Source organism: Electrophorus electricus, chromosome 6 (genome assembly GCF_041902795.1).
Source record: "Electrophorus electricus isolate QZ-2024a chromosome 6, ASM4190279v1, whole genome shotgun sequence".
In the NCBI taxonomy this organism is placed as follows: domain Eukaryota; kingdom Metazoa; phylum Chordata; class Actinopteri; order Gymnotiformes; family Gymnotidae; genus Electrophorus; species Electrophorus electricus.
Window position 1 is genome coordinate 8,442,600 of NC_137502.1, and position 277,401 is coordinate 8,720,000.

Genomic DNA, 277,401 nt, shown 5'->3' on the forward strand with positions numbered 1-277,401 from the left:
CTAGCATAAAAAGACAAATTATTATTTTTTTTTTTTCGTTAGCTGAAAAAGTCAAAATTTTGATTCAAAATACATATGAGGTCTGGACCTTTCCTACAAGACAGAATATCAGAGGTAGGGTTCAAATATAATGTATACAGAACATAGATTTGGAGATGAAGTTACATTATATTAGATTTTACTATATACATATTAACATAAAGAAGAGTTCATCCTGCTGTATAAGTTAAGAGGAGGTTGAGAAAATATCCATAAAGAACTATGTATCTGCGGGCTCCCTCTGATCATTTTACACATTCTACAGGCTCTAAATCAGTATCCTCATCATACATCTTCTGAAAAGCAAAATGAGGAAAAATACTAGCATGTGGAAAGATTGGGGGCGGGTGAAATTATGGGTGTCAGAAAGTGGCAGAGAGAGGCAGTCCCTCTGTGCCAGTTTCCTGTCTAAAAATAATCTGCCAACATGGACCGAGGTAATAAGGTCACTGGTGCCAGTTTAGGAAAATGAAGTCCACTTAAAGGATAGCCCACAGCAAACAACCCACTTTAAAGTTTTCAACTGTCACTGTTTACTCTGTAGCAGCTGCTTGAAAAGGAATTCTAATAAAATAATGAATAGGAATATAAGATCAAATTAAAAGTGCATTTTCTAAAGACTGCGCAATAAACATGGTGTCATAGTCAGAAAGATGGATGTGGTGGAAAAAATGTCTGAGAAATGTATTACAACTTCACTTCCAAAACTGAGTACCTTACAACTGTATTTTGGAAATGTCAACTGATATCCATGACTTATATCGAAATTTCAGCCAGCAAAGAAGCTAATCTGATCATTTCATAGTCATATATTTAAATATGACTTCAACTAACTTAATTTAGTGATGATACAGCCAAGATGTTTAAACATCATTGGCTAAAAGAATGAGAAAAACATGGCAAGTGAGCACTAGGGCTGCATGAGTTTGTTAAGGCTTATCATGGATATGGTTCGTTTGCATAATAAATTTAACCTGAACTGTAGCTCTGAGAATCGCGACAAAGCTGAGGTTTTTCTATGGGCACTCTGCTGAAGAACAGCATTCACTTAAAGCAAAGCGCATAATCTTTTTGGTCAGAAAAATGCCTGCCAGTCTTTAACCATGTTATATTAAATGTTCCCGAATACATTTGAATAAATTATGACACATTTGACAATCACAATATAAATGACAGTAATTGAAGTATAAACAGAATACAATTATTTTGTCTAGATCATGTAGTCCTTCTGAGCAGGGCCTCTGTTCTTTATCAAAAATGTGGAAAGAAGGAATGGGAGTTTTAACTGTCTTCCTGGAGAAAACAGTAGCAGTAAGTGGAAGGACAGAGGCCCTCCAGCATCAAGACCAAATCTTGGGTGCCCTGTATGGGACTGAAGCCTGCCCACCTCGTCTCTGGCCTGAAGTCAGGTCCCATTTGCTTTTCTATGTGGTTAAGACATATTAAGACTGAATGAAGCGGTCTCGTGAAGCTCTCATATCAATCTTTGCATGCATGTACACAGTACCACCAACAGTATAAATTGCGTTGTTGATGTTTGAAGGCATACTGACTCAGGTGTTTATCTCTGCTTGTTGCGATTACTGCGATCTCTGACCTCAGACCTGTTTATGTTCAAAATTAGACAACAGGAGGAGAGTGGGAATAATGAACGTGGAGCAAGCCGTGGAAGGGTAAACAAAATAGAACTCCATTAAAATGCTCAGGCGAAAGGCAAAGAGAAGATGAGTCATTGCACAGCTATTTCCCTACCAGCAGGCTCACCAGTGTGTGGACACGCACACACACCCCTTTGACTTAAACACAAGGAAAAGAGAGTAGCAGTTGGCTCCAGACAAGGAATTAAAATGTGGCTGGATCAAATACAAACATGCTCAAATATGAGCCCTCATCCATTCTTCTTCTCCCTTTCCTTCATAGGCACACACACACACACACACACACACACACACACACACACGCGTACAAAAGGCTCCCCTTTCTCCACTCTCAAATGCCGTTTCCTCAGTTGGGAGTACACTACATACGGATCGAGCAGTCTGGTGAGCCATGTGAGTCTCTGGTGAGCCATGTGTGGGGTCTCGCGTGCAGCGCTCGCTCTGCTTACTGATTTTCTAGCAAGAAGCGGGAATATTGTCCAGGGTTTATTCTGCAGCGCTCGCCAACACACTGCTCGGCCTCCTCCGGTTTCACCTCAGAATCGTTTGCCTGCTTCTCTCTGAAAGCGGCCGCAAGCGGAAGGTTAACCTCGAGAGGCTTTTTGAATGACAGCAATGTGAACAAAACCACTTATACCCAGTTACTACCAACACAAATACATAACCACACACGCAGTTTCTCACACACACCCACACCATTAATCATAAATTAATCAAGAATTAGCTGTAATGAAATTCGTAATCTGCCCTTATAATATAGAAATTTTCTTTCCTTCTCCTACACAACGCTTCACAAACAAAAGACAGACACACACAGACACATTTTATTAGTGAGATGTTATATTAGGAAGAACTGTACATCCAGGCAGAGAACGCTGGGAGGTTGAAGGTCTGATGTCTGTCTAATGAAAGCCTGTGTTTTGGCATGCAGGCATATGCGGATGTGCAAGGTTTTGATTTAGGAGATCGTGCAAACATCACTCTGATGCAGCCCACGACCTACAATACAGTTGAACAAAGATGCTTCTTGTGCATATTTTAAAACCAGTCTCTTCGCCACTCATCAATTCAGCCTAAAATTGCCACTGCGCTATTATCATATCTTAAACTTTGCTATTATTTGTTCAATGTGCATGGAGTGCTCCCGAAGGGCAAATGCTACAAGTATTTTATGGGGTTTTGTGGTTCTTTTTGTTTTTTTACCATTTCACCGTGATTTGCCAAAAATACCTGCAATGCCAATGTGTTCAGATATAATTATGACAATGGAATATACACAATAATACTGAAAGATAGTGGTCCAGTTATTACCCTCTTAGGGCAGACATGAAAGCACACAAAAGAAAACAGTGGCTGGCTACAGAGCTGAAAGAACCTGCTGAAAAATGTGAGGAGGTGCCTCAGATATCAGGAGCCAGGAATAATACTGTTCAGCCCAATGAGAGCGAAAAAAAATCTCATATTCATACATCACACTTCAGAGACCCAGCAGCCACTGTGGGTTAGATGTCTCTCCACACACGTCACTCTGAGAGGGTGCCGAAATTGGACAGGAGCGCCGAGGAGTGAAACACCACCCATGCTTGGCTGTAATTAAACAGAATAATAAAATTCCACTGATTTACAGTCCCATAACATATTTTATTACAGTTCCTAATTCAGTTTGACACACCAGGTTGCGCTGTACATCGCAGCATGTTTGGAAGCTAACTTTGAAGGTAGGACCGAAATTCTCATGTCCTTTGAAAGAAACTGCTTCTGAATCCAGAAACAGTAACACTGCATAATTGACGTATGTGTGGGCAGAATTAGGAACATCCTAGACTGGTCATTTGGAAATAATTTGACAAGAAAAAGGTCAGAGCCACCTGGCACACGCAGCTTGCAGACCGCAAATGGACATGCTAACATACTTACTCACGCACTATAGCGAGTCGGCCTCGAAGGCTAATCACCGTAATTAGCCTGAGAGAACAGAAAACACCAGACAGTGTGAATCACCTCCGGAATGGCAAACCCCTGCAGTACTAACCACATACACACACACACACACACACACACACACACACACACACACACACACACACACACACACACACACACACACACAGGCCATCAGGTAGGGTGCCAACTCAAACAGGTCAGCGGCACCATGCCTGCTTACCCAGCCTTTAACAGAGCCCTCCTCTAGACCATGACTTCTTCGCAATTAGCTTCTGGCCGTGCCATCCATGATCCCACAAAAGCCGCATATCCCTGTGAGGAACCAACTCAATTTTTAAAAAAAGCTGTCGTCTCCCTCCCCTCATCCCTCAAAACCATGGTCAGCCAGGCTGGGTGGAGAGCTTTTTTTTTTCCTTTCACTAATTCTTCATGACCTGCATTGCAAGGTGCATCAGAGGACGTAGTAATAATCTGGACGGACACAAAAAGGAGAACAAAGCAGGTGAATGCATGTTAACGAAAGGAGGGAAGGTTTCTAAATACATTGTTTTAAAGTGTTTAGTTGAGGCAGAATGAGGCAAATCAGGATTTTCTTACAATTACTATTCTTATGCGCAATGTGATACTGTGACTCAAGCCAGTGGAAAAGATTCATTGCTGGATGCTAAGGCGGCATTTAATATATTCATTTAGTGAATAATACTAACACAGCTTTGTCATAAGCACGATAAGAAAAATGTCTCAACAATGACACAATGTCTTAAACAGTTTTATCTATCTGCATAATAAATTTGATAAAAACCTGACATTTCATATGAACACAGGGAACTCGCACCCTTCACAGATTCTCACATCTCAGAAGTTGGCCCTGATTACAGCTGAACTATACGAACATAGCCAGCACGCCTCAGTGTGTATCCCTACCCTTTTTAGATCTCTGAACCACACAGGTGCTCACTGTTACACGCAGACAAGCCAAGTATGATGGCACGGTCCCATACATTTTCCCACAGCCATTCTGGAATATTGTCCTAACACGTACAATAACGGAGATTCAGCCGCGTTTGTGTAGAAACGACTTGCGCCCCACCAATGGCTCTGCCAGACATACCCCTCTCCGTCTGCATCTGTGTGAGTCAGTGTTTATGTGCCAGTGCCAGCAGCAGTAGGGCATGCTGCTGTCCGTGTGTTGTAGGTGGGCTAGGATGGAGGCAGAACAATACCAATCAAGACCAATTACATTTCCAGTGAAAGGGGCTTTTTCAAAATTTGCTTCAAATCAAAGGCTGTGTCAAAGGACGACATAGGCACTGCCTGGATAAATTACAGAGCGTACAGCCCACAACCACTTTTATTTATTTACTTTTTCCTTATTTATTCTTTTTTTTTTTTCCCCTCATACCAACCATTTTCATGAGAGTAAAGCTACGTAGCCAAAGAGGAGGGAAAACAGGCTACCTTCCCTTAGAACTGTTAGATAAGCACGTGTAAGTCATGTGTAGATTTCGTACGCCAATCTAACAAATTGAATTTTAAATATCATTATATTTATGGTGCATACAAAGTGAACAATTTAACCCCAGAGATGTAGCCTAGGTGTTTGTGAAGATTAGGTTGTTCGTCTGGAGGGTTATCTGTTCACTTTCATAACATGCTAGCAGACGCGTTCTTTTAACTTTATAAAAACAATGTTGTAGCCATAATAAATAAGGTTACCGAGAACCGCAAGGACAACCCTGAACAGAGAAGGCTTTCCCCACACAGCTGTGTAATTGGTGAATCTCGCCATTTCTGACCATTCTGAAATGTCAGGGCTATCGCACCCATAGCTTGCCTATGCGTAACACAATGGTGTGGCCTGGAGACGTATTTGTTCATTGTTCGTTTTACTTACGGTTTTTGTGGTAGAACAACAGCAAGGATTTCAAAACATTATGAATAGTTGGGATAGGCCTAGTTACCTAGCGTTACATTTAGCCTACTTTAGCTCACATGAAACAGGGCAGGCAGGTAGGTGTCACCTAGGCTTCTTAAATAGCCTATAACAAAAAATGTGTCTAACCAGTCTTCAGATTTTCTGTGGCAATTTTTTATTTTATTTTTCAAATTTATGCCAATTAACCTACAAGTTAATGGGTTACTGCGATGAACTGAAATAACCTAATCTAATTCAGGTAGTTCTCTAGACAATTTTTGCAACTAGCTACTATAGTTTGTGGATGAGTTACATCACGTGGATTTAGTTTGGCCTACTTGTTGGTTAGAACAAAGAAGATAGACTAGACTATCCGACTAGACTATGCATGTCTTGTGAAATGCTTTTAACAATGTAAATATTTAGTATGAATTCACTGTGTAATTGTATACTGCTTCATCAGTTCCGTTATTTTTTTAATTTAGTTGGCTCCATCATCTTAATTAATCTTATTTCGACATACTAACTGGAAATAGTTCAGGAAGGGAGTAAACCTACTGTCTACAGCCTACAGTCACAGGGATTATCTGGTTCTGATTTGTATACTTAGGCCTAATACTAAAACGTGTGGTTTTATGATCTATGCCTACAGATAATTACTTCATAAGCTTCTCTAGACTGGTTTCCCACTTTATGCTGACTTTGTTGCTGTCTAATCACGTTTATAACATTTGGCCTACTTGACTATTTTTTAAAATTCAAAACCTAAAAGATTAACATCTAAAACATTACAATGTAATTCGTGTTTAGCTCACACTGAGAGGAAGTAACCACCGTGCAACATTTGACTTGGTGTATTACTGTAATTAATACACTGTGAGGGGTTTATTCCCCATACTTACATATAAACCATATGTTGGCTGATTAATTTCCCTATCAAATTGACCATAAAGAAATGTGCTTGAGCTTTTAAAACCATCATTGCAGCCCTAATACTTGGTCCATTAACAGATCTCCATCCATTGCCTGAGTCAGTCCCCAGACGTGGAGTAGGAGATCCATGAGCTGTGCCACAGCTCCGTCAGCCTCTGCACCACCCGCTGTCCATGTCAGCATGCTGTGTTTACCTCAGCTCTGTGGTACAGCAGAATAGCCTCAGTCTACATCCTGTTAGGCTACAACCGATCCTAGCTGGGAGAGATTTGTGTGGTGTCTCACGTTAGGACTTTCACTGAAAACATTTTCACATTATTGAGAAAGCATGTTTGGATTTTTTTCTGAATAGTTTCTTTACTCTGTTTATTGATGGGTTTAGTGTTGATTTTATTTATTAGTCATCAAATAAAATCCTCAATCAATTTGGGATTTAGTAATCATTGTTACTAAAGCAAGAATTTTTTTTATTTTTTTTTTACTTTTGTGACAGAACATTTTTCAAGTGTTGTTAATTCTTATGACTGCCCTTAAGCTCCACCCCAGAGGTATGGATGTGAAGTTGGTTTGTGTTGGTTTGGGTGATTATGTTGCCTGTTTTGCTGTCATAGCTTGGAGATCCTGGTCAGTTGCACAAGCAACATGCAACATAAATCTTCACAGATCTTATCTATGGGTCACTTTTACCCAACAAGACACAGAATACAAATATAAACTTTTTTTACCACATATATAAAAAAGAATGACTTCCAGAAAATAAACAGTGTCCAGTGGCCTTTAATTTGAGTTTAATCTCAGACCGTTTGCCTGAATTAAGGAGTTTGAGGAGCTACTGCGGCACACTCTGATTGCTTAATAATATGGTGATAAGCAAAGCCATCAATCAAGCGCCAAGGCAGACTTTACAATTCAGCAGAAACAGCCCAAAATAAGAGCTGCTGCCTCTTTCATTGCGTGAGTGCGTTAGTTACAAAGAGGGGTGTTAGGCTGTGTTCTCTAGTCAGCTCCTCCACTGCATCTTCAAACAAAGAAGGAGCAAACAAGACCAACTGTAAAATGCCTGTGCATATTTATTTAGAAAGACTAACTAAGGCTCTCATTCAACACTTATACAATAACAGTTGTCTAAGGCAGGAAGGACATTGCATTTTAATCACAGACATGGGCCACTGTGGCTGACTTGTTTTAGTCACTGGAGTACTGCATCTTACCCAAGAGCTAAATTTGAAGGGCCTGAGAACATGGATTGCTTTGAGAGGGCCCAGGAGCGTAAGAGCATCTTATGTTGGCAGTAGAAGAGTGCACGTTATGCAAAGCTGTTCTGTGATTAGTGTAAAGTAAAAAAGACAACAGCTGAAATTTCAGTCACATTAACGGGGGGAAGATCTGTATCTTTATTAGGAGAAATCATAATCTGAACAGATTACATTACCATGGAAAACATGATTATATAATATTACAATACATAGCCAAAATTTTTTAATTACATTTCAAAGCTTAGTACAAATGTTTTATTTATAGTACAACTTTTTAATGTGGTGTCAATGGAATATTAACATTAATAAGTAAGTTTTATATTTTCACTCTTGTTTTCTCTCTCTCTCTCTCTCTCTCTCTCTCTCTCTCTCTCTCACTCTCTCACTCTCTCGCACTCTCTCACTCACTTTAGCAGGTCATAACTCTTTTCCTTCCTTGCGTGACTCTGTAATGTAAACACACTTGGGGGTATGACTCATCACTATTTATCCAGTCAATCACAAGATATAAACACATGTTGGGGTCAAGGGTCAATGCCCTGAAGCATGTCCTGATACTGTAACCTCATGCGGTACCTCACATACCTGCGCTTTCTTCATTCTGACATCCCACATCAGCTTCATAAAGTATATCTGGCTCATCCAACACCAATGTTCTCATTGTCCAACCTAATAAAACAACAAATTAACAAAAAAAGAGAGAAGAGTTTAATTCAAATAATTAATGCCCATCACCAGCCTCTTAGTGCAACTCAAGCCAGACAGCCCTGCATTAATTAAATGTATCCTTCCCAGCAGAGCAGCAAGCTTATTTATAAGTAATGAATCCCTATTTACGAGAGTGTGCCAAGTTGTCATTTCTAGCTATTGCCATTTTTTACGGTGCCGAAGGAATTTTGCACAAGGCAGTGATCAGCACATTGCCCAACACTGAGCACCGTTTTATAAGAGCTGGTGGTAGCAGTGGTGGAAAGGGGAGGGAGGTGCTTCCCGAGTGGAGCAGATCTGAAGAGAGGCCAAACATAATCCAGCATCAATCCTGGCCCTGTCACAGAGCACTCTCCTAGCTTTTCCAACACCATTGTTATAGAGCAGGCCAACGGAAAGAGGCCTGGAGCAGGTGGAAATAAAAAGCCCTTTGACGGGTTCAGGCTAAGATTCCTCGTGTGTTCCTTGTGACATTTACACAAACCCCAGGGACCAGGCGCAGGCTGTCGACACGTCTGGAGACACACGTGTGTGTTTGCCTGCATACACGCACGCACACACACACCCACACACACACACACACACACAAACACACACACACACATGCAGGAGTCATACAGACTAACACTCATCCTGGCCAATGAACCTGTAATTCATTCCTCATTAGATCCAAAACTACATGGTTCCATTTCTTCATTGCACATATAGGACATAAAGGACATAATCTGTTATAGTTGTGCTATGAAATGGACAACTGGACAATATACAGACATCTTCACAACCATCAAAGCAACAAAGTCATTTCAAGTTCAAGTTGGTTAGTTTCCCATTTAATGAGCTCTCCTATGGAAATACAGTGAGATAAGTAATGTGACATAGCCCTAAAAACAAAGGCCACTACATGTTCTTCAAAGGGCAATTCAGAAAGCAGTCTTGTGAACAAACAGTTTAACAGTTTGGCTGATGGTGCCTAAACAACATACTAGCTCACATATATAAAAGTGAAGAGCTCTTTGTTGACTTGGAGTGATATTTATTGCATTTAGCAAGGGTGTGTTCCAAAAATCTTTGGATGAGCTTAGATGCTGCTTTTTCTCCCTTTAATCTGTGGAAATGGTTATGACTTGCTCCTTGATGTCTTGCCCTCTTTCCTCTTCTCTGGGAGCAGAGCTCCGCACCTTGGCGTGCATTGTGTCATATGATGCCAGTTTGGTCTGATGCATCACTGGGACCTCCCTCTAAGCAGGAAATGCTTCCAGACCCTTTTCCCACCCTAGCCTTCCGCTGTCGAGAGCAGGCATTCGAGGCCAAGTTACCATTCCAAGCAATTCCTCAATTTATGATTTCCAACCACTACATGGCTATAGGTTTCCACCGACAAAATGGATATGCCTTGGGTTTCAGTGCTATAGAACCTGTACTGCTATCATGTTGTGTGTTGCCAAGCCTTATTTGTAAGAGCTGGGATGCATACCAGAATAAGAAAATTACACCACACTTCCTGGAAGGCGTTTGTTACCCACTGCAGAATGTAGATCTCCTGCACTTCCCTAATCTCCCTTATGTTCAACCTGCATTTTTCTATAGGTGGCTCCCCTAGCTGGTTTAAAAATAGCTGAGCCAAGCTGGAAAGGAAAACCTTTTTTGGAACTGAAAACAATCATTGCATAACAGTATCTTCTATTGTTGTTAACTGCTTGGGAATTCTTAATTGCTTTTTCCAAGTCGCCACTCAGCAGGAAAACCCTCCTTTGGCAGAGGAGCAGGGACAAGCCACTGGATTATATAAATACAGAACACATGCAAAGCGAGTTCCTGCTCTGACCAAATCACTATGACTCAAATCAATCTAACCTGCACCAAGTGCGTAGGTTTCTTGGCCTCTCTTACCCCTTTGAAGTCTTGTTGGTCAGTTGGTGTTTCTATGACTACGTTCACACAGCAGGTTTTACTTCATGTGTGACACAGCTGCGTTAACTGTGTGGTAGTGTGAACAATAAAAAACACATTCAATATGACATTTTCAACTCCAATTTTGGACACTTTAATATGAAATCCGATGCGTGTCCGACGCGTGCCAATGCAGTCTGAACAGTCAGATCGGAATTCATACGACTTTTATGTCAGTCCAACTCCACTTTTGTCATAATTTCGCGAAAGAAAAGATAAATGACAACAGTGAAGGGGGGGGAGGGGGAGGGGGGTTTGGTGAAGGGATAGTGTGGTACCAAACCTTATAACAAAATGAGTAGGCACCTAGCAGAACCGCTCTGACTTCTCAGAGATTTAAGACAAAACGTGCCAGTGAAGCATTGTTCTTTTGCTCATGTGAGTCCGTGTAGGAGTGTGATCTATTCCAACTAATGTCGGATAGGATATATGTCCCATTAAATACTGTAAGCAGTCCAACAAAAAATTGGATTGGATCAGAAAATCATATTTAGGCCACTTTTACCTGCTCTTTGAACATAGCCTTAGTGAATGGTTCGTAATGAGGTGCTGTGGCTAATCTTGTGGAGGCCTGAGAGGACAACACTACAGTTCTCTCAGCTAGTCTCCTAACTGCTTCGGAGCACAGCAGCCCTGCTCGACTTGGCCATACACACACACTGGTGCTCTGCAGTGTCTGAAACAGAGAAACGTCCATTTGATGGTGGTTTCTCTGGTATTGTCGCTCCATCTTTTCTGTTCACGCCTCTCAGGTGTCATTAGTACATAAGTCACATAAGAGCCAGGCATTGAAATTGCTGATGGGAGTACACGAACATCACCACTCACTGTTTTTTATCTTTTGTTCACAGCCCAAAGAAAAAGTTTACTAAAAGTATTACAAATTTAACAAAAACGATTTCAGAAATACTTTAGTTCAGGTTTCTAAAAGAAGCTGCAGGCATGAACTTGACCAGCCTGTAGGTAAACTTAAAAAATATTACTGATTGGTGTTTTGAAATCCGTATGTAATGTCACTAAACTGGCAGATTTTAAAAAGAGTTAGCTCCTGTTTAATGAGATGGTTTCTTCTTAATTTATCAATTAACTACTACAAAACACTCTTAAAAATGAATGTAACCAATAAACAAATGTTACTTTATGTGCATTTAAAAGGTTACATTTGTATAAATTCTTTTTTACAATAGGGGGAGGATACTTTTCAAGTCAAGCTTATTGAAAAAAAATTAAATGAGTATTATTTTTGTGGCGAGTTCAAGTGTTGAATTTGGAATAACCTCATAACTTGGGTAGCACAGGAATAGCTTATATCTTTAGATAGATAGATGAAAGCAATATGTTGTAAGTACATTTAAGATTTTTACACTGACTTCTGTAGGCTGTGCTCTAGCCAGTACATGCCACACATAAGACCAGGTAAGATTTAATCTGGCATCACTTCACAAGCGATAGAACAAAACCACGTATGTTTAATAAATTAATTGAAACGCAGCCTATTTTAAGTTGTGTTCGACTTATAATGCAAGTTAAACAGCTTTAGCCTATATGCTGTGGATTTGTACGTATTTACCTGATTAGCCTTATGTTTGTATTTTAAATTACATTCTTATTTGCGCATTCGGTTTCAACAAATCTTAAAGCTAAGACTGTTCTTTTCCAAAGCCTGTTTATTAGTAATATTCTGGGAACTGTCAACTCCTCATCATGCGTGTCCTTCAGAACGCGCTGCGGATCCTATCAAGAATTAATTTTAAATGGGGATTTGGTTTAAATTTACTTTACAGACATAAAAAGTAGAAAATCCTTATTTATAAATATACCAATAGACTATACAAGCTACCTTAATTTAATTTCATAAGCAGCTTCAATTTCATAGATTTTAACACTATAACACTATAAACCTAAATCGCTTAGGTGACAAATATGGTATCACTCGGCGAGAATGGTATCCACATTTTATAAATATGTACCACACGTATACTATTTTACTATCGTCTAATTGACAACAATTCATGAGGATTTTAAGATTTTTGGAACATTTCTGTTAAAGTGAAGGTGAAGCACTTTCCTCAGTGCCAAAAACTAAAGGAACAGGATCAAGTGGGAAAAGATCATATTAACCTCACAATGAAGAGAGATTTTGAAGGTTTAACCGATCCCGGAGCTTCGTTGAAAAAGGAATAACTACGAGGCAAATTAAAAGGTAGAGGTCATTCCACTCATGTTTCTGGATATTTTTTATGAAGAAGTCTCTTTGAGTAAAATACATGGAATGCAGCTTTTTATGCTCATTGCAACGTATTTACGCATAATTGATGTTTATTAAACCATTCTTTATTGAACTATCAACCATGGTTTTAGCCTTAAATTCCGTAAATCAAATAACCCACAACCCTAATTTATCTATCTATCTATCTATCTATCTATCTATCTATCTATCTATCTATCTATCTATCTATCTATCTATCTATCTATCTATCTATCTATATCTATATCTATCTATATATATATCTATCTATCTATATATATATATATATATATATATATATATATATATATATATATATATATATATATATATATATATATATATATATATCACACACACACACACACTGCGCGATAGTTTACTACTTTACTGCATACACTTTAGGTATAGGTTTGTGGTTCAAAGAAACCTAAATTATTCAGCAAATTAATCTAGGTTATTATACGAAACGCAAACTACTGGACTTACAAGATATGCGTACGTAGTCTAGAGACAAATAGAAAATTTTAATAAATATATTACAATTGGAACAGGTAGTCTTGTATTGTCTAAATTATTAAAATAAATTGTTGAAATTGTTAAAATAAAATACTTGGGAGACAGCGAGGATTTCTGGGAGTCTGTCCCACGAGGACAAATCTCGGCATACGTATCAGAGGGACACGAGGTCATCTTTGCTCTTGAGTCTCCGTTTATGTTTTAGCGTAACATTGAAATGATCAATGACCCTGTCATTCACTTAAGACCACCCCGAAGAATTCTCAGCCTCTTGTACTATCGTGCATTCTAAAACACTTCATTACACAACAGAAATTTGTCCGTGTGAGAAAAAAAAGATGCTTAAAAAGAAGAGTTGCAAGCCCTGAAATGATATATTGTACTGCACAAAAGTTAAAGACTATCGCACAAAAATTATATTTCCATGCTCAATCGATAACCAATTCAAAGGACATTATCTACCTATATAATTTACGCATTTTTTTATTATACTCTATTAATTTGTATTACATTAAATTGTTATATATCAATATATACTGGGCTATTAGTCAATCATTATAATTACCTCTATACTACAATATTAAATATGAATGTGTTGACGTCATGAAACGATCTATGAGAGCATGAGGCTATTAAAAATATGACGCATTCTAAATGAGATATAGTGCAGAAATCGCCGCCCTTCGCTGATTCTCTGCCAAACTGCTTTGAAAGTCCAATGGCAAGTTTTTCGCCAAGTGAATTAAAAAGTCATCCAGGGTGATTCGCGAGCTGTTGATTGCACAAATGGGTGGGGCCCACAGTTCAAATCAATCCAGCCGCCCCAATGAGCGCAATCAGCGTTCCGCATGTAATCCCATCCTTTTTCATTCACATAAACACCCCCTTGAACGAAAATATACACGGCCACCTACTATGCAAGTGAAAGTGATGAGGACCGGGTAGTCACTCCAACCCCATACTGATTTCAATTAAATGGCAGTGCAGTTCAAACCCCTGAGTGAGAAGTACTTAGGTAATGTAGGTTATTAAGAAACATTTCTGAGAAAACAATGCGGGGTTTTTTTCGATACTGTGAAGAATGTTCTGGCTAAAATAACATGACGCATGATGGCCCAGCGTGCATTGTTTTTGAGTCATATTGAGCAAAGATGTCATCGAATACTACATTCAATATTATTTACATAGCCTTACATATACTTTGAATTATCTACATATCTTGCATTTATGCTTATGTACGTTGTTTAAAAGGTGTGAGCCTAAATCAGTTCAAATTAGCCCCATGGGATTCTCTATACAGAAGCATCAATAGCTCAACAATAGATCAACAGTTAGTTAGTTTCATAGCACGAAAATGATGTCGTGCGGCCTAATACCGCCTTTTCACTTTGCTGGCGAACATACAGTAAATACTACATTATCATCTTGGTAGTCCTGCATTCATATCCTTTGTAGAGTTCGATTAGTTTAACATAAATAATAAATGTCCTGCCTTATGCTGAACCTAAATTACGATTGTTTCAGCAATTTGTAAGCTTCACCACCACGATAAACAGCAAAGAACTTGTAGACTTACATACAGCCACTCGTTTGATTGATAAGTATGTCAGGGGACTTTTCAAACAATTCCATTGCACCCTTTTGGTGAACCTCTCGTACTCCCATTCGAGTGCATGAGAGTGACCTCTCCACTTCGTGACAATTCATTTTTTACAGAAATAGTTTAATATCTCTTATATTTAATTTCGTGTAAAAGTGGGTTTCGACGACAGTTTCTCTATAGCAAGCACACATTTTACAATAGATTTTGAATAAATTAGCACTTTCACTCTTTGCTTCAGTTTACGTATGTTTATGTATTTAGTTTGGTAACTTGTTCTGGCAAATTGTGTATTTTGCACCATGTATGATTCTTACTGTATCTCATATAATTAAATCATATATCCATGGTAGACAATAAGCGTCAATCTCTACCAAAATTAGGACTGCCCGTGTGTTGCCAGACTGTCAGAGATGGAAAGAGGACTAGGCTATATGAATGCTGATTTTTGTAATACTCTCAGTGGTTCAGTTCAGAGTAGCATATATTGTATTTTCCTTCATGTTGCGATGCATTGACTTGCACAGTGCTTTGATTTCTTTATGTTCTGGGTCTAGCGTACCTTTTCCTGATATCAGCTCGTTTTAGTTCAACCTGCCATAGTCACAGGTGATATGGAGAACATTTGAACAAGATATTGGCTTCACAGATACACACACAAAATCTTAAGGTGATTTACTTGGATGCTATTGAAGTAAATAGCATCAGACAAAAAAATGCACCATTTGTCTGCCACGTAGACAGATAGGCAGTTAAACGACAGATAGACAGGTCTGTTAATAATGATTAGGTCATGCAATATGACAACACTGGCTATTATAACAATTATATAAACTTTCCCTTAAAATATTGCTTAAAATACTAGAACTTATTTACAGACCTAAAGGGCATTTAGGGATTATCTTCGAGTAAAAAAATCCCGTGCGCAATATGTTTTTATAAAAAACGCAGCATCTCTTAAACTCATTTTTTTCTTTCAAAATAAATTCGACATTAATATACAAACTTGAGAAGTCAGTATTATTTACGCGATTTGTCTTGCTACAGAATCAGTTTCTTGTTAAGAACTGGCTTTCGTGAGAGACAATTTTGTAAAATTATAAGGACATTTTTCGCTAATATAACACGTTGCTCAGCATGTATGCAATACAACGGCGCAAGCATAGGGACGAGGCGATCCTGTACATAACGACGAGGTGATCCTGTACATGCCGTCAGATATTTAGCTGGAGGACGTCATGGAAAATGTGCGCCCACGAGAGTAAAGTGGACCCAAGTAACAGACTCGGAAGGTTGCTAAAGTCGAAAAACACAAATTAAAAGAAACGCTAATTGTACTTTTTACCAAAATGCATACATTCACATAGGCATACTAAATGTCAAACAAAAAAACAAAAAAAACAAAAAACAAACAAAAAAAACCCCCTAACCCTAACCCTAACCCTACACTGAGTAAATCTCCGAATATTAAAACGTAAATCATGGTAAAATAACTGCTAGACATCAGTATTCTTTCTCCAGTCGACTGAATTTGCGTTGCACAGCCCCCTCTTAAAATAGGTAAACGTTTGAGGATGTGTTATCCTCGGAAATAAGGTTTGAGAAGGCATGTCAAAGATGGCCTCCCGCGTTAAAAGAGTGTGAAAGAGGGGCACGCCGGTATGAGAACGCGCTTGAGGCTGCTGAAATGAAGGCTATCGGAATGAAGTCATCAACGTTAATTAAATGCAGTGGAAAGAAACGACTGGCGCTCGCCTCTCCCTTTGGCATGTTGGGTGGTCCGCTGCGCTGATAAATGTATGGGCCTCTTTCGAGCGAGTGCCTTATGTCGATGTAAGTCCGGCTAAAACAATACTTTCCCATGTGTAAGTATTGTCGGATTGTAACTTAATTGGATTTCAGACCCGGTCACAACAGCGGATACGTTAGCCCTACCTAAGCCAGCATCTCGGTTACTTCTGAGAGTTGTATATTTTTATTTAACCTTCCCGGGTCACATATGTCATGCAAAATGTGGCAAAAAATCGGTATCGAACATTTACTACCCGAAAGCAAACATAATTAGTAGTTGATGACGTGTGGAATACAACTCTGTTTACTGCTATATTAACATATAGGCTATAATATTAATATTGCACCATTATCGTATGGTTAGCAGTAAGTTGACTTCCGATGCATATAAATCCAGGCAGAATCCGGGAGCAAGATAAAAAACATGTTCTGGCGAAATTCATGCCAGTATGAAACGGTGAGCCCTGAGGAAAAAGCGAAACAGGCTACCAAGCTACTCTCGTGCAGCGGACTGCCAAGCTGTCTGAGGCTGACACCAGAGGCTCTCGCGTACTCTCCGGAGAGCAATGGTCTGTTTTAAAACCGCAGTTATTACAGCACTAAATGTTCTCACATATGCCGTTCAGAAATGGTCAGCTCTCTGCCTGGAAATCTGAATATTTTCGGTTAATGCGAAATATTGACCTTTTTCATTAAGTACCTAATGCACGTGTGCTCGTTGATTTTAGCCCTGAATACCGGAAAATATAAAACATATATGAGTTGATATTATTATAAGATCCGATCATTTTTGCCGGGCGTTTATTTTTAATTGCTTTCTATTTTACCTTTACACTGCATCAGTATGTTTGGAGAGCTCTAAATGCAAACGAATTACCATTTACGGTTAGAGAACTCCAAGCATGAAAGTAATTAAAATTCTGCATGAGAGTAACCATTAGCAAATCGAATACACTAAAATATGAGTCGGTGTCCGAATTCATGTAACAAGTAAAACTGACATGTCTTCACTCACCGATGACTGATGGATGAAAATGCAGCCTTCATGCGCGTTCCTATAACCAAGTTCCAATCTAGAGGCTATACTGAGCCTCTGTCTGAAAGGAAGTCTTTATGAATGAAAACGGCAAGAAAATCTCTATACATTTAGCTTGAAGTTTCAGAAATACATTGCTCTGCATAAAACCGACACATTGTATCAGAATGGGTATTAGCAGCTCTTGTGGGGCTTTTGCTTGATTTTTTATTTAAAGAAGGCCAGGGAAAATGTTTACATTTTGCAGTATAAACATCCTGCCCATGTTCCTGTCTGTCTTAAAAAGAAATCGGGACCCTGCGCTACAATGGTTTAGGTTAAGGATTTTTTTCTTTTGAAAGTGCATTTCTGAGATTGCTTTTGTTGTAAAATAAAAATAAAAATAAAAAATCTCCCAGTAACGCGCATACCATTTAGCCTTTTTTCCCTGTGCGAGGTCCTATACTGACGACGTGTAACAAACCTGTGGATTATGGCATTACGGAACAGAATGTTTTACTAATTTTAAGAAGACAATCAAAAGAAGTAAAAAGATAAGGATAATTATAAAGTATTGATGGTATCATTGCTAATTGTTTACGCCTAATAAAATCAGTAACAATAACCTGGTCAACTAATCGATGTAAACTTCATGTGAACTCTGTGACACGCTATAAGCTATTAAATCAGGCAATTAGATATATTTTAGCTTCTAACAGTAAAAATGTTTTACGTAGATAGAGCCGGCTGCCAGATGTTTTTCGCAGCCCACCCCAGCGGAGCTGGGTGGGCGGGGAATGGGCGGGCCGGTATGCGCTTCTGACGTCCCGACGGTCAAGAGCTTGCGAGGCGCTGATGGCAACAGATAAGTAAAGGGCGATCTCCTAAGGACGAAGGAGAACAGAAGGACTGAAGCCGAAAGAAGCTCCCTTTGGTCTCGGGCTCTTTTTAATTGTGGACAGTACTATCATAGGAATTGCCCAAAAGTTGGACAGTGCAGTTACGCACACGAGAGTGTCTACACGGTGATTTCTCTTTTTTTTTTTTTTTTTTTTTTCTTGGCGTGTAGATTTTTGTGAAGCTGTACTGGGTCATGATACAAGCGGGCTGATCATAGAACTCCGAAGTTTCTACGCTCTCGCTAAAAACCAGCTTTGCAGTGGGGATTTTTAGAAGCGTTTGGTGTCGCGCAAAGATCTAATGACGGCCGAGGTACAGCAGCCATCAGTGCAGACCCCTGCCCAAAGCAGTCCGATGTCTGCGCCTGAAAAACCACACGGTCAGTCGTCGGTGATGGAGACGGCTTCCTCGACCACTAAAACCAAGAAGACAAATGCTGGAATTCGTCGTCCCGAAAAACCGCCGTATTCTTACATTGCCCTCATAGTAATGGCCATACAAAGCTCGCCTACGAAACGACTAACTCTCAGTGAGATATATCAGTTTCTCCAGAGCCGCTTTCCGTTTTTCAGGGGCTCCTACCAAGGCTGGAAAAATTCCGTGCGTCACAACTTGTCTTTGAACGAGTGTTTCATTAAGCTGCCCAAGGGTCTTGGGAGACCAGGAAAGGGCCATTACTGGACCATCGACCCCGCCAGTGAGTTCATGTTCGAGGAGGGTTCTTTTCGTAGGAGACCGCGAGGATTCAGGCGTAAATGTCAGGCACTAAAGCCTTCAATGTACAGTATGATGAACGGACTTGGATTCAATCATCTGCCCGAGTCCTATAACTTCCAGGGGAGCGGCGGAGGACTATCTTGTCCTCCAAACAGTTTATCTTTAGAGAGCGGCATTGGAATGATGAATGGACATTTAGCCAGCAACATGGATGGAATGGGGTTGGCAGGACATTCCATGTCGCATCTATCAGCAAACAGTGGACATTCCTACATGGGGAACTGTACAGGCTCCTCAGGTAGCGAGTACCCCCACCATGACAACTCCGCGTCACCACTCCTGACCAGTGGCGGAGTAATGGAACCACATCCCGTTTACTCAAGCACAACATCGGCATGGGCTCCTGCGCCTTCTGCCTCTCTTAATAACGGAGCATCTTACATCAAACAGCAACCGTTATCTCCATGCAACCCTGGAGCAAATCCTTTGCAACCCAGCTTACCAACACACTCTTTGGACCAGTCATATCTACATCAGAATGGGCACAGCACTACCGACCTACAAGGTAACTGTTTGAAAAAAAAACCTCCGATAATGTAGGGTTATTAATTTAAGATACTATATAAATTTGCACTATTCAATACGAACATTACATTTGTTACATGTGTGTTACAACGGTATTCAAATGCAGTCTTTCTAAAAACCAGCATTTTCAAAGAAGTAGAAAGAAGCCATCCTTAAAGCACCCAGTTGGCGTAAAACCCAATTTCATTCTAAAATGGTGTTCTTTAGGTAACAAAAATATTTTGCTTATAATATTATATTAGTAAGTAGGCTACTTGACCTCTCGTCCTCGTTAAACCGGACAACGGCAAACAATAATCAGGGCTTGAACCCCGACTGTTTTCTTTCTAAATTCCGTGAGATGGTTTGTGACTGCAGGCAGACGATGTCTCTTCTGGGACTCGTGTTTAAAACTGTGCCAGTCCAGAGGCTATGACAACAAGCGCGCGCGGGGAGCCTGTGTCCTGTGGGATTCGCATGCAAGCGGTCCACTGTCAATTAAGAGTTATCTCACCCTCGAGTCAACTCGCCAGAGCTTTACTCCCCACAAGTGGTAACAAGCGACACGATCGGCTGAACAAAATAGATATTGATCATTAAATGCTCTATGAAACTCGTGCCTTTCAATATAACAATAAACATAGAATATATGTAAAACAAATAAGTTGATATGTTGCCATTACGCTGTGGTCTAAATTTAGGTTAAAAATAAATCGAAGTCGCTCTAAGTTAATAATTGTTGGCTTTGACCTCTGTCCCTAACCATTGAAACATTTAATTATCACCTGCTAATAACAATAACAATAATAATAAAAAGTAACATTATTATTATTGTTATTATTATTATTATTATTATTATTATTATTATTAGTTGCTGTTGTTTTTAATCTAAATAAAATTGAATTATTTCTTATAATTCCTTAAATTTGAATACGGAACAGATGCGCTTATGAGGCCTATAATCCTCCAAACATGGTTAAGTAAGTATGTGAGTTTGAACCATCAGAATGCCTTTTAATAATAAAGGTGGTTTATGTGTTCTCCCTAAAGGTATTCCACGGTACCACTCCCAGTCCCCAAGCATGTGTGACAGGAAGGAATTTGTCTTCTCTTTCAACGCCATGACATCGTCAACTATGCATTCTCCTGGAAGTGGTTCTTATTATCATCATCAACAAGTCGCGTATCAGGACATCAAACCTTGCGTGATGTGACAGCACTGGTAATAAAGAAATGACAATTCAACACTGATAAAAAGCCACTGATCCCTTCGGCGGCTGTGGGGTTCCGGGAAGAACTCAGGCCTAAAGGAGCACAGCGGGGCTGAAGTGAGGACGCTAGAAAAATACATGGAGGTTAAAATTCTAAATTCAGTTCCCGAACGATGGAAACAATGATGACAAACTCGGTACAAGTACATTACAAGAGAGAGTCGGGTACCTAAATCTTGACTGGTGTTTTCCTGGCACAAATAGCCTACGGTGATGAATCTAAAATTTATCAACGCTATTCCAAGTGCAAAAACTATTCCAAGTGCAAAAATGTATGTACAGAGTAAATTAGAAACAAACTATTGTGCATCTCAACTCCCAACAGCCGCTTGGTACTAACTCTGCTGGCGGATGACTACCACTTGAGAGTATGTGACTGTCCTCAAAGATACAACAGTAGTACATACACGTTGTCACTAAGGGAACTAGAATTGTTTTTCAGTGAAAATTGTATTGTGTATTTTTAATATTATTTTCATTCAGGACGAGTTGTTGGTTGTCTGAGCACAGTCAATTTAAAGTTTGGTTAATTAGTGTAAGTCTTTAAAATCCATTAGACTATCATAAGTAAGGAAAATTAAGGCACTTTTAAACGTTAAAGCGCAACTTATTTATTCTGTTTATATTTTGATTGTACAATTATAGCCATAGTATTGAACGCTTTATTGGCAATATTTGCCCAGACGCTGTCTTATTCAGTGTAAACAGAAAATGAAGGTTAAATGTAAGCACTGTTATTTTTTATGTTTGGTGTTAATGTTTGTATATCCGTATTGACACGAGTCATTTTCCAGCACTGTAAAATGTATATGGTGTAGTTAATATCTTTTAGTAGGCTTCTTTTCCTGTTTTGATGTCTTTAGACATTAGGTTATATACGCACGATTTGTATAAAATTGTATAAAACCAGTAATGGCATGCAGTTTGAATTAAACTGTTCAAAACGTTCATACACATCAGATTTACCAAAGTACTCATTTTTTGAACGCGATTCAGTGGATTTGAGTGCGTCGGTAAAAACGTCGATGAGAGAGGAGAGCATTTGTACGCTGCAAACACATTTTTAAATAATCGCTTCCAATTTCAAAGTCAAAAATCGTGTGTTCATAAATTAGGAATTCAAAGTTATTACTATTATTATCATAGTCGTTATTGTTGTGCTGTAGTATTATTACTTTATTAATAGCAATGTTAGTATTATTATAAGGTGGTGAATTTGCATGTTTTCTCCGTGATCTGCTGCATGTTTCTGGTGTGTAAAGCAAGTAGAATTAGGACACAATACGTCCTATCTAAATAACCCTCTCGATGCACGCCACATTTCTAAAGGATTGCTTTTTCGGCAATAACGTGACATTTGAATTGGATCCATTTAACTGATCCAATGCTCGCACTCTTATTATAGGATACAGGTCCGCTGTTCCAGCCACTATGCTCTCTTTTATTTCAGTAATGATTGCAGATGCTCTGTCTTGGGCTGAGAGACGTAGACATGACAATTCGTCAGCATGTAGATTATAAAATCAAATTATTTATATCACGAGAAACGTACTCTGCTGATGCTTTCTTGCTATTCTGCGATGTGTTTTTCACTTGCACTCATGAGCTTGGACGAAACAGTTAAAATTCAGCCAAACGTTTGCATATGATTCATTTTCTCAGTTATATGGTCAGTTTATTAGTTTGACGTTTAGACATAAGACAGCACGGAAAATGTCAGAACTGCAACATAGGCCATCAACAGTATTGAGAGCGTATACGAGTGTGAGTATTGTGCACCACCTAATGGCTACATGTTAGAGGTGCTGAATAAAACATTGTAGCAGTCATAGTAGTAGTTTTAAGATAGTACTTCTAGCCGCAATAGTAGTCAGGGTATTAGGCTAATTGTAATAGTAGTATTAGAAATGATAGCGGTGATAGTAGTAGTAATAATAATAATAATAATAATAATAATAATAATAATAATAATAATAATAATATGAAGCTAAATAAGAAGTTATACAAATCAATTAAAGTAAGCCTTTGACATTTGTATAAGAGAAAACCATCAAATGTATAGATTACGCTACCTATTGCCAGAACTGAGTGAAGAAGAAATAATCACTTGTTAGTGTCGTTAACCGAATGTATGACTGTTGGGCACATGATTCGATTGCATGCCGCGCTGTAACAGTACATTTCTCCGGTCTCAACCCACAGCAGCCGTAGGGCTACAAAACAGCTGTCTGATCATAGAAGAATAAAAGCCACATGGGCTCAGGAGGCATGTTGGACTCATATTCGACAAGCGACGTGACAAAACACGCTGCAAGGCGGCCAGCTTTCGTCCAGCTGGGAAGGAGAACCACGACGCTTCAACGCAACGAGCGTGCTTAGTGTAGGACCTGCCCCGGTATCCTGTCCCTGCGTTATCTTTGCCATTAACATGCACTGAACCCGATGATATGAGTTTCATGTGGGCTGTGTTAACCGGGGCGGCGGATCCGCGTTGCGTTCTGGTCTATAACCACACATTAATTGGCCGATGAAGTTAAAACAAAACAAAACAAAAAACTTCTGCGATTCGCAGCTGTTAGTCACGGGCTTGTGCAGTCTAATTTGCCTGACGAAGACATGCGTTTTAGCTCACTCTTCAGCTGTGGGAAACAACACAGCAAGGGCCACGTCCTGAAAAGGGATCGCAGGCCGCACACTGAAATAAGTCTCAAAACGGTAGGCTTGCATAAAACCACCGAGATAAACTTAATACTTGTAGAGACTGATTGTCGTTGAGCAGGAATCTCTCATCAGTTTTGAAAGCATCACAGACATGTGATGGACTCGCAAATGAGGCTGGACATATCAAAAGCCCCAATTTGCTTATCCGTTAAAAATGCTTTACTAATGCGCTCACAGCGGTACTTTGTTAAATTAAACCCAAGTTACTCAACCAACGGTATTAATATTATTAATAATAATAATAATAATAATAATAATAATAATAACAATAATAAAATACATGTAGAAAGCACAGGCAGCTTTTCTATTCCATAATGGATGTCATTTCCCCCTTGAAAACCCCTAAAAGAGCCTTGCACAGTTTAAAGTGACTGGAATGGGTCACATAAGAAATCAGCCTTAAGACGCACTTCAAAAAAGCAAATATGATATCCTTAAAATGAACTCATCAACAGAACAGATTAATAATCTATCTTTTATTTGGTACTGTGCATTCCATTAACCCTTTTATCGTAAATACTCTTTATACATTACAAGGATCACAAATGTAACAAAGATAAACTTATGACTAGTCTAAAAACAATTCAATGACAACTCATTGAGTCATGAGAATGTAATTTCCCAGAGAGATGATTTCTATTTCTGAATAATTACCTTACAGAATTTTTTTTTTCTACAAAAGAAATCTTCCATCCTTTTTTCTGGACCTTTGCCCTACCATCCCCCAACATTTGGGACAGTGTTGCTGACAGTGCAATTAGTGGTTCGTTTGGCTTCCATGTCCCTGGGTCTCTGCGGCGTCCATCCAGCTCTGCGGCCCCTGGCTCGCTCAGCCTGCAGGGCGTGGCCGTTGATGGAGAGGCCCTGCAGGGCAGCCAGGGCGCGGTCCGCTGCTGGTTCGTTGCTGTAGTCCAGGAAGGCGCTTTGCCTCGGTCCCTGCCAGGTGAGCCTAAAGGGCATGGCGTGACGCTCCCTCAGCAGGCGTTTCAGCTCTCCAACACGCAGTCCTGCTGGGATACCTCCCAGGTACAGCGTGCCTATGGGCCCCTGAGGATGGTTACATTCCACACCACCACCCTCAAGCCTCTCACCTCCGTCACCCGCTGTTCCATCGCACGTGTATTCTGGCTTTTGTTTGGGCTCATGCCTGAAGCCAGGTTTTGGGTGCCTGGGGTGAGGCGCATCCCGCACAATCTGACCTTCGCCAGGGAACGACTTCAATGTGACCTTCTTACCAGCCTTCTGTTCCAGGACTTGCAGTCTTTTCAGGATGGGAATTTTCTCCAGCATCTCTGTATCCAACTACAGACATAATGATTATAATGTTTGCAGGATTGAGGCAATGGGCCAGTTGATGTTGTATTTAGTAAAGTTAATGGTCAAAGGACTTGCTGTGTGCTAGCATATTGTAAAATCCTCATGAAAAATGCATGTATTTCACTTACTAAAATGTCACATTCCTACTCCAGTTTACTTTTGATTTCACATTAAATCAAAAGGTATTATCAAAACAGCACAGACAGATGGTATTAGCATCATAAAATGCAGTAGATAACAGCAACAGCATATTTTAGGAAGTGAGGCAGGAGCTGTTATAAACTCTGATAATCATGCAATAACTCATCTTTATCAGCAGGGATATTTTACTTCCCCCACAGTTATAATAAGACATCTTTTCAGATCTCCAGGGGAAATCTGCTAGGGTCAAAGCCAGATTTTCACAGGATATACATGTTCTATTGTTTCTACGGCGACCTGCAGACCTTCCCCTCATCCATGAGGCACAAACTACCACAAATGCCAGAAGTTCAGAAACATGCCCTTCTTTATTCCCCGAGGGTTCAGACTCTGGCTGACTAAGGTGGCTCGAAGCCACTGTGGAAAACAGACATAGCCACTAATTCACTTGGGCAACAACCACCATAACCAGACTGTTGCCATATAGGGACATACAAAAAATTACATTTAACTTGAACACACAAAAACAAAGCGATAAAACAAGGAAGAATTTGACCACATGGTGCCGTGAGCACAATGCAAGTTATAGCATTATTGGGAACGCCACATTACTTCTGGGAAGAACCAAAAAAAAAGTCAAAATTATAGTGAGCATAACATTTCAGTGAGTGTAACATCATAATAATTCAACTTGTTGCTTCTGTTCCTTATTTCATTAGTTAACAGCAGCTTTAAATATATCTGACCAGCAGCTTTAAAAATATCTGACCATAACAGCTTACATATATGAGTAACAGCAGTCAATATGAACTCTTGGTAAGAGTCCAGGTACTTTTAGTTACCTTGGACCAAATGATGCCCCCTGGCTTAGGGTGGTTACAATCAGTTTTGATAATCCTGGTTGGAGTGAGGATGTAGTCCACTGTGAGGTCATGACTTTCAATCAGCTCCTCGGGAATGTTCACAACCTGTTGGAGGGCAACCAGGTGGGTAAGAATTGTCTTCAATAACAGTGGCCTGAAGCATACTTTAATATATAAGATATATAAGATTAAGATACAATAACAAATGAAAGTCAAGCAAGGTGAAGCATTCTGGATGAGCTGCCACAGATATATAGGGAATATCTACAATTTTAACATTTTTTCACACAATACTCACAAGTACAAAATTAAACACTGTGCTGACATAGCAAACAAAAAAAACAGAAATAAATACAATAAATTTCATATTGCTTTAATAGCACTTGATTGTAACTATCTGCAGTATAATGTTCCAATATTTCTATAAAACATGTAAATGTATACATAAACCGACATGTAATGCTGAGTGCTATACACTAAATATAAACAGCTAGTTAAATTCCTTACATTATGCAGTCCCTTACAGTAAAGGTATTGTAAACCGGCTAAAGGGTCTGACCTGGCAATCATGAACAATAGTCACAACCACTGTGGACTCATTAACTGCTCCCATTGCTGCCATCATGCCATATTCCATATCAGCAAATCCTTCCCCTTTGCCAATTCTGTAACCTAGCAGGGTGGACAATTCAGCATCGATTTTTATAAAATAGAAAAGATAACATAACGGTAATGTCTTTTCATGAATGAGGGACAAGTTTACCCTTTTCAGATACAGCCACAGATCCAACCACCACTAGATCCACTTGAACTTTTGCATCTAAACCAATTGGGACACTGAAGTCCTTAACCCCCTGGACAAACACCGAGTGGGACAATAATTTGACATTTCCTCAACAGGAGTATTTACATTTCACCCATATAAATACAGAAGTTAAACTATCAGAAAGTGATAAATGGTAGATGTGTGTATGGTGTATGTTTATAAATGACCCGAGAGGTGGAGCACACTCGTAGGTCCTCTTTGGTTGGGCTTTGAGGGGGAACAATTTTGTTAAAGAGTCCAGTACGTAGTCGAGGCGTTGGGACAAGCAACACTTTTCTAGCCTGAAATCAAAATGCAGCATTGATATTTTAGCCAAAACCGGACTGTTTCTCTTTTCTTTTTTTTTTACTGTGATGGTTCATAAAACATAGCAATAAGGACAAATTTCTGCAGTGCATGTGACATTCACTAGGAATCTAAAAATCATACTCATTATGAAGAATATAACTATTTTTATCCACAAAAATCTATCACATGTACAACTAAGCAAAAGTGACAAAGGTACCTGCAGGGAAGCTAACCGAGCTCCCTCCAGTGGTTTATCTGGATCCACTTTGACTTCACTGGTTTTTCTGAAGACATCTAAAGTTACTATCTTATTGCAGGCCCCTTCTGCCCCCTGAAGAGGAAAAAAAAAGGTGCTGAGAAGCAGGTCACTTACTTTCAGAGTGTCAAAGCGCGCTTGCTCCTGTGGTCTGTCTGGGTTCACTTTGACCACCCTGCTGGACATGAATTCCTGCAGGACCAGGAGTCTGCTGCAGCCCTGCACGGCCGTCTGTCAGCGCCGAGAGCACACGTCCATGTGAACAGCGCTCAGTCTGACAACACAGCTAACAGTCGCATTTCATGCCAAGTCGAACGGCGCTACCTTAAAATTGGGAATCCTGTGGTGAACCGGTCGTGGAAAATTCGCCAGATTTTTCGCCTCGATGTAATCCCACACCCTTTGGCGAATGTCCCATTTCGTCGCCCCTTATCCAATAACCAAACGCACAAAAATAAACGGTTACAGGTCAGAGCCTGGTTTGAGAAACATTCAAAGTGTATTATGCTCAGCACTCTTCCGCTTACCTTGATTAATAATAATAGAATGTTCCATAGTTCAATACGGGAATATTTAAAACATCCACTAATTTTAGACAGATTAAACAATGACGAAATGCAGACCAAAGTCATGCACTAAATGTAGGTGTCCATAAACTCACGATAACAGCCGATGCTAGCTTGTCAAAATAAAGGCCAGTTCATTCTACGGTGTCCTTAAAAGTTCAAATCTCGTTGTACTGTTGTATACATACTGTTGAAGTGTGAAGCTTTATGCTTTGTTTGTTGTATGCTAACTACTCAGTTGTAAGATAACGATATCAAACAAAATCCGAAAAAGTCAGACATCATTGGAACATATTTAAATGTTAAAAATGTTACAAAATTAAAAAAATATATTATTTAAACATTTATTAAATGCTTGTTATTTTGTAATTATTAAAATAATTATTTCGACATGAAAGAGATATTACGATTTTTTTGTCTGTTTGTTTACATGCGTGTAACCTAAAACATCTTTCCAGGAGGGGGCGCCAAACACAAAGCCAGCTTTACTTTCTCTTGTATGGAAGTGATTGGTCATCAGACAATTTACCATGATCACCCGGACACTACGATAATTAAAGACAAGATTTATTTTATGTTAATTGTAATATTGAGCCCGTTCAGCCTCGGTTGTTTTTAAAGTGCTACACAGATAAATGCCTTGCCTTGCTATAGATGAAATGATGGGCTGCTGTATGACTACGTAATATATCAGTCTAACTACTGTGAGGAATACATTAATAAATATTAATTTACATTTGCACAAAATATACGTTGCTGAAATGCTTAGTACGACCTTTTAGTTAAATTCCTCTTGATGAATGCCAGCTTCTTTCCTTCTCTCTATTAATTTTCCAAGGCAGGGGAATTCACAATGAGAGCACAAACAGATTTATATTTATGGCATTCAGCTGACACTTTTATCCAAAGCAACTTACAGTTCTAACAACTGGAGCAATTGAGGGTTAAGGGCTTTGCTGAGGAGCCCAATAGTAGCAACTTGCCAGGGGTGGGGCTTGAACCAGTAACCTTTTAATTATAAGTTAAGGACCTTATTAACCACTAACTACCACTGCTCCAAATAGAGAAATAAAGCAAAGGGAGTGACCGTTATTTAACCTTTTCTTAAAATATAAAGTGCCGTAAATATTATCCGTTCACATGCACTTATTAGCAGGTACCAGTAAATTAAGTAACATGAGCCTTCTGTGGATGTTTTTTAACCATATGCAGTACAATTAAACTAAGCAAATTAAGAGGAGTTCAATCTTTGGAGCAAATTATGGTAATATGAGTTTTCTAAATGTGATGACATTCCTTAAAAGCTATTCTGATGGATTAAATTTGACTTTATCAAATATCAAAAAACAAGTTAGAATTTCTGAAAGTTCATACAATTACTTCTGTCAGTGCTGCGACTGTAAGCACAATAAAATGAGATGCTGGCATGCAAGCAGCTCCACTTTTCCTCCTTTGCTGTGTGTGGTGTGCATTTAGTGTTTTGCTCTGTATTTGGGATCTGGAATCCATTAGGAGAATGTACTCTCACTAAACCTCTCCCCCAGATCTTGATTTTGCATACAGCCTTTTGTGTAGGATATAAACCCCTTTTATTTTTTATGCTGTTTTGGCAAAACCGGTAAATAGAGAACTTTGTGCACTAATTTTATTGTCAACATTCTCTAGGCATTTGCAAGATTATCTACATCATAGGTTATAAATGTAAGACAAAGGCATTCAGACTACAGACTTTTTATTACATATTTTCTCCTCTCCCACCAAAAAATCCTTTCTGAGACCTTTATTTAGATTGTTATAGAAGTCCTCCAGAGGAAGAAAAAGAAATCTTAGAATAAATAAAAGACAAAAAAGATGTGTACAAACACTGTGATATGTTGGGTGATGTGAAAGTGTCTCTGAATAAGAGTGAAGAGGTCAAGGCAGTCCAGTTAGAGGGGGGCAGACACGAGGCCTGCAGGGCCCTGGCCCAGAGTCTGCCCTGCCACGCTGCTCTCCAGGGGCTTGAAGCCCAGTTCTTCCACAGGGATGCCAAAGGCCTTTAGTTTGGCCTCATATGTCCTCAACAAGTCATTGTGAGCCTTTGGGATAAAACAGGTTATTTGGACATCAATGTATATGAAAACCTTCAGACAATCCAGGTTTTGTAGTAATGAAACCACACATAAACCTGTTAATGAAGGACCTCATACCCTATTAATTACCTGGCCATTACAAATGGGAGTTCAAATAGAATAATTATAGTATAACTGGGTGTCCTCAAGAGTGAGTCAAGGCTTTTGAGTGCTTTTCTGATAAAACATTAACTATATTTAACATTTAATAAATTAAAAAACATCTAATTGCATTGTTATGATATAAATTATGATATAAATTAAATACAAGTATGTTCCTTTTTTTATACTATTTTGATTTAAAAAGCATGAAGAATATTCTTGAACCTTATGAAAACATAAAATGATATAAAATAACATATATGCACCATAAGTAACCCCCATGATGTGGATATATCAATATTTGGTCTTAATTTAATCTGTATTTATAGATAAAAGTGATGCAACTGAACAAAAATAATGTAAAACTGGTTTTGGAACCATTTGTTCAACCAAAAATGAACAGAAATACAAGTAAGTACACCCTTGGATCTTATAGCTGGTTTTACCCATTTGGAAACAACTTCAAGTAGGCATTTTTTTTATAACTGTCTACCAGCCTCTTTCATCAACTGGGTGAAAATTTGGCCCATTCCTCTATGCATAAATCTTTCATCTGTGAGCTGACAGGTTTCTTGCACATACGACAGTATCTTGATGGGATTTTAAATCAGGGTGGTGACATGGCCATTCCAGAACCCTCCATTTCTTTCTTTTTAACTATTCCTTGGTGGATTTAGTGGAATGTTTAGGGTCATTGTCACTTTACAAGGTTCACTTTCGATTGAGTTTCAATTTTCTGACAAATGGCCTCCCATTATGTTCAAGCACCCTCCAGTACAAAGATTTCATAGTGCTTTCTCTGATGGGGAGCTGCCCAGGCCCTGATGCAGCAGAGCACCCCTAAACCATAACATTCCACCACCTTGCTTTACAATAATCAGGTTCTTTTGGTCAAATGCTATCTTGGATTTTCTCCAATCGTCTTCTTTTGCTTTTATTCAGTCCTGGACTCAGTTTGTCCCAAGCACACTGTTAAAGAAGTCCTGGTCTTTGTTTTAGGAGTTATTTTAGCATACAGCAATCTGATCACTTGCTGGAGCAGCCTGGCCTAGACAAGTTGGCTGTTGTTTGAAATTTTCTCCTATATATGTGATTTTCTGGATAGTGGAATCATTGATTTCCAGTTGTTTGGAGATCTGCCACTTCTACACCAATAGGCATCTATAATCTTTCTGAAGGCCTCAGACAGTTCCTTTGATCTAGGTATGGTGATACCACACACCAACAACAAAGAGCAAACCAAATTAAGTATTTGAGGTTAAAATAAGACTGGTCCCTCCAATAATTACAGAATCTTCTAACGCGATGGTCATCAACCAGTTGATCACAACTGACAGGCCAATCTCCCAGATCTACCATGTCAATCATATCTGCCATATGAGTGATAAAACTGCAGCATTTTTCACATTTATCATTGCTCCGTCCCTCGATATCAGCACTTATTACCTAGTAGAGCTATTCAGTAGAGTTATTACACATATCTCAAATAGAGTGTTTCACTCTCCCTACAAATTTGACTCAAGAAAAAATGGTTTGGGATGGGCCATCAAAAAGACAGCAATATACAACTTTCACTTGGCGTGGGAGAATGAGGTTTTACTCACCATGGTTAAGGACCGAATTATTTGTGTTATAGCCTGTGGAGTGTAGATTTGTCCAGAAGAGCTAAATTAGAGTACCATTACTCAACAATGCATCCGATGTTTAAGGGTACTTATCCAACAAGTTCAGTTTGATCAAAGAAGTTAAAGAGATGAAAGGTTCACTAAACGCTCAAAATCCCCCACCTTTTTTTCTTACCAGATCGCTAGAAACTGGGAAAAAAATACAACTTTTTGTATTACTCACTCAAAGCACAAACATATCAAAAGGTTCACAGATAGAGAAAAGACAAAGGCAGCCACTGCTGCCTCCTGATTCAGGGAGGCTATAGGGACGTGAAGGGAGGCTATAGGGACGTGAAGGGAGGCTATAGGGACGTGAAGGGAGGCTATAGGGACGTGAAGGTTTTTTTAACGTATCTTACGTCTACAATTTAGATATTTTGTTCACATTTCCAAAGGAAGTCTTATTTTTAAAAAGACTGGTGACTACTTTTCTACTCATTTGCACCGGATCTGAGACACCCATTTTGATTTTATGTATTTGATGTAGCAGAGGTGTACCTTCTTTTTCCACGCAAAATATTGCATTTATGTTCATTTAAATTATATAATGCACTACAAAAATGTAAATGTTTCATGATACTTGTTATATCACCTTTATCTACCAATATTGTTGAAATGAAGATCAGATATATTTATGTTGAATTATTTTGAAAATCCAAAAATCATGTTGAAAGTCCACAACAGTGTAATGTCAAAGCTTTGAGTTGATGTTGAACATACCTTACAAACACGAGCTAGTTCATACTGTAGATCTTTGATAGCAATGTTTTTAGAATCCAACACTTCCTATAAGCAAAAATCAAAAACAGTTCTTCAAAACTCAAATGAGAACTATAATTCTCTCCTCTAACCCAATGGAACCCCAAAAGAATTTCTAGGAATTACAATGTGTAAATTGTATTTTCATTGGATTTCTTATCAGAGAAAAATCTGCTAAAAACTCACTGCTTTTGCTAAGCTCATTTGTAGCACTAATGCAAATTTCATCTATATGTCTCCATAAGAATTTATAATCATGGCTGTGGCTTAGTTCACGCACGATTTGTTTCAGATTCACTCAGGTTTGACTAAGCTGTTGTACCTCAAGCTTGTGAGTGATGACGTTGAGGGCAGAGTGGTCCAAGTTGGAGGCAGAGAGAACCTCATTGAGCTGAGCTTCTTTCTTTTCCAGCGTGTCCGTAAGCACATTCAGCTTTCTCTCAAGAAGCAGATTCTTAAAGCCACTCTTTTGCTGCACCTCCTGGATGGCCTTGGTGAACTTCTGGTACAGTTCATCACGCTCTAGCTGCACCTACGGAACAGGAAATGGCAGTGGACAATCTGAGCAACACACCACGTTAGTCAAGTTTCGGTGAAGCTGACACGTTAATAAAATAACACAAAAGCACAATGACATGTTCCCTGTATAAAAGTGCCAACTAAAAGAACACCAAAATAACGGCACCCATTTCCTGTCAGTGCTCCCGCTCACCTTACTAAATCTCTGCTCAAGTACTTCATGCTCCCATTTCAGGTCTTTTAACTCTTTTTCTGCCACCTTGAGACGTGCTTTGGTTCCCTGACAAAGTGTGTAATGGGCTCATTTAGAAGTTGTATAAAAATGATGACTGTTTTGCCTTCAAGTCCAGAATTAATTGCAAACCTGCTAGACATGCAATATCAATAATTTTTTTTTTTTGTAAAACCTTAAAGTCAAAATTATCATGCAAATATGGAACAACAGAATAATAACAAATGCAGGCATGAAACAGTAATAGTGCTCCAGAGTAAATCTAAAAGAGCCTGTAAAGGTTCTTGCGCATACGGCCAGAGAGGCCTTGTCCTTCTTGTAGTTGGCAAGCTGCCTCTGGAGCTCTGCTACATCATCAGTAGCCTTCTGCAGGGGCTCCGTCAGACGTTTGTTCTGCTGCAGCACCTCAGCCATCTCCTTCTCCAGCCTCTCCTCCTTCCTCTTCATTTCCTCTACTTGCTCCTGCACAGAACCAGAGGGATGGGGAGGGGAGAGCAATCATGAGTCAAGGAGAAAGACATCAGAGAGAAGTGCGAAGCTAGAGAGAACTGAATGGGTGATGGGTTATTATGGCTAACCAAGAAAAAAAAAAATCTGAATACCACAGTACCATGTCAGACAAATTAAATGCTGCTGGACACGTTATTTAAAGCTGACTTGTGAATCAAGCGAGTAAATCTATGTCATATAAGCTTAACCAGCAGTAAAGGATAATTCTTATTACTGTACCTTAAGTGAGCTGATGAGGGCTAGGTTGTTAAGAGTGATATCGTTGTAATAGTTCTTAATATCACTGAAAGCTTTTTCATGGTTTTTCATCACTGTGTTTATCTGAGTGTTCTTCCTTTCCTCTATTTCATGGATTTCAGTCTTGCGCCTCAAGTCTTGCTCCTGACGCTGTGACTGCATTTTTTTCTCATATTTTGCCTCTATTTCTGCAGGACAAGATCAGCATATTTTCTGTGCAAGAGCTGCATAATATAGTCCACATTTCCACATCCAACTCACATTTTTAACTAAAATCATTGGGGTAAAATAACTAAAATCACAGCAAAATGTTAAAATACAATAAGTTATCACATAATGCAGAAATAAATTGAACATTAGGTTTCACAAAATCTCATATAATCAGAGACAGGCACTATTAAGTGTACCTTGTACTTGTCTCTCAAAGTCATTCCTCAGCTTGGTAATTTGCTCATCACGTTTCTGTTAAAAGAAAAGATATTGGTTAACATGACAAAACCATCATTAAAAGACAAAATTCTATTAATGGAGAATGTCAATGGTCATGGGGTGCTAGGAAGCAAACATAATCTTGCACACACCATCTTAAGGCTCTTGATTAGATTCTCATTGGAGAGCTCCTGTTCTTTGATGTCCACTTTCAGATTGCGCATGCCTTTCCGCAGTTCCATCTCCAGTTCAGCTTGCTCTTTTTGCATGAGTTTGGTGGCAACCACTCCTTCAGTCTTCAACTCTACAATGCTGTTTTGGTGCTCATATAGCAAGTGTTTCACCTTCTGTTTGTACACCTGGAAAATAATACACCAAATAAGAGATCTGTCCAGTTAGGAAGGACCTTGCAGGACAATTCAGAGCCACTTCAGTATGTAGCCACAGATTAACGCTCATCATTTGTCCTGATACCTTGATCTCGACTTGATGTCTCTCTTCAGCTTCTTCCATTTCTCTATCCCTGTTCCGTAGATCAGCTTTCTTTTCCTCCAGTTGTCTTTTGGTGATCTCCCAGAAAGTGTGGATCTTATCCCTTTCTAGCTGGAAATAGTTACGCTCTTCTCTCTCTCTGTCCAGCTCCTCACGCAGCCGGACAATGTGCTCCTCCAGCTAATGAAGACGTTTCAACAATGGATCATAACGTGGCATACTAAGCAAATCAACTTTGGCTTACAAAAAAAATGTAAATATAGCAAGCTAGCTACCTCGGTGAATGTTCAGTGATGACCGCTACGTTTAGAGGAATTACTTTACTATCAAGATAGACGATTAGACACAAACGGTAGCTACTTACCTGCTCCTTTGTCATTTCTTCTGTAGAAAGGCCATCGACCACTGTAGGGCTCTTACCCTTGGCAGCCTTTGCGCCCTTCTTTTTTGGAGGCTGAAATATTATAGGTTGAACGTTACTAATCCGTCTTACATTTATCTAGCCTACCTAATTAGATAGCATGAAGTAGGCTTTATTGGCTATCACTAAGCAGTAACCTAGTTAGGTTAACACTAGCTAACCTGGGGTAGGTTAACTGACGCTTGTTATTAAGCTAAAAACGAACACGCTAGCTAGCTAGCATTATCTAAAGTTATATTCATACTTACCATGTTTTTGCTATAGTTAAAATCAGAAATAAAGTTAAAACATATGAAGAAACCACCTACATAACCTATAAGCGTTAAAAATAAATAACTAAATAGGTTAGCTAGGTTAACCAGCTAGTCAGTTCACGTTATCATAAACTGAGATTCTGGTCGCTTGTACACAATATAGCGTCATGGCAACGAAAGCTCAAATATCGCGATACGAGAATTTAAAATCTTGGCAAGAGCTGAGTAACGCAGATTCGCAATAAAAATTTATTGACTCGAAAAAAAGTTACATTATGCATTGTATTATATTGTGCATTAGCTTGTGTGTGCGGATAGATCTGCACAAAGTTTGTTAGACATTCAATCTGATTATTTGTCGAGCCTTTCATTGCCTAAATACATACTATTAGTTAAAGCAGAATGTAACACTGTAACGTAAAACATGAAAAAGAAAACAAGGATAATTAAGACTCCACTGCAAACCAGATTAGCTTTCCATATTTCATTTATAGGCTAAATGTAGTTCGGACTGTCCCCTAGAGGGCAGCTGGAGCCTGTTACTTAGGCTAGTAGGCCTACAATACCTTGAACAATAGAACAATTGCTCCTCTCTTTGTTGATACAAACGTTTCGTATTGTCTTTAGGGCTTACTAGGCACTGTTAAGAGTTTGCCCTTTCCTTTGTAATTACAGACTTTATATCATATAAATGATAAGGATAAGAGGCTAAGAGTTAAAGGTCTGAGGATCTTGGGAATATACAGCTGTGAAACTACTGACCAGCGCTGGGTCTCCCAAAAGGTGTGTAACACAAAGATAATGTTAAATGGTAGTGCAGCTATTACTCTGAACACTCTCTCTGGTTCTCATTTGATGATACTGCCCTTGCAATGCTTTTCAGAAATATGGCTCAGATCACTGAAAATGAAAAATAAATAAATAAATAAAATCTATTTAGAATTTAGAGATAGATATTTCATTGGCAGGTGAAAATAATGTCAACAAACTTTTGCATTGGAAATCAAATATTAATATTTAAATCAATATGAATATTTGAATCAAACATAAATATTTGAGCCATTTGATGTGTTTACTGTGAAACACTGGAAAATAACAATTTGGGTTATCACTGAGGCCTCGGAGGTATTTTGCCTTAGGCTATCTTTTTGCCAACCAAACATAGTCTTGAACAAACAATGTTGGCTGTTTGGCACAATATGCTTGATATGAGCATCCCTATGAATAAGACATTGACCAGTGAAAGTTGGATATATGTAACATAGCATGCCATGAGCTATATTTGCAAGATAGATATCAGGAATTTTAATATGCAAAATAACTTGTTGGCACAGAGATTTCAGGCTACTTGTCATTTTGAAGAGAGTTTGGATTGTCACGCTATAAGGTTTTATGATGATTTGTTTCTCAGTGTGTTGAATGTTACTCAAGTCAAATGTCTCCCCCAAACACAGTTTCACTCCTTTAATACCATCCCACTATTCTAGTACTCAACATATATCCAACACATCTCTGTCCTTTTGAGCCCTCCATGCTCTGCTCAGTCTGGGCACTCAGCCAGTATACACTACATGCTTTTTTCATGTGTGTTTTTCCCTTTTACACCCTTTGTCTCTAGATCTGTTTGCATTCTGCATTCTGCATCAGTTACTATGCACAGCCTACAGAGCAAAGCGGCTACATGATTTGCGGAGTTATCTAGCTCTACCCCTCTCACTCCCCAACTCCCTCCCTCTTCTCGCTGTCACACTCTCCCTCGCTCCCTCTCTTTCTTTGGCAGTGTGGGGGCTCCGATCGCTGAATGACTGGGAGTGTGGTGGAAAGGAGGACCAGCAGGCGTACAGGAGGGGGAGAAAAACGAAGCAGACAAGAGCGTTCCATGCTCATGCTCTGGTGCAAGTCAATGCTCATGCTCTCTCTTTGTCTCTTTGTTTCCTTCTAACCGTATGTACTCTGAGTGCTTCACACCCATGTCGCTGCTGTAGACAGCAGCTTCAGACTCGTGGCTTGCTGGATGGAGGCACAGGGAGGGGCAGGTAGCCCAGGTAAGGACCCTCTCTCCTCCTGACTCATAATGTCTGCTGGATCTTTGCTGAACTTGCTGTCTCTGATGGGTCAAAGGTATAAATAATTGACATTTAGAATTTTGTGTACTCTGGAGCAGATGACTATTTCCTATATTTGTGGGATCTATTTTTAGAATGAGTAGAGGTAAAACTGTGTCAGAAAAGAGAAGATGTAACAATTTTTGCCAGCTTCTCTCACTGCTAGAGAATTTTTCTAGGACATTTGAGATTTCACTGCAACTAGCAATTAGTAGCATCAACACCAAGTGCATTTCTTTAATTAGCAGTGTCATTTGTTTCAGCGGTCTAGTGCCTTGTACAGAATAAAAGCTCTGTCTGACTTGGTTCAATGTCGTGTATTTCTTATCACAGTTTAAAAAATACCTGTTTGAAAATGAACAACAATGAAAACTCTGAAAGTAGTTACATTTTATTGAGTGCTGTTAACCTTGTGTAAAGTGTTGTTTTGGAAGCAGTTACCAAGCTGACAGTGGCCAGTAGGAGGGCTGTTTCAGGGTCAGTCATGCATGAACTTCTGTGGGTCATACAACTGTTTACTTCTGTTTAAAAGGGAACCCTGTCTCAGCCCATTTTACTGTAGCCCACAGTGAATCACAGTGAAGCTAACGCAGATCATATTATTGTGGAGTGCAGAGATTGCCTGAGGCACTAATCCAATCTGACTGTGCAATTTTCTGAGAGGCTGGTAGGGGGAACACATGGAAACAGGTGAAGTCCAAGATTTAATCTTACTGCGCTGCCTTTTTAAATACTCAATGCAGTTTAAGAATAGTCTGCCTTTTTTGTGGGATCATTCAAGTGGACATTGACAAAGTATTTATTATTTTATGGGTTACTACAAATACCTAAACATTTTGAATTGATAGTGCAAAGGATAACAAATCAAATGGGAGTGGAGTTACCTGAGAGACACTCTGTGTATGTAGATTATACATGTAAATCGATACATGTAATAGATGCTGAAAGGTTCCTAAATAATTCTTATTTTTGAATATTAATTTTAAAATGTGAATTGCATCATCTGTGCTCAGCAAGGTCAGTAGAGTGCTCATAAAAAGCTGATATCTGTCTGTAAAGCATCCTTGAGTCTGAAAAAGGCACTATACAAATATAACAACAACAACTACTACTACTACTACTACTACTACTACTACTACTACTACTAATAATAATAATAATAATTATTATTATTATTATTATTATTCAAAAATAACTATTATTATAGTTATTATGGCCTTTAGTGATTGGGATCTGTATACACATCCGCTGTTACATGGAAATTGTAAGACACTGGGATATAAAGCTGAGTTTGGGTGTGGTAAAGACAGAAAGTAAGACCAAGGCCTGCAGAACTATTATTATGGCCCATGAAATTAAACTGTCGGTGAATAGAGTTAGAACAGTGGGGGTGTAAGAACAACATAAAAAGTCATGTGACAAGCACCATGCTAGCAATATGTGATTTTCATATGAAATGTAAAATTTTATATTACTGTTAGTGTTTAAACTCAGCAACAACAAAGGCAAATTTTATATTTAGGCTCCATATGGTAATAACTGCTTACCATGATTTTCGAAAAATAATAGTAATGATGTCAAATTCTCAATAATATTATGTAGTCTGTCTAAAACCATTTTAATAATAACAGTGATGAAAAATATGTATCATTGTTAGAATCCTTTTGAAAGCTACTGCCTTATATGCACGGGTCAGGTAGTGAAGAGTTCTGACTGCCACTTAATCAGAAGACTACAGTGAGGCCCAACTGTCTCAGCTTGTTTTTATTACACCACAAAACAGATCGATCGGGCTGTAGCAGGTCTCAGATCCAGGCTGAAATTGGAATCCATCTTGTTTTATCTGCTCTGGCTCTGTCCTCGGGTCAGCAGTGCTTGTCTTCTGCGCTGAACACAAGATTCATAGTGAGGCATTAGTTTACTCCTGTGAGGGGACTAAAGTCCCTGCTCAAGATTTTAGATATATTTTGCAGCATATAAACTTTAGATATTGGGCCACCCTATATTTAGGATTCCAAGGTGTTTTTGCATGTATGTATCGTTTACAGATCTTTCCAACGAATGGGTGATGAGGCTGTGTGTCAGTGCATCATAGAGACATTAAATACATGCTAATGGACACAAGCTCCCCTGGGAAGAGAGAGTGAGGCCTGTCCAGGCCTCAGGCTGCAGCGAGCGTGCTTTGGACATGCCTGCCCTACACCTCATCTCTAAAGCTCAGTGCAGCAAAACCGCAGAGGTGGTGACAGTTTAGCAGAGAGAGAGAGAGAGAGAGAGAGAGAGAGAGAGAGAGAGAGAGAGAGAGAGAGAGAGAGAGAGAGAGAGAGAGAGAGAGAGAGAGAGAGAGAGAGAGAGAGAGAGAGAGAGAGAGAGAGAGAGAGAGAGAGAGAGAGAGAGAAGGACAATAGAGAAAGAATAACCCAGTGAATTTAACATTTTAGCACTTGTATATCATATATTGTATTCCACCATATTTCATATCATATTTTACATTTTGCTATTGATTAAATGTGGAACTGTAAAAGGACCAGCCTCCCCATAATTCCTGGTAAAGCAGTATAGCTGTATATCTTGCCTAATTAATAAGGCACAAGTTGTGTAAAAAGGTTCCGTGCCAACCTCAATGGTGGAGTAATATTGTATTCAAGGGATCAAGGAGATATGTGATGCAATGATTCAGGGATTATTAATAAACATTCTGTTTTGGTTTTTGAAGGATAATACATGAAAAGAGGATAGCCTCAGAAAGAGAATAGAGATTAAATTAGCCTCAGAAAGAGAATAGAGATTAAATTCTTAAATCGCCCTCCAGCAAAGAATCTGATAGATGCAAGTAACTTATCATGCACAAAAATAAGAGAAGGATTTCTTCTATTAAAACTCAAAGAGTCTTTAACGTCTCTACTCGCTGACACACAGTAGAGAAGGTAGATGTCAAGTAATATTTTAGGTTTCAAAGCCATAATATTACCATATCCTTTCTTGCATACAAATATTTTCCTTTCACCAATGTACCATTACTTTTTTACTATATGTAAATGCATAAAGCCATATAATTATAGTGATACCTTCTAGTTGCTGTACACTAGTTGCAGGAAAATTAAGAATTCCCTGATGATTTGTATGATTCTATAGCAGATCCCAACATAGATGTTCAGAAACTGCTGAAGCCCTCCAGTTCAGGAGAACTCTCCAAAGAGCCATCCCATCATCCCACGGGCGAGGAGGACGGCTTCACTCCTGGACACATCTCAGGCCTGCTGCATGTTGCTGAGAAAAGACGTGAGTGCAAGGGTAAAAATTGGATACAAGGAGGTTTTGTCATGTTGACTTAATGCACATCTTCGCCCTGGTGGATAACAAAAGCCAAACAAGAAATTCATCCGAAGCTGGTCAAATAGGAAATGAAGCAGAGATTCATACTAGTAGTGACTTAGTTTACTACTGTAGGACTGAATCATAATAGATGTTGGAAATTTAAAAATCCCTCAGATTATTAGTGCCTTTATGATCACACAAACTTAATTTTTGCATCAAAATTAGTCTTAGACTATATTGTACTGTCAATGGAATACTCTGACAATCTCTATTTTTCCAGGAGTTGGTCTAATCTGTGTCTAAACAATCTGGTCAAAGGATTTTTTACTGGAAAAGTGAAAAAAAAAGCTCTTTAAGGATGGGTCTCACTAAATAAAGACCAATTATAGTTTAATATTTGTTTAAATGTTTTCCTGCTTGGCAAAATGCAAACATCTACATCAAGACAGATGCTGGGCAAGGAGTCTCTCATTCCAGTAACCAGCTGGAAGTACATTGAATTTTCATGGTTTAACAAGACAAATAAGCAATATTAGAAACACATTTGAACAAGAGCAAACGTGCTATTGCACACTGGAATCCTTGAGTCCAGATGTATGGCTTTATCAGTTACATCAGTGCCTTCCAAAATCCCCTGCGGCTTTACTTAAGAAAGGTATAAGAGAAGAGTTGGTGAGTGGGGCATTCATTAAAGCTAGGCCCAGCTGGGCGGGATTAATCTGAGAAAGAGCCAATGGGCAGCTCTCCTCCCTCCCTCACTGAGCCAGAGGGGCTTGCCTTAAGGCATTGCAGGCTCAAGACAAATTTGTACTCACTGTCCACTATCACTTGTTCCCCATGCCCAGGGCTAAAAAGGGTCCATTGTGTGTACCCAGAAGAAGCACACTCTTTCTCTCTGATACAGAGACCAAAGGAGTGGCTCTTACAAGGCAGCCTTTATCCACTGAGTCTCATAACACACATTCAGGCTAGTAGAGCAAAGCACCCACTGTCTGGTCTCACCCATGACAGACCGGTACCAGCACCTGCCATGTACTGAGGGGGAAGGGGTGCAAAAGAGAAGCCCAGATTTCTCAAAGATTCTATTCTTTAATGTATTTAAACCAGATCTAATGTCAATTTTAACCAAATTCTTTTCAAATTTACCACCAGTATGTGAGTAGCCGAATCTTCAACAGCAACTGAAGCCTGCACAGAAAAGTAGTTTCTATTCAATAATAATAACAAAACCTCTTGACTTCTATGCAGCTCAATACATTGCTAATCATAATTGCAATATTGGCCTAATCAGCAATATGTTGTGAACATCCTAATCAATCATAAACATTCTAGATGAATCTTGGGAGACCAAAAAGCACAAATAATATTGGTTAAAATAATGCAGTTTTTAACACAGGCCTGTCTTTAACCATGTCATGCAATCACAGTATGTAACAATATAGTAGCAGTGGGGTATTTTGGTGCAACCCTACGACAAGTTTATTGAGGTTTATATAACATGTTGTACTGGTATTTACTACAAATAAAATGAGCAATGATACATACAGTGTGTTAATAACTTAGATGAAGTTGCAAAGTGTTCATTTAAAGTAATTTTAAATTGCATATATTTGCTTTCCATTACCCGAACGTGCGGTTTTCACTGGTTTTCAGAACCAGGTGTGCTGGGGAGACTGAGTATTGGAACTGATGCACCCTCTTTTGTGGGACCGTTTTTGATCTGCAAATGATCACTCAGGTCTGCTTGGCGGCCCCTCACTAACTCGTCCTCTGCCTCCTTTCCTGACTACTGACTGGCTGCTCCTCTGCAGGGTACTGTGGTGTAAAGTTACAGCCAGCGACTCCCAGTGAGCCAACCAAAGCCTAGCCAGCCGGGCACAGTACTCTCCCTGTAGGAGTCTACTCCCCCACACTCCCCCTTTATTTTCCCCATCTTCTCTGTCTCATTAGCAGTATATACTCCAAAGCTGCATGCCTTAAACAGCTCCTTTCTGTCTGAAGCAGACTTGCACAGAGGCCGTGAGGTTGCGTAAGAGGATGCGCAACAGCAGTGCTTTTCACTGAGGCAGACAGCTGTTTTGTCATAACAGAAGAGAAAATGCACAAACAGAGCACAAGAGAATCAAATTACTGTCTGCAAAAAGAAAATATATTCTTACATCCAAGATTTGTCAAAATGGTGCACATCTTAAATATATGTAAAAAAATGAAAAAATAAAAAAATAAAAAAATACATTTTGGAGTAGCAAAGAAGAGACTACTAAGATACTGAAAAGATGTCTCTAACAGGTACAGTAGTAAAGGTATGCAAATTTTGTCAACTTCAGCCTGTCTAAAAGTTCTTATTTACTAACAGAGAAAACCACAAGGCATGGCTCACAAAGAGGTGTGTGAGCAATGTGAGCTCACATTCAAACAAATGTGCACTCTTTTGTTCTGTTTTTACTAATAATTTTCTGGGAGCAGCCTCCATTCCCCACAGACCTTTGCTGGGAGGTAAAATGTGTTACTGATCAATTATTCAAGGAGAGGCAGCAGTGGGTGGAAAGGGGTGGGGGGCTTGCTGTGAAATAAAATAAACACTTGGGTGAAAAAAAAAAGCAATATCGTTTTTAAATGTGTAAGATAAGAAATAATACTCTCTTTAAACCTAGTTTTAAAATGCAATTCACGGGCTACGTTTTTATTCTTCGTTCTTGTCTGGTCTTGTCTTGATCTTTTTGTTGCTCCTCTTCCCACTGTTCTTCCTCTCAGGGAGGCTTAGTGAGAGACAGCCGTGGGCGGGTCTCCTGGGAGATCTCATCTAAGGGGTGTATCTCTCTCTCTTGCTTTTTCTCTGTGCACACACATACATGCACGCACGCACAGGCACCCCCTGCACACAAAGGTGTAGACCAATATGAGGAGTCTCTGCTTCCACATTCTAAGAATTCCCTGTTCCTAAAGTGTAAACACTGTGAAATGATTACTGTGTTGTTAGATGGTAAAAGCACAGGCATGATCTCTGAGCTAAGGGTTTGTGTCTCCTGCAGGCTATCAGATATCAGATATGCTTGTGTTGCAGGTTATGTTTATTGCATGGGTCAGGGACACTTCGCTGTTTTAGTTGAATCTGACAATAAAGAAACATTACTTAAAATATCACGTTACAGTAATGGATATCTACTTCTCATTGATTTTTAGGCTAACATAAATGTTGCTGAAATGTCTTCATTTAGATGTGATAAAACCAGGAGCTCTCTCCTCTCTCTGCGTCTCTCGCCATGGTCCCATACATGTTCAACCATGTTCAACCATGAGTTTTACATTACTACTACTGCTCAGTGTAGCCTGATCGCCTTTTAAAAGTGTGGCTGGAAAAAAAAAAAAGAACACCTTGATCCTCAGCTGACATGGCTGCTAAGTTCCTACAATGTCATAACCACAATGGGGAATTCGTTAAATACAGAACTACAGCACTGATGAGGCAACAGGACCAGGTCGCTAGCAGATGACCGAATATGGCCTGTCTGACTCCTTCTCATTTTCATATTTATTACCATAATGGCAATCTGCCCCGAGGTCTGCCTGGCAGCCAGCTACTCTCCAGTGTCATCTAATCAAATAGCTAGACCTTGACTGGGCCAGACGCCTCATGCAGAATGTTTTGTTGCTAGCTTATATATGTATATATGCGCATGTTACTGGATGCAGGCGGGTCCCTCAGCAACAAAAAGGCTGCATGAAAGGCCGTGACCCCTTTTCAATCTCTGATTCCAGGGGGTGAACAATTATTAGGATACCTCAGACAACGGTGACCTGTCGCCGTCCTCCTGTATTTACCCATGCACAGCTGAAAAGCTCCTTATAAGGCTTTAAAGTATATTATGCAGAAAGGAGCTCACCTACTGTGCTGTACAACGGTGGCAAGGACAACAATGAAAAGCCTCCCATTTGATGCTTTGAAGATTTAGCTGCAACCACTAGAAGTGTAATGGCCTGTGTAATGGACTGTTTATGTCAGTATAGTCTCCCTGCTCTGGAAATGTTATTTCATGATGACCAACCTGCTGTCGGCGCTGTTCTCGTGTGATCAAATGTTTTTTTTTAATTTAAATCACTCTTAGCAGAATCGCTGTTATATAGTCTTTTTGATTGAATTAAGATAGCAAATTTTATCAAAGAAAAGATTTGTTTCCCTTTTTTTATCATCTCAATCAAGAAATGTTTTTATTTGCATTACATGTGAGTTGGATTTATGGTGTGTTAAAGTCCTGGACACTGCTCAAACTCTTTTGTTCTAGGAATTCTTTTAACACTGCCCCTCTCTTATAGAATCATTTTGTCTTGTTTAAAGGGTCATTGATTTTTAATCAATGCTACCGCTATATTTAACAGAGCCATGCTGAGCGGGATAAGCCTTCAGCGCAGTAATAGATGAGTCCAGAAATAAAGGCTCTCATTCAACCTTTGACTACAACAGGCAAAAGAGAAGAGCCTTATTAATAACGAAATATGCCTTTCATAGGATTCATAGGAAATATGCTTTTCATAGGATATAGCACACATGCCTCACAGTGAAAAGCATTCCAGAGCTATTCCAAAGGAACAAACAAAGGGCAATAAAGACATACATCTACATCTGTGTTTTCTCTCTAATTAGGCTACACTGCTCTTCTGGGCATCCAGTGCTCATATACAAAGTGTGTCCTATGAATGCAGTTTCAAAGTCCAGTAAACGATTCATTTATCTTGCCAGAATTTCTCCCCTTCTCATGTAAAATGGGCCATACTTACTTTATGAAGAGCTTGCATAAGCTTTATTCTAAACAGTCAGAAAACGTTTGCCCCTCCTACACACTCTGAATTCCTGCTTGCTCGCCTTCTTTGAGTCTGACCAGCCCAGCTAGCTAGCGAGTGAAAGTCTTAGCCAAATATACATATCCATATGCGTAATTTTTATACATATGGAACAATATACTATAGTGATTCACTTGGAATAACAGACGCTATACAGTCTTTAATTTGATTTTATTGAACACACTGACTCACTCATATTTGGGCATCTCAATAATGAGTTAACTCTAAATGTACTAAAACATTAAAACCTTCCATTTTTAACTTTGCTAAATGCTTAACAAACTTTATGATACAAACATTTTTAATATTTCATTCCCTGGTTCTTGAAATCACACACAAACATAAGCAAAATGAACAGAGTAAAAGAAGATTGAAAATGCATTAAAAACAGCCCATTTACACAGTATATAGTACATGACCCCGCTCAGATGGGCTGACTCTATAGTTGGCTGCAAGCATGATGCGTCTCTTTGGCTACTATCACTGTTCAGCTCTTTGCGGACCAGCCTGTTGAGGTGTAGGTGTGGCATGACAGAAGGAGACCAGCCAGGAGAACAGAGACGAGTCAGCCTCGATATGAGTCAGTAAAAGAGCAAGAGGAAGGAGGGACAGCAGGAGAGTGTGGGAGAGGCACAGAAGAAAAGGTGGGAAGAGCCAGATATGTTTGGATGCAAGTCATCCTCCAAAAAAGCAACAGCTAACACTTTAAAACCTTCCCCGCTTAATGAAGTGTATAACAAAAGAATGATTCGTCATATAGCCGGGAGCAGAGCGGAGCGGAGTATTGTCCTGATTAACCATCACCAGACACCCAGCTTGGGTGTCATGCTCTTCAGTGCCCAGAGCCATACTTTAATGATTTGGGAGATGCTGTTTCAGACTAAACATAAAAAAAGAATGAGCATATTTCAAAATCTGTTTAAAAACGATTTGCCTATTTCACCTCCATTTTAGAAAAACAAACTTTACTAAGAGCATGCATCTGAGTGCCAGGGACCATTTTCTAATCTGCAGCGGCTGTGGCTTTTTGCAGAGCCCTTGAGCAGTGTGTCCTCCCTGGAGGTACACTTTGATCTTCTGGATCTGACGGAGCTCACGGACATGTCTGACCAGGAGCTGGCTGAAGTCTTCGTTGATTCAGATGAAGAGAACCACAATGAGTCATTTGCAGGTGAGTGTGAGTCTCTCTCTGCATGCTGCTCCCAAGCTTTCTACCAAACAGGAAACTTCATCTGTGGGTAACACTAACAGATGTTTGGGAGGACAATCAAAGTTTAAAAAAAATAATTAGCAGTGTCTGCAAGGTGACTAATGACTAATGTCATTCATTTGATTTAAGAGAATACTGAGAAATCAAAGTGAGATCTGCTTTTAGACATAAAAATACAAAGGGAAAATCTTCATGTGTGCAGAACATTTGATGGACACAGGTTTGAGTGGTCAGTGCTACAGTAGCCGTATGGACCCTGGCTGTGATCTGTAGTTAGTGTGTTAGGTAGGCATTTAGACCACAAGGTCTTCACTTCAGACACCAGAGGCGGACTGTTTATAAACAAAGCACTATCCTAACTATGGCACAAAGATTTCATAATCTCCATCGGTAATCACCTGTAAATTAGACAGTAGTAGTCAGATCATCCATACAGCACTAAATTTCCATGGTATTAATTTTCTAGGGTAGAAGAAAATGGCAAACATCGGTTGCTCTACCCCAGCCAAGGATTAATGATGTTAAGATCAGTCTATATCTTTTATATTAAAACAGATTAAAATTAATCCAATTATCTGATCAGGATGGAAAGTATCTTTGTTAAAGGCACTTTTGTTATTGGATTTGTAAGATTTGTATTTTCTTAATTACTGTAAAATAATATTCTCAACTTCTCAGCTAATTTTTCTATTAACTATTGACTACTTCCCTTCAAAATATTACAGCTACTTTTTGTCAGCATTTCACTGACAGAACAGTTTATGAAAATCACAGTTTCACTGATCACTATCACACATTAACTTTAGAATCAAATTTGATAATCCATTTTAGACCAGATACAATATGAGCTTGTAGAGCAGGAAAAAAAAATCACATCTAACAGAAAATTGCTTATTTTATCTTAAGTAACAGCAAACCACTTGATATCAAATTCAAGTCTAACTTCTTATAAAAGGACATGTTACACCTAGCAAAAAAGAAGCAAAATGCCTCTGCCAGGAACTATAAAGCATTGTCTAATTTTTAAACAATAAGATTGAGCTTACTACTCAAGACTTCTATATCAGGGCCTGGTGCCAGGACCCTAAGAAATGTCCTAGGAGCTATAAAAAGTCAAATACTTCCCATGTCATTGAGCAAAGTCACTCAGTATCACTATGAGAGAATGTAGCCACACACTCCCCACTTTTCACAGGCAGTATTGGATTGCATATAAACAGCGCAGAGAATAGCTCTTTGTCCAGTACAGTGTGTGATTGTATGTGAGAATATGTAGTCAAATGTGTGTCACTCCAGTGGCACTGTGTGTGTCTTGACACACACTGCTGTCACGCGATTTCACCCTGGCTCCCTCTGGCTTCCGATTCAGTGTCAGAGTGCCACCCCTTTAATCATCGCTTCTTTTAATAGACTTACTATTAGAGGAAAAACACTGTTTGTAAACCTGTGTAGTGCCACACTGAACTGTACAAAACGAATTATTACCCTGAGCAATATGGTTAGCATACATTAGGATTACATGTATATGACTTTATTTAAAAGTTATGTACCCCAGCTGCCTTAACTACAAGTGGTGCCATCTACACTAGTGCCCAAAATGGCCATAAAAGCTACTGTTGTGTGCAACCAGACAGAAAATCTAAAACTCCCATAGGCTGCTACATGCAGTTTGCTTGCTACTGATAGTGAACTTATTCTACTTATTCTATGTAACCTGTTGTAGTAGAGAAATGAGCACCATTCCGCACTACTGGTGATAAATGGAAGTGGCATTGGTGGCCTGGGATGGTGATGGAGGGGCATATAATGGGGAAAGCAGACTGACAGACACATTTACAGTACTGGGGCTCTTTGAGATGGGATTTTAATCTCACTTAGTTATACAGTATGCTCAACCCCCATTAGCCATGCATCCTCTTCTCAGCCTCTGGCAACTCTCCAACATTAGCATAGCATTAGCATATATTGGCAATATAATGAGATACTGAGGTACACTATATATTTTTATGCACCTTTCTAAAACGCGACAATCATCGTGGTACTAATTGAGCTGCAGTATTTTTGGGCTCGGTAGTCCAGTGCAAAGTGCCTTTCCTAAAGAGTCAAGTTTGCATGTTGCACTTGGTGCATTCCTTCTCATTGCCCTGTGAGTTATGGTCACCATTAGCCATCTGGGAGTCCTGGCACTATCTGCATTCCTCTCTGTTCATCTCCGTGCATAAACCCAAGCCCTTTCCCTGCAGACTAAACAAAGGACTTTGCACTAATGCACCATGTTTCCTTACTCCACAAGAGGCCAGATGTGTCCATAATGAGGCTGTTCAAATGTGCCTGCTCCTGCCTGCACAGGTGCCCCAGCAGAACTATGGGAGAAGGAATTGGAGGAGGTGGACGCAGGCTGTGAAAGCCAAAGCCACCTACTCACGGGCAGCCTAGCGCTTCACATGATGTTTCAGAACAGGAACAGTCTGGCAGGTCATTGTCTAATCTGTTGTTTGGTAAATGGCCATTTTTTTTGCATGTTTTATTTGGGGTGACTATGGCTAATGTTTTTAGTGGAGAGACCTGAGAGAGTCTAAAGGAAACTGCAGGCTTCTTGCAGCTCAGCTTCTCTCAGCAGGACATGTATGAGGCAGTGGTCCAGATTCGGGACCAGAACACTGTGGATGGGTGTGAGTGTGACCTTGTCTAGGACACACCACACACAGAGCCATGTGCAACCACACCAACCCTCCAGCCGAGCACCGCCGGCCTCAAGCTGTTCAGCAGCTGTTTAGCTCTTCCATCTATCTGAGCTTGCTACTTTATACTGGCCTTATATACCTGATTGCCCAACACTGTACTTCCATGCATATGACTTTTCTTTGAAGGAAAAAAAATTTTCACCTGCATATACCACACCTTTACTTGTACCACATCACCCTGATATTGTGAATTAAAACAAATCAGAAAGTATAACTATTCAGGCTTGCTTCAAAGTGTGGTGGTCAGACATTGGAGAGTAGGTGCTCTCAGGCCTTATCCAAATTCTACTGCACTTCACATTAAATCTGTACTGACACCAATGAGGAACTCATGGTAGCTGGAATCTAGACTGGTGTGAACGAATGTTTTCCTTGTGCCAGCCATGTCCCTTATACTCAGCTTAAGTCTCAGATCTCAGCCAAGTGAGTTCAGCTGTTGTTACACATCTGTTGAATTTCGGTAGCGACAAACCATCTTATCATCAGCATCTAAAGAGCAATCAGGGTTGTTCTTGATGGCTGCCAGATCCTCAGCAGAAATCCTTCCTCGCACGCTTGAGGTGGAGCTGAAGGCTGTTTGGCAGATACAGGCAGGGCAGAGGAGACCATTCACATTCCACCGTGCTTCTGGTGTGAATCAGGGGCAGAGGGACTCAGTAGGCTCTTTCCAGGAACCCCCCCCCCCCATGCATCATTCCTTCACAGTTTCTCTTTAGTTTTCTTTCTTCCTCACGTTCTTCCATTCGGGTTGTCACAATAAATGTTACACGAATTTAGATCTAGCGCTCTATTTGAGTAAACTTTGCTTTAAAAATGTTGAGAAATATTAATGCTTGTAATGCAACAACTAAATAAACAAGCAAATAAAAATTAAATCATTTGAAAAATAATCAAAATTTGTATTTTAAATATAGCACTAATTAGCACTAATATGGCACTAATTCTGTCGCAAGTGACCTTCAAGCTTGCAAATGCTGACATGTCCTGCATAATTCTGAATGACTGCTGAGGAATTCAGAGTGCATGCTGATGTATAGCTGCAGAAGGGATAGGAAGAGGCAAAGAGGAGAAAAAAGTAAGAGCTTGACTCTCTGTATGAGACCTGGCCACTCCCACATCCATATTTATTAGATGTCAAATATCACAAGAGCAGAGTGTACTTGAAACTGGGCTGATTTGAATTCAACGCGTTGTCTGATCAACCGTCACCTGCCCAAGAATTCAACAGTATGAAAGCCTGAGATGAAAGAATATGTTACTCTCAAATCTTTTCCTAAGAAAACACAATAAACACATAAGCTTGTATTTCTATGTATTATGTTAGCATCTTTTAGGAAAGTAGTGCTGACTGTGTGAAACACAGTTTTTATTAACAGCCAGGTTTTATCCCATAAACTTCACCAAAATCAATAGCTTGGTGATGTCTGGCTGCAGAGTATGGCCTATGACAAAGAAATACAGCATTATGTAATTACATGGTGATTTATAGCACCATTCACTTAGAGTTTATTGGTGTGGTTTTTTTTGTTTTTTAATTTTAGTTACAAAACGCAGCTGAACCCAGTTGGCATGCTTTGCAGTTACATTAGTCAAATTGCATTTGTATGGGGTCACTTTCTTCTGCTTCACTATGAATGAACACTAGAAATAGAACTGAATTTAGACCAGTCTTTGGTTAAAAGAATATACAGAAGCTTATCACTGAAATCATTTTCAAGTCTGAGACTGAGATTTCCCCAGTACACAGTGCCATCTTATGGTTACAAAATGCCACAACCTTTCCATTGCAAATAGGAGCCGTAGCTCAGCTGATAGAATGATGGCAGTGGGAAATAATTAAAAATTAGTTGTAATAAATAGGAATTAGGGATAATAAACACAACAGAGTACAGTCAACCAAAAACGTGCCACAATCCTTGCAGTCTGAAGTGTTACATACAAAGTATTGACCTCGATACCCTTGTAACATTGTTCACTTTGACAGAACACATCCCTAAATTTATAGAGTTTAATATTCTAAGAGGAGTTTGGTATCCAGAGGCTGGAGCACTCTTGGTCAAAGGAGAAAGTGGCACAAAAAAGAATAAACTTCCAGCAGTTTACTTTTACTTGTCCAGTCACACGCTCACCATTACTTTGCCACAACACTTCCAATGTTTGCTCTTCATCTTATGACCATTAAAGAAACCCCATTCATAAAGCAGAAAGACAATAGTCAGATATGAGAATCATTTCTATAAATCTCAAACTTTATACTACTGGAATGAAACACTGCAATATAATCAAATAAGTGCATGATTTGCAACTACTGGAATATAAAAGTTTAATTTTAAATTTAGAGCATCTTACACCATCATATTTTTAGGCACAAAGTCACAAATAATCTAGGAACTCACTAAAGAAGGAGCACAGTTTTTCTGTTTCACCAAACACACTGACATGTGGCAGACTTCAGAAACAACTAACTGAGTGAAGAAACTGAAATAGAAAAGTCACAAAAAACAGAAAGACAGTAGAAGAATGTGTGGGTGAGAAAAAGAGAGAGAGTGAAAAAAATTTTCCTGACATGCATGAACTGTAGAAATCTTTCCCTCAGAAGAGCTGACAGGTGCTTTCTCCCCATCTGCAGTCCTCAAATAACCAGGCTGTGACAGACAGATCAGTCGTGTGTGTAGTATTAGGAAGAGACCTGGAGCCTGGCACTCCCCTCCCACATCCCTTCAAACAGAGACAGTACAAAGGTGAGATTGGAGCTGGAACACAAGCCCTCTGACCTCTGACTGCGTGTGTGTGTTAGCAGGCCACCGCAGCCACCACCCACCTATGCAGAGGGGCGGCTACATGCGCTCTCCCTCCTGGACACGGTGCGGCAAGGCTGAGCAGCAGCGCGACAGGAAGCACCACAGCGACTCGGAGAGCACCCAAAGCTACCGCACGCCCAAGCAGCCCTGAGAGCACTACTCCGCACTAGGATGGATCAAACAGACCCGAGAAACACACCCAACACTTCTGCCTGATATCAGGGACACACGCACGCACACACACACGCACACGCACACACACACGCACACACACACACGCACGCACACACACACACGCACACACACACACGCACACACGCACACACACACACACACACAGCTGCATTTGAATAATATAGAGCCACGGTGCAAAAGACACTAACATGTGCTCCCACTCGATATCTGTTATGTGGAGATGAACTGTCATGTAGGCACTAGTGGAGCAATACAGACTCATACATGTCTCTCCATATCCATGTTGTTAGACATTTTACTTCTCGAGGGCTTCCTGTCAATTGGACTCTATGGAGATGAGTTTGGAAGGCCTCTCTGATTTATAGAGAATTCAGTCCAAAAGATAATCTGGAATATAGAGCTCTATATGATGCAATGAGAGAGAAGCACTGAGTAAACGAGAGGAAAGTACAGACGAATAGAGCCGGGATGCTGCAGCATAGGTCTTCTGGGTTGGAAGAGCAGGTCAAAAGTTGACTGCCATGTAATTTGTTGCCTTTAAAAGTAACAAGGTAAACTGTCATAGATTATAGACTGTGAAAGGGAATGCAAGAACACACTATTAGCAAGGCAGAGGAGCTATTAGAGTGGTCCCTCAAGAGCGGTAAGACACACCCACATCCATGCCCAAGATTTTCAACAAACCTTTTTTTAACCAACACTGCATACTCCATAAATAGTAGTTGTTCAAAAACAAATGTAAAGTGAAATGGTTACAAAAATACTAGTTTCCAGTGACTGAAATTGTCCATGAAAATGTTCTGTGATGTAACGTTTTATTTAATTTGCTTTTTAATTAAAAGCCCTTTTAATTTCAGCCCTACACAATGAGAGTCATGTAAGTGGAGCTATTCTTTAGTTAAGGTCTTACCAATAACAGGTTTTAGGATTTCTTTTATAAAGGGATATTTCAGTATAAAGGCTTTTTGACAGCCTAGCCAATACCAGGGGAGAAAAACACTGTGCAAAACACTGAACTAATAAACATTACATAAGGTTAGCAAAGAAACAACGTTTGGCTTAACAAGATAAACTAAGCTGTTTTCACATTAGTACAGGGGACTCTTTACACTGACCTGAAACAATGCAGTATGTATTATGTTAATCTCTCTAGTACATAATACAGAGCCCATACAACAGTGCCTACTGATTACAACCAGCTAACCATTACAATGCAGCAAGCAGCATTTAAGTACTTGGAATAAATCTGGGAAGTACATTATAAGTTGGATAAATGTATAAACAACAGACAGGGAAAAAAAAACCACAATTCCATAACCCCAAGGGGCAAAACAGTTTCAAGCACAGGCCACAGCAGACACACATTTGTCAAGCCTGCCACCAGCACTACTCTTGAATACCGTGCTTAAGCAGGATATTTCCATATGTAACCATTCATGTACAAGACAATAAGAGATCAACTCTGATATGTTATACAGATGGATACAAAGCACAGGCACATATATTTGTAAATGTGTTTCATATCGCTCACATAAACACTGTCACAACGAACAGTGTCAACTTTACACATTAATGTCGTCTATGACCCACATTAAGGACCCCTATGACAACAAAGTCTGAACTTTATGTTGCTACCCAAACTAAAATAGATGGTCCTTATAGTATTTTATGCTGAATTCAAATGTTTTTAGAATATTTCCATCACATATGGTTTTTAAAAGGATAGGGCAATAAGGTTTTACATTAATTATATATTATTCATAAATTAGATTGTTATTGCACTTAAAATGTGTACACATGTACTTGTAAAATGTAGAATATATGATTTTTGCCTATATTTGGATTCTGGAACGTTCCTCTTCAGTGTCCAGCAGTAGTCTGACAGAGGGGATCTACTTTCCTGTATTATATATAATGACATCAGTATACTGGAACAAAAGCACTATGGATGATAGAGAAACTCTGAAAACATATTTGGATTCAGCATAACAAATATATTTTTTGCAGGAAGAAAAAAATCATCATTGTCCAGTGTAATCAGTGTATTTCACATCTGTGAAGGCCAAAGGAAAATAATGAAACTTCATGCCTTAAAATGTGTTTATTGCATGCTTTTAAATGGTCAGTAACATTTTCTAAATGCATGGCATTTGCATTTTCACATTTCCATGTACTGTATTTGAAACGGGTAATTCCACACAAAATACTGTTCTACAAAGCCATAACAACCTGCAAAGTCCAATTGTCTTGATAAAAAAGTCCTATATTCAGTCCTTAGAGTAAAAGTGTTGCTTTTTTGTATATAATTCCTTAAAGCAAATGTAATGCTCTCATAAAAACTCTTCCCATGTCTGCAATGTCCTAAAAGAATTAAATCATCAATTGCAGTTGATGATTCTGAGGCTTATAGGAAATAAGCATGAAATACATCAGTAGAAACTGATTCTATAAGATTAAAGATAGCATCAAGTGCCTGAGTGCCGCAGTGAGGTAGAGACATCTTGTTTTCAGGATTCCTGAGAGAAACACACAGGAAATGGCTGAAGGTGGGGTGACCATTTGTACATTTACAGGAACAAGCACTTTCTAAATTTGTCTGTACAGGACCAGAGAGGCTCTCAGTTGACACTCTGCAACAGGTATCATCACCATTCATGCCTGAGATGACTGAATTACCATTGCGCAGGAAATGTGTCTTCCTGCAAAAACAAGACCTGAGACCACATTCCAACACTGACTCCTTAGTTCTGCAAATTTCATTGTTAAATGGGGAATTTAAAAAACAATGCAATATATAAATTGATTTAACTGTATAAAGGAGGAGACAATGTCATATTAGTGAAATAAAGGCATCATAAAGACTCAGCTTTAACAGTACCACCACAAATCACAGGCACCTCCTTTAGCCTTAGGGCAACAGAAGAGTAGGCATTTGCTGATGGCTGAGGAAGAGACCAACCAATATTGACCTGGAAACAGAACTGTTTTGACCAACTAATAAGCAACCCTCATTGATTAAAATTGCATTCATGTAACAAAACAAAAAGGTCACCTATAATAAAAAAGACAGTAACTAAGAAACAGTTATGTTACATATACTTTTCCATCAAATTATATTCAAGCTGTTTCAGAACTGATGTCCAGAGCAGTGATTTCATCACAGTGCTTTAAGCTTTTTTGGTTGATGAGAAAATGTCACCTTAAAGAATTCTACCTGTATGTTCTTAACTTGCCTGAATTGTAACACTTGCCTTGAATAACAAGGTTTAACCAATCATATGAGTGAAAATGTATTTTAAAAAAACAAACAAATATCGACTGCCTAGATCATCAAGCACCACAAGACTGAAAAGTAAAACATGCCAACTAGTCTATTGTTCAGAATTATTCACATTTTTCCATCCACAGGGTGGCTGGTTAAAACACATTGACATATTTGGATGGGCAGGCATCCTACCACTTGAATACCACAATCTTTGGATTCCAGCCCTCCCCTCCAGTTGTTGATATGGTAGAGCAGGTTTTTGGGCCTTTACAGATCTCCAGCAGGTCTACAGGTACAGAGGGTGAGTCCTCTGCAGTGAGGGGTCTTCCTGCTGCAGACCATCCCCACCCTGGTTCCAGCCCTTCAGGCCCTCAGGCAGGCTAGTGTCTTCTTCAAGACTCCCAGTTCCTTCCACAGACTCCTCATATGTAGACTTCTCTTCAAAGGGCCTTGGGCCTAAAAGTTCCATCATGTCTGCTTTTTCCAGAACCTCCTTCTCCAAAAGACGCTTCCCCACCTATGAGTTGAATGAGGTGAATTTAGGTAGAATGCACCCGCAACTGATTGCACAATGGGCAGGGGGCAGTGATAGCTCAGTGGTTAAGGTACTTGACATCTAATTGGAAGGTTGCTGGTTCAAGCCCCATTACTGCCAAGTTGCCACTGTTGGGCCTCTGAGCAAGGCACTTAACCCTCAATTGCTCAAGTTGTACTCTGTCATAATTGTAAGTCCCTTTGCATAAAAGCATCAGATAAATGGATGAATTTTATATACATCTTTCATTACATACAATGATATGGACACAACTGCTCTAGATCAGAATGGCCCATGTAGGCATATATTTAAAACACACCTTGCATTTACGATTTTGTTCGCCAATATCTTTTCTGCCATGGTGTCCTTACCTGGTTGACCAGCTCTCGCTTCTCTGTGATGAGCTGGTGGGTGCGCTCCATGGCCTGGCTGATGAGAGAGCGCACTTCCTGATCTACAAGCTGAGCAGTGGCCTCGCTGTAGGGCTTCTCCACAACCAGCACACCCTGCTGTGCAGCATCAAATGCCATCTGGCCCACAGAGTCACTCATTCCAAACTGAACTACCTACAATAAACAAAAAAACTCAAGGTTTTACATTGTTGTGCAAAAGAAACCAAGAAAATGCAAATGGAATGGGGAGGCAGGTAAACAATAGGGCTACCTGAGCGTAAGCAGACTGCGTGACTTTTCTCAGGTCATCCTGGGCGCCCGTGGTGACCTGCCCAAAAAACACCTGCTCTGCCACACGCCCACCCAGCATCATACACATCCTGTCAAACAGCTGCTCCTGCGTGAACAAGTGTTGCTCTCTGGGCATGTACTGGGCATAGCCCAGGCCTTTACTGCGTGGAATGATTGACACCTGCAACAGCAAAGAGTAAGAACACAACATTCACACCAAATGAATCGCGAACCAGGTCTTTCCAGGTCTTTCCTGTCATGGAATAAATACCTTCATTCCTTTCAAGTCTTATCCAACAATATTTCTTGTGCAATGGTATTCAAACATGATCTGAATTAAACCTTCAGAAATTTAACCTCCCCCTTTGTTCTTAATGACAAATTAAGACAGAGTGTTTGATACGACAGTGTCTGTGTTTACCTTCAGGAGTGGGTCTGCATGCTCCAGAAACCAGCCGACCACAGCGTGGCCGGCCTCATGGTATGCCATGGTGGTTTTCTCTGTACGCTGCAGCACCTGGGTTTTCTTCTCAAGCCCACCGTTCACCCTCTCGACAGCCTGCTCAAAATGTGTGGAGCACACTGCCTGACTGAGGTGACGTGCTGCTATGAGTGCTGCTTCATTGCACACGCTGGCAATATCAGCTCCTGTAGAGAGGTGTTTATGCTGGTAAACAAAGCCGAGGTGGTCACACTCGCCAAAGTTCAATGGTTCAGTCAAGTGGAAATGTATTGACCCATTTTAAAAAGCTAATTAGAGCCCATTGTAGTCAAGACACAATGCTCCAAGATTTCTGACTGTAGTAATAGAGGCTCAAATTTTCTTCACAAAATTTTTCTTCTCAAAGTTTGAGCAGCAAATTAATTTCAATATACAAAAGTAATGTGATGGTGAATCAGCTTTCATGCACCAAGGAGATGAAGAGAAGCTCTCTGTATTACTTTCAGCGAGCAAAAACACATTTTCCGTCATGTGTCAACCACTCGATGACATAAGAAGTTGTGCTAATGATGGTCATTTAAATGTACACATAAATACTTAGCTGACCTTATAACCTCCCAAACACTGATAAAATGAAAGTCAAAGTGATACAAATATATAGGTGGTCTACTTAAAATTCAAATGTAAAACAAAAATGAAATTGCATGGCTGGGAAAAAACCTAGCATTGTTTTCTTACCAGTGAAGCCAGGTGTGAGAGTAGCCAGTTTTCTGGCTAAGGTATCTTCAACCAAGCTTGAATCCAACTTCAGTGGCCGCAAGTGCACTTTAAAGATGGATGCCCTGCCTTTTATATCAGGATATCCTGTATTCAAAAAAGGAACAAGAAAGGAAAGAAAAAAAAAAAAGTGATTTTATACCACCCAGATGATTTGGACATGCAATTCCACCAAATCTCGCAAGAGCTGCTCCGTTTACATAACCTCTCCAAGAATAGCAGCTGCACTTTCAGCATCTCCAAAGCCCTTCCTCTAATTCCTCACACTATTTTCCACATCACATATAGGAACGCTGCATTGTGCCAGCTATACTAAACGGGAGGCAAAGAGCTCTGCAATAACAGATTAATCACTTACAACACCACAACAGCATTCCCATATAACACTGACAGCGGTTGACATAACACAGCTGCGCTGCACTGTGCTACAGCATGCTCTTTAATTCAACTGTCTGTATAAAGAGGTGTGACATTTATTCTGTGGGGTTAAAAGTTGATTTTGCCTTTAGAGTCAAACATGTCTGCAATAGAACTAGAAAAGTCCAAACTATGAAAAAAGTCATACCAATATGGATTTGCCTGTCAAACCTTCCAGGTCTCAGAAGTGCCGGATCTAAAACATCCACACGGTTGGTGGCGGCCAGCACCACCACATTAGTGCTACTGTTGAAGCCTTGCAGTGGAGAACAAACACACTTAGGTAACAGACATCCAACTGAAAAGGTTTAACAATAAGTGACTAGGATCTCACACACACACACACACACACACACACACACACACACACACACACAAAGACATGCAAGGTCTGACACATCTACAACTCTGGAATTCTCTCACCACCACAAGGGTAGGGACTGTGCATGAAGGTACTTCTCAGAAGTTTAAACTTACCATCCAGTTCCACCAGAAGCTGGTTGAGCGTGTTCTCCTGCTCACTCTGCCCACCAAAGTGCCCTGTGCCTCTCTTTCTGCCCACTGCATCAATTTCATCAATAAAGAGAATGCAGGGGGCATGCTTCCTGGCCATGGTAAACATGTCCCTCACCTGCAACATTTACCAGTCAGGTTAAAATTGGGATGTCAGTGAAGACAAATGAATGACCATATATCTTAGGTGTTTCTATGCCAAAACAGTGATAAGCTTGTGCCAGTTATAAGAAAAATGGTGGCAGTCATGGAAACTGGCATACTAGAAAATTATATAGGACAGCTAAACCAAGTTATCCCTGGTGCTCCGATGTCATCACTCCACGATGTCAGATTTCTCACCCGGGCTGCTCCCACACCGACAAACATCTCGAGAAACTCTGAGCCATTGACGGTAATGAATGGAACTCCAGCCTCTCCAGCAGTAGCTTTGGCGAGCAGGGTCTTTCCTGTTCCAGGTGGGCCTGTAAACACTGCACCCTATAATAACATTATTACAAACAATCAAGGGAAAAGGAGCAAATCTTAGAACAAACCTTGGTGAATTTGATCCAGGTAAGCCTGATACATCCTTATATGTCTTTGGTTCCAAGCATTAGCAGTTTCTTTTATCTTACAATTTTGCTTTTTTGTTAACTGAAGAGAATAGCCAACATAACACAATACCACATTACCTTTGGAATTTTGGCACCAAGTTCCTGATACTGTTTGGGGTTCTTCAGGAAGTTAACAAACTCCAAGACCTCCACCTTGGCTTCCTCACACCCAGCAACATCCTTGAACTTGACGTTGGTATTGCCTTTGAGGAGCTTGGCTGTGGACTCACACATGCTAAATAGATTTCTCCTATCCGCCGGCCTTCCTGCCACTGGACCCTGCCTTAGGCCGGAGAGGAACAAGCACACCAACAAAGTAGCTGGAAGTATGGCCAGTAGGAATGACCTGGTGAAAAAGGGGGAAAGTGTTAAAACTCTTATTTATTTAAAATAGTAAGGCAGCAAGCAAGAAAGTCTATCATGTGAACTGTAACTAAAGAAATCTAGCTAGAATAAAGAGTTCGCTGGCCTCAGTGGGCCTACGTACAAATTAATAAAATTAAAAGCAAGTTGTGCAGACTCTTAAAATCTATGATTTGGTTAATAGAATGGCAAATGTAAACATCTCAAGAAACTCTGTAGTCAAAATATCAAAACTGATTGAAAGTGAGCTCTACAGACACTTCAGCCTGGTTTCACAGGCCAAATCATATGCAGTGCATGGCAAATGTTAACTCTTGTGTACTCACCCATCAATCTGAGTTCTGTACATCACTGGTAGCTTGTTGGGCGCTTTCAAACCAAGCTCTCGCTCTGCCTGCTCCAAGTTTCTCTCAAATGTGTCCACAGTACCAATGCTGAACCACACATAATCCTGCAAAGAAAGGCACAGTACAGGCTTATGACAACATAATGCATATGGACAATAATGGAACCTAACTTTTCTGGTTTTGAAACTGCTCCGAAAAATCAGATAAGTGTTTTCACTAGAAATGGAAAACAAAGAAGGAGGTAGTGAAGTTACATACAGTTTGTATACATTTTCCACACCCTCTCTCATCAAACCACTCACCACTTCTGACGTGCTTACCCCCTGGGCAGGTAGCACTCTCACATACTGTTTGTTAACAACCTCAAGGCGTTCAACCTGCAGGCAAAGAGCATTCATATTACAATATTATAATAAACCTCCACAAAAGATGTGGTCAAAATACTCTGATTACAGCATTTCTCAAACAGCTATAAACATGTTCTTCTGATTAACATGTTGATCTTCACTAGTTACAGTGTGAAATTGTGTGGGTACTACAGCACTAAGCATATGGAAGCAAACCTCTCTCACTAGATTTTGAAATTTAATAGCCTAGTTACTTAACATTCAGACCTTCTTTATAGTTTTTTGCCAGTTGGATTATAATGTAATTAAGATCAGGGGTAGCAGTGGTGTTGGAGATTTAAGGAAGGTAAAGTGTTATAGTGCTGTAAAAATGGTATGTCACAAAGCATGGCCCACTCTTCGTGTAAACCATGAATTGTTAACCTTAAAAGTACCATAGTAGTCATTTAAAGTTAGAACAATTTTTAGTATAATACATTTCAAAGCAAAACTTTCAAACCTCAGCTAACTACTCTGCGTAAATAAAGAAAGCGTCGCTGTCAAATGGACAGTTGTGTGTAACCTGACTGACGATGTGGGTATGATCGGAGACAGATCCGACTGCTTATTCTTTGTATCCCGGATGTTTAATTAGATTTCTTTAAACTCGAATTTTAGCTGAATTTGGTCTATTGAATTTCATCAACTTGAATATATATGTCATTAGAATTATTTGAATGAACAAATTCTGAATTTGTAAATATTGAAAAATTCAGCTGAAAATGAATTACTGAAAAATTCCTGAGTTGAATTCAGAGGCAAACAATTTCTATAAAAATAACTTCTATTAAAATCAAATTACTGCTAGGAATGCAAAGGCTTTTACATTTCAAAATCTGGCCAGACAGATTTGCTTCCATACAAGTGTACAGATCTAAATATTTTGAAGTTCAGGTGTAAACAGCAAATTCTCTTACCAGTCCTTTAGCGAGGTAGTAATTAACAAAGTCCCTCCAAGAAATCTCTTTTCCTGTCTCCCTCAAGTGTAAATAACAGAAAGCTGTGAACATTCCAGCTCCTGCAATGATGACGTTCTTGAAGTCTTTCACATCCCATAAGAAGTCTCCCTAACACACAATTAAAAAGGGGAGTGGGTGTAAATTATATACAGCTCTTAGCTGTATCATTCAAAAACAGTTCAACCTGCAGGCATGCGGGAAGATGTTTTAAGTCGGGGGAGGGGAGGGTTGGGAGGGGGTATGGCATTTCCAGCAGGGTGCAAGTGAGAAACCCTAGATGCAGGCTATAAAAATAGAATAAAACAGACACTAGCCAAATACCTAGAACTGTAAATGTAATCTCAGTAAAAGAAGAGAAAACAACAATATCTCAGCAATGCAACTGTGCAAAAAAAAAAGTTTGCTAATTTGCAAAAAGCAACTATGAAGGTATACGGACGTCAACGTGTTTATTTTATTTTGTTCAAACAGAAATGTGTTTAATGTGAAAAGAAGTCACTGAGTGCGTTTCATGTGATAAGAAGTCACCGAGTGTTTCATGTGATAAGAAGTCTCAGAGTGCGTTTCATGTGATAAGAAGTCACCGAGTGCGTTTCATGTGATAAGAAGTTTCAGAGTGCGTTTCATATGATAAGAAGTCTCAGAGTGCGTTTCATGTGATAAGAAGTCACCGAGTGCGTTTCATGTGATAAGAAGTTTCAGAGTGCGTTTCATGTGATAAGAAGTCACTGAGTGTTTCATGTGATAAGAAGTCACCGAGTGCGTTTCATGTGATAAGAAGTTTCAGAGTGCGTTTCATGTGATAAGAAGTCACTGAGTGTTTCATGTGATAAGAAGTCCCTGAGTGTTTCATGTGATAAGAAATCACTGAGTGTGTTTCATGTGATAAGAAGTCACTGAGTGTGTTTCATGTGATAAGAAGTCACTGAGTGTGTTTCATGTCAGACGTATTCTGACTGATTCGTGAAATTTCACTGCAGAACTCCATAAAAATGTTTAGCCTAAGCAGTGGAATATTTGGAAGCAACACATTTGTAGGTGTTTGTACTTTTTGCGAGCAAAAGTAGAAATAAAAATGATAGATTATTACTTTTAATAAGCAAATTAAATTTTTGGTTTTACAATACATCTTTTTTTTCAATGCTTCTCTGCATTTTTGTTAACTTTATTTACTGCTTCTAACATGTCGCGACCCCTAGGCTGGCCGCCATAAGCTATATACAATCAGTGCATGAAGCCCTGCAATGTTGTTGTTTCTATCATTGGAACATTGTTTACACTCGTACCAGCACAATACCAATTATTCCTCCACTACCGTGTCTGTTACCGCTCTGTTTAGAACGGCCTGCCATCCAAATACATGGTCAGCAGTGGTCCTGTGATCAAAAACTGAAGTGATCTCCCTCAACTATCAAAGAAAATACTTTTTCCACCCTTCAGACCATTCCGTGATTAGAGTGACTAAATACATTTATTTATAATTTAGTTTCATGCTGATTTTTTATAATAAAAATCGACTTATTGTCTTAAGTGAGCTATTGTGATTCTATTAAAAATACATTTAAAAGTTACTTTCAGTATGCGGGACCACCACCTGCCATCTTCCTTTTCACCAGCCTCATCTCCAGCTCTTCCTCTCCTGCTTGCTCCACCTTGATTTCCTTGGGGCTGCGGTTCTCTGGATCTCACTGTTGAAGAAGGGCACCGGTATGCATCAGACAGCAAACGTTATAGCCGCATGAAAAACTGATGGCTGCAGAAAACCTACCCCTGGGTTCAGCAGCGGATCCTTTTACCTCAGCAGCGCCCTCACGCTTAGGAAAGAACTTTTCAAATCCTGAAAGAGTGCAAATACATTTTGTAGACATGGGTTTTACAGTAAAATTGCCTACAATAAAATTCATGTCGCGAGGTTGACTGAACAAAGGTACTGAATCCCCACCACTCCTGAATTGTGTATCAGGAGGGGTGAGGATCATTATACTAACATGAGAATTACCTTTTGGAGGTTTCCCTGAAAAGACACTTAAATGTGGTAGCAATTTTCCATTTGATTCCAATTTTAATTTCACTTGATGCAAAGAGAAACCCTGCAAAGACAAGTTTAACAAAGTGTAAACCAAAATCTGATACCTAATTTATGTGAGCTCTTTTCATCGATAAGGTGATAACGCCATGCTGATAAAATCAACAAAACATAAACATCTTAGAAGCGATGTAATAAACATTACACGGCAATGAGCATAACAGCGACACACACTTGATTGAACTGTGAAATAATGTTCCTCGGCAAACTCGGAGTGTTAGCTGCAGATGTTACTCAAAATCGGAGGCAAATGCATTGTAGTGGACCGTGGGTAAAAGAAAACCGAAAACTGCTTACCCTGGCAGTAGCACCGCTGCCGTATTTCAGCGCTGCGGCTATGATACTGGTACCCACACAGTACCGTGTTTTCCAGTTTTGCGTCCGTAACTTAAAACATCCCAGAGACGAATAAAACAGGCGCAAAATCCGAAGCATTCTGCAGCTGCAAAAGTTTCCTCGCAACCACTAGGAAACAGGCTGGGAGCCGTAGCCTATTTATGGATTTAGTAAACAACTTGGCCTATGCCGTCTCGACGTAAACAAGCGTACTGCATTGCTACATACTCAATCGATTACTTACCAGACATGACTATTTATTGTATAAAACTATTAAAAAACAACAACTACAAATTGGATATACATGGTAATATTATGTGCTCTCCATTACATAGGTTATCTTTTCCAGCAGAAAGCAAAACAACGACAATGTGACGTTTTAAGGAACACCAGCTATGATTGGCTTACGAGCTTCGACGTTATCACAAAATAAAGCGAACACGCACGTCGAGGTTTCTTAACACTTCACAATTGCGTTTCTCATCTTCAGCCACCAACACGAAGTATCGCCTACATGAGTCATGAGCATGTTTACTTGTACCTGGGTGCATTTTAAGCCAAGGTTTCAATTTAAATTTGACGTTTACATATGTCCTCAAAGGTAGTGTAATTTATTTGAATGCTTTAAAAATAAATACTCAAAGTTGATGACTCCTACAACTTTTGAAACAATTATTACAGTTCAAACATTTTTGAAGTTAGCAGTATTTATTTTGAGAGGATTTTTTTCAGCTTTATTTGTAGATGTAACAGTGTATCTATTAGGACAAACAGCCAATAATTATAATTTACTTACATCTGCTGGTCCTCATGATATAATCAACATTACACTTTACAGATGTAAATGTAACTTCACAACACTTGACACTGCATGGTCTCTTGTATAGTTATTACAGCCATGACAATAAAAACATGCTGAAACATAACACAGCATATTATATATTATTTTAGAACAAATAATTAGAGTGCATAAACAATGTCCATTCTGAGGGGTCCCTAGCCTCAAAATAAAAGCGTAATATGAAAATGTCAGACGTACAGACATAATTTTGTCTATAGGCCCCATTACTACTTTTGAACATCTTCCTTTATCATCTGATATAGATACCCTTTATCTGATAATGATAACCTTAGTGCTTTATTTTCAGATTAACTTGCATAATATTTAGTCTCCAAATGACTTTGCCAAATATGGCAACATATCTTTAAATAAAACCCAGCATTATTTTTCAGTCATCTGAGATTATGTTAAATAATTTTGGTCTGACAATGAGAGAATATGAAAGGGTAAGCCTTTGAAGAAAAACTCTTTAGCTTTGATCTCATATTTGCATCATTTAACAGGATTCAAATGTCCCCACAGACACACAGTAGCCCAATAACTACAATGCAGGGGTAAAAATGGTGTGTCTGTGAAATACACTATAAACTGCCTTTAACTATGAAGCAGACTTATAAGTAAGGCTATGCTGTGTGGCAGTTTTATGGCCAATTAGCTTTTAACCTTTGAACTTTTTCAAAAGTTTATAACATTCAGTCTTAGAAATGCAGTAGTTGTTGTATATGTCGCATATGTGCAATTGAGGCCTAGAGAACTGTATGTTAAACTACTGAAAGTCAACATCCACAACAAAACCTCATTCAGTGCCTTTTACCCCTTAAGATGACAACTGTACTGTAGTGTAGGAAAATGAAGATGCAAACATGGCACAAAACTGACGAGAATAAGACAAAATACACAGGAAAGTAGGGTATACAGAAAAGCCAGTCATGCCCTAGTCATGTGGTGAAAGCCGGCTCACAATGTCAGCTTTAGCCCTGGGTCTAGTGCTGTCACAGTGACGAGCTGAACTGCTAATAGCCTGCTGTTCTACAACTCCACCTCCTCCTGCTTACGCTCAGTCATCCTTGCACACCGCGGACAAGTTGTAGAGTTGTCATAGTAGCAGTCCCTGAGCAAAACAATGTCAACAAACATATGTTAGGCTGTATTACAAATGACATTCACTGTTTATTTTTATGGGACCTAGATGATGCCAAGAGACATCAACAAACCAATGTGAGATTAATTTCAAGTAATATGCATATTAATGATATGAAATGAGACATTAGGATTGAATGGATTACCATTTTGTATATTTAGTGCTCAATAAAATGAAAACGTCACATCCATTCCATATGGTAAATACGTATTTAAATACACTGGAGGCAACTGTGGAAAAGTTCAATCGTAAAACTGCACAGAAATCAAACTCAGTATTGCAGTTGCTGCTCATTCAAAGGCAGGCTTTCAGTTGAAGATGCAAAAGTTTTATAATCCTCTGACCTGTGGAAAACGGCAGAGCAGTCCTGACATACAGAGGTGTGGCTGTCAAACGGGAAGAGAATGTCCCCCTCCTTACAGAGCTCACACACAAAGCCTTTGGCCTGGCATCTCTGGTTGAGAGAATGAAAAACAGCTTAGGAAAATAATAAGGTGATGATAAAACCTTAGAGGGCGTTTTGCTTGATGGGCATTTAGGCATTTAAATTGACGTAGGCCATGTGCAGTTTTGCAAGGTAAACAGTTTATTGTACAACCTTGTAAAGTAATCCATTACTAAGTAATTAATTACACAAAAGTTCAGAATAGCTTGATATTGCATATAATAGTATAGGTTTTAGAAAAATTATTAAAGTTGAATTCTCCAAATCAAATGTGTTTCAATTATTCTCAGTAATTGAAAAACAAAGAAACAAACTATTCTACAGGACAGGGTATGATTAATGCAAATTTTAATAATTGTAAACCAGTTCCATTGTTTCTCCTCTAGTTTAGTTTATCCGGCTTGCTGCTTACCTCACAGTCCAGTTTAATGTGCTTGGCAAAGGTGGTGTGAATCTCAGTGAGAGAGCAGCTGAGGCGACCACTGGAGATGTCAATCAGGTCCTGGAGACTGTACATGTCATCGTTCTCCACAAAGTGCTGCCGATCCTGTAGCTGTGCCAGACACATGTAAACAGAATACTGAATCACACTGCCCAGTCAAGCTGTGCAGAGCATGGAGGCAATACGTTGTGTTGAAACGTTAGGCACGTGAATAAAAAGTCCATTCTCTACTTCCACAAAAAAGTGCTTTTTCTCCTTTTTTCAGTTTAGGTCAATTCTTTTGGTTCCTTCTGTTAGCACACAATGAGCAAATAATGTAATGTAAAACAGACAATGAGCAAAGGGAGTGGGACTCATCAGGGAGCAAGCATTCACCATCTTGTTTGTTGTTCTCTTTAAAGATAAACACCAATTCTCGATGTCAGGATATCAATACAAAATAGTGTTTAAGCAAACTCTTATTTGCTACTCAAATGTCTGAGGTAATACCCCTCAGTCAAACAAACATCTGAATGACTCCACTGGAAACAACAAAAATACTTATGTTACAATGTTGATTTTTTTACACAACCACAAATGTCGTGGATTCCATCTGCATGTAACCCATGTGTTTTGTCATAGTGCATTTTTTCATGGCACCAAAGGATGGTGCTACTGCTGCATGATCACACAGCACAGATCGCTCCCACTCAGTAACGCTGTCTGTTTTAACAGTCTCATTGTAACATATTCCTTTTCTCTTTATACATGTTCTGATATGTAACCAATTTAGCATCACTACAGTGAGACAGACATCTTTTTTTTTGCCAAAGCCCCTGACAGCCCGCACCTGTAACAGCAGTCTGGCTTCCATGGCTTCCTTACAGGTGATGAAATAGGGCTTCATCAGCAAAATGTCTTGACGCAGCTTCTACAAATGGGAAGAGAAAATGCATCACAGAAATGTCCGAAGCAATCAGTCTGGATTTGTTCATAAGTCTGGATTGGTTCACACACTAGACTCAGTACCGAGATCAGGAGTCAATATTTCCATAGATCACGAAGACATAAAGGAGCCTCGTGACTCCTATGTACTTTATTCACTTGGCAGAGCAGTGCCAAAACCTTACCCTGATTTCCACCAGTTCCTCCACAAAGTTAAAGAGCAGTGGGTTTATCTCCTTTAGCTTGAGCACAGGCCGGGAGATCATCAGAGCCAGGTATCGCATGGACGAGCGACACACCTGGACATAGCAAAGCATGTCAGTCTCACACCAGAGGACTCAAAACATACAGAAACTTCAATGGGGTTTGACCTACAGTTCAGTTCAGCATTTCCCAAAAAAATATTAACACAGTTCTGCACATATGAAAAATTAGTTCAGTTCTTAAATAGCTTGCAGATATTCCATATCAAAATTGACAATCATTAGTCAGACCAGGAACAAATGTGGCCACAAAGTCCATCTAGAGGGGGAAATGTTTTAAATCATGAGGCTTTTCAGTATGCACTACACCTTCTTGGGCTCAAACTCCCAATTGTGGATGACACGAGCAGGAATTATGGCAGTGTCATTCCAGTGGCAGCTGCTGCAGTAGTACTGCCCAGTGTAGTCACACTGCCTCGCCTCACTAGGGACGCCCCCTACAGGACAAAGGGCATCATCATGCCATACAGAACATCAACACTTAGATCTTTGACAAGACAGCAGTTTCAAGGAACATGGCTAAAAGAAGCTCTGTAGTAAAGGTACCTAAATAAATAAATGTAAAAAATAAGTATACTGAATCTGTTAGAAAAAAGGTTCATCTCAATATAAAAGGTGGTTACCAACTAGCTTACTAAGTCCTGCATAAAGCCATCATGGACACATGACTAAACACCCCGTTTACATCCCCACCCTTTGAGCCATCTATATGGCAAACACTCACTGAGTGAGACCGGCGATCTGCACTCGGTACATCTATAGTCCTGTTTGTCCAGACCGACCTCAGGGCAGATGCTCAGCTCATACTCCGACTGGTGACTCACCTTGGACCTCACACAAGGCTTAGTGATGAGGTTCATGCACTTACTATGGCAACGGTAGTAGCACCCTGAGTGGAACAAGTATAAAAAGTTAAATTATTTGAGGTGAAATGCAGATCAAGTTTTATGAAATAAATATTACCCAAAGCTTTAAGCCTTAATGCCAGGCAACAAAATCTTCCAATCTAATTTTCTGACTACATCTAAGAAAGTCCTAACCAAGGGGTAAAATACAGTCAGAGTCACAAAATGGAGGATGGAACACAAATGGACAACTGCTGCCCTGAGACCACTGCTTGGGGAGAAAAAGGAACAAGAATGTTCCAGTGCTCTGCATGCAGTATAAAGTAATTCCTTTACAACTCTTCTATAGTTCCCCTGTGAACATTTATGGCAAAGGGTTCTAGCAGCAAGTAAATGCACCTTTGAAACCACAGAAATAAACACTGTTGGGGGGAGAAAAACCCTTCCTGATCCATTGTCTTCCCTGTTCCTTCCCTGCTCTCCATGAGGCAATGCGATAACGACTTAAGTTACATGCAACCTATTGTTGAAAATAATTATAAATCCCATAGAAAGCATTCTTAGAATTTGCTGAATTCCTTTCTCATTATTCACAGTATTTAATACAACTTGTCATCAGAATAAAAAGAAACAGATCGTAACTGAACTTACTAAAAACTGAAGGACTAAAATAAACAAAAATACCAAACACCCTACATGTTACAGCTAAGCTGGTGATATGGTGTGTTCCTATCTACATCTGGCCTCCACCTTCAGTTCAGAGGCATGCAGGGTGATGGAGTGAACCAACCTGTGCAGGTGTACCAGGTCTGAATAAGACCCCAGATGATGGTGCTGCACTTGTCACAGGTCTGTTTAACACTCTTGCTCTTCTCCTTGGAGAAGCGATGCTCCAGAAGGATGCGCAGGTTGGGCTCATCCTCTTCTGGGTCCTGTAGGACAACAGACATCAGAACCTCAGAGTTATGGCACAAAGGTTTTTCTAACAGCCAGCATCTCAGACAGCCTAGAGCAATTAGTGATTGCTAGTATGTTATTCATATTTGAGACATTAAATATGCTTCAGCACAGGAAGAAAAAAAAATAGTCAAAAGTTTAAATTTATGTTTGTCCATGCACTTGTTTCTAATAAAATCTTCAAAAAAATGTTAAAATAGATTAGGGCCAAAGCCAAGAGCAAAGAAAAACAACAGCATTGTTTTCAGCTTCACATGCTAATCTTCTTCTGTTAAGCTGCTAAAAAGGAAAGGTGAAAAGCAAAACAATCAAAAATGTTCTACACACAGGATTGTCATCATCACCTTAAACCAAGGGCAAGTGACGTCAACACCATAAATACATGCTTCAAAAGACAAGCAAAATGATTCACACATTTGCAAAGACTTACTAACAGATGAACACCCTATCCTGCTCAGTCTGGTCTTACCTTCAGCTCCTGTAGTTTGAGTCGCAGGTGGATTAGTTTGACCACAGTGTCCTTCTGTCTCTCAGAGTGCTCTGGTAGCTCTAGGATCAGTCTCTTACACTCCTCTATCGCCTGCTTCAGCTGCTCTATGTCTGATGCCACAAAAGAACCCTGCAAGCACATGCATACACACCCACACCCACTTGTAAATTACTGTTTTTTTTTATATGCAACATGACACTAAAGCGTTCAAATGCAGACATGTTGTATATCTAACAAGAAGAGCCCAATCGTGGGCAAAATCAGAAAACATAACACCCGATTTTACATTTATAAGAGAGAACTGTAAAACATCACACCTATAAAAATGGACAATTACTCTCACTTTTATCCAAAACACATACAAAAAAGAAAACAAAAGAAAACACACTATATCCTTTTAGTAATCTTGCACTTAGCAAAAGTATTAACTGTGCAAGAGGTGTTATAAGCTCAAACATGAGTGGTTTTTAAAAAGCAGAACTAGAATGGCACCCTTTGGAAAGTACTGTCTGAGACCACGATGAGTCAGTCAGCACGAATGTGTTCTAGTACTTACCACGGGTCGAGAGAAATGGTCCTCAGCCAGCCCCAGGTCCATGGCTCGGTCAGAGCTCTGGCTTTTTGGCTCACCAGAGAATAGCTCCGGCCTTACCTCTGAGGAGACAGCACAGTGATTTAGCGTTGTGGTTCGCCCCCCACACTGGCTAATTCTCTCCTAATTTTTTTTTTTGCTCGGGTAATCCATGCCAGCTGCATAAGCACCCTCCTTTCAAATGCAATGAGCTACATGCAGTGACTTCCACTGAAAACTAAAACAAGGTATAACGTTCAGCAACATGACTTTACATAATGATTAACCTCGACAAGAATGAAATAGTTTGTTTTGTGGGTGTTTTTCAAGGGGTTATTTAGCTCTGCTGAGGCTAAAAGCTGAAAGGAATGATAGGGAGATCTCTTAAGAGTTAAGTGCATGATAAACATAATTAAGCCATAAAAGCAAACAAACCAGGAAGTGACAGAACATCTATATCTGCAGGAAAATATTAATTGTGCAATAAGCTTCAAAAGTCCAACGGAGAGCAGAATATCCTGAAATGGGGTCCAGAAAGCATTCAGGCATTTTAGATTGGAGCCTAGTGAAGGTCTAATTTGCAAATTCCTCCACTCAGATAAACAACATAAGTGGCTGAATCTTTTTCTTATAATTGATTAACCTTATAATTAGGCAAACAAGCACTGAGTGTTGACCTAACTGAAAACCAAACTCAATTTGGTGATTTAACCCACACTAACCCTTTAACTATAAAAAGCAACAAATTTTTGGTCCAAACAGATGACTGAATGACCTAAGCCTAAATGCAAGCATGAACAGGTGCAGAAGAACTGCAAAAATTAACTGAACACTGGGAGAAATGACACTATTTTATAAAGTAAAGTACTTAAAGATTTGGGACAGTTATTTTGTCAAAGCCAGCCTTTGCAACAATCCAAAACACAGCATAAAAAAAACCCATAAAAGTGGAGAATCAATAGGTGTAAGGTGATTTCATACCTGCATAGATGTCACAGCACAACATGCTTTAAAATTTCCAGAATCTTTCTGCACCTGAGATGTAACCAACTAGCAATTCCAGTTAATTTAGCAAAGTGTGGTTTGCACTCAGTCTGTATGGCTGTATAAAGGCATCCAACTAACCGCAATGAAAAGTATTGCAAAAGGAAGTACTACTGTTCCTGTTTCAGTCATGTTGTTCCAATTTCATTTCACTCTCCTCTACTCTTCGCTCACATGAAGCAAACTTTTATACATTTTAATTTTTTATGTTAGAATCTTTGTCAGTTTCAGTCACAGTAGTTGATGCACTAATATTGCACACGGGTGCCTGTTAAAACTTTTGGGGAAAAAAGTGTGTACTCATTTTATAAATAATAACAGGCACTTTTTTACATCATACTATTTTAAGGAATTTGCTATAAAGAAATATAGGAAATAATAGGAAATACATTTCCTATTTACTTTAAACAATGTGCTCTTTATTTGCTTTAAAAGGACAAAACACATTTAATCTTGTCTCTTGAAGAAGCTTCAATGTAGTTAGCTAGCGTTCCTTTTTTCAGTAGCCTGCATTATAGCTAACTACTTTTTTTTTTTATGAGAGCAGCGTAGCTGGAACTTTACTACTTTGAACTACAAGCAACTTAGAGCTTGAAAAGCTATTGTTTCAAAGTAGCTTTCCCAACACTAGTGTAAATGACCATCACCATCTCAGCTGCATAGACTGTCCTGTACCACTGTGTAGTCCACTACCAGACACCCCTTCCCTTCCCACAAGTCCCAGGGGCACTCACCAAGCTTTGGTGTATCTTTTCTGTCTGTGGTCCCATCATTTTCTCCCCTGTCAAATGGGTTGACATGACCCTGACGAAAGCGGGCAAGCCTCTCATCGTATTCCATATCGCCCGTCACACCTTTAGGGGACACCAAATCAATAATAAATACAGCCTAGTCTTTGAGACATGGGCACACTTTAGTCGTTTCGTGTTGGCTTTATAACCAGCACATCGGGTTTGAAGAGAAACAATGACTCTTGAGACATGGAAATGAACAAGGTCCACTTTAAATTGGGGGTCTTTACATTGCATGAAACATACAGCAATCACAACCCATCTTATAGTCTCCCCATTTAATGCCCATCAAAAGAATCACCCTTTTTGGTTCTCTTTAACGTTGCTGTTGCTTTACTAATGCTATGCCGTCTTTCTGACTATCGTCTTGCTTCAAGGCGTAGAACATAACCTACATGACATACTTCAGACCACAAGCTTTTTCTTTTCTCTCTTTGGTGTTGAAATATAAAGCCAAAACAACATCTTGTTGGAGACGACGAAGATTGTCAAGATACAATTAGTCACAAACGTATTAATAAAAACGCATATTTTAAAAATATAGTATATATTATAGTTGGGTGGTAAAGCAACGTACGAAATTGCTTTTGTAAACCAAGTTAAAAGTCTGTCACCATAATGGTTTTCCTCACCCAGTTTCTGTCCATATGACAACAGGATACGTGTTTAACTAGCACTAAAAGCAAAGCATCTCACTTGTCAGCTTGCCAGCTACGTAGCTAATATTATCGAAAGAAACAACAGTAAAGAAGACTAAAATACACGTACCTCCATGCGAAACAAGGTAATTTTAGTCTAACATCAAACACAGGCATAGAAACAAACTGACAGCACCCCGAGACCATAGCTAACGCTAGCTATAACTATAGCCTTAAATAACATTAAAGCTCGCTAGTCTGCTAATGTCAACAAACCGTGCAAAGGCATATGGCTAGCTAGATATTGTTAGGTGCAAAAAGAAAATCTCCCCATAACAGGCAGGTGTTCAGTGAGGTGTTTATCTGTTTGCACTAGCTACCATTACCTTGCATATCTAACCCAACTGGCTAGCTAGCTACGGTTAGCCTCCTCCAACATCTTTTACCATAGGCAGCCAGCTACATTTCTATATCTAGCCAATTGTTTAAGCTGTTGCTCGTCTAAACTACTACTTACCTCATATTGACTTAACACCAACAATAATTTAAGGACATCGTTCGGGCAGCACTGAGCATTATTTAGTGTTCGATTTCCATGTTTACACTAGGACGACCAGGCGTGTCAGTCGATGTTTTCTTTTAGGACTGACTTTTCCTGTCGCTTAGCTATCTGGAGGCAAGCCATGTATTCCTTTTGGGTTTGTATACAGCGGTCTCTAGTGTGCAGAGAAGGAACTTGGAGTAAAACGAAAATTCTAATAAATTCAGCGTATATTCATTGATGAAAAATATATTTAGCTTTTTTTCTTTAAATGTCTTGCTATTTATACTGGTTAATAAAGTCCCACTAACTAAACAGGTTATAACATTAAACAGACTGCCATCACCTTAATTACAACAACACACTGTAAGGGGGCCAACATAGTCTTTACAAACTACTGTGTGTTCATTACAAACTACTATGTGTCTATGGCAATACACTCTGATATACTCTGATGCACTTGTTTCTATATTCTAAACGGCTCTACAGTTATGCAGATCTGAATTGTTTAACAGCCATTGTTCTTTATTACAGGAAATGAGTCCAGTAGTGTGACTCAGAGGCTGGTTGCCTAATTAACCTTTTAGTATCCTGAGTGCTGCAATCAGTTTATGAGATACACTGAATCCTAAATGATGCATGGCAGGCACTAAGGTAGAAAAACAGCACTCAGGATATCAATATAAACTGGTGAGTTCTGCGTGGCGGAGAACAAGCCAGCTGTGGGGTTTTAAATGTGATTGTACTGCTAGGGCATGGCACATTACATTCAGGGATGTGATCGGTGCTACAAGTAGAAGTAATTTGCAAAGGCCACAATTTACTGTGTGAGAAAAAGTATTTGTAAACTCTTTTTTTTGTACAAGAACTGGAACAGGATATAAAGAATTAAGATATGTGCATTAAACCAAGTTAGTTAAGGGAACTGCATCTCATAAGGTTTCAGAAGGGTTAGTGTGCTTATCAAAGCCTGCTCTGTTTGGGTATCTACTTTGTAGGCTGTGCAAAATGCAGTGACATCAGCATGTGATCTTTCTAACTGGTCCACTTTGTCAGTGCTGAAGGAGAGCATGGAAGGGCTCTCTTGAGAAAGCACTCAATCTTCTTGCTGTGTTTTTCATTTACCCTGGGCCTGAAGTGTGCTTCCACCTCAAGGGACAACAGTTAAATTTAAACACCATCTGGGTCATCTCTACATGGCACATTCATGCAGTGGAGTCCTCAATCACTGAAATTCTGCATTATCTTTATTAATATCAGTAAGACAGACCCTCTGTTGTGGCTCTATAACAATTCAGAGCAGGTAATTTAGAGCAAAAATATTGCATTATGTTCCATGGACTTTCTATGTGCATCAAATTTCAGATTGGTTTGGAGTCATAGTGAAACGATTCTATGGCGACACTTGTTAGAAGAATTTCACAACTAATTGCACTAAAATACACTTGAAACATTTGTTTATTTAAGATTAGTCAGTGGACAGCAACAAATACAGTATTATAAAGAAGGTGTCATGGAACAGTAAAGGGAACTACTGTTTCAACTGGCACGAATGGCTAACATGAAGGTTAAACTACAAGAGAGAGAAGTGAGAGTTTAGATTAAGATACTTTAGCCAGGAGCACACTCAGAAATGTGTTCTGGTGTAGAGCAGTTGATGTATATGGGGATGGAGTTTGCTACTTCTGGAGTGTTTACTTTTGGACCTGGGCCTCTGACTCCTCATCATCATCCTCGTACATCTCTCCCTCCTCCTCAGCCGTGGCGTCCTGGTACTGCTGGTACTCGGACACCAGATCGTTCATGTTGCTCTCGGCCTCGGTGAACTCCATCTCGTCCATGCCCTCGCCCGTGTACCAGTGGAGGAAAGCCTTGCGGCGGAACATGGCGGTGAACTGCTCAGAGATACGTTTGAACAGCTCCTGGATAGCTGTACTGTTGCCGATGAAGGTGGAGGACATCTTGAGGCCCCTGGGAGGGATGTCGCAGACGGCCACCTTAACATTGTTGGGGATCCACTCCACAAAGTAGCTGCTGTTCTTGCTCTGGATGGCCAACATCTGCTCATCCACCTCCTTCATGGACATGCGGCCACGGAACACCGTCGCCACGGTGAGGTAGCGACCGTGACGCGGGTCGCAGGCGGCCATCATATTCTTGGCATCAAACATCTGCTGTGTGAGCTCGGGCACAGTCAGTGCTCGGTACTGCTGGCTGCCACGTGCCGTCAGAGGAGCAAAGCCAGGCATGAAGAAGTGCAGGCGGGGGAAAGGCACCATGTTGACAGCCAGCTTGCGCAGGTCAGCGTTAAGCTGGCCCGGGAAGCGCAGAGAGGTCGTGACTCCGCTCATGGTGGCCGACACCAGGTGATTGAGGTCACCGTAGGTTGGCGTGGCCAGCTTGAGGGTGCGGAAGCAGATATCGTAGAGGGCTTCATTGTCTATGCAGTAGGTCTCGTCCGTGTTCTCCACCAGCTGGTGGATGGACAAAGTGGCATTGTAGGGCTCCACCACTGTGTCAGACACTTTGGGGGAAGGCACCACGCTGAAGGTGTTCATGATGCGGTCGGGATACTCCTCCCTCACTTTGCTGATGAGCAGCGTGCCCATGCCTGAGCCTGTGCCTCCACCCAGTGAGTGGGTGAGCTGGAAGCCCTGGAGGCAGTCACAGTTCTCACACTCCTTTCTCACCACATCCAGCACTGAGTCCACCAGCTCTGCTCCCTCTGTGTAATGCCCTTTGGCCCAGTTGTTTCCCGCTCCACTCTGACCTAAAAGCAAACAAGCCCACTTACTATCTGTAAAAAAATGTTCCTTTTGGCATATATGTTCCACAAGTAATATAGTCATTATCAAAATACAAAGAATTATTTATGGACATTTTAAAGTCCAGTTCTGGGGCTCCACTGCCTTGCACAGTTCAATTTTTCTATGTAATAGCACACTTGGTTCAGCCTATTGGTTCATTGTTAAACTCTTCATGAGTTCAACCAGGTATGCTATGGCAAGGCAAAGAGGTTCCAGGACAAGAATGGAAGATGCATGATTTTTCTGTAATAGAATACATTAAGCAGTGTATGTCCACATGTAACCACTAGAGGGCATAATATTTAGGTATTTTAGTTGAGTAAATGTTTACACCCTTTACTGACCAAAAATGAAGTTATCAGGTCTAAAAAGATGGCCAAAGGCTCCAGATCGAACACTATCCATGGTGCCAGGCTCCAGATCCACTAGAATGGCTCTAGGAACATATTTAGAGGCTGGGAAGAGATCAAATAAATGGCAATTAATTGGCAGATGGTCTTCAAATTAGTAAACAGTAAAGCATTGTCTGTTCAAAGATACAGTGACACTGACAGATGTGATATTCTACAGTTCTATCTAGTGGTCCCTCTTCTTTATTTTTGTAAAATTCTTTCACATTTTTTCTTGGTTGTTAATGAGAAGGAAAAAAAATAACCTTTATGTAGTAATAAAGTGTAGCTTTCCCTGCATAACAACACTAGAGTCTTTCTGATATCTGTCTAAAGGGAGAGCTCATTCTGACTCACAGGAAGCCTCATTGTAGTAGACGCTGATCCTCTCCAGCTGGAGGTCTGAGTCACCCACGTAGTTTCCAGTGGGGTCGATGCCATGTTCATCACTGATCACCTCCCAGAACTGTAGTGCATGAAATTACAAATTCAGCTTGCCACAAAACCGCGTTTCACTTTTCATTAATGCCACAAAGTCTGAGGGTGCTGTAATTAATCAATTATTCTTGAGGTTTGTCAAGCAACAGATTGTATTACAAGATGGACAGATTTTATGTCTTCTCCTCTGAGTGTGGTCTGACCATGCACCACTGGCAGCTTGGCATAAGTTTTGTACAAGTATCACAAATGCAGATATAAGTAAAGTTACTGTGCATCTACAACGACTCAACAAAAGTAAATTGAGTAAATTGTGATTTGATTATGACTTGGAAGTTCATAGAACAAAGACAAAATATATTTCCTCACTGGCTCATTATAAGTGTGTGGGATCATGCTATGTGTTTCAAGAGTTAAGAGTTAAGCAGTAAATAATCTATTCTCCATACAGTGTCTTTGATGTGGGGTCTGACCTGGATAGTGCAATGTGCTATCTGAAGTTTAATGATTTAACTAAAATCTAACTTCCATTATAATGTAACAGTGTCTTTATGGTAAAAGCTATGAACCACAGCTGGAAAGCAATACAATGGTCTTGACCAATAGGCCCATTACACTGTGGAAATCCCCTCATGGAAGGCTGTGCAGTTGATATTTAGCACATTTGCATGAGATGTTTTCACTCAAAATATGAGAAAGAAAAAAAAAAGATTTACACAAATTTGATCAAAAAATGAGCTGCCTGCCAAGTGTGTCAGTGACAATGAGGACAAGCTAGTTTATTGTTGTCCCCCATTCATGTCTGTGTGTGCGTGTGTGTGTGTGTGTGTGTGTGTGTGTGTGTGAGAGAGAGAGAGAGAGAGAGAGAGTACAAGAAAGCAAGAAATCCAATCCGAGAAATAAATTGTCATTTGTCAAGTTGCAAAGGAAAATTAAAAAAGAAACTTTATTCAAAGGAGGAAAACCCTGCAATGTCTGTTTTTTGCTGGCCTATGACCTTTCTATGGCTCCACCCCCTCTTTCTCCCCCCATCCAGACAATTCCCTTTATTCTAAAGAATTGTTTTGTCCAACCAAGATGCCGCCTGCCATCTAAATAGGTAATTAGGGATCTCCAAATCATAGGCCTTCTTAAATGTGACGTATTAATTTGTTTGACATTTAGAGAGAGAATGAGAGAGAGAGAGAGAGAGAGAATAAAATTGCTATAGTTAAATACTTGAACATCGTTCCAAAATAAAGCAATAGGAACATTTCATATTTTCAATCATCTATACAATAAAACCTCAATATCCTTTAAAAAAAAGAAAAAGAAAAAGAAATGAATAAATTAAAAAGTGATAGAACTGTCTTGTGCTAATGGACCCTTCAACAATAACCAAATCCCAATCAGAACACATTTGTCTGTTTGGGAAACACCTGCATCTCTCACAGAGGCAGATTAACGATGCGCCAGATGTTACCTAGTGGTGAGCCCTCTCCAGCTATCCTACTCTGATGCAGACAGCATGAGCTCACTGCATGATGTCAGCGACTCTGCTCCCCAAGCCTCCCTACCCCCGCCCTCCACCCAACCAACCCCCAAAGTCTCTCAGACAGAAGGTGCTGACATATGCCATATACAGGATATGATCGCCCCATCTCTGTTCTGAATTAGAAGACGGAGTTCTGTGGTGTTGTAATGGAAAGGCCATGCAGATTTATGGTGCAAAGTCTTGATTATCTACTGCACTGTTACTCCCTGTGCTCAGAACAAGATTTTGGAATATAGTTTTCATTTATTAATGTGGACAATAAAACAGCATATTATCTGAATACGTTTCTCTTTGAACCGGGACAACACGAAACATTTAAAAACTGTAGGGCTTACATCACATGGTATCTGCGAATGGAAGAGTAGACTTCACAGTTTAAGATTTCATCTTATAAAATACACAAAATGTCAGATGAAATAAGAATTCAGGCAGGAAAGGTAATGTAAAATATTGGTTAAGTCTGTATAATGTGTTCCTTTGTACAAAATGAATCATTAAGCAGGCAATGAAAGCGCATATGACAAGAAGAGTATCTGCTGCAGTACTACAGAACCGTGACAAAGCAGCTGGCCTGATACAGGCCTATCAAGCTTGATTATTCACTTCGGATCTGGAACAAGCTTGTACAAATAATGATTATGGAGAACTGTGAAATTAAGATGAAATTAAATTGGCTATTGGCAGTGTAATAAAAGCAAATCCATAATAAAAAAGACTGCATTAAAAAAAACATCTCGATGCTACTGCAACAACTGTAACTGAAAAACAGGCTACGCGTAAAAACCGCCTAGTTTCACATGAGTATGCGATTTATTAGACTACTCAAACGTTCCGAACATGACACAGATTTTCCTGGTCATTACGTGATGTGATTCGCTTAAAATTCCCACTTGGCTGCTGAATCGGCCCGCTGATGCTTGCTGTGAGGAGAGATGTGGAATTAGGCATCTTTAACGGCAGCTGCTTGCGCAGCAATGAAATGAGACTGTGTCTTTGTTCGGGGCTCCGCAGTCTTGCAGACAGAACGGAACAACTCTGCTGCTTGAGAACACGCCTAGCCACACGACATATACGACTTCTGACATTATAGGTGCTACAATCTTTTCCACTTTTTTCACCTTTCAGCATATCTCTTATTTTATATACACTTTCCTTTCTTGGTAGTAATTAATTTCTAATGGCGCTTATGCCAGCTGTTGCGCTTTGACAAACTGCTGATTTATGCAGCCTAGTGGGGATGAAAATGCTGATCTAAACATTCATTATGGGCGAAAGCTAACGGGCGTTGTCACATCTTTCATGTTTTGTTCTGCCACTTTAATGGACTGATCATTTTATATGTGTTGCACAAAATCAATTCTACCGCACACTGATAAAAACCCGCATATTGTGTTTGCAATACCTAAATTGATGTTTTGTTTTGTTTTGTTTTGTTTTGTTTTTTTCCCAGCAATTCCTATGAGTCTTCCTAATAGCATACTGTGACATCCAAAATATACATAGGGTTCTCGAACTTATGCACAGATTCATTTAGTATGAATACGCAGGAAGTCGATATAATACATATATCATTTTCAGAGCAACATTACCTTGGCTCCAATTTGATTGCCACATTGGCCGGCTTGAATATGAACAATCTCTCGCATCCTGTCTCTTTGGAGGGCGTGCAGGTCCTGCGAGCTTCCGTGAAGGGCGTGTGTCTCCTCAAAATCGCCGGCAGAAGGCTCAGCCAGAGATGACTGTGCTTTTTATACCCCTAACGCCGCTTCGCTGCACAGAGAAAGGCAAACTCATTTTCCGCCGGTCCGTGACGTCAGGTTCCGGACAGTCGCGCGATTCCGGCCAATAAGAAGCACCCGAGGAAAAGGCCGAACAAGATAGGCAACATCAGCACCATTGATGAATCTAAATCTCTTTTAAAGAGATTTACCGATGTAGATGAATAATCGTTCATCAGTATTAAGTATTTAAAGGCTTATAGCTTAACTGAATTGAAAATTGAAATGTCTGACGTTTAAAAGAAAACATTCATCTTGGTTTATTATATATACATATATATATATATATATATATATATATATATATATATATATATATATATATATATATATATATATATATATATATATATATATGTGCTAAGCTAATTGTTCTTTCAGAGGCATGACTGGACTGACACACAAAGGAGTGCCAAATATGTAAATATATGCAAGACTTTTAATACTGTTAGAAACTTTATAGTCTTCTATTTTAAAAGTTGGTAATTGTTGGGTTCAGGGCTGTCTACATTAGGCTGTAATTTCCTCCAGCATCCTACTCTTCCTACACAGGGCTGAATTCATGTTGAAAGACCTTATCTCAGTACTTCTCACTCCTCCTGTTTGGTCCAACTTGGACTCGGAAAGGAGGAAACCGTGACTCAGGACAATAGGTACAAGTTCTGAAATACTGCAGGGATAGCCTGGAGAAACATCCCTGACTCATTCTGACCCCACCCACATGAAGTACATATTTTGCTTTGAGTAGGATCTGATATCAAATTCTTGAAATTCTAGGACAAGTAACAAAGAAAAGAAAGAATTCAATGGAACAAACAAGCAACAAACAAACAAAAGAAAAGAAAGAAAAAAGTCTATTGTATTTTTTTAAATTTTTTTTGCAAAAGAAAACAGTACACACTCATGTGCTGACTTTTGCTCAAAGCATGATGCATTGATTTCTGAACTGCAGGCCAGGGGGACAGATGCAACTGAAAGCATAATTGAACAGCTCTCTTTGAGGCACTGAACAGACAGATGGTGCCAGACAAGGACATCCAGAGGGAGGAATAGCCCAGAGGGTGGAATTGTAGAAACATTCTCAAATGTAGAGTGTCTTCTCTACTTACATATATCTATAATGTGCTTCCTTTTTTGATATACCTTCTCTGGCACGTGGCAGAGTGCAATCATTGACTCATGAGACTGTAGCGAGATGACCAGGATGGGCCTGCAGATGGCTGCTCAGCTGAAGGCCCTACCACTCCCTATTGTCTGCAGCACAACGAGAGCCAAATGCAAACTTATCAACCACAGCAGACACAAGTTCTGTTATATGCATTTTACAACATTTTAACTTACAAGTGATTATTGACAACTTTTAAGAAAACATGCAGATGCTGAATGAGACTTTTGCCATATTTTTTTTTTTTTCAGTCTGTACAGTTGCAAAGATAGTAAGAAGGCCTCCAATAAGTTGAACCCTGACCTCAAAATCAGTATTTAAGGTACTGTATTTAAGAATTTGGACTGAATGTGTTTGGCAAGAAATACATTTTAAATATCACAAGATAACTGTTATAAAGCTCATTTAAAAAGATGTGCTATTAATTTTGCAGCCTGGGAAGCCTACACTATGAAACAGTGCTGTGGTGTTATTAAATAAATGTTAAGTACTTACAGAAGGAAGCAAATTACAGAAGTGCAAATTCATTATGCCAGTTAAAAAAATAATTTAAAAAAGGAGTTGGGAAAAACCCCAACTGATATGAACCACAGCACTCCCTAATGAAATTATGTGCATATATAGAGCATCTCCTGGCTTTTTTATGGTAAACTATAGTACACTCTAGTGGCCAAGGGATGCTGAAGCACCTTGTTCCCTGACCAATGTGGTAAAAGTAAAAAGAATTGCAAGAAATTGGACATCAAGAGCTTGCCATATAAGGTATTACCATATAATCATTGTCAGGTGAGAAGGACAGAGATGGAGCCAAAAGCAGGTTTGGTAAAACCAAGGTTTTAATAGGTAACCAAAAAGGGCAATATAAAAACTTAGTCAGAAACAGGCAGTGGTCAAAGCCAGAAAACCAGGCAGACAAAACGTGGTAAACCATAATCCAGACAAATAAAGACAAATGCCAGAATATAAAAACCACACAGATAAGCAACAATGGCTTGGTACGGGACAATTCCACCCCCACTCCAAAAAAAAAGGGTCAGAGCTGGCCAAGGTGGAGGGTTCAGTTGCGAGGAAAACCCTGTGGACAAGGAATGGGTTTGGCCAGGTAAGCTCTGTGGAAATCCAGGTGCAAGGAGGGGTCCAGGATATCCTTGCAAGGGACTCAGCAGCGTTAATCAGGAAAATAACTCCCCCAATCCACCAGGTGCCAGGATGGTGCCACTAAAGATCTCCAGAGGAGGAGGAGAAACGTCATTGAAGTTGATTCTCCTCTCTATCAGGAAGGGACCAGGGTAGCAGCGCTTCATCTTGCCGCACAGCTCCAGGTGCAGGTCACGGATCTGGCTCTCCATCTGCCTCCTAGGCAATAAGAGGGAGGAGAAACACAAAACTGATTGGCTTGCATCTTAAACCATCTGATGGACCTTTCCAGGGTTTTTTGGCATTTTCTCAAAGCCTCTTGCTGGCCTTTCATCCAGGCAAACCATCCTTAGTATAACTTCATCACCCTGATGTATGTCTATTGCATCAAATATAGTAACATGTCTAAGAACACCAATGGTCTGCCTTTCAAAGAATTTTATGAAAGGCAGAAAAACCCAGCAGAAAATCATAGACCAATACTAAGCTATGTCAACCGTTGTACCTCAAGGGTCACAGGATCAGTAAATGTACACAAACATCCTAAACATCCTGAAGCTTTGCATAAAATAGCTAGTGGGCCATAGTCAGTCCAGAAATGTTACTGAAGCAGAGCAATAAGTATAATTTATGGAGGCTCATGTTGCTTACTTGGAATGAAGCCTCACTGAAAACAAAACTAAACTGCCTGCCATGTCCAGTCAAATACTTAACAGAGAATTGGAGCTGGCAGAATAATATAAAAATTCTCAGTATACCAAAGGTTATGGAGGCAGAGGAGCCCTCTGAATTTTTCAAGACTTGACTATTAACTACACTTAGCCTAACAAATAACTAACATTGCATAAAAGTTGATTGTGCTCATTATGTGCTGGCACCGAAGACAGATCATCCACAGCTGGCATATTTTCAAGTTTCACAACTGTGTAGATAAGCTGACAGTTATTGCACTGTATCATCATAATATCGCAGGATGTTCTTAATGCTGTTAGAAGTGCCATGTCTTCAGTGCAGTTTGTCAACGTATCAACAAGAAGATTCACTTTGTAATATGTTTTCTTTCCAAGCTTATCTTGCGGAACCTGAGGGTTGAATAATCCTTTGATTGCATTGAGGATGTTTCACAATATTAAACACATTAGCCTGATTGTGTGCAAGCAGTGCAATGAGTTGACTGAACCATGTCACTTTTCCCTATGTTGGTGGGCACCCAGCCGATTGACAGGATATTTCCATATTTTTTCTCAATTTTTGCTGGACTAAACTTTCATCTATTTTTAAACGGACCCAAGTATAGATCTGTGTTTGCCTCTGTTTGGTTCAAATGATCATATGACAAGTGCAACTGCACTGCAAAGTGCAACTGATAACATGAGTTTGCTTTCTGTTGGAATGGAGCGATGATGTAGAGACATCAGAGTGAATAATTCCTGTAGTGCATGCTACAAGTGGGAGTGATATGGAGATTTTTTTCTTCATTTTTTTCTTTTGCTTTTCTACCAGAGCGATGAACTCTTTTAGTGTCACATACCCTAGTAGTACCCATAGGGTGTTTCAGAATCTATTGTTTTGTTTTTTAATGTTCTTGTCTTTCCTACCATTTGAAACCGATGTAGCTGGAGAGGTTCTGGTGGGTAGGGAGTTCTCAGTTTGTTCTAAATGACTACACTATTATTCATTTTCAGTTGTCTTATAGGTAACCAAGCAAGGAGCATGTTGTTAATGTAATAACTCATAATGACCGTGATGAAATCGATGGAGATATGCGACCAGGGGTGTTTGGCGATCATCAGGAGGAGCTTACCAGCCGGCAGGGTCCTGAGGGTCTCGGAGCGTGCATATGCTGAAAGGGAGGAGTGAACCCAAGTGATCAGTCTTTCACAAAAGGTGGGCAGGACAGCCAAGGGCAGCCTTAAGGGTGTCTAAGGCCTTCTCAGCCTGGGGATTCCAGGCTAGTTTTTTTTGGGCTTGCCCTTGAGTGAGGCAGCGAAAGGAGCAGTGACTGCGCTGAAGTTCCTAATAAACTCTCTACAGAAGTTAGCAAATCTGAGGAAATGTAGTTCATTGGTGAAAATGGGCCTGGGCCAGTTCTGCACAGCATCCACCTTCTTGTTCTCCATTTTTACACTTGTGGGGCTGATGACGTACCCCAGACATGTTGTGGATTACACACCTCTGCTTTCACAGAGAGGTTGTTCTCAAGCAACTTCCTCGGGACTGCAGCATGGGCTAAGCGCTCATGAAACATGGGGGAGCATATCAGTATATCATTGATGTGCATGATGACAAAATGGCCTGACATATCCCTGAGGGCATCATTGATAAACAACTGGAACACATTAGTTCATCCATAACCTGATACTCAGTGTCCAGATGCAGTAATGAAGGCCAGTTCCCCTCTCCCCTTCCCGATTTTCAATAAGTTATAGGTCTCGTGGTCAAGCTTAATGAAATAGCAGGCACCCCTGAGGTCTGAGGGAACTAAAGACAGAGGGGTACTTGACAGTGACGTCACTGAGGCCCCAGTAGCCAATGCAAGGGCGGAGACCACTGTCTTTCTTGGCCACAAAGAAGAAGCCAGAGGCAGCTGGGGGATTGGATTACCTGATATAGCCCTGCACCAATGCCTCAGTAAGGTAATGCTCCATTGCTCTGTGTTAAGTGAGTGACAGTGGGTAAGTACAGGACCTGGAAGGAATGCTGTTCTTTATCGAAGCAGTCATATTGATGGTGGGGAGGCAGAGCAGTTGCTCACCCCTTAATAAAAATGTGTAAAAGGTCAGAATATTGTTCAGGCATGGCAGAGGTGCCTACTGAGTCAGGGCTCTCAACTGAGGTAATGGCAATAGTAAGACAGGGCCGATACAATCGTTTATACAGTGCTGAGAACACCGAGGGAATTACAGAGACCTCCCAGGAGATCAGAGGGTTGTGTTTATGTAACCAGGCGATACCAAAATCTGGAAGATGATGTGCAGTGATAACCAAGTATAAACAAATCTCCTCCCAGTGAGTCGCACTTCATTGGAGATTGATGGGCAGTGTTCTGTGTATGATGTGTCCAGAGCCCAAGGGCTTTCTGTCCAGGGGCCAGACTCTCAAGCTGGGCTGGATGGGGATGACAGCCAGATTCAGGCAATCGACCAGGCCAGCAGTGATAAAATTGCTGGCAGCTCCAGAGTGAATCAGTGCTGGAACAACAAATACATTGTTGCATTGTTGCAGAGGATCTCAGTGTCTAGCAGAAAAGGATGAGACGTGATGAAGTGAGGATGTACTCACCTCAGTGGCGTGCAAGGTAACCTCAGAATGTCTCCCAGAACCAGCAGCATTACACTTACTGAATGAACAGAGCACTCGTGGAGCTGATGACCAGGTTAACACAATAGAGACAAAGACCCTGTCATTTACCTTGTCTCTCCATCCAACTAAGAGCAAAGGGAAAGACTGAGATGTGGATCGTGAGGACCTGCTTGTCTCCCGGAGCAGATTATACACACAAATTGAGAGAGAAATTAGTTATTTCGGGGACATGGATTCATCTCTGCATGCAAGCTCAGTGACAAGCTCTGACCACAGTCCTTTACAATAGGCCACAAGAAAGGCTGAGCTGTTCCAGTCACAAAAATTACAATTTATGAATAGAGTGACAGGAAGTGCAAGAATTGTGGTAGCCCTACCTAATTTTACATTCCATGTACAAAATTGACAGAGTAAGAATGGTTTGAAGAAATGAATATAGATTATGGACATTATGGTGAAAACAAGACAACAGTGAAGTAGTGCAAAACCTAAAGGTGATTTGTGGATGCAGTACCAGGGCTTAACACATATGTGCTTCATTATTTTATGTGAAGTAAGTCATATTTCTACAGTATGAACCTCATTAAAATTTTGATGTTGGTTATAGTCCTGTTCAGGGCTACATAGCAGCTACTGATTCATCTCTTTCTAAGGAGGTACAGTACAGACTGTAGATTCCACACTTAACTAAGGGTAACTAAGAGAAGAGTTCTAAGAATTCTTCTGTTACACTCTCTTTAGAGTAGACACAGATAGATCACATTGTAGCCATCAATGGAAAAAACTGCAGTCAGAGAAACTGAATGGACATAATCAAAGTTAGATTCATCTCAGCATTTACAGTCCCTGGGGTCATATGACTGTTTGCCCAGTAGAGCCATATGCCAAACTGAAACAAATGTTAGTTGTTAAACTTGAAGCATTTATTTATTGAATTACATTCCAGTTACCAAGTCTTCCCAAAATAACCCATCTGCCTAAAGGGCTACTTCAGAATACACAGCCAGAAGGTATATTAACATGTAGGATAAGGAAAGATATTTTTCTCTTCTTGCAAAATCATTGAATAATGTTTGAGCTAAACATATTTCTGGATCTTCTCACATTTTTGTAGTTTAGTGTTATCATTGAAAATATTGTTTTATGCACCATTAAAATGGGATTTGAAGGCTAAATATACTGTAAGGACTGTAATGACTGCAAGGGATTTAATCTGGGGTGAAATACATTTTTTGTTTCCCTATAGTGGACATGTGCATTCAGCAAGATTTATCCACAGTACTGACATACTTCACAGACACATGCTAACTTCACACATTATTAATAGGATATTCACCTATCGATAACGTATACTCCTAGTGTCGTCCTGTAATGGGATGAAAGCAGATGTAAAAGAAGACCGTTCATATTTCTAAATCAAATCAAATGAATTAGCACATGCCTTAACTAATGTCCAGACAAAAATAGGCGAGTTGCTATTAACAAAGCTAATTTGATACCAAATACAGATTTCAGGTTTCCAGGGCAAAACTTATCTCGTCACATAAATGCAGGCTTCAGCTGTCTAAACCAACCACGGATACAATAGAAATTGTTATTTACAGTCTGGATTCCAGTGCTGGATTTCTATACGAATTATAGGAAAATATATTCACGCGAAACAGACCCCTATAAGACTATTGTTAACTTTTCATAAAGGTTGAATGAAATCAAAGTATTATATTAACACAGTGATTCCTGGTACACAAATACGTGATTACTACAACATGGATGTTATTTTGCATTTGTATTTCAAAGTTACTTTACATAAAATATCCAGGGCTGGGTTTCCCAATAGTAAAACAAAGCTCATCTTTAAACGGTAAAGCAACTGAACATTCTCTCTCACTTAAAATGAGCTTAACACTACGATGATTTTGGGAAACGGGGGACTCAGTACCAAACAGACCTTATCTTGAAGGGGGTCACACAATGAATACAAATCATTTGGTTTGATCAAAGTTAGCAGGATATTAAACCATGTATATATACCATGTATATAACTGCAGGGATGTACCATATAGTAACTGCAGAAATCTTTGAGGTATTAAAAAGATTATATTGATTATTGCCGATAATTATAAAGTAATAAGTCTTCTGTAAATACACTGTTGACCAGACACTGACAAATGTCAAAATTTAAATTTTATAATGAAATCCAAGTCATGCAAAATAAGTCCTGCTGGCAGGTGTGAGGTCTGTAACAACATTCATATTTCAAATGTCTACATGCGAAGTCCAATGCTTCTGGTGATTCCATGTTGAAAACCTTTGAAATGCTTCTTAAGTTATATGACGAAGCAACATGAGCAAAAAACGAGTTCCTTAAGTGTTTTGCGTAGTTCCTGACTCCGATATGCATAAATCAGAGGATCTATAAGAGAGTTACATATAATAAGAATCAAAAAAATGTTAAAATGGCTGAAGTAGTAGCTGCAATAAGAGCTCGTGGGACATGTCAAGATAAGGATGAGATGGAGAAAGAACGGGCCCCAACAAATAATGAAAACCCCAAGGAGAATTGTTATTGTAATTGCTCCTTTCATGCTTGTGGCCTGGCGCCGACCTTTGTGGAGAGCCATAATGTGCCTTGAGTGCACATGCGCTAAATTGAACATGTGCAGATATAGCACAGCCGTGAAAACAAGTGTAAGGCCAAAAAATGTCACAAGGCAGGCGATGGCAGCGTTGTAGGTATGGTAAACGATAAACAGGGAGCTAGAGCTGATGCTAACCATCCAAACAGCCACAATGATAGAAACGGCACGTCGCGTTGTCATTATGCTATGGTAACGTAGTGCGTAAAATATAGTGATGTACCGGTCAGCGGCGATGGTACACAGGAAGGACAAAGAAGACACCACAGATGTGCAGATCATTATGTCTATGACGTTATCCAAGTGTTGCAACATTTTGGCTGTTACTATTAGCAGCCTGTGCTCCGTCAGCAGCATGAACATGGTCTCCGCCACATTGCCAACGCTCACCAGCAAGTCGGACACTGCCAAGCAACAGATAAAATAATACATAGGACAATGCAGATTTCTGTTTTTGATGATAGCAGCTACTACCAAGACGTTTTCCACGAGGCTGATCAAGCCCAGCATCAAAAATAACTCCTGCGGAATCATAATCTGGTCAATCCCCGTCGTGTTCATTTCGCTAGGGGTCATATTGAAGGTGACATTGTGGGCGTCATACATGTTCAACGGGTTGGGTTCCTGGTTAATGAGAAAATCTTGGTGTAGGGTGTCATTCATCGTCTGGAAAGGGCCTTTTACTGTCCCTTTGATCTCGGAGGTAGCGGTGTTTCCTTTAAAACTGTAACATATGGAGTCAGAATTAATACATTAATGGGGTGGACGGGGTTCAGCATCACAATAAAGTACTTAGCACGCACGCACGCACGCACACACACACACACGTAGTATATAGGCCTATTTATATATATATAGATTTGAGAGTGTAGTTATTTTTTCTTTGAGATGTTTCCTAACATTTGCTGCCATAGGAACACCTGGTAATACAAACAGATAGGCCCATGTCTTTAATGCAATTACCATCAGCAATAAAATTCCTTGCTACTGGAAACAACATATCCTTTATGGTCCGGTGTTCCACAAAACGATCAGCAAGCCATCTCTAGTTTCTCCATTGTAAATAGGACAAAGTCAACAGATCACTTCAGTTTCTGTGGTTTTACTATTCATAGATGTGAGTTTTACTAAAATGAATAACTTTTTACATTCTATAAACTACTGACAACAATTCCAAAATAAAAATAAATATTGTCATTTAGAGCATTTATTTGCAGAAAATGACAACTGGTCAAAATAGCAAAAAAAGAAAACAAGAAAGAAAACAAGTTCAACGTATACAATTTTGAACAATACAATGTTAATACTTTTTTTTTAACTTAGAAAGAGTTCAGTAATCAATATCAGATGTAATAACCTCCACCATCCACCAATTTTTCACATTGCTCGTTAAATAGTTTTGGTTTAAGTGATCACTTAATCAGCAGGCTACCCACCTTATTAAGTAGAATTCGACAGACACTGAAATGGAATGGCTGCCATATAGACATTCTGATTTAAGGGGAAAAGTTAAGTCTTTTAAAAGCTATATTTCTTACCTGTTTTGTTGTTAAATCCAAAAACGGGTCACGAGTTGTTAAATCCTAACAAGTCCCCCAAACTGTCATTTTATCTATGTTAGCACTCGTTTTAATACGTTTTGTAGTGTTGCGCTTTAGCAGCTTATAAAACACTTTGTTTGCCGATATCTCTCTCAAAATGTATCATCTGTCTGTACGACGATGTATCTCAAATGATCACTGATTTGTTTATTATTTTTGTATATCACTTTGAGATCTACATTCCCAAAGGCACTTTTAATCCGTCTGCATGTTTAAAAGCTTCCGTCGTCACTTAAAAACGCCACTAGTAGATTGTTGTGCTGGAAAATACGCCGGACAAACGGTTTCTATTAAGACGAAAATAACCAAACGCTTCTTTTCGCGCATTAAAAACGAACCGTATGACTATTGGAAAGAAGCTTTCGTCTTCAGCACCAAAATGGTTCTTTTTGCGTAATAGCAGGTTTCTGTGCGCAGTAGCAGTACTGAAATGGGGTTATGTACGTTCACAAAGTTACTGGTGAATGAAGCTTAATTGGTTCGGGGCGCCATTCCGACATTAAAGTTAATTAAGAGTTATTGTAAGTTCGAATTTTCCCCTACAGATGTAAAGCAGTTGACAAGCGTCGTACGCTACAATAACGGCGAGGAAAAATGATTTCGACTTTTGCCCATGGGCGATTGATGTGTACAATAAAGAGAAAGTGAACTAGCTAACTATGGTACTTAATGTGGCTGCTATAAGCACTTCATTAATATGATACACCAATCATAGATCGAATCATAGATAGGAGCAGCAGCAACAACCAGTAAAACCCTATATACAATGCCAATACCCTATATAAACTCTAAGCGGTCAGAAAAAACAGCACGTACAACTGCACTGATGACGTCTCCTCGATTGGTGACGAAACGTTTGCAATCCAATTGCCAAGCCCGGCGAACAACACAGAACCAAAGAAGAACCAGTGTTTATGTTTGTCATGCCTAGTTATATTTTCCAGTATGACCATCACATTTGGTTAACCTATGTGTCTACCATACTCACAGGTTATTTGGATATATTTAGGTTATATGCATTACAACATTGCACAGCAACGTTGTATTAAGGGCATTTTATACATTTTAGATAGAGATACATTTTATTATAAAATTAATTTGAAGACAGTGTACCTGACAAGATCTTAATCGTATTTCAAAACAACCAGTTCTCACACACTCCTCAAAATGTGCATCAATCTGAGCTGAGTATTAACTGGAATTACAGGTTAACATCTGGTCCTTTTTCTCAGTTGTGCTTCTGGTTATCCACTGCATTGTACATTTTAAATATCTCTCTTCTCTGATCCCATACACCTGATCCAACACATCTGTTCATTAGCATAATGCTTCATGAGATTGATTGTGTCAGGTCAGGGAGACACCTAGAATGTACCAGGAGAAGGACTGCAAAACATTTCTAATTGCAAAAATGGTTTATGAACCCACTTGTAGTTACCTGGACTTGTTCAAGAATGGCATCTAAAATGTAATGGCATCAAAATTTAAGTCATAGCGATAAATAAAGATAGTCTTGTTTAACAAATAACACAAGACATTTTTCAATGTTGTATCTTAATTGAGCAAATAGTCTATCAATGTTCTTGATTGTAAAAGTATATGAAGCATTATATTTAATCAACAGTTTTACTTCCTTTATTGGCAATTACTTCAGATACTTTTTATATGTGACCGTGGTGGCACAGAGAGAGCAAGAGACAAGGGAAAGTTTAGAGTCTTTATTCTCCATAACAATTGCATCAGGTGCAAAAATAAGTGAGTACGGCTATATAATAAGTGATAAGAAAATAAACAAAGCAACAAACAGAGTAGTAAAAGGCTTGCGCAAGATCTAGTATTAAAAGTGGTTTGGTGCAGACTGGCAGGCAATGTGTAGTGGTAGGAACCTGTGGGCTTATATAAGAGAAAACAAAAGGAGGGAGAAACGAGGACCAGGTGTGTGCATGCCAGCTTCCTGGTGGCCGGGTCAGGATCCAAAATTTGTTCCTCTGGACCGTACTCCTCCCAATCCACGAGGTACTGCAGCTGTCGGTCTCTTTGTCAGGAGTTGAGCACGGCACGCAGCTTGTAAGCGGGTCCTTCTTCCAGCTCTAGAGGAGGTGGTGGTGGTCCTGAGAGGTCCTCAACTTCAGAAAAGGGGTCCCTCCACCATGAGGTTCAGAGCTGACACATGGAAGGCTGACATTGCATGGATGCTCCACTCCAAGCCTATCCTGTACATAACCTCATTGATGCGACTGATGATGGTGTAGGGACAGGTGTACTTAGGATTCAGCTTTCCTGTAGGTCCCACCTGGACATCTCTTGTGGCTACCCATACCTTGTCTCTGAGCTCATAGCAAGGGATCTTTCCTCGTCTTCTGCCAGCCTTCATTTTGAAAGTGGCTATGGCTGAACACAACTGCTAATGAGTGTCTTCCCATACCTGCTTGCTTCATTGGCACCATGTCTGGACAGTGAGCTGGTTCAAAGTCAGGGGATTTCATGGATACAGTGGGGGCTGGAATCCCAACATGCACTCGAAGGGAGTGAGCCCTGTCCCTGCATGGCGGAGAGAGTTTTGGGCATATTCTGCTCTGGAGAGCTAAGTACACCATGACTTGGTTTGTTGTTGGCAATAGAGGTGGATAAATAAATAAATGTACCCAAACGTACCCAATCTCCCAGATTGGCTCTCTCCGCCTGTCCATTGGCCTGAGGATGGTAATTGGACGTAAGGCTCATGGTGATGTTGAGCTTCCCTAGGAGCTCCCACCATAACTGTGATGTAAACTGAACCCCTCTGTCGAATACAATATCCTCTAGCAACCCAAACTGTCAGAAGACAAGGTGGAAGAGCAGGTCGACCGTCTCCGGAGTGGTGCATAGCGTAAGCTGAGGGATGAAATGCACCATCTTGGAGAACCTGGCCACCACTACGAGGATGACAGTATTCCCCTCAGAGGCAGGATTTCAGTAACAAAATTCATGGCCAGGTGAGACCAGGGACAATGTGATGTAGGTAAGGGGAGCATCGTCGTTGCTAGTGGAGTGTATTGTATCTTGCTGCGGGCACACTCTGCACAGGAGGCAACGTGTTTTCTGTCTTTGTGCATCGCTGGCCACCAGTAGTGTGCACTCAGCTGCTCCCTGTGACAACACTGCACCACCTATGTCCAGGCTTGATGGGATCAGGTTGCTGCAGTACCAGGACATGGGTGAATGTGGCTTTGAGGTCCTCAAAAGGCACTTTCAACTTTGGCCTTCCAGTTCAACTTTGGCCTTCCAGTTCTTGCCCACAGAGAAGGTCAGTGAGGGGTCAAGCCAGGGTGTTGAAAGACAGGATGGATCGCTGATAGAAGTTGGCGAACTCCAGGAATCATTGATACATCTGATTTATCTTCCCAGAAACTCCCTTAAGACTTTGTTAATGAATACCTGAAAAACAGAAGGCACTAAGGCTAGGCCATAAGACAAAACCAGGTACTCAGTGTCCACAGGTTGTGCTAAAGGATATTTTCCATTCATCACCTTCTTTAACCCTGATTAAATTGTGAGCAGTGCGTAGGTATAACTTTGTGAAGTACTGTGCACCCCTAAGCTCCTCAAGAGCAGTTAGAACTAATGGGAGCGGGTACGAGTAATTGACTAGCAACTAATTTTGACCTCTGTAATCCACGCATGGCCTCATCCTGCAGTCCCTCTTCTTAACGAAGACACTAGCTGAGGCAGGTGAGGTGGAGGGGTGGATGTAGCCCTGAGCCAGAGCCTCCCTGATGTACTGCTCCATGACCAGCTCCTCTTCCTGAGAGAGCGGATATACCCTACACTGAGCGGGAATTGCTCCTTCTCTAAGGTTGATCACACAGTCCCATTCACGAAGGAGCTGAGTGGCTTTAACAGGGCTGACTACCTCAGCCAGGTCTCGATAATCAGCAGGGATGGAGATGTTTTTGTTGGGCTCCTGGACTCTCCATAGAGGTGGATAGAAGAGGCCCTGCCTGATCGGAGAGGCAGTGTTCATTATAGGAGGGTGCCCACTCAATGATGCTGTTATCTACCCAGGATATGTGAGGGTTGTGTGTGTATAGCCAGGGAAGACCTAAAGTGATGGGCTGAGGGGGAAAGACAAACAAATTAAATTAAATTACCTAATGTGCCCCCCAGTCTACTTCAAGATGGATACGGGGAGTAACAGGAGTGAGAAAACCTGTGTCCACAGGTCCTCGGTCGAGCGCATGCACACATAGGGGTGATGGTAAAGGAATCAGCTTGATCCCGAATTTCTTGACGAGGCTCTGGTTCATGAGATTACCTGACACACCAGAAATTGCTTTGGGTTTTTAGACTAATAAGCAGAGATGTGACAAAAGTGTCAAGGATTCTCACAGATTCTTAGATGTCCGTCTAGCATTCTGTCACTTGATTGAGTTTTGATGGATGGGTGGATGGATGGAGGGATGGAGGGATAGAGGGATGGATGGCCAAGTCTATGTAAATTTGTTTGTAGCAAATTTCCTTGTTAGTTTCTGTAAAATGCACATATTGCAACAGAATTCTTTTTTAAAATTGTCAAGATTACATTTGCTTATAGACCAGCCACATTTGTAGTTTTTTCAGGCAAAGACTTCCTGAGTCCTGGGCAACACCCATGTGGGCATGTCAGAGCTCATGAAGAAGTGAAATGAAAACTCTTCATGAAACCTTTTTGGTTACATCGGATAATATAAAACAACAGTGAGACTATCCATTGCAGTTAATGAACAGAGACAGAGCTTTCATTGCTGTTTATTACTGTACATAAAGGCTGCAGAGTTATGGAATACACCTCGAAGAATAAATCAAGCAAAGATTAATCCTGTGTGAAAGCAACTGAAAATGATCAAAACAAGTTCATCAAAAACATCTGAAGAGAAATATTCAGGTAAGTTAAATCTAGTAATTTAATTTGTTTAGCTGCAGTCACAGACAGTCACATTATTTGAGGAACCTTCAAAAAGGGAATCATTTTGGGTTACTATGTATTATTATTTAATACTATGGGTCGTGGAGAAGTCTCTCAAGCCAAGGACAGAGTGGTATAGCTCCATCAGTCCCTAGCTCTCAGTAGGTTCTTAGACAAACTTAATCTTACTTATATAGTTATGTGCAAAATAATAGCAGTGTGTTTAAAACAACTGAGAAAAAGCTCAATCTTCATAATAGCATTTATTTCCACATACACAAATGCACTGGGAGCACTGCACATTCATTTCCAAATGAAAGCATAAATGAAATATCAATTTTTAAACTGAAAATGAAGAAAAAGGAATAATGGGCTGTTAAAAAATAGCAGTGTCTTCATTTTCATTCACAAACTCGAATATTTACAGTATAAACAAAGTTGTTTACAGATTTAGCTTTTCTGTTGATCACTGAACTAATATTTAGTTGTATAACCTTTATTTCTGATAACTGCTTTACATCTATGTGGCATGGAGTCAACTAACATCTGACACCTGCGAACAGATATTCCAGCCCAAGCTGACTGGACTACATTCCACAGTTCTTCTGCATTCCTGGGTTTTGCATCAAAAACAGCATTTTTGATGTCATTCCACAAATTCTCAATCAGATTGAGGTTTGGGGATTGGGTTGGCCACTTCATAACATCAATCTTGTTAGTCTGGAATCAGGATGTTGCCCACTTGCTGGTGTGTTTGGAGTCATGGTCCTGCTGAAACATCCATTTCAAGGGCATTTCTTCTTCAGCATAAAGCAACATGACCTCTTCCAGTATTCTGATATATTCAAACTGGTCCATGGTGCCTGGTATGCGTTAAATGTGTCCGACTCCAAAGTATGAGAAACATCCCCAAACTATTATGCTTGCACCTCCATGTTTTACAGTCTTCACAGTGTACTGTGGCTTGAATTCAGTGTTTATGGGTCGTCTCACAGACTGTCTGTGGCCTTTAGACCCAGTAAGAACAATCTTGCTCTCGTCTGTCCATAGAATGTTGCGCCACTTCTCTTTAGGCCAGTCAGTGTGTTCTTTAGCAAACTGTAACCTTTTCAGCACGTCCTTTTTTCAGCAATGGTACTTTACAAGGGTTTCTTGCAAATAGCTTGACTTCTCGTAGGCATCTTCTAATTGTTGCAGTACTTACAGGTAACTGAATGACCACACTAACTGAACGCCACACTGCTATTCATTTGAACACGCCCCTTTCATTAAATGAGTCAATTACACCCAATTAGCAGTGTGCATGTCATAACTGTTGATTCTGTTGGTTGCCCATTACTCAGCTACACCCAGTCATGAATTTTTTCCCCATGTTGTATTATCCTTTCTGCCAAAATCAGTAATTAAATACATTAGTGATGTTAGACTGCTATTATTTTGCACATAACTGTATATGGAAGATTTGAAAAAGAAGAACAAAGTCATGATTTATGAGCCATATGCTAATAAATGTTTGAATTTAAAACAGAAGATTTTAAATTAAAAATGAAAGTACTCTTAGCACTTGATCTCAATTATGGATATGTTTAAATTAGGGTAGCAATAGGCCCAATAACAAATATTTACATATAGGAAATTAAGCTGTGGAAAGATTATACTTCTCTAAAATATTAAATTCAATTAACAATTAGTTTTACATTGTGAAAATAAATGATGGCCATTTAAGCATTCATTTTTTATATTTGTTTTCCCAAGTGTAAACCCAGTAGTCTTTTATGCAATAGCATTGATTTGGTCATATCACTTTGGATGGATAGCTGAATGTTAGCTCTAAATGTGCTACTGACTGCACCTTCAATCAAATACATCATGTGTTTATGTTCACAATATCTGTTATTATGAAGTTAACATGAATATCCAATTTGAAAATTTGAGAAATGAAACTGAGTGACAAAAGGTGGAAATGATGCTCCCATTCCGCATGATAGTTGTGTTGCTGTAGCAGACAGTCCATGATAGCATTTGGAACCTAAATTGCCAATGACTTCCTCCAAGACCCACAGCTAGCTAAAATGAAAGTAGAAATATTTGTAAGAGGTGAAAGCACCACAAATTGCTATAGGAAATATATGCCTTCTATGATAGTAAGCCAGAAACGTGAGCATTTTTAATACTGATTCCCTCTCAGAGGTATAAAATATATGGTAGCCAGTTTTCACTTTGTTTAAATAAAATTAATAAAAATAACAAGGTTCTGTTTAGGAAACTATCTTTACTGGACTTGGTCTTCTCTGTCTTTATTACAAACACAAAAACACATAAAGATTCTAAGAAACGTTTTAAGTCGTGTCCACTTGGAATTGGATTGAATCAGATCCACCAATTCCACTTTGGACTGCAGCATGCCAAACTCAAGCATTTCCATTTTTTGAGTTCTGGTTTAAACACGGTACACCTTTAAGCAGTAAGATGTGGATGACGCCATATGAGACTTTAAGAGCATACAGCGAAGCCTGGAGATGCACTTGTTCTGACCTCAGTGCGACAACACAATCCTCGTGACTCAGCCTTTAGCTCCAGGTGAACTGACAAACAAAGCCAGCACTTCACAGCTACTTCCCCCACCAACACTAATAAATAATCATGTGCCTTCTTGGAGAGGACTGAGAAATGCAGTGGACTTTAAGAATACGCACTGCCTTTTTTGTGTGAGTATGGCCTTTTTATACAACTCAGTTTATCAGATAGAAAACTGATTTAATGTTAAGACATTAACTTCATTAATGACTGTATCCAAAAGTAAAAAGGGGAATAAAACACTAATGACTAATAAATTTGAAATTTAAAGAAATTATAATACATTGATATAATACATTAGCTTCTCGGTGCACAAATGCAGAGTATATTCAAAGCTGCAGATCTATCAGGTGTATTAAAATTAAGCAATTAAATATGATTGAATGTTGTATCCTTTCTCCAGAAACAAGATGTCTTAGGGCTACACTCACAGGGAACAACTTCTTGCAGCTTCCTGCCATCCAAATCCCATAACATCTTTGATCAGTGAAAGGAACCAAAGGTATTTACATATCTCTACACTTTTGTGATAACCACACACCGAACATACTGTTTGATCCAACTTCTTATGTAAGCTGAAACTGCTAAATATTATTTAAAGTCAAAGAATGACATTCAGACTACATTCCTCACAGTACGAACCAATACACTTTCACATCAGCTCAAACAAGTTATATTAATATTGTAAAATCATCTGTGTTAACACTGTGAAATGCATCATTAATATTTTACAATTCCCAAAATCCGCTTTTAAAAAACACGTTTATCCGGTTAAAGATTAATACGTTTTTATAAAGGATACATCAAAACTGAAATTATACATATTTTATACTATGACATGTCCTAAAAACTGCAGAGCTTTATTTACATATAATCGGTTTCCTGATTGGTGGTGGGTTTTAAATCTGTTTTACTTTGCCTAATGTTGTGCATGAATGTGTCAAATTATAAAAGCAATGTGAGAACGCAGAGTTGGGTAATATGAATTAGGCAGAAGAGGTAGTCTGTTTGTATTAAGCCTGATGTATACCTCTGCATGTACACGGTTACCACAACAGCAAACAGCAACAGCAAAAGCAAACTGTTTGAACCTTACTCCCATTCTCATGTGAAACTAAATAATGAAATGCAGACACATTGCTTTTATCTACGTGATCAGTAAGAGGTAACTCCGTTACTATGTCATGGATCTTTTCTAAATATGATCAATGTGAAATTAAGAAACACTGTTCCATTTGAACACTAATCTTCCAGTGCATTCTCTGTTTCATTCAAATCATCAATGCAATACCAAGGCAGTCAAAATTCTCTTATCGATAATGCCTCTAAGATACCTGTGAAACAGGATTAAAATATGCAGAAATATTTCAACTTTGAGCATCATATAAATGGGGAATTCTCTTAAGGTCTGGAAAATTCAGGGCATTAACAATTATAGTTGTTAGAGAACATAAGGTTTAATCTGTGCAGGAGACAATCAATGGCAATATACAGTCTGCAAGTGTACTGTTCCTCCATGAACTTTTTTCTTTATTCTTTAATTCAAGCCACATTTAGTTTAGGATTGTCTCTCTTTAACACCAATGTCTGCCTTTCTCTCAGTATCACTGTCCCTCTCCTGCTCTCAGTCCCACTCCTCCTCATCTCGGTCCGGATTGTCTTCCCTCTGTGGTTCCTGGAACTGTATATTAGCCAGCATGTCCCTCATGGCCACCATCAGTCGATTCACTTCCTGGTTCAGCTCCCGCCCAGCACGTGCCACTTCTAGGCCATCCTCGGGCCTTTGTCCACCCTAAGAGCAAAACAACAACAACAACAACAACAACAGAGAATAGTTTATGAATCCGCTAATACTTGGGTCAACACTAAATGGGCCACACACACACACACACACACACACACACACACACACACACACACACACACACACACACACACACACACACACACACACACACACACACACACACACACACACACACACACACAGCAGCAGCAGCAATAGTCAATTTCATTTTCTATGAAAACACAGCGTACATAATACTGAATACCTTTTCTTCAGCAATGAATGTGTGAAAAGCTTCTAAAAAGTGACACTTTAAGTGAGGGGACAAAGATGCGCAGTGGTGTACTTATGATAAAAAGTTAAATGTTATGTATATAAAAAGCCACCAAATTAATGCTGTGACCCTAACCTGTACAAAAAATGAGAAGAAAGATCGAACCAGAGATGGAGCCATGATCATATCTGAATTATGAGGACTCTACTCAGCAGACCTGTAGTCATGACAGTGTTTGAAATGTTTGCTCATCTCAAGCTGAGCCTATTCTCTAAATTTAGATTCAGGGGGGAAAAAGAAAAAAAAAAAAAAAAAAAAAAAAAAAAAACCTTAAGTAAATGTTATTTTACAGTAGACATGCTTGCCAGGTAAGACTGCAAAATGTTATTTTTCAAGATTCAGCATGAAACTCTGTTTACCACTTGATTTAAGTCATAAGATACATTAGAATTAATTAAGAATAATCACAGAGCTGTAATAAACAAAACACACTTACCACTATATGACTAACTACACATCACAAGTATCTGTGAACTACCTTTAATGAGCAGCAAACCCATACAGACATGCTGCAACATTTCTTATAATCCTAAAAACTCAGTGTAATCCTAATCCTTATTTTTTCAGTAAAAATAAGAGAGTGTTCAGTTTATAAATACAACTGTGCAAACTGATATTGAAGAAAACCTGAGCTCCAGTGTGGTGGACTGCTGTGAGATTGCCCAAAGTGTTCTTATTTGGTAGGAGACATAAAGCATTTAATTGTAAGCACCCAGTTATTTAATTTCTTAAGCAACTTGAACACAAAACCAAACAACAACAACAATCACCACCACAACCCCATAACTTTAGGTGGTATGGTAATAATGACGCTTGTGTGAAGAACGTAGCAGCACTCACCTGCAGGTTGAAGCTTGGCAGTATGGAGCGGAATAACAAAGACAAGGTGCTCTCATTTGAGGCTCTCGCATTCTGCCTGAAGGATATTTGCAGCAAAAAAAATCCTTAACATTAAACATGGTTTGGTGTTGCCACAATAAAGTAAAGAAAGAATTGGATATGGAAGATGGAAATGAAACAAATAAAAATGTTAAGCAAAGGGGTTACACTCCTGTTATCTACTTAAGGAAGACCAATCCATCCTTCAAAGGCCTTATTTGGCTTATTAATAACCATCGCTTCTTCCTGGCTTTGTCCATCGTCAGTACTGTCCAGAGCTCCCATTTAATCCACACTACCTGTCCGACACTGCTGGGGAACTGGGGAAACTTAATTTCTACTGCCTCCCTAAAGCTGCTGCTGTAACTGCCAGTAAAAGTTGGCATACTATGTCGACGCGTCCATGTTCATCGGGGCTCGAGACAATTCCGCAACAGAACCGTCCATTTCTCTTCATTTTTCTTAACCAAAACGTGGCAACAAGCAGTGATTTTTATACCTTTCATCATTCAAACCCCACCCAACTTCAACCTCCCTCTACTGCATCATCATCACAGAACTCAGGCCTATATCCATTACATCTTTTGAATACTTGGCTCTAAAATTCTAGTCCTGTAACTACAGTGCTACTCTATCATCCACCAAAACCTGTGTCATTCCTTTCTGAATTATCTGAACTTCTCACACTCGTGTGTTCGAGTTCACCCTGCTTGTTGCTAGTTGGTGACTTTAATATGCATATAAATGATCTTGACTTTAACCTCACAAATGATTTTCCTCACACTACTGGACTGTTTCTAGCTGATACAACATGTAGATTTTGCCATTTATGACAAAGGTCATTCATGACCTAGTCTGCTGTTCTTCCTTAGCCGGTTTGAATCTCTGTCCTGTACCATTTCCACTCTCTGATCACAGGCTTATTCTGTTCACAGCTCCCCTGGCTATTCCTCATCAGTCTAATCAAAGATGCATTTTCTTCTTCTCATTCTGTTGATTCTCTTATTCTTAACTATTCTATTTCTACTGCCTTGCCAGTTGATTCTGCTCCCTCTTTCCTGAGGATCATGCTAATCTGCTTAATGCTGCTTTCTCAGAGTCCTTTAATTCACTGGCCCCTTTAAAATCTAAAAAGGTACCTTATTTCTTCCTCCCCTTAGTATACTAACGAACTACGCCCCATGAAGCAGACTGGTCGTCGGTTAGAAATACTCCGACGGTTAATGAAGCTTATAAGCAGCACCTGTTTACAGAGATACTTTACAAACTGCTAGAATCTACCCATTTGTCCTGCCTCATTATGTGATGATAAAAACTCCCACCATCATTTCTTAACAGTCATCAAGCTATTTAAACCCCTTGACAGCACTGTAGATGCTTCTCCTGTTCCCTGTGATTCATTCTTACATTTGTTTTTGAATCTATAATTGCAAAAATAGTTCACCAGTTCTCTGGAGCCCTCTGCTGCTAGTAATTCTTTCTTCTTCTCTTAGTGGGAACTAAGAACTAGTTCCCTTCTTCTCTCTCTGCTTTTCATACTGTTGATTTGTCTTTCATTGCTGATGTTCTAATGAAGTCTAAAACCATCCTGCTCACTTGATCCTCTCCCTAAATCTTATAACTAAAGCCAGATTCCTTGATCTGGTTCCTCATCTCACTTATTAATCAATCACTGCTTATTGGACAGGTTCCCTCTAACTACAAAATTGCTGCGGTCACACCTTTGTCCAAAAATCTGGTCTGGACCCTTCAGCTCTGGATAACTTCTGGCCGATCTCTAATATTCCTTTCTTGGCTAAAGTTCTCGAACAAACTATTGTCATTTGGCTTCATAACTGTTTGGAAACCCACAATCTTTCTGAGCCATTCTGGTCACAGAAACTGCCTCAATAAAGATAATTAAATGATCTCCCCATGTTTGTGGATTCTGCTGCTCTCTGTATTCTGCTGCTGCTAGATCCAAGTGCAGACTTATGACACCATAAGCCATTCCATCCTTCTATCTAAGCTGTGTGAGCTGCGCATTGATGGCTCCGCTCTTTAATGGTTCACATTGTGTCTAACTGTTACCCACTCTGGCAATACTTCTTCCACTTTTCTTGTTACTCAAGGGGTTCCTCAAGTGTCAGTTCTTGGGCCCCTCCTATTCATTGTTTACATGCTTCCTTTAGGACATATCTTGTATCACTTTAACCTTGATTTCCCCTGCTATGCGGATGACATGCAGATTTATTTCAGTACTAAATCCGTTAAACATTAGTTAGAAACCTGTTAATCAGAAATCAGGAAATGGATGAAGTGCAATTTCCTCATGCTAAATAGGGATAAAAATGAACTCATGCTAAGCGGTTCTAAATACATTTCCAAAAATGCTGGTTCTCTTTCTCTCTCTTTTAAGGTTGTATCTCCTTCCCTCTTGGTTCAAAATCTGGGTGTCCTCCTCGATTCCATGCTTTCATTCAGTGTCCACATCAACTCTCTAGTTAAAACATCTTTTTTCAATCTGCGCAACATTGCTAAAATTAGGTCATCCCTTTCTCTCAGTCTGCTGCCGAAACTCTCATTCACACCTTCATCTCTAGCCATTTGTACTAATGCAACTCTCTTCTATTCGGCATTAGCTCATCCTCCATTCACAGACTTCAGATTGTACTGCTGCCCGCCTTCTCACCCAGACTCACTCTCACCATCATATTAAACCCATTCTCCAACATCTTCACTGACTTCCTCTAAAATACCGTATTCAACTCAAAATACTCCTACTCCCCTACAGAGCTCTTAAATAACGTCTCTTCTTCATACCTGTCTGATCTTCTCCTACTCGCACCCTCAGATCTTCCTCAGCCGGGCTGCTTACTGTTCCTTTCTCCAGCCTACACGGCTATGGTGACTGTAATTTTTCCATATGTGCTCCTCGACTCTGGAACTCTCTTCCACCTCTATTCTCTCTCTCTCTAATCTAACCTTAAAAAATATCTTTGCCCCTTGTCTATATTTCTCAAACCTAAACTCTTTCATCAGCTCTTGTCCATGTCCTGTGTTATCTGTAATTGTTCTGCATACTGTACATGTTTTATTTGTTTGTTAATGTATTTTCTTTTGTACTGGCTATTAAGTGTCTTTGGGTCCTTGAAAAGCGCTATATAAATACAATGTATTATTATGAGAGACAACACTAGCCCTACCTTTCTGGCCTGTTGTAGGAGACTACAGAATCCAGAGGAGGGAGGGGGTCATAACTCATTACTGGGTGGGTGGTCACATCCTGGGGGATATGAAGCAAAATCACATGTTATTTTTGAAAGCACTGGGTACAAGAAGGGTAAAATAAATGGAACTACTGGACTATGCAATTGTTTTGTAGAGGATCTAAAACACATAGCTAGGATGTAGTGACAAATACCAATGTATGGTAATATGATGACATGCTTTTTGTTCATATAGTTTCTGGCTAATGTAGGACAGGCTGAGGGAGCCTGGTCGAATGGGAGTTTGGTTGCTGGTCTAGGACATGCAGTCTCTCACCAGAGGCAGTGTGGATGTGGCCTCTTTTATTTCAGACAGGAGCACATGTCTGTGGATGTTCCTGGGAGCACTCTGGTACCGCTGCTTCCTCCTGACCAAGAGAGAGCACACGTGCATCAGTGCACATCCACATTCCACAGGCATGCTACAGTCTGAACAGTGGGAAGAATCGCTGGGGTGGGGGGTGTTCCTAATGGCCTGTTCACTCTTTGTGAAACTTTATGTACCTCATTTAAGCATGCGCTCTTCCATGAGACACTAAGGTTAATGTATAGCATTCTAACAAATTAATCTGCTGGGTAAAAACCAGTCTCACCAGCTGAGGTCACATAAAGCCTGTTTACAGAGTAAATCCCACCATCTTACACATTTCCAAAAAACAAACCAAAAAAAAAACAAAAACAAAACCCACATCTGTAAAATGCTTAGAGAAATAATTTCTATAGCTACATTTTGAAATGTGCACACAATAAAATGTATATAAGGTTTAAACGCCAAACATTGTCAGCAGCAGGGAGATGGACCATAGCACAGGATCTGAAAAGAGGCATGAAATCTGTAACCTACACTTAAGGTTCACACAAACTATTCAAATGGGGGGGGGGGGGGGGGGGGGGGGCTCTACAATGACCCACAGTTTCACGTGAGCAAGTTGGATGGGCTTCAGAGGAGATCAGGCAGGGTCAGCGGCAGGTTCAGGGCTGCAGGCAGAGCCGATGACTGTAGCAGATGGCTCCAAAAACTACATAACCCATTTTCCCTTTTATAGCTTTACAGATGTACAGAGTTCAATAGGAGAGTCATCATTGTTAGTATGTCATATGCAACTAACACACACGCATTCCTAGTCTGATATATTTAAAACATGGTAAGCATGTTACATATGTACCACAAATCTGACTCTCATCTCTTAAGAGTTAAAGCATATAGCACCTGACCCCACTGTAATGGATCAGGTGGTTTCTTAAGATTACTGTTCTCTGCTAAAACAATTTGCGCAGATCAAACTGTAAGGCCTAGAGACAAGAAACTCAATCAATAGTCCTTCCTGCTACCCAGGCAAGTGAGATGAGCCCGACTGATCTGAAGGAGGTGCTACAGTATAACATTATACGGTTTGTGCTGTATCTTCTGAACGACAGATTGCAGACAAAAAAATAAATAAATCTTTATAAATCCTTGGCTTAGGCTGAATTGCACTAGTCCCCACCCATCAGTTTCCACCTTGATATCCAAAACATGTTGACATTTACAAACAATGTGTCATATGTCAATCTGTTAATTTAAACAGTGCTTTATTTAAACTTTACTTAAACAGATGTCATTCCTGAACAGCTTCACCAACTGTCATGAATTTTCATGAAAATACTAAAACGCCTCTTGATTTTTAGGTACCTGACCAAACTTCAATACGGGTGTCAATACGGGTTACTATACTTTGCACATAATGGTTTCTCAATCGAGGTGAAATTTTGCATGCTGCTTCTATTGGCAAGCTGGTTGGAGGACTCCTAAGGATTATCCGATAACCAAAAACAATCATCATCATAAACAAATAAACCTGATAATCAAAAAAAAAAAAAAAAATCCAAATCAAAACCCTTCTCCAGGAGTCATTTTACAGGCTTAACCTTGGGCAGCTTCACTAAGCTTTAATTGCCTTAACATTGGGCAGCCTCATTAAGCTTTAATTGCCTTAACATTGGGCAGCTTCACTAAGCTTTAATTGCCTTAACATTGGGCAGCTTCACTAAGCTTTAATTGCCTTAACATTGGGCAGCCTCATTAAACTTTAGTGGCCTGTATAAGGACTTTCTACAAGCCTACAACTTTTAGAACTATTACAAATGGCACCGATACAATACCTTGTATCAGGATGGGGTCAGTGGGTTGTATACAGTGGTTTGCAGCAATGCACCACAGGTCAAGTAATAACCATTGAGTTTAGATTGAGCACAATTTATTCACAGCTGTAGAGTTTACCTGTAGAGGATTCTACAAATTAAATGTTTAAAACTATAAATGTGCAAATGCAAATATTCATGAAATCATATTTGCATTGCCATCATATCTCCGATAACCCATTTTCGGGGAACAGGTTTACTGCCTTCTAGTAAAAGCATTTAAATGAGACAAAATAACATGCTTAAAAAACAATGTTGCTGCCAATTTGGCGGGGAAGTACAGGGTCAGAGAAAGGAGAAAAAGCAGCAGAAAGCTGACAGAAATGGGGCCGCAGAGAAGAACAACTGAACGAGTAAAGCACTGTCCCCTAAATTAATGAAGTTCATTACTATATGGCTTTACTAGATTCAAACTGAATGAAAATCTGCCATTAGCCTTCTAAGCTTTAAGGTGGACGTGAAAATGTTAATAAGAAGCCATCTCTGTCCAAAGATTTTGAGCAGAGAGAGTGTGATCCAGAGAGAGAGAGAGAGAGAGAGAGAGTGAAATAGAGAGAAAGTGAGTGTGTGTGCAGTACAGCTGAGAACCAAGTAGATGACGACCAATGCAACAAACATATGGCAATGGAAGTGAAAAAAATAATAAAATGTTTTTGTCTTGTAAACAAAGTTTTCTATTTATCACTACCATATCCATGTATATTTCTATAGCTGATTTCCATAAGATAAGCATGGATCTCTCGAAGACGGTTCATTTGAGGGACATGTAACTGGCTTCAACTCACGCATCCCAGACAGACTGACAAATTAAAAATTAGAAGTGACTACAAAACAGTTTTCTGTTTTGCTGATTGCTTGCAACACACTTTTTATGCTTGTCCTGGGACTTTTACCTGATTGTCTCAAAATAGGTCTTAAAATAATCAGCCATGTCTGAAAGTAACAATTTACCTAAAAAGTGTTGACTTTTTAGCACACTATGGCTGCAGTACCTTAATCAAATGGTGCATGTGGGGGTGTTTTAGATGTAGCGGGTTATCACATCAAAGGGTGTTGTCTGATGGTGACAAAATCCTTCATATATTTACATCAACACATTCTGAAGATATCTGTCATATTTGGTATGAATATGCCTCGTAAATATGAATTATGGCGCTTCAGCTCTTTTGCAGTTTTGCAACATATTTAGAGCGCTAACTTTGGATCAGAGTGACACAATGTCACTCCCAGGGACTTACTGAATAAATGGGATGGATTGCATTTTACATTTTGAGAATTTAAATTCAGAAAACCTACTTTTGCAAATAAGTCAAACAATTTTTTAACCAATCTTCACATGTGGTATCAAAATATTCCCAAGAGTCAGAAACTCAATATTTATCAAAAACATGGTGACATTTGTGCAGCCTTACCAAGGTGCGCTTCTTCATTCAAAACAGCTGTAATTCAGCAATTCCTCAAGTAATTCTGATGAAATTTGACAAAAGTACTCAATAATGGACTTTGATGTAGAGTGTTTAATACTTGTTCTGGCAGTCCTCCACTATGGGATCCTTTGCGTCCACCCTCCTGAGCACCTCCTGCACGTTGCCCTCCATCCAGAGCATCACCCCCGCTTCTTTCCACACGCTGTGACAACGGCCCACATACAGGCCCTCCAGCTCGGAGAGTGCAGGGGGCAGCCTGGGGAAGATGGAGAAGTGTAGTGCACATTTAGCACTTAAAACTACAACACTGCAATTAACTTCATATAATAATTTAATCTAAATGTGAACACATGTCTCAGAAACTAAGGCAAGCATGCATAGGGGATGAAAAATAATAAGTAATAATTAAATACCCCAAGCGGCATCTGGGGCCGAAGAATGCGTGGGAAGACACCGCAGCATCAGGCTGCACTGTGCACAGGTCCAACAAAGGCATCAACACTGAAACAAACAAGTGCACAATATCTTGTAGATAATGGCATCAGACTGACTTGTGCGCGCACACACGCAGACACAAAGGATGTCTAACAAATGCATTATTCATGTGTTACAGTACCTATTATTATGTAGCTGTTATGTACAATACTTTGAAAATGCTCAAGTGACACTTTTGACATGATGAATGTTTTCACTGTATACAACCAATAATGCTTCTTGCTAATAGCAGGTTTGTTTACAGATCTTTTATTACACATACAAAATAGTGTTCAGATCTAATTCTGCAAATCTGCTTTATGGCACCATCTGTAAAAATATGAACTGAATTTAATAATGCAAAAAGGTAAGCTGAATTCAAAATTATTATTAAAACATTTAAAGTAAAAACCTGAATGAGACAAAACATTTTTAATGGAATAGCATTAAAGAATAGCCTTAAATAAGCAGACTGTGCATGATTGTGGATGTTAATGGAAGGTGTAAAAAAGGCCAAAATCCTAGCTAGCTTAGAAAGACTTAATAAGGAAAATCCTGAAAGATCCTGGACTTGTCCAAAAAAAGATCCCCCACCCCATGGATGCACACATGTGTATGCAAGAAAAGCACGCCACTAAATATCTGTAAATTAGGAACATGAATGAGAACACTGAATTACAAGTGGTCCCAGCCATGTTGCTAATCAATGCTAACAAGAGACACATCATAGCCAGGCAACTGGCTAAAAATCTAGGAGAGACACACACACACACACACACACACACACACACACAGTGTGTCAATGTGTAACCATGAGTCAACATACTGTGTGGCAATGTGTGCATTGGTGTCACCACAAGGGAGTATACAGTGTAGCAGCATGTGTATGTGTGTGGGTTTCTCACCTCCAGGGAACATAATAAGAGCATCCTGGAGCAACCGGTCTGATCTGAGTTTGACGTGCTGACTCTCCTCTGGTGTAGTCTCCTCCTGCTGACTCAGGTGGTAGCAAGCCAGAGCCACTGAGTAGGCAAAGTTAGGCAGCTGCGACAGGTTCCGATGAGCCTAAACCAGCAAAGCGCCACACCCAGCATTCAGAGCTAATCACCATGTGATTCTGGGCTTGCAATAAGCTATTCTCTTTTTCAAACATATGCAGTGTTACATAATACACGAAAAACATTGACTACATTAAATAATACACATAACGTTACACAGATTATGCTAAACAAGGGAGCTCCCTTTTCTCCCTTAACTTTAAGAAAATGGCCTGCATGCATGGCTTGTATCTTCATCAAAACCTCACTGAGAAAGTGGCTATTAACAATTTAAGAATAAGTTCATGTAAAATAAATACATTCCAGCCACTTCTACAAACAAACATTCATATATTTTGCATATTATTTCTAGCTAATCTAAGCCTTTCTATGAGACTTTAACTCCCTTTAAATAAAGAAAAACCACATAGTAAATACATTTTAGATAATACAAAACAGTTATAAATAAGATTTGGTCGGAATCTGACAGTTCAAATATTCTATTTAATTTTAGCAATCACTATTTTTGGATTTTCAAACTAGTACATTTCAATACATACATAATGTGATTTTTGGAAGACTTGAATTGTTCAGTATGCAATTTTGAAGAAAAAAAAAGTCATTTTTTCTGGACACCATATTAAATAAACAAAAAAGCAATCAGAATCCTTTTTTAAAAAGACAGCGTTCTAAGTATATAGACATTGAGACTGGAGAGGAATAGTCACCTCCCACTCCTCATAGAGTCGGATGAGGAAAGCGTACTCCCGACAGCGCAGGCACAGGAAATCAATCAGCAGAAGCATACACAGAGGATCATTATCTGGGTCCAAACTAAATACACACACACACACACACACACACACACACACACACACACACACACACACGTTGAGTGTCTTACACTGCTGACAATACAGACATTTTTGTTCAGGCCAACTCTTATAGTAACAACAAGCACAGAAAGCACATAAAATAATCTACCTCAGAATGAGCTTGCAGTACTCCAGAGCAGTGCGAGGACAACCTCTTTTCTCCAGGAACATCATGTGCTTGTACACGGCCAGATAAAATGCCCTGTAGAGGACAAAGGATAGAGAGGAAAAATAAACCCATTTCTCCTACAATTATACGAGAACAAGGCTGGGGTGGTCAAAGCTGTATGTAGAGCAAGTTTCACAAGATTTGAGAATGTTGTGAACAGCCTGTTTTAGCTGGACCCATTTTGAAATAAAGGAAGTGAAGCAGAAGGACATCACAGAAAGGGCAAAGTTCACAAAACAAGTCAACATATCAAATTTAAACATAGAAACACAGTTCAATTCAATAACGTATATTAAAAGCATAAAATGTGTAATAAAAACATCTGCACAAATCTGGAAGATGGTACACGGAAATCTAAGAGCTGATTACGGGCAAAAAAAAAAAAAAACTAAACTAAAAACAACTAAAGACCTAATAATAAAATGCAATTAGCTGTATTATAGGGAAGTATTATATGTATTTTGTTTAGAATTTGATACATATGTTAAAACAGTTATATCTGGCACTTTAACTAAACCTTGATACTTAGAAAAAATGCAAAATTGTAATTAAAGTGTACATGACTGGACAAACAAAGAAGAAAAAAATACCCATAAAAAAAAGAATGATACGTAAATTGAATTATTTTGTGTGGAATTGTATATTGTGGACATTCCTGAGCTAAAAACAACATCCAAAATAACATATATTTAAAAATCAAAAAGCATGAGGGGAATGTTAGAGCATGCTTGCTGAAGAGCAGAATGAGTGTGGTCAATTTCCACGCTTGACGTGGCACAGCACTGACCTGTTCTCTGGTCTGCAGTAGTCCAGTCTGCTCGTGCCTGATGTCAGGCTGAACACAGGGTGGAATGCACACTCAAAGCTGTACAAAGCCCTCTCTTAAACATACACACACACATACATGCATGGTAAGACAAAGCAGGAAAAACAAAATTAAGAAGCAAATTAAAGGAAAAATCATCACTCAAAACAATAATAACGAGACAATGATTAAAGAATAACTGTGTGAACCACTGAGAGCTTTCAGAATCAAGAAACAAAATAACAAGATGACTTTTTAATTTGTTAATAGGTTCTACTAGTTTCCTGCAGCCTTTACCAGTAAAATCTTTATTAAGGACCCTGGAAAGAATTAACTTGTACGGTGTTTTCATGCTGAAAGACAGTGGTGCTGTTTGATTATGGGTCAGAAGGGGTGGATATTGCTATCCTCCTAGTTACGCTGCCCCTGACGTTGCATGAGCTGCTGCTCAAAAAGATGCGGGGTTTGCTTTTCCTACAGGGATACTCTCTCTGTTGGGAGCTGGGCGTCGGGGGCTGAGTCTGAAGTTTTAAAGCTAATAGTAATCAAATGTAGCTAAACCAAGCCACAGTTCTTGTATCAGGGGACGTAAAAGGAGTTCACTTAATGACTAAATAAAAAGAGTCATGAAAAGGTCACTTTTTAAAAAAGCTTTTCCCCTGAATTTTCTCTTTGTTTTAAACATATCCAATTCCCACCCATCAGGTAATTCTCCTGTTACATAACGGCTACCAAACTGCGAGGGTAAGGGCGGTCACATGCTTCCTCTGAGACACATGCAGCTACACACCACATCTTTTCCAAAAACTGAATACATGACTAAATGTTAAAACAAGAAAGCAATAACTAAAATTACTCCCTTTCAAAAGGTTGCCTCAGGTTGCCTACCAATGAGGTCCCTGGCAGTCTCCTGGTCCTCCTGGATGCGGCAGACATCGGAGAGTTGTAAGAGTGAGTCGATGTGGTAGGGATTAAGCTGCAGTAGGACCTGTTCAGGGATTCTCTCTTAGTTCTCAGTAAAAATCCAGCTGTTTATATAATGTCACGGACATAAAAACTGGCATCGGGGAAGATGCAATCTATTTACCACAATGTTATTAGGATCCATGGACTCCACAGCATCAAAAAACTTGAACTGGACCTGCTGATAATCACGACTATGCTCAAATGCAAAGAACTGGAGACCATTTGCAGACTCCAGCAGATTCATAGTGATACCTAAGGGAGAAAGCAACAACAACAACAAAAAACAACAAAAAAGGGAAGACATATGAGGTATATTATTTCATTTTCCAGCTCAAATATCTTCAACATAGACATTTTATCATTTCTCAAATGTCACCAAATAATTTGATGATTTAGACAGGAATTATAAGACGGCAGCATTTGACCCAGCAGGCCAAAAAAAAAAAAATCACTAAGGCTGACAGATCATTACATGAAATAAACTTTAAGATGATGTCAGTACTAAGTGTATTCTGGCTTTGTACTCTACTGTAGGCTCTCTATTAAAAAAAGAATGATAACTAAATTTATAGGAACTGGGGTCTTCACCACAGGGTGGAATCAATGAAGTCAGAGACACAAGTACCACACAAAACCTCTGGGACACTTCACTTCCCTGATAATGTGACAGCACTTTTAACAACACATCAGGTCCATCTCAAAGCCAGCATTGAACCAAGCACTATAGTGGGGGTAAAGACTTGTACAATACAAGCCTCTGTGAGTGATCTCATTACCAGAGGCTAAAAAGAAGAATATTTGTGAACACTGCCCCAGTATTAAACGCATCCAAGAAAGTGACTTTACTTTATGCATGGTTTTTTAACATTAAAACAGGAAATGGCAAAAAAGGATTTTATAAACTGTTTATAGATAAGCCACTGAATAAAACACTGTAAACTGGCCTTAGTGTTTTAGGTATCATGCATAAATGACATTGCACAAGAATTCGCTTGACCTCTGCCAACACTTATGAAACTAGTACATTTGGTAAAGTGTTAAAAAGCATATCAGGTGTTACCTGGTCGACTAAAGCGAGGCCAAGTGTCTTTGGGCGTAGTCATCCAGGTGCTGCGATGAAACTGTCTCTGTCTCTGCCTGGGCCTGGATGGAACACAGGCACAGAGACACACAAACACACACACATTTGTTAAAAGTATGCACAACAAGTCATTAATGTCTCTCATAATCATCATCAGGACAACAAATTGCATAATCAAGACTTTATATATAGCTTCTTAACTGCATAAATTGGAAAAAAAGAATTCACTATAATTAAAATTATATGAAAAAAATAAACACACAGCATACTGATCATTTTACAGATGAACTTTAAGTATATGTCCTAAGTATAAATCTGTTTTGATTTTATTCCTCCTCCTATGTGCACACACGCGCGCATGCACGCACGCACGCACACACACACGCACAAGGAGGTAGCCAGAAATACAGACGACATCACAATACAGAGAGACAATCCGATAGCATGTTACACAGAAAACTGAGAAATTAAACCAACCTTTGGTCACCCAATACAGCCCGAGCTCCAAAATATCTCTTCAGTTCAGTCTCGGGATTCAGATTCCTAAATGACAAAATGGGAGAAAACATTAAACACACAAAGGACAACACATTTCCCCCCTTCACGCCTTTAACAGTAAAATCCCTAATAAGCAAGTCTGATGAAGCGCTTACCTGTGTTCCACATAAAGCACAGGCCTATGGCCTGGAGCCCCACTCTCCTCACTCTGGTGTGACAGGCCATTGGTCTTTTCTATGGTCTCCAATAATGAATCTATGTCATCTCCTGCGCCTGACTCCTCCTTTGAACACATTCGTTGAAAACACTAAACCCCAGGCTGAAATGTGAATAACCTGGAAAGGACACACTATTCAATTAACATTGTACCTGTGCATCCCCAGCAGGTGTTTTTTTTCTCTTCTTCTTCTTCTTCTTCTTGTTTGCCTTCCCACTACAGTCAGACTATGCAAGATACGTTACGTTTTCACTGGGCTTCATCACACCTTCATTAATCATTACAAGTTTAATGGAAGCCAGCTAGGTTAGAACATCCCACGTTTAAAAGTCTGGTACGTAACGTAGCTAAACCTAACGTGTCTTTCCAGCGAATGTCGTAAAATAAAATTGCGCACCCCGATCCCCGTACATATTTGATTAGGGGAAACAAAATTCACATGCGAACTTTATTTTAATGTTAACGTAAGTTCAACCTTTCCGGCCTGCGTTTCGAGCGGACACGGCTGTTTCTGTAGTCCATCACTGACACGACTCTCTTCCAGCTTTCTTGTTGTCACAGCAGCCTCCTCATCTGTCGGAGTTTTGTCTGTATCGTTGTCAGCTTCGCCTATCTGTAATATATCACACGTTAAAAGTAGTCAGACACGTAACTAGTTAGATAACAAGAGTTAGATTCCATATCAGCTCAAGTGTAGAACTAACCAGTTCATAAATATTGCTTATATTCTTCTGTGTTTTACTCTTATTCGCTTTCCGACTGCTCTGTGTGACCGGCGGTGAAACCTCGCCGTCCTTCTCTTCCTCTTCTAGATCCACATTCTTTCCATGTTCACAATTAAGTCTCAGATCTCCTATATCAATGTCCTCCTGTCCCCTCTGCTTTCCTTTCAGTCTCCGCAGCGCACGGCTCGACATCTTATGGAAAAGGTCGTCGGTTCTGGTTCGTTGCGACCCTGGGCCAAAGCGCTAAACCACCATAACAAGTCACGAATTAAGGAGCCCAACAACAGAGCATTTGATTGGATGTTTAAAAGGAACTTCTTTCACTTTTCACAGGAAGTGACGTCAGTAAACGGCTACCTGTTGGGGACAAAGATAGGTTTTTGCAGGTTCGCGAAATTCTTCGGAGTTTTGGCCACTAGACAGCACTGTTGATATATTTCGGGAATCATTCAACAAAACCAAACGTATACAAAACCAAAACCAAATATATACCAAATTAAGATTTTTAGAGTCCAGTTAAAATTAGTAAATGATGCACCGCACATAAACATTTCTGACAAGATATGTAAGATAGATGTCCTATGTGAGAATTAAACGTGCCAGTTTAGACAGTGTCCTAACAATCCAGTTTTGTTCTTCTCTGCTAAGCAATGTGAACCTTTTAGGTCTTAGCAGTTATTGACCCCAGCCTATGTTTTTCTCAAATCACTTTACAAACTAAATAATGCTAACTTTTTATTCTTCATATGGACATGCTGTAGCCTTCACTAATATGAATAGTGGAGAGTATTGCTTAATAGCGGATATGGAGAGCTGTAGCTAACAAACATTTTTCAGAATACGCTAATATTATAAAATGTATATTTTAATATTTAAAAATATTTTTTAACATTTTGCTATATATGACTTGAAAAGGGCCTACAACTAAATACATTTGAAAATGGAAACCTTAAAGCAGGAAAATTCGACTGATTGATCAAACAATCTCAATTTCTACCTATCCATATGTACTCAAAACTCAGCCAAGATGTGACAAGAATACCAGTTTAAGGAAGTGTCTTCTTCCTTCTGGTAAGAAAATAAAAGGTGTGGCCTCTTTCATACAAATAAATCATTCCTGGCATAAGTTTAATCTAAGCACCAGAAGCCACAAGTGTTTTGTTTTGTTTTTTGTTTTTTTGTTTTGTTTTGTTTTTTTTTTTTTAAGAATAAAAGGTGGCAAACCATTGTGACCAGAAGCTCAACTTCCTTTTTGTTAAAAATGTGAAAATAATTTTGAAACATGCATTTCACCACTGTAGTCTGTCACCTTTTGTATTCGTCATTTTTTATACTGCTGTAAAAATAAGAGCAAAGCATTTCCCCATTTTGCAACTGAGAGGGCAAAAGAAAGTAAAAGCAGAACTACTTAAACCACGCAATATGGCTCACTACTCAAAGAACTCTGTTATCTGAATTCAGTGACTTAACAACTTCACTTTAGGCAACAAGTGTAAAATATAAGTGGATTCTAATGTAATTTCACAGTAAATGGTCATTATATGTCCTGAGTTTATTCTTGGCATAAAAGCATAGAAAATGATATTGTGAGGTAAATAGTCACTGCAGACATTGTCACTGTAGACATTGTTGTTAAAATAAATCTAAAACACAGTGAGTGTTATGCAAACATCCATCCTGATATGTTTGTTAGAACATTCATAAAGGTGGCCTTTGGTCAATGCATAAAAGGATACATATACATCTGTTTTCTGTAATAATTTACATATTGTACGCAACCAGTTTCTGTCAGAATGTGTGAGTTAAATGCTCTCAATAAAAATAGCTGACACTACAAATACATGGACTAATTACATGTGGGTAAGCTGTACAAAATAAAGCTGACAGGTATTGACAAAGTAGTTTTGACTTCATTTCACAAACACATTTACCAGTGACATTCATTACTGGACATGGTTGAATATACAAGATACAAAAGATTTAAAGAGTGCAAAGCTACAAGTGGAATTCTCAATGACCCCTTTTTCTTGCAGAAGAAATCCCAAATATAATAACAAAAACTTATTAATAAGCTTTAAAAATTGTTTCCTATGAATCCAGAATAAAAATAGAATAATTCTGCAATTATGTGCAGGTGCAAATTTTCCACCTTTGCACAGTTGGTAAACAGTCCTCCAAAAGTTGCCTCAAAGTCCTCATGATGAAGAAACATGGCTGATCATTATTCACGGACAGGTATGGGGTTTACGTACGCTGCAGCCTCAAGGTCATCCAGTCTCTTCCTGCGCATGTCTGCGGGTGGGCGTGGAGGTGGGTTTTGGGGAGGCTGCTTGATGCTCTGAGACACATGTTTTGTGGGCTCTGCCTCAGGAAGGATGGGTTCCCAGTGCTCTCCGTGAATGGCTGCCTGTGTAGGCAGCAGTGGGGACAGATTTAGAGAAGTGTCACGAGAACTCCTACTACTACTACTTCCCCCACAGTTGCCATTACAAAGACACATACAGTGCAGCCACAAATGTTGCAACCAAAATGCAAAGCCTGTTTAGCCACAGTCATACTACAGCCCTGTCCAGGCTGGGCGTCAAGTGCATGGAAGTACATATCTGCCCAAAGATTTGAAACAACTGACAAGCAGGAATGTGATCGCAAGACATCACAAAATTTCAGAATAGACAGGAGAGCCAGGTGTCAGGTGTGTGTGTTTTAATGCGTCTTATGATTGGAAAAAAGTTTAAAAAAAAAACCAAAACACCTGTTTGTGCTCTATTGAACAGAAATTTTAACTTGAAACCTTCCCATTTTTGCAAAGAGAATTATATAATACCAATTTAAGTTAAATTGAAGAAATGAGTGAAATAAGTGAAAGCAAATGTTTTCTAAATCTTCAACAAAGGTTAACCCATTAGTAAACCACAAAACTATATGCTAATTAATTATATGCATTTACATATCAGAATTACATAACAGAGACGTGTGTGTAAAGAAGGAAATTCCTAACAGGGAACAGGAAAAACCTCTTTATTCAGTCTCCAAGAGATCAGAAATCTAAGCGCTCAGAGGTTACTGTTACTTACTGAAAGGTAGATGAGACTGGCTATTCCAAGGCAAACACAGCCTAAAACTGTGGCAAGCATAAATCCTCCTGGGATACAGAGCCTATGGATGTTAAAAACAAAAAAAGAAAAAAAAAGAAACAGCGCAACTTCTTGAAAAACATTGAGAGTGCCATGACACCATATCAACAACAGACAGCAGGTTCCAATGAGTGAATGGTATTTACTTGTACCTGTCTGTGTACTCAATGAATGAGGTTTTATTGTTGGACAAAAAGGGTAAAAAAAAAAATGCAGCCTAGCACACTTACAAAAGTGAGAGTTTACTTACACAGCATGCAAGAACGCTCTTACGTAGTAATTTCTAGTCAGGGGCCCAAATGCCTTTACACATACTGTGAAGCAGTATTGTCCCCTGAGGGAAAATCATAGATTTGAGTCACTTACCACAATCTTATTAAGGAGCAAGACATGCTCTACACAACTGACCGTTTTGACCGTTAATGACAGAGGTTACAACGGAAAAGCAGTCTAACAAAAAGCAGAATGAAAAGCATAAGAAATATATAATTAAAATAGAATAAAGAACATATGACTCCAGGAAGCACTTACGTTCTCTCAAAATTAGTACCTTTGATCCTCTTACTCCGTGGGTACTCAAGCAAACACACAAACACACCTGCAGCTCTTGGCTAGTTAAGGGTAACATCATTTACATTTCTCACTGGCACTTATTCAGACATACATTAAAGACAACTTCAACAAATAATTGTTTCCCTCATTTTCTAAAAGCTACTAATCTAAACGATTTTTAAGAAACCGCTGACAGAATACTATTAGCCTACATTACAGGGCCCATGTCACCAAAAAGACTGTAAATGCAGAACTAAGTCAGTGCATGGATCTTTATAAGAGAGGATACATTCCAAACGCAGCGAACTTCCAGCCGCTGAACTGGCCAGCCACCCCTACGATGCCCCCAGTTAGGTAAACTGAAACAGGGAAGTAAGAAAGCAAATCATGATCAAACTTGTATTTCCTCATGAGTCAAGCGACACACTAAACAATTTTGATTTAAAACATTACTTTCCCCAAAACAGTGCGTATAGACAGCGTACAGTATGTCTTCTCACGGCTGACACAATGAAAACATTTCGCGAATTTATATCACTGTGCGTCTGGCTGGGGGGTTAGTTTACTTGCTATACTGTTAAGATTAATAGCTATCGTAAATTCATAGCAACTATACATAAGAAATATTTAATCTTATTTGTTTTAATGATTAATAATCACACGTCAACGCAGCTTTGAAATAAGAGTTGTACTAAAGTTTTGGTCTACTTACTAAATCCAGCGGCAAGGGCTTGCTCATTGGCCCACATAGCCCACTCGATCTTTCCCATTGTCAGAGGTAGTTTAATTAAGAGTGTTGTCAAGGGCTGCTTCGCCAGGATATGCTGCTTTTTCTCGACAGATGCTACCACTCTTCAATCTACATGCAGTCTCAACTTTATTTGAAGAACAAAAAGGTGGGATTTTCCAGAGTGCGCAAACCCAACCCAATGGATTTCGTCACTTCCTATTTTAAAGTTTCTGGTTTGAATCTTTTGATGAATGCTCTGCGTCCAGTAATAAGAAAAGCGACAGACCGACCTAGATATAACGCCAAGTAAGAGTCACAACTGTCAGGTGCTAGAGTGGGTTTAATTGTGAGATAAAGGAAACGAAAGAAAGAAAAATCAAGAGCCAGAGTCATGTCAGCAACAACAACAACAACAACAACAACAACAAAAAAATATATATATATATATATTTGAATGTCATTAAAAGAATATTCACAAACTATAAAAATGCATTAAAAGATCTGCCTGAAATTAATGTATATACATACATGTGTAAAGACATATTCTTGCACTTTTGGTAAAAAAAAACAAAACCCAATTCCAGATATTATCCAAATGCAATACAGTTGTTTATAAAAACCATATCATTCTCCAATATTTAACATTTAGGTTAAATTATGCATTTATTCATACTTTTGATTCGATGTCAGACTTTGGTGCTGCATGCCATCCATTAATACTCAGGTACTTTTCTTTGGAAGTCCATCTGGACCCAACAAGTGAAAGTCTGGGTCCTTCACCATACATGGACCAGGGCCAGCCTGGAAAAAAACTAATTAGTTGCTAGATTTACCTATGAATGATAATTATGAATAGTCACTCTGTGGGGTAGAACAAATACTTACACAAGATTACAGTTCCTTGTAATGTTATTTCCTTGTTTATTTTCTGCAGTTTTCTTCATCAAAATTTCCTTACAGGTGAAGGAAGTGTGAGTCACATACCTTAGTGCTGATGATGTAGCTGATGCCCTTTGGTACAGACTCCACCCCAATGGCTCTAATCAGCTCTTCAGACAGTGAGGCACGGCCAATAGGAAGGCCTTTCACAAACCTAGAGTGACAACAAGCACATTCAAAACAAAGACCCAGAACATATCCTGGTAACAGCCTACCAATAGGAAAAAATAATTACACACACAAACACTTTTTCTCAAAATTGTATTAAATTTTCTACACGTTCCAACAAACTTGGAACAGAGAACAACTCAATCTCTTAGAATACATAATCAGGACATAACATTACATAATCAGGACGTAATAAATAAATAAAGCAAATGAATAAATGTTGCTTATTGATTGCATAAATTGAAATAATTTTATATTATGTTATGTGAAAACGCAATAAATACTCACTCGCCACCATTGGATTCTGGAGGAAAAAAATGTCGAACCACCTCGACAAATTCCTGAACATAGTCTTGCAAGGTGTAAATCACAGCATTAGGACCAGCATCGAATGTATATGCCACCTGGTAGACAGAAGAGTGAAAGCCAATTCAAATGTATGTTTAGAGGACATATGTACAGGTGACATTAAAATGACCATCTGCACATTACTGAATGTATGTACAGTGACATGCCTTCCTATCAACAAATACCACAGACTGTTTACTACCTAATGAATCTGACCTGAAATGTCCAAAGATGAGCTTTCTAACTAGTCATGGGGTTACTGAAAGGGAGCTATAGTGGAGTTTTCCCATAACTAGATGTGGGGGGGAAAGGGGCTATATGCAAAAAATCCAAGTAAACTAACTGGCTGAATCATTACTTTTGATGCCGTCCAAGTCTGTAGTAGATAAAGGCCACAAAAGAACAACATGATCAAATTGATCTAGGATGCAAACCAAAACAGTACATCTTGTCTGAAAACCAGATGTACTTTTGTACAACCAGGACAAATGGGCATCTGGACTACAACATAAAATAGCCACCATCACACAACACACAGCTTCTTAAATCAAAGTAATTTATTTGAAATAAACTGATTAGAAACTCCTGTTCTACAAAGCCACAATGAGGGTTATTTGTTTTAAATACAATTTTATCCAAAACTCTCTTGATGATAAGAACAAAATGCTCGCTTGCTAAATTGACCCCTTAAGGGCTTGTTTCAGAAAGAGTGTACACAAACAAGCAAAAAAAACCAAAAAAAAAAACAACATGCATCAATATAAAATGATGAACTCATAAAACCTGGATTGCCTCAGAAAGCTGTACTCACTCGGGTCTCTTGGTAATGCCGATTGTAGTGATGCACCAGGCCGATGACCTTTTGGGATATGTCGCCTAGATAGAATATGGGAGGGTAGGTGTCCAGGCAGGTGGCATGAAACTGATTACTATCCTTCATGGTGAGCTCACCGAAGTCTGCAAAGTTTCGTCTCCGGATAGCACTGATCATTTCCTCCATCCTACCTGGAACCACGCTGTCTGCACGGTACTGTGAGGAAGGGATACAAAAGACCACACTAACCCACTCGGTCGGGTGTGGGCAGATGCATACTTTTGTAGGTCGAATTTCAGTGCATTTCTCACTGAATACACTTCATAAGCTTGTTTTTATACAATATCAAATTTTGATGCTCAATACCACAATAAGTTCATGTCACAATTCTGACTTTGATTCAATTCTGAGTCTGTCTCAGACTAAGTTCTAACTCTGTTTCTGTACCTTTAACAGTGTGCTCGTTTCCACACTGGTCTTCATGCCAGAAGTGCTTCCAACAGGCTTCCGCTCTGCAGTAACCTGAAAGCACAGAACAAAGAGTAATTTCAATATAAACAAAAATAAGACTTTCATAAACAAGACGACAAAATCATTTACTGGATATCCACTAAAGAAAGAAATGACCGACCCATGAATCAATGTCTTTTTTAGTTAAAAGGTGAGATTTACAACTAAATATAAAGCTCAAGAAAATGTACAATCAGTTGGCGCTCACCACCAGGACCAGAACTCTGAGCTCTGGCCAGTGAGACTCAGGTTCCACCTGCTCAGCCAGACTGTCTTTGCCATCCTGCCTCTCACCCATCTTCCACTGGACAAAACCTCCATACAGGCTCCTGCAGGCACTCCCTGAGCCCTGCCGTGCCACCAGGGACAGCTCACTGTCCACTCCAAACAAGCGAGACAGGGAGTACACTGAGGGGGAAGCGTGTGGATCAACAGCATGTAATGAATACAGTATGTGTAAGCATCATGAAAGGCATGCACTAACACTCACCCAGGCAGGCATAGCCAGCTGCAGAGGACGCCAGACCAGCCGCAGTTGGGAAGTTGTTGACAGAACAGATATGGACTCTATGAGACAAACTGACGTCAGAGCTAGGATCGCCATTGCTGCGCCTCTTCCGTGCTAACCGTCTGACTAAGAAAAACAAGAGAGTGGAGAGAAAAACATCACAAAATGTGTGTTAGGTGTAGTCATTCATATCAATTCATGGGTAAATAAAAGATACGTTGGGTCCTACTCTCTCTAAGGCAAGACTGCAGTCTTGGCTGGTTAATATCTTCCTCTTTGCCATTCAACCAGATACGGTCCTCTTGGAAATCTCTGCTGCATGCAACTGTTGTAGTCGTTTTAAGCTGATTAGGGAAAAGTGAGGTTAAGGTCATGATCACCAAGCAAGACAGAAGCTCCTTAGCGCCAAAATGATTAAATCGGACAAATAAACACACCAGTGAACAAAGTAGATCCCTTCAGCTCACCTGGTCTTGATGCAGAGTGACACTAAGTGAGGAGTTAACTGGTAGGATCAGCACTTCGTCCCGTTTACCCCCTATGAATAATAAACTCGTTAAATATAAATCGTAGGCTAAAGGGCACACGATAAAAGACTGATCACAGAGATTGCAGCACAAGGCACTGAACCTCAGCTAGCTGTACTAGCCATGCAAGGTACCTAGTAGCTACCCTAATGTTACTTCAAATATAGAATATATTATTGTCGGTCTGTCAGTGAAATATCAACTCGCTGGTTAGCTCTATCTAGCTATATCTTTGGGAAAAGTTGGAAAATTAGCGTATCTTAAAATGTAGTTTACAGTTGGGAAAGAGGATACACTCGAAGAACATTAGGCACACTTACAGTATTTAATGACCGCAATATTTACTGGCGCAGTGCACGTGATCATTGATGCATGTTCGCTGTTTGTCTCCGGCATCATGTCTAATTCACTGAATTAATACAGTCCGATGTCGCTATCTTTAAAAATAAATTTCTCCACACACAAAAAAGCAAAGTTGCAAGAAATACATCGCACACCGAAATTTGGGAAGCCATGGTATGACAGCGGTGCCTACGATTGGTTAGTGTTAAGACACGAGCCTCAGTTCCCCGCCAATCCAAATGTGCTTTGTGCAGATGCAATTCTGTGCAACCAATGAGGTGAGGTCGGACCATCCACACGAAAGTATATCCGGACCGAAAAGGCTGGGGTCGCCACTTGATCCCGCCCTCTTTAATCTGACATCTTAACAAGGACGGCAGTGAAAGGTAAGGTTAGGAAAGGTAAACTGAGGTCAAACTTGAGGCTTTTTCCTGACAACTGCTTGCAGAAATGCACGCTAGTTGTATTTTATAAGGAAAAACGTAAACCTTGGCCTAACTAACACGAAACAATTTCCCTGAAAATTAAATTGCAGTTTACTTTTACAAATCACCAGAGAATTACACTTATATTACTAGTTAACTACCACAGATGCACAAAATTCATAAAACAATTTTCTGTATGGTTACAAAGTGTAGCTATATCACTATTTTGTTGTTATATACTGGTCCAAGATTGTTTCCAACTACTTTTTTATTAAAATTATTACAATTTCTTTATCTGTAGATTAAAAAAAAATAATAATAAAAAAAGTTTCTCACTAAAGGTTTGTATCGTCTTCATTCCTTCACTCCTCTTGTTTTGTATTGGGAGAATATATAAAAACAATATAAGCAGTGGAAATTTCTCTGGTTATTTGTTCATATTCCTGTAAAATGTTCACATGCACAACATAAAAGGCAGATAAATATATCTTAATACACCAGGTACTTTAAGAATATTAGGTAAAAGTTGTTTAAGGCTCTTTTTTTATTATGTAAACAGATGCACATACATATTAGAAGAAGAATGGGGATGAAAAATGAATGAGGCCTGTTCCATTTTGGTGCTAATTAAGAATGACTACAGTCTCTAGTAAAAATGTAATTGCAGCAATATTCTTACTGCAATTTGTAGTCTTGTTAACCCCCCCCCCCAACAAAAAAAAAACAAAAAGAGAGAAAGAAATCTGGTGAACCATAATGAAAAATGTGATACAACAGAAACAACAATGATGAGAAGTTCCTGTGTCCCCAAAGGTCTAGAGTCTCTATCTTGGGATACTCTCTTCAGACAGAACCTTTGGTTACAGACTCTGGTGCTTTTCTAAAGCCAGAGTAGATCTCCCATATCTCGCCAGCAAGCTGATCAGTGTCAGTCCTCAATCATCATCCTCTTCATCTGAATCCATCACGCGGCGTCTGTTAAACTGGGAGAGAGAACAGTAATGGGTACACTGAAGTACAATTTATCATTTCAATTTTCAGCTCACTTAGAGTAAAATCTTTGCCGCTAATTTCATATTTGGGATTGGGGATTATTTCCCTAACATGACAAATTTATAGACAAGAAATTACCTTGACAGTCGTCTTTTTCTCTGTTTGCTGACTGACTTTTTCAAGGATCTCTATCAAACCCGTCTCTGAGATCTAAGAAGTGAGAGAAGACACCCCCTAATTGCATATGCATACAGAAGAGACACTGAAAGCAGCCCTGTTATGTGCAGATTTATCTTTCTCACCTTTCCCCCAAGCTGACCAAAGCGTGCCATCTGTATCAGGTAATTTTCAACTGCTTTTGCTTTGTCTGGTTTTACCAGTGCCAGATTACTCACTGAAATCAAAGGAACATTTTCTTAGAGATGATTAAAGGGAACACTGCCACCCACTAGCCAACCAGATGGCTGTACTGGAAATGGGGAAAATTTATAATATAGCATATAAATTAACGTACATCTGGCCCGGGCTGACTGATCCAAGACTTGAGCTAATATCGAGTTTCTCATTTCTGTTTCTCTGTGGGTAGAAAATTACAGGAGATATGTATTAATAAAAATGACATTCAAAAGCAAACTGTATCTTTCAAATGCTTGAAAAATACAAAAAACCTTTAAGTTACACAAAGTTGCAATTTCAGACAGTATAAAAAAACAAAAACACTAAATCAAGCAGCTCTTTTCTACCCATGGAAAAGAATCCATTGTTTAAACATTCTGACTATCCATACCTTTGTTTGGCTTCCTGTTGATCTTGCTGATTATTGGAGGAGTTCTACAAATAAAATTGTGATAAATAATTGTGTTCCATGATTCATTTTCCAGCTATTCATACAAGTATACAGCATTTCAGACAGACCTCTTCAGTATGTTGATCCTAGGCAGTTCCTTTTTGAGACCTGAACTGTTAACACTGCCATGCTCAAAAACATGCTGCTACACTTGTTTGACATTTTACAAGATAACGCCATGTTTGACCTAATATTTATTCAGGTCAGTGTGTGTCAATGTCAGAAAAATAACTAGCTACTTCATTCTGTTTATAACACAAATAAACAAATTTTATAAGATGATAATAGGATTTTTTTTCCTTTTAATTGTTTAAATGGAAAGCAAAGTATGTGAAAAGAGATCACAGACCAGAGGGGTAAGAACTGAAGTCAAGCTGACTCAAGTCACTAAGCTAATTCTACAGAGGTACTGTAGATTAGTGATGACTTAGACTTTCCTTCATATCTACACAATTTGTTAATCTTCATTATCACTCAAATGCAAGGTACCTGCATAAGGTTGCCTGGTGGTTGTGACAAGACACTCCTCTCTACACCTCTGTCTGAGGCAATTAACCTCAATCACAAGCAATATTCAAAAATTAATTTCAAAGAACAGATAGCCTACCCTGACACTTAGTAACAATTATTATACACATTATGATGTGCTTTCTTTCACGCTGCCCCAATAATCAATTGTTCATCATCATCAACCTCAACTCAAGCATTATGCATGTAAATCAATGAGCCCAGTATCTCTCAAGATGATCTACTGAGGAATCCATATTGCATGCAATATGTAGTGAATTCATTTAACCCACACATCTCACACCAGAACCCAAAATCTCTAACAATATGACAAGTCCACACCAGGTCGCCTCTGTCAGGGCAAAAGCTTCTGTACTGGCGGAAACCAGTCATATTCAGGCGTTGCAGCAGAGATCAAGGGAATAAAGTGTAAGAGGATAGACTGCTGATTCATACTGGCAGTAGCAGTAAAAACAATCACTTCCCAATATACTACTCTGTGGACCAGGCATGTTAAACTCAATTTTGGCCAAAGCTACACTGGCATTTATTATATTTGTTTATATATTTATGTGCCCAAAAGGTTATAAACTGTTAAGCTAACCTTTTCAGAAACAAACCTTACTCACACTGCTGTGTCTTTCTGTGCTGTTGCTATGCTACTGTAAACATGCAATACTGCAGGTGTGCAGAAGCCATTGCTTATTTATTTTTTTTACTTTACAATGTGAGCCATGTTATCTTATTAGCTTTGAGCTTAGTTTCATAGCGGTGCTGAAAATTGAGGACTGCCATGTCTCTACGTGGAATGTGCCGAGTTGTGACGAATGGGGGACTAGGGCTGAACAATACATCAGTGGTTCGTTGATTGGTCTCTGCTTTACTGAATGCTGCAATATATAGATCAGGGTTTTACAATGCAAGCAAAACGCTAGCCTTTACTAGCATTTAAAAGTGAATGAAATGTTCATTTAGAAGCTCGAGAGATTTGACCTGAGGTGTTCAACTATATTGGTAACCGTTTTATTTATAGGATGTTAAGTGAGCACCAAAGAAATTCTTTCTGTCTTAACAGCAGTTTGCTATAGGTCATTGCCCCCATTCTCAGACCATGTAAAACATGAGCAAAGGATTCATCCATGACTTCCTTAGGAAACCCACAGTTATGAAAATCCTTTCTACTTATGACATTATGAAACCAGTAATTCCAGTTATGAAAACATTTCCATACTTTTCTATTATTAGTATCTATAAGTAATGGATAGAATTTTGCAGGCCTTGGAATGTGAAGAGTCGCAAACTGGAATGGGAGTCCACAGATTTATAATACAAAGCTTTAAAATATTTTCTTAATGCAAGACCTGAGAAGAACCCTCCAGTTCCTCCTCATACATCACTGCATGTAATCTACTTTATTACTTGCAAGAGACGTAATCAGTTTTACATTTGAGAAACCAAAAGAAAGCTTGCTGAATATCTTCAGACTATCAGAATTAAGAATTTGCTGTTTCCAGTGGCAAGGCATTTGAATATTTATGGACACTGCATTAATAATGTATCTGTTTGCATTGCCAGATGTTGATTATGGCATCAATTATGTTGAAGCAAACTCAAAGAAACAGAACTCAACTACACTCTTGGAACTTTATAACAACATGTAATGAATGTTATTATTTAAACATCTACTTTTTCATATATAAACTGGTTCCTCCTCCTAGAAATTCAGAAGCACTTAGCGTTAGCTTGCACAACCTCTGTTGCAAACGCTGTTTTTTTTTTTTCTGGAAATCTTGTGTACTTCAATACAATTTTTAGCATCTATCTTTATACAAGATTCAAGGTGAGTAACTGCAGTGAGCTGTAGTAAAAGGTGTAGCTAGCTAATGTTGAAAATTGTGCCATAAAAACATTGACATTTTAAGATTGCTAGCTAAATAGTTAAAGAGTATGTGATGCATCTAGAGTAAGAGAAAAAGAAAAAAGAAAAAAAAGTGCACCACCAGGGAACTACGCAAACTAGGTTAATCTAGCTAGCCATGTGCCACCAAAGATTTTCTAATATTAATGCCAGACAAGAAACTGGTGCCACTCCTCTGTAATGCTAGCTAACGCTAACTAGTTAGCCAGCAACTTCTGATAGCTAGGCTAGCTAACTAGCTTAACAAAGTATCTTATTTCGCAAGCTAAGGCTGCCCAACTATGTTGCCTGTGTATGCTAAAGACTAAACCAGCAACGCACAATATGTAAAAAAAATAAAAATAAACAAAGCGCAGCTAAAGATACATGACCAACATTAACAGTTAATTCTGCTCCTTCGGCCTAAAACGTGCGTCTCCCATATTTCGTCGGAAATGTCATCCAAGATGTCCAAGATGATTTGTGTTTTAACTACTACAAGTTTCCCCACTTACCCCATGATTTGACTGCAGTTCCGCCATACGTTGCCGTCTAATCGCTTCCAGTTCCTCATCAGCCATTTTCTAATACTCGTTATAATAAAAATGTAAGAAACTCGGCTCAAGATCTGCACAAATAATGTTTTACTGTGTGGGTGCTAGCCAGGCTGAATTAATCACGACCAGAGTAATCGAGCCTTCTACATGTACGACCTTTTCAGGCTTCGGAAATTCCTGCGTACTTATTGTTAAATGTTATCCCATCCAAAAAGGAGTCCAACCACCAAGAAAACCAGTAAAAGGTGCACTGAGGAGGACTATAAATAAGATGCATGTTCTAATGTACTTATTTTATTTTAAGAATAGCAAGTCATGGACCTTCATGTTTGGGTTTTTAATGCGTATTTAAGTGTAAAAAGTGAAGTTTGTGTAAAGGCAATACCTTACAGTTGGTAATAAATGCAAAGAGGATTTAATCTGTATAAGTGTTGGAATGAATTTTACAAACATGCAAAGTTCTTCTTTGAGATGTGCTGCCCAAGACTACATCAGACTATTATTCATTTTATTTAAAATGTATGTGGAACATTTATACTTCCAAATGCATTAAAATAAAGAATAATATTTACCTGTTTTGCTTACACTACTGCTTTTGAAAGTAAATCTTACTCTGCTAAGATTGGTATGAAAAATGGTCACTTTTGGTCACATTCAGAAATACAAATGTGGAAACCTGGAAAGCAGATGTGTTCTTCTTGGTCAACTGGTAGATCGGGTAAAACAACACGTTTGCGACATCAAGAAATCGTGGGTTTGATCCCAGGGAATACGCCTATTCTAATAGTCGATGACAGTGTCTGCTAAATGCTGAAAATGCAAACACACCGGTTGTTTCATTTGCAGACGTGCGTCGGAATGCGTGCATCTTCTTCCAAACGCTCGAGGAACAGCACTCATGTTTAAGCATATCAGAATGAATACACTGCATTATTTAACTTCCTCTGTAGGTGCTATAAGAGAATCGACTCAGTAGAAGTGGTACATGGAATTTCTGAGATGCATCAGTGATGGTGAAGACAATCTGTGAGTAAATGTCAAATGTTTATTAGAATAGACATTATTCAGACAGCTATACTTCACTTAACACTTGAATGAAAACACTCATAGGATGCATATTTATACTTATATTACTATAACAGGGACAGTAACACTTTCATATCAGGTTTGGATCCCTTTTTATTTATTTTTTTTACACAGTTGGCCTACCTCAACATATGGGTAGAAGCAAGTCTCCCCTAATGCCTCCCAGTACTGTCCAGTCTCAAAGCGCATCTTATAAGCACCAGGAATGAAGGCTTCTCTGGTGATGAGGCATGGGCACCGTCCATCGTTGTTGGTAGTTCTAGAAGGAATGGCTTTGTCAAGGTTGTCACCTTATCGGCATGCGTGCTAGACTTATTTATGTAAGTATTCCTTCCTGGTGGATAAAGCAGCTTCTTGTTCTGTTGTACCCTGTTGTTAGCAGATTCCATGTCATTGAGGTGGGATCCAGGAAGTGTAGGCTAAGGCCCATGCTGGCAGCTGGTGTACCGTGGCCAGTGTTCAGTACATGCGTGGTGAGAGGGCTGGGCGTTGATATGGACATTTCTGCACACTGTGGCAGGCATATGTTGAATATAACATTCACATTTTATATGAAATATACAACTTAAATACTTTGGAAGTTACTAAAGACATAACATATATTTAAAACATGAATGTCAAAATAATAATAAAAACATTTGTTAGTCTTACCTGGTTTGCTGCCCAAATATGATCTTTGATGTGCTGCAGCCTGGTACTCATTTGTAGTGCTTGTCCTTGCTAGATCTCACTACATTTCAAAACGTACCTATGAATGCTTGGCTTGATCAGGTGATCAAGTAGCTCACCTTAAAAACTCCTTATTTGGTGTATTATGTAGCTGTTTAAACTAGTGTTTACTCTGCCAGACGACGACATGGCTTTGACTATATACAAGACCCCAGCCACTATGAAGTTGAGCAGAACTGGATGTAGTTTCTAATCATTAATAAGTAGATAACAGCTTACAGATCCAGGAAATTTCTTAAGTACCTTGCTAGGTCAAACATAGTACTGTTATTATAACTATAAAACTATCTCATAATACCTTTGAAGTATTTGGTACTTACAGTGTGGCAGTAGAATGTCTGTATCCAAGTGGCAGTGCAAGCCATTGACCTTTGGGTATTTCACCTACTAGTGATCAGTCAGTGCAAAGTGCAGGTACATACTTCAGACATATGCTCAGAAATGAATATAGCAAATTTAAAGTATTTGTTTTTAAATTAAGGAGATTTCATTCTATGTCATGAATGTTTATGGAACATTCTGTCCAAAACCCATTATAGGTGATTTCTTATCAGTGGTGAACATAGTTTGGAGGAAATTAGGTAACATTCCCTGGATTCCGTTTAGCAGGAAGAGGTACATTACACCTCTTGGTTTAAAATGGAGAGCTGGAGTGCAGAAATATTTTCAAGTTTTTGTTGTTGTCAATATCACTTTGTATCGCAGGTCCATTTTTAACTAGAAGCAAAATGTCAGCGGCAGATCATCCTGATGTTATCAGCCAATAATATCCGACATGCAGACTGGAAATGCATTACAAATTTGTAAAGACTGCAGACCAAGAACAGAATGTGGTAACACAGAGTTGCAGAACAGATGGTGATAGGATGAACCTTTTTGTTTCACAGTAGTTCCAATCAATCTTCATTAGGTAATGTGATGCTACAAAGGTTGAGCATACAGTACAAGCTCATAAAGTTTTTCATTTTTGACTAATTGTTCTAGTTAATTACTGACCTTACAGAGTGGGTTATGATGCTCCTATGTTAAGTTGGAAGGTCAGGTTTACAGTAACACCAGGAGTTAAAGTGAACCCTATCTAAATACTGTAATTTAAAACCACTGTAAAAGTATATGGTGAAATAAATTGCTAGACATGCATTGCATTGCATTGCATCATTACAGTATGCCTCACTGGAATAGCATATGAAAGGATAGATTTTGCATGGAATACTCAGTTCAGTTCAGCAGTGGTATGATTTTCCTCCAAAATGCCTCTGGATCTCATTTTACACAGAAACCCCATTAATTAACTGTAGCTGCAACCTGCAGCTTGTGAGCTGGTTCCAGGTTTTTGACAATAGCTGGTTTGCCAAGTACTGAGAGGCTAAACACTTTGGCAGCCATGAGCAGAGCAGGACACCACGGCCTGTCTATTCATCTCTCCACCCTGCAGGCTGTTTTGCTCAAAAAAGCAAACTGGACCTGACTCTTGTGTGCCTGAGCTTTGTTCAGTCACATCGTGAGCCAAACCACTGAGCCTCTGACTCAGTACACCTAGGAATTTTATTTGTTGCCATTTATTTCCTTTTTTTGGTGCTTGTTTTCTTTTGTTTTGTTTTGTTTTTTTTGTCCCAAGCACAAATGTGACAACTATGGAATGTTCCTGGTGCTTTCTGCCTAGTGTAAGAATGTCTTTGGTGCCTCGGTTGAGCTCTTTCCAATGCCTGAGCCCTGAGCTAAAACTGCACACTATTGACTTCTTATCACGCAGTGCTCTCCGCGCCTGCAGCGGTAATGAGCTTTGCCTTGTGTTAGGCACAGAGGTACATCCAGTTCAGCTTACTCACAGACAAACGCTAAACAATCTCAATTGCTCGTTTGTTCCGTGGCCCTCTAAACATCCATGATGAAAAATGTAGTCTTGAACAAAAAGAAAACACAAAGACAGAACACCCAGAGGCATTTTAATCAATATGAAAATACCTTTACTACTGTGACAATGTATGGTCTCTACTCAGCTTCCTGTGAATGTAAAAGAAGAAACCATTAGATTCTAACAAACAGCATCAGAATCCTAGCGAAATAGTCTTAGACATTTCTTTTATTCTTCTCCTTTTCAAAAATAAAAACAAAATAAACAAAAATGCAAGGTCAAATCAGACTGCAAGAAACACATAAAACAAAGTTTACAATATTACACAATATTACACATTGACCCAGACCTTTTCTTTCTGGCTGAAGCACCGTGTACACAGAAGAAGAAGATTCATTAGTAAGTCTCATTTCGAGAGAGATTTCTGCTGTAGGATAAACTGCCTGCAGGGCAAATTCTGCTTCTACAATGAGAAGCATGAAGCAAAACATTTTGGGGAGGGATAAAAAAAATCACAGAAAATCTAAAGCATTCACAGTGAAGCATGATGGGCATTTTGGCACTGGGCAGTATTATTAGTGTTGATATGAGTATGGTTGTTGCTAAGGTACCTTCATTATCTTACATATGGCAGAGAGGATTTTCAGGTCAACTATAGCTGTAAAGATAAATATGCTGATACACAGTCAAGTTGACAGATAAATAGGACACCAAGAATCTTGGTTTCATGAATAGTACAAATTGTAGGAAGTTTAAGGGGACTGTTAAGGGGCCCATACTGTAATTGTGAGAGGGTATGTCACACTTGGGGTGATGGAGCAACAAGAAAACTGACAGTCTTAACTCATACTTCAAAAAGAACACAGTTAAAAGAATGACTTATTTATCTTCACACGAGGTGCATCTTGAAGCATTAGAGAGGAAAACAATTTCCCCCTCAACTCAGCCTTGATTATGGCACTATTGCAGTTTTTAGCATCAGTGTGGTTGTGTTCGGGTTGTGTCCCAAAGATTTCTCTATGTTTATGATATAATTACTTTTGCACCTCTAAAATATATACATATAATAATCATTTCCAATATATTATGCCTTGAGATTGATTAAATCTGGCACATATGAAATAATCAGTATGGGTATTACATGAAAGGTTTACTTTAAGGTATTAGACTTACATGAAGATGACTTATTAAAATGTGTGGTAATTACCCATGACATTACCAGTGGCATTCTGATTCATTTTTCATACATGAAGCCATTTCCCTAAAAGAGAATTAAAGCATTCAAATTCACATGACAGCAGTTCAATGAGATGGTCATAACTGGACATAACTGCTTTTAGGTGTCACTGTAATAAGGGCAGCAAACAGGATGAATGCATACACACAGTAGTTATGATGAAGGGCAGATAAACATAACTCTCGTAATCATGGGCCAGCTGCTTTGTGAAGAGGTGCAGGCTTTTATAAATTTTGGTTGCAAGTGTTGTCCTGGGAACTGTTAGCATGGCGACTGATGTTTTCTAAGATGTGCTCTTCTTCTGCGTTGGGCACCCTTCTGCTTTTGCTATATCACTGAGCAGAGTCCAGTCTGGAGACAACATGGAAGAAACATTAAACCCACACCAAGCACAATTCCTGAACACATATACATAAAGATCAACAGACTGTTCATCTGGCCTCCTAATTACTGCAGTAGTTATGGCATTTAGCTGATGCTTTTATGCAAAGCAACTTACAATTGTGACTGAGTACAACTTGAGCAACTGAGGGTTAAGGGCCTTGCTCAGGGGCCCAACAGTGGTAACTTGGCAGTGGTGGGGCTTGAACCAACAACCTTCCAATTACAAGTCAAGTACATTAACCATTGAACTACCACTGTCCACTGTTGTTATACTTTGTACCTCTGAGACAAATGAAAAATGCTTCAAGTATATGCTGCTGTGGATGTATCTATTGATGTATCTTTTGATGGGGGTCCATTCCCTAGTACGAGGCCTCTAATACAGGTGACCAGTAGTCACATTTATTTACAGGTCAGTTAATAGAGAGTTCTAAATTCAAGATCGCTCTGTGTATGTGTTTGTGTGATTGGTATGTGTGTGATGTACATGAATTAATGTTCAGTACCTGTGCAGTGCCTCTTTATATTTCATCCTCCAAGTCAGAGTTGTGATGATGTATCTGCAGTTAAGAGAAATTGCACCCCTTTATTACAGTGGTTAACAATGCTCCAACATACAGCTATAAAATGTTCACTGGCATTACGGAGAGCTCACTGTGGACAAGTCAGAGCTTCTAGCTTCAAATTAATGAGATGTGAGTCAATGTTTTCATGCTCATTTCAGCGGGCTGGTGAAAGGAGCTGCTGATTTCCCAGCAGCACTACCTAATGGGTGGGAATGGAATCACGCTGAGATGACAGAGAGAGCCCAGTCAGCTCTCGCTGAGATGCCCTTCTCTAACATATGGGCTCTCACTAAGAGAGAGGAGACTCTCATCCGTTATGGAACAATGCAACCTCACAGGAAAACAACAGCTTGTGGAAAGCACTGTTAGGCAGGAAAAGTGAGAAACAGGGTCCAATAGGAAGCAGTTCAATCAAAGCACTGAACCAAGCAAGCATTCTTTTCTAGAGGTGGTAAAATGCCCCATTTCCTTAACTGGAAGCGCACAACAAGCTTAAAAAACAATGCAGTGGAACCAGACCTACTGGACAAACTAAACAAATTGTTCTCCATCATGTATATGTCAGAATATAAGTCAGGCTAGAAATGTGAGAGAGAGAGTATGAGTGAGGATCAAACTGGTCATGGTGTTTCTCCCCTGAGTTTTTAGACCCTGAATGTAGATACAGCTGATATAGCTGTAACTGTACTGTATGCGAGTCTGCTAGGATGTGCATATGTTGGTTTCTTACATGCTCCTATCAGAGTGTGTTTTATTTGTCTGTTAACATTTTTCAGTTATTTTTCTGTCTTAAATTTCAGGGATATCACGCTTTTATGGAGGAATCACTGGGAATTCTTTATCAGTTTCTAGTGACAGCTATTTGTCTGCAGTCCTTCCGCTGTTTAGAACATGTTTATAATATGTAGAATAAGTTTAGAATATTTTCTGGTCCCAGCTTGTGTTTCAGATTCCTCCACAGCCATAATCCAGCCTCAGGGATGCAGTGAGGCTTGTGTAAAGGTGGGAGCCTGTGATGTGAGGGTGTCAGCTGTTGGGCTAGCTCTGCAGTGTTCTCTACCCACTATGCAGCCTGGCAGTGGGAGGGGGAGCCCCTGGCCCAACCAGAGCCACTCTGCAGCAGAGGAACCGAAGCCTTGCTGTTGTGTGTGGGATATAGGGAAGGGGCTAAAGAGTACTTAATGTGTCACTGTCAACTGTCACCAGGTAGAGGACAGTCTCCAAGGTAATTACATATAATTGTGGTTTCTGGAGGATAATAGTTGTCTATATATATATAATAAAAGAAGAAGATTCCAGATAAGTAATTGCAGTATACTGTGGTAAAAGATGTTGAGATATTCACAAGGTTTCCAAAGACATAGGACATTTTAGACCGAAATATCCTGCTTCTCTAGAAACCATTGTGTACTTCACTGCAATTTTTAATATATCTCTCTCTGTGTCTATATGTGTGTGTGTGTGTGTGTGTGTGTGTGTGTGTGTGTGTGTGTGTGTGTACACATATATAAGATGCAGAGAACCTAACAGCAACCGTGCTGCCTCTCTCTAAAGTGTTTCGCATACAGCTTTGTTTTTTATCGTAACCCTCTTTTCACTGCCATTAAGTGCCTTGACTGTGCTGTGTGCATTTGCTGGAAGTTGCTTGCTTAAGGATTGCTGTAAGGTGGATGCACTCTGAGAATGAAAGTGGAAAATATGGCCCAGCTCAGTGTAATTTTATGCTGCAGTGAGCAAATCTCTCTCATAATAAAGCTGTGATGTGCCAAAGTAATGGCAGCATGATTAGATGCGTTTGCTCTGTGTGGTTTGTGCTCTTTCAGACGACATGTGTGAGATGGAGGTAGGGATGAAGTATGAGTTTATAAATGTTTCTGCAAAATTTTTTTGTGTGTGTGTGTGTGTGCTTGTGGCGCCATGCTTTGGTTGTTTTATGTGGAGAATTGGGCAAAGTTTGTAGGAGCAGTTGTGTGCTTGTCTCTGGGAACCAGGCATAGTTTTACATTTAAAGCATTCGAGAGGCACTTATCAGCTGTCAGACTGATTTGCCATGCAGCAGCATTCTGTATTGTGCTTATCTCTTTTCTGCCATATTCACACAGTCTGCACAATGACACAGTTTGAAAAGACGTACAACCCCATACAAACAACATGCACACACACACACACACACACACACACACACACACACACACACACACACACACACACACATACAAACAGTCTCCTTTATAAGTCCCTAGACTTTATAGAAGGATGGAGGCTGCACTGATTAGTGGTTGGTTATCTACATAGAGACAGAACACAGGACATGCCTGTTACAGTGGCCTGCAGAATGGACTAGACTGGCAAGCAGGTGAGGTTTATCATTAGCTTGATGAGTTTTAAAACACAGTGAGTGTGTTGAGTCTCACTGCTTACCATATGCGGATCATCATCGCTGGCCTCCCCCAGCTCGGGGCTGTCTCTCCGGGCTCGGCAGTGAGGATTCGGGCTTCTCGGGGAGCCCTCTCGACTGCTGGCTGATGGGTGGTATGGTGAGCCCCCCAAACTTCCGCCCTCAGAAAAGGGTGAACCTGTGGCACACAAATTTAATGTTATATTTTAATATTATGGCTGAATGTAGATACATTATATCTGTGTATGTTATACATTATATCTATTTTAGCATAACATAAAAGACTACATTTGTTCATGTGATCATAGGAGCAAGATAGCAGTCACTGAAGTAAACATTAAAACCAGCAAACAGTCTTCTGTAAGGTTTCATAAAGAACCTATATATCACACTAAACATTCGATTTTACCTCTGTTAGAGTCATCAAAACTTGTGGATGATATTTAATCCATAGAGATTTGGAGTGTGTTTTGTGTAATTTAGCGTAAATTGACAGAGAAAGCTATTTGCTTTGAAGCTCTGTCAACTCACTCATATTTCTGTCCCAGACACATTGATTACACTATTGGCAGAGCTGTAATTAAAGAAGCAATGAATTGGTATTGAAAAAGACGAAGTAAAACGAGAGTGCCTTGAACAAACTGAGACTGGGGGAAAAAGTTATGGTTATAAATTTACCCTGAGGGATCAATAAAGACCCCTCTTTATTTATATATTAAATGAACATGAACACATCATAATACACAGTCCAATCAATATATCAACCATCTTTATTTGCAAACAATCACTTGTGTCTACCCAGTAGAATCATCCCTGCTGGTTTTAGATCAGTGATTCAGTCAACAAATCACAATCAGTTTGTGTAAATGGATTTTAAAAAACATTTGAGTTTTAAAGGAGGGTGACAAGGATCGTCCATAATCTAAAGGCCTATGTACAAGCTTGAAATCCACAAAAGCAAAGCAGAAGATGGAGTCAATTACCACTAGGGGGCAACATAAGCCCAACTGATACAGTTCTTACCACAAACAAAGCAAATTTGATTATCGTAGTCCTTATCTAATCGCTCATGACTAAATTGTGAAACAAACAACCAAAAAAATAATAAAATCCGAGACAGACAGGAGGTCCCTCTTGCATCCTGAGGTGCCTGACCTGTGTGCTCCTGCCTTTGTCTGTCCATCCTGTCCAGACTGTCCAACAGTCCATCAATCTGAACCTTTATCAGTGTCAACTCTCGCTTTATAGTCTGCAGCTCTTCCATTTTCACTGTAGAGATGAAGAGAGAGAGAGAGAGAGAGAGAGAGAGAGAGAGAGAGAGAGAGAGAGAGAGCTCAAAGTGATCCGTTATACAATAGGTTAAAATAAAAGTAAACAGAGACCATAAAAACAACTCTGAAAATGGCTCCTCTTAAGAAATATTGACTGGATGGAGATCATGCAGTCGCTGGCCTTTCACCTATACACTTAGAATAACTGCGCATTCAAACCATTCCATAGCTATGAAAAGTCTCTTTGGCTTCCTTTCCCATTCCCACACATTCTGGGTTATCATTAGTCAGTGTGGCTACCCCCCATCTCATCCATACAGTGACCTTTAACATCCTGTAGTGAGCAGGCTCATCTCCACACGGTCACCTCAGCACCCAGCCTGCCTGCCACAGAGCACGGCAGTATGGGGTTCGGAGCAACAGCAACAACAACAATAACAATAACAACAAGAGGGACAAAGTGATAGATTCAGTGTGATAGACCAAAGAGAAACAAATGGAAATAAAATCTAGAACTGCCCGTAGGCAGTGAAAATTAGAGACGGCGCAAGAAAAAGATAAGTGAGGAGACAGAGTGTGAGAGAGGGAATGAAGTCATGGGGTAATGGATTGAAAAAGCCAATCTTCTGACCATGGAGTTTTGAGACTCTGAGGTACTATTAACATGTTCTAAACACTTTCGTATTCGTTCTGCTCTGTTAATTTGGTGTAATAGCATGGTCTGATATGGCAGTTTCTATTACAGAAGGAGAGGCTACAGAGAAGAGGCTTTTAATGAAGAGCCATCTGGAGTCTCTGCCCTCCTGAGCCTAGAAGATTACTCAACCAAATTCAAACATACTTAACAGTAAGCACACACATACACACTATTAAAGATATACTGCATACTTACACAGACAAGGCACTTACACTGTGGTCCACCATGCTAACAAAGGTCTGGGTTAGACCTTGTGTTTGTGCAAGTGTGATCGTGTGTGTGTGTATGTGTGTGTGTGTTCCCATACATTTGGCTCTTCTGGACGAGTGGGGACGGGAGCTCCTGGAGGAAGACCGCTCTCGGCTGTGTCTCTGCCGGGAGGAAGACGTGCGGGGTCTCTTGGCCAGGCCAGAGCTGCGTGCCAGCGGGGGCATTGCTGAGGGCACCCGCTGGTAGTCATACACCCTGAGGAGCAGAGCACCCATCACCATCAGCTCACACCAAAACATCATCCATGCACACATGAGCACACGCTCACGTTCAAAAGGAGAGCATCAGCACCTCAGGACACTCTTTCCAGGGAAAGTTGGGATGCGGCCCAGCAGACCTAAGTGGCACTCACTGGCCATTTATCCAGCAAGCAACTGCCAGTGAGTGACCTAAGTAATGGATCCATTTCGTGTGTGCATAGCGTAATATGTGTGCATGCCATTAGTGCATTTCAACATCGGGATATGAGCGGTTTTCATTTCAGTAGCGAGGAGCAGAGAGATCCAGGAGGAGAGACTTTCGACAGGGGTGGGAGCTGTGGGGAGGCATTTTTAGAGGAGAATGCCAATGTTCCCGGCACCTCAAATAAACATCCAGTCATTTCCCAAATGAAGGCATTGCTATATTTATGCTATGCTTTTGTAGTTATAATGTATACCACATTCTTCTTTTCCTCCACCAGCCTACTTTTGGATCTTGTTTTCTTTCTTCTCGCTCATGTCTCTTGAGGCATTCTTTCCTCCTTAGAGAGGTAAGCTGCCTCTTATCTCACACAAGATCAAATTGGTACTGTCAGAGCAAGTCAAAAGCTCCGTGGCGAGGCACTGCAGAAGCTGATGGAAGAGTTCGGGAGCATGTGTCACCCAGGATACCGATAGCCACCATGATAAATCAGAGGAGGAATGAAAAGGAAAAATGAGAGTGGAAGAAGGAAGAAGGGGGGGGGGGGGTCTACTCAGGGTACATTCACCTCCTGAGACCCAGACTGTTATTCTGTAATTCTTCATTTTTCCGTGCTCTTTTTACTGTAAGTGTCTGATGATTAAGGAAACTAAGCAATGACTTTCAACAGAAAGTAGTTGGTAATGTAGGTAATATGTCTTCGTCTAATTTTGTTCAGATTAGAAAATCATAATTTATGTGGACACAAAGTACAGAATACATTACAAAATACTATCAGACACCATTAGTTATTATTACTAAAAATTTACCCACATCTTCTCTTTCTGTATAGACAGGTTCCCCAGACAAGAGGTTTGATGAAAACGCTTGTGTACCTGTGATACAAAGGTAAGCTGGCTATATCCGAGCATCTACTGCAGTCATTGATACTCACAATACATGGTACCCTCAAAACAGTTTTGCAGTTGTGGGTTCCTACTATATGCTCCCTAATGATTTGTTTTCTGACTTGTGAGAGGCAGTGCTAATATTTGCATACAGTTAAAAACTGGTAATGATCGGCAAAGTTATAACAGGAGGGTTGTTTTTTTTGTTTTTTTTGCTGTTATCTTAAGGACTGGGTGCTACATACAGGGTGACCAAGCTGTATCTTATTTTTGAGTGACAGCCGAAATAGTGTGCTGATTATGAGTGTACAGAGGAGACAGGATTAAGACAAGAGAAAGCCTTTAAGCCCCTAATCCAGAACTAAGCAGATAAGACTAGAGTAAACAATTACATAGATACTTCTTTGGCAGCCATCACTTAGAAAGCTGAGAGTTCGTTTGCAAATTGTTTGGCGTTTATTTAGTTGTCCTGTGTCAACCTTTGAAGTCTTTACACTGCTGGCTTTAAAATATTACCCCCTGCGCTTGGTTGAAAGCAGACTGCTAGAGGCTTGGTTTTTATTAAACAAGCATGGAAATGACAGGAGTTAATTGGTGTGGGGAGACAGCAGCCATGTTGTTTTGTGATTTTGGCGTAGGCGCTGTATAATTGCAGCCAATGCCACTCAAACCTTGTTGGGTTTTGATAAGTTGGAAAGGGAAAAGCCTTCTTTCTCTAAAATAAAATCTAAATCTGTGCTCTGACTCCCTCACACACAGAAAGCTCTCCAAATGAGCAGCTTATGGTGGGGAAGGAGTGAAGCCTAAGCCTGGACAGGGACATGAATACATTGTGAAATAAACCCGCAGGCCACCATGACAGCAGTGTGGTAACACCTCTCTGGCTGTGCTGTATAGAGAGAGGGGCTTTAGATTCTTACACTCTCTTTATGTACGGAAGTCCTTTAGTGGAGTTGTATTATGTAAAGAACAGCAGGCCCGCAGTTGAAAAGAAAGGCATCCCAGCTGAGACAATGGGAGTGTGCTTCTCTGTCTCTCTGTGTGTGTGTGTGTGTGTGCGTGTGCGCGTGCGTGCATGCTTCCGCATATTTGCATATGTACAATAACGTCATACAGGACTCAGACTCTTCCTACTGCAGCCAGGGCCACTTTCCTCCCCTCTCTCAAATACACACTCCCTGACACACCCATGCATACAACTGTTGCAGCCACCAAAGAAATCGGGGAAGCATGTGGATAAATCAGATGGCCTATCAAAGGCAGCGCAAATGGAAAACAATCGGAAGGTTTTGGGGGGGGTTTTTTTCCTCCCTTCTCTCCCTCCTGTGAGAGCAGCGAGTGGGCACAGCTCCCTGAGTGATGGAGAGACGTAAGAGGAAAACAAGATGAATGAGGAGGACACCGGTGGTGGTAAAGCAGGGCTTTGTGTGTGTGTGAGGGGAGAGAGACCGAAAGAGAAAGAGGGGGAGAGAGAGACACACAGAAAGGGGAGCAGTGAGGCGCTTATCACCCATCAGCCGGTAGCAGCTGAATGAGCTCTTCGTGCTGAGCAGGCCTCCAGAGCGACGGACTCGTTTTTCATACTGTCAGCCCCACCAGCACCTCCCACTCTCGGCCTCCCTCCGTTTCTCACTTTCTCTCTTCACACATTTTCATTCTGCTACTGTTTATCTCGTCTTTCTTCTTCCTTTTTCCTCCGTGGCCATCCCTCTGTTCACTTCTATTAGTGCAAAACCAGGATGGCCCGCAAGCGTCTGTGTTTGTAAGTATGCACCTGTGGAAATGGAGTAAAATCATCAGAATATTATTAATGGCAGCAATCGCAGTGTAGTAGCAGTGCCAGTCGTAGCCAGTTTTAGCCAGAGATATAATATGGGTGCAAATGAAATAGCTTAACACTTTCAGTTAAAGAATCAAACATATTATTGGAGCTCTGAAACACACACACACACACAAACCCACTATGCCTCATTATCATTGTGACAAAAATAGTCTAATGACTACTGAATCTCTTTCTTACACATGAACTTAATGTATGCATGAATTGTAGTATTTTAATAGTAAACAGTAAAATTACTATAGTCACTAGCATTATACTTCAAAATCTACCATATGACCAAAATAAACCATATGACAATGTAACAAACCTACTGAAATTCCAGTCATATACAAGTCAGACATTTTACTGATCCAACACATTGTGTGTGTGTGTGTGTGTGTGTGTGTGTGTGTGTGTGTGTGTGTGTGTGTGTGTGTGTGTGTGTGTGTGTGTGAGAGACTCCCACTTTTTTTCCCAATCTCATCCTTACATTTCTAAAGCAGTCAGCCTCCAAGTAGCCTGAATTTGGCTCATGAGTATTCAAACTTTCAAACAGTGCAGTATTTATGTCTGTCACAGGAAGGCATGCATAGGCCTATTGTTGTTCATGTTCATGATCAAACACCTAACACAAGACACTCCCATTCTGAAAAGGGCAGAGTCAAATCAGGACACAGGGCAGTCCTGATGATGGTTCCGGCAGAGGACAGCTGAGATACACCTGTTCCGGCTGTTTATTCAGGACTGCCACAAGCCTGGTTTAGACTCCTTAGTACTCCTGGAATGCTAGGGCTATGACAAGCTCTGTTCTCTTCTCTACTTTTCTCACTTCACTCAGGGCCTCAAAGTAAAATATCAAACAATTTCAACAAAATCCAACCCCAGAAAGTCTTTTCTGGTTCTGATGTCATGGATACTGAAAGATACATTTAAATAAAACCAGTAAGAAGTGTACATATTTACAAAATCTCAAAGCTTGGGCTGATGTTTTCATTGGGTCAAAACCTAAAAGTAACTTAAGACATTTTTTTTTTAATGTTTGTTAATGTGTTAGAACACTTAATGTAGAAGTCTACTGTTCTGCTAAGTTTTCAAATCAAGAACCTCAGTGCTATTACTGTAAATGCACTGAGTGGCAGTCAATTTGTGGTTTCATGATTTTTCACATGCTGGCAAAGCAGCTGCTCTCCAGGTAGTCATGTTTGTTTGTGTCTGAGCCTGCATTTCCCTGCAAGTCAAATGTAAATTTGCTGACTTTCCGGTTTATGAATGACCTGTGTCTCCTTCACATTGCACAAGGGAGGCTGTTAGCTCCCAGAGCAATTATGAGTATGAATGAACAACACACACGTGTACGTACACACACACACACACACACACACACATACACATACACATACACATACACATACACATACACATACACACACACACACACACACATACATACACACACACACACACACACACACACATACATACACACACACATACACACACACACACACATACAAATACACACACATACACACATACAAATACACACGCACACACACACACACATACACATACACATACACACACACACACACACACATACATACACACACACACACACACACACACACACACACACATACACACACACACACAAACACAAACACACACATACATACACATACACACACACACCAGATCCATTTGGTCCTATACAACAACTACGCAAGTTGTGTAGGGCCCCGCCTCCCCATCATGTCAAAGCGGGTGTTACTTTTGACAAGTAGAAAGAAGACCTAAGCTTCTGGTCACAAAGAGAGAGACAAAAAACATGACATTGAATTGCAGGAACAACCATCAGATAAACTTGTGTCCTCTTGTCTCCAAGTTTGATTATTAACAGTAATGTTGATTTCCTATCTTGCAAAATACATTTAAAAACAGAAAAATGTTGCATTCCTTATTGAATCAATATTTTCATACACATCGTTTCATACATTTAGCCTACTATAGGTCATCACAGGGATGAGAATAATATAATAGTGTATAAAACCAAAGCAGGTTCATAAAAACAAGCGGAGACACTCAAAAACAGTTGAATGAGGTAGAGAATAACATCAACTTTGTTGTTCTAGTTACTGATACTCACAATTATTAGAACATCTTCCAATGAAAGTCTGCCATTTAAACAAACAGGGCAAGTTCTGAATGGGAGACAGGATACCAGGTCAAGCTGTACAATTTGTTGTAGAGCTTTTTAGGTTGCCTATGGTGGACTGGCTAGAAACCACATGGAGCAAATTATTGTTCTTTAATTATCATAGCTTTTGTTGAGAACACCACTGTAAATCTATAAAAACAGAAAAATGGTTTTAAAAGCAGCAATATTTTTAAAATGTAGTGGATGGGGTGGACAGGGAAGACGTGATAGTGTGTCCGTTATTCGCACACACTGAAGGTTGCAACCCTACAGGCTCTGTCTTGCTTGTTTGCTAGCCACCTCCAGGACATCTCTTTACATGTGATAAATGCCATTGGTGTTTAAATGCAGTTAAAATGCAGTTTGTAAAAGTCACATGTAAGCATATGTTCTAATGCATTCAAATGCACGTGCACAAAACTCGCACCTTAGCATAATTATGTTTTGCTTCTCCTCCCAGAGGAAAAGTAAATATGCATTTGAATTGCACTTTTGCATATTGTCATATTTTGATGTTCACACAGACCCAAAACCACGCAGAGCACACAAAGTCATTTATCACACTCCATCCAGTGTTTAGGACTCACACCATTCACTATGTGATGATCAGCTACTCTCACAGTTCTACCCATCTTCATATGGGGACACAGCAGAGCTGTACACAATGAATTCAGCCTTTGCACAAGCCTTCTAAATGTCAGCTGATGTGGAAACACAAGACTTTTAAACAGGAGAATCCTATATAAATTGAGGTCATGTTAGCTCGTAGTGAAGATTTATGTGATTAAGTCTGATTAGTATAGGGTTTTATTTTTCTAGTAAAAGAAATTTTGATTTCAAGGAGGTGCACATACTGATGAATCCTTAATAAGTGTTGACTAGTGTTGATGCTGTATAAACTGAACTTACTGTTTGCAAATATATTGCATCATATATGTAGTTTCAAGTTTAAGTTGACTTATAATCATCCATGCAAGAAACAACTACTGATAGTGATTTGACAAATTATTCAGATCATCTATTTATTGAGCAAAACCTCTTTTATGTATTGCTAGTGGGCCCACAAGTCTCGTCTAAGAGGTGTGGTTGGAGGAAGACGCCACACCCCATGGAGCAGTGCGGGTTTAAATGTCCCTCTAAAGGGCTCATTGGCTGCAGTTAGGGGATGGGTAGAAACATCATGTCCTTCTAGCCCGAAACGCTCCAATTCCTGCTGTGAATCGCTTGCCCACTGCCCCGTTTTATTTCATCATTTCACTTTATTTCATCATTGCATGCATCTTTAAACGTGACCCTCTTACAGGCAGCTCCTTTAAAGTTAGACGATAAGGCACAGGACAACAGTTCACTGTACTCCGCGTCATCCAGAACACCCACGCAGCTAACTGTGCTCTTGTTAACGGACATGCAGGCAGGCTGGTAGAGGCAGGCTCCAGGGAGTTGAAGAGGTCTAGGAGTGCTCTGACAGGACAGCAGAGCCACGGTGAGACAGACTGGGTGATTTTGAGCTGCTTGTCCTCTCAAGCAGATGCCACTCAGAATGAAAGCCAAGGCCAAAAGCACAAGACAGCATTGACATTACCTGTCATAGAGATCCTCCTGATAGCAGTCGTAGTCCACTTCATACTCCGATCTGCTAAGGGAGGGGGAGAGAGGGACAGAAGAAGAATGAGGGGAAAGGACAATGGATCTGTCCCTTTGTCCAGCACACATACACAGAGAACACTGTCCATCCTTACTGTCCATCTTTACACCAGACAGGGACATCTCCCAACACAAGCTCTCCATTTCTTTTACTGCTTTCTGTCTCTGTCTCTCTGTCTGTCTCTCTTTCTCACACACACACACACACACACACACACACACACACACACACACACACACACACACACACACGAGGGTACTAATCCTTGGAATTTGTAATAAAGATTAGTTTTCAAATATTTCTACTAGTTCTGTAAAGTAGCGTATAAAAGCGAGCAGTGCGGGTCAGCAGGCAAGAAATGTAAGAAATCAGTATAATATTATCCCCCTAAATTAACATTTAAGTGCATCCACGATGGGCTAAAGTAGCACCTCGTGTTAAAGAGATGAATGCACACATCTTATAGGTGAGACCATGGCACACCAAATAAAACCCAAAAATGTCAAAATGTCAATCTAATAGTGAACAGGCACGACTCAAACTTCACAAATAATTCAAACTTTACACTGATTAGAATGATCAGTGCAGCAGCAAAGTTTCCATTCTAAAACATTTATTAGGAGCACTGTTCATAGTTTGCTAAGTTTGGCAGTTATATTTATTCTGTGTCCTCTTTGACTTTTCATGGTATTACTTCCACCAAGTGGCTGTGAATGCAGAGTAATAGCAGGACAATGTGCATTTTGTCTGTACGGAATTATGGCCACTTCAAACAAGGTTATTGTACTACATTTAACAAGGTTAAAGCAGAATTATAATTTTCAGTAGAGGACAGGTTTACTGCAAGGCTCAAAATATTTTGGCTTACTCATGCAAAAAATGACAGTCCTCCAAATAAATATTATCATTGTGGCCTGAAATTTTAAATGTCATTATTCATAAAACAGAAGTAAATCATGCAATATATTTGAACCTTTTGTCAATCAATGCTAGAGAAAGGCATTAGAATTATTACATACTTAAGATATGTAATAGCCTACATATGAACACCGTTTCTAAAACTACAAGATAAATTAACAAAATGTTTTAGACTTTTTAGAAATTGTGTGTTCATAAGAATTCAGCATTGCATAATGCAAAGGCTCAGGTCAGATTGCTCCAATATTGGAAAATCCTTGATAATCTTCTAATGCTATTTACTTTGTAGGCAAGTTAGTTAGTTTAGCTAATGAAAATGACAGCAACCACAAGCACCAGTCAATGGTAAATTTGGGAGATAACATGCACAAACACATGCACTTATAAAGCATTGGACACCTCTGTGCTTCACAGAGGTATACACATTAATATACACAGAGGCATACATATTAGTATGCACAGTATACACGTGTACACATTTCAAATGAAGTATCTCACCTTTTTTTTTTATTATAGCAGCTAAATTAATTGAGTGTCATGTGGGGTAGATTGTTATGTAAATTGTGACATTGTGCGCGTATATTAAGGTGCAGAATTTAGTTAGTTCATCTTCTTTGAAAAGGTAATTAATCTTAGCTCAGCACATTTAACTATACTGTAGTAAAGAGAATATCAGAATATTACAAATCTCCAGAAAGAATATGTACACACACACACACAGACACAGACAGACACACACACACACACACACACACACACACACACACACACACACGAAAACACTACACCACTGTAGTTCTTTGTAAGCTCTTGGAGATTCTCCAAGTTTAATCTTCCATTTACTGTTAGCTAAGTGATGTGTCGATAAACATGTCAGATATTGCAACCTGCTGCTGTTACGCAGAAGTAAAACACATGCACATTCACTTCAATACTTTCCTTCACTCTTTTGAAGAAAGACTACTCTCCAGATACCTGCAGGCAGAAGGCTACAAATAATCACTAATAATTGTCACAGTTTATGCTCCATACAGGCTTGCCAAATGCAGTTTACGATCATGCCCCAGCTCTGGATGATGAATGACACAGTCCTCCAGTTTTCTGAATAGATCTTTAATCTGAGTTGCCCACCAGTCGGTTTGGAGCAGGAGAAGTCAACTCCTACTGCTCTGAATCACTGCTCCTACTTCTGCTGAGTTTTCATCGTCATGGAAGACTGAAACTTACTGAGTCCTCACTGAAACTCACTGAGATTCACTGTCTGAATGAGCACAACACGCCAGCACAAAACTATGGATACAACTACTCAAGGTCACTATTACAAGTGTGCAAAAACTCAAAAAACGATAACATAAGAGCAGTGATGCATACCAAATTCCAATAATGCTTTTGACTGATGCTATATTTGTCATTTGTGAGCAGCAGAGGCATGATAGGATGGTAAATGTCCAAATGCACAGTACAGAACACCACCATGGCAGTCAAGCAGACAGTTTTTTATATGAGATGAGGACAAACCTCTCTCTCTACGTACACTACACTACATCATCCTGCTAATTTATTTAAACCATGGGGGGTAGAGCAGAGAGGAGTAGCAGCAACTTTAGCCAAATACCCTCTGATAATATTTTCCCCATTTATTTGGAATTGGGGAATTCTGACTTCTCCATTGTCTCATTCTCCGTGTGAATTATGACTGAAAAAACCCGAACATTAGAAATGTTCCATGCATTCCAATATAATCCAAGATAAAGTACAAAGAGTACTTAAATTGATTTTCAGTGAGATTGTGTGTGCTGCCAAAGTGGTAGTCATGGCATGTAACCCAAGGACAGTCTTAAAGTGGTGCCATCTAACCATTCCAGGATGGTTTCAGCTCAGGGGAGGACAGTGGTGATTTTCTCCTGTTTTTGACCCATAAGCGCTATTAGAAATGATAGGGTTTTCAGTTGCTGCAAATTGGTATAGTTCCGCTCAGGGAAGACCTGCCAGGAGCACTCAGATTCACTTGCTGGAGTGGGTCCTGCAATTCTTCTGCATTTACTAAAATTGCAGCAAAAAAGAGAAAAAAAAAAAAAAAAAACACTCACTGCCAAGGGAAACTGGAGAAGGTAGAAGTGTGTAATTGTGCATGCGTTATTATATGTGATGTGTGCTTGGGTAACACTGCTGGCACATGTGAGAGAGCTGGGGCAATGGGCCGGACAGACTGGCATGACAGCAGCAGCCTATTTAAATTCTAATTACCTCCAGCGCAGACGGCCCCGTGTCAGAGGCGGAAAGAGCCACACTCCTCCTTCCACCCACTACCATCACCACCACCACCTCCCCTCCATCACCTCCCCCTAGAGCAGGCTGGGTGTGGGCCAAGAGTGAGACAAACAGACAGCGGGGTCGCTAAAGGCTAATTAATTTCTTTTCATAATTTCTTATGCAGCAGGGCAATCCATTAGATATGGCTGGTTATAAATCATTCTTGTTCCACAATGCAGGCGTGTGGCAGTCGCGCGCGCGCGTGCGTGTGTGTGTGTGTGTGTGTGTGTGTGTGTGTGTGTGTGTGTGTGTGTGTGTGTGTGTGTGTGTGTGCGCGCGCGCTTTTGGGGAGGGAGCCACTCTGAGTTATAAGCGATTATGCGAGTACATTTGTGCTTTTGGCCCAATACATGTCTTACTGTCATGCCCACCCATGTCTCACAGCCAGAAAACGCATGTGCACTGCTGGGGTGAACTCAAGACCCAAGAGCTTTTCATAGCCATTTTCGCTGTGTGTCTTCAGTTCACCAGCAGTAGAGGATAATGACTCCTCCTGTAGCATCACTCTGTCCTTAACAGTACACGCCCTTCATAAGTGCATTTTCATTTCATGCAAGTATGTACTCCAAATGTGCTATAATTACACACACACACACACACACACACACACACACACACACACACACACAGAGAGTCACACACACTCACACACACACTCACACCTGCTGCAGCACTTCCTGTGAGGGGACACCAGACATAAAGTGAGGTGAGTGTGTGTGGCCACTAGCAGATGACAGCTATTCATTGCGGCTATTGTCTGAGAGCACTTTCAACTCTCCAAATCAAAGCTGAACAGGGCAATTCCTCTTTTACTTGCTCCCCCGGCTTTCTGTTCCCTCGCTCTCATGTGTCTGTCCCTGTCATTCAGTCCGCCCCTCTCACATGCTCTGGTGCTCACCAGATCACTTTCCTTCCATCTTGCACTCTTTCATTTTTGCTCTGAGGGTCCATTTCTCACAGCAGCAGAGCAAAGAAGCAGGAGGGCAGTCAGAGTAGTTGTTAGTAGAGCCATTAGACTAAGCTCTCAGGCATCACGCACATGCACACGCGCACGCACACACACACACACACACACACACACACACTTACATGGGGGGTGGGGGTGGGTAGGGATTTATTACAGGGGATATAATAAGTGTCTGATTGAGATTAAATATATATAGTATTTTAGCATTCATATAAGCATAAATGTTGCTCACATAGGAACAACACTGTGTATGTATGTGGTACCTTGGCACATATGCATTTGTTCAGCCCAGCTAGTCTGTAATGTACCCACCCACCCACCTACACACACACACACACACACACAGACACAGACACACACACAGACACACACACACACCCCTCTCTTTGACCATTCAAACCCTTGGTGTTCAAAGAAGTTATTTCTAGGCATGTTTCTGGGGGGAGGCTGATTTATTCTGAGATAGTGTACACACTCAGAAATGCCCCCACTGTAATAAATCATTTGGGACTACACAGTGCCTAATGGCCTGCAAACTTGATTTCCTGCCACTTCAGCTGTTCTCCAAACCAACCTAGTCAGATTAGTGCTGAATTACGAGAGTCATGGTGACTCACACACAGGAAAAGAGACAAAGGTTTGTGTGTACAAGAACTAGTGATGTGTGAGTGTATGTGTGTGTACAAGAATGTGAGGTGTGTGGAGGGATTTATACTACTGCTCACCCCACACCTTTTCCTCCGAGGTAACAGAGCATTACCCGTTGAGTGTGCAGGAAACGTACGGAGCGTTTTTGCTTATTTGCTACCTTAAATGCGGCCACGCTGGCTTCCGGCATCAATCCACCTGTCCCAGTGACGCCCTGCAGTCTGGGCCAGAATGGGGTCTGCCTCAGCTCCACACGCCCAGCAGGACGCAGGAGGTTAAATGCTGCCTAGCCCCAGCACCTTTCATATTACAATGCTATTAGTGAAAAGTGCTGAGAGCCTCTCAACTGCTAAATGCCTGCCTTAGGCAAGCTGCTCTCAGAGCCTGAGGTATAATCATGCCATGACCCCCTGTGAGAATTTAGCACACACTTAATGTTTACGCTAGCACGGCAGTTTGTAAAGGTGTCTAGACTGCTGCGTGCTGTAGCTGTGGTAGGTTTTTTCTACAGTTTGTACTATTTTTTTTATTTTTTTTTAATTGGAGTAGTTTTATACTACTGGCTGTTAAAAGGCTTATTATCTTTTTACCTCTTAAATTTTGTCTTAGTTCTAGTCAGTCCATCATCATCTGTGTGGCAATCTATTACCACACAATATCTACAACCCTTGGAATGCGAGAGCTAAAATACACTTTCTCCATAGAATATGAAGCCAATGATTTCTTGTTATGGAGCTGCACTCTGTGTAACATGCCAGGGAGATCAAGTTCACAACTCAGCTCACTAGAACCACTACACCTTCTCAAAGCTTCAGGTCCAGAATCAGTTGTGAAATGCAGTTTTCTCAGTAGATGCAGTACTCAGTCATCAGAACCCGACAACATTTCTCCTACTTCTTCTGTCTTCGCTCCACAAATTGCCACATTATGTTTCTGTGCCAACATCTGTGTGGACAACATGAGTGTAAGGATGGGCATAGATGAGGTTGGAAGTAATAAGAGCTCCGAGTTTGGTGGGAGCTTTGAGCAATGGTGATCCACTCTGGGTGTGCTCTCTCTAGACACAGGCACAAATAGACTTCGGCGGGATTATCAGGGCAGATGAAACTAGTTTTTACTGACTAATCTCTTCTAAACTCACTGAGTAATCCAATTATACTAGCAGCAGAAGCTAAGGCAGCTGTCCCCCAAGGTGCCCAGGCTACAGGCAGTTGAATCTGAGAGATCTGGAGAAAGTCAAGGATAAGAGTACAGGGCTATAGGCAAATGGATCCTACATAGATCAAATGCTCTCAAGTCAAAATCTCACACTGAATGTTCGCATGTCAAAACCTCAGGTTTCCTGTATTGCAAAATTTATAGCACATCGATTCTACCTGACACTAACAGTCATGCAGTGAAGGAACCTGAATAACAATAAATAGCATGGGAGGGCCTAGTAGCTATTGTACATCAGTATGCACTTACTGACTTTGAACTGGGGTGGGGAGGGGAGTGGAGTGGAGGCAGGCAGGCTGGCTGCATGACCCTGCTATTGTGTGCAGTGAGCTGATAAGTCCCCTCTCAGCCATCGACCCCCAGGACTAGGGCCTGTGTAGGCCAAGCAGTAACACTCTACCACCTGCCAGGGCAGAAAAGCAGACAGGCTTTACTGGCCATAAACACACATACTGCTGCTTCTCTGTCAGCACAGCTGTTAAAACACAAAACACACATGCCACGATCACCCAGAAGTGCACAGTTTCTTTTACCCCCTTTTATTTATTGATGTTTTTTCCCAAGTATGGAATCGATAGGAGCATATGTATCCACATGGAAGCTCTTTATAACAGGGTTTCTGATTGAGATAGCACTGTAGTTCCAATTCCTCTGATATCACCCTTTCAGATCAATTTCCCTATTTGCCTTTATCTCCCTACTGCTATACATCAAACAGAGCAGAAATACCATAGTAATGAAGCTAGCGACTGAGAAAACAAAACACTGAATCACAGAAACAAGGGAGTGAGTGTCATCAAAAACAGAAGCACAGAAACTCAGTTCCAAGTCCAGTTTCACAAAATAAAACACTGTAGATCCACAGAAGCTGCTAGAGAAAAAAAAAAAGAGAGAGAAAAAAAAAAAAAAAAAAAAAGATGCCCTGAGATTACCTTTCCAAACCTATACTACACCCTAGGTGTGAGGAATAGAAACACTGCATTCTGGAAAGCTGAAAGATTCGAGGTGAACAGAATGTGACATAGCAGAGGAGAATACATAAAAGCGTCCTTGTTTGTATGCTGAATCTGTGTGTGGGGGGGGGGGGGGGGGGGATGGAGCTGTAACTAATAATGCCATGATGAATCTAAACCATTTCATTATTGTGCAGGTCAGAAGACATAACAGAGAGAGGGAGAGACGAGAGCCAGAGCTTTAAAGGTGCTAAGAGACTTTTATGGAGACAAAAGAGTCCATCAATATGCAGCGGCTAGTTCAGGCTCCGTGGTCATCGCTGGCCGTTTGCTTGTGTCCTATTGATCTGTGTCATTACACAAAGGGGGGTGCCTCATTGATTAATGTCCTCAACCACGCTAAAGCTATTACACGCTCAACCACTCTAAGTACCCACATACACACATCAGCTAATTATCGTCCAGTGGCTTTGCGCTCAGCCACACACACACACACACACACACACACACACACACACACACACACACACACACACACTCAAAGAAACACAGGTTCCCAGCAGTTGGGCTCTGAGGCATGAAAGGACATAGAAAATGATTGTTCTGAAAACACATGTTCTACTGCAAACACACAAACAGATGGCTAAAGCCCCTGACTGACAGGGGATTTGTAAGCGGGTTATACTGTATGCACATCACAGTGTCCAACGCTTGATGCTTCGTACACACTGGCTCATGATTTACTGAAGGTGACAAGAGGCAGCGGTATCGATCTAAACACCCACTGATCTGGAGTGAACAAACTCTAGCATGCCTCAGGAGAAGAGCACAAGTTGCAATCTCTTTATCAGTTGTTCTCAGTCTGGTTTAGCCTCTGCCTCCATCATCATCCAGGATGAAAAAGTGTTTTGCTCTAAACCAGTGGCCGAAGAAGTACAGCAGTGATCATAACCATTTATTTACATTTGACAGGTTTCTGTCACACAGGATATACAGTTGATCATCAACCGCTCTCCAACACCCTTATACATAGCCTCCACAAGGCAATTTAGAGGATGAATGGATATTGTTTGTGTGGCTGGAACACTATTGAGTTAGATTAGTATCAGTTTATTGCACTATATTGACCATGATATGGCACTTTGGGTTAGGGTGGGTCTGTTATTGCAGGGGGAGTTAACCTGAAGATCACCCAAGGGGCTCTGGGAACTGCACTTGGATTGCCACTAGCACAGAAGAAGACATTCAAATAAACGGGCATCGTGTAATGGCAATCGATAGTTTTTTCAGTTAAGCAGATCAATACAGAGATGTAGTAGCATCTGTGTCTGTGACGCATAACCTATGCTACATTTCATACTGAACGTGCCAATAACTAACAAAGTGATGTACTCATCTAACTGGCTGTGTTCAGTCAACGTACCAGATGAAAAGCTATTTGTGGTGTGAGTGGAAGTCGCCACTGCTTGCGACATGTATGATTCAGTGCCTCAGCAAAAGTCAGAACAGAAGGGCTGGGCAGAATTAGTTCTAAATGTGCGAGTCTATTTCCTCTGCATTTTACTTTTATGCAACAGACCTGCTTTTAGTTTTATTATGTGTGTGCAATTAATAATCGCAAAATGGACAAACACTGCAGAAGTAGACAGTAGCCACATTAGTCCTGTGGCTATAAAGCTAATCTATGAATATGAAGTTAAGGGTACTCAACAACTGAGAGAAGAAGAAAAAAAAAAAAAAGATTTGTGCGGAAAGAAAACATCACATTAGCAACATTACATTAGCAACTGTTTTAAAGAATTAAAGAAAACCTTATACGACCTGGTTTATATGAACTAGGGGAATATCTTTTAGGCTCAGAAGGTCTCTGCAAATCGGTCTTTTCTACCTCTCCTGAAAATGGCCCTAATGAAAAGGAGTTAAAGTGTTCCACAGCGATAAGAAGCAAGCTGCTGAGAGCTCCTGTATCATCACAACACTACTGCACAGTCAGCCCAAAATGCATGCTGGGAAAAATAGCACATCAGAGGTGAAAAGGGAAAAGTAACACAACATACTATAACTGATTGGATGTGGTGTAGTCAAGAGTGACTGGGTGGTGAGTTCATGATAACACTACACCCAACAACACGCACGCACGCACGCGCACGCACGCACAAGAAAACTTTTGGATGAGTGAAGTCACCATGTTAAATTGTGCCCTTTGGAGGAGCGATCCGTGGCTGAGCTGGAATGAGGGATGACTCAGACTCTCCTGCAGCTGTTACAGGGTGTGGCCCCCTGTGGCATCCCATCGCATGGACAGTAGGCCTCACACGGTCCGCCATGGCAACAGTCACCTGACTGACCCCTAACATTTGCTTAACCAAGCCATTTCAAATGACAAACACATGACAATCATGAAACAAATTAAAACAAAACAAAACAAACAAACAAACAAGCCAAAAAAAATAAATAAATGACAGCTACAACATGGCAGTAGTACTGCTCAAGACCTTCATGATTATGGAAACTTAGCTTGTAAATTTCACATGTAAATGTGATTTGCTCATGAGTATGCAGTGTTCACTCGTGCTAAAGCCAGACGATGACCTTTGTGGTGGTTAAAGTGGACAGACTGACAAAGAGCTCCATAAAAGCATGCGAGAGCCTCCCTACGGAGAGATTAATGGAGCCGTATGGGGAGATCTCAGGGGTGATAACAGCCCGGCACCCACACTGCATACTAAATCTACAGGACAACCAGTATAACTCCATATACCAGTTTGCTATGACCTTGAGAATGCTTTTGTAGTACTGATGTGGATATTAGGAAGATGTAAAGCTGTAACTATCTTAGCCTCAAAGCTTTAAAGATGTATTTTCAAAGCTCTGAAGACATAAAACTCTATACATATTGCACTGTAAATATGAGAAGCCATTTTTGAAAACTACCTTATACACAAACTCATGGCCCTATCTCAAAGAGTACAGGACTGTCATGTGACTAACCTTGCTGTGTAAGAACTCAAGACATAATCTAGCTTTTAAATCAAGTCCAGGTTACATGGACATACAGGTGCGCATGGAGATTAAAGCACTAAAGTAGTATTACTGTAATTAAACTGTTTCATGCTGGCCAGATGTGGATAATGTTTGTACATTCAGGGAAGAATGCCTGTCAGCTAATCTGATTATTTGATAGATGAGTAAATCTCACAGTTAAAATATGCACGGGCAATTTAAGGTCAAAAGCAAAATAAAATGTATGCCATCCTCTGTCCTCACCAAAACACAACACAAGCAACATTCCTAAACACAGAATATAGTCATGACATGTCGGTTGCTTTTTAAAGCAGATTCTAGCGTTAACAGATTCTAGCATATGAAGTTCTAGCATGCATGGGTTCTACTGTGGGAAGGTTCTAGCACAGAGAGGCTTCAAGATTAATGTTCCCATGAAGGCTGGAGAATGTTTGAAGTGGGATGAGCTTGTGTAAAATGCATCACTAGAGACCATCTGTAGCATACGTGCACAGGAAACTGCCAGGAACATCCTTCAACTGACTTTGAGGGGAAAGTTTTCTCTAAACTTTGTTTACTCATAGACATTGTTTTTGGTATACCTGGAAGACCAACCATGAGGTTCCAAGCAAGCTATATGGGTAACACGCCCAGAATTTAGGCAAGCATTTACAGCCTGCATTAGATTGTAATTTCCTAGAACTTATGGTGTAACTTCCCTATATGAATCAGTACATATAAAATACCTAACTGGTACTTAAATGTAAGAAAAATTTATCATCATCTTACTCGTATATAAACGACTTCCAGTGAAACGTTGCCCATAGTTGGTAAATCTCCAGAACGACATCCCTTGACTCGTGCATCTTCAGTAAATTGAACGCAAGTTAATACCAGCTTGCCCTGCTTTGTTCAGCAATCATTGATCCCCCCGCCCCCGCCCCGCCCCCTTTGAACGGGAGCCCACTTACCTCATGGATTCTGTGTAATTAATGAAGAAAATGTTTTTATAAATCCATACACACCTTAAAATTGTGTAAAGATATAAATGTGTATTTTATTACATTATAAATGTGTATTTGATCACATTACATTACTGTATGAATTTTGTCATCGGATGAAGTGAAGACTTTCATAGCTGAGCATTTGAGAGACGCCAGTTTTCCTTCCACCCCATCCTGCCTGTTATGATCTGCTGCAGTGCTGGACCAACATGCCTGCCAGGAGGCAGTTCCAAAAGCATAAAACAAATCTAGACGTGTTATTATTCAAAATCATACAAAGTAGGGGACATATGCACAATAAATCCCATGAATGTGGATGAAGCTTGTCTGCCAAACTTGTATTAAAATGACTCTCACAACTGCCATGACCGAAGGGCAAAAATATAAACAGTCCTAAGTTGCACTGTAAGTTTCAGGAAATTACACGGTAAATGTTGGAAAGTTACGCTCACCTTGTCTTGTTGTCTATACCCACATTTACGTAAAGGTAATTACACTCTAAAATGCGGGCTACATTATAAACTGCTACCGAAATTTGTAATGGTATTTGGAAATGATGGATACTAAATACCGCCATGATACAGGATACGTCTAAGATTATAATAGCTGTAATTTGCTTCACTGCGCTCATCTCCAACCCTGGGCCGTGTCCTACACGCTCTGCTGGACTGTTTGTGGCAAACCGTCATCTTTGATTCCCAACAACTTCCTCATCCCGGCCCATTCCCTCTGCGTTGTCTCTGCTTTCCTCCCTTTCTCTCCAACATACCGTTCGCATACTTCAGAGCCACACATTAAAGGGGAGCGCTGTCATGGAGTCCAGATCTACACACCTGTTCCTCTGTTCCCGTGTGGTCTATACTGTTTTACCTCCACCCTAGTGGGCTACCGGCTGTCCATCATCGCTTGCACCTGACTCATTAGCTAGCCAATCGGTGTCTGTGTAGCATTCCTTTTCCCTTTGTGTTGTTGCAGTCTTTCTTGTGTTTACACACATTTCCTAGCTTGGTTTCACTAGTCCTGTGATGGTTTGTTTTTAGCCTGTGCTCTGGTTAAGATTACGGATTGCCCGCAAGTGCCTTGTCAGACTTTGTTTTGAACAGTTCTGCCTGTACTGACTCATGGAAAAGCCATGACAATGCTACCTGCATCCTGTCACCTACATAAGTCCTACATAACACACCTTTTAAACCTGTGCCATTTTTTATTAGTTCTGATCGAATATATGATCGAAAAAGTGGAATGCAATTTAGATGAGGTGCAATCCATACAGAAAGAGAAGAGAGGTGGGGCACAATGAAGGGGAGAAAACAGCTGTAATGCAGAGACAGAAGAAGAGAGTAGAAAAACATGATAACGTCTGAGGAAATTACACATTGCAGAGAAACACAAATTCCACTTGGTTTTATCGGTCCTATCAAAAATGGAAATGCTAGGTTTTACATGGCTTGCTGGATGCTTCATATAAAGCTCAAATTACTTATGCAAAGGCAATCACTCACGCACCCACATGATAAGAAATGCTCCAACAGCTGCTGCGAGAGCGTTCTCTCTCGGTAGGGTGCAGGGGAAGTTCGCTGGTCTGCATGTGGGTGTATTTCAGCTTCATTCAACACTCATGCGTGATTGGGCTTCAGGGCAGAGGTGATGGATATGAACACACTGCAACTGTGACATCTCACTGTAAATCATCACCATGCACACAAAGGGACCACACCATAATTATGTGTTATTAGGTTGGCTCTAATGGTGAATGTTTTAGTAGTGTCTGTAAACATGTCTACGCTCATATATATTGTACAATACATTACATATGCATGTGCACTCATACATATAAACGCACACATACACACAGTGTTGCTACTTCAGTTACAATGTCTTATTCTTCAACACAACCCTCTGTGGTCTGCTTTTTGCTGCCTGTCATCTGCTCTGTGATAAAGGTAAGCCTCATAGCTCCAGAAGTGCTGCTCTGTCTCACCCGCAGAGAGCAACTCTTTTAAACCAGACACCTTTTAATCCACAACACCCCTCCACTCTCAACTATGACTCACAGGAGCTCTGTCCCAAATCACAGGGATTAAAGTGTTCCCTTCCTTTGCCCTCTGTAGAGCCTGTGGTGAATTATGATTATGCCAGTGGCAGGCTGCTTGAGTGTGCTTGATAAAACTATTCTGTGCTATTTCAGACAATGAGATTTACGAATGCAAAGCATCACTGAAATAGACGCATATCAACCCAAGCACATCCTCACAGGCGCCATTTTAAAAACGGGTGACAGTGTTGGAGTGGGTGAGACAGACTGGGTGAAGACCTAATTGGAAACTTCAGAAAGATCAAAGAGAGCCATTAACTCTATTGTGATGTGCAGGGTGAAGTTAATGTGATGAGCCCAGGCTAAATTAAAGCAGAGTAATTTGCATGGATTATGCACACGACCCCCACTGAGGGATGCCAGGTTAAAGACGTACCCACTACGTGCAGCATCAGCATGGATCAGATTTAAAGGTAAAGCTAAATGTTATATATTTACTGAATGTGTGTGAATGCGTGTGTGGGGAAAGAGAGGTCTATATGAGATTGCCATTTATAAATTTGAGAAAGGAGCGCTGAACAGTAAGGAGACGGATAAATGCTTCTGGAGGAGTAATGACCTGCCAGTCATGAAGGTCTCGGGAGAGCTGGCTGGGGTTTAGCTGTTGACTGACAGTTCTGACATTTGCCCACTCACCCTCCGAGTGGGCTCTGGAGTCTTGGTGGGAGGCAAAGTCGACCTGTTCACAGGAGAGCTCCCAAAACAGATCTATAACCCCTTCAGACAGACAGACACACAGACACACATAAATATTCTTTGCTGTGTGCTTACAATCTGGTGTGCAAGCTCTCTTTGTGCCCTCCTTCTATCCCCAGACTAATGCACAAAACACAGCCCCACTGCTGGCAATTAGTGATGCATTCTGCATTCAGAGGTCTGGAGCTCAACATGGCTATGCTCTGATTGGTCTAGATTGAGCTGATGAGGGCTCAGTCAAGACCACGAAGCTGACACCCAAGGTTCACAAAAGTCCAGCGTGAACTGAAGCATGGAGCACAGCTAACAACAGCTATTAAACTCAGATAAATGAAATGAACTTCATGCTGCTTCCAAAAGCAAAGCAACTCAAGATGGGGTAAAAAATACTAGTGACCTGTCTGTCTGCCTCTGTCATATGGAAATTCAGTCAAAAACAGTAAGAGGTGATTGGAGAGAAACTCTCCACACGTGTGCACATGTACTCATGCACATGTGTGTAGTGTGTGTACTGCTGACTGCACTCTAAGGCTGCACAGCTGCAAGTTTGTTCTGTAGCAGTGCGATAAGTGACAGAATAGCAGCACAACTGCTGTCCAGAGGGTAGAAACCTCTGTCTGGAGTGGCTGAATGGGTGGGGGGGTGTTAGGTGTTAGGTCAAGGGTCAAATAGAGTCATGGTTGATTGGACCACTTTGCATTAATTAACATAACCTTGCTGTCAGGGAGGAAATGCATCCAAATGATGAAAGAAGGTCATTTCTCTGCTAATTCACCCTTACTTGAGCACTACATATTAAAGCAACACACACACACACACACACACACACACACACACACACACACACACACACACAAGCACGTGAGCTTGTGTGCACACGCATGAACACACACAAACGTATATGGTCCAAATGAAAGGGTATTTTCCTAACTCTACTTTCTTCATCCTTTCAGTGATGCTCTTTTCAGCCTTTGATCCCAAACTCATCCGAGCAATGTAATCTTAACTATGACTCATATTTCTGTCCCTCCCTGCCGTCGTCAAACCATCTCTACCAGGCAATCAAATCTCCAATGAATGAATGCAGCAAGTAAGGCCTGAATTAGTGCACTCTGCAAGCTCTGAGTCATTGTCGGTCTCACAGGTTTGCAGCGTGGTAGACATACAGTTTGTAGAGCTCCATCTCCCCTTAGCTTCCACACTATGAAAATGGGCCCTGCCTCCACTCTGTCACACATCTCCCAATTCCCTGTCAGGCTCCCGATGAAGTAGGAGTAAAGCCATGCCGTGATTCACTCTTATCAGGCAGGACGTGGTGACTTTCTGAATAGGGTATGAGCATTTGTGTAAATGGTTTTGGCTGAACAATGTGGGCAAAATGAGTCACATAATAATTTTAGTAGAATACATTCAGACTGTATGATATATTCTCCCTGTCAGCAGTCTGAGTGGCCAAGTGCAGGAAGTGTTTTGAGACAGGGTCAGAGAAAAAAAGGCACTGGGGTATAACACATGGGGGAAAAGTTGTGTGTGCATATGACAAGTAGGGTGGGATGATAATGATAAAACTGATATTACATGTTCATTTGTTTGATGCATTTGATTCGTTCCCTCTAGTTTGTCATAATGATTAGAAAATGCTTTGGGTTTAATGTTTTTTCAGAGATGGTCATCATCCAGTCGAATTCATGAATGGTCCTAAGTAGCGATGACTGACTGAGAGGCACTAGGCATATAACTATGTGAAATGTAATAATTGCAGCAATTATAACAACTATTGACACCCAGTAATAGTTTTGTATCCATACTATGCCCAAATAAATTAGTCGCACTATGAAAAAAAAAATTGAGCCCAAAGTGGTAAGGCTCATAATGCTCATATTTTTGTGTTGCAAACAGCGGCAGAATTAATCACTTAGTGAGCCAGGTCTTAAAGGGCTGCTTCATACATTTATATTGCTTTTATATTAGAAACAAATGCACACACTCATGAGCACACACTCACACACACCCACACGCTGGTTGGGGAATGATTTATCCCCTTGGCTCTGCACTGAAGCCGTGTGTCGGCAGCACCTGCTAGGGGCTGCTGATCGCGGGGCCGGAGGACTACTGAACCCTGCTTGGCTTGGAGGGCTGCATCAGGAGGGTCACTGTCCAATAGCAGAGTGTTTAAACCCACGCTGACCTCTGTTCCAGCGCTGTGCTGACTGTGTGCTTTCATGAGGCAAGCCAATGAGCAGTCCCTCACACTGGAGATTAGACACTACGGAGGCGCAGAGCCAAACTCTGCAGTCGTCTTCTATGCTCTGCTGAAAGGTGAGGGTCAAAGTCAGTACAGTGACATAGAGTAACCTACATCTCAATGGGCCCTTGAATGAATACCATTCACGGTTCAGATAAAACTGCCAAAGTTGTTTTAATGGAAGAAAATTAACTTATTTCTGAGTCAAAAGCTAAACACTTAATTTTCATTAACAATTCTACTACCCTGATTGCAGTAATGATCCTGTCTCTGAGCCTTTGTTTTCTAAAAGAGGTGAAATGCTTTTATTTGTTTATTTGTTCACTGCCTTGTTTTCCCCTGGGAGAAATCCAGTAGAATAGGCTGTAATGTATGGCTGCATCGATCAGATGCTCTCCAGGGCTCCCACACTAATGCTTTAAACAGATTAAATGACTTATTATCTCCCTGTCAACAGCCTGTCTGGTCAAAGCCTGCGTGTGTTTGTAGCTGTAGGGACAATAAAAAAAAAAAAAAAGGAAAAGTTGAAGGTTGTGGGAGTGTGTGCGGTTCTTATGCGCCGTTTGGTGCACGTGCACATATGGGAGGGAGTCTTTCTCCAAGTGTGCGTTGTGTTTGTCTCAGCTGGCAGCCACAAGCCAGGGAGCATCGTGTGTGTGTGTGTGTGTGTGTGTGTGTATAGCACAGCAGGGGGCTGTCCTGTATCAGTGCCTGAGGGTCTCCGAGCCCATTTCCTTTGCTTCTCTGTGATAAGTTTGCCTGTCAGATTTGCCCAACACCACAATATTTTTGATAAGGTTCGCTGCTAGTTTTCTCCACCTCTGGCACAGAGATCAATTTGAGATTGATTCGGAGTGCCCCGCTGCAGCCAGTTGTGAGATCAATTTGAGATGGATTGTTCACACCGGGGGGCTAACGGCATGCAGTTCAACTCCCCCTGTTCTGTACCCGAGTCCACCCCTCCCTGTGTCTTTCTGTTGGCATTGGTGGGAATGACTCCATTAGCCTAGACCCTTTGCCCTTGCACTGTGATAACCTGAAGGGATAGATGAATTATCTGATTGGTAATATACACTGTGAAGGGAAGAGTGAGCGATTTTAGATAGATGGTTTCTGTCGTCCATCTATGGATGCGAGGGCTTCTGATGGATGCTGGCCGTGCCGTTATGCTCTGGGTTCAGACCTTTATCTACATGGCGGACAAGACACACAGGCCAACAAGCACAGTCAGCATGACATTTCTCTTCCCTTCATACCTGTGACTGGGGACAACGATCAGAACGGTTGCTTTCAAACGCGAGCACGTCTGTCTGTACGTAACTGACCTGGCTGGCAAGCATATAACTGACCTGGCTGGCTTTGGAATATCCTTTAATGGGGTAACTTCAGTCTCCACTCAGAGGGGCAGCTCAAAGTCAGGAAACTCATAAGCTACCAAAACACCCAAGCAGAGACATGCCAGTAAATAACAGATACCCAAATGTTAGCAGGCCCCCTTTAGACACCCATGTAAGGAGAGTGGGAGGGATATGGGAGCTGTTCTCAGCTGTTGATTTAAGGTAGGTCGCCAGATCCCCCATTCCGCACTATATCTGTACCAGCCTCGGGGAGTGCCAGGCTGGGTTGCATGGCTGTGTGCGATGGTCATGAGAAGAGCCAGACCCATTGAGCGCCTGAAGGGTTGCCTGTATGAGTACAGTCCAGCAGCTCTCTTCAGCCTATTAATCAGCCAGTGGCCTAAGCAGGACAGCCCAGCATGGTAAGATGAGCTCTCCCACTGTGCCACCTCATTAACAATAAAAGGTTTTTCAGTCGTGCGACCCCAATACTGCAATACCCAGTGTGGCTCTCAACAACAACTTGACCCAGTGCTGAGATCTTTCTCTTTCTCTGCCTCTTTCTTTCTTGATCTGTTTCTTTTTCTCTCCCTCCTCAGGCACCCGGTGCTTGCGACAGATGGAGTGGGGCTATTATTCTGGCCTTGCAGCCTGTCTTGCCTGACCAAACTGTCGTCTCCACTGGAGGTAATGAAAACAGATGACAGCATGCTGCAAGAATGGCGCACAGGGACTGGAGCCACCCTGTACCCCATACGCAGCACGCGACTGTCGAACAGTAATCAGGACATACCATAACACAGTGCTCGAAGAGCGCTACTAATCCACACGTATATAAACCCTCTGTAGGAGCTGTGTTTCAAAGCCTGCATCAGGAACGTCCACAAAGTTAATACCAGATGATTGATAGTGCAGCCTCGCACTAGTAAGCCAGTCACTATGACAGTCAAGCCATAATAGTTCCTGTTCTCACTGTTTTGACAGTTTGGGCAATGGGCGCGTTACAGCTGCAGTTTTACACATGACTCTGAGACCTCTGTGGAATTCCACTCCATGCCACCTCAAATCCCCAGGAATAACCCCCCCCCCCCCCACACACACACACACACAGGCACAGATATTTATAAGATACACACGCCCACATGTCCTGGCTGTGTTCACAGTGGAAATCTGTTTGCCTACGCTGGCTTTACAGACATCCTTGTCTCTCATGATGCCCCTCACATTCTTATCCCTCATGTTGTTCAGTCAACACAAATAACTCCATGTGTGAATTTGAGAATTAAGGAATGCTAGGCATACCATTTGTGTCAATATTAAAAAATATATATATATATGGCCACTTTTCACTTGGTATTGCTCATATCTGCTGAATAAACACATCTTTTATAGCTTGGTAAGCACTTTTTACATGTTGTTTTGTGTGAGAGTGTGTGTGCGCGCGCGTGTGTGTGTTTGGTGGATTCAGTAATTCAGTAAAAGCCCCTGAGCTTGTCTGTTGGCAGTGGTGCGTGGAGGCACCTGCATTTATGTCGTGCTTCCCCTTTGTGACGGAGCGCTGGAGCGGAATTAAAGCTGCAGCATCTGCTCCCCCCACGCTGCTGCAGCTGGAGCCCGACGCTCCAGCAGGCCCCAGCCGCTCCACCCAGCATCCCTGCAGAGCCTGTCCGCACCACCCAGTGACCCCACTCTCACAGACTCCATCCGCACCACCCAGCACTCCCACAGAGCCCATTCGCACCGCCCAGCGAGACCGCGCCCACAGAGCCCATCTGCAGGACATGAGGGCAGCTTCGCCTCTCCCTGCGATGGCCTCTGTCCCCACGTCCGTCCAGCCCTCCTTTCCTCTGCGTGAAACAGGTCATGCATGAGAGTTAAGACCAATGAAGCAGAGCATGTTTTCAAGAGTGCAGGCCTCAGAACCTCTCCAGTCTATGCAAAAGCATCAGTGTTCTCGAGAGCGGCGCCCCACGATGTGCGTTGGAGCGGTGTGATCCCCGCGGAAACCACAGCCCCAGGAGGTGTCCCAGCTGCGCCTGCTCATGCTGGGCTCACGGGGCTTTTCAGCTGCAGACATGGCAGTCCAACATGATGCCATATAAATGGGTGCGTGCTGCACACACAGGTGAACAGACTGAGACAAGAGGCTACAACATGCATATAAAGACAAATACACCCGGGAACACACACTTTCTCACCACTGGGGTGCGAGGGCATGACTGATCGATTACAACGGTGAGGCCAGTTTGAGCAAAGGCAGACACAACGCTGTGTCCATTGGAGATGCCACTGCTGAGAGCCGTACAGTAGACTATAGACAACGAACGGTAGAGAGGGAGAGGGAAATGCATGCATGTCACTTATCAAAGAAACAGATCGTGTTGTGTCTGCTGCGGCCCCCTGACTGGATGTTCAGTCAGGGTCCCGAAGGAGATAAATCCAATCTTCTGCTGCTCTCTGAGTTATTCTGCTGTTCCTCCCAATCCCAGTCTCTACAAGGCACACCACACCAACTGAGACTATCAGCATAGCAACAGAGGCGCACTACAGGTTATGCTTGGAGAAAACAGCCCCTCACAACACACACACACACACACACACACACACACACACACACACAGACACACAGAGCACAGCTGAGATGACCAGGAAGAACAGAAACAAGCCACTGGAGGTGAATTCTGGCTATCTTTCAGGGTACTGGGGGCGTGAATTCTGTGACCAGTGTTAATTGTGCTTGTTGATTTGAGAACGAGGCTCAAGTTTCCTTGCGGTGAGCCCTGGCAGATGTGGGGGAGGGAGATGGGCCCCCAGGTGACCCACACTCACCCGTACACCGCTCCGCTCGGCCTCTTAGTTCCTGCTGTCTTCACTCGGCTCGATGTCAGCTCTCCGGTCATGCTCATATCTGCAGGAAAAAGAACAAAGAGCAGTCAGGAGCCCTCCCCCTCTACTCCTGATCTGCTATACATACACAGGCCACAAGGGGACCAGGCCGGCCAGCAGGCAGGTACTTTTAAGCACTGTGATCCCAGTCTCTCTCGCTCGCTTTCAATCTCTCTCTCTCTCCCTTACACACAACACAACATGGCCTCCCTGCAGAGCGTACCCACCACACAGCCAGCCTGTCAAAATTCATCTAAGGAAACATGAAACAAGAGACATCTAATTTCAGGGCTCTGTTCCATGACGCTGGGAGATTGATTCTTTTGGGCTGCATTATAGAGAATTACTGAAAGGCTGGTTAGCATGGCATGCCATCAGCACTGTAGTCTTGCCTTACTTGGAGGGAAGGCCACAGTATGTGCTCTGAAAACACTACCACTGCACGCACACAAACACGCACTCATGTGTGCGCACATGAACATGTCGAAAATAAGAGCACAGCGTGACATGGACGCCAGCCGCCATTTTATGCGCCCGTGTGAATGTCTCAATTAATTTGAATTCTCATGAAGATTAGTTCTGTAGTTAACCTGCCAAAAGGTAAGCAATTGAATTATTTATTAAAAGGTGTCTTTGTTTGGATTTTATTTAAGTTGACTGTTCAAACCGACTGTATGGCATGGAGGTTAGGAAATAACTCTACAGTTAGGCCTCTCATCTGTGTCCTTTGTCCCACAGCCAGGCACTCCACTGGGCTGGTAGAGCCGGTAGAGTGGAAGCTGTTGGCCTTGCCAAGCCTGGCTCCCGTCTGCCCTGCATTTCCACCCAGAACTCACACTGACACAAATATCAAGTGCTTTGCAGCCTAATTACCCTCCATCTGCCAGAGGTGCATGAACCGCATGCATTAGCTGGCCGCCAGCATTTTAACATCCCTATTCTCCTCTCTACTCACCTGAAACACACAGCCGCCTGGAGTCACTGACACACAACCAAGCAAACGGAAGCTCACGGTGCTGAAAAGCGCCCAGCAGACGAGGCTGTGAGACATGTCCTACTACTGCCCACACACTGGTGGATCAAAGCCTGACAATACCGAAGAAGATTAAATAAAAAAAATATACCTGGGCCTGGTTTCTCAGTGCAAGAAAGCAACACAAAATAAAATAAATAGAGCAGGGGGCCAAATTGCGTCTTGGAAAATCAGCAATGGTCTGGTAAGGGCATGTACATTACCATCTCTCAAAGAACAGAGAAGATCCAGGGGTTGTACAAAGGACAGCTTTATTCTTTTATTACCTTCTCTCACCATCTCTCTCTCTCTCTCTCTCTCTCTCTCTCGCTCTCGCGCTCTCTCTCGCTCACACACACACACATACACACACACATACACACACGCATGCTTACAGTCTCTCTCTCACCTTGATGACAAGAAAATTTGGACATTTGGACAATGCTACCCCACACCAAGCATTTTACTCATGGTTCTGATTTAGAGCCCCAGAGGCATGCATCAAATGCAGATTGCTCTCTATCGACCTTGACATCACGGCTCAACACATACAATCCAGTCCAAGTGTAGAGGCACACTAAATTCTTCTAAACATTCTTTTTACTCCTCACTCCACCAACCTCCTATCCACAAATACATGCACTCACGTGCACAGACACACACGCACGCACACGTATACACTCATGGACCATTGGGCCTTTTCAGTTTTTCACCTTTGAAAATCCCAGAGGAAGTTGGGAGGGCAGGGTGGTGGTGGTGGGGGATCATAATAATCCCAACTCAAATCAAACTGGTTAATCCCGTGTTCTGACTCTTATTCATTCAGTTCCAAATCTGCTTTTCTCCTGCTGCTGCGTGAAAGGAGCAGCAGAGGCACCGGCACGTAGCATATATTAAAGCCCCGCAGGTCAGCGGAGCTAACAATGGCATCGAGCAGCTGAGCGGGGACAAAGTGTGGCAGTTACGCGGACTTAGCAGGGCTAATCCACAGCACGATAAAGCCATTGCACTGCGAAAAGGCTTCAGGACCCCCAAAAGTGCACAAAACACTGTGCACCGCCACAAGCAAGCAATTTGCTCACGTTTAGTGAACACGACGCAACACAATGCAATTAGCTTTCCTGCTGTGATCGCCACAAATCCAAGGCACACCAGAGTGCCTCTGAGCTAGAGTATGATGGAAATAAACAGCCAAAGAGCTTTTTAATATACACTAGGGGACAGAATTATGGAGATAAATTAATATATTTTCCATTTTGGGGGGTTAGGGGTGGGAGGAATTGTCTTTTCCCCCCATCCTTTTCAAAGGCTTAATTACATTAGCGTCATTATTTCCTGTGTTTTCTGCAAGCAGCCTCTATTGAAATCTCTCTATAATGGGTCTGACAGCAACAGTAAACATTTTGAAAGGCTTGAATGTGCTGAGGAACCAGCAGAGGGTGACAGTTATGATTAAATACATCGAGCATTTGGCATCTGTAAAAAGCAGTATTATGAAGTGGACAGCTGTGAAGATGAAACTGAATTTATTCCACCAATTAAACATCCAGAGATTGATGCTTCTCAGCTCTAGAGCCAGGAATATGCTGCGTAGAGTCTCTGGCCCAGTAATGTAGGCAAGGATGTAGGTAATGTAGCATGCACGACAGAGAGAGAGAGAGAGAGAGTCCCCAACTGGTAAGTGATATAAGGGCATTCTCTCACACCTGAAGCCAAATAACATTTATATTTCATTCCACTACAGAGAGGTCAGACCAGATAGCACATTGTCATGAGCTACTTATTCAGCTCATTACTGCTAGTGGTCATGAACTTGTGATTATGGCTTCTGTCCTCCTAACAAACACGATATTAAAACACGTAGCTTCCACACTGATTATCACCATATTGGCCCTTCTCTCCTTCCACAGTGCCTTCCTGAGTTCAATCTCCTTTTCATATCTACCGAATATTGTTTTGTGAAAAGGACATTCATGGTTAATATGGACTCATTTCTTGTTAAGGAAAGGAACGTGCACTTCCCTGACCTGTTGTGTTGCTTCTTCTGGCCTCAGTTCAATAGAGAAACCTGAAGCCTGCAATGATGATCTGTTAATTATTCAAATTGATTGTGGACTCAAGTAGCAATGAAAGCAAGTTAGCCAAAGGTTAACCAGAAAGACCATTCCAAAAAAAGTGCTCAAAAGGTTACATGAGCTTTCCTAGTAGACTTTGGCACATGACAAATGTAGATAGGACACAGGCCATTAAAAGTGTTCATCCAGAGGTCATAGGAGTAGTAATTGAGGGATTATAATGATGACGCTATCAGGCATAACTGACAATCATTCCACCTGGAAAAAGCGCATGTACCTTGTCTGTGATTAAATCACTGTGTCAACCTTTAATTCTGATTTTATAAAATGGTCCATTATAGTCCTTTTACAGTAATCCAGGATTACCTTGGATCATTATTATTTTGGTTAGTGGAACCTGTAAATATAATTTGTAGGCAGTACCAATCACAGTTAGAATGAAAGGTATGTTCATCCATGATGGATACTGTATGCTTCTAAACTACTAAGGTCTGGTCAAGTTCTTCCTTCCCCAGAAAAAGATGCACTGTGTATATGCATTCTCATTTGAAACTGAGTGTTCAGTATGGTACAGAATATGCCTGTCATTATGTGGATGTATTATTTTGGTGGCAGAACAAGTTATGACAGTGCTCATTTAAATAATTTCAACATTCTTAATATGAGCTAAACATCTATTTTCAGATCCATTCTCTAATTTCTGAATTTTTGCACATGATTCACTCTAAACCATTTTCTAAATCAAAACCTTACTCAAGATATTGGGCAGAACATAGAATATTGAGTTTTATTTATTTTTTTTTATGTAGAAATATGGCAGTTCTATAATGCTTGTAAAATATAAAACACCTTAGATTTTGCAGTTAAAGAACAAAGTGAAAAAAAAATCCAGTATAAAGCTTATTGTCTTCTTTCTGATGTACTTTTTTGGTACATAAACCTGAACATTTGGTTGTGTGAATTAGTTTCAGCATTTGAAGAAAAAAGGGACGCAAATGTGACCAGTGTTTCACATCACTAGTAAAACACTATTTCAGTGTTTTACATCACTATTGCTTACACTCAGAGGTGGTGTCTCCACATCACTCAACTGGGTTCAGCTGAAGTGGCAACAGACAGAGTCCATGAATAAATGATCAATGACAGGCATGAATAATGAAGCAGATTGGAAAGTAATCAGTTGATGCCAGGGATTGGGTCAGTCACTGAACGGAATTCCCTGGGGCTTTACATCCGGAGCCTTTTTAACTGCAGATGTGACTAAGGCCTAAGAGCATCTGGAACGTGGTTCCCTGATCCATCTCTCATCTTTCTCTCTCCCAAGCTCTTTTTCTCTCCTTCCATCTGTGCCTCTCTCTCTCTCTCTCTCTCTCTCTCTCTCTCTCTCGTCTGCCTCTCCTCTTGTGTCACTGTCCCCAACCTCTCCCAGCTTGTATTGAATTGCAGGCTATTTCAAATGCAAACATCCCACTCGATCCGTCTCTGAGGTGCTTCTGTTTTCCTGTTCCCTTTCTTCACCTTGCAGGCTCTTCCTGCACATTCCACAGCGACTGAGGCTCCCCGTGCCACTTGGCTTGACAGCAACACGGCTGTGCTCCACTCCCTCTCTGCAGTCCGGGTAGCACACATCACACATAACAGACACAGTCTCTGTGCCTCCACTCCGGGATACCATCTCATTTCCAGCAGGATAAATAGCACAAAAAGAGCAATGAGATCCTTCTAAGCCTGCAAGCCCACAAGTTCTTTAGTTCATCAGTGCAAAAGTGTTTGTCTTTCTGAAAGAAGATGAACGGTTATACAAATATAATGTAAGACTGGGGTCAGACATAATTTCTGTTAGAAGACGTTTATGGAGGGTTAAGTTTAATCTATTTAGAATGAGTTTGCCTTGGGAACCATCTTCATCTGCAGCCTGTAACCTGCTGTGCACTGTCATCTTAAGCTGTGATATATGAGAAGCTCAGGAAGATGGACAGGTGAGCTCCAGCTGCCGCTTCCTGGAAAGGGAAGACACTGCCTTCTCTGAGAGCAGACACGACTCTGTGACTCGATCTGCAATTCCACATGCTCTGTGTCTCTGTCCCTCTCTCTGTCTGTTTCTCTCTCCTTCTCCTGTCTGTCTCTATTGCTCACACAAGAAAAAGGAGCCTCAGGAGTCAACAAATATACACGCAAACTAGTTCAAGCACATGTGCACCCAAATATATACAGTATGCATACAAACACATGGAAAAATACAGTCTCTCTCCCCCTTGGGTAATAGCCTCACAAAACAACCCTCACTATGTGCCCCGTGGGAACCCAGCTACATATTGTACACACAACAGATCATACCATCCTTTAAAAACATTTCCCTAAAGTCTGCTCAGTCACTGTGTGACACTAGCAAACCCTAATGCAATACATGACAGCCACAGCAGTAAGTCCACTATTCTCACAGCCTCAGAAAGCCACCCGTGCCTCTTAGCACAATACAGCGCAAATTAATCTGCCGTCAAACACGTATCCTCTCCTGCCACAGTACTCCTTCCCGACACTCAGCTTTCATCGGAACGCCAAAGCATGAGAGGGCAAGAAGGACAGGAGGCTGGAGTGGGGAAGTGTGCTGAAAAGAAGAGGAACACGACAGAGACGTGGAATGCAGAGATTAACTCCAGTGCCATACTCACATTGAGGGCTGCGATGTTCACTCTTGAACAGGGTCATGTCAGGGATGGCCAAACAAAGAAGGCTCACTTGTGCCAGCAGACTGAATATAGAGAGATGATTAGCTGCTTTCCCCCTGTTTTAATCTTTAGATCAAATCTACTCTGACTTCTGCTGTAGCTCAAACAGACACTGTTTTCTCTCCGTCTCTCTTCTGCAGCCTTTCCGCTCAGCAGCCTGGTCTGTTACTACTTGAATCAATGACAGCACTGCTTCAGCTTTACCGGTGGGCTGTACCAACTCACCCCCTGCAATGGGGAGGACCGTCAGAGGTGGATCGTACCATGGACTTCGAGGTATCAGGGGTGAAAGAAAGCAGAGAAAATGAGAAATGAGAAAGAGAGATAGAAATAAATAAATAAAAAAGAAAGAAAGAAAGAAAGAAAGAAAGAAAGACAGACAGAAAGAAAAAGAATCAGAACGCAGCTTTCTCAAATCTAGTGGATGTTTGAGTCTCATGTCTTAGGAATTCAGCCCCAGGATGTACAAGAGTGCCAGAGAAACTCTATCCCTGGAGAGAGAGAGAGAGGGAGAGAGCGAGAGAGAGAGAGGGGGGGGGAGAGAGGGGAGAGAGAGAGAGAGAGAGAGAGAGAGAGAGAGAGAGAGAGAGAGAGAGAGAGGGGGGGAGAGAGGGGAGAGAGAGAGAGAGAGAGAGAGAGAGAGTGTGTTTGTGTTTGTGTTTGTGTGTGGGTGTGTGTGTGTGTATTAAGATGGAACCTATGAGGCAAAAATCTAAGAGTAGAGTCAAAGCCAGAACCCACAGCAGGTCTGCATAGCAACAGTGCTAGAAAGAAGAAAAAGAGAGAAGGAGAAGGAGAAGGAGAAGAAATGTGAGAAAAGTGCAAGAGAGAGAAATAAATATAGAGAGGGACAGAAGAGAGAGAAAGAGACACACAGAGAGAAGTAGTGGAAGTGCATGATAATTTACTGATGCACTTTTCAAATATATGCAATTTGTTTGCAGAACCAATACTGGAAAAAAGGCCACCCTTGCATTCACTCATATAGTGAGCTGCTTTTATATATATATATATATCTGTATGACACCTTGCGAATGAACCCTATGACTTTAGTGTTACTTGAACCATGCTTTGATATTGTCTGATACTCTCAGTTTTATAATAAATATTATAATTCTAATAATATAATATAATACAATAATAATGTACCTGAGAAGTTTGGTGAAAGACACACAGGAAAGATATTTTAAAAATCTTAGCTGTCCAGCTTGAAATCCATGTAGAAGTCAGGACCAGAAAAGCAAAATATCATTTTGGTCCTTAGAGGACGGCTACATATATGTTTGTGGATCCACAGAGCACAGCTTTAACTATTAATAGGCTTTAGATAATTGGAAAGTAACCCAAAAAATGTAACATTGATCACATGACCTAATGCCATCATCAAACAGACCATTAGAGGAGCAACTATAATTACTCCTTGGTGAAATATCACACCTACTCAGACGTATATATGAAACTCACATTTGAACCATAATGTTCAAAGAATGAGTGGTCACATAAATATATCATACTTGCAAAAATCTGTTTGCCACAGGAAAAAAAAAAAAAAAAAATTTAAAAGAACCACTGAGAATGCAAGGCATTATTTTCTTACAGGACAGTAGTTATAGGTTTGAAGAGAACTGGAAATGTATCAAATGATAAGAAGGTTCTCTAATGGAGAGTATTCCTCCAGAGCAGGCCTCAAGCAGTTTAAAGTAAAGCACTACTAATCTGCAAGCAAGCACAACACTTAATAATCACTTCTGAATACTTATAGATCAGCTCATCAGGAAAAATCAAAATCATTGTGATTACAAATTTATACTCATTACCATCTGATCAACATCGTCAATAACAAACAGACTCTAAACCATGTTGTGGGTTTGTTTTCTGGGTTTCTGTGGACAGTCATTAATCTTTTCAATTGCGTTGTTTATTGCCATGCACACAATGTAGTCACTGCTCCACTGGGACGAGGAGGTACTGGGCTTGCATCAGCGTTCATGTATGTCAAAATGCCGAGCAGCAAGTAATCATCTAAGAAAACATCTAAGACAACAAAAATGTGGTTTGCAACAAAACTGCAATTTTCAGATAGATTAAATAACTGATTTCCCTTAAATTATCTTTCACTGAAATACATTAGAATCTATGTCTCATTAAGTTTGACTTTCACTTTCAGAAAAGGTGTTCCATAGGGTGCACCAAACCAAAGAGCAAATTGTAACATAAGGAAATCCGAGGAAGGAATATGCAGACAAGGGTTATTAGGGTTAATCCAAATGTCAGCATTGGAAGACATCTGAGACATCAACTCAATTTCTCAATTTCTTTGGGAGCATCCCACTGAAATAGGCATATTAATAAAAAGAGAGCTTGTAGTATGTACATTATTACATCACCAAGACCCAAATTAAAATAGTTTTTTATAGAAAGGTCCTGGAATGGAGCTGTAAAGGCTGACAGTCCAGGTATTTGAACCAAATCTTTATGGACCATTATTTTCCGGCAATGACAAAATCATCATTTGCAGGCAATGATAAAATATTGACAAAATACCACAATGATATATTTCCAGCCCAATATAGAGTTGTCTGAATTCTGTCGGTTGTCTCCCTTACAGGTACCCTATGTAGTGAAGTATTTAATATAGTGAATACTGAGTTGACCATTTCAGACATAGCATAAATCTCTAGACTGCAGACTCAGGAACTCTGTTTTCATGGACTTTGTACTCATATTCTGTGATGTTTACTGATGTGGCCAGTGTTATTGCATCAAATCTGTGAAAGGGGACTTCAGCTCAACTCAGGTACGAGGTTAACATCGACATAAATAGCCAATATGATATCAGAAGCAAGATGAACACAGCTAGAACAGTTGGTTTTGCAACTCCACAGTTTGGTGAAGTCTATATCTACAAATGGACCCTTTTGAAGTTGTCAAAAAGTGTACATTAGCTCCCTTATGGACTAGATGAATGGCAGAATTAGACAGCCCTCCGGCCCCGTGGACTTTCTTAGGAACGTCTGCAAGTGCAGAGAAGACCAGATTGGGCCGTTAAAGGATTAATAAATAATTTTCCCAATGATTCTTCTTCACATTATGAAATAGCCATTATACTGACACCTAAGGCCTGGATGTTTCAGAGATTTCATACTAAATCTATTTTAAACATGATCACCTCCATGTTGGGTGGTGGGGGGTGGCTTCTTTATGAAACATAAACTATATAATCAACTTAATATTGTTTAATCCTTTTTGGTGGTAAAAATTACTGCTTTAACTTCCTTTAACTTCAATATCTGCTAAATTTAAGATTTGTTAATCCCACTTTCTGGAATATCATTGAGCTACTGAACTGATATGAACACTGATTACAGTTAAGAGAATGCAGATGTAGGTGATGAGTAGTGGATAAAGTCAGGGTGGAACCGGACAGGTCTAAAACAACCCCAACCTAGAATGGAGTCTCTCTTGGACAAAATGAGCCCAAAATGATGTAAGCATTAGAAATTCATGTCCTTTAAAAGTCACAGTCAAATTTTGTGGTGAGAAAATTATTTTGGATGCTTGTCAAGTTCCTATGCAAGTTGAATTTTTTCCACAGTTCTTGAATGAGAATTCATTTTTCACTATTTGACCTTACTAATTTAGTTCTAGTTGATTTCCAGTGCATTTAAAAGGTCTCTGATACTGATATTCCTCATTAAGGCAGTTAGGATAAGTGAGATATGTCATCACCCCACCCACAGAAATCTGGTCCTGGACAATATGACATTAAGTTGAGTTCAGCTCAGACAGTGGAAACAAGGTTATTGCTCTTCTGCTTATGATGGAGTGTATGGACATGAAATCAATTATCTGAATGTAAGTGTAAATAAAACTCCACCTTTGACTCTGAAAGAGCAATCTTGATGTATGTAATTACCCAGCATGAACTAGAGTGGCCCCTTCAAGTAGAAAGCCTCAACAAACCAACAGGCAATAATCAACAAGCAAGAGTTCCTCTCAGCCAAAGCACTGCCCTCATCCATTTTCAAATATGATAAAATGGGCAGTCTTTATTAAATAGAATAAACCCAGAATGAGTGATAAGTAAAAAATAATGTGTAAATGTAATCAGGCTGTACACCTGGGAGAATATACTGAGCAGCCAAGCAAACACGCATAGGTATTTGTGCTTTTTACACATCTGTTTGGCATCTTAATTAAGCAGAAAACAAATTGTGTAGCATACAAACTGTTCTCACGAGCAAGAGAGACAAACAGCCAAAAACTCATTAGTGCTTAACCAGTGTGGGAGGAGGAGCTCTCACCAACCCAACCATCACATCCTTTATCAGGCAATCAGTCGGCCGGCCACCCGACACCGAGCTATAAATATTCTCCTATCCAACTGTGATCGATAAACAAGTTCTCCACCCCCCTCCACCCACAACCCCCCCCCCGGCTATCTTGGCCATGTTAGACAAACTGCAAATTCAGTGCAGTACCAAAGCCAAGCTGTCTACCCAGCATGCCCAGCAACAGAAATGGTAATTACTCCTCTAAGACCTTGGAATGAGTACCTCCCGGTCCATGACATTCGCTTGGAACATCGTTACGCGCATTTCCCAACTTCTGACAATGATCCTAATGCACCTGACAGCAGAATTAAATGGGAGGGGAGCAAGGGCACTCGGCTGGAACTTTTCCTAATAAATCTGCCTGCTCTGACCCCCCTTGTTATTAAGGGGGGAGAGAGGAGTGAAGGCCTGTGGATGGGGAAAAAGTAATTTGGCTGGAGGCTGCAGTTGGAGGCAGGCAGGGCGAAGTAAGAACGGCGTGAGCGCTGATCGGACCACACAGGCAGACGCATGATCCCACAGAATGGAGGAGGAAGATCATAGAACATGAGGGAAACAGAATGTGAGGTCGAGAGAAGGGGGAGACCTAAGGATAACCAAGAAAGCGGAAAGGCACTCGAGATGGAGAAGATACGGTAACTGATATGATACAGTAAAGCAAAGGAAGAAATGGCGGGAGGGGTCGGAAGATGGGAACTGAGGCAGAGGGCAGGAACTTCAGTGAGTCAGAGGGGGAGAGAGATGGAAAGAGTGAAATATTAGGGAGAGAAGTGAAAATATGACCAATAAAAAAGGTGGTGAAAGAGGTATATGGAAAGTAAAAAAAGGAGGGTTAGGATGGGCCAGTGTGTGCTGCCTGGTCTGGAAACATCCATTCTCATCAGCAGGGAATTCAGCTTCACGCTGGGAGGCTGTCAGCCTTCAGCCAAAGGGCTCTGTACACAGCAACATGGACGAGCCCTCCACAGCCAGCAACGAGGGAAACATACCACTCACCCACACACAAATCTATTACCCTATCCTGACACATTCATCTCCCCTTTAAATGCACCATTGCATCCAAACATCGTGCATGCTTTGGAGCAAAAACACAGCAAATATATTATCACAGGCTGCCCTTCCCTTTAATTTAATTTTCTCTCTGCCCATTCCTATGCTCCCTTTTCCCTCTTGCACACCCTCCCTCCCTTTTGGCTGGCTTAGTTGAGCAAAAGAGCCCAATTATGTCCCAAGCAGCACTGCAAATTCGAGTGGACATTGAATCTCTAGCTGGGGCAGAGCTACAGGCGCCCATCTGTCTGAGTTGGCATGGATCAAAGGGATGCCACTTGGTTAAAGTGCCTGGTGTCCAGATGGAGAGGTTTTTCCACTACCTGAGCATCAGCTAACCGTGGCACTGCAGGACACAACCCCGGTGCAGCCAGGGGCAACAACAGCAGTTTAAAAATATCTGTAAATCATGTGTCTGTGTCTGTGAATCATGAACACATCAGGCTGCAGTCCATCACATAGAGTTACACACCCACAAAACTGCCATATGCACTTACACTTGTAAGGTATGGTGAACTACAGTTGTGTTGTAAATGAATGGCCATTTACAGTAAAAGTCACTGTCCGACTCTAAATTCATGGAGCACCATGAGACCGAGGGCTTCGTGTTGTGTAAAGCCCAGAAGCCATCAGAGACTTAGCTTCATGGGTCAGGTGCAAGATATCATCATATTTCAGCACGTCTTATAGATAACATCCAGCTTCCCCACATTATCTCAGGTCCTTCAGATCAGAGGTGCCCCTGCGCATAATGAGGATGTGAATACAAAGTGAGTGACTTTGGAACTGCGTTGGCACACACTTCAAAAACAGTCATTAATCATCTCATTCACTCCCACTTCACCCAAAGACCTAGTTCCTCCTCTAGGTTAAAAACAACAATAACACTGCCTTCTATCCAATTCCCAGGATAGACCCAGATATCACAAGAGCACAGGCTACCCAAACACAGGCTGACAGGCCGGGGCTGCTGGCGCACTATGAACACAAACGATCAGACATGGTATCCAGAGGTCCCAGAACGCTGTTTATTTACAGTCGAGGTGCTCAAGGGAAGCAGAGGAAGGTGGGGAAGGTATGGGCAGAGGGAGGGTCACAGTGGCATGAAGGTCAGAGGACTGTGATTCCGTTGGCAGGTGCCAGGGCACAGGACTCAGGCAAAGTGCCCGGCTGCCATTTCATCTGGGTTATCTGCAAGGAGACAAACAACTACTGAGTGTAAGGTTTGAAAACAGACTCCCAGGAGATCTCTAACACAATCCAGCACCAGGCAAGCTTCACATACCATGCCACTGGGGCTGGACAAGGCTCGGCTCAACTGGAGAAGGTGGCGCTTGACTAGAGAAGGTGGGGCTTGATTGGAGAAGGTGACCCTAAACTGGAGAAGGCGGGGCTTGATTGGAGCCACCAGTCTTGTATACTTATGAGTATCTGTTTTTACTGGTGTTCTGCTGTCCTCCAGCAGAGTGCTAAACACCCTTGGAAGGTCAAGGGCTTGATGCATGTCAGAGCACTGTAGGCAGTATGCAGGGGACTCTAGGGGCCCTTCTCCAAGGTCCTGAAACAGAGCGAGGTTATGCATGTAGTAGTGAAGATGAATCTAGGGCCCTTCTCTAAGGTTATGAAACAGGGTGGGGTGGTGTAGGACAGTAGTGTAGGTGAACTTAGGAGTGCTTGTCCATAGGGCAAGGATGGTGCAGGTAGTACTGTGGGTGGGTTTAGCAGTCCAAGTCCATCTGCTTCACGAAAACCATTATGAAGGCATGAAGACTGTTTTGAAATGCAGTTACCATGCAGACATCGTGGAGTTTGGGAGATCGTCCTGTGTGTCATTATTTGGTGATTCAATATAAAAGTGCAGAATTGAAACTGGAACATGAGTTCCTACACACCTCAGGCAGTGCGCAAGGGCCTGGATAAGCGAAAAATATTTTAAACCATGCAGAAGCCATAATTATCTGATTTTTTTCAGTGTAGCTTGTTCTCTCACTCTAGGGCAGAATCTGGATAATGAGAGAAGGGATATCACAGCAGAGTAATATAATAAGCAGAGAATTTTTCCTAAGACTAAAAGTTTGGCGCCTTGTAGTGTAAGTCCAATTTGCTCTCATTATTACAAACTAATTATCATAACTCTTGACAATAAGAGAAACATTTAAATTTATTTCCTTAGGGAGACTACTGGAACTGGATGTATGTGGGTTTGTTCAGCAACTACAAAAAAAAAAAAAAAAAAAAAAAAAAAAAAGGCTGATAAGGCTGTTTAACTCTTAGAAAAGCCGCATCCAGCACAGTTGCTGATAAGTGTCGAAGTTTAATTTGATCACAGCATTAGCAATAATGTATCTGTGGCTGAGCAGTGTCAGCACTGTGTATTGTGATAATTGGTTTGGGTTCATCTTTGTGACAATTGTTCTGTACTTGCTGCTTTGGGTGTACAGACCCCCTGGTGCTCTTACATATGCTTGATCAAGATGAGAGGCCCCATGTTATTCAGTGTTATTTCTTTCTATGACAAAACACAATAGCAGTTCTTCAGCAAAAATGGTCTAACTAATATCTAAAGCCTAATGCCCTTTTAACTTACCACAAAATAATGTTGCCAGTATAACTGTTGCATTATCATAAAAAGTAACACAGCCCACATGATTCTTATATTTGCCAAATAATATTTGCATTATGTTTAATTAGCCATAAAATGTTAACATTAAGGACAATTTTTACTTGTGCATGTGTGAGAGTGTGTGTGTTTTGTGTGTATATGTCTCCCTATACTTGATTTAGAACTAAAATCTTTTAAATTTAAGAAAAAAATACTGCAACCATTATTCCCTAATATTTGGTTCTTTTGGAATTCTTTGCAAAGAAACATCTGTTTGGCACTTTTTTCACAGCACATGTTTGTACTTATCTCCATGGCCCTGGATGGCCTCCAAAGCTCATGCACCTTTTGTTACTTTGTCACTCATTGATTGGGTGGACCATGTCACTGTAGGTAGTTATGTATGTATGTAAATGTATGTAAATATATGTATGTAAATGTATGTATTTGGGGAGAGTGACATGTTTGAAAGGTTTTAAACATTTTTAGTTTCTTCATTTTATGAACTATACCTCCTATATATATTTAAGTCTGAACTGTAGGTTTTGGTTGTCTTTAAATTGTAAGGGTAAGTAAATCTTTTTTTCTACAATATGAAACCTTTACAAAAAAGAGAATCATGATTACTGGAGTCTATACAATAATGTGCAATTTGATTTAATTCCCAATCACTTACAGCCTATTAACCTATCCTTTACTTAATAAGTGGATATTGTTTCTGAATGAGTCGATGAAAATGTAACTGAGGAAAATAACCATTTTCAAGCAGAGGAGAGTCAGTGTTCTCTTTGTGAATTGCTCCCTGAAGGTCAGCCTAATACAGGGGAGCCAAGCCTTTCCACTCGCCCAGTTTTATAGAAATGGTTCATTTTTTATACAGCCTCCCCATTTTTAATGCAACACTTGTCACAGGCTAACGATCCGCTCACACTGCCCTCCCAAACCTGGCATAGTCAAGGTCAAATGCTGCGTGTCTGTGTTACGACTGGCAGAACCTGCATCTGACAGAGAGAGACAGAGAGAGAGAGAGAGAGAGAGAGAGATAAAGTATGTATATATGTGTTTGTGTGTGTGTGTGAGAGAGAGAGAGAGCGAGAGAGATAAAGTATGTATATATGTGTTTGTGTGTGTGTGTGTGTGTGAGAGAGAGAGAGAGAGAGAGAGAGATAAAGTATGTATATATGTGTTTGTGTGTGTGTGTGTGTGTGTGTGAGAGAGAGAGAGAGATAAAGTCTGTATATATGTGTTTGTGTGTGTGTGTGAGAGAGAGAGAGAGAGAGAGAGAGAGATAAAGTATGTATATATGTGTTTGTGTGTGTGTGTGTGTGTGTGTGTGTGTGTGTGTGTGTGAGAGAGAGAGATAAAGTATGTATATATGTGTTTATGTGTGTGTGTGTGTGTGTGCGTGAGAGAGAGAGAGAGAGAGAGAGAGAGAGAGAGAGAGGTAGAGACATCTGAGCTGAGGAGGAAGGTGGAAGGATTAGTGAAGGAGAATGTGGTTTGGAGGGACAAAAGAAAGAGCTCTTGAATGATCTGAGAGTAGAGTGCATGTGCATGTCCTGTTTCATGCCTCTTTGTGTGTGTGTGCACATGCATGTATTTATGTCTGTGAGTGTGTGTTTCTTTAAATGTGTGTCTCTAAGAGACAGTGGAGATGTCATCCTTAAAGCCTTCTAATCACACCCAAGTCCCACTCCAGTAATCCTGTTTGTAGCCCATTGATTTTTGCTCTCCGCATGAAAACATTCTGCACTCACAAGGAAAGCATTTGCAATTTTATTTGATTTTCCATGTGTGTGTGTGTGTGTGTGTGTGTGTGTGTGTGTGTGTGTGTGTGTGTGTGTGTGTGTGTGTGTGTGTGTATGTGTCTGTGTGTGTGTGTGTGTGCGTGTGTGTGTGTTTGTGTGGTACTAACAGCTATCATATATATGTTTATATATTCACCTTACAAAATCCCTTCATTTTATGAAAGGGCAGTTTATGTGTCACAGGGACATTGAAAACATGCTTCCTGCATACAGTCCTGCTGCAATGTGTGATTGAAGCAAAACCACCTGCACCGGTTGCACACAATATACACACTAAACAAATTCCTTCTGCAGAAATGTATGCTGATATCTTCACAGTATATATTTTAAGTGTGAGTGTATAACTGTAGAGAGAAAGCCACTATACTGCCTTTCTACAATAAATTCTTATAGCGACTAGAACAAAGCCTTTAAAAATGATCAGCTAACCTCAAATAATGAGGGTAAGAGTAAGCATGACCTGGTTTCATCAAGTTGCTTTTGTTCTTGGAACAGCTTCTATAATGCTGATTTAGGTTAGACAATTATGTTATTTGATCAGACTTAACATCTCATTCAAATATCATCGTGAGGGCAACATTGAGCAAGAAGCATGAATATCCAAACACCACCCAGCTAACATGTCTATAATTATCTAGATTGTTACTGTCTAGCTAATTAGTCTAAGTAGTTAACTAACTAAACCTGGAACATAATGGCTATTACTAATCCAGGAATATCATTATTGTTGTTCTAGGAACAGCATGGATTTGTGCTGTATACCTGGAGTCCTGCTCTGTCTTGATCAGTAATTGAAAATGGATGGTGCACCATGAAAAGGAGAATAAGACAACAGTAAGACAACTGTGGAGCAGGTGAAGTCTTGTATCCAGCAAGAATGGGCAAAAATCCCACTGACAAAACTGCAATTAATATTCTCAGTTCCCAAACTCTTAAAAAGTGGAATTAAAAGGAAAGGTGTTGTAACACAGTGGTAAACGTTTTTGTGTGTGTTTCAGTATGTTTCTAAAGTTGTTTATATCTATATTAATATAAGTTGTCTATATAGAAAATATAATTTAGTCGGTCACTGAAAGCAGTGAAAATATTTTCTTTAAACTTTTGTCAGATAAGTAAAGCCTTAAGAGAATTAACAATTCACAAATTCTTGTTTTTATTGCACTTTACAAAGTGTCCCAACATTTCCAGAAATAGTATTTGTTTTGTACTAAGTGCCTTTTCATATAGAATAGATTAAAGGAAAAGGCCTTATATTAAAGGACCAATAAGCCATTTGTTATTTTTTTCTGTAGTACTGTCTTGTAACTCACCTACTCACTCACTCATAATTCACCACAAGGGGCGCTGTTACCACTAAAATAGCTCTGGTGGATTGCTCGTGTCCTTATTTCTATATGGTGCAGCTTGCATGAGATGAAAAATCAAACTGTTTTGTAGTCATCAAATGAACCAGTTCACGGTCCATAGAGCAGGTCCCCCACACGCAGGTTGTCAGGATTAAAAGGAGGCTGTCAGATTTAGGACAGAACCTCTAAGACATCCAAGCCACTAGGTGTCAATATAATGGCTGTTCCATAATGTGGAGATGAATCATTCGAAAAACAATTTATTGTTCCTTTAAAATCTCTGGAGATGGCCTTGGCATTGCCTGTGCATTTTGTTTCTCTAATCCTCAGACATTTGTTTCCACTTACTTTGACTCTCCATGCTCCTTATGATATACACATACTTACAAACTAATGCTGACTCAGCTTTTCTCTATTTAAACTGTTGAAACGTTTGATTTTTATATGATCTACATCAATTTGTTCATGTACAAATTGAAGGAGGTTTACCTCCTTGAAATTCAATAGAAATCCAACAACACTGTCTGGTCCATTTTCAGAGTTCTGTGTGGAATAAGATCAGATTTGGATTTTTCCTGAGCTTTCTTTGTTGTTGCAATGCAAACAAAGGACATACACATATAAACAGCAATGCATTGTGTTCTAGAAAAATTATTTGCATTATGTTGGAAAACAACAAAGTTTCAAATATTTCTTACCACAGCTGCATGTATTTATGTATTTTTATACATGGCTTAAGTGCACATTGTACTGAATCTTTGGAATAGGAAATGATCATTTTTCATGAAGGTAAGCCTAAGCAATAAAATCATATTAATTAAAAACATGAAGATGCGTCATTCCACTTGACTTTATTCACAGGGTTATTGCTGCATGTTTCAAGGTTTTTTGTTCTTTATTTGTTTCTTGTAATCTAAAACCAAAGTCAGTAAAGTATTTCAACTGATTTGTGACATTTACAAAAACTATTATCTGGAAGCCATGACTAGTGTTTAATATCTTCAGTTATTGTTTTGCAATTCTTAGCCACATGGGATTTTATATGAGACCCAGTAAAATTTATCTCCACAACTAAATACATATAAGTCTTCACAAAAAGCCAATTTTGTTAAGGAGCCCTTAACTACAGGTGAAGTACACAATGTCCAAACATGAGTGCTTATATACACCACTTTAACAGATGCAGATGTTAGAAGCCCATTTGTGTTAATCGACATCATTTTGACTTTGTGTCAAAATCTAAGATCTGTGCAACCAATTTCAAGGTAACAACAAAAACGGCTCCTTCTTTGTGCAGTGGTTTAAGGGAAAGTTCTAAATAGCCTCCTACGTGCTGTATACAGAACTCAGTATGTACTGTATACTGGTCCCCATAGTAGTATACAGTATAGTGTTATGAACCTTTTGCAGACACACCTCGTGTACTCAAAAGTGTAGGTCCAAAAGGACACAACACACACAAAAAAATAATGGAGATGCACACTCCACTGTGTGTCTTTATTTTCACAAATTACAAAAAGAATATTATCACATTTTAAACCAAGCCAAACAGGAGTAGCTCTTCAGGGTGGGTAGCTTTGGTTGAGTACTGGAATAGTTGGCGGAAGTGGTATGTCATCTGGGTATCTTTCGTATACTGGAAAAATTTAGTTTGACCACATACTGATTTGGGGCCCAGTCAATATATGAGCAGTTGGACCTATTATCAAAGACCACAGACTTTATAGTAGTAGTGTTGGTTATTTAAAAAAACAGTAAAAAATAAATAAATAAATAAAAACAATATACTTCATATGGCTACAATTCTATTGCCATATGGTGATGTTGATTTATTAGAAGTAGCATAAAAAAATTGTGTGAAATATCTTTAAAGTATGGTGTCACCTTATGTACAAAGTTGCAACATACATACATACATATATATATATATACATATATATATATATATATATATATATATATATATATATATATATATATATATATATATATATATATATAAGATAGATAAATATATATATACACACACACATCATATTCCAAAGCTGTTTTTTATTGCATTTTACACAGTGTGCCACCGAACCCTACACAGAACCCTACTTTCTGTAAACCTTGGCACACCGTGTACAATGCAATAAAAAAACAGCTTTGGAATATGATGCAACACACAAAACATTTAGGACAGAAGCATGTTTAATACTGTGGTACATCACCTATCTTTTTAACTCCACTTTTTGCTCTATGCGTTGTAGTTTTACAAGTGGAATCTTTGCTCATTCTTGCTTAATACAAGACTTCAGGTGCTCAATGGGCCATGGTCACCGCTGCTTGAGTCTCCTCTTCATGATGCACCATACATACAGATTTGGACTGCAAGTCAAGGGACAGACTTGTGCAGCTCAGTGTCTACGAAATGTTGTTCCTGGATCATCAATAATCATGATATTTGCTAACACTTGCATATCATTTCATATTATTAAGTAATGGAAGAAATTATAGAAAAATATATAGACTTACTATTCCACAATGTATTCCAGATTTATCCGTTATATTATTATAGCTTATTATATTATTATAGCTTATTATATTATTATCCGTTATATTATTATTTATACCTCGACTTTGAATGTTTGAGAGTTTTCTCACTGTCACCTCATGATGACGTCGTTGTGAGACCATAAATCTGGTTGGATAATAGGAACAAAAGCAACTCTAACAAATGAGATTGTATACTCTTCATATACCCTTAAAGCTATCCTACACTGTCATATCTATAGACAATATTGCCCCTATTGGTAAGAGAGAAACATCGATCTGTTCAACATCTACAATGGACATGAATTAATTATAGTAAAAGCCCCTAAATGTATAGTCAGCAGATTGCATATGCAGATTTTACGGAGCACAATTACCTAAAACACATATAGTGGACTAAAGAGGTTGTTGTGGTCTCATCCACTGCTGTTGTCTCTCACTGCTTACTCAGAACTCTTCATCGGCTCTCTAAAGCCATTCAAGTCAAGTCAACTCTCTCATTCCACAAAGTCTCTTCAAACTAGAGTCCTGGGGCCCAAGGTAGGCTTGAGCATTTCAACATCAGACCGCTTTTTTCAAGAAAAGTGCCAAACAAAGACTCTCCCATCGTACCCTGACTCTTCTGACGTGAGGTGAGGTGGAAGTGTAATTACTTCACCAAGAGCCATACTGCTTTTATCATTGCTTTGGTAGGTTGCTACTGACAGCGCACAGGAAATGGGCATCTATGGATTTCCCTCATTTTTTAACATTGTCATACACAGCATACCAGAACTGTGAGGTATACCGTTTTTTCATATTTACTGTCAGCATAAGGTAACAAATATGCTTTGATGTTTTGCATTGTGCTTGATTATTCTGATCTATATCTTTTTTAGAGCTAGACATTTTTGGACTATGTGTAGCCTATGTGTCTGCGTTTATAGTGTCTGGATTAACCTGGCTGGATTTCCTTTCATGAATGGCAAGAGAACAGCATTTAAAGGGAACGTTTGCTGACAATTAACATTATATGTGTTTTTACCATGTTCCAGCATGTTCTCTGACCAGAAAAACAATGGATAAACCTCATCACGCGGACACATTACACATTACTATACTGGCACTGATGGAAAGTGGAAGTATACTGAACTGGACCATTTTGTGCAGCAATTCTTGTTTTACTGATTGCAAAGATGGCAGATCGCATGTGCTGGATAAATGTTAGTTTTCAGTCTCCCTGTGATGTTCCTACTTTCTGTAACATTACAATATAAAGTATAAAACATTATTACTATCTTTCAAAAGGTTTACTGGACTGTGTGTCTTTGTTTTGTTTCAAAGCTGAGCCCTCAAAGTTTGCCTTTTTCTTCCCTAAATTAGCATAGCTCTAAGCTTAATGGTTCTAACAAGTTCTATGAGCAGTTTTTAAAGAACAGTTGGAAAAAAAAATAGATGAAAAAGAAATCTTAGAACTGGAAATCAGTGGAAAAGTAATAATAAGCTATACTGGATAGCACAAAGCTCCTCTTTTTGTTGCATGATTAGGAGGATGAATATAGGAAGAAAAAAGAATTTGAAAATTAATGCTAGGAGTGTACTAATAGTGCTGGGTTTGTTTTAGCTATAAACCCTCTTCAGTGTGCTTTATGAAATAAGCTTTTTTCCCATTTCTGAAAGTGTTCAAACATGGATCAGAAGAACAGAAAATGGGCAAAATGACAGCTTGACGCAAGCTCCTTGTTATGAATTCAAATGCTGTTCAAAGGCATTCAACTGAGTCATGCTGTAATGGCAAAAAAAAATAAATAAAAAATACATGCGCTTGGACAAACCCTTTATGTTTTTTTTCTCAGTGGCGATTAATCTAAGAGGACATATCACTGAAGTCTGCTTCCAGCACACAGAATCAAAGCACTCGAGTCCCATACACCAATTACACCTCCCTCTCAAGCTGCACAGGAGTCTGATCACTGTATGAACAGAGGTGTTCTACCTGTCCCTCTCCTTCATCATCTCCCTGAGGCTTTTGGTAACTAATACACACACACACACACACACACACACACACACACACACACACCCACACACTCACACACACACACACACACACACACACACACACACACACACACACACTCACACACACACACACACACACACACACACACACACTCACACACACACACACACACTCACACACACACACACACACACAAACACACACACACACACACTCACACACACACACACACTCACACTCACACACACACACACACACACACACACACTCACACACACACACACACACACACACACACACACACACTCACACACACACACACACACACACACACACTCACACACACACACACACACACTCACACACACACACACACACACACACACACACACACACACTCACACACACACACACACACACACACTCACACACACTCACACACACACACACACTCACACACACTCACACACACACACACACCCACACTCACTCCTTTTAGAGAGCACATCTGTGAGATGTTGCCTAGCTCTTATGGGGTGTGATCCACTTTTCTTCTTTCCCCATTCAGCTAAGCGAACCACATCATGGAACAAGAAAAAAATAAACAAATAAAAAGAAAGTGAAGTTAAGAAGCCCATCCAGCCATTGTGCAGTGGTGCTCTTTGAAGTTAATGAGACAAAACTATCAGCTGCTTCCATTTTAATTAGAAAACAGGCAAAATGATTACATTTTTAATTGAAGCTGTCGTTTTCAATTAAGATACCATGTCCTTGAGAAGCCCTGTGTTCTTCTATGCCTTCCCTCCGGTCCACTGCTTTATCGCCCACTGTCCAGAATCTCTCCTACCTCTGTCTCTGCCCACGTTCTCATCAGTTTCGCAACCAAAACATGCTCTCGTTTTAGAACCAAAATGTGATCTATCAAATCCACTGGATCCTACCATAGATGTGATGCATTGTCAAAGATTTGCCCAATCATGACATTCAGAATCTCCTTGTCTCACCTGTGCTCTTTCAGAAGCAATTCTGATCAAAGCCAAAAGAATGCCCTAACTGTAATCTAGACTGAAACTGACATCATCTGAAGAGACCTCATTGAACATAAATGCACGTTAAATTCACAGCACTCATTAAGGTGTACTTGGAATCTCGTATAGGTGTAATTAGTGTCTTGTTCACCGGGGCTATCAAACTTGCATACTGAAGTACATGCCTCAGACAGAGTGGGAGGTGAATATTCATCAGAGAAGATAAGCCTGTTCATTTTCCACATTCTCTCCTTTCTGCTTTCCTCATCCATAGATGCTCTGAAATGTCTCCTTCGTTTGTCATCACCCCTCCTCGTTGGTCCCCTTGACTCTCTTCCTCTGGACCTCTTCACGCTTTCATATTTCCTGGCGAGGAAGCTCCAGTGTTTGGCTGGTTAGCCAGACATTCTATCGCCACTCTCCATTCTCCCTCTTCACACAATAGCATTTTCTCATTAACTCTTATCAAAGTTCATCTTGCATCCAAATATGGGGAGGATGGGAGAGAGAGGGAGATAGAGGGTACACAGACCATAATGCAGCAAGGACGCACAAGGATGGGTATAAAGATGTTATGTTCTGCCTATTCACATCTCCCACTGAATACATCTAATTATTGGCTTTGGCAATTATTCATTTCATTTAATTTTGAAGATGTGGGCTTGATGAATTTCACATCTCCCATTGATGTCTGATTGTCTGTGTCTGGTCACTCTGAGTATTGCTGCACAGGTAATAAATTAAGTGGGACTTGACAGTTATTTAAAATCCAACCTTGTCAAACTAGCACTTAATTCCCCCCGTCACGAGTTATAGTGAGGTACACTGCAAATTGAGCAGTGTAGATATTCATGCTTACCACATACAGAATAAAGAAAAGCAACAAATGAAAGGTATCAGTAAAATCCATGCTCTGCAAGCAACCTAATGACATTCATTAAAGTTCCAGGGAGTAGGAAAGCACCCCGAATTGTGATTGATCACTTATTGCTTTCTGATCACAAAGTCCAACCATGTCCCTTTAACTTTAGACAAAATATTCCGTAAAATGTAAATATTCCGTGGCTTTTAAATCTTAGTAACTGCAGTGTTTTTCATGCCTCAATTCCTCTGTAAGCAAACATAAATATCACTCTAGCCATTTTCCTGTCTTTCTGACCATTATAATCACCTCTATAATCTCCTCATCTCTCCTTCTCTGTGTGTGTCGTCTTCTCTACTATTTTCCCTGGTTTTTGCCTCTCCTCTTTTTTCACTTCTGCAGACGCATTGCCTAGTATCCTCATTACCATTGAAATGTAAAACACTCTAATTGAGTGCTGATTGCAGCCTTTCGTGCACTCTTCCTCAAGACGCTGTAGCATGGAGAAAGAGAAGCCCCTGAATAAATGAACCATTACGGGGAAACCTTTTTCTCAACGAGACCATACTTATCTCCCATTCCTTGAGTAATTGCCTCTATTGTTGTCGGTCTTTATCTGCTGTTGGTTTTACTAAACCAGTCTGAATCCCCCTCTGCTCTTCATCTCCTAATATTTAATTCTGCATGCCCCCCCACCTTTGAGAAATTGTACTGCAGTAGTGCATTTTTCCCTTTCTATTTAAATTCAAACTTGCACCAAATATATAAATTGTATAAGAAAAAAAAAAAGACAGAAATGTTATCTAAATCTTGTCTTTGAGCATAAACCTGTCTTCAACCTTTAATCATGATGGATCACACTAAGCAGAAATAATCCTGTTTCTTTATCAAGTTTCCAAACTCTGATCCAGTGGGGCTCTCTGTGGATACACACTTCATTAGTCTACTGGCGACTCCATAACCATGATGGACTGAAGCCAGTTGAAATTACTCATTATGTGGGTTGATTATGGGAAGTAATTGGGCATATCAACAGTAATTCAGCAAAATATGACTAAAAGAATGTGAAACTGAATAACATATTTTCATATGTGTGTCCATTCATTTAATTCCATAAAAATTAAACTGTTGAAAGTGTAAGAGCAAAAATTATGTAAGTTCTCAGTGTCCAGACATGGATGAATGTGTGTGTGTTCATGAGTGTGAATGAGAGAATATTCCTTATGTGGGTTAAATAACAGCACGAGGTCACAGAAACTGTGGCACTTTCCCTGGAGCTCCACACATGCTTTAATTGGTTCACAGCCCCCTTGCCTCGCCTGAATGAAAAGTCATTTAGAGACCTTCTTTCTCAAAGAGGATTGTAATTGTCATTCCCTTTTCTGATCGCTGCTGGCTGAGAAATTGCATTCCTGTTTGCCACACAATGCGGGGTCCATGTCGGCTGGAGGTGAAAAATATCACAGTCATTACCATGACAATAGGAGCTAATTCCAATGTCCCTGCCTCTGGTGCCTTTCATTCTGAAACCATCTTTTCTGCACCTTATCAGGTGGCCAGCACGGCCCAGCACCCGGCCGCTGTCACACTGGCCCTCTGCTAGGACTGCCACCTGCCACTGTTTATGTACAGTGTGTGTGTCTGCACATGCAGCACCAGTTGCAAGTCTGCACACATGTGGACCCACATGCGCAGTCAACCCACACACGCACACACACACGCACGCATGCACACGCACACGCATGCACGCACACAGACACACACACAGAGTTCAAGAAAGAGTGGTGTATTTTGGGGTGCATGCACTAGTTTAATATACATCACCCCATGGTACTGATTTCACCAATAAACCTAAAAACTGAAGAGCCCAAAGTCAGTATACAAGCAGAGTTAGGTGAATTAATAAATGCATGACAGTCCCAGTCTCTTCCCAACAAAGCAGTGAACCACATCACTGGGGCATTCTGTGCTCTGCAGTGTGAATAATCCTTATGCCATTCCTTCCACATCTCTAAGATAAAATGAAATTGGCACCTAAAGCCCACATGGGTTCATAGTGTGTCTAATACAGCTGATTGACAAATAAACCCATGAATGGAGAACCTCAGTTATGAAATATTGAAGACATGCCCTATACATTTACATTACTGTATCCTGAATGTGCAGCAGACTGATGTTTTCCCAAGCCATTCTAATCTGTTTCCAAACATCCGCCACATTTTTTTCCAAGACACTCAAAAAATTGAAAAGAACATTGCATTGGCTATAATGGCCAGAAAGCACTAGAACACTGAAGAAGTAAAAGAAGCGAAGAGGAGAGAGAAGAGAGAGAGAGATAGAGGGGGAGAGAGATGGAGAGAGAGAGTGAGTGAGAGAAGTAATGTCTTATGTGGGTGAGCGACGGAAACTGGAGTGATGTAGCCTGCCTAACTCAGCCACACACCACAAAACTGACGATCCAATGCAGAAGCAGCAAGCAGCACTAGCAGCCTCTGAATTATCTGCAGTAATTTGTTATTTTCTATCTGGCATTGAGAGGGAGATAAGGGTGCGCTGGGGGGCAGGCACTAGATTATTGGCCCGTGGAGTGTAATTGATTTTGGACTGGAGTTGGAGAGAGACGGAGAGGAGTAGACTCATGTCAAGTGAATTTGTTTTTATTATCTGTGCTGCACAGAATCAACACAGAAGAGGAAGAATGTTGTTAGAAATAACTCCTGTGCATAAATTATGATCGTGATTTTCATGGGCAAGACAAGTCTCCTTAACTGCTCTACAAGCACACACATAGATACGCAAATAAGCTGCAGTGTGTGCACAGCCACACTGATCTTCATAACTTTACATTTAGAGCTGTCATATCTTATGATGCATACCCAACAGGAAGACTACAGTGGTCATTTAAGATCATATGGAATGCCCCATGTAATGAGATGGTGATTTATGAACCTTTACTCACACACCTGCCCAGCTGATCAAGATATTTAGCATGTGCTCAGTTGGGACATGGACACACACATGCACATGCATGCACACACACACACACACACACACACACACACACACACAAAGACTGCAACAAATCATACATATACCAACAAGTGATTTTTTTTTTACCTTTTAACTTTTATCAAACACAAATGCACATCAGCTCAGTGATGCTGTCGGTCATTATAACCCTCCCACAGTCCTGTGCTTCAAATCACCTCAGTATGGGGCTCCATCTTAATAGACAATGTGGAAGAGAACCTTATATTGAGCTCTCAAATATTAAAATATGTGCACACACAGAGACAAACCTTCTCAAGGACACCAAACAAAGTTTCCAAACACTCATAAATATAATGCATCAGGTACCAAACACAAAGACAAATAAAAGTGAAAATGTCTCCCTTTAATACACCAGCATCATTTGTCATTCAGCAGTCCAGAAGTACAAAAAGCAGTAGTCATTTTGCAGTTTTAGAATGTACTGTAGCACACAAATACTAATCAGAAACAGTTCAGTACAAAATGTATTGTTCATCCAAAAAACAAAACACTAAACCGCATCAAAATCTCTAATATACATAATGACAGAACATTTGGTGAAAACATAAAATCTATATAATAAACATAAACCAGTTTCCTTTACCTGCATGCAAACAGGTGTTTAGGATCTGCGAGGCTGTCTGTGTGCCGCAGCAGCTGGTGACAGCTCATACACACAGGCTGCGTTCGGTCACGTGCCCCAGGCAGGAACACAAAGAGAGAATGGTTCGATCATGGGATTATTTATTTAAAAAAACAGAAAGACTCACTGTAGATAGGACTATGGTAGATAAATACACATTTGCAAACATGCCAAATAACTGAGGGCTGTTTATTTTATTTTTTTTACGACTAGTAGGATCAGCAACAGTGAGTTAGGCAATAAGGCAGCGCTAAAGAGACTGTGTATATATAATACTGTGGGGTATATGTTGACATTGAGGAGATGGGGAAAGCAAGAGGCAGAAATATGGTGGGAAGGCAGGGGAGGAAGGCAGAGAGAGACAGGCAGAGAGACAGGCAGAGAGAGACAGGCAGGGAGACAGCAAGAGAGAGAGAGAGAGAGTACTTGGCTGATCAGCCATGTGTTTATCAGTGCATTAATATGTATGAAGGTGCACCATGGCTGATGAAGGTTCTACAGAGAGCAGAACCATTGCGTGCTACCAGCCCACAAACACACATAGAGAAGAGTATATACTGAACCAGGGGACTTCCTGCAGAATGCACAGGCAGTCTGAACAACTAGATTAGGCTTTACTAAGGTCTTTTTTTTTTTTTTTTCCCAGAATCAATGCTGGTGACAGTGCACTGCCTGTGAACAAAGGCTCCTCATTTGCAGCCTGGGCTCCCTGGTGCACACACTTCCATGAGGATATGGGCAGGGGGACAGGAGAAACCAACAGAGTTGCTGCTGCAGCAATGAAAAGTTCTACACCTGCACTCCAAACACCTAATGCAGTCCAGGTGAGCTAGCAGCCCTGGGGCAGTGGTCTTCTGCTGCTGTCAGGAATCATTTACAGGTTTCAGTGGACAAACTCCCATGGGGCAACATGCTCTGGACCTGCATGTGAACACACACACACAAACACATACACACAAATCCTCTTTAATCCACTGGGTTCTATTTGTGTGTGATTTATAGGAAATAAATTTTGCAAAAGATATTGTAAGCAAAATATAACCAATCCCTTCCTCATAAAGCCTCTCCTGTTAGACTGGTATAAAATATGACAAGGGCTCTCCATATTAAAACATGACAGTGCTACTGTTCTTAGTAACGCTTGGCTCCATAATGGGCATGGTTACAACTCTATAAACACAACACACTTGGCAGTGTCAGGCCCTAATAAAACAAGGCAACCTATAAGGTGGATAGATATGGGTTTCTAATGCACTCTGTCCTACATAGCAACTCTGTGTGGTTCTGAATGACCTCCCCAGGCTACTTGTTTACCACTTATCGCTTCAATGCCAATTAACAGTGAGTGTGAATGTAGGACCCCCATTCGCTTGGCAGGGGGTGGATACAGACAGACCAAAAGCAATTAATCCCAGTCAGACTCTTTTCTTAACACAATTTGTTGCTCCACTGAATGCACTCGTAATGTCTGATTCTGCTTTGTGTGTGTGTGTCTTTGTACTTACCAGCAGAGCATGTGCATCCAACACTCTGCTCATTGCAGACAATCATTTCCCACCAATCAGCTCTCTTAAGATTAAGAGCTTTCCAACAACGTGTTGTTAATGTGTCACCGTGGCAACAATGACTGCATTAAATCACACCCCATCCCTTAATCAATAACCACTGCATAAACAAAGCAAAAAAATAGATCAAAGCCAAACAAGATAAAACACATAAGTTCTAATCACGGTGCACTGAAAGATCCTGTGAGGGTTCCACTGGAGGAGTGGCATATATTGATCCTGAAAAGCACTTTATGATGAATGCCACAGATACCTGCTGAGTGTGATGATACTGTCATGGCTGGGATGTCTGCGCTCATAAACCTAAAGGCTCATAAAGGGGAGAGCAAAAGAGTAGCTAAAATGCTGCTTGGGTTTATGTGCTGTCTTTGGGTTTAAACGGTCCACTTTAGCACCTGTGAACCAGCCACTAAATGGCTGTGATAGCACCTGCTCCAACCCCTGCACTACTTTGACATGCGCTTTGCTTCAACTCCTTCCCATGCTGCTTTTGACTACTGTGCTGCTTTGACTCCCACACCACTTTGACCCCCACATTGCTTCATCACCTACGCTGCTTCAGGACCTGCTCTGCTCCAGAACCTGCTCTGCTTCAGGACCAGCTCTGCTTTTATTCCAGTGCTGCTTCGATGCCTGTGCTGCTTCATGACCTTAACAGGCAGAATCTTCCAGGCTTATCTTTGTTCATGCCTGGGATTTATCTGGATAGATTTTCAAAAGGTTTGGCTTCGGTTCTCCCTACCCCTAGCCTTGACTTCAAGATAAGCTCTTTTGCATGTTTTCTTAAAACAGACACTGCACAGGAAGAAATTTTAATTAAAAAATGTTTAAGTTTTAATGATGGTCTCCTAATCAGTGTTAAATGTTGCCAAGTAGTTTCAAATACTACCAAAATGGTTTAAAAATGGTCCTCTCCTTACATTACCCCTTACTTCCAAAGACAGATATGTGAAGCACACCGAGGAGAATTTAGGTACTCACCAAATTGACAGATGTATCTGTTGCGAATCTTGCAGCGTTGGTCGTTCCAATTGAAAGCACTGGATGCTTGCAACTCTACACAATTCCCAAAGCTCATGTCAGAGAGAGAGAAGAGGGACACCCAATGGTCAAACACTAACACTACAGCTCCTTGGTATTATGGCCAATATAACCCAGTGTCTTAACCTTAGTCAATTACAACATATCTTCAAATTTCATCGTGTTGCAGCATCTCACCCATGATTGTCTGGCTGTCCAAAAGCAAAGCTAGTGAATGAAGGAGCCTCCCCTGTGTCCCAGCGGAATGAGTCTTTCACAAGTTTATAAGTCAGACCTGATTTATGAAGAAACAAGAACGCGTAGTTATTTAGGGCTCTAAACAAACGTTCAGATGAGCAAAAACCTTTGAAAAGGACAAAAGTATTCTATGGAGACTGTGAAAAGTGACCAAATAAAGTAGAGAATGCTGTATTGAACTGTGCTTTTACATTCTCATACATTGCTCTGAAATTCCCTTGCTGGTGGCTTTATTAAAAAGATCTGAAAAAAACTGCTCTGTTTCCTTACAATTTGATTCAAGCTAACTTCACCTGAGAATGTTTCACTTCTGCTTAGGAACATAAATATCTTTGCAAAGGAATGCCATACATGCAACTTGGACTGCTACTGTTTCTTTATGTATTTATTTATTTATTTACTCTCTCACATAACCTTAAGCAGATTAACACCAAAATGATTAACAGTTAGATATTAGATATTATTAGTTAGATATAATTCACACAAAACCTAAATGCTCAGCTGTTCAGCTAAAGTATGCTCACCTATCCAAAAGTTGCGGGTGTCAAAGTCAGGGTCGGTGACGTCATTGGAGCTCTCCAGCTGACTGAGGTAAAAGGCCATGATGTCCTGGACCTTCTGATTGGACACCTGAGCAAGAATGCCTCCTTTTTCCTGCAAGCAAAAACATACTTCCAGCCTTCATGTGTGTCAGAGAAAGCCCCTAATGCCTATTTCAGAGGGCTGACATAAACTAAGTGTACTGACACACATGCACACACACACACACACACACAGGAAATGTAAGTGTAGAGTCACAGGCATATGGACGATAAGATCCATCTGTTTGTAATCTTTCTCACCTGACAGCGCAGCTTGGCTGTGTAGTATGTCTCAGCTTCGGAGGATACCATAAAGCATTTGCCATCTATCTGCATGTCACAGTTATGGTAGGGAAAGCTCAGCTTCTCTACAGAACAGCAACAGAGGAGGCGTAAGCAAACAGCCTTCAAAGGCGAGGATTCATTCTGGCTCAGAGTTAAACTGGGAGAGGATCTGGTTGGCGCAGGAGGGATCAGTGAACGGGGGCAAATTAGAATACGGTCTCAGCCAAGGTGATAGTCAATGGCTTAGCAAATGAGCAAAGCCCCCAGTGAGAAATAACGGCAGGACGGCGTGACTGTTGGAGTGCTCACCTGCGCACTGAGCTCCGCCGTAACCCGCGTGACATAGGCAGGAGCACTCCTCACGCCTGTACCTCCCGTGCACACACCGCACGCTGCAGCGCACTGCAACACAAGTACAGGCCAGCGTCACCAAAAGATCACTCAGGCCCAAGGACGGAGGGGGGGTGGGGGGTGGCACACTCGCATGGACAGACAGACAAGGGTGGCCCCAGATGCTGCAAACCAGGACGGTCACCTTGGCAAAAGCGGCCTGTGAATGAGGGTGCGCAGTAACACTGGCATGAGGAGACATTCAGCTGCCCGTGTGGGCTGCAGCTCATCCGGCATGGGTTCCGTGGGGTCTCTGAAACCCCACACACACAAAACAGGGACGACGAGAAGAATCCAAAGCCAAGCACAGAAAAAGATGGGGTCTACCTTAAATGATGACAGGCTTCTTTATTACTAAACAAAATAAAAGAAACATTCTCCAAAGGCACCTAAAATGCAAGTTAAGAGTTATTTAACATTGCAATAAGTGAAGTAATAAGTCCTATTAATTATAAAGGCTGGGTGAACTTCATTAACTATAAATACCATGAAATAAATAGTCCATCTAATCCAATGATACCAAGACATTCTTATCTCAAAATGAATAAAGGCTGAACAAAAAGCATGAACAAAGATTATACTGACTAAAGACAACAAATTTTATAATGGCAGTTAAGGACAATTTTTATGAATAGAAGCTCAAGGAGGATAATGCAGGTTTAAATGTATCTAATGTACATTTTTCTTTCTTTTTGCTGAGCCTAGCATTGAATATTTTTGAACAAATTGAAATTTTGACTAAGCATTTTATGGTAGCCCACCACCTATTGGTCAGGAGCCTGCAGTGGGATCCACAGTGCTCTCACCACACAAGCCGCCGACGTGGTCCCAGAGGCGCAAGCAACCAGACATGGAGGAAGTACAGAGTGAACAGTAAGCTCCTGCTTTATAGGGTGCCACACGCCTGCCATTCACCTCCCAGTTTCCCCTGTACACGAAGAGCAAGAGGTCTGAGCCAGCTGCTTGTTTACCAAGACTATAACCAACCACCAGTGCTCAGCCTGAGCTGCTTCCAGACTTCAGTGCTACATACAAAGGTGATTTTTTGAGAAAAAAGGTCAGACGCTAAGATGGTGATGAAACGCAAGGTTTCAAGATACAAACGATTTATTTAAGTGCATAAATACATGGTTACACATGAATGGAGCAACAGCATGTGCACATGACATGACAAAATCACACATGGCAAACTGTAAACTCTCTTACCCAGGGGAGTATGCACAGATAAATAAGTCCCAGAGCCCTGCTCCAGTCCCACACACATGCAGGGCACAGCCCATGTGATTTGAGGTAGCCCACACCAGCTGATACCCAGGAAGACATAAGACATATTATGTTGTAATAGTTGTCAACACTCAGCAAAATCTTAGACTATCAGTTATATTTGTTAAGAAAATCTGCTGTTTGGTTTCTTCTGCTGTCCAAATCGGACAACTTACTTGCGTGTAATGCGTGCAGGTGCGATTGTTCCTGCACTGACCACTCTGGTAGTTGTAATCCTGACCCTCTTGGAACCAAGAGTTGATGATGTCAGTGTAGGAAGTGGCCCCGTGCGGAGACTGCTGGATGTTCCACCCAGCATGCTCCATCCTTTCTATTGATCCAACACCATCCTTTAAGCAAGTCTCTGCTCTTTGCTGAGCCAGCACTGCTAGCGTCTCACTCCACTCCTGAAACAAATGACAGATAAAAACAATTCACATACCCAGCAGAACACTTTAAATCATTTCTATAAAGAAATGCAACTACTGAGCCTTCACATTACTCAGTATTTGCAGGATGTATACAAGTGTTCCCCAAAAAGCCTAGGTTTGATGAAAAGGGATCACTAACTGCAACTAGGTTATTAAGAGGTTCTAAACTCTTTCCAGGGGGCAGGGGCCTTTGGGACAGCCTAAGTGGCTGGTGTGCACACAAGAATCTGGTAAGGCCTCATGGGTGAGGGTATAACACACATTTCATCTAACTGCCCCTTATGAGGAAGGCAGAGAAGGAACACATTTCATCTGCTACAGTGTGCAGCAACATGCACAGATTGGTCTCCAGATACATCTGGAAAGCTTAAATAAATCTAACATTGGGCTTTGTCAAAACACATAAAAGGCTGCAAGGTGACAATAGCTGGCTAATAAGACAAGTTTTCATCAATTCTGCAATGCCTAGATTAACTACACTGGGGAACAGCAGCCAAGCTAAGATAAGGTACAACAGCTGTGCTTTAAAAGTAAATTTGGTTGTAAGGAATAAATAACAAAATGATGTGGTAAGTGTCTGTATGAAATCTAGCCTCTTTGAGATTGTTCAAAACTGTAGATTCCGTTAGATAAATCAAACACTCAAACCCTTCTTATATTAGCTCACAGATGGTGATCTATGCTTCATGAAGAGCAACACTGAACTGTAAACTGAGGATGAACGTGAGGAGCCAAGAGGTGAGGGATTCCTCTTCTTGAGCTGAGGGGATCACAAGAGAGGTGGTGAAACTGGAGATGCTTGTGGTAAAGAACGACGGTGGTCAGGATGAGGCTACTGGGAACTATATCACAAGAGCAAATCTAAGATTGAACAGCTCAGGAGGAACATGTGATGAACAAACAGCAAACTTTGTATGATTTGGACAGCAGGACTCCTGGTTCCCCTACAGCTGCTGTCAGATCAATAGCCAGAACCTTTGAATGACAGGAAGTGTATGCTTCCACAAGGATCACATTATGCAATTTATGCTCACTGGCATATGACTTCTCCCCCTTTATCTTACTTCTTTACTTCATAACCTTATTCTAGTAAAGCCACAGGATGTGCCCATTTCTAAGTAATCCGCTTGACCTGATCTCCCCCTCTGACCCCCTCTGACAGCAGAGTGTCTATGTGGTCAAAAATACGACACGGTTGGGAAGTAGCAGCTACGCTTGGGCAGTACCACGTTCCCATGGTAATGGCTGTCACCACTCCAGAACCTAGCGTGAAATCAAGGGATGTTTCTGCAGATGTGGTTTCACAGCGGGCCCCCCAAGAAAGGGTCCCATTTCAGCCAACCCAAGATACAGACTGTGGAAGGCAGGGAGTGGAGAGAGGTGGAGAATACAGTTGGTGCTTACTGGCACAAATCAGCAGCCAAGTCATCCGAGCCATCCTGTTCCCACCCACGCTACAGAGAGAGCTATAGAGTGAGAGGAAACTCCTTTAGTGGCAGCCTGCCCCATCCTGCCATGTCTTTCCACACTGCCTCTCTGTGAAGTGTAGCGATACTGCCAGCTCTCGGGCACCCCACAGGCATCCTCAACAGAGACAGACCTCCTTACGGACCGACAGCGTGCATTTAGTTCTGCTCACAGTGGGAGAAAACACCTGCCTGTGTGTTAACAAATTAACAATCTATTTCCTACTCAAAGATATCGATACCAGACCAACGCATCTGACGTCTACTGTAGATGATAACGGGTGAATAAACACATTCTTTCCAAAAATAAATTGCATCTAAATGGACTGGTAGATAACTCAAAATTATTTTTAAACTGTTAACATAGTTTCTCCCGCACAATAAATAAGAGAGGCTGACTGTGGAAGCAAGAGTGTGGCTGAGCGTCATCTGCGGGACAGAGTGACTGTCAGGGTAAATCAGCGGCTAATTGACATTGGGTGCACCTGCGCCTAATCATGCGTAGCCTGCTTAAATGCTGGTTTTTCTTTCAGTTGACTGATTCCAGAGAGGACTCCCTCAGCAACGAGTGAGCTTATTTCCTGTATCAGATGACACACGGTCCAAGAAGTTATATACGATGGTGTCACATGGTTTATTTCTCTGGTTTTGTTTGTATTCCTGGTTCAGTAATAAATACTGCTCGCTCATACAATACTGCCCCTGTCCCTTCTTCCTGCGCAGCCAGTGCTACACTGATGATCTAAGAAATAACCAATTTGCAATTTAGCATGTTGCTGTACAAACCATTCCTTTATTATTATATAGTACAAATACACTGCATTGTAACAGGTAACATTTCTGTGATGTTGCAGACTAATTAGAAGTGATTGGTCCCTCTGGCCTTTTAAGTGAGTCAAACTCTGATATCCCCTTTAGAAAAGATTAACTACAATGTCACTTCACATGTCAGAATCTAAAAAAAGAAAATTTAATAAAACTGTTGTTTGATTAACTAGCTTGCCATATATGACATTATTTAAATATTAACTTTTCCACACTTTGTTTTTTAAGACTTATACAATAAGAATTGTTGCAAATTTCATGAAGATTTTTTTAATAATCTCAAGTATTCAGCCCCTTTACTTTGTAGAAGCACTTTGGCAATGATTACAGATTGGAGGTTTATTGGGTTTGCTTCAACCACTTTTGCCTTTGTGGATTAAGCTATTTTCTCCCATTCTTCCTCATAGATGCTTTCAAGGTCCTCTCACTACCTTCAGATTTAAAGATTTTCAAAGGGATTAACGTCTGACCTTTGCCTGAGCCACTCAAGGACCTGACCTCCATGGACCTGACTTGTGCAGCACCAATTTGTCTGTATGTTTCAGGACAGAGTCATGTACAATAGATGTACAAACCACCACCTCAGTCTGAGGTCATCTGCACTCTGGAACGTTTTTACAAACCTCTGTATTTGGCTCAGATCACCATTTCTTCTGTCCTTTTCAGCCGTCCAGTCCCTGCCACTGAGAAGCATACCCACATCATCTACCATCACCAGGATTTGCCTTATGGATAATATTAGGAATGAGTGGTACCTGGTGACAAAACACTTGCTAATCAGTCCAAGAAGTTTGTCTTCATGCTCTCAGGATCCTCTTTACATGCCATATGGCAAATTCTACGCAGGCTGTCAGATCCCTCAAGATTGCTAACCAGCTAGTCACTCGACCATATAATTGATGGACTACTGCAGAGATGGATGTCCTTCTGGCAGGTTCTTACATCTCTTGCATGGGCTCCATGATGCTCGGGCTTGCCGCTGGGTTCTTAGAGACCCCTGTGACCTCCCTCCCATTCTTGCCTAAAAGATGTGGTGATTCCAGCTTCCCTCATTTTACAGTGATGGAGCCTACCATGCTTCTGATAACTTTCAATGCTTCAGAAATTTTTAATTTTTTGATAATCTTCCGTAGATCTATCCCTTGACACAAGTCTTCTTCAGAAGTCTATAGGTTTCTTTGCAATTCAGGGCTTGTTATTTGGTCTGAGATACACTGTGAACTATGGGACCTTATTTAGGCAGGTCTCTGCCTTTCTAAATCAGGTCTAATTAATTGAATTTGCCACAGATGGATTGCAGTCAAGATCCAGAGACATCTCAAGGATGATTAAAGGAAACAGGATGCAAATGAGCTTAGTTTGGAGGGTCATACCAAATGGTGCAAATGTAAATTAGATATGTAAATTAGATATTTCATGGAGTTTTTTATACATTTGCAAAAATTCCTAAATTCCTTTTTAGGTCTAAGCTACACATGGAGAGGAACACAGAGAAGGACACACAACAAAGTCCCTTCTCTCTTTCAATATTCCATTTCCCACTCCAGGCAGATCTGAGGAAATAGCCTCGCGTTCATTATTTCTCAACTGAAGTTTGAAAGCGTAATCTTCCTCCTTACAAATACCCTCACTCTCTTCCATTCTCTCTCTATCTCTCTCTCACAAGCGCACACACTCACCTATATATGTACGTGTGTGTGTGTGTGTGTGTGTATGTATATATATATATATATGTATGTATGTGTATGTATGTGTGTGTGTGTGTGTGTGTATACAAATACACACTGCCCTCAACTCTTCTTTTCTCATTACACACTCCATCATTCCAAATGCTCTCAGTCTCCATTCACTTCAAGCACTATAAGAGGGGTCACTGGGAAAAAAAGGACCATCATTTGAGAAACTTTATGAAATTAGGGAATCTTATCTCTCTATGAAAGGAAGGCTTAGAGCTCCAGTGTGAGGCTCTAATCTCTTTACAGCCACAGACAGTCTGACTGCGCTTATGGATTCCTGCACAAATATTCCCGAACGATAATCACAAAGCTACCTCAGTCCAAAGCCTTTTCAAATTTATCACTAAAGCACTTTAATATCCCTCTTCAACTCCCCGGAAACTCCTTTGTGAGGCTTCGAAGAAATTACCTGAAATGCTGCAGGCTTGAATACAAAATGGAGACTGATGACGACACATCCACCACCTCATTATGCGTTATGATCCGTGCAAAGACTCAAACATGAAATACCAAGTGAAATTCAATGTGCTTGTGATGATATCATTATGTCTTATGCATGACACATCTATGCATTTGACTTTCTGAAAGGCTTTTCCTGTGTATGACTTTGTCTTTATTAAAGAAGACAGCAAGAGAAAAGTTATGCATCTACATTTGACAGTGATCTATTGACCAATAACAGTGAGTGTGTTCTTGAAAGGTGACATTTTGTTAACTGTTCCCTCTGTAACAAATGTAATTAAATCAAGCTGATTTAAGACATTGGCAATGTGACTGTGCAAAAAGGCACAGCTATTATCACTTTGGCACTGCAGAACATTAGAAATTAATGGTCCATTGAGTCTTCCACAGAGCTTGACAGTAAGGCATGCAAATAAAAATGCAACAGTCCTTGCTGGTGAATGGAGCAGATGTGGTTCATATACTATAGCTCAGCCTGTTGACATGAGCTGCCCACAAGGACTCAGTCACGGTGCTGGTCGTTTGTATTAACTCTGGCAAGCCCTTTCAGCCTGCAGAGGTCCATAAAGGCAGATCCACTGCAAAGGCTGAAATAGTGGAGAGTCTTCAGGATTAGCACTCCAGCCCACCCTTGCTACAACACCTGTGCTTATAGTTTCACTGTGCCTGTGCTAGCTGCCCACTGTGTAACACAGCACTGTTTATGATATAACTGTCTCAACACGAGATATGTATCACAAAAGGGGAACTTGTTGGATCAATTGCATTTTGAAATAAGAATAGCCTCTAAATGACCCCATCGCCTTTGGTGTCACATTACAAATGCCTACTAGGTGTTTCCAAAACGATCTGCTTCTCTCAGGAGTAACTGGAAATTTGTAGTGACAATAAGAATTCAAGGTCCTTCTTTTATAACTAACTGTGTTGTTTAAGCAGGTGATTAGTTTACAAACCGCATCCGACTCAGAGTTTGGCTGCTTCTTGGGAGGCCAGGGTGGGTAGACACTAACCACTTCAGGGGTCTCTGTGGCATGATTCATTAACCCACTGCCCTAATGACAAGGTTTGGCAGCAGCCCAAAAATTGAGGCAGGGGGAAAGAGATCATGGGAAAGAGAAGGGAGGAGTATGCCTGCCTGAGCTCTGGTTCAGGTGGGCTCAGTGCTGAATGGTTTTGTAAGGTGCTACAGTGACAAACTGTGAATGCACCATCAGAAAGCATCACACCAGAATGGTGTGAGCGCAGGTTTGAGAGCTAGCCCTCAGCTTTGTCTACCATGTGCACATGGCAAAAATATGTGGAGCTTAAATTAGCAAAAAAAATTAGTCAGTCAAACATAACAAAAGTTAACCAATGAAGAATAAACATCACCACCCAAATTATTAGAATGAAAAAAAGAAAAAAGGTTAACCTGAAATCCATGGAGGTTTAAAGAAACATTTTGGCAAATGAGGTCCTCAAAGGCTTACACATATATATATATATATATATATAACCTAGTACTTTAGATTCAAAAACAATTTTGGAAGAAAAATTCATGCAGTGGGGTGACCTTGAATTCTTCATTTTAGGATTTCATATTAGGCGAATTGTGCCAATGTAACAGTACATTAACAAAACCCTAACAAACAAAAGCAAACTTACCATTTTCTGCATGTTTGCAGCCATGGGGTTGACCCCACTGCGCAGTCTATTGTGTTGTGTAACAATTTGAAAATGCTCCTTCACGCCAAACCCTACAGAATAAAAGAAAACCCGCAATTATTCTACTCTCTTGGAGAGATCTCCATGGCGACCAAAGACACGTCGGAGGTGTGCAGGGTCAGGGTCAAATAGTTTGTGATGATGACAATTTTGATGAAAAAGTGCAGCCTGCAATCAGTGGAAAATTGCTTACATTAAACTGACGAACCTGTCGATGAACTACACTACTACGTTTATTATACTTAAATAGTTAGATATTAATAATTTTTATTTGTAATCTTCACTCGTTAACATATAAGCACATACACAGCTAAAAATGTGAGTTGTTTTATTTATGCTGTTAAAAATTAAATATTGTAGATTGAACAAGAAAAAACATTATTTTAGGTTTTCTCTTACTAGGCTATGCAGACAAACGACAAAACTGACGGAAATTAATTAGGGACTGGAAAAGGTAGCAGCAATCCAATATTTTAATAAAACAGCTCAGGTTAAAAATGCGTTTGAAGTTAGAATTCAAATGTTAAAAATTACTATCAGGCAGCAGGAACTGTGAAGTAGAATACTTTAGCACGAGGAAATCCATAGGCCTGTAAAAGCAAATTAAACATTTTGGCGAAACATCGCACCCAGTTGTGTGGTTGGCCTGTTGTAGTTAGGCTTTCTTCAGATGGAAATAGAGACAATATATATACTACAAAGGTTTTTTTCCCCTTTAAATGAAAGTACTCTTTATACATAATTACGTTTAGTGACTGAAGGTTTTTTTTTCTGTAACAGAACGGCTACATTTATAAGTACGCTAATTTCAACTCTGTTAAGACATAGCGAAACAAGGTTTTATTTCTTACTTTAAAAAAACTCTGTCTGATTAGGATGATAGCTTAGTCATTAAAGTTATCATACCACAGTCTGTGTCACAGATTCATTTCCAACACATGTTTATTGTTTTCCAACTCCGTTCTGATAAAACAAGCGTGTAAACCTTACCCTTTGCAGGTGGGTCCATGCTCACCCGTTTCGCGTTAAGTGTCCGGCTTGCATTAGTGTTAAGAACGGGGAGAATAATTATTATTATCGAGGTTAAACACGGGTCGACTTTCGAAGTTCTCATGACTATATATCTTAACCGTTCCGAAGAAATAGCACTTCAGCATAAAGTGTGACTACAGTTATCTCCCTCCCTCTCCCGTTTCCCAGCCCCCTCGCTCTTTCAACTTTAACAACGGTTAATTTCCATAGTTTCAGTCAACAGTTCATTCCTATTCGCAAAGTTCTTCATTGTGATGGTGCAATAGTAACATGAGGTAACATAAACATACTTTATTGTTGGTCTCCTCATTTGTTAAGGATATAGGCTACGCTGTGCTTTTTCACTAAAACTCAGTGATGACCTTATACTTCATTCACTGTAAACAGAGAGGAAGAAATATGTAATAAGCTTAATACAGTTTGGTCACAGTTTGGTCACAGTCCATTAAATCATTCGAGTTGAGAACACTTCAATAATATTAATCCCATACAGAAAGCAGAAAATATTTGCCAGCTTTGAGTGAAAATTACATGTCAGGACATTATGCGTTTGTAGGAAAGTGATATTAGTGAGAAAGTAGATATCGGTCCAGTCAAAATTGTGGATTATTTTTATACATGTTCAGCTACAGATGTCTTAGTGCCCAAGAATGTTCAAGCCAATTTACAGTGATCGTAGGGTTAAGGGTTTGACAGGGTTAAGGGTTAAGGGTTTGGAAGTATCTGACCTACTAGTTCCTTCTGCGTTATGTTTAATTTGCATTATCAATATCTCTGCACCCAGTGTCCTTGATTCATTTAGGAAACTGATGAATGTGAAGTGAAACAATTTTAGTACTTAAAAGTTCCAACACATCCAAACCTTTTTGTTCAGCAAAAAACTTGCATGAAATTGTATGAAGACAATGCATCTGGACAGATGACAAAAGAGGTTTCTGAGACATGCACATCAAATCCAATGTAAAATGCTTTAAGGAACAGCAAGTAAATATGGTTGTCTGAGCATCTCAATATAATATTTCAGAGCTAGCCTGATTTGCACCTTGAAGTGAGAGCCAAAGCTCTTATTCTGAAATCATATACAAAGAAGATCTCTTTGACATCACAGGAAGTCTTTCCTTTTGATTAATAGGTTGAATTATGCTTTTAAGATAAAATTACATGGCTCTTCCCAATAATTAGTTCGGATACACGTCTTCTGCGGGATTGATGATTTTGTATGAAGGGACAACAGCAACTTTTAGTTCTTGAGGCTTCCAGCATGAGTTCCAACATGGCTCCTGAAGAGAAAGGGATCCAGGAGGATCCTCTACTAACAACTCCGCTCTGGATCTTATTACAGCAGGAACCAAATGTCAGGTTTTATTACTGTTATAAATAATATGCATTCCTAAACAAATGCACTACTGTTGTCAATTATGTCACATGTAATGGATCACTCATTATACAATATTGGTCAAAAACAAATTACAAATAAATGGAGAAGGCACAAATAAAGTGTTAAAAACGTCTCATAACCCTTTTTCAACATCAGATCAGTAAAATCAGTTTGCATAACACCTACCATGGCTGAGAAAAGACCTCCCTGCAGAGGGCAGACTTTTCACACTGGGGCTTAACTTGCTCAGGTGGTCAGACTCATTGCATTCTTGTTTCTGAAGGCCAAAGTTCAAGGAAGTAATCTGTGTGAATGAGTAAAATACCAGCCACGCCAGGACCCCCCACTGCCACATTGTTTTACATAGACATAATTTTCTTCCACACCTAAAGAGGCTGCACAGATAATAATGAGAATTTTATTCCAGAATCAAATTATGTTTTCTGTGAAATATATTACCTTGAAGAATCGCACAGTTACGTCCTTACAACATTGCAGTTGAACCAGACCTACAGCAAGAAGCGAAGCTGATCGCACATCTCACGGAAAGTTCTCGAATTGCGAACTCTGCTTACCGCACGGGTGCAGAAAAAAAAAGGTGACATGTTATTTCGCCCATTAAAAGAGATCCATTATACTCATACATGCTGAGATGTTGACAAACGGATTTTATATTTCTTCAAGTTAACAAATAGGCTCCAGAACTGAGCGGCTTTTATGGGGATAGAATCTGGCATGTGCTTTCCAAAAAAAAAAAAAAAAAAAAAAAAAAAAAGGAAAAGAAGAAAAACATTAGCCTACGTTGCTGGGTTATAAAAATGTACCCTCAAGAAGGCCATCTCATTCTGATTGCTCTTAAAGCAGGCCCAAGCTCTCTGTATCGCGCTACGTTTATAGAGTTTCATGTTTTCGTTGAATTTTTAAAGTAGCGCTAAAAGCTGTCGACGTGTATCAAGATTCCACATTTTCTGATATATGATTCTGGCGGGTAGTCCTCAGCTTCGTGTCGTTTTTATTAGGAAAATGAAGCGTCCTTACATTGCGCTGCTGATAATATGTATCTGTCAGGCTCGCGATAGCCATGGTCAGGTGAGTGGACCTGGTGAGTTTTTAACAATTTGAAAAAAAGCTTCGCATTTTCGGTTTAGTAGGCATGTCAAGGCTGAAAGACCTAGGTGTTTATTCTGACGTTATTCTGTTTATTTTTGACGTTGTTCTAATTGGTCATTTTTGTAAAATACACAAACCAATCTCGAGTAAATAAATAGGTACTACTAGTAGCAGCATCAGTAGTTCATGTATTAATGCTTAGAAATCAACGACTGAATTGAAACACGAATTTACAAAATATAATATACTGACTAATATATTGACAACCAACAATATACAATATATGTGTGAATGAGTTACACTTTACATACACACATAAAATCTCTGAGGCAACTTGAACAAAAGTTCTAAATAAATAGAAAATATTAAAACCCATCTTATAATGTAAATGCATTCATGGGTCTTGTTATATTAATTATTGTTTTTATTCAGTTTTTATCAATGGAATATTAAGTTTATGGCTGTGGTTCGTCTTGATGTCTCTTTTCTGGAAGGCTGATTCTACAGAAAAATAAAACTATATGGGTATTCCCCGTTTAGAATTAAGAAATGTATGTTTGTTGGTGTGAAAAAGATTGTTCCTGATTACATCAAAACATAAAACTATACATTTGCTTGTGAAGACTGAACAAAGAAGCAAATGAACAGAAATATATTTCATACATGAAGATTCAATGATGTTTTGGCAGGCAAAATGTTTGCACAGATTAGGTGGTTAGGGGTCAAAGCCATGTACCTAACTTCATTCGTTTTGTGTGTGTGTGTGTGTGTGTGTACGTGAGAGAGAGAGAGAGAGAGAGAGAGAGAGAGAGAAAGAAAGAAAGAAAGAAAGAAAGAAAGTCAGGAGGAAGAGAAAGATGTAGTCAGCTAATCACTGTTATTTTCTACAGAAGTCTACACATGCTAAATGCATTATGACATCCACTGGCCTCAGATTACAATCATCTACTGAGTTTAGGAAGCTCTAGAAAGGCATGAAGGAACTGTAAGTGACTTCAGTTTTTCGTATTTGCAAGATGAGCTTTAGGAAATCCAATGTAAGGAATGTGCCCTCATATTTCTCTAGGGGCTGTGAAATCTTGGAACCTGATCGTGATTTTTGTCTTTCCAACTAGCCACATCTAATTCTAACTGGTCAACAAATGCATAATGATAGGTATGCTCTTATACAAACACCAAGTACTATTTCAATTGCCATGCTAATCTGTTGTGCTATCCTACAAATGTATCAGAGCCAAGTAAGTGTAAGTATGATGTTGTGCTGAAGGTCTAAAAAAGAGTATTGCCTAAATGCAAAAGTCTCTCACACTACTCCTGGCTACTGATGTTCCTCCACTCGCGGCACCGTAATCAACTAACTAGCTGTTTTCACAAGATGATCAAATATTTATTTTGCTTGCATAAAGCCTGTAAGTTGAAAACACTAATTGGGTTTGGGCTTTTTTTAAACATGAAAGAAGAAAAAAAGAAACAGGATTTAAGAAAAAAACATGGTAAACTTCCCCTCGGTGGCAGCCATTGAGAGGCAAGGAACCTTTTATGTTTGATTGGCTTGAAGGTTTCATGAAGAGGTCAATATTGACCTGTTCTACCTTAAATTACAGATTATCAGGGAAATAACATTTCCTTTTACATTACTGTGATGCAGCTGTATTCCAAGAGTGTAGTTCCAAGAACATTTGAAGTTGGCATCATCTATATCTCCCCCCGGAAAAAAAAAACTAATTATGCTTCTTACGTAATGTTATGTAATGTAGAAATATTTAAGACAATCTTGAAAGCATTCTGGACTTTACAGGTGCTCTGGTAAATCACTGCTGGTCCAGGGGAAACAAGTCCATGCCAGTCCTCCTTAAAGAATGTTGTAGCCTGCTAGAGACTGGCAGTTTAACATGGTCCTGACTGGTTCCAGCTTTGCAAAATCATTTATAGTCTCACATTCAGATAACTGGACATTGCAGTTAAAAGATAATTCAGGGAGGATTTAAAGCATAGTGTAGAACAAAGACTGCCTTCCAAGATCAGGACTGCCCACCTTTCTTTAAGCGTTTAGATTTCCTCCTTCTCTCCAAGCATGTTAAAGCCCTCATACACTCTGTTCATTCACCCTGTGAGTACAATTCAACCTTTCACTGCTTTGAGTTTCTACCTCCATTTACAGAGCAGCACCTCTTACAGGTGACGTCATGCATGTCAGTGAGGCAAAACACTGCATCTTTCACAACTGGGCAAGTTCCATAGAATGAAACACACAAGTTTTCCCCAGTTTTGTTATTGTCAAGTACAAGAACAAGACTAAGTGACACCAATCACGCATATCTGTAATTATAGGTGGAACTATGAGTGTTTTGAGGAGGTTTTTTTTCCTTTCTTTCTTATTAAATGCGACACCATGGCTAAAAATAATATCAGAAATTAAATGAAGAAATAGCTTTAACAGTTGTTGCTCATCAAATGGGGAAAAGAAATTCAAACTTCCTAATTCATCTGACAAACCTTCTATTTCATTAAGTCTACATTTTGGAAGGTTTTGGGAATTCGGGAATATGATGCTCCAAGACCCATTCCCTGTGTGTTATTCAACAGTGTCTATTTCTGCAGGAATGTCCTGGTACGCAGGAGCTGCAGAGTTCCCTCCGTCAAGCTCACAAACTACTGTCGGCACACGAGGCCTCGTACCTGCAAAGCCTCCGCTCTCTGAGGAAGAAGCTGAGCTCACTGCAGAGTGGTGCCACCCACGGCTCAGCCAGGCCCAGCAACGGTAGGGGCTGCCCATGGTTAGCAGCAGCAGGAGCAAACAGTCCAGTGGGGTGTGATGTGGAGGGGGTGGCGCTCCAAACACAGTGCGAGCGTCATCATGCGCTGCGTGTACACTTGCTCTGCACAAACACAGTCTTTGCCTTTGCACAGGTACCTGTACAAAACTGGAGGCTCCCATCAACGGCAGAAAGCTGGGAAAGGTTCTGCTGCCGGGTCATGAGGTTCACTTCCTGTGTGACCTGGGCTATGAGCTTGTGGGCTCTGAGACTCGGCAGTGTAAGGAGTCTCTCACCTGGAGCGGCCAGCAGCCAGTCTGCAAGGGTGTGTTGTAATACAAAATAGTATCACATACATTGCATGTCCCTCACATGTAGGCAGCCTAATGCAGGCTAAACACCCCATTATGTATCCATATGTTATACAAGGTGAACCTAAAATAAAAGAAAAATACATGATACTATTATAGGCGACTATTCCCACCTCCCGCCTCCTCTCTCTCTCTGTTCCCCACTTCACCTCACCACTCTTCTCTCACTCTGTCAACACCCTCCACCTCCCCTATCATTCTTTCACCCACCTCCCCCTACTCTCTTAATCTGCTGCCAAATCCCCCTCTTCTCTCACTCTGTCGCCCACCTCCTCCTCTCTCACTCTGTCGCCCACCTCCCCCTACTCTCTTAATCTGCTGCCGACATCCCCCTCTTCTCTCACTCTGTCACCCACCTCCTCCTCTCTCACTCTGTCGCCCACCTCCCCCTACTCTCTTAATCTGCTGCCAACATCCCCCTCCTCTCTCACTCTGTCGCCCACCTCCTCCTCTCTCACTCTGTCGCCCACCTCCTCCTCTCTCACTCTGTCGCCCACCTCCTCCTCTCTCTCTCTGTCGCCCACCTCCTCCTCTCTCTCTCTGTCGCCCACCTCCTCCTCTCTCACTCTGTCGCCCACCTCCTCCTCTCTCACTCTGTCGCCCACCTCCTCCTCTCTCACTCTGTCGCCCACCTCCTCCTCTCTCACTCTGTCGCCCACCTCCTCCTCTCTCTCTCTGTCGCCCACCTCCTCCTCTCTGTCACCCACCTCCCCATCCTGACACTTCGGCACCCTCATCACTCATCTTTTATCTGCTTTACCCATCACCCTACCTTCCCACTCTGCATGATCATTGTTTTTCTCTGTCTGAACTACTGTTTTACACCCCCATTTCTCCTTCAGGAAAATGAGTTTTCAATTTCACATGCATTTCAGCACGACTGAGTTGTGCTTGGCTTTTATACTTTAGGGTCCATCTCAATAGAATGTTTCACTTTGGCCCCTTACATTGTTTCACAGACCATTTAATTCTAGACAGCAAGCCAACATTTTGATTAGGCTTGACAAACGCTCCATCAGCAGCAGAGAAAGCTTTCTCTGAAACCACAGAGCATTGAGCATACTTAATCTTTGCATCAATAGTATAACGTTACACAGACATTTTCATTTTGGAGCTCACAGATGCTCTTTTTTTACAGAGCATGTTTGCATCTGGTTGGTTTTGGATTAATAGCTGAATCTCTCACTTTTTTCAGAATTAAATGAGTGTGCTTCCTCACCCTGTGCCAATGCGGGAACATGCACAGATGAGGTGAATGGATTCACATGTGCATGTGCCAAAGGTTGGGCTGGGCCCACCTGCCAATCCCCAACACCTACATGTACGTATATTCAGATGCTTGAAGAACCACTGCATTACATTTTATGTTAGTTCTGTCAGAACAACAGCAAAAATAAATAAATCAGGTTTTTTTTTTCTTGTTTGTTTTAAAGTAAACTGCAGCGAGAGAGACTGCATTTTGACTGTTCACTCCTAAAACTGTTCATAGTGCCACTGGAATATACACAGGTTTGCACACCGTGACCCACTGTACTGGGTCAAAAGGTTTTGATGAGACCCGATTTTAAACCAACTGATATGTAATCTGCAATCCACTGTTGCTAACTCTGTGGCTTATCTTCACCGCCAGCCTTACACAGAGCGAAGCTGTTTTCCTTTCAATTCCCTGATTCCCGATCTTCACATGCGCCATATGTGCATATATCAGTGCTGTGTATGCCACTGACAGCCCGCTGAATATAAACGTCTGCGTGCTCCCCTTCCGGACACCTCGCTCTCTTCCTCCAGTTTTTCTCACCATGACCAACATCTCAGCCGGAGCCGCGGCCACCACCTCGGATCCCGCAGCAAGTCCGTCTCGGTCCGTGCGACCATCCAAGTGCAGCCAGGTACAGAGCACCACCCACTGCACCTGTGAGGCAGGATACACCATTTCAGGCCAGGACACCAGCATCTGCACGGGTGAGGGCTATGCAGTAGATGGAGGAAATTAGAGCAAAACATCCCAGGCACTTGCATAGTTTGGGGGAAATGATGTTCTGTTTGCTCAGCAACAGAGAGCGCAAGATGCTTTTTAACTCCATGTGCATGTCCTTTTCGTATTTTTCAGACATTGATGAGTGTGAAGTGTTCCATAATGGACAGGCAGGCCGCTTGTGTTTGCACGCCTGTGTTAACACTCCTGGTGGCTATCGTTGCACGTGCCCCTCTGGCTACAACGTGACCCATGATGGCCGAAGCTGCAAAGGTGAGTCCCTGCGGACCGGAAATCTTTTTCCAGCCTTCGACCACAAGCATGCCGCTGTTAGCATCTCTGTGTCAGGTTATATGGAGTAGGATAAGGCCTGGATCCTTCCCACCCCCATCCCATTGTTCTTACTCATAGACATTGATGAATGCGCCACTCGGCAGAACAACTGCACCCGTGATCAACTGTGTGTTAACACTTATGGAAGCTTTCAGTGTGTTAAAGTTGAGTGCCCACGCTTCCGAGATGCAACTTACGTCAAGACCTCCCCCACGTAAGTATACGTTGTCACACATGTCAATGAAGGGCTCTCTGGTTGTCGGGTCCCTGTTTAAAAAGACTTCAAATGTGTTAGCATGCCAAATACTGCATACTTGATTAGCATAAAATGCAGTGATGATGAAGGTTTGAACAGATTTGAAACATTCATGCTACAATGTAACGGCTGTTTATGCTGCCGGTTGGCATGGTGCCAGGCGCTGTGAGCGGAACCCGTGCCCTGTGGACAATAAGGCCTGCCCACAGGCACCCAATGCCATCTCACACCACCACATGTCTGTGGTGTCCAACCTGTCGGCGCCGCGTGTTATGTTCCGGGTGTCGGCGGTGCGGGTGATGGGCGACGCTCTTCGTTTCGCGCTGCTCGGGGGACGCGCCCGCCGCCACTTTGCTGTGCAGCGCTCAGACCGGCAGACAGGCGAGCTCCTGCTGGTAAGCCCCGTGCAGGGTCCCGCCGTTCTCGATGTGGAGGTGGAAATGAGCGAGCTGGAAAGGAGGGCACTGCTGGGCCGTTACATCACCAAGATAACGGTCTTCGTCTCACAGTACGAGTTCTAGCCGGAGCTAACTTCCCGAGGGGTAAGGGGTGACAGAAGCATTAATGCATGCTTCCTGTATCAATGATTACAAGAATGTTTAGAAGACATATGATTGGACATTTCTTCTGTTCTTCTCAAATGGAAAACATTGTGTTCCACATACAGTTAGACTTCTAGCTTATATATGTCAAAGCATGTGTATTTATAAATGCTACACCAAAATTTCTAAACTTTCTTTTCTCCATCTACATTAGACTTTTGCCATTGTGGCAGGTCTCTGGCCCATACTCAAGTTTTCCTGTCATATGTGTAACCAAATAAAATGATGTTGCTTTGTGAGGAAAGCAACTCCAGTGGGTATTTAACCAGTGCCACCCAGCCATGGAAGGCTCTTGGTATAGCTGGGCCTCAGACATGAATCCCAGCAGCCCGGTCCATCTCTTCCCAGGAACAGATGGCACCATGTGGGATGTGGCGCAGTCGTATAAGCAGTATGTACAACTCTCGCTGAAAATAATATTGTGTGAGAGGAACCCTGACCCTGGGTTCTGTAGCACAGAGCATAAAAAACGAGCATTGGTATAGTTTGGCTGGATGTTCTCACTGACTGTATCTGCCTGAGCTTCATGACTGTATAGTTTGGCTGGATGTTCTCACTGACTGTATCTGCCATGAGCTTCAGTCACTGCTGCCAGCATTGAAATGAAAAAGAAGAGCTCTGTGAAAACATGTAAAATTGCAATGAACCTAGAAAAACAAACATTTGACAACTTTAGGTGAGGGTTGTGCTTTCTTAGATTACCAGTACATTTTCAACAAAAGGTCAATTTTAGAGGTAATTACACTTATCAAACCAAGCTGAACATTCGATTGCTTCAAATGTCAGTAATTATTGTATTACTATTGTATTATTGTATTACTGTAGTTGTATTACGCTTTTTGGTGTTATTTATTTTAAAGCATTATTTTCCTCTGTTCCTCAAAGTATGATTCTGAAAAAAATTCACAATAATAATCACCCAAATAAAGGTAACATTTTCTGTAACCTTAACAACGGCTGTTTTTAACGTGACTTTTTGATAAAGTCTGCTTAAAAACTCTGCGGGCACTCCTCGACTGGGAGAGAGCCTGAGCAGGTTCTGGGGAAGATATTAGGCACTGCACAAAGCGCTGCTTTTCTAGCCGTGAGGCAGCAAGCAGAGCCCTCAGTCAAAGAGGTACTGTGCTCATGTGTCCTGCCACTTACTGTGTATTTATACAGGGGACAGGGTTAAAGCTGCAGAGCTCTCTGGTATATTTAGATATCCAGTGAGATGTGATAAATCGTAGCCGTGTGTGGTACACATCCACTGCCCTCTCGCAGTAAATGTGTGTATGCGAAAGAGCGAATGCATTTACATGACGGAGACGTCCTGACCCAAAATAGCAAGATGTCTGAGGGAGGAGGTAAAAATGTTTCACTCCAGTGTCACATAACATCCCATAAAATACCCATCTGCCAAAGCCCATCCCCTCTGACCCATACCAAGCCGAACGGGAAAAGCAGAAAAGAAAATGAAGCGATATGAAATAAAAGGACAATAGAGAAACAAAACAAGGAGGTTCTGTATAAACTGCTCAGCCTTCCTGATGGAGAAAGCAGTATCCAGCAGGCAGTGTGCCCAGTGTGCATGTAGCTACGCGACAGAGATCTTTATGGAGTGCTGCATGATAAAGCGTGTGTATGTGTGTGTGTGTGTCTGGAAGGCACTAAATCGTAACAGGAGAAGGACATAGAGGGACAGCGTGTAAGAAAACCTGATGGCTGAAGCTTCAGACACTCTGGAGAGACTGAATAGGGATGCACACCATCTCTCTCATCATTTTTTTGTTTCTGCAGAGGGCCTCCTATTTTTCGGCTGTCAAAGCTGCCTGTCAATGCTGAAAGGTTCCTTCCCCCCGCATTCACGCCATCTATCTCGCAATCTGGCTACATCTCTTGGCCACCCTATACTGATATGCAGGAGAGAGAGGGGGGGGAAGGGCCTGTATTTGCCTCGCTATAGTGAGAATAGAATGCAAACTCAATGGCAGCTGGTCCCCCATTCTCCTTTCCTAAGATGTCAATCAAAAAAAAAAAGAAAGAAGCACTGACAACAAGTGTGAGTGTGGAAGGCCATGCGTGTCAGTGCCACAGTACTACCTTTCTGATAACTGATAAATAAACAAGTACATGTTAAGGAATTATTGGAATTTTTATAGAACATACTTGCTAGTTCTGAACCACAATTTTCAAATAACTTATATTTGCATTTTTAGTCACAGTGGTCAAAACTGTTAGGGAAGTTAAAACTGAATCATCTGCCGAGGTTTAACCAGAAGGGCTTGCATCTCCCTGTTCCTCTTCCATAGGCCCCATCTCTCTGTGCTGACCAGCCTAACATGAGATAGACCCCAGAGCAAAAGAAAGAGGCCCAGAGTGTCTGCCCTGTCCCACTAACCTGGATCTGATAGTAATCCAACACTCCTCTTCCCACAATGTGAAGGGAAACTTGGCACAGCCGTGCTTCCCCTGCCACACAGCGCCGACCTCAAAGCCGATGATCTGATCCAATCAGGTGCTCTTATGCCGCTGGATCCGATTTAAAGGGTGGATGAGCCACTCTGCCAGTCTGGAGGGCCTGTATTCGCCTCGATGTAAATTAACACCGGCAGGTGGGGTGGAGGCAGCCACACATAGCACTCTATGCAAGCACACTGATCCACTACCTTTCTGACATTCCTGCAGTGATGAGGCAAACTTGAATATGGTAGAAAAACTGAAGAAGCTTGTGCAACAAAGGCAGTATCCAGTGGTTCAAAGTATGATGAAAACTACACTTTTGAGTTTGGCTTTCTTTGATGAAACATACAGATCTTTTTTTTTCTTTTCAGCTGCAAGGTCACGAACACAAAGGGAAGGTCTGGTGACAGCCAACTACAGAGCTTCTTCAAGTTTCTTCTTAACAATGTGAATTATTCATTCACAATCCAGGTCCAGGGTGGAACCTGAGCTCGTATGTGGTCCATGAGGGACAGAAACCATATGCTTAGCTGTAGCTGGCTGTCACTGGGTTGTCCTTTGCTTGTGCATAGAGGTGGGGGATAGTCACTGCCTCAGCTCCAGCCAGCGAGCAGGACAACCGCTACAGGCCGGTGTGCCACAATGTCAGGGGATGGGTGTGATTATGTCCAATGTCCATCTATCTCCCTAAACAGGCACTCTAGGGAACTGGAGGGGTGCCAGAAAGGTACTGGCAAAGGCTTAAAATACACATGGCTTAGTCTCAGTATGATGACATATTAAATTGTGCCCTACATTGCTAAACTGGGCTCAGAATTGCTAATCAGTAGCAGCCTCAAACGCTAGGCATGTTAAGATTCATTCAGTGGATTGAGGAATAAATTAAAATTCCTGCAATTGTAACAAAAAAAAATAAGACTAGAATAAAGACTTTCCAGAGAATGAAGTTTGTCAGTCTCTATGTACTGATTGTCGTCAGTCTACATCTTTATGTCTTGACAACCACACATTCATTGACTCAAGCCTAAGATGCAGGGTGTCATAAGTTAGAGTAGTCAGATGCTGTATTTCTAGCAGTACTCAATCTGAGAGCTTTAGAACTACATGTGAATATCAACTTTATTTATAGAAATGTAATGCTTCAAAATGTCCTGTAGGTTAACTATATTCATCTCCAGGCCTGTCACCTAAAAATAGAGCATAATTTTAATGCAAACCTGGAGTGCATGCAAATGAAGATTACCACACAAGGGATATTTAATATAGTCAGTTATTTCAAGTCCAAGAATATCTTAACAGCCAACAGAGTATGATAATCAGGACAACTTGAATATAGAGCCAGGGCAAACTACTGACATATGAGAATTTAAAATATATATACGATATATATGTACTGTGTGTCACACATAAGTTAGTATATACTAAGTATGAGGTCCTACTAATCCCTGAGGTGTAATACTGCCCCCTAGTGGGAAACAAGAAATAGTCTCATAAGTACATTCAGTGTTAAAAAAAAAAAGAATTAAGAAATAAACAGCAAATACAAAGTGATTTATTTTCTCTAGTTTTATTAATAATAGTACAGATACATCAAGACACCCGTCTGATATTACTGTGGGGTAAAACGGAGTCTTAATAAAAGCCTTCTTCAGTTTACAGTACAAGGGAAATAGTTTACATTGAAATACAAGTTACAGCAGCCAAAAAAAAATGAGTACACAACACATCACAGCATACTCTAAGTGCACTGATGCAACAGATCTGATGTAGTAGTCCTACTGCTACTCGTCAAATTAGTTTATCCCAAAAAATTCTACAAGCAGATGAGATTAATCTATCTGCAGAAACTTCCCAACCAATTAACTCATTCTGTTTTCAGACATAAACTAATATTAAGTTGTTCTAGTGCACATGGACAGAGCACATTTATTCATCCAGGTATTGCAAAATTCACTATAACCAGGAGGGAGTTTAGGATTTATGAATCACACTGAAATGAAAATACATGTTATTAGGGAACTGTTTGTATATTTTTAGCCTGGTGGAAAAACATCCTATATTGTGCAAACTGTCACTTTCGTTCCTCTCCAAGGTTTCAGGCCGGCACTGACCAAACAGTCAATGTTTGAGCATATGGGCATTACCAGAGAGCAAGCTGTTGTGTCAAACCCATTCAGAAGGAAGCAGCAGAGCTTCTGCATATCATGTGCTTGTTGTTTTTATATTTTGGTATGTCTTCCAGTTCTGCTATAAGTGATAATTTACCATCAAGCAACTGTTGCTCACACTTTGGGCTCGGCTCATTATAATATAGTAACTGGTCCTACTAAAACATTGTGTCAGTGCCAGGAAGAATAGCTACACTCAAAAAAGTAATGAAACCTTGAAAGTTACTTAACCATTCTTTTTTCATTTATTATCTAGTGTTAATACGTTTAAATGTGCTGGCCTAAAACCCTGTCCCTGCACACAGCATGGTGACATCTGACATATATATTACTAATAAACTGTAACCCAATCCTAAAGTTATTTGGTATTATTTGGTAAAAGGCACATGCAGAATCTGTGATGATAACACATACCATCTGAATATGTTGTACATATTGTTTAAGATCATTTATCAGTGAGGTTTGAGGCCAGTGTGAGATGATGCAGTATGCGTGACTCTAATGAGTGGGTAGAAGCTTCTGTTGCTTTTTAGCTATATTACCCTCAAAGTTCCAGAGCAAAACCAAAAAAGCAAACCATGTTAAAGCTAATCAATTTTTGTGGTCTAAAAATAATTTTTTTGCCAAAACTAATACTAAGGTGCATAATAGTTGTCAAAATTTTTCCAATGCTGAACAAATGATACAAAAATGCCATACAACAACTTATTTCCCATTAATAAAGCCCACCCAAAATAAATAAACAAAAAACATGATGCAACAAGATGGCATTTTGTCAGATCTGCAGTATGGATGTGATTTTACTGGTTTATAACAAAAGCTCTGTATACCTGGCCAATGCTGAGCAACCAATGGAAAGACATCTCTAAAGAGAAGAGGCAGAGTTACTGTGCAGTCTGTGGCTAAATACCACCATGGGTTCCAAGATTAGATAGAGACTAAAGTTTCTGTGCTCTCATGTACAGACAAATGTTTAAAGCACTATTTAAAAACATTTCATATACAGAAGACCATCATGCACAATATATTCTGATCCACCAATAACAAACTACTACTATTTATAAGATGATTCTGACCCCCTTTGCAGGCAAAGTCTGCAAAAGTAAGAATTGTGTTCTTTTCTCTCATTGAAAATCAAACCATCACTAGTGTACAAGTGTCTCGCTTTTACAAACACACACACACGCACCCACAGCAGATCTCTCTGTTAAATTCAACAAAAATCAGTGGCATCTGATTAAGAAAATGGGATAAAGTAAGAACAATAAAATCTACCCAAAGTTCTGTACAGTACCTTGCCAGATAATTATCAAAGTTTAATCACTTTAGACAGGAGTGAAACTGCAACAAAAGCCTGTTGTCAGTTACCTTGCATTGCACATTCAATAAACAAAACAACCCCCCCCCCCCCCCCAAAAAAAAATTTCATTTTAATGTTTGTAAAAAATTAGGGGGTTCATTTTTATTAATTTACATATATTTAGTATAATGATTTTTGTTATGTTGTACAATAGTCAATCAATTTTCAGCATAAAACCCACTGCAATAAAGCATGACTTCACAAGGTGTTTCAGTCAGGTTAAAGTGAGAATTAAAATTTTACAAATGAAATTCAGATATGAAAAAGTGACTTTATATTATATAAAGTCATTAGACATTATATACATTACTGTTTGTGCAGAGAAGATGGGGGGGGGAAATAATAATAATAATATTTTGTACACTCTGCCCATATAAAAAATACACCCTTTTCTGAAATATATTCAAAATGGCTTGGTTTGTGGTTCTAGAATGAGAGCACACGCCAAGGCCATATCACAAACAATAACTTGCTCATTCCCAACAATTTGCACTGAAAAAGATGACAAGTCTTTTGCTCACTACGATATCATTTTAGCAACTTTCTTCCTCTCCTCTTATCCTGTCCCTCACCGTGTGAAGCACCAAAAGGCCTCAGATACCACAAAAGCCTTTGTCCCCTTGATGAGTCAACATCAACACCAATCTGATTTTCAGGGGCCATTTGAGACAAAAAGATTTGATTGTACACTTGTAATAGTTGTTAGCCTCTATCCACAGCATGGCCTGTTAATTGGCCTGGTTCAGAAGAGCAGTTCAAACAAAAGGACCTCATTGTCAAAAGATTATCAAATTATTCGATCTTTAAATCCATAAGATTAAAAAAAGCCTGCTCCTGCTCTATTTGTGCATAAAAGTAAAAGGACTACATCGGGCAGACAATCAGCACAGACTAGAGTTCGTGCTCAAAACCAGGGTAGCTTTCCCTCGATATACGGCTAAAAATCACAAAACAGTATTCTGTTGTCAAATGGGGAAAAAAAAAAAGCTATAAGAGTATGAGAACAGTAGGAGACCAGACTGGACAGAAGCAAGGCTCTTGGTTGTATGATTGTTTGGTGTGAAACATATTGCACACAGGAGGCAAAGAACAGAGCTGACTGTGCAGTCCAGACAGGTTGGCACCGCGTGTACAGTGAGAAAGAAGTGGCATGACGAGAGCCATGCTACTACTCCCCGTCCCCAACTTGTACCTTCCCACTGGTCCTGAGCCTCACCACTGAGCGACGGTCCCATCCTCTTACTTACCCTGGAAGTTGCTGAGCTCCATGTCATCCTTGCGCCGTCTCTGCTGGGCAAAGAGTGAACTGAACGGGTACAGCTTGGCTTTGGCCGGGTATCTCTGGCCGGCAATGTCCACCTCATAGTCACCACGGTTGATGAAATCAGGTGTGATAACGGTGGGGTTTTGGCCTGCGGTGGCCGGGCTGACAAATCCCAGGCACACGTGGCGCTCCAGGGTGTAGCTGTAGGCGCTGCTGGTGGTGACGCCCACAAGCTGGCCGTTGCGGTAGATGGGCTCCCCCCACCAGGGCCACAGGTCCAGTTCGGCGTCGTGATCCTCCAGGACCAGCATGACGAAGCGGCGCGTGATTCCCTCCTGACGCTGCTGCATCAGGGCCTGCCTGCCCAGGAAATCTGTGCCCTGAGAGAGACAAAGGAAGAGAGAAAGGGAGAGAGGGAGGGAGAGAGAAGCAGTAGAATGAGCATGGCAGAGCTTAAATGAATTAAACAGGAAAAAATACACAAAACATCTGGATAAGTTCACACTCATGTAATTTCTGAAACCTACTAAGAATGATGATCTCAGAACCCATTTTGTCACGTCTAGCAGGATGAAAAATGAGCGCAATTACCTTGTCAAATTTAACACGGAACTCACGGCCACATTCAAGCGGCGTAGTAAAGGAGTCCAAGTCCTGGCCCCAAAAGGCAAAGAACTTCTCGATACGCAGACTGCGTAGGGCATAGTAGCCTGCGTTACGGATGCCATATTTCTGGCCCACAGACATCACCTCATTATACACGTGCAGTGCATACTGGAAAAACAGAGTAAATTACAAAATATTAGAATTAGAACGGCCAATAAGAACAGGACGTACTAATGCAGCAAAAGTAGTTGCGGCTCACCTCTATAGGGATGTAGAGCATGAAGCCTGGCTCACCAGTGTGGGTCATGCTCATCACTCTGATCCCGTTGGCATAGCCCACACTCATTTCCTGTAGTGACCATGAAATCTTTCAGAAATATACAATGCCAGCATACCCTTTTTCATGAGGGACAGAAACCATATGCTTAGCTGTAGCTGGCTGTCACTGGGTTGTCCTTTGCTTGTGCATAGAGGTGGGGGATAGTCACTGCCTCAGCTCCAGCCAGCGAGCAGGACAACCGCTACAGGCCGGTGTGCCACAATGTCAGGGGATGGGTGTGATTATGTCCAATGTCCATCTATCTCCCTAAACAGGCACTCTAGGGAACTGGAGGGGTGCCAGAAAGGTACTGGCAAAGGCTTAAAATACACATGGCTTAGTCTCAGTATGATGACATATTAAATTGTGCCCTACATTGCTAAACTGGGCTCAGAATTGCTAGCATACCCTTTTTCATCTACCTAACACCATGCCCATCTCGACACTGAAAACGTCCACGTTTGCCATTATATTAGCAGTAAGTAAACTTACCAACACAATGTCTGCCACTGACCTTACAGAACAGAGTGGGGAAGTGCTCTGGAGTCATTGAGACGTAGGAGAGTTCTGACAGCACATCCATTGCCCGAGGGCCGATCAGATTAAGAGCTGTAAAGCGTGAAGTATCAGGAAAAAAAAACTTCTAAGTATTTTCTTGCAGCACACGGAACTGAACTAGAACACATATATGGTCATGTTCATGCAAAGCACTTAGCACAGCTTAACACAAAGTACAAAGAAGAATTTAAAAATGAAAACATAAAACAGTGAAAGCTTCCTATTTCAACATCTGAATGTGGAAATGCCAGTATGCTAATTTCTTGAGTGCTTGGGCGCCTCTCACCGGTGTACTTCCAGCTGACATCTTCTAGATGGAGCTGTGGATCACTGGGCATATACCTCTTGATCCAAGACCAGCAGTGCACTTGTTGATCCGTAGGAGAGATGATGAAGAAACTAGGAGGTAATCCAACAAGAAACCACATACATCATACAGATATATCACCCCATGTAATGTAAAGACATTTGAAGAATTTAACTATATGCTTGCCTTAACAATTGCAGCATACTGGTCCCATTTTAATTGACTCAGACCATGTTATTAACGCTGATTTAAAAACCACAGTGTATGCTGATGTGGAAACTAGGCAATGAAAATAAATCTCATTTTGATGTAATTAAATGTTGCACCACTGCACATGGATTACTGGAATTGAAACAGTAACTCTGCAGAACTCTATAAACACAGTAAGACAAAACACATTTTAAGCTAGTTTAGATAGCCTCCATAGCTGACTCGAGTTATCTTTATCCAGCAAAAACAGGTGAGACATCTTTTTCTTTCATTGGATCCAGCGTAACTGCCAAGTACATTCTGAGCTGGATTATCTCCTATTGTAGTGGACAAAACATCTTGAGTTCTATCCGGGCATGCATCCAGTGAGATATACTGTGGTATGGGGGTGGGGGGGAGAGAGTTATACTTTTCAGGGAAAAAGGAATCCAAAAAAGGAATCTAATCCCAAAGACCTTTTGAACAGCTGTGTTTAGCACCATTCAAATTATTGTTAATAACAACTTTCTTTGTTGAAACATAACTGGACAACTGCCATCTTAAAATCACATACAACTGCACAAACGCAGCCTATTATTTCATACTCTTTCCTTGCATAATGAAGACTGAAAAATGAAGACTTTCGCCTCTCCTAAGACAGAAACTCTACCGCGCCAAATACATCATCATGTGAGGAGTTGCTAGTATACTCCTTGACCACCTGTTTTTGCTGAGCCGCACCACGCTGCAGTCGTTCTCATAGCCGCCCCTCTCGTTCAGCATCCCCGTGTGGACAATGTGCCCTACAGGAACATCCAGGTCATTGGCACACAGCCTTTGGAGAAGCTCTAGGGCTTGGTCTCCAGTTGACTTATAGGGAGACAAGCAAAGAAAAAAGAACAGGGAGTCAACAATAAAGCTTCATTTATCTTCTTCTCGTTCCTATAATTCCTATTTTAATAGGAATTATAATTTTTGCAGATTTCAAAAACCACCATTTTACATTTACTCCAAATGTTGACATGGTTGATGGACCTATGTGGCTAACTAACAAATGATAGAAGCCCATCTCACTAGAGACCTTTTTCATAGCTAAATACAAGCCCAAATATTCACACACTTGCCACAAGTTAGATAATTAAAGGAATATTTCAATTAAATCTCTGCCTTCCACATTTGTACCATGTGGCTGATTACCAGTTGATAAAAAAATAAATAAATATTGTTGCCTGGAAACACACCTATAATAAATGCCTAAGAACAGTTGATGAACTCTCAATACGTTTGAAAAAAGTGACGTAATATGACTTTAAAACCATCAATCAATGTGACATATGAGAGAATGCCTTACTAAAACTGTTCTTATGCAGTTTAACACTAAAGCATCACAATAAAATGCAGTTCCTTCTGGAAAAGTTAATGATATAAATCTTAATTCACAAATTCCTTAAAGCATTCTGCAAAAATATGTTTTGCATAAATATTTTGTGACTGCTCCAACAACTGTCTGTAGGATTACTTTATATATTTAGAAAGCATGTAGAAAACATGTAGTCTCTAGTAATCCTTGATGGGACAGATGCAGTAGATAGAATAGGTTGAAAACTATTTCCCTCAAGCAAACATGTTTTTTTAAAAACATATGGAAGTACTTTTATGCCAAAAGTGTTAAACCAAAATTGCAATCTACAAAAAAATTATTTGGTATCAAAATCTATAGACATAGTAAATAAGAAATACCAATAACAAGAATTACAAATCAATCTTGTTTTCTTAAAAATATAGAGCCATGATGATTCATACATGTTCTTTGGGATTGGAGGATTGGTGGCATTTTCCATCTGCTCAGGATACTTGGCTACAATTACAGGAAGATTTAGATCTTACACACACTGTTTAAATGCAGACTGGCAAGGTTTTTTTTGTTTTTTTGCCATGGCATGCATCCAGGCCCTAGTCTTAGAGGTGACCATCTATCCATGCACTGAATTAACAGTCATCAGTGCAGAAGACTTAAGGTTATTGCTTTCTTATGCCTTTTTGCATTTCGATGACAGACTACAATATGGGCTTTTTAAAACAAGGTAACCAAAGGCAGTTTTACACTGTTATTTTTCCATTCTCCCTGTATTTTGTAGCAAAGTAAGGTTTTTAGGAGGTTTAATGGTGCTTCCATTGATTCAGATGGATGTTTCAGGTCTCACGAGTCCAATCACATCAAGATCCTAGAGCTGCCACACCATATCAAGAGGTCCAGCTTCAGGCTTTTCAGGCTTTTCACACAACACCTGCACCTGTTTTTGTTTTTTTTCCTTTTTCATTTCATTACTTTGTTTTTGTTTTGTAAAATTTGTAACATTATTGTATACTTGTGTCCAAACATGCATGTCTGTATAAATGGTGCAGTTGGTTTTATGCATAACCATGTGATGCCATAGATATTTACCATGGCTCAAAGCATCACATACTCCTCACCAAACAAGATAACTTAGAAACAATAAACTGGATTTAATTTTTACATTTTTGGAACCCTAATACATCTGTGAAGTTTCTTAGAAAAACTTCTAACCAATTATCTTTCCCTTTCTTTCTCTCAGGTTCCACTGTCCTTCAAGCAGGACTCAAATCAGCTTTTAATTTGGTCATAACCAGTACCATCATTAACATTCATGTGCTGTCAACTGTGACAAAGGATGGACAAAATCACCATCCCTGCTGTAATGATCGATATCATCAACATTTTGTTATCAGTGGCAACATCATTACTGGTGCCATCATCCTTATCATGATCCTAACTCATTAACTAATATCTCATTAATATCTGTGGTCTGTGAGTAGCTGTTTGTGTAAAGGGAGAACATAGCCGCTTTATGCAACGTACACGTACAAAGTACACGTGATCATATCTTTAACAAATCTGGTGTCCATGCTAAGACACAAATATCATACTGATTTTTAATTTTGACTTTTATGTAAAGTAAGAACTTGATCGAAACTGATACTGGACAGTGCCGAAACTACTCATTTAATAATCTCTGCAACATTCTGAGAGCTTTTCTTCTACAATACTCTAATTTCTATAGCATGTTTTAAGTTGGATGGATATCCTACAATATCATTTTAAAAGGATTCTAGCATTCAAATTCTAAAAACTACTGAAGTATCCTAAATATTTAAAATTACAACTTTTGAGTTATTCTGAATTTTCATTATGAATGCATATTTTTTGGTCAAGCAGTTGATTAGTCAGTCATGAGTAATACACAGAATAATTCAAAGTGGACCCATTTCTTTAATCTAATCAGTATTCATGAATCATTATGAAAAAATTAGAATTATTCATTTTATCACATATTGTGGCTGTAAATGGTATAATATACACCTGTCTTATTCCTTTCTAAAAATGCAAGCTCTACTCATAAAATGCTTTAAACCTGAGTTTAAGGTAAGAATTTAACAGTTTAAAAGTAAGAATTACAAAAACAAAGGCAAGAAAAAAAGAAATAACAAAGCAAAGTGTCAAAATGGTTGCATAAAACTGAGTAAAAGTTGATTGCAAAGACTAGTAATGGGAGTATTTTTTTTTTTTAATTTTGACTTAATCCTTATTATTTGTATTTACATCGATTTTAAGATTTTGATACCTCTTATTTAATTGCAAATTTTGTAAATTTGTGACAAAATATCCACAGGGATATTTTGTATAATACATATTTAAGGACGAACACGATTCCAGTTATATAATTGGTTACGCAACACTATTTGACTGCATTACCAATTAATGCAGTGAAATGAATGGCAAGTTCAAAAAGATCAGCAGTAAAAAATAAATAAATAAAATAAAACATTATAAAAAAAAAAAAAGTAAATCCAGAAAAAGAGGGAACCAACCCAACAGAAGCACTCACTGTGAGCTCAAACTTGGTGAAGGAGGACATGTCAATCACACACACTGCCTCCTTACAGCACTTCACCTCTGCTCCAACAATGTCAAACCAGTCTGGCTTGTAGAAGGTTTTACTCTGGTCCAAGGCCAGCAAGTCTGTGTAACAGGAATGTTTTGAAGGCAGAGTAGACGCATCATCACCGAAAAAGAACTCAAACTGATAAAGGGCACGGTGCAACACTTTCTTCAAATGCTACATGGAGTCAATAGGATTACACTAGGTCACAGAAAAGGAAACAGAATTAATGGGAATAATTATTCTCAAAATTTCTTTTAACTAAAAACTAAGCATGATACAAGAAGACACAAAGTGAAAACTCAACAAATCACACGATGACCTATTAAAATCAAAACAACCTCTCACCCTTTCCAGCAGGGACAAAATATTTGGCACGCTCAAAGCCATGCTTCTCCATCCAGCGTGCACCCTGAGTGTCCAGCCGGTCGTACAGGGGGCTCGTGCGAAGCTGCCTGCCTGTCTGGAAGTCCCATCTTGGAACCTTTAACTCATACAGGAGTGCTAAAGCCAGCACAAAAGGGGAAATTGAGTAAGACGAAGAAAATGCTTAGTACACAGTAGACAGGCCTTAGATAAGCAACTAACTGCCAGTTGATGCAACCCTGACGCAACACACACACACACACAGTGTTGATAGATGAGACAATGGAAACATGAGGCAATATAAACATGAATTAGTTTTGCGCTCAGCACTGTTCTAGTTTTCCTTATACAAATTAAGCCAATAGTTCACTCAAAAACATGACATATGTGCAATAATAAGCTATTAACTGCTGTAGGTTGAGCACTGCTTTTACAGATTTTCAAACGGAAAGCAGTGCCAAAACATGAGACCAGACCTGTATGACTTATTCAGGAGAATGCTTTGTATAAATGAGTAAAGAAAAAAGTAACTGAGTCAGCTTCTGCCATCACTAGCGTTTTCTATTAACTCTTCTTAAGAGACATCATTAGAACTTGTTCAGGACTTACGCATGACCTCCATGACCCGATGGCGTAAAAAGGTACGGCTGCTCTGCAGGTTGCCAAAGCGCTTGATGTCCAGAGGCCAAACGTTAGCAGTTGGATATCCATACGTCATCCATTCAGCCAAGTACCTAAGCACAACAGGTCGGAAAAGGTAAAGAAACAGTCAAAAATCGGAAGAGACACCAGAAAATACAGTCAGCTCCAAACTGGCTCTGCTTGGTCCTTACTTGCCAGCTCCCCCTGCGAAGGACAGGCCAGAGGAGTTCATGCCTGCCAGGACAAAGTAACCATGCACGCCTGGGGTCTCACCCATGAGACAGCGCATGTCTGGAGTGAAGGACTCGGGACAGTTCACCAGCTGGTGGATCTCACAGGAGTCCAGGCTTGGCATCCTTCGGAGCAGGGCATTTAGCATGGGCTCTGAAGCACACAGCCAAATGAGAGAGGGGACAAGTAGTCTGAACTAAAAGTGTTTAAAAGCAGACAGCAAATATCAGAACGTGACATCTTAACCATGCTGCAAGATATCTTAGCACAAAAATGTATCAAAACTGTATTTGAAGTATTAAATAGCTGAAGGTTAAAGACAGAAACAATATTTTTCCTCACTTTTAAAATATACAGCAACCCACCAACTTTTTAAAGTACTAAGAGTCTTACCTTACCTTAAACAAGCTATACTTTTACAAATCAGACATTATTCACATTTATACAGCATGTGGTAAAAGCCTTTAAAAATAATAACATACATAACAGTGTCAAGATCCTATTAATGCTATGAGAAATTATTTAATATTTGGCGAACTATAATTCTTATTTCTAACACATCGCATCGATAAATGTTTTATGCTACATTAAACAGGTGACAGCAAATAGTCTGCAACATTATGATATAAGGATGAATGCAAGGCTGTGTCAAATGATCACAGGTGAATAAAATCTGATTCCATGCTTATTAATGTATTCTTTTTTGCCAATGTTTTTGAAGCCTTATCCAAAAGACAACTCTGAAAAGATAAAAGCACAGCAAAGTGTTTTACAATACAAAGACCCTGAAATGCTTTTTAAAAATAGACTTTGGGTTGCAAAGCTACACTCACCAAAATGGTCCCAGTCCTCTTGCATGTTCTGGATCTCTAGCTGATTGCGGCCCTCAGTGAAGATGGGCTTGGGGTTCTTTTCAAAACCTCCCGACAGTATGCCACCCTGCCAAGCCCGTACATAGATCCTCCCATCCATATCCATCACCACTAAATACAGTCACAATTCTGCATTCAGTCTAACTTCCTGACTGCTCAGTCGCAGGCTAAAGCAACTTCATTATACAACTGACAACAACTGACTCCATTTTAACTTTTAAGAATATCTGAGCATAAGAACTATAAAGATAATATCGTGAATAATCATACATTTATTTTTTGCTACTTTTGTCATGCTTTTTGAGGCCTGGGACTGTATGGTGTTTGGGACATCACCTGGTGTGTTGGGGTGAAGAGGTTGATGATGAGGTTTGGTCAGGAGGTAGAAGTGCTCACAGCCATGCAGAGGCACAGACACCTTCACTTCACTACTCTGGCCAAGCTCATATGCCCACTACAAGACCAGCAAACAACAACAATGATCACCACCAGTGGCTAAGTGAAAGTAAGTACTCCCAGGGGCTTACTTAGGTATGTAAGCCTAAGGAATGATGTTCACATGATGATCAAATCTGAATAAATTTCTAAATTAATTTAGTAAGTCTAACACACTCTTTTTGTGAATACCCATAGTTTCATCTCGTTTTCATTTCAAAATCACAATATTACAGTGACCTGAACCCAAAAGGTTACATTTATAGTAAATTTCTTAATGTGATTCTCCCTGCATTAAAAAAAAAACAGCACAAATTTAAAGAAAGCACAAAATGACAACAGAATTTACTAAGGGTACTGTGTGTTACAGTATTTCTCAACCAACCAACCTGTCCAGCGCAGTTGACAAAGTACTCGCACTCAATAGGGCCTCGGTCGGTCTCCACACCTGTGACATGGCCCTTCTCCATGAGAACATGGTTCACACTGGTTCTTTCATGGATTTGAACTCCTGTGAAGTATTAACATGCTCATGAGGAGACAGAATGCAAAAAGACAATGAAGTGGGATATTTTTAGATTTAAATACTCTGCCACTCCCAAAGGTAGGTCAGTAATCTCACCGTGTCGCGCAGCAGCCACAGCAAGTGCATGATTGATGTCCGGTGGTGATGCCATAGCATCTCCTGGGAGATGAAGAGCACCCACCAAGTCATGAATGTTCACCAAGGGATGAAGCTTTACAACTTCTTTGGGTTTAATGACATTACAGGCGATTCCCAAGACCCTGTAAGACAACAGGAAAAACATTGGGATGGAGCACCTCTCTGATTATTAGGCACAATTAATGAAAAAACGGGTTAGGTGATCAGCCATAATATTAAAAGCGCCTGCCTAATATGGTGTACATCCTCCTTGTACCACCAAAACATCTCTAACCGGTGGAGGTATGGACTCCACAAGACCTCTGAAAGTGTCCTGTGGCTCCAAGATACTAGCAACAGATGCTTTAACTCCTGCAAATTACAAGTTGGATCCAACTTGGCTTTCCAAGACATCAATAAGAGAGATCTTGGGAATTTGTAGTCCAAGCTAACACCTTGAACTCTTGTTCCATACTCCTCAATCCATTCCTGAATACCTTTTGCTGGTTGGCAATGAAAGATGCTATTGCCATTAGGAAATATCATTGGCATGAAGGGGTGTATTTGGTCTGCCAAAATGTTTAGGTAGGGTGTACATGTCGAGATAACATCCACATGAATGCCAGGATGCAAGATTTCCCAGCAAAACATTGCCCAGCGCATGACAATGCCTCAGTCACCTTCCCTTCTTCCCATAATGCCTCCTGGTGCCATCTTGAGTGCTGCAAACGCACCCAGCCATCCACGTAATGTAAAAGAAAACATGATTTGTGAAATGATGCCACTTTCTTCCACGGCTCCATGGTACAGTTCTGATGCCCATGTGCCCACTTTTGGCATTGGACAGGGGTCAGCAAGGGGACTGTGACCATTCTGTGGCTACATAAGCCACAGCCTTTCCTATGGGAATGGACTACACAGGCTAGCCTTCACTCCCCACCCACATCAGTGAGCCTTATGTGCACATGATCATGTTTCCAATTCACTATTTGTCCTTCCTTGGACCAATTCTGATAGGTATTACCCAATATATATTGGGAACACCTGACAACACCTGCCATTTTGGAATTGCTTTGACCCAGTTATCTAGCCATCACAATCGGGCCCTTGTCAAAAGTGTTTAGATCCTTATGCTTGCCCATTTTGCCTGCTTCCAACAAATCAACTTCAAGGACTGACTGCACTTGCTGCACAATATATCCCACTTCTTGAATGTGCCATTGTCAGTGTCTGCAATGTTGTGGCTGAAGTATCATCAAACACACTAGTCTGAACACAGGAGTAGGCTTGTCATGATAACAGAATTTTGACTACAATATCCATACCATCTGTAGTATCTAATTCAGTATTGCTGTTGGCTGGCCAATTTCATCAGCGGTGTGGGCAAAATACGCCCACACTTGACTCCTTGAGCCAGTTTTTCCCACAAGTCTCAGACGTGAGAGAGAATGTCTTTCGTTTTTAGCATAGCCATGCTACCTAGCTAACTAGGTTACTGCATTCCATACAGTCTATGCTCCTTTCTCACTGCTCAAGACAGCAGGCTTGCGTGTGTCGCCCAGCCGAGTCAAATTAACATGCGCAATTTGATTTGCATATCAAGAATACTGACTCAGTTCCTCGGGCTATATTCAGTACTGAAAGCCTTGAATGTTACAGAATCTTTTTGCTACACTGTAGTATTGAAAAAGCACTTGTGCAACTCCATACAGGAGACATCAGTCATATGCCCTAGTTAGAGAAAGAAAAAACAAAAACAAGAAAAAAAGCTTTCAGGTCAGCACAATGGCCAAGAAACTTTCTTGTCGATGTTTAATCAACTTAAGTAACACATGAACATAATACAATCAGAATTTGATTTAAAGCTTGTTGCACTTTTGAAATTCTTGATCAACCCAGTGATAGGCCTAACACTTCATAAAGGCTCCCTATGAAAGTTGGGCAAAATGAGGAAAAATGTGCAATTATGATGTTTCTGACCAATATTACGAGTTAAAGTTAAACTCAGTGGTGTATCCATGGCCCACATAGTATCAAACAACTCAGACTTTTACTATAGACTAGTATAACTATTGTGATTCCAAAAAGTAAATGATGGAGAAATAAATCACTTTATTAACCCAGAGAGAAATGCACTGGTTATGGAAAAGTGTCAATAAGAAGCATTCAGGAAAGGTGTTAAAAAATGTTTTAAAAAGGTGCAAAGGCAACAAAAGATGAAAACAATGGATGTTCAGCAACGTGATCACAGCATGCACAATAAGTTATACCATGTAACTTGCGTATAGCAGTAGTGCATACAACAGAATACATCCACATGCAAAAGTGTAACTGATGTCCAATAAGATAAGAATGGGGTCAATCCACAGTAATGTCCGGTCACAATAAACTGTTGAGAAGAACAACTTCCTCTACAATTCTGGATATAGTACTTAGAAAGCAATAAAAATGTCAAGAATCTTGACAAAATTATTAATAATGTGCAGTCAGTACTGCAGCTTTTGTGACTTGCATTCTTTCTAAATTGCAATTGTTAGGATTAAGGTTTAAAGGAAGCAGATAAGATCAGTTATTCATCGGCAGAAAGAAAGAACACTGTAGCTTCTGCTACAGCAAGCATACTGCAGCAGAACAGGGTCAGGCCAAGGTTCTTTAGAACATAAAGCCATCTTACCTAAGCCTGGATGCCAAGCGCTTCAGAGACAGGAATCTATCCTGGTTCTGAGCCAAACACAGCGAGCCAGTCCTAACAAAAGCTAGAGGATGAACACACCACAAGCAAAGTCACCCTTGTGTCCTGCATTCTCCAGTAGCCAAGATTTTTTTTTTCTTTGTAATTGTTCGAAACTTGTAAATCTGCAGTTGTCACACCTGTTTTGACTCCTGTCTCCTCTTCCAAACGCTCATAGAGTGCATTAGAGTAGTCTGCCATTTGGCTCTCAATAGAAATAGGTTTGGCAACACTTATAATTCCAGCACACAAACGTGTTGTGCCAGCTCCAAGCCTGTAACAGATAGAGCCATACAGCATATAAAAATACTACTGCTAGCCTGTGCTTCATTGTAAAGGTTAAGAGGTTACCCAAGTCACTAAAAGATGTCATATTTAGCAAGGATACTAACTCCCAGCTGGAAAGAGTATTCTGAGTAAACATTTTGCATGCCATTGTACAATGCACAGTACATGTTGAATACTCACCTGCCCTGCTCTAGGAGCACTATCTCTGTCCATCCCAACTTTGCAAGATGATAGGCCACTGATGTTCCAACAATGCCTCCACCACAGATCACTACTCGGGCTTGACTGGGGAGGGGTACAGGCTGGGTGTCCTGAGCTGTGGCTAACAACCGGACCGAGCCCCAGGGGCCCTGACGGTCCAGCCTGTGTCCACAGCACCTAGCATCCCTTAGAAGACGAAGCAGCAGGCCAGGGGACAGAGCTCTGGAGCTCCACACACAGCCACGCATGGCTCTTCCACCTTTAAATAAACCCATATAGTTATCAAAATAAACATAAAAAGCAGACAGCAAAAACATATATGTGTAATATATAAAACAGGCAAGCTGACGCATTCTGCAAAAGAAATCAGGAGAGAAAAAATAAATTGTGCCATTATCTCATACAACCTTTGGTTTTAGAGACTGAGACATGCCAAACTGGACTAAGTTCCCATACTCCAAAAGATAGCTACAATTAGTCCACAAATCGAATCTGTCCTATCCAAGTTGACAGTGTCAGCGGTTGTCTTCCCTTAACAATCTCTCTTCTTATTTTCAGTCAATCCACAGGAAACTCCTCATTTAGACATGACTGATTAAGGTTGTAAAGAAATATAAAGTGTCCACTGTGAAAAGTTGAGATTTTCAAACTTAAATGATGCATGATTGAGAATTCCAGGAAGCATCTATGAGTGTAGGCTGAAAAATTGCCTGATCAAATTGGTGATCCGTAGGGAGGAGGGGGGTCTTTGCACACTAGCAGAAAGATTTCACTCTCAAACAAGCTTAACTTCACAACTCTTGCATACTTTTAGTAATGTAGACTAAAATAACGTTACACATGTAGGGTGACTTAAAATGGTCTGTTGGCTTGTCTACTTTGACGGTCAATCAAGTCGTCCATGGTTTGACTAAGCTGTGTAATATATCGAAAACAATGAATTGAGCAATGGTAAACATTTTCACTGTCTAACATGCATAGCTAGTTAATTCCGAAAAAGGTTTTATTAGCTAGCTGGGTAGTTTGAAACAGCCATACTAGCCAGCTAATTAGTCAACATGTATCTAAACCATAATTCCAGCGGCCGGCAAGCCCAAGATATTGTACCTCATAGCTAGCTCCCTTCTGGAGATAGAGAATGTTTAAACGTAGTCAAGTTACCTACAGACCACTTCTCATTAATCAAAATGTAAGCGTTACTTCCATAATTCAGCTAACCTAACTAGCTAATTTGGGTAGCTAGATAGCGTTAACGTTAACAGTATTCCTAAGCTTAGAAAATACTGAGACCAGTTAGCTAACCTAGCCAGCTAGTGTTACGGTACTTAAAACCGAATCAGTATCGTCAGTTGCGTTGAATTGAGGCCAAAGTCAGCCGTTCAACTTACCTGATCCAAGTTAGCTACCCAGTCCAACTCGTTAGGTTAACCTACTTTTCGGGTAGTCTTGACTGTTAACCTTTTACTTGAAACTAGCTAGGTTAGCTAGCTAGATGACACACCAAGGATTCACACTTTTACCCAGTGGTAAAGCCAAATTTTAACTTGCGTTATCCTAGCTAGTTACTTAACCCTAATGTTGGCTACATAATGTTATCCGGTTAGATAGCTAGTTTGCTTGCTTTGTGATTAATTTTGCGTGCGTTGCTAGTAAATGGTGGTGGGCATTATGACCGTTCTTCGTTTTCCGACAGACATCCGTCGCTATTACACTAAAGCAGGTTTCTGCGTAATTTCTATGGTCACTTGCTAAAGCGCTGAAGTGAATCCTAGTGCCATACGGAGCGTCTATCTTGGAGTAGTTGGGGGAACGTTAGCTAGAGGTTCAATGGTCTGTGTCTGACTTTTTGCAAGTAAAACAAATGTTTGAATTTAATCGCACAGAATTATTAATTGGGGGGTAATTCGTCCCGTCCCTTTAACACCACTTATCATCACAGTTTCAGTTGCGTTATTCTAATGTTTAGCAAATGTTGCCATCAGCATTAGTTACTCATGGTGAATATTACAATAGTAAACATTGTACTTAACCTTAAAAAAACAAAACAATGGTAAATAGTGGTTGGCTTGGTGATAAACTAACTCGCACTGTCTAGAACACAGGATTTTTCATGCTGCATATTAAAACGTTTTGTTTTCTTTATCATAGTTACATAGTTACACTTAAAGAAATGCTAACTATTCCAATGTCAGTAACTCTCTTTGATTTTCAGTACTTATGGTTTTTAAAAAATCCCTTATGATTAGCTATGAACCAAATGCATTAATGCAAAATAAAACTGTTGGCATATTTGTAAGAAATGATGCCATTAGAATAAATCGAATTAATCAGAATCTGGAAACATACCCAACATGAAAGATAAGAAAATATATTTTTGACAGATGATGCATCTTTTGGAATTTAAAAGTATACTCGAGATCTCCACGGAAAATAATCTGTTTTCATTGTATTTCATTGTATTGACGCATTGCCTTTTAAAAGGTGGGTTACTGTCTGTTCTATCTACTTCTCACCTGTAGGGAGCGCTATATGTACGTGGGATTGCAAGTAGCCTACTTAATCTGCGTTGGACAAAAAAAATGAAAAACTAAAACATATTTAATATTTATTTTTAGTTTAGTTTTCTAATTTAATACCAAAAGTTTTTAATTTATTTTTGTTTTTCTAAAACCTGGATGGTTTCATTTGGTTGAATGACTTATTTGAAAATTAATTTTTCATGCCATGCCACTTTATGGTGTGTTTCACCCTGGAAAGGCCAGGTTTAACGTGAGAGGTGTTTCAGAATTGCCTCTACGCTGATGTGATTCTTGAGATAATTTTGCAACATTTCTCGCTCATTAGCTGATATCTTAAGGACAACAGTTTAGAAATGTGAATCAGTCTGTATAATGTTTACAGAAGAACATGAATCAATATACCTTAAAGACCCAGGGAGCATATTATAAATTATTTAAATGTTTGTATAATACTAAACTAGACTGTTATGTTAAGCATTCAACACATTTTCCATAAAAACAACAACAAAACCACTGCTCAAAAACTAACCAAATTGGTGCATCAGTTCAGGTAGCTAAGATGTCTGCAAAAGGGGGAGAAATCAGACCTGCAGAGCAGAAGTGCAGAACTCTCGCAAATAGTTTGCTTAAACTCTATACAGTACAAGTATGACAAGTATGAAATTCTGTCAAAAATAAATTTTGTATTTGTGTAAATTGTCTTCATAGGACATACTTTGTATATGAACATTATGTTCCCAAAAAAGCAAGATTAACAGAAAATTAACCTAACTAAAAACACAGCTGTAGGTTCCCTGAGTTTTTAAGTTAATATCCTGATATCCATGTGGAGATGTAAGAAGAAATGCCAGTAAAAAACATTATATACTACTGTATTTTGTTTTCACTCTATCATAGTAAATATTAGTTACCTGGTGGATGTGTACCTTGGCCTTTAAATGTCATTGATTTTCTTACCCTATCCCTTGTTCTAGGGTGCCAGCTAACAAGCATTCACTGCAGTAATTATGAACTCATGAGTCACAAGTCACAGCAGGGAGACTAATTAGATCAACTTTAAGCTCCAATCCAAAACCACTGCATCTGCTAAGTCCAGTTTCCTTATTACTTCAGTATCCAAAAAAATGCTGCATTTACTGTGCACTGATAGCTGGAGATAATAGTTGGTGATAACATGATAATGATTCAGAAATTCTTGCTAGGTGCTGGACATGAAAGCTTGTATTATGTCTGTTGGAGTATGATGCGATGATACTCAGTTCTGTCTGGTCCTGGTTTGACAAGGCAAACTGCACATGTGTTTTGAAGAAGCTGATTTTTATGGTAAGTCAAACAGGCATCCTAAGCAAAACAAATCTTATTCCAAGCAGCTCAAATCACATTACCCAATATTGTCAGCAAGTCACATTGGAACACAAATTTAGAGGGAATTAGGACATGTTGAAGTAAATAAGTAAAATTTACAGTGAATACACATTTGAAAAGATGAAGGCAAAATATCTGAAGTATTTAACAGCAGCTTTATTCAACATGGAGAAGCAGACCATGCAGCTGCTGAATCTTTGATCACAGTGGTTTTGTTAGTTTGTTTTACTGTTTTATTGTTGTATTCAGTCCTGGTACTGAGGAAGTACTCCTTGGCACTCCTGGCCCTCCGACAGCCCAAGTTTTACTTGGTGAAAATTCTAATTAGTCTTTGAGGCTGAGAAAAAGATACATGTTTGATGCTGTAACCATCCCTCAGTTACCCCAGGTACACTTGGCAAATTCACTCTTATCACCTGCTAAAGTGATCTTAGCAAAACACAGCTTAGTGTGAGAAGACTGTGAAAAGTATGAATGACAGGCATATGATAAACAAATATGCAGGATAAAAATCTGGCTTTGATAAAATAGATAAAACACTGTTCTGATCAAAATTCATTCGAATCTCACTTTGTTAAAGGTTAAGTAGATAATGCATTTGCAGATTTTTCTTCAATGCATTTCTTTAATATAAGATATAGCTTTGTGGTAACACTTAATTTTGATCATTTTATATCTGTAATCAAATATAGCCAAAGTCATGTCAAAAATTACTTCCCAATGTCTAGCCCCAGAGTGTACTATAGGTATTTTGTTTTCTCTAAAGTGTTTAAGGAATATATTGTCAATAGAATATTTTTGTTCCCTGCAAAATATCAGTTTTAGTTGAGTATAATATAGTATTATACTATATTTGGCTTGAGTATTGTTATTATGCATTGTCTGAAGTCTGGGTAAATTCAGTTTCTTGCAGTGCTGTTTTTCAAATAAACCAGATTATGAAACCAATTTATGTCAACTGATCAAATGAATGTATATTAGTTTTCTTTGCATAGGCTACTACATGCAACTACATAACTTTATCAAGACATAATAAGGATAGTTTCTAACATGCCAACAATTAAATATGTGCAGAACAGATATCAGCTTCTTCAGGTCAGTATCACATTTTCAAATAAGACACAAGTATTGTTCACATTATTTATTGTAATAAATAAATAAATTGTATGTACACCTTGAACTTTGTGGTATTTACTATATAACTCTTGCTGAGTATGCACAGAAACACTATGGTTCCACACTCCTAGTGTAAAATCTAAATGGCATTTTAAAATACTTGAGACACTAAGGCTTGTGCAGTCCAAAATATGGACATAGCGCATAACAAATAACTGGTCTAAACTACAGATTTAAATGTAATACTGGCTCCAGTGATAAATGTGAAACATTGTTTTCATGTTAAAAGTAAAGATGCTTGCAGTGCATTTATTGAGTTGAGCTCAAAATGTTGATTTATGTCTACATATGTCACTATGTTAGGATATGCCTAACATAGTGAGATTTAGCCCTACACTGTTCATTAAAAAAAAAAAAAATCTGGCTCCATCTGGTTATATCAGTTACAAGTATAATTCTATTAAATTATTAGTCTAACCTATCTGCTCCTGTGATTGGGGAGCCCCATGACACCGAAAGCCACTGAGGGAATTTCAAAATGTCTACAGCTTAGTGTTTTCTCAAGGTCCTCATTATCACTGTGCAGGAACCCAATACAATAATCTTTCAGAGCCCTGTTAAGACGCGTATTATTTCTCAGTGAGACGGGAACGTTGCTTGACGGACACGATTTGTTCTGCCTAACCCGTTTTGATATTTTAACCACTACACGACGCTGTCAGTGGAGCATGGCGTTCTGTGGATCTACTCTTCTCTTACAATAAAAAAAAACGTTCCCGTGACCTATTAAAACTGCATTATAATATTGCCAGTGTGATGAAGCGCACTTATCACATACACAACGGCAATCAATTCAGCGCTCGTCAAGCTATCCTTCGTGACATAATGCTACCGTGTAGCCTACATTCAGACGGACAATCTAACCCTGAATGCGTTTTAGTGCGAGCCATATACACCCTGGCAGGCTAAGATAAATGTAGACGTGCTCACATTTTCGGCCACAGTGCTGTAGGAGGTCTTTCGTTTAGCATGACTCTAATTCAAAGATTAATAATCAAGTATCCTAGAATCCCAGCAATAAGTAAAACTACGGTGAAAATAATTCCCGCGAAGACCCTCATCAGTCCAGCTTCGCCATCAGTCCAGCTTCCCCGTTCCTTCGTTTCCTCCTCACAAAGTGAGATGACACCAACAGATGAGTTTCCAATGCTAGCGGTGGATCTTAACTCAGCTCCCGCTTCCTGCTTAGCTTCCACCGCCCAAGGCGCCACTTGGACCTTCATCTCCATGTCTTCCATCATCTGGTCAACCTGAGCAATCTCAGCCTCCAGATCTCTCAGATCTGTTAAATCGATGTTTGCGTCGGCTTCATATTTCATATTCTGCACACTCATAGCTCGGGATGCTACTGTTGTGGTGCTGCCAGTCATTCCCGTCTGGATGAAGTGCCGTGTGGGCACTTTCAGCGGGAAATCTTGACCGATCTCCAGGGACCTTTTCATATCAACCTCTAAGATTTCCATACTGCTGGTAAAAAGCACCCATAGTCGCTCGTACTCCGCTCGGTCGTCATTGCTAATGGTTTTGTCTTTCAGCAATGCTGTTAGTTTAGTCCTATTGGCCACAGCAAGCTCTTGAGCTTTCTTGCGAGTCTTTTTAAGCTCCTCGCGTAGGTTCTGGGAATCTGATGTGCTGCCAAGAGCGGAGACCAGGTGCCTGTAGCAAGCCGTCACTTTATTTAAGGCGTCCAGCATTGTTTTGCATTCCTCTTTTCCCATGTTTGTCCAAGAATAAATATTCCCTTATTGCAATGAAAAAAAGTAGTTCAACCTAAGTGTTAAAATGGTGCGTTGTGCTTCAGGTATTAATGCACTGCCGTCTAGTTTCCACGGGAGCGGAGCGGCCATACGAATCCACTCAGCACTCTCGTCATAGCAAATTCCTTTCCAGCCATGTTCCCTGTTCTGACAGAGAGCAATCGGGCTTCACAATAAATGGCTCTGCAAACAGCTTTACTTTTGCTGTCGGAGATTAGTCAGCGTCTGCCAGAACAGCAGGCGGGTCGACCATACGTTTAAAACGTGTTTTCGCTTCATATGTAATATTAATGTGTAAAACGAAGGTGTACGACAGGAGTGAAATGTTTTCCCAAACTCACAAATGTAGCTTACACACCGATAATCCTTTCAAACGAGACGCAATTTGTCCTGCAGTGAAACTCGTTCGTTGCTGATAAAAAGGTGTCATACAAAAATCCTTTCTTTAGAAGTGTCCAGAAGTAGCATGTGTTTTAAGCCGTCCTCTTATGTACCTACTAAAATCGCCATGGTGCTGAATTTCTTGTGTTTTCATGAGGGAGCTGTCCACCCCAGGTTCGTTGTCTTTTGAATACCACTAGTAGCCCAGTGCGTTCATGTGATCGCACATCGCTGAAAGAACCAGTCAGCATCCACCACTCGCTGGTATTAACAGGGCCACCAAAAAGCCCCGCAAAATACGTTATCACGATTGGTTGGTTGGCACAATTGTGTTTGAATATCTGGAGCAATTGGGTCCACGTAGCCATCATTCAAGATAAAATCGACGATTTATGCGCGCGTTCATATTTCTGAAAATAACACGTTTTTAGCAACACTTCAGAACTTAGCGTTAGTACATTGGAACAGAAGCCAGAATGCTATAATGGATGCAAAAAAATGTATAATGATACTTGAAAAGTTAAATTATAAAGAATAGTTGTTTTATTCAGATTTCTAAAATTATTTCACCCCAGTGTTAATCACCACAAATCACCAGCAATCTATTTCTTAAAGAGAGATATTCTTTAATAATGGGTGAACTCACATAGACTGACATTTACACTGTAAATGTGAGTGATCACTTTCTCCATAACTGTGCCTAATAGGCTGCCATACGTTTTATACTCCGTTGTAATCCACTAATTTTGATACCACAGCTGATCGACTGTATTGTAACCCTGAATTCATGTACATTGTGACAACCTTTATTGCCCTCTCTCTTGAATAATCTAGTATTCATGAAATGACAGGTATTGGCGGGATGCTTTTAATATAATACTGCAATACTGCAAATCTCTCTATTTCTTCTTTCAAGTCCTGCAATTTTTACAATATTCCTTCCTTAGCTTGTTTCTATCACTTAGACTACCACTACTGCTTTCTGCATATATATATATATATATATATATATATATATATATATATATATATATATATTTTTACAATATTCCTTCCTTAGCTTGTTTCTATCACTTAGACTACCACTACTGCTTTCTGCATATATATATATATATATATATATATATATATATATATATATATATATTTTTACAATATTCCTTCCTTAGCTTGTTTCTATCACTTAGACTACCACTACTGCTTTCTGCATATATATATATATATATATATATATATATATATATATATATATATATATATATATATATATATATATATATATATATATATATATATAGACAGAGAGAGAGAGATAGATAACAAAAACAGGACATTTCAACAACATGCTTCTGAATTTCTATATATAGAATCATATATAACATCATCAGCTACATCTGAGCCATGTATGAATGTATCTATGTATGTGTGTATGTGTGTATGTGTGTATATATATAGTTATAACCTAGTCGAGGCTGGGAGGCAGTATAGGTTTATAGGTTTTGAATGCAACAGTAGTAATAATGAGCAATGGAATGCAAACCAAACAAATGCTGATGGCAAAGGTCAAGTGTATTTACAAGTTTTGGTGTTCAGATACAGAAATATACAAGAAACCGGTGCAATAGCTTCAGGAGTGGCCCAGGCCAACACCACAAATAAAACCAGACTAGAAACAAAAAGACAACTGACTAAGATAACAAAAATAAAAACAAACAATGACTACGCTGACTATACTGGAATAAACAGAGATAAATCCACACCCAAACAAAATTGGCACCCACTCCCTATCACTATTGTGTAACTACAATATATAGGACAATATATACTAGATACAAGTCACGTATTAACCAGCAACCAAACCAATAACGGACAAAGCGAACCATAAATCAAGGGGAGCATCCAAAGTCATTCACACAAATCTAAGCAATCACAATCTCAAAAAACAGCCACAACTCAAAGCACTAGCAACGACAATCTCTTCTCTAATGAGGCATAATTTGAGCCTGTTTCCCTTCCTCTTCCTTTTATATGGTCCTCAACTCACTGGAAAACCTGGTACAGATTGGAATGGGGACACTGGAGAGTCAGAGGCGAAACCTGGAGATATATATATATATATATATATATATATATATATATGGTTCTGACACTCAACAGTCCTCAGGCCCCTCCTGGATTTGGTGCTGGATTTGGGATAAAACCTTCCGTGCATTGCTAATGTTGGAACACTGAGCTACTAGTGTTTTCAGTGTTAGTCTAAATGTTGGGTTTCAAAGCAACCATTGTTCCTACATTCCACTGAGGGGATTATACTGTCAGAAGATAGCAAAGCAGATGTTAATGGAAGCTACAATTACCTACAGGCATGGAAATCATGAAGAGGCCACAAGGAAACTAGCTACATCCAAATACCTACAAAGAGTGACGCAAGTCCTGAAAAGTCAGCTGAATGGGAAGAACAAGATCCGAGCTATCAACACCTACGCTCTGCCAGTCATCAGATATCCCGCTGGTATAATAAGATGGCCAAAGGAAGCGATAGAAGCCATTGACATCAAAACTCATGACTGAGTATATTCATGGGTCATTCAGTTCATCAATCTTCAGTGATTGCTAACCAGTGCATTCCTACTTCCTAATAATATTCCAATCATCTTATCTAGAACCACCTGAGCAGGCAATGGTCCAATTACTCATGTCACCAAAATTATGAGTAATATATATATAAAGAGGCCTGTGATTCCTATACAGTTCACCCAGTAGAGATATAAATACCCTGAAAACCATTCAGTCCTTTAACCATATTGTAATGGTACTGAAGCTGGATGCAAGTATAGAGCAGTTTTAATCAGCACAAGCATTTACAAAACAACACCAACAGTGCAAATCCACAGTCCAAAAGTCAAACAAGCTGGATCAGAAACATGGTCAAACAGGCTAGATTAGATACATGGTCAAACAAGCTAGATCAGTTACATGGTCAAACAGGCTAGATCACATACAAGTTCAAACAGGCTACATCAGAAACATGTTCACACTGGCTACCGAAGGCTTCACAGGAAAAGCAAAGCTATTTGTTTAACACTTTTTTTTTACACAATGACAAGTCAAAGTGCTTTACCTAAATATATGAGAATTAAATAACATTTTAATATTAAAGAATTAAATAATAACAATCTATCCCTTAATGAATGTTTTACATAAAGAAATATTTGAATAAAAACAGAAAAAGTAAACATAAAATATTTACCATACATTTTAAGTAGAAACAAAATATATATTAAATAATGATATAATAAAATTTATTAAAAGAGGAAAGGAAAAACAGAGAATGACTCAAACTAGACAAGAAAAACCACAGCTCAGAAAGCCAACTCTAACTTTCTAACTGCTGATCGGTTTAAACACATTATCATCTCTGTGTTTTCATGGAAGTGAATTTTTAATTTTGTTGGGTTATGAAAAAACAGTGCTACACTTCTATCCTTAATGAGCTGGATGGTACATGGAACTCTGGTATACAATTAAAGTCATGCTGACACAGAGCCAGCAGCTGCCGGGAAGCCCTGAAGGTTTCTCTGCACAGGGGAAAGTGCTCCACATTAACCTGCTGCATGCAGGCCAAACTATTGCCACATGGGGAGGAAAACAGCAGGTTCCTACAGGTCTCTACCTGAGCCAACTTCCTAACCATATGTGCCAGCTGTGCCACCCCACCAGTGAACTGTCCATAAACCTAAAAGATGCAGACAGAGTATCATATACGTCCATTACATGTCAACCTGACATCTGTTAGACTACATAGGATGAATATGATCATTTGTAGTTTTGTGACATGGGGGATGTGCAAAAGCTTCATTTTCACAGTAAAATCAATGTAGGGCTTTTGTTTCAAAATAATTAATACATAAAATTGAAAAAAAAAAACAAAAAAAAAAAACACTGCAGTTGATACATCCAAGACCTTCCAAGACAATTCTTCCTCTCTTCTTAGTCTCCTTTGTAATCAAAAGTCTATTAGCCAATATATTACACAGAAGATAAATCTCTACATTGTTTCGAATTGAACTCCTCAGCTTTATAACATGTATCTTACAGATCTGCTTTTACTTCAGCGTGTAGCATATAAGACTTCCATTCTGAACTGCTAATGCTACACCAGCTCTTGACTGTTTCTGGGGCTATTCATCCCAGAGAATTCTCAAATTGCTTTTTGATTACTGTTATCATGCACAGTGGTTTTCTGTGTTTAACTGCAGACTTCTAGCTGTATTCAGGAGCAGAGAAACATAAAATAGTTCATACATCAGATCTAGTCTGGAGAACAAGCTTTTATATATGGATGATTGCTGACCATTAAATGTTAATGCTGGGCTTCAGTGGTAGACAAATATCATGCAAGACAAATACAATTTCCAATTTTATAGAATTAATGTGCTGTCCACAACATTTGAAAATTGCAACCGCTGATGTGGCTCCCTTTTGATGCCTAGGAAGAAGGAGGAGTTTGTTGATTGCCTCCTTGGGACATCTAAACATTTACACATGCTGACATATTAATGGGTGTGCAGAGAAGGCCTACTGTTCAGACTGTTTGCTCTGGAACCTGTACAGAAGGCAAGTTATTGACATGGGAAGAGGTAGTCACTAGAGGGGCAAGGCTGGAGAAGTGCGTGAAATGTAAAGAGCTAATGAAGTGTAAAAGGTGCTGGAACAAAGGGATTTTTCGTTCAGTCCACAGTCTGATTCGCACGTAATCTAGATTAATAGGTTACTAAGGGATTTGGGATTAATATTATAATGCCCCCCGAAGGCCCTTTTAATGGCAGCAAATGCAACCCCTCCATCTTCCAATGTAAAATGGGATGAATTATTTCTGCACCCACTTACAAAATTTGCAGTTATGTTTTCCTTGAACACAAGCTTTGAGATACAGTCACAGATTAAAATTTCATGAGTAGTCCGTTCTGCCCACACAAGCACGGTCACTCTGTGTCTCTGTAGAAAAATATACACATCTAGACAAAATATATGATTTTATTTAAGATTATTATTTATAATTTTTTTAATTACATTTCTTTTTGTGGTCTAGTTCGTGGTAAGATTAGAAAGAAACACTGATTTAACATTATTTGTTAATTTGACAATGAATGAACAAAAAAAAACCAAAGCATTAACTAAGGTGTGGGTTATGAAGAAAAGATTGTACTCTGTACCAGTAGATGGTAAAGCGCAAGATAAAAGAGTCCTGTCTTTTCTTCTGAATTATTTATGTGCTTCCAACACTCAGGAGATCCACAGTGGATCCTGCCAAGACTATACACAGGAACAGGCGCTGCACTGAGCAGTAAGTCAGTGCTTCATACTCTTTTCTTGACTAAGGCAAAGCTGAACTGACAAGTCCCTGCAAAAAACAACCCTGCTTACTACTGTTGATGCAAGTGTCCATATGTCCTCTGCTGGAGGTTTTCCTGTAATCTCAGCATTTCTGTCCTATAAATATCTTTATCTACAAGGGCCTTTAATACCAAATCCAACAACATATTTACAAACAACGCAGTTATTGTGCCCTTTTCCACTGCTTTGATGATGTCACAGCCATCTATGTCCCTTTTTCTTTAAATAAGATTCTGCTTTTGGATTATGAGCTTTCCCTGCTCAACACAGATCATCCTAAAAAAAGATACAGCATCTGGTGGCGATGCTTTCAGCGCTAATCCAGTCACATCTTCACCCACAGCAAACTGACAATTTACAGTGGGGAGGGTGGAATTCAAAATCTCCAACCTTCCCTCCCCAGTTCACTCCATCCAACTCACCTTTTCTGAAATGACCATATGGTTTTAGGCTGTGACTTTTGAGGCACATAATAGAAGAGCAAGACAGAGCTTGTTTGACTAGAGACAGACTACACTTTGCACAACAGCAACAAGAAAACAACAATACTTGGTACCCATTATTAAATCAATTTATATGATGCATAATAAGCATTACTTTTTTCTTATTCTTTATTGAAAACTAATATGGAAAAGGGAAACAACTCTATCTACATATGCATAAACTGTGAAAAGACACCATATTCATCAAGTCTTGTGGTAGTATGTGAACACTAAATTTGAAGCAATGGTAGCTTAGTCAAAATCTTGATGTTTCCATGTACTGCCAAGACATCTATCAACAAAACCTTCTTGAAAAATCTCAGTTTAAGTTTTTATTTGCTGGTGTTATGAAAAGGATAAGATTATCTGAGCAAAGGTCAATAGAGTTTGATTAGTAGGATCTCTGCTTTAAACTTATTGACACTTGACAGTAGCCAGCAATGAGCGTTGTTTTTATATGGCATCATTCTTTCACATAGCCCATGATATCATAATAATCTCATAATTATGTTACAGAACTTGAAACACATGAAAGCACCTTTAAATCCCTCGTCTTGAGAGTATAAATTCAAAATGTGAATATTGTTTCAGCAACTGGAATTCAGCAGTTGCAGATGACTGCAGCAAAGATAAATAGATCCAGAAAGCACCATGAGGTGGAGTATCTCATGTGGTGTCACACAAATTATTCATAAGAAAAAGTCACATACTCATTTATTACATGATAAGCGGTAAAATGAAATACAAACTACCTATTTACCAAAGGTTGCAGTAAATGGCAAAGGGCCTTCAGTTGCCAGCTATAGACACATATCATGAAATAAACCTTTACATCATGAAGACGTTTCATAAAATGTGTTCAAGAGTATATTTTGAAAATCATTTAGACAATATTCTTCATTGAGGTACATCCAGATTAGATCATTATAGGAGTGGGACACCAATGGCATCCACACAACCAAAACTGTCATGTGTGCTGACAGATTACGCTCTGTGAAACTAATTGTCTACCTGCTGTTAGAGGTATGTCTAAGTCAATGGTTGTGGTTCCAAGCAAGTTATTTTTTTTTATTATTTTTTTTAATGTTTAGCATTAAAAGTTTAGTTTTAAGATAATTTCTGACCATTTCTGTCTCCATTGCCTATATTGATGAACATTTTCATAAAGAATCACTTGTACATAGCCAGTGATAAAAGCATTCATTTATGTAGACTGTGTAGACTGAAAAGTTACAAACACTCCAGCAGCAACTACCAATTTCTGGAGTAAATAGAGTAGAATTCATAGCACATGAACCTCACTGAATTAAAGACTTTCATGATTTCTGGCACATTATGGACTATGGCTGCGTGTCTTTTAAAATCCTAGTGGAATGTTTAAGGAAGCTGTTCAGCATACTGTAGTTGATCTGTTAGTATGGATTAAGTGCCCATTCTAAAATAACCTTAGGAAACAGAAGGAACTCTTTTTCTGATACTTCAGCCATTAATCTGCTTTAGGGGATTGCTGACGCATGTAATACAAACAGATGAATCTGGTCAGAGACTTAGGTGGGAGAGGCAAGCCATACAAAGGAGGTTCCCTTTCCCAGTGATGACCACATAGTGACACATGCACCACAGAGATAGAGATATGAGAGAGAGAGAGAGATAGAGAGAGAGAGAGACTGACTTAAGGTAATTAAAACATTATATCCAAATATTCCACCCCATAAACTGTCTTACTATAGCATTTGATACAGGAAAATATTAATATTTTGACTATCACAGCATGCATAAGTTAAATATCATGGCTTCTATTAGCCTGTGTTTAACACTATTAGTCTGTATTTAATACTACATTTGAAAATATTTTACCTATACCTTTATCGTAATTCACCTATAATAATTATTCTAAATTTTAAACATGATTACTTATAGATAAAATACAATACCTAAATAAAATGCGTACATACACACAAAATGAATCAAAAACTGGGGGTTTCTGAGGGTTAACAGACTGGAATAATTATAACAGATTTTAGATTAGATCTTTTCTAGTGTTGTTAAAAATATTGACAGAATTAGGAAAGGTTAATCACCTCTAATGTGTGACTCATGTTATCAAACAATTATACTTGTCATGGCAGCCTCATAAAAATGAATTTCCTTCTATTTAACACCTATTATTTTACATCTAGGTATAAAACTACCATTAAAATGTCTGCAAGAAATATTTATAGTTCTTGCTAATGTTCACCCACACTTATCCACAGGAAGAGTTCAACTCTCTCTAAAGGCCTTTCCCTAGCCTACACTTCTATGTACTACTAGACACATACAAAATAGATAGGCACATGCAATATTTTGTTTGACAAAACAAAATATTTGCTTTTAAGGAGATAGGTACAGCTTTTACACAGTGGATAAATATTTTGCTGTAAAATAAATAAATAAATAAATAAAATATCTTTGTTTTGCCCCCAGACACAACTTTGCTTGAAATGCCAAATAAGTCCACGAGTAAAGGCTCAACAAACTCGATTTAAAAGCATCCAATGTCCATAAAATGGGCTGAAGATTTAAAAGACCAGTGGAGGGCGGAAACAGACTGCTAATTTGACATCTTAACAAAGAAGAAGAAGAAGAGGCGCGGCAGGCAAGGACCCCGGAAGTATGCGTGACCCGCTCTGTTTCTTCTACAAGCTCTACTGAAGTTGGCACTTTTCCAGCCAAGTATAATGAAATCACATGTGTTCATTTCACTGTCAGCAACCTAGGACCTGGAATTCGACTGCGAAAGTTTCAGCTTGGGTAAGTATAAGTTGCTATTAAGATATTTTGCCAACGTTCATGTGTCCTATGAATTGCTGTCGGGATAGGTGTGAGCTAGCTTGCTATGCTAAAGATAGCCAGCTACACTAAAATCTAGCCAGTAACCCAACTAAAGATACCCAGCTATATAACATCACAAGGTCTCCGCCAACATTAACCTTATATCACCTCGTCGACCAGGAAGGAATCGTGTCCCTGGCGATAATATAATTAGTTAGCTAGTCAGCGGGCTGACTAACCTTACTCTGAATAGTTAGAAGTGACGAGACGTTAGCAGGTGCCGTGATTTATTCTGTCATCAAACGTTAACCAACTAAAATGCATGTGGGTTTTATTCTGCCATTAGGCATTATATAGCTCGCTAGCTTAGTACTCTGCTGCTATTGTGTGCGAGTATTTCATTTTTATATTGGTTAGTTTATGCTGGCAAGGTTAGCTACCAAATAGCTTGCTAGACAGTCTAAATGTGCATTATACTCTGTTTTCCTAATCTAGATACTAGGATTAGCTAAGACCTTGTTAATTGTCTAATGCTAACCGTAGGACTAAAGCTTGCTCTCTGAATTAGACCCTACAAAGCGCCGCCACTCTATCGGAAATAACCGTGTATTGATCCAGTATAGGAAATCTTCGACACATGCTATGCATAACTTATTTTTCTGTTTAACATGTGTCGTGTGTTTGTGTGTACTCTGCAGGTTGAACACTGTAGATGTTCCTGTGGCAGTGCCGTGTAGTGACCGGCTTAACGTTAGATGGCATGTCAGCGTGAGGTGCAGTCTGTAAGGTCAGCACGACGAACTTCCTTATAATAAGTTTGACTGATTGTCCCAAGATATGATTGAACTGTGTTAAAAGTTGCCAGTCCCTCTAAACCCAGTGGGTTTAGCGAATGCACACCTTAATGTGGTTGATCATTGCCTTATGTATGGAGCATTTCATTATTTCAGATTTAAGGTCCGTCAACTGATAACTTTAGGCACTATGTAACTTGTGGTGAGTGTGAATCAGAAAATGGCATGCATTGGCCTAGCTGCTGTGATTGAGCAAACAAATTCTTGTCATTGCATACTTTCGCCTTGAAACAATAAATATGATGTAGGGTTACTTTTATGTTCTTTTAGCTCGGCAGCACAGCTCCAGTAATGCCAATTCAGTTAATGGAGCTGTCCTCATGTTGCAGGCCTAAGTGTAAAATAAGTAGTATTTTTTTTTATTTGCATTTTCAAAGGTGCTGATTTGCTGAATACACTATAATGCTTGCCAATAAAGGAGTCAATAAGTAGTACGGAGGAGGAGAAAAGGAGAGGGAATAGTGTTTTCAAATAGTGACTTAAATTGTGCTTTAGAGAGAAATCAGTCATGGCAATTTTCACGATCTAAACAATCATATATATACTGATATATTTTACACTCACCTTGCTTGTACAAAAGTGGTAACCTGCCTTTTATGTTCAGGTTTTGCAGTGAGGCTTAGAATACTATTGTTGTTGTTACTATTATTATTATTATTATTATTATTATTATTATTATTATTATTATTAAGTTTAATTTATATAGCCCCCTTTACAGACTCAGGGTCGCTTAGCATTAACAATAAAGATGGAGAGAGGCAAAAAATGAATGGCAAATTTGTACTGTATAATTTTTGAGTGGTTAGTTCATAGCAGTAATCATGTTGCCTCTGTGCGTGACTGATCAAAGTGTTTAAAAATAAATCCATTGTGATTGTGAAACTGCTAGCTAGCATTTCACCGTAGCTTCCCCCGCTCTTCTGCAGGTAGACAAGAATGCAGTCTTCTGGGCACCGGCTGCGGGATGTAGAGCAGCACCATCCTTTGCTGGGTGGCGGGGAGGGGGAGGCGCAGGTGGCAGTAGGCCGCATATGGTTCATCCAGGATGGCTGCGGCATGGTCTGTGCCTCCATGACCTGGTTTCTGGTGATGTATGCTGAGTTTGTGGTGAACTTTGTCATGCTGCTCCCGTCCAAAAGCTTCTGGTACACGCTCATCAACGGAGTGGCGTTCAACCTCTTGGCTGTGCTGGCCCTGGCGGCACACCTGCGCACCATGCTGACTGACCCGGTGAGACGTGGGGATTTGAGGACTGGCTGAGTTGGGCGGGGTCACCGGGAAGGTCGTCTGTTGACACATGTACAAGGAGTGGCACAGCTATGACTCCTTGGCCGCGTTTGCAATTCAAAACTGCTGCAGGAGCTTAATCCTCTTCTCAGTTTCACCCTCTGCGGCTCACTCTGACCCGTTTTTATCAGGCACTTTACAAAATGAAATGTGTTACGAAAGCTTTTTCACAGAAATTCAAGGACAATTTGGACTAAAGTGTGAAACAGTGGCCAGGCAAGGACCACACTATTTATCTGATGCACTTAAAAACAACCATAGTGTAAAAAAGCAATGCACAGCAGTTACAGGCTATTCAGTAGTTAAAACCCACTGATCTAAGCATTCTTGGAGAGGAGGTAGAACACTCGAGCTGTGGGTGTCCTGTGGTATAAGAGAATTTGGATTGATGACCTTATTCCAAATGCAGCAGTTCATTATATGGAGTGGATAATGATCCATCCTCTCTTTGTGTAGTCAGAACATGAGGGCATCTAAGCAGTTCTGTAGAAACCTGTATTTTTTTCATGTATTAATTTGAGGCAGTGAAACTCTCTACTTCCATGCCATGGTTTGAACATCACGGTGCACAGTCTCTCTTGCTGATCAAGGGAATGTTGTTTGTCAGGGTGCTGTTCCTAAAGGTAATGCCACTAAGGAGTACATGGACAGTCTACAGCTGAAACCTGGGGAAGTCATCTACAAGTGCCCTAAATGCTGCAGCATCAAGCCTGAGAGAGCACACCACTGCAGGTTAGACCAAAATTTTACACTGTGGAGTCAAGACAGGCCTGGCCATGGAAAACATTTGTTTATGGTTTTGATGTTTTGGTTGCGAAAACGGATTGCTTTGTTCCTTTGTTTCAGTATCTGCAAGAGATGCATCCGGAAAATGGATCATCACTGTCCTTGGGTGAACAACTGTGTGGGAGAAAACAACCAGCGATTCTTTGTCCTATTCACTGTAAGCAGGCTGGGGGACTTAAACTCGCTTCCTGCTGTGTTGTGATTGCTTGCTGCATCTTAGACCATGGTACTTTAAGCAAGACTTAACATTAGTTGATGTTTGAATACCTGCACAGGAAAGCTGTTTTATGTGAATCTGGATTATCTCAGATGACCGTTTCTGCTTCATAAGCACTACAAATAATAGTTGTGGGCACCCCACACAACTTGATTGTTGTTTGGAGTCTAAAATCCAGGTCAACAGTCTTCAAAAAGGGACTATAGTTGATAAAAGCAAAAGTGGCTTGTATGGTGCAAGTGCGTTATCAGTCAGACATGCCTCTAATCTTACAGAAACTGCATGCGTAACTTTTCCTTACATTAATAGGTGGAGACGGGTGCCCTCACTGAATTATTGTGAGATTTTCATTGAAGAGTAGCTTTGAAAAAAGCTTTTCACTTTCATATACCAAAGTGTCTGTCGTATAGTTGCCATTCAAAGTTAGCTTGCTAAGGTGGGTTGTACATAGATGGTGATATTTTACTAATAATGCCATAGCCCCTTCCTCAATGCTGAGAAAAGCCATGCTGTTGTAGGCCTACTACTGTGGTGAAAATCCTAAATTGCATTGGTCAGGCTTCCATTACGGAGTCCTTCAAAAATATCACCAGAGGGGCCATGTAGGCATGTGCACAGTCGTGAGTCCCTACACACATACTAATGAACAGTTTTGGTTCGTTACACTCTTGGCTAGAAATGTGTCCTATAGTAACCAAGAATATGTAAAGTAGTGTATATGAATAGGTTGGTGGTTTTTATTTTATTCATGGAAGTGTATTTATTACTGTTAGTCCTATTTTGCTACCCCTTCTCTGAAGGTTTGTATATAAGGAAAGTGTATTATAAAATGTATTTCCGTTGAGACTGCTGCTGGTTACTGCTGCTGTTGTGTGTTACATCTTTGTCTTCCTGTTTTCTCTGCAGATGTATATAGCTTCAATTTCTTTGCATGCCCTCTGCCTCAGTGGGTTCCACTTCTTTACCTGCGTCAAAGTCCAGTGGAGCGGTGAGTCATAGGCACAGTGTGGACTTTATAACTACACCCCCACCCCCCACCAAAAAAAGGTATTATGACCACAAAATAAGACATTTCTACTATTGGGCCACAAGAAAGGAAAACTACCATGGCAGAAGCAAATCAAATTTAATGGTGCACTTAATACCATGATGGTGTCAACTGGGTCTAACAAGGAATTCCCTTGCATCATCACTCCTAATTGCATTTGAGATTAAGCTGCTCTCACACTGTCCCCGCATCCATCATTACATTGGTATTTCCCAGCCTGCAGCCAGTCAGACATGAAATCTCCTCACCACCTCGTCAAGTTTGATCACATGTTCAATTCCAATGTACTAAATATACGAACACTTTGTCATCGCAGTCTTTAAAATGCAAGCATTCATGGTCACTCGTGCATACCTGACTATGGTGAATTATGTGATGGCGTATTTATAGCAAGTATAACATAATGATATGCTGTGTTTCCTTTTACTGTAGTCTTTAATTAACACAATTTTTTTTTCTTCTGAGAACTCTTGACTGAGCAACTGCTGTAGTACCATTTAACCACAAGTTGGGAAACAATGCCTTATACTGCTATTGAGAACCATGAAGGTCTCGCAAGGGGAAGTTCTTGGCCAACATAGAAAACCCCTGAAGCTTTATGATGATTCTTCTGCTGTATTCCCAAAGCATATTCTCCATCACTCTTCAGTCACAAAAACATTGAAAGCCTGAAGCCAAAAAGTGATGTGATTTGCTTGTGTGAATCTTTGTGTGAGTGTAGAGCATTCCTACTGCCTCGCGTGCTGTTCGCCCGACTTCTTGCTTCTGTATTCTAGAGTGCAGTGACTTTTCTCCCCCTGTGGCCGTCATGCTCCTGATTTTCCTGTGTCTGGAGGCCCTCCTCTTCCTCACCTTCACTGCTGTCATGTTTGGTACACAGATTCACTCCATCTGTAATGATGAAACTGTAAGTCAAACAAAACAGCCCACAGGGGTTGCTTGCCAGTCACAGACTAGCCATGGGCCACATTCACTAATGAATAAATTAGTCTGAGTAGATTTGTATTAAGTTAGTTAGGATAATTACATACTGCTGTGACGTGATATTGTATCATCAAATGTCCTCGTATGTTTTTCTGGGCATATTGCGGATGTCAAGTCATGTATAACACAGACCAACTGCACATATGATAGACATATTTATAGGGAGCTCATGAACAACCAGTGGTGTCACACTGTGATGGCCAACATTACTGATTTGCCTTTTAAAAATTGTTTTTTCCTATTGTTTATTTGTGAACAGCATATTTTTGTAAACTGGATGAAGTAAATAAAAAATTTTACTCCTTGCAAACGCTGGGAAAAACTAAATATGGTGCATACGCTGTCATTAGAATATATTCAGGTATTGTGATTGTGTTTTTGCTATATCGCTCACCCCTAGTAGTTGTAATATGAACAAGTTTCAAGCAACCACTAAAACAACATTTTTATGCTGCAAAAATAGGTGCAGTAGTGGTACTGCATTTAACTCAGGTTTGACGTGATGTTCCCTGCAACTCTCACTGAGGTGCTGTGATGTGATGTGATGTGTACGGTTTCATCTCTCTCCCTTGCCCTGCCTCTTGGCCCCACCCTGCTTGCAGGAGATCGAGAGGCTGAAGAACGAGAAGCCAACGTGGGAGAGGCAGGTGCGCTGGGATGGCATGAAGGCCGTGTTCGGGGGCCCACCCTCTCTCCTGTGGTTCAACCCTTTCGCTGGACTCCGCTTGCGGCGCCTGCTCATGGTCCATGCCCGGAAGGAAGGCTCTGAATTCTCTGTGTGAGCACAGGAACCATGTCTTTTTCAGCATGTCAGTGTGCCACCATGCCTGTAACACCACAGAATAGAGGACAAGGCACACCACTCATAATGGTGCCGCAGGTAGGGGAGCACGCTGAAGAGAGTGTGCAATAGAACTGAAGCTGGCCCAGCAGAGCAGAGCAGAGGGGCCAGGACACTACAGTCTGCTTGGTTGACCACTGTACCTCGCCCGAAGACTCATTCTTACTTTTGCCTGTGTTGGCTGTATTTGTCTTCATTAATTCTTTGTGGGTTTTTCTTCTTTTTTTTTTTTTCTTTTTTTTTTAAGGAACTCATGTCTATTATGTTAAGATAAAAAGCAAAGCTGAAATGATGCATAAACAAAGGTGTTGAGAACATCAGCTATAGCCACAGTTTAATCAAAGGCTATTGCTTCAGAGCACTCGTATTCCAAACAGTCTTTCCAATGATCAAATCTTGGTCACTCAAAGAACATTTCACTGACCAAATTGAAATTTGAATATCTTATTTGCCAAGAAAGTTTTCAAGTCCGTCTTATGTTGTGTTTGCTCTAGTCTATAGTAAAATTCAGGTTATACTGTTGTAGCTCTAGAATTTATCACAATTTAAATCGTGAGCCATAAATGGCATTATTTTAGCCCCTTATATTGTAAAGACAATTACTTCTCAAGCCTCATTTTAAATATAAATGGCACTGAATATTTAGACTCAGTATTTAAACTGTTTAACTAACTGGAAGCTACATCTGAGATCAACTTTGCACTTGTTTGGCGTGGAACTAGACACATCACATTGAAGTGTGTGCGCATGTGCGCGCAAGATGCAGGACCTTTTCCACTTTGCCCACTTGAGTCCAGCCAGCCCTGTCTAAGAGCTCACACCAGACCCCACAATGGGGGTTTGGTCTGAGCTCATCCAAGCTTTCTATTTAGCATGTAGTTCAAGACTCACTAACCATCATAAGAGCTCTGACAGAATCATTTCTGAGTACTTGTTGAGACAGAACACATATTACACGAGTCCTTATTTAAGGAATCCCTTTCTGATTGCAATACCGTGACTGCGTCTCATCCCGTTGTTCATTTTACGTTTTCACTTCTCTATAAGATGAGAGCTTTTACCTCAGTGGCTAATGGATTTTATAATGACACATAAACCATCTCTTATAAACTTAACAGTTGATGCAGTAAGTGGAGTATATTTAAGAAGGTGTTGAATTTGAGTTGATTGACAATCTGTATTTTCACAGTTTCCTAACAAATGATCCAGGAATCTGTGTACTGGCAATAGAAACCTAAAGGCATAGGTCAATAAATGTCCCTAAATTGCAAATAATCTAAATCAGGTGAGCTGGTTTAAGGTTTTTCCGATAGTATTTGCGATACAAAATCTATAGTCTGGAAGGCATCTGTGCACCAGCAATCATCCAGTCACCTGCCTCCTGACGGAGCTCAATCTTCCTACACTGTTGGTCACTTCATGGTTGTTGACAGTATTGAATTGTATTGGTTCTTGTATTATCGATCTAGGCTCTGTGTTACTGCTAGCCCTTGAATCCGAATCTGGTCCATATTTTTGTAATCACTGAACATTGGATCAACTGATTGGCCATTGTCTCATCACTCTTATCCTGGCAAGCTCTAAGAACTGGTCTACACTGAACAAGAATTGAGAATCGGGGCTCCAGATGGTAATGCAACTGCCCTGATCTGACACACCTGGATCTACTCACTTGGGACCTGCAACGGGGAGCAGAATTGGGGAAGTTTTCAACTCGTCCTAAAACTGTGCCTAAGAACTGTAGTTGAAAACCTATAATAGCATGGAAAAGTAGAAACTATGGATACTGAGTGGGACTGGAAAACACTGATCTAGCACCTAAGATTGCCATTCCATATCCATAGTCAAATAAAAAATCTTAACTGTTAACTCTTTATTTTTGGATCGTTTAGATGTCTGTGTGGAAAGGGAAAATATGGAAAAGTCCAGCCAACCGGTGTGTAGTCCATTGTCGATTAAATAGTCTTTGTGGAATATGGCACAGCAACTTTTTTATGTTTACAAGAGAGAATGTTTTGGCTAATCATTATTTTCTGTAACACAATAAATGTACAATGCTGTCAGGGGGCGGGGACAGCTAACTTTCCAACTGCAATTCTCTACTGGGTTGTATTAGTTAAACCTGTTTGCAAAACCTGCCTTTTTTATTAGCATGTATGTCACTGAGAATGTATATTGTGCTTTTTACATCTTTTAAGTATTGAGGAAGAAGATGAAATGTTTTTCTTGATAAATGAGACCACCTCTTATGCTTTCTTCACTACAAAGAGTACTGCCTAACTGCATTGGTTCTTTGAAAATATGGCTTGACCATCATTGCCTAGTGTTTCTGTGTGAACTTTGGTAGACAAGTCCCATTTCTCCAGGAGTGCTTATTAACTTTAACAGTACAGATGAAAAGCTAGGGAAAAGCTTTTTGCACCTGAATGCCCTGCACAAAGATGTCAATTGTAGATGCAAACAGTAGAATAACACAGCTTTATAAATGTGTAGGATTAGTCAGATGATCCAAGTTAAAATCCCAATGCCAAGTGTAATAACTGGTCAAGATTGTCTAGACTTATGACACAAAGAGAATGTTCAAAGCATTAGTCTTTACAACTGGAAACTAAAAGGTTATGGTAAATACATTGTGAATATTGATTTATCAAGATATTTTCAATGGTCATCAAATAATTGTTCTTTCATATGTAAAGTTTTTTTTTTTGCATAATAAAGGTAGGCTCAGAACTATTAAAACTATGAAGTTTTAGTCATTTGTTTTTTTTATATGGGGGGTCCAGAGACCTTAGGCCACATTACAATCACTTTGCATTCTTCTCTGGAAGGGCACCGAGGAACATATATAAAACACTGGCCATCAACAATGACTGAATTAGGAGAAATCTGACAAAAACAGCCTTTAAACAGGTGAAGTCTCAATTGCTTGTGAAAATCCCTGTTGTAAATTTGTAGATTTTGGTCTCATTCGACAGAAAATATGTGTAGTCCAGTAGCTATACAGTAACCAACAGTCCATTCAAAGATACATTCTTCTCTCAGGTCAGGGTATCCTCACTCCTAATATATTCTCCGATGTCAGCTTGGTGAAACACCACAATCGACATAGGGTCAACTTTCCGGCATTCCTGTGTGGTTTTCGCTGCCACTCCAAAGCCCTGTAACATGACAGATCAGATACAATGATCAGATACAATGTTTAATATATACAAAAAACAATATATAAAAATCACATGAATATAGTAAATGTCTCACCAGCGGTACATCTGCCATTGAATATATCACTACTCCTTGGTACTGTGCGGTATTTTCTGTAATTCTACCAAGGCCTGACTTCATGATGTGGTTGCCATATAGGAAGGACTGTTCTGCTCCAGGCTTAACCCAGACTTTGTACTGTCAGAAAACAGACACCACATACTTGGAAGCTATGTATTTCTGATGAAGCATAAATTCATTGTCATCTTTATATTAGACAAATCAGCAATTGTGTAATACCTCGAATTGTTGCACAACTTTATTTCCCGTGCAATAATACAATTCAATAAAATACCTTGGCGTATGGAGCGAGAAAATCAAGAGCTGTAACATGTAGACGAAACTTTTGAGTCTTCGTGAACTTCCCGAAACACGTGCCAATAGATACCAATTTGTTTCGAGATATATTTGTAGCCAACTTCAGCATCTTTTCGCTAGTTTTATAAATACAAGAGAAGAATGCATACTCAACACGATGACACCCAACACCAAATTACTAAAATCTCTTGCCTAACAAAGCATCACCTAAGCGCGAAGTACAAGATATATTCTTACCTAATATAATATACACGATCATGGTGAAGTCTGAAGCAGTACGTCCCGTCGGGCCTATCAACAAGGAGTTTGATGTTTTCACCGATGCTAAAAGAATGAAAAGCACGCATAAAATTCACACAAGAGCAAAAGGTAATAGCCTGCTAGCCAAAGTCTGTAACACATTAAGCAAGCTATCTTGCTAGATGTAGAATGACTTGCTGTCAGCTATTCGCGAGTGAGCGTTAACGTTAGCTGCTTTAGCCATGTAGCTACCGCACAATGTAGTGGTGTTTCAGACTGTTAACTAGCTAGCTATATGGCTAGATGTATATTTCATAGATCAAGGCTTGTTGGTTGAGAATACCCACTACTTGGAAAGCTTCTCAAACATCGTTTTCGTCTCCTCGTCTGTTAACGGACGCATTATAAAGAACAGTCACCACAGACCCCAAAAAACACAAAAACTCCTCGAGTGATACCACGTGGGATCGTGGGAAAAAAAGACCAAGCTGTCGCGAGATTATGATGTTATATGTGTCGCAGGATTATGACGGTTTGACGTGTTTCCTCGAGACAGGATAAACATGGCGACCGTAGACGTGGAGAATGAGAGTATTTTGGTGTCTATATTCAAGGATAGTTTTCCTGAGAACTGGAGAGACAATCCAGACTTTGCGACGTATTTATCAGAGTTAAGTTCATACGGAGTCGAAAAGTTAAACCGAGAACCAGAGCGCTTGGCAGAGGACAGAGCTCAGATACTGCAGCAGACTCGCGAGCTTGCCTTCTCCAACTACAAGACCTTCATCCGCACAGCTGATTGCACAAAGGAAATTTATCGAGACTTTGGACGTGTAGAAAGCAGTTTATCTAAACTCCTCGACAAACTGCCGAGCTTTGGTGAAAAATGCAGGTTTGTCTAATGAAATGTCAATTTCTGTGCTGCCTTACATTTATCTAATATATTGCTAGGATGTGTTAACATCACGAGTTGGCCATATGTTGTATTGTTCTTAAAAGAGGCTTTATAAAAGAAGCAGAAGACATTGGAGTCAGCCGGCGCATGAACAGTTTGACTTTAAATCGACACACCGAGATCCTGGAGATTCTGGAGATCCCCCAGCTTATGGACACCTGCGTCCGTAATGGCTACTATGAGGAAGCGCTGGAATTGGCCGCTTATGTCAAGCGGCTGGAGAAAAAGCATTCGTCACTTCCCGTAATTCAGGTACTTGTTTCAGAAAGATTTAATGTTTATGCAATTCACGGCATCCATCGTTTACAGAAAGATCGATTTATAATAAATGTTTGCCTGACAATTATGAATTAATTGTGGTACTGTTTCGTGCCTTCAAAGGGAATTGTACATGAGGTTCGGCAGTCGGCACAGCTCATGCTGAACCAGCTTCTACAGCAGCTGCGTAGTAATTCCCAGCTCCCCGTTTGTCTGCGAGTGATCGGGTACCTGCGCAGAATGGATGTCTTTACAGAGGCAGAGCTGCGTGTGAAGTTCTTGCAAGCTCGAGGAAGTTGGCTGCGTTCCATCCTAGTGGCTATCCCCGAAGAGGACCCATATTTCCACATTACCAAAACCATTGAAGCCTGCCGAGTCCATCTGTTTGACATCATTACTCAGTACCGGGCTATTTTCTCTGACGAGGATCCCCTGCTGCCACCAGGGGGACAGACTGTGAACGAGGGCGCTATATTTCACGGCTGGGTGGTACAACAGGTCGCAGAGTTCTTGGAGGCCCTGGACAAGGATCTTCAGCGTGGAGTGGGAAGCCGCTTGGACTCCCTGTTGGGCCAGTGCATGTATTTTGGTTTGTCTTTCAGCCGTGTAGGAGCAGACTTCCGTGGACAGCTTGCACCAATGTTTCAGAGGGTTGCCATGGACACATTCCGCAAAGCTATTAAAGAGTCTGTGGATAAGTTTCAAGAGGATATGAATTTGTACACTCTCATATCTCTCCCATCAATGCTTGGCAGTACGATACCACCTTTGGTGCCAAGTACGCAGCCTGGCACTCTTCAGCCTCCCATGGCCTTGCTGGACTTCCCACCCTTGGCCTGCTTTCTGAATAATGTTTTAACAGCCTTCAATGACCTCCGATTGTGTTGCCCCATTGGCTTAGCTCAGGAAGTTACCAAATGTCTTGAGGATGCCCTCCTGAAGGTACAGGACTTGGTGCTTGCCTTATATTTGCATTTTTAAATGTCTTATTTTTGCTACAAATCTTATGCTTGTTGATTGCATTTAATAATAGCTGAGCTTTGTAGACAGTACCCCATATGCCCAGATCAGGTCACATGCTGCATTGCTCATTCATGTTATTACTATTGCTTTAGTCAAAATTTACCTCCAACTTTCTTTGGGCTTGGAAATTTCAGGCATATGGTCTGACACCAGTGCTCCTTAATGACATTTCTGAACATGCATGATGTTAATGTGGAAATGGGTTTTATTCTGTCCTCCACAGGTGACCAAATTGATCCTAGTTTTCCACAGAGCAGAAGAATCTGCCTTCAGTAGTCGGGAGCTGGAGTTATTTGTTCAATTTTGCTGTGCCTTTGCTGAGGATATGGTGCCATTCCTGAACCGATGCTTACAGGTTCTCTTCCCACCAGCTCAGCTTGCACAAATTCTTGGTAAATATCCATAAAATTGTAAAGTATATTTTCACTAAAATAATTGTACTTTTGATTTTAAAAATGTTACTGAGGGTTTGTGATGTTTTTAGGTGTCCCAGCACCCCAAGTTCATAAATATGGCAACATTGGATGCATCAGTGTGAGCACTGTACTGGAGCCACTGGAGTTTGTCCTGCCCCAGCGGGAAAACGTGTCCCCAGTAGTGGATCTATCTATTGACCTGAATAGCTTGTCTACAACTGAGGAACCTCCATCTTCTGAGAAAGCAGAGGCTACCGTAGAGCCTGTACCAGCTCCCCATATGCATCAAGCACCAAAGACAGAGTTTACCATAGCACCTTCCCTCACTGCAGCGGAACAAACTTCTGATGGAGGAGAAACCCATCAGGCCGAGGTGTCTTTAATGAACACACATGGTGAATAACTGTTGTGGTAAAACAGAAGGGTAATCATTATGGTTTCAACCAAATTTAAAATGTAGATGGAACACTACGCCAAGTTCCCAGAACCAGAGTATGCCTCATCACAGAAGAAAAACCTAATTCCAATGGTGGTTCATTAGCACTGCAATTTAGTCCCAAGACTTGGCCTATTCCCTTGAATAACTCCTTCTGTCTAGCCCTTTCCATTCTTTGTTGCAGAGCTTTCTTTGAAAAATGTGGTTTATTTGATCCATATATTGTTTAATAGGGATCCATATATTGTTTTCCTTGTACTTTATAAGGGGCACAGATTAGATTTTTATTTGGGAAAATATATATACACACACACACACACAGGTAATAAGATATAGAAGATTAAATTTAAATATGTTAAACTGTCAAACATCCTGTACTACTGTATTTACCTGTCAAATGATCAAGTTATTTAAGTATGCTAAAGACTAGTGATTGTTAAATGATTACTTACCATAAAAATGTTTGACCACAACATGCCACATTGTTTTGTTTTTTTGTTTTTTTTTAATTTAGGCAGGGCAACACCTTAATGTAAATATAAACTTAGTCTATCCTAACCTCACTCCTGCATCTTAAAGACTTTTGTTTGTTTGACCTTAATTATATAATCATGTGAAAGCATTGTGAAATAGCTTGTAAAATAGTCTTCCTTCCTACATAAGTTATCAGCATCTTCCTATGACCAGAGTATAGTTTGTGAACACCGATTCACTTTTTCTTTACAAATTTCTTGCGTGAAGCATTGGGATTGGCCCGTCGTCTCCCTCCTCCGCTCTGGCCATCGCGCAGATGTAGGTTGGCCGATCTGCTGTAAACGTCGTGCTCCGAGAACGGCGAGGTGCCTGCTAGGTAGTCTGGGTCAAATACATCAGTCTTCTGGCGTGCCTTCCTAGACAATCTCTGCTGGGGGAAACGCTGATCCTCCACCAGCTGTGGATTATTTGCATGTTTGCCCCCTTGTGGTAAAGGTAAGGAATACTGCAGGGGAAAAAGTAAAAGCAGCCCTTTAGTATTCCCACTTATGAACAGCAGAGGTAGAAATGTTTCAGTTTTGGGATATCAGGATTTATTATAATCAATATTCCTTAGTACTTAATCATTTTTTGAATTTAAAATAGAAATTTAGTTGTTTTTTTTAAACATTTTTTTTTTACAAGACCCACTGTACACCCATGAGTTTGCTGGTTGACAGCAACGAAAGCAAGGCAAGCAGACATGCATGTTGGACAAGGGGAGTTGAGCGGTATGCCAATTCTGGCTAATGTTAGCTCCTCAATGTCTGGCAGAACCAGAATTTCAAACAATTCATATCATGCAAGCATCTGTAACACCCCATCTGAATGGAGTCCCTCATTGGCAAAAAGTTGGCCACTGACACAAACTCAATGTCTTGGTGGTTCACCAACTACTGTGGGCTAGGCATTAGTGACTGAAGGAACTTTCTGGCATAAAAAAAAAAAAGGCAGAAGAAAACATACCCTTTTGCCTTTAGGATTGAGCACTTTTGGGTTCCTGGAGAAGTGCATTCGCATGCTGCCATCTTCAGTGAGACTCACAGCAATCTTCTTTAGTGTGCTGTGGCCACAGTTTGGACAAAAGGTTTTGCTCATATTTGTTGTGGTCCTGAGAGGGAAAAATAAAATACTGCATGAACATAACTATCCACTGTAAACTCAAAGTCTGGCTTGCATGTACATTAACTTAAGTGAGTGGAAAATGCACTCACATTTGTAGAGGGGGGTGGGGAACACTACCAGTAACCACCGTTGGAAATTTACACATGAATATTCTACAGTCTTTTTTGCCCATTTTTGTAACTATTTTTATGATCAGGTTTGGAGATGTTTTATAAATCTTAATCAAAGTTGGGTGTCCTTTAGGACCAAAACACAAAATTAATAATTTGTCTTAATCCATGCAAAGTAAGGTACATCAGTAGTAATTGTAGTAAATGAACAGTGTAGTAATTGTCACCATTTTATCAGTTCCATAGTTTCCACTGGATATGGCACGTGCCTTATTAAGGTTACATGTGGAACGTAGCCTATATTTGGTAATTATTATTTGGTAATAATTTTTATAATCACTCACTTGAAACAGGCATGACAGCGTAGGACATGGTTTCTTGTCTGCTTTATAAGCATTCCATTCACTGAGAGTACATTGAGACCAATCTGAATAAGAACATTCTGTTGGAAACAACAGCAAGAAATGCTTGCTCAGAAGAGGAAGAAATATACAATACAAATGGTCAATATTTTGAATTTCTGTCTTAGTAATACTGGTTGGAAATGATTACTGTGACTAGTACTAGCTAGTACTAACATTAATAAGGCTTTAGGGATTGTACAGAGGAAAAACCAGATCATTCAATGTCTAAACGGGTAGTTTTACGGATAGTTTCCTTCTCCTGTTCAAAGATGTAACATACCTGCATGGCAAAGTCTGTGGTAACACAACCCACTTTGACATCTGCTGACTGCTGCCAATTTCCAACTTCCATTTGGACTTGATTGATATTACTGGGAGTGATCCAACCCCCACCATCATCTTCCTCATCTTCCTCCTCCTCCACCACATCATTTTCAACCCCCTGTTCTAATACAGTTTGAGGTACTGTTTTCTGATCATCACCTGACAGGTTAACAGACTGCAGTTTATCTGTGACCACAACCGTGGCTGCACCCTACAAAAGATTAAAAGAATGAATGTTTAAATTCTAACCTTTCGCTATGATCAAGAAGCTTACAAAGTTGTTAACAAAGTAGAGAAAAGTGACTTTATCGACAGCTGTCAGGATCCACATAGTTGTACTCACCAGCAATTCCAGTAAGTCCGCTTCAATGCTGGGCAGTGGGGTTCTCCAGAACTGGAAGCTGTTAAACTCTGAGCTCTCAGCAGCCTGAGGTACATGTGACACTGTAGGATTCTGAACATCAGTATCTGGTCTGTTTGAGGACTTCTGATTTTGGGTGAAAGAAATAATTTGTTACACAATAAATATGCTCTCTGTAGGAAAATGCAACTATTGTGGGCTGGGTTTCCCAAAAAGCTTTCGATAAATGGTAGAGTGAGGATCACGCTGAACACTCGCTCATTTAAGATCTTAACACTACAATGTGTAAAGAAAACAGAGCCCAGTGTGGCTGAATAAGTGTTTCAGATAATGTGCACATGCATTCTTTTGAACACAATTACATATTCTGTATTATCATATGGGCACGCTGGTCCATAAGCCTTGCAGGAAGGCCACCTGATTTTCTAATAGGTGAAGTCTACCCCTACTAATGCTGTGAGTAGTACTCATCAGCATATTCAATGAGTGCACCTAATAATTTACTTTGCATTTTTAAGAAAAACGACTTAAGTAAAAATCTGTTTACCAAAGTCAACAAATATTCGTGGCCTAGCAAAATGCATATAACCTACCTATGAGACAGTCTGTCTACATAGGTAGGAACAGGCGGTTTAATTAAAAAGACTTACTTTAGAGGGAATATGGAAACCAGCAATGTCAACTGGAGCTTCTGGATGTCTCTGTGTACTGCATACTTCAACCTAAAGTTTATGTAAAGACATTCTCTAAAAAGTCAAAGAACTGGTTTTAATGCAATTGTTACTTTACATGAAGCCTCATCAAACACTAATACCTGTACAGCAGGTTCTTTTTTCAAGTGCCCAGCACCCACATTCTCCAGTTCCAGCTGGTAGGTTAAAGCCAAGACCTTAATGTCTGTTGCAGAAAGACTGGGGAAGTCTCCTGTCTTTTTCGAAAACTCAGTAACTACAAAACAAAAAGAAACTCGTCAGCGCTGAAGTAATCCCTAGTGCATTGGTATCTACAGCACAAAGTGGAGGAATGCTGCACACGCAAGACTAAAAAAGGTCCAATTAAAGTTGGCTATCGCTGTCTGGCTACTTTATTCAATGATGTGAGTACTCACCGAATCGTACGTATTCTGGAAAAGGCTCTTTAAAGTTGAGTTTGTAAGGTAAGAACGCCAAGTTCTTTTTTGTTTGTTTATCCCGAATTTCATTCACGACATCCTTGAGAGTATAGATATTTTCCCCAATTTCCTAAACAGACACAATAGCTAGTCAGAGTCCAAAACACGTACATCCCTTCTTAGATGTTTTTTTTTTGTTAAGAGGAAAGTTCATTGCATATCGTAATTTAATATAAAGTGAGACAAATCACAAATGATATGTTGGGATTATAATGTCAAAAAAGTCGCCGTGTAATTTTAAAGCACAACGATAAGATACGACAGCTAACGTTAGCCAGCCGTAGAGCATTACAAGATAACGGCACCACTGATACTAAAAAGTATCAGTATTGGGAATTGCCATTTGACAAAAAAAACAGACAGGTTAGCATGTCATAGTCGAACCCAATATATTATTATTGGCATCGCCGTTGAAACTTACATGTAAAGGAGCTTTCTTTAAAAATGCTCCAGCATCAGCCACAACATGCCGGACCGCAGCGGCTGCCATCTTGAACCTAATGTACGTGCCAATCAACCCCCCGTCCCCCCCCTCTAAGTCTCGCGGGAAGATGCAAATATATTCACGTCATTTGTTGATGTTTTTGAGAGAAACATGGCGGCCCGGTGGAGTAGTGAGAATTTCGTGGTGGAGTTTAGAGACGCTCAGGTAAAGACTTGAGGTCATTTAAAAATAGCGTCCTTATTGGTTTACACTTGGTTCTCTCCACAAGCTCATTAATGATGTGCATACTGTAATAGACTATTGGCAGCTGGCTGGTTACCGTTTTATTTATTTCCACAGTTAGCTTACTGAAGAAAATGACAAAATAACAAAGTATTTACAGCGACCATAGACAATTTAGCTAATAATGTTATTTTAGTCAATTAAGCTAAGATGTCCAGTTCGTTTCCAAAATTACCTAGTTTCCAAAAAGGAAACTAGAGCTTTGAAAAGCAATTGCATACCTGTACTGCGGTTAATGGTTGCGAGTACGAGCTATGCGTGAAAATGTAGCTTAACGCTAGCTAGCTATTGACTTCACTAGAATTCATTACTGATTTTGTGTTTTCCCAGGCTACTGCAATGTCAGTGGACTGTCTTGGCAACTATGCTGTACTTTCTGGGTGCGTAGTCATGCTTAATACTACATCAACGTGTGAAAATTCCTTTGAAATATTTGCCAGTCTGAGTTAGGTTGCCATATGATGTTTTCTTCTTCACGAGCCTTAATAACTTTAAGGAACTTAAACAAATTCCATACTGTAAAACATGGCATGTGTTTTGGTCAAGTTGATCGAGCACTTGTTTGTTTATACTGTTAGGAGACGATTTTTATATGTTGTGAACCTTGAGACCCCCTCTGAGGCTCCTCGAAAAATAGGCCGTCAGAGCAAGTGGGATGTCGGGACTGTGCAGTGGAACCCGCATAAAACAGAAGCCCACTTATTCGCTGCGTCTGTAAGTGTTAACGTCCCTCAGTCAAAAAATAATTAAATAAAAACCTCATTCAAGAACAGCAAAAGATCTAGAGAGTGGCACATAAAGTGGCATATTGTTTGACATCAGAAAATAAGGCCATGGATCTAAGGATTTTTGTATGAAAAAATGACATCATCTAAAATCCGCTGTCTTTTGTAGATTAAGGAAAAAATTGTGTATTGTCTGCATCAACAATTCAAAACATGTTCTCTAAATGTACTATCTTTTAAATGATTGATGTTAATGAATAACCATACATGTACTGTGTGTATACAATATACTGAACATGTTATGTGGTGTTAGAGGTTGGATTTGGAATGATTTTGTTCAATACACACAGTAAATGTGCTGGTATCTGACAAATTTGTGTAGAGTAACCAGCGAGTAGACCTGTATGTCTGGCGTGATGGATGTGGAGAGGCTCACACTTCCCTGCAAGGCCACACACGAGTTATAAGGTAAGATACTGTTGAAGGTTGCATCTCACAGCATACAATATTATGTGTTTTTTCCATTCTCTTTGACACTAGCTTTTTTATTACTGACCAGTGATTTGGATTGGTCCTGGTTTGAGCCAGAATTTCTTGTTACAAGTTCTGTGGACACTTATATCTACATATGGGACACAAGGTGATGATGAAAAAAAACAGCACTAACAAAACACATTAATTATGTTTTCTTTGGTCAGCTATTTAACTAATTTTGTTATTTACGCTCTTTTTAATTTTTTCTTTTTAGAGACACTCGAAAACCAACAGTAGCCCTCTCTGCAGTGGGTGAGTTCACAACTTGCTGACTGATATTTGTTTGGACCTGCATATAAAGCGTGCATGAATCACACTCACTGCTCTTTCTTTCATTACGGTGTGAAAGCGGGGGCCTCTCAAGTGAAGTGGAACAGAAGGAATCAGCACTGCCTTGCTTCCAGTCATGATGGAGATGTTCGAATCTGGGACAAAAGGGTAACTGGGGTGCATTCATTCCCACTTAGAAAACGCATATCTAAAAATAGGCATCAGTCAAAAATTTCAGAGGAATATAATTGGTCAATGAGCATGTTATATGTGGCTTGTCTGTAAAGAGTGGAACAAAAATCACATCATCTGGTAGTTTTTTATGGAGAGCGAGCCATTAGGTGTAACTTGAACTCTCCTGAGAATCATTTTGATGTAAACAAAGTGACTTCACAAAAGCATAATTGTGGAATTAATCATATCAGATTTATTCAAGAGAAATCTGTAATGTTAAAAATACAGGTTCAGTTTTAGTCATATTCTTGGATTAAAGTTCATTGTCAATGTGGTTCAGTACCAATAGCCTTGGACTAGTTGTATATTAGTCCAGCCTCCTGATGCTTACAACTGTGTGTGTCGTAAGAGCTACAGTATTTGTTAATCAGTATCTGTATTGCTTGTTTCAGAAACCTAATACAGCTGTGGAATATGTGGCTGCTCATTTATCAAAGATTCATGGCTTAGACTGGCATCCTGATAATGAATATATCCTAGCAACCTCCAGCCAGGACAACTCAGTTAGGGTGAATAAAATGTATTTCTTCTGACTAATAATAATTGTGAATTATATACTATACAACATCTTGATTTTTACCTATGCCTTTGATTTTAATCTGTCTGTGCTTCTCTGTGCAGTTCTGGGACTATAGACAACCTCGAAAATACCTCAATATATTGTCCTGCCAAGTTCCTGTTTGGAAGGCCAGATACACAGTATGTTCACGCATCAACAGCTGTAGTTCCCTGTATAAATGAGGGGAAAGTAAAATGATAATTGTTATAGCCAGTTAATCCAAGTACACGAGCAGTTTGGGTTAAAGGTCCTATTATTACAGAATTACAAATAATGTCAGAATTGAAAAGATTTGGCCTTTTAGCAAAACCGAGTGTACATTTTAGTGAGTGACATTTTACTTTACAGTCACGTTAATTATGCACTGCAAATTCTGTCAGTTCATATTCTATCACCATTTCGTTCCATGTCTTTTTATGGCATGGTATCTCAAGCAGTAATTTTTTCCACTAAAGTGTGCGCTCGGTGCGCTGTGCCTCTGTGCCTGCTTCCAGCCCTTCTCCAGCGGGCTGGTGACAGTGATGGTGCCACAGCTGCGACGGGAGAACAGCCTGCTGCTGTGGAGCACCCTGGACCTCAACAGTCCCGTCCACGCCTTTGTGGGTCACGATGATGTGGTGCTAGAGTTTCAGTGGAGGCCTCAGAAAGAGGGTGAGCCCAGTTCTGTGTGAGAAATGAGACCAGCGTCATGTGAGGAGAAAGTGAAGGCCTTCAGTGACCAAGTATCACATTACTATGATTTCATGTGCCTTTCTTTAAGGCTCTAAGGACTGCCAGCTCGTTACGTGGTCCAGAGATCAGACATTGAGAATATGGAGGGTAGATCCTCAGCTACAAAAGGTGAGAGACGTGGCTTGGCTTCTGTTACTTACTCAGTACAGCTTGTAATAAGTACATTATAATTTATTCTCAAGTATTAGATTTACTTATGGGAACAGCTAAACTGTTCTCATATCTGGTTGTCTCCTGTAGCTGTGTGCCAACGACATTGTGGAGGAGTTAATGGAGGGCATGACTCTCACAGCAGAGTCAGAGAAGACACTTCGCTCTCAGGATTCAGAACCTCCTCTCAGTACGAGCCTAACTGCAGATGACTCTCAAGGTAGGTGCTCAGCTAACCTATGCATTAAATTATGAACTTATAATAAGCTTGTAGTGGACTATAATACTGGCTTTGCTTTTCTTGATATTCCTTTAAATGTTAGGGAAATAAATTCTGTCCTATCTATAGGTGAGACTGAGGGCCTGCAGTCTGGTGTGATGTCCAGTGGCAGGCAGGATCCTCCAGGCCTGCCGCAGACCCTGCAGCAAGAGTTCTCTTTGGTCAACCTGCAGATTCGCAATGTCAATGTGGAGGTCAGCGCTTCCCTTCACAAAACGTAACACCAATTTCAGGAAGCTGCTACAATGCACTTTCCTACTCTGCATAGGTTTCTTTCCTGTATAAGAATGCATTTCAGTATGTTGTTAAATCACAGCTCCCATCTCCTTTGGATAGATGGATGCTTTGAATCGCACCTGCTTCGTGTCAGCCCACTGTGGAGCCAACCAAGTTAGACTTGTAGTGAAGTTTCCAGCCCAGTACCCAAACAATGCTGCACCATCTTTCCAGTTCGTCACTCCTACAACAATTTCATCCTCCATGAAAACGAAGATACAGAAGGTACAGGTCGATGGGTTCCTCATATAACCAAGGTTCCTGAGTACATTAGACTAAATTTCCAGTAATATGTTCTATTGCAACGTGAGTGTTACACCATAACTCTATGTGTAATTGGAGTGTTATACCCTGAGTAATGTGTAACAATACACTGCCAAGGCATTGTATTTGCTCTATAAATACTCTGCGACATTAATACTCTGATTTCCTTTATTTGAGTACATTGCATTACACAGTATTAATAAATATATTACACTGTAATAAATTGCATAGTTACGTTGCAACAGTGGTGTTCTAAAGTGTTACAAAATTTCTTATTCTACTGGTAGTTAAGTATTGAATAAAAATGAACTTCAGCTATATATTGTAGTGTACTCCAGCAATATCTGTTTTTAAAATTTTTATATTGTTTGTTTTCTTGCAAGATCTTGACAGACACATCACTTCAGAAAGTGAAAAGAAACCAAAATTGCTTAGAGCCCTGTGTGAGGCAGCTGGTGTCTTGCCTGGAGTCAGATATGGTTAGTTTTGCTTCAGCAGCCATCGTCAAACACAGAATTGTATTCATGAAGAGTACACATGCTCTATATTTTTATACAGTTGAATTTGGTTTCAGTTCATAAACACTTGCCACACAAGGTCCTTATTATTCATCTTCACTGTGTTTTATCTGATTATTGTAGGAAGACGGTACTAATCCACATGCGTTCAGCAACTCCGTGAACCCCACACTTCCTGCCTTCCCCCGGGTCACCAACACCTACGGCTCCTACCAGGATGCCAACATCCCCTTCCCACGCACCTCAGGGGCAAGATTCTGTGGCACAGGTAGGTAACACGATGAGGGCTTTTGTTGGAACAGTTCTGGCAAATTCAGCTTTTTGCAGGATCCATTTGTATTTTTGTCCTGAAGTTAACTCATTTGTGAATCTTTTCTTTTCTGAACCATTTATAATCACGGAACAAACTCTGTGCCCATGGTATGCACTATATGTACTGTGTATTGAGATTGGGAGGTGGAGCCACTATCAAGGCATTAGTCATCCATAGCCCCTCCCTATAGAGAATTAAATGTGTCAGCTTGAAGGGAAGAGTCTGAACTCCATAAAACAGGCTCTCCACAAAAGCTTTGCCATTCACCTATGCTGTTGTTTGTATCTGGTGTGTATATACTGTGTGTTCTTGAGCCACTGATTCATTTATTGTAGTAGATATTGCAGATGATTGTGGATTGTAGATGATGTGCTTCCCCCCCCCCCCCCCAGGCTTTCTGGTCTATTTTACCCGACCCATGTCTATGCATTACACCGTGCCCTCTACAGAACCCACACCCAGGTACACCTTCAGCCTCTAGATTTGCATGGTTGGTGGTTTCTGTTAGGATATAATTTCTGAGTAGGTTTCCAAAGTGACCACACAATACTAAGATGACGACATTAATGGGTGGTGTTACACAGGTCTCTCTCGGCACTCTCGGCGTACCACAGCGGCCTCATGACCCCTATGAAGATGCGCAGTGAGTCACAGGCCACACTCAGGCTGTACAGCGGGAGCCCGACCCGCACAGATAAAGAGCACGTCTCCATCTCCTCCTTCTACTATAAGGAACGGGTAAGCCAAAGGCTAGAGGAAGCAGGGGACTTGTTTAGCGAGCTGTATAGAGTACCACAAACATTGTAATGAATGTCTGGCAACATGGCATGTGATGGCAACAGAAATACACATAACTGGCTGGTTGGGTCAGCTCAGACAGACAGATGAAGGGATGCTCCAGTGGTCACTCAGTATCTTGGTAAGATGTTTTCCAACCATTCTGATCTTGTATTTAAACATGTCAACATATCAATCAATTTTAGGTTGCAGTGTACACGGCCCCCGAGTGGCGCAACAGAAAAACGTCCATGGGAGCAAATTGGTGCTGCTCCTGTCATTTATTAGCCAATCATGGACACCTGTGTGTTCGTGCTTGCCGATGAAGGGAAATTAAAGCTAACCTCTGAGTGCGTTGGGCTGCCCTGTGTCGTAGCACAGACAGCAGTTTGAAAAGGTGTCTTGGAGGAAGCATGTGCTCACATGTGGGTGGTTGTCTTATGACAGGGGGAGGCTAGCTAGCTGGTGTGTGGGAATTGACATAACTAAATTGGGAGAAAAATGTGTTAAAGACTGGAAAAAAATGAATAAAAAAAGGTTGAAAGAAAAAAATGCTGTTGTAATGCTTGTTGTAAGATAGCCATATGCCTTCTGGTCTCCCTCCATCCAGTTACTGTGTTTACCTGCTCCAGGCTTGTGTTGCTCGTTTATGCCCACTCATACTTTCTGTGCTGTTTCTTCCCTTTGTGTTTTGGTGGTATGTCTCCCTCACACATGTTGCTGTGGTCTGTTTTATCCCAAACACCAATCAGAAGCCCTCTCTGTCTGCTCATCGCCGCTGGTCTGTGCAGACTATTCCTGACTGTCCGGTACTGATTCCCTTCGCCTCACCCCACCCCTTTGTCTTTTCTAATGTATGAAGCTGCCTCCTTGAATCGAGGAGACGAGGAGGATCTGTCTCCTCTTGCTCCTCCTTTTTTGTTTTTTTCACTTCTGTACTTCTATTCATTTAATTATACGTTTGCCTAATTCTGTGATTTCTTACCTAATTAAAGCTTAATTTTACAGGATTTTTCAAATAATTGACATCATCATATTCCTCTTCGGTCATCTTGGATATAGCACCATTATATTCCTCATGGTCAGATTCTTCATCCGAAGAAATTGGTGATGTTTATGTATTTTCTCAAAGTGTTAGGCAGCCAGCTTCAGAATGCAGTTACTAATAGGTGACATTTGTGGCCAGGATGGGAGAGGTCACGGAATTTGTAGAGTGAAGTATTGGTAAGGTGCATGCCCAGGTACCTGGACCACAACTCGAGCGCTCTCCTCTAAGTGCATTCAGATGATCAGTGTTGTGTGGCCTGAGAAGATGTAGCAGCAGACCTGAGTTTCCCCTGAGGAACCATGAAAAGCCTACACTGTATTAGATGGATGCAAAATGGTAGCACTATTACTATACCAGCTACTACGAATTGGAAATGATTGATGGAAAGGTGATGAAGATCAAAAATAAATTGTTAAAATTGAGGAAAAATATAACCAAATCTTTTAGGCAATCTTGACACCTATTATCAGTATCATAACTAATCATAGTTTATAAATAACAAATGTTTCTAATTATAGTGTTATATTATGGTAAAGTGTAGTGTCTGTCATATAGATGCAAACAGTTTTGAATCTGACTTGACCTTGATTGCTTTGTATTGGTTTCCTAATTTTGTGTCAGAAATCTCGGCGTTGGAAAGGGAAACGAGAAGGAACCGACTACAGCAACAGAACTACAAAACTGGCTGGCAAAGTCATCATTCAGGAAATCTCCTGTCTCCTCCCCATCCACAAAGCACTTGGAGAGACCTACATGTATGTTCACTGAGATTTCCAAACAGACCTCACACTGTGATCAACTATTGCATCTAAATAATGACACTGCGTGAAGTTCACCCACTTTTAACACATTGTTGCTGTCTGTGCAAAGACATCATTTACCTTTGTCTGTTTTCAGACTTAATGTGAATGACATACAGGACACATGTCAGAAAAATGCAGCTGCAGCCCTGGCAGTAGGGCGCCGAGATTTAGCGAAGGTATGCGACTGTCATCAATCAGCCATCAGTCCAGTCTTCTGATTCTTACTGATGGTTTTATGTATACTGAATCGATTTAAGTCATTATACTATTCTAAAGGTGGTGTGGTGGAAGTCTTCCTGGACAGGTTAGAGAAATGATTGCAGCAATTGCTGTGCTATGAAGTGACTCAGAGACAAGGCTAAAAAAGAAAAAGAAAGTTTATTCAAAGTCTCAGTTAGACACACAAATGTCCGTAAGGGACAGGCACTTGGCGTGTGTAAGGGAGAGGGGGACTTGCACCCTCTCTCGGCCCACCTTTATACTGTTCATACTCAGCAGAGAGAAAAAGAAACAAATCCCTACTAAGGGTTGTTTTGCCCTGCTGCACCCATCTTCCCAGCAGCAGAGCCAAGAGCCTGGGTGGGTCGGATAGTAGGCAAGGGCGGGGTCAGAGAGACGGGCGCAAGCGCCTGAAACAACTTACTGATTGATTAACTATATTTAACTATATTTTCCATTACAGTTGCCACTATTCTAAGTATTATTGGTGGCCATATATGATGTCTATGGTTCTTTATTTGTATTTCTTGGAATAAAAATTAAAGCAAAAGGCCAATTTGTATGTGAATGCGTAAATACTGTAGTACGTATACATTTTTTTAAGGTATG

At 40.3% G+C, this 277,401-nt stretch overlaps 23 protein-coding genes and 1 long non-coding RNA gene across 53 annotated transcripts in view; 7 read left to right on the forward strand and 17 right to left on the reverse strand.

Moving 5' to 3' along the window:
- The first annotated feature begins 18,444 nt into the window (after positions 1–18,444).
- On the forward strand, positions 18,445–21,982 carry foxf1 (forkhead box F1). The gene is made up of 2 exons (XM_026999521.3): positions 18,445–19,758; positions 20,808–21,982. Exons 1-2 carry the CDS (start codon positions 18,777–18,779, stop codon positions 20,969–20,971), a joined length of 1,146 nt encoding a protein of 381 aa, XP_026855322.1. The 5' UTR covers positions 18,445–18,776; the 3' UTR covers positions 20,972–21,982.
- Positions 21,983–24,210: 2,228 nt separating this feature from the next.
- On the reverse strand, positions 24,211–28,144 carry mthfsd (methenyltetrahydrofolate synthetase domain containing). Of its 2 annotated transcripts, none has more exons than XM_026999594.3 (8): positions 27,968–28,144; positions 27,765–27,868; positions 27,558–27,671; positions 27,064–27,177; positions 26,834–26,924; positions 26,630–26,742; positions 26,050–26,175; positions 24,211–25,051 (listed from the first exon to the last, which is right to left on the reverse strand). In XM_026999594.3, exons 1-8 carry the CDS (start codon positions 27,993–27,995, stop codon positions 24,464–24,466), a joined length of 1,278 nt encoding a protein of 425 aa, XP_026855395.2. In that variant the 5' UTR covers positions 27,996–28,144; the 3' UTR covers positions 24,211–24,463. The 2 variants fall into 2 exon arrangements, with proteins under 2 accessions (XP_026855395.2, XP_026855394.2); XM_026999593.3 differs by lacking the exon at positions 27,558–27,671 and adding an exon at positions 27,402–27,515 and having other exon boundaries at positions 27,968–28,140.
- A 1,577-nt stretch (positions 28,145–29,721) lies between these two features.
- Positions 29,722–35,901, reverse strand: drc4 (dynein regulatory complex subunit 4). 2 transcript variants are annotated; one of them, XM_026999445.3, is made up of 11 exons: positions 35,734–35,901; positions 35,429–35,518; positions 35,047–35,244; positions 34,725–34,931; positions 34,551–34,605; positions 34,126–34,331; positions 33,691–33,858; positions 33,358–33,444; positions 32,968–33,177; positions 32,607–32,672; positions 29,722–30,084 (listed from the first exon to the last, which is right to left on the reverse strand). In XM_026999445.3, exons 1-11 carry the CDS (start codon positions 35,734–35,736, stop codon positions 29,935–29,937), a joined length of 1,440 nt encoding a protein of 479 aa, XP_026855246.2. In that variant the 5' UTR covers positions 35,737–35,901; the 3' UTR covers positions 29,722–29,934. The 2 variants fall into 2 exon arrangements, with proteins under 2 accessions (XP_026855246.2, XP_026855247.2); XM_026999446.3 differs by lacking the exon at positions 33,358–33,444.
- A 1,541-nt stretch (positions 35,902–37,442) lies between these two features.
- Positions 37,443–53,807, forward strand: LOC113570876 (dysbindin domain-containing protein 1). Of its 5 annotated transcripts, none has more exons than XM_026999571.3 (4): positions 37,443–37,784; positions 40,983–41,126; positions 47,035–47,172; positions 52,756–53,807. In XM_026999571.3, exons 1-4 carry the CDS (start codon positions 37,754–37,756, stop codon positions 52,905–52,907), a joined length of 465 nt encoding a protein of 154 aa, XP_026855372.3. In that variant the 5' UTR covers positions 37,443–37,753; the 3' UTR covers positions 52,908–53,807. The 5 variants fall into 5 exon arrangements, with proteins under 5 accessions (XP_026855372.3, XP_026855371.3, XP_026855370.3 ...); XM_026999570.3 differs by having other exon boundaries at positions 37,450–37,784; positions 52,753–53,807; XM_026999569.3 differs by having other exon boundaries at positions 37,453–37,784; positions 40,980–41,126.
- Positions 53,808–55,037: 1,230 nt separating this feature from the next.
- On the reverse strand, positions 55,038–65,138 carry LOC113570874 (mitochondrial inner membrane m-AAA protease component AFG3L1-like). Of its 3 annotated transcripts, none has more exons than XM_081715333.1 (16): positions 64,618–65,138; positions 64,234–64,324; positions 64,003–64,071; positions 63,807–63,922; positions 62,193–62,342; positions 61,210–61,266; positions 60,869–60,993; positions 60,258–60,525; positions 59,926–60,063; positions 59,548–59,701; positions 59,219–59,326; positions 58,615–58,740; positions 57,856–58,082; positions 57,415–57,615; positions 57,123–57,317; positions 55,038–56,733 (listed from the first exon to the last, which is right to left on the reverse strand). In XM_081715333.1, exons 1-16 carry the CDS (start codon positions 64,753–64,755, stop codon positions 56,503–56,505), a joined length of 2,394 nt encoding a protein of 797 aa, XP_081571459.1. In that variant the 5' UTR covers positions 64,756–65,138; the 3' UTR covers positions 55,038–56,502. The 3 variants fall into 3 exon arrangements, with proteins under 3 accessions (XP_081571459.1, XP_081571458.1, XP_081571460.1); XM_081715332.1 differs by having other exon boundaries at positions 61,192–61,266; positions 64,618–65,137; XM_081715334.1 differs by lacking the exons at positions 64,003–64,071; positions 64,234–64,324; positions 64,618–65,138 and having other exon boundaries at positions 61,192–61,266; positions 63,829–63,922.
- A 205-nt stretch (positions 65,139–65,343) lies between these two features.
- Positions 65,344–74,718, reverse strand: def8 (differentially expressed in FDCP 8 homolog). Its single transcript, XM_026999566.3, has 12 exons — positions 74,566–74,718; positions 73,354–73,473; positions 71,561–71,658; positions 70,984–71,133; positions 70,348–70,489; positions 69,437–69,601; positions 69,022–69,149; positions 68,635–68,748; positions 68,355–68,435; positions 67,496–67,636; positions 66,983–67,092; positions 65,344–66,608 (listed from the first exon to the last, which is right to left on the reverse strand). Exons 2-12 carry the CDS (start codon positions 73,457–73,459, stop codon positions 66,527–66,529), a joined length of 1,317 nt encoding a protein of 438 aa, XP_026855367.2. The 5' UTR covers positions 73,460–73,473; positions 74,566–74,718; the 3' UTR covers positions 65,344–66,526.
- Positions 74,719–76,029: 1,311 nt separating this feature from the next.
- On the reverse strand, positions 76,030–81,527 carry LOC113570868 (tubulin beta-3 chain). Its single transcript, XM_026999550.3, has 4 exons — positions 81,347–81,527; positions 78,143–78,251; positions 77,741–77,851; positions 76,030–77,359 (listed from the first exon to the last, which is right to left on the reverse strand). Exons 1-4 carry the CDS (start codon positions 81,401–81,403, stop codon positions 76,284–76,286), a joined length of 1,353 nt encoding a protein of 450 aa, XP_026855351.1. The 5' UTR covers positions 81,404–81,527; the 3' UTR covers positions 76,030–76,283.
- A 7,557-nt stretch (positions 81,528–89,084) lies between these two features.
- On the reverse strand, positions 89,085–91,749 carry mc1r (melanocortin 1 receptor). The gene is made up of 2 exons (XM_026999552.3): positions 91,315–91,749; positions 89,085–90,500 (listed from the first exon to the last, which is right to left on the reverse strand). Exon 2 carries the CDS (start codon positions 90,437–90,439, stop codon positions 89,468–89,470), a length of 972 nt encoding a protein of 323 aa, XP_026855353.3. The 5' UTR covers positions 90,440–90,500; positions 91,315–91,749; the 3' UTR covers positions 89,085–89,467.
- A 7,386-nt stretch (positions 91,750–99,135) lies between these two features.
- tcf25 (TCF25 ribosome quality control complex subunit) lies at positions 99,136–115,889 on the reverse strand. 3 transcript variants are annotated; one of them, XM_081715283.1, is made up of 18 exons: positions 115,560–115,889; positions 115,331–115,468; positions 115,008–115,082; positions 114,794–114,918; positions 114,618–114,683; positions 114,120–114,202; positions 113,181–113,311; positions 112,982–113,081; positions 112,076–112,169; positions 111,229–111,321; positions 110,973–111,078; positions 110,113–110,272; positions 109,147–109,234; positions 108,831–108,989; positions 105,403–105,493; positions 105,063–105,142; positions 101,839–101,914; positions 99,136–100,670 (listed from the first exon to the last, which is right to left on the reverse strand). In XM_081715283.1, exons 1-18 carry the CDS (start codon positions 115,770–115,772, stop codon positions 100,503–100,505), a joined length of 2,046 nt encoding a protein of 681 aa, XP_081571409.1. In that variant the 5' UTR covers positions 115,773–115,889; the 3' UTR covers positions 99,136–100,502. The 3 variants fall into 3 exon arrangements, with proteins under 3 accessions (XP_081571409.1, XP_026855304.2, XP_081571410.1); XM_026999503.3 differs by having other exon boundaries at positions 114,794–114,921; positions 115,560–115,888; XM_081715284.1 differs by lacking the exon at positions 101,839–101,914 and having other exon boundaries at positions 100,499–100,670; positions 114,794–114,921.
- A 1,228-nt stretch (positions 115,890–117,117) lies between these two features.
- Positions 117,118–120,187, reverse strand: cyba (cytochrome b-245, alpha polypeptide). 2 transcript variants are annotated; one of them, XM_026999590.3, is made up of 6 exons: positions 119,979–120,187; positions 119,556–119,625; positions 119,246–119,320; positions 118,965–119,048; positions 118,655–118,736; positions 117,118–117,987 (listed from the first exon to the last, which is right to left on the reverse strand). In XM_026999590.3, the coding sequence occupies exons 1-6, from the start codon at positions 120,034–120,036 to the stop codon at positions 117,802–117,804; spliced, it is 555 nt and encodes a 184-aa protein (XP_026855391.1). In that variant the 5' UTR covers positions 120,037–120,187; the 3' UTR covers positions 117,118–117,801. The 2 variants fall into 2 exon arrangements, with proteins under 2 accessions (XP_026855391.1, XP_081571411.1); XM_081715285.1 differs by lacking the exon at positions 118,965–119,048.
- A 131-nt stretch (positions 120,188–120,318) lies between these two features.
- On the reverse strand, positions 120,319–125,044 carry mvda (mevalonate (diphospho) decarboxylase a). Its single transcript, XM_026999589.3, has 11 exons — positions 124,914–125,044; positions 124,131–124,515; positions 123,751–123,821; positions 123,513–123,627; positions 123,266–123,409; positions 122,984–123,183; positions 122,713–122,787; positions 122,263–122,481; positions 121,392–121,507; positions 120,981–121,089; positions 120,319–120,797 (listed from the first exon to the last, which is right to left on the reverse strand). Exons 2-11 carry the CDS (start codon positions 124,207–124,209, stop codon positions 120,717–120,719), a joined length of 1,209 nt encoding a protein of 402 aa, XP_026855390.2. The 5' UTR covers positions 124,210–124,515; positions 124,914–125,044; the 3' UTR covers positions 120,319–120,716.
- Positions 125,045–125,103: 59 nt separating this feature from the next.
- pdcd5 (programmed cell death 5) lies at positions 125,104–129,517 on the reverse strand. 2 transcript variants are annotated; one of them, XM_026999437.3, is made up of 6 exons: positions 129,337–129,517; positions 126,358–126,401; positions 126,085–126,146; positions 125,873–125,964; positions 125,709–125,780; positions 125,104–125,560 (listed from the first exon to the last, which is right to left on the reverse strand). In XM_026999437.3, the coding sequence occupies exons 1-6, from the start codon at positions 129,400–129,402 to the stop codon at positions 125,513–125,515; spliced, it is 384 nt and encodes a 127-aa protein (XP_026855238.1). In that variant the 5' UTR covers positions 129,403–129,517; the 3' UTR covers positions 125,104–125,512. The 2 variants fall into 2 exon arrangements, with proteins under 2 accessions (XP_026855238.1, XP_081571412.1); XM_081715286.1 differs by lacking the exon at positions 129,337–129,517 and adding an exon at positions 126,907–129,308.
- On the forward strand, positions 128,665–130,696 carry LOC145658458 (uncharacterized). Its single transcript, XR_014124028.1, has 3 exons — positions 128,665–128,764; positions 130,329–130,404; positions 130,579–130,696. It is a non-coding gene; the product is annotated as an uncharacterized LOC145658458 (long non-coding RNA).
- On the reverse strand, positions 129,622–131,548 carry uraha (urate (5-hydroxyiso-) hydrolase a). The gene is made up of 5 exons (XM_026999588.2): positions 131,514–131,548; positions 131,116–131,194; positions 130,833–130,975; positions 130,588–130,723; positions 129,622–130,402 (listed from the first exon to the last, which is right to left on the reverse strand). Exons 2-5 carry the CDS (start codon positions 131,164–131,166, stop codon positions 130,313–130,315), a joined length of 420 nt encoding a protein of 139 aa, XP_026855389.1. The 5' UTR covers positions 131,167–131,194; positions 131,514–131,548; the 3' UTR covers positions 129,622–130,312.
- A 1,574-nt stretch (positions 131,549–133,122) lies between these two features.
- Positions 133,123–173,112, reverse strand: LOC113570858 (heterogeneous nuclear ribonucleoprotein C-like). 7 transcript variants are annotated; one of them, XM_081715438.1, is made up of 9 exons: positions 172,864–173,112; positions 167,048–167,126; positions 146,759–146,812; positions 142,794–142,934; positions 139,909–140,066; positions 138,789–138,902; positions 137,657–137,811; positions 135,176–135,229; positions 133,123–134,636 (listed from the first exon to the last, which is right to left on the reverse strand). In XM_081715438.1, exons 1-8 carry the CDS (start codon positions 172,898–172,900, stop codon positions 135,191–135,193), a joined length of 777 nt encoding a protein of 258 aa, XP_081571564.1. In that variant the 5' UTR covers positions 172,901–173,112; the 3' UTR covers positions 133,123–134,636; positions 135,176–135,190. The 7 variants fall into 7 exon arrangements, with proteins under 7 accessions (XP_081571564.1, XP_081571565.1, XP_081571566.1 ...); XM_081715439.1 differs by having other exon boundaries at positions 146,759–146,809; positions 172,864–173,110; XM_081715440.1 differs by lacking the exon at positions 172,864–173,112 and adding an exon at positions 153,135–153,288 and having other exon boundaries at positions 167,048–167,097.
- A 20,769-nt stretch (positions 173,113–193,881) lies between these two features.
- LOC113570860 (C-type lectin domain family 18 member A-like) lies at positions 193,882–207,284 on the reverse strand. 7 transcript variants are annotated; one of them, XR_014124348.1, is made up of 14 exons: positions 207,137–207,284; positions 206,087–206,178; positions 199,699–199,929; positions 199,466–199,563; positions 199,066–199,187; positions 198,405–198,512; positions 198,179–198,271; positions 197,846–197,952; positions 197,528–197,657; positions 196,944–197,040; positions 196,707–196,781; positions 195,979–196,028; positions 195,666–195,825; positions 193,882–195,081 (listed from the first exon to the last, which is right to left on the reverse strand). XR_014124348.1 is itself a non-coding variant. In XM_026999539.3 (12 exons), exons 1-12 carry the CDS (start codon positions 207,258–207,260, stop codon positions 195,024–195,026), a joined length of 1,335 nt encoding a protein of 444 aa, XP_026855340.2. In that variant the 5' UTR covers positions 207,261–207,284; the 3' UTR covers positions 193,882–195,023. The 7 variants fall into 7 exon arrangements, 4 of the variants coding, with proteins under 4 accessions (XP_026855340.2, XP_026855341.2, XP_081572898.1 ...); XR_014124349.1 differs by having other exon boundaries at positions 196,707–196,798; XR_014124347.1 differs by having other exon boundaries at positions 195,666–196,028.
- Positions 207,285–209,411: 2,127 nt separating this feature from the next.
- Positions 209,412–216,913, forward strand: LOC113570861 (fibulin-7). 2 transcript variants are annotated; one of them, XM_081716818.1, is made up of 8 exons: positions 209,412–209,645; positions 212,253–212,427; positions 212,577–212,747; positions 213,989–214,114; positions 214,582–214,755; positions 214,904–215,041; positions 215,180–215,315; positions 215,518–216,913. In XM_081716818.1, the coding sequence occupies exons 1-8, from the start codon at positions 209,532–209,534 to the stop codon at positions 215,876–215,878; spliced, it is 1,395 nt and encodes a 464-aa protein (XP_081572944.1). In that variant the 5' UTR covers positions 209,412–209,531; the 3' UTR covers positions 215,879–216,913. The 2 variants fall into 2 exon arrangements, with proteins under 2 accessions (XP_081572944.1, XP_026855342.2); XM_026999541.3 differs by having other exon boundaries at positions 212,268–212,427.
- Positions 216,914–219,952: 3,039 nt separating this feature from the next.
- Positions 219,953–237,325, reverse strand: pdpr (pyruvate dehydrogenase phosphatase regulatory subunit). 3 transcript variants are annotated; one of them, XM_026999518.3, is made up of 18 exons: positions 236,932–237,325; positions 235,523–235,802; positions 235,195–235,328; positions 234,998–235,079; positions 232,303–232,466; positions 232,070–232,191; positions 231,582–231,699; positions 231,207–231,356; positions 230,334–230,526; positions 230,110–230,234; positions 229,483–229,638; positions 229,081–229,214; positions 225,894–226,042; positions 224,963–225,075; positions 224,633–224,727; positions 224,059–224,148; positions 223,785–223,967; positions 219,953–223,573 (listed from the first exon to the last, which is right to left on the reverse strand). In XM_026999518.3, exons 2-18 carry the CDS (start codon positions 235,789–235,791, stop codon positions 223,169–223,171), a joined length of 2,682 nt encoding a protein of 893 aa, XP_026855319.1. In that variant the 5' UTR covers positions 235,792–235,802; positions 236,932–237,325; the 3' UTR covers positions 219,953–223,168. The 3 variants fall into 3 exon arrangements, with proteins under 3 accessions (XP_026855319.1, XP_081571877.1, XP_081571878.1); XM_081715751.1 differs by lacking the exon at positions 236,932–237,325 and adding an exon at positions 235,951–236,896; XM_081715752.1 differs by lacking the exons at positions 231,207–231,356; positions 231,582–231,699; positions 232,070–232,191; ... (3 more) ...; positions 235,523–235,802; positions 236,932–237,325 and having other exon boundaries at positions 230,416–230,527.
- Positions 237,326–240,555: 3,230 nt separating this feature from the next.
- Positions 240,556–242,927, reverse strand: LOC113570862 (regulator of G-protein signaling 9-binding protein). The gene has a single exon (XM_026999543.3). The coding sequence runs from the start codon at positions 242,319–242,321 to the stop codon at positions 241,584–241,586; it is 738 nt and encodes a 245-aa protein (XP_026855344.2). The 5' UTR covers positions 242,322–242,927; the 3' UTR covers positions 240,556–241,583.
- Positions 242,928–251,258: 8,331 nt separating this feature from the next.
- Positions 251,259–260,193, forward strand: zdhhc7 (zDHHC palmitoyltransferase 7). The gene is made up of 8 exons (XM_026999510.3): positions 251,259–251,413; positions 252,133–252,221; positions 253,215–253,518; positions 254,183–254,307; positions 254,422–254,518; positions 255,485–255,566; positions 256,403–256,533; positions 257,213–260,193. Exons 3-8 carry the CDS (start codon positions 253,225–253,227, stop codon positions 257,390–257,392), a joined length of 909 nt encoding a protein of 302 aa, XP_026855311.2. The 5' UTR covers positions 251,259–251,413; positions 252,133–252,221; positions 253,215–253,224; the 3' UTR covers positions 257,393–260,193.
- Positions 259,915–261,770, reverse strand: nip7 (NIP7 nucleolar pre-rRNA processing protein). The gene is made up of 5 exons (XM_026999511.3): positions 261,615–261,770; positions 261,265–261,351; positions 261,005–261,143; positions 260,707–260,847; positions 259,915–260,609 (listed from the first exon to the last, which is right to left on the reverse strand). Exons 1-5 carry the CDS (start codon positions 261,668–261,670, stop codon positions 260,490–260,492), a joined length of 543 nt encoding a protein of 180 aa, XP_026855312.1. The 5' UTR covers positions 261,671–261,770; the 3' UTR covers positions 259,915–260,489.
- On the forward strand, positions 261,730–264,832 carry cog8 (component of oligomeric golgi complex 8). The gene is made up of 5 exons (XM_026999583.3): positions 261,730–262,159; positions 262,267–262,474; positions 262,604–263,422; positions 263,727–263,895; positions 263,988–264,832. The coding sequence occupies exons 1-5, from the start codon at positions 261,831–261,833 to the stop codon at positions 264,320–264,322; spliced, it is 1,860 nt and encodes a 619-aa protein (XP_026855384.3). The 5' UTR covers positions 261,730–261,830; the 3' UTR covers positions 264,323–264,832.
- On the reverse strand, positions 264,762–268,859 carry nob1 (NIN1 (RPN12) binding protein 1 homolog). Its single transcript, XM_035525702.2, has 9 exons — positions 268,785–268,859; positions 268,301–268,433; positions 268,007–268,140; positions 267,843–267,914; positions 267,175–267,318; positions 266,788–267,042; positions 266,448–266,545; positions 265,835–265,979; positions 264,762–265,334 (listed from the first exon to the last, which is right to left on the reverse strand). The coding sequence occupies exons 1-9, from the start codon at positions 268,851–268,853 to the stop codon at positions 265,065–265,067; spliced, it is 1,320 nt and encodes a 439-aa protein (XP_035381595.1). The 5' UTR covers positions 268,854–268,859; the 3' UTR covers positions 264,762–265,064.
- A 90-nt stretch (positions 268,860–268,949) lies between these two features.
- wdr59 (WD repeat domain 59) overlaps positions 268,950–277,401 on the forward strand; it is a 10,544-nt gene continuing 2,092 nt past the window's right edge. Inside the window, exons 1-22 of one of the 3 annotated variants that reach the window (XM_081716052.1) lie at positions 268,950–269,012; positions 269,421–269,470; positions 269,669–269,804; positions 270,198–270,283; positions 270,375–270,455; positions 270,564–270,601; positions 270,699–270,787; positions 271,246–271,362; positions 271,475–271,552; positions 271,907–272,063; positions 272,173–272,252; positions 272,385–272,514; positions 272,644–272,768; positions 272,911–273,075; positions 273,498–273,593; positions 273,756–273,900; positions 274,338–274,407; positions 274,530–274,683; positions 275,475–275,531; positions 276,392–276,525; positions 276,668–276,749; positions 277,397–277,401. The exon at positions 277,397–277,401 is cut by the window's right edge and continues 108 nt beyond it. In XM_081716052.1, the coding sequence (XP_081572178.1) occupies positions 268,959–269,012; positions 269,421–269,470; positions 269,669–269,804; positions 270,198–270,283; positions 270,375–270,455; positions 270,564–270,601; positions 270,699–270,787; positions 271,246–271,362; positions 271,475–271,552; positions 271,907–272,063; positions 272,173–272,252; positions 272,385–272,514; positions 272,644–272,768; positions 272,911–273,075; positions 273,498–273,593; positions 273,756–273,900; positions 274,338–274,407; positions 274,530–274,683; positions 275,475–275,531; positions 276,392–276,525; positions 276,668–276,749; positions 277,397–277,401 (2,129 nt within the window). In that variant the 5' untranslated portion in view covers positions 268,950–268,958. The remainder of the gene's footprint in view (positions 269,013–269,420; positions 269,471–269,668; positions 269,805–270,197; positions 270,284–270,374; positions 270,456–270,563; positions 270,602–270,698; positions 270,788–271,245; positions 271,363–271,474; positions 271,553–271,906; positions 272,064–272,172; positions 272,253–272,384; positions 272,515–272,643; positions 272,769–272,910; positions 273,076–273,497; positions 273,594–273,755; positions 273,901–274,337; positions 274,408–274,529; positions 274,684–275,474; positions 275,532–276,391; positions 276,526–276,667; positions 276,750–277,396) is intronic. The other 2 variants (XM_026999554.3, XM_081716053.1) reach the window with 2 other exon arrangements.

What these genes read in the sequence shown, in the direction of transcription:
- LOC113570868 (XM_026999550.3), bottom strand. Translation starts at nt 81,403, where the DNA reads ATGCGAGAGATTGTTCATATTCAAGCCGGCCAATGTGGCAATCAAATT. An exon ending in GCAATCAAATTGGAGCCAAG is followed by an intron (nt 78,252 to 81,346) that starts GTAATGTTGCTC and finishes CATGCACTACAG; the next exon opens with TTCTGGGAGGTGATCAGTGA. An exon ending in ACCTGATAACTTCATTTTTG is followed by an intron (nt 77,360 to 77,740) that starts GTCAGTAAAGGG and finishes GTTTGCTTTTAG; the next exon opens with GTCAGAGTGGAGCGGGAAAC.
- drc4 (XM_026999445.3), bottom strand. An exon ending in CTTTGAGAGACAAGTACAAG is followed by an intron (nt 34,332 to 34,550) that starts GTACACTTAATA and finishes CTTGTCCTGCAG; the next exon opens with AAATAGAGGCAAAATATGAG. An exon ending in TTGAGCAGAGATTTAGTAAG is followed by an intron (nt 33,178 to 33,357) that starts GTGAGCGGGAGC and finishes CCTGTTCCGTAG; the next exon opens with GTGCAGCTAGAGCGTGATGA.
- def8 (XM_026999566.3), bottom strand. Translation starts at nt 73,459, where the DNA reads ATGGAATACGATGAGAGGCTTGCCCGCTTTCGTCAGGGTCATGTCAAC. An exon ending in AAAAGATACACCAAAGCTTG is followed by an intron (nt 71,659 to 73,353) that starts GTGAGTGCCCCT and finishes CTGTCTCCTCAG; the next exon opens with AGGTAAGGCCGGAGCTATTC. An exon ending in TGCTCTGCCGTTTTCCACAG is followed by an intron (nt 66,609 to 66,982) that starts GTCAGAGGATTA and finishes TGTTTTGCTCAG; the next exon opens with GGACTGCTACTATGACAACT.
- mthfsd (XM_026999594.3), bottom strand. Translation starts at nt 27,995, where the DNA reads ATGGAACATTCTATTATTATTAATCAAG. An exon ending in TTCTATTATTATTAATCAAG is followed by an intron (nt 27,869 to 27,967) that starts GTAAGCGGAAGA and finishes TTATTGGATAAG; the next exon opens with GGGCGACGAAATGGGACATT. An exon ending in CTATTGTTCATGATTGCCAG is followed by an intron (nt 26,176 to 26,629) that starts GTCAGACCCTTT and finishes GCCCTCCAACAG; the next exon opens with GTTGTGAACATTCCCGAGGA.
- nip7 (XM_026999511.3), bottom strand. Translation starts at nt 261,670, where the DNA reads ATGCGTCCGTTAACAGACGAGGAGACGAAAACGATGTTTGAGAAGCTT. An exon ending in TTTGAGAAGCTTTCCAAGTA is followed by an intron (nt 261,352 to 261,614) that starts GTGGGTATTCTC and finishes TCATTCTTTTAG; the next exon opens with CATCGGTGAAAACATCAAAC. An exon ending in TTCTCGCTCCATACGCCAAG is followed by an intron (nt 260,848 to 261,004) that starts GTATTTTATTGA and finishes GTTTTCTGACAG; the next exon opens with TACAAAGTCTGGGTTAAGCC.
- LOC113570858 (XM_081715438.1), bottom strand. Translation starts at nt 172,900, where the DNA reads ATGACCCTGTTCAAGAGTGAACATCGCAGCCCTCAAT. An exon ending in TGAACATCGCAGCCCTCAAT is followed by an intron (nt 167,127 to 172,863) that starts GTGAGTATGGCA and finishes TTTTTCCTGCAG; the next exon opens with ATATGAGCATGACCGGAGAG. An exon ending in CAGGAGGATCTCTATGACAG is followed by an intron (nt 142,935 to 146,758) that starts GTAATGTCAATG and finishes CCATTTCCACAG; the next exon opens with GTGCATACTTACAAACACAG.
- tcf25 (XM_026999503.3), bottom strand. Translation starts at nt 115,772, where the DNA reads ATGTCGAGCCGTGCGCTGCGGAGACTGAAAGGAAAGCAGAGGGGACAG. An exon ending in TACTGCAAGCTCATTCTGAG is followed by an intron (nt 111,079 to 111,228) that starts GTAGATTATTTT and finishes GTGTGTATTTAG; the next exon opens with TTTGGACCCAGATAATGATC. An exon ending in GACTCTATGAGGAGTGGGAG is followed by an intron (nt 110,273 to 110,972) that starts GTGACTATTCCT and finishes TTGCTGGTTTAG; the next exon opens with GCTCATCGGAACCTGTCGCA.
- cog8 (XM_026999583.3), top strand. Translation starts at nt 261,831, where the DNA reads ATGGCGACCGTAGACGTGGAGAATGAGAGTATTTTGGTGTCTATATTC. An exon ending in CGTCACTTCCCGTAATTCAG is followed by an intron (nt 262,475 to 262,603) that starts GTACTTGTTTCA and finishes GTGCCTTCAAAG; the next exon opens with GGAATTGTACATGAGGTTCG. An exon ending in TCAGCTTGCACAAATTCTTG is followed by an intron (nt 263,896 to 263,987) that starts GTAAATATCCAT and finishes TGATGTTTTTAG; the next exon opens with GTGTCCCAGCACCCCAAGTT.
- zdhhc7 (XM_026999510.3), top strand. Translation starts at nt 253,225, where the DNA reads ATGCAGTCTTCTGGGCACCGGCTGCGGGATGTAGAGCAGCACCATCCT. An exon ending in GATTCTTTGTCCTATTCACT is followed by an intron (nt 254,519 to 255,484) that starts GTAAGCAGGCTG and finishes TTTTCTCTGCAG; the next exon opens with ATGTATATAGCTTCAATTTC. An exon ending in CGTCAAAGTCCAGTGGAGCG is followed by an intron (nt 255,567 to 256,402) that starts GTGAGTCATAGG and finishes TCTGTATTCTAG; the next exon opens with AGTGCAGTGACTTTTCTCCC.
- pdcd5 (XM_026999437.3), bottom strand. Translation starts at nt 129,402, where the DNA reads ATGGCTGATGAGGAACTGGAAGCGATTAGACGGCAACGTATGGCGGAA. An exon ending in AACTGCAGTCAAATCATGGG is followed by an intron (nt 126,402 to 129,336) that starts GTAAGTGGGGAA and finishes TTTTATTTGTAG; the next exon opens with AACTCCTCCAATAATCAGCA. An exon ending in TTGGTCAGCTTGGGGGAAAG is followed by an intron (nt 125,781 to 125,872) that starts GTGAGAAAGATA and finishes CTCACTTCTTAG; the next exon opens with ATCTCAGAGACGGGTTTGAT.
- mc1r (XM_026999552.3), bottom strand. Translation starts at nt 90,439, where the DNA reads ATGAATGACACCCTACACCAAGATTTTCTCATTAACCAGGAACCCAAC.
- LOC113570860 (XM_081716772.1), bottom strand. Translation starts at nt 207,260, where the DNA reads ATGAGAACTTCGAAAGTCGACCCGTGTTTAACCTCGATAATAATAATT. An exon ending in CCTGCACGCATTACACGCAA is followed by an intron (nt 199,564 to 199,698) that starts GTAAGTTGTCCG and finishes CCTGGGTATCAG; the next exon opens with CTGGTGTGGGCTACCTCAAA. An exon ending in ATCTGTGCATACTCCCCTGG is followed by an intron (nt 199,188 to 199,465) that starts GTAAGAGAGTTT and finishes CTTCGTGTACAG; the next exon opens with GGGAAACTGGGAGGTGAATG.
- uraha (XM_026999588.2), bottom strand. Translation starts at nt 131,166, where the DNA reads ATGAGTACCAGGCTGCAGCACATCAAAGATCATATTTGGGCAGCAAAC. An exon ending in ATATTTGGGCAGCAAACCAG is followed by an intron (nt 130,976 to 131,115) that starts GTAAGACTAACA and finishes TGCCTGCCACAG; the next exon opens with TGTGCAGAAATGTCCATATC. An exon ending in TGGAATCTGCTAACAACAGG is followed by an intron (nt 130,724 to 130,832) that starts GTACAACAGAAC and finishes CATTCCTTCTAG; the next exon opens with AACTACCAACAACGATGGAC.
- LOC113570861 (XM_081716818.1), top strand. Translation starts at nt 209,532, where the DNA reads ATGATTCTGGCGGGTAGTCCTCAGCTTCGTGTCGTTTTTATTAGGAAA. An exon ending in CCAATCCCCAACACCTACAT is followed by an intron (nt 214,115 to 214,581) that starts GTACGTATATTC and finishes CTCTTCCTCCAG; the next exon opens with TTTTTCTCACCATGACCAAC. An exon ending in TGATGGCCGAAGCTGCAAAG is followed by an intron (nt 215,042 to 215,179) that starts GTGAGTCCCTGC and finishes TCTTACTCATAG; the next exon opens with ACATTGATGAATGCGCCACT.
- foxf1 (XM_026999521.3), top strand. Translation starts at nt 18,777, where the DNA reads ATGACGGCCGAGGTACAGCAGCCATCAGTGCAGACCCCTGCCCAAAGC. An exon ending in CAGCACTACCGACCTACAAG is followed by an intron (nt 19,759 to 20,807) that starts GTAACTGTTTGA and finishes TTCTCCCTAAAG; the next exon opens with GTATTCCACGGTACCACTCC.
- pdpr (XM_026999518.3), bottom strand. Translation starts at nt 235,791, where the DNA reads ATGCGTGGCTGTGTGTGGAGCTCCAGAGCTCTGTCCCCTGGCCTGCTG. An exon ending in TCTTCACCCCAACACACCAG is followed by an intron (nt 231,357 to 231,581) that starts GTGATGTCCCAA and finishes GACTGTATTTAG; the next exon opens with TGGTGATGGATATGGATGGG. An exon ending in TTCGCAGGGGGAGCTGGCAA is followed by an intron (nt 230,235 to 230,333) that starts GTAAGGACCAAG and finishes TGTTGTGCTTAG; the next exon opens with GTACTTGGCTGAATGGATGA.
- cyba (XM_026999590.3), bottom strand. Translation starts at nt 120,036, where the DNA reads ATGGGAAAGATCGAGTGGGCTATGTGGGCCAATGAGCAAGCCCTTGCC. An exon ending in AGCCCTTGCCGCTGGATTTA is followed by an intron (nt 119,626 to 119,978) that starts GTAAGTAGACCA and finishes TCCCTGTTTCAG; the next exon opens with TTTACCTAACTGGGGGCATC. An exon ending in GGTACTAATTTTGAGAGAAC is followed by an intron (nt 119,049 to 119,245) that starts GTAAGTGCTTCC and finishes ATTTTCCCTCAG; the next exon opens with GGGACAATACTGCTTCACAG.
- LOC113570876 (XM_026999567.3), top strand. Translation starts at nt 37,754, where the DNA reads ATGGAGGCACAGGGAGGGGCAGGTAGCCCAG. An exon ending in GCATGTTGCTGAGAAAAGAC is followed by an intron (nt 41,127 to 47,034) that starts GTGAGTGCAAGG and finishes GGCTTTTTGCAG; the next exon opens with AGCCCTTGAGCAGTGTGTCC. An exon ending in CCACAATGAGTCATTTGCAG is followed by an intron (nt 47,173 to 52,752) that starts GTGAGTGTGAGT and finishes TGTGTGTGTTAG; the next exon opens with CAGGCCACCGCAGCCACCAC.
- nob1 (XM_035525702.2), bottom strand. Translation starts at nt 268,853, where the DNA reads ATGGCAGCCGCTGCGGTCCGGCATGTTGTGGCTGATGCTGGAGCATTT. An exon ending in TAAAGAAAGCTCCTTTACAT is followed by an intron (nt 268,434 to 268,784) that starts GTAAGTTTCAAC and finishes GTGTCTGTTTAG; the next exon opens with GAAATTGGGGAAAATATCTA. An exon ending in CGGACTTACTGGAATTGCTG is followed by an intron (nt 267,043 to 267,174) that starts GTGAGTACAACT and finishes AATCTTTTGTAG; the next exon opens with GGTGCAGCCACGGTTGTGGT.
- mvda (XM_026999589.3), bottom strand. Translation starts at nt 124,209, where the DNA reads ATGATGCCGGAGACAAACAGCGAACATGCATCAATGATCACGTGCACT. An exon ending in AGCTGGCTATGCCTGCCTGG is followed by an intron (nt 123,184 to 123,265) that starts GTGAGTGTTAGT and finishes CTTCCCCCTCAG; the next exon opens with TGTACTCCCTGTCTCGCTTG. An exon ending in GGCATTACCAAGAGACCCGA is followed by an intron (nt 121,508 to 122,262) that starts GTGAGTACAGCT and finishes TCTGTCTACCAG; the next exon opens with GTGGCATATACATTCGATGC.
- LOC113570874 (XM_081715332.1), bottom strand. Translation starts at nt 64,755, where the DNA reads ATGCTTCGGATTTTGCGCCTGTTTTATTCGTCTCTGGGATGTTTTAAG. An exon ending in GGGTAAGCACGTCAGAAGTG is followed by an intron (nt 60,994 to 61,191) that starts GTGAGTGGTTTG and finishes CTTTCTTTGCAG; the next exon opens with GATTATGTGTGGTTCAGCAT. An exon ending in TCGGTGTGGGAGCAGCCCGG is followed by an intron (nt 59,702 to 59,925) that starts GTGAGAAATCTG and finishes TAAATGTTGCAG; the next exon opens with GTGAGGGACATGTTTACCAT.
- LOC113570862 (XM_026999543.3), bottom strand. Translation starts at nt 242,321, where the DNA reads ATGGGAAAAGAGGAATGCAAAACAATGCTGGACGCCTTAAATAAAGTG.